The 261,371-nt window shown below is 52.8% G+C and overlaps 6 protein-coding genes, 2 long non-coding RNA genes, 1 other non-coding gene and 1 pseudogene across 10 annotated transcripts; 5 read left to right on the top strand and 5 right to left on the bottom strand.

The window, feature by feature from the left end:
* Nucleotides 1–28,983: 28,983 nt before the first annotated feature.
* LOC122702085 lies at nucleotides 28,984–31,386 on the bottom strand. The gene is made up of 3 exons (XR_006343182.1): nucleotides 31,364–31,386; nucleotides 29,369–29,467; nucleotides 28,984–29,056 (listed from the first exon to the last, which is right to left on the bottom strand). It is a non-coding gene; the product is annotated as an uncharacterized LOC122702085 (long non-coding RNA).
* A 27,428-nt stretch (nucleotides 31,387–58,814) lies between these two features.
* Nucleotides 58,815–62,822, top strand: LOC122702055. Its single transcript, XM_043915565.1, has 4 exons — nucleotides 58,815–59,328; nucleotides 59,729–60,336; nucleotides 62,330–62,461; nucleotides 62,559–62,822. Exons 1-4 carry the CDS (start codon nucleotides 59,172–59,174, stop codon nucleotides 62,820–62,822), a joined length of 1,161 nt encoding a protein of 386 aa, XP_043771500.1. The 5' UTR covers nucleotides 58,815–59,171.
* Nucleotides 62,823–84,830: 22,008 nt separating this feature from the next.
* FOXL3 (forkhead box L3) lies at nucleotides 84,831–86,831 on the bottom strand. Its single transcript, XM_043915617.1, has 3 exons — nucleotides 86,453–86,831; nucleotides 85,931–86,099; nucleotides 84,831–85,673 (listed from the first exon to the last, which is right to left on the bottom strand). Exons 1-3 carry the CDS (start codon nucleotides 86,749–86,751, stop codon nucleotides 85,263–85,265), a joined length of 879 nt encoding a protein of 292 aa, XP_043771552.1. The 5' UTR covers nucleotides 86,752–86,831; the 3' UTR covers nucleotides 84,831–85,262.
* A 1,105-nt stretch (nucleotides 86,832–87,936) lies between these two features.
* LOC122701990 (inorganic pyrophosphatase-like) lies at nucleotides 87,937–89,175 on the top strand. The gene is given in 2 exon segments (XM_043915516.1): nucleotides 87,937–88,338; nucleotides 88,341–89,175. Coding segments are annotated over 2 exon segments (1,020 nt in total). The 5' UTR covers nucleotides 87,937–87,971; the 3' UTR covers nucleotides 88,994–89,175.
* Nucleotides 89,176–97,426: 8,251 nt separating this feature from the next.
* FAM20C (FAM20C golgi associated secretory pathway kinase) lies at nucleotides 97,427–130,571 on the bottom strand. 2 transcript variants are annotated; one of them, XM_043915517.1, is made up of 11 exons: nucleotides 129,955–130,571; nucleotides 128,044–128,219; nucleotides 123,500–123,578; nucleotides 107,517–107,609; nucleotides 107,067–107,182; nucleotides 104,274–104,567; nucleotides 100,181–100,361; nucleotides 99,513–99,622; nucleotides 99,274–99,355; nucleotides 98,687–98,746; nucleotides 97,427–98,248 (listed from the first exon to the last, which is right to left on the bottom strand). In XM_043915517.1, the coding sequence occupies exons 1-11, from the start codon at nucleotides 130,566–130,568 to the stop codon at nucleotides 97,999–98,001; spliced, it is 2,055 nt and encodes a 684-aa protein (XP_043771452.1). In that variant the 5' UTR covers nucleotides 130,569–130,571; the 3' UTR covers nucleotides 97,427–97,998. The 2 variants fall into 2 exon arrangements, with proteins under 2 accessions (XP_043771452.1, XP_043771453.1); XM_043915518.1 differs by lacking the exon at nucleotides 104,274–104,567.
* LOC122702380 lies at nucleotides 114,998–115,104 on the top strand. Its single transcript, XR_006343240.1, has one exon. It is a non-coding gene; the product is annotated as a U6 spliceosomal RNA (small nuclear RNA).
* A 36,667-nt stretch (nucleotides 130,572–167,238) lies between the features above and the next one.
* On the top strand, nucleotides 167,239–187,409 carry LOC122701992. Its single transcript, XR_006343167.1, has 3 exons — nucleotides 167,239–170,899; nucleotides 181,506–181,562; nucleotides 186,426–187,409. It is a non-coding gene; the product is annotated as an uncharacterized LOC122701992 (long non-coding RNA).
* A 19,547-nt stretch (nucleotides 187,410–206,956) lies between these two features.
* LOC122702100 (patched domain-containing protein 3-like) lies at nucleotides 206,957–219,872 on the bottom strand. Its single transcript, XM_043915608.1, is given in 5 exon segments — nucleotides 206,957–208,656; nucleotides 211,127–211,272; nucleotides 217,546–217,667; nucleotides 218,764–219,060; nucleotides 219,062–219,872. Coding segments are annotated over 5 exon segments (2,799 nt in total). The 5' UTR covers nucleotides 219,791–219,872; the 3' UTR covers nucleotides 206,957–207,151.
* A 23,336-nt stretch (nucleotides 219,873–243,208) lies between these two features.
* On the bottom strand, nucleotides 243,209–244,261 carry LOC122702056 (basic salivary proline-rich protein 2-like). Its single transcript, XM_043915566.1, has 2 exons — nucleotides 243,682–244,261; nucleotides 243,209–243,600 (listed from the first exon to the last, which is right to left on the bottom strand). The coding sequence occupies exons 1-2, from the start codon at nucleotides 244,259–244,261 to the stop codon at nucleotides 243,209–243,211; spliced, it is 972 nt and encodes a 323-aa protein (XP_043771501.1).
* A 7,464-nt stretch (nucleotides 244,262–251,725) lies between these two features.
* Nucleotides 251,726–260,797, top strand: LOC122702101 (annotated as a pseudogene).
* The last annotated feature ends 574 nt before the right edge of the window (nucleotides 260,798–261,371 follow it).

Below are 261,371 nucleotides of genomic sequence, written 5' to 3' on the forward strand. Positions count from 1 at the left end.
CAGTCCTGGTGGTCCTAGCTCTGGGTTTGGCCCTCTGGTGGCCCCGAGGTCCTTGGTCTTGTGTTGTTTACCCCGCACTACTTTTACTTGAGACTTTTCTCCAAGTGTCGCAGTGCGGCTGGCACATGCTGTAAGTGGTAGAAAACGAACTTGAAGGTCCCGGCTGGGTCCTCCATGAATCCATTAAAGGAGCCCGTCCTAAGAGCCACGGCTTTAGTGCAGCAAGGCTTGCCAGTCCTCCAGAGGAGGTTATTCAAAAGGGACATAGAAAAACAAGAGAATTCCAGAAGATGATTTGGGTCCCCAGGCAGTGTGGTGCCTCCCCTGGCTCTGCTTTCCTTCCTCTGGCTGACGGTGGCCCCAAACTGTCGCTTTCTAGGTCTGGAGAGAGGGCACCTTGACGGGTTACCTGTCCCATGCCCCTCTGCGTCCAGGGCTAAGTGTGTGTGGGCCCCTGGCCTCTGGACAGTGAGCCCCCCTGGAAAGGCTTTCCGAGTCATCCAGACATCCCTGATGGCCTCACCGAGGAAGACGTACTAGTGGTGAATAAGCCCAGCAAGATACTGGCAGGACCAAGTCCCTGCTTCACCTTGTAAAAGCTCTTGCACACCCTGGTCCTCCCCACAGCCCAAGGCTGCTGTCCAGCTGGGAGGATGGGCATGACTCTGAGAGCTAGCCAGGGCTGCTCATCCTGGGGGCACCCAGACTGTGACCCAGAGGAGCATGAGGAAACCAGCGGGCACACTTGATCCTGAGTCTCAGAACGTGGTACAGAGCCCTCAGGCCACCATCTGATCGGCGGGCTCATTTATGGACGAGAAAAGTGGGGGGTGGGGCAGGGGTGAGGCCCCGGAGCAGGTCTATACCTCGGGCCCGGGACCCTTGTCCTCCCGGACACGCCCACCTGCCCCTGCCCTCTGCTGAGGACCGGACACCCAGGGTCTGACTCCCCAGGTCCTCTGTGTCTGCCGTGGGGCGGTCCACGTGGCAACCCTTCCCTGCTGTCCAGGCCACAGTGGGGAAGTGTGTGGTCTCTGCCCGTGAAGTCTCATTTCTCAAACTCACAGCCCCACAGGTGAACAAGCCCCATTTTAGGAGGAAAACCCAATTTATTTTTGCACATGTTTGGGAGAATGGATTCCAAAGATATGAATAATTCATCTCTCTACTCACTCTGCTCCTCCGACATTTCGAGGTCAGGAGAAACGGCTGAATTAATTAATTTTGTGTTTTAATAAAAACAACAACGGTGCTTCAGTCTTTTCCCTCATCATGCAAAATGTTTGACCAAAGCAGATGGTGTGCTTGGCACTGGGGCAGTGCTTTGGCTGGCGGGGGGGCGGGCAGCCACCCCTCCCGAGACCAGCTCCCCAAGGGGCAGAGTGGCCCCCTGTGCAGACCAGACCCCACGGGCACAGGTCCCCGATGTCCTGCCACTCACCAGCCTCAGTGAGTTGATACTTTTCTCCCAGAAGGAGCCAGGGTGAGGCTTAAAATCCTTCCTGCTGCCCTTGGAGCCCTGGACACTGCTTCTGTGGGACGCAGCCCCTGTGCAGGTGGTCTGTTGCCGAGCGGTGTGGGGTTGCGGTGAGTTAGCAGGACCCCAGACCTAGGGTTTGTGCAGGTCTGGCTGCGGCAGCTTGAGAAGAAAGACAGATGCTGTGTGGGCCCGCGTGGCCCTCCGCCCTCCCGACCCTGCCTGCCGCTGGGCCGAGGGACTGCAGAGGGGTCCGGGGAGGTAGAACCACGGTCACTTGGGCCTGGGTCCCTGAACGAGCGTGCCGGCTCCCCAGTGACCAGAACATCACCGTCAGGCTCAGGAGAGTGAGAGCAGACCAGTCCCTGGGCACAGCCTGGGGAGAACCCATCTTCTCCCAGATTTTCCTGGCACACCCTGGTGTTGCCCTGGAAGGACCAAGCCCACAGTTTGGAGTCCAGAACCTGTGCTCTACTGAAAAGAGGGTTTCTTTAGAAAAATGAGTTAATTTTTTTCTTATTACAGGAAGAATAATTGTTCACTTTAGCATAAAGAAAACTGCAACCTTTCTGTAATAATTTTGGCAACAGAACTTTAAAGAAGACTGCTGAGGGTTCCTGGGAACATCCTCTTGGCTCTTTAAAAACACAAGCAGGTGTGTCTTTAGAAGTTGGTGGATAAGGGTGTGATATCCGGAGCTATGGCAGTCATCTTACAACCACGAGAGCCAATTCTGAGGACTGAGGCCAAGTGAGGATGGCAGAGCAGAGAGGAGGGACCCCAAGTCCTGTGATGTCATGAAACCTCTGTGCACCAACTTGAACTTCCTGTCATGTGACATGATATATTTTAAAGCCACTTCAAGTTGGTTCTTCTGTACTTGCAGGCAAACATCCTAACTGGTTATTTGTGTACTAAAATTTCCCTTCTTAGCATTAAGAGGAGATCAAAATATTGCTCCTTGGGCAGAAAAAAGGCAGTTTTAGGAGAGGCAGTGACGAATGAGGGGCCAGAGAAGCATGGCCAGACCTGAGCCCCAGGCTGGCCAGTGCCCTTGCAGAGGGGCTCCTCCCTGTCACCAAGGTCAGTGCAGGACCCTCACCCCCGGCCATCTCCAGCTGCAGGACCCCACCCCCGGAGAGCCTCCCATGCCTCCTCCATGAGCTGCAAGAGCCCCGGGTGAGCATGGGGCCCTGGGGTCAGCCCTCTGGCCGCCGGACGCTTTCCCACAGAACTCTGAGGAGGGACTGAGTAAGCAGAGCTATTTTTATGTCTTCAGTCATCAGAATCGTGCTCTTAACTCGTAAGAAGTTTATGCTCCTTAGAAACTCGAGCTGCCCAGGAGCCCCTGGGGGGCTGCCAGAACAGATTCGCCCCCAGCCCTCTCCTCCTTCCCTCTGGCCTGGGGGCCATGGGGGCACCCAGCACCTGCTCCGGGCACCGCCCACTGGCAATGTCTTGGGCCGTCAGTCACCTCTGTGTGCTCCCGCCACTCCCAGCCCCAGTGACCCCAGCTGAGGGGTGGTGGGTGCGTCCACCGTGCTGGGCATGACGCTCCATGGAGGGGCTCCATGGGGGTCTGCTGGACGAGGCCCCCAACAGCCCTCCTCTGACACCTATCCCTTGCCCAGGGCCGTCTTGGTGACCCTGCCTGTCCACTTGCCTGCCCCCCAGGTCAGCCTGGATGGGAGCCTCCCTTCTGGCCTGCAGAGACGGGGACATGAGGCTCTGGTTGGGGAGTGGTGACCTGCTCATCCAGCAGAGCCAGGCCTTGGACCCAGGCCATCTCCCCGAGTCTGCACCTTTCTTTCTTGGGGTGAACTCTGTGACCGAGGCCCTCCAGAAACCTGGGATTGGCCCATGCGGCCCCTGTGTCCTCCTTCACTCACTCATTCATTGAGGCAAGCGTCGGCTGGGCCCCCACTGCGTGCCAGGCTCTGGGTGTGCAGGGTGACAGGGCAGGTGCTGACACGGGGCTATGACCTGGAGGCAGAGAGAGATGGAAAATCCGTGAAAGAGCACAGGGGGCCCTGGGGCAGAAGGAGCTGCAGGCCTGTGGGCTGAGGGGCGTGCTGGGCTGAGGAATGTCTCCCCAGGATGCACGTCCACGTGGGACCAGTGAGTGCAGCCTTATTTGGAAATAAGGACTTTGCAGACGTCGTCAGTTAGGTCGAGGCCACTCTGGCATGTGGTGGCCCAGAATCCGACGGCCAATGCCCTCGAAGAAGAGGGAAGCGTGGACACAGGCTGGAGGGGAGGGCCTGGTGACAATGGCAGTGGAGGTCGAGGCTGCTCCATGTGACGGGGGCCTCAAAGGTGCTGCCAGGAGCTGGGGAGAGGCCTGGGCCGACCCCTCGGGGCCTCCAGCAGAAACCAGCCAGTGCAGCGTCCGGACCATCAGCTCTGGCCCCACATAGTCCTGACCTGTCACCATAAGCCCAGCTCTGCCCATGAGAGCTTTCCACCATGATGGACGTCCTCACCCACGTGGACAGGGCCCAGCAAGGCAGCCACTGGCCGTGTGTCTCCACTGCCTCCTGAAATGTGGCCAGTGTGACCAAGGAACTGATTGTCTACAGTGTCACTTATTTAAATGTAAGTGGCCACGTGTGACCAGTGCTGCCATGTTGGCCTCAGGCCTGGGGGGCCCACTTAGATCCAAAAAGAGTCCTGCCCCATGGGCCAGGCCCGCAGAGGGCCCGCCTGGGCCCCGAACTTGGCTGAGGGGCCACGTGGGTTAGGGATGGCTGGGGGACCGTTCTGTGGCTCTTGTACCATGTGGGGGCCGTAATCCCATCTTCTTTCCACCAGTTGGAGCTCCCCAGGGCCGGCCTTCCCACTCTCGTCTGGCTCTAGGGCCTGGAGCATCCAGAGAAGGGCCTCCTCGAGAGCTGTGCCCAAGTGCCCGGGCTGACTTGACGTCCAGCTTTTCCTTCTTGAATTCACAAAGCCCCAGGGCTTTACTGAAACCACTGTCTTTGCTTTGCAAGCTGCCCCAGAGCCAAGCAAGCGTTCACTTCCCAGGGTTAACAGAACTGCTTCAAATATAGACTCTACCGGCAGTCCTGATTGGGCAATAAAACGTTTTATTGGTGATAGTCATTTTTCGGCGGGGCGGTTTGTCAGCTCTGACTTCCAGCAAGGGTTATGTAAGCTCAAGTCCAGGGTCCTGGGAGTGGGAAGGCTGCCCTGCTGACTTGGAGGGATCCAGGGTTCTTTCCATAAGTCATGTGATTACCTTAAAGGTGACATCTTTGGGTTCATCAGGAAACCTGAGGAGCATCCAGGTACATGCAGATTACACAGGGCTTGAAAACAGGATCTCAGTGATTTTTAGTCCACCACCAGACTTTTGGTGGACACATCTCATCGTCTGGGGATGGGTCTTGGCTGTGGGACTGAGTGCAGAGGTATAAGGGCTGTCAGTCAGGGTCTGAAGACTCACACTGGAATGTAGGGTCACTGCTTGCCTGGGGACCCAGATACTAGGACATTCACCAGCATCTCAGTAATAAAGCAAGTGGGCCCAGAGAGGGTATCAGTGGTGATGATGAGGTGATGGAGGTGGTTCTGGAGGCTATGGTGCTGGTAGAGGTGTTGGTGTGATGTTGGAGGTGAGAAGGTGTTGGTGGTGATGAAGGTGTTGGTGGTGATGTTGGAGGTGATGAAGGTGGTGACGGTGGTGGCGATGGTGGTGATGATGTTGGAGGTCATGAAGATGGTGATGGTGGTGTTGGTGGTGATGAAGGTGTTGGTGGTGATGTTGGAGGTGTGAAGGTGGTGATGGTGGTGGTGGTGGTGACGATCTTGGAGGTGATGAAGATGGCGATGGTGGTGATGGTGGTGGTGATGTTGGAGGTCATGAAGATGGCGATGGTGGTGACGATCTTGGAGGTGATGAAGATGGCGATGGTGGTGATGGTGGTGGTGATGTTGGAGGTCAAGAAGATGGCGATGGTGGTGGTGACAGAGGTGATGGTGGCAGCAGTGGTGGTGGTCCTGGGGGGAGGGCAGTGGGCTGATAATGGAGGTGGTACTCAGGAGGAGAAAGGATAAAGGTCATGATGATGCTCCAGACTCCTTTTTTTTTCAGTGTCAGTGAGACCCCAGAGAACCTGCAGTCTGCTCGGCCTCGCAGTTTTTACTCTAGTATCACAAGGCTGGAAAGACCTGGGCTCAGACCCTGGTGTGTCTCCATGGCCAGACCCACCATGAGGCCCTTGCCCATTGGCCTGCAGAGGCCTCAGCCCAGCCCCCAGAATGGACAGAAAGCACACCCTCTCCCAGACCGGCATCTGCCTCCCATCCTGTGCAGGGTTTGAGCTGGAGGAGGGCCCTGTGTGTGGGGCGCGGTGGGGTGGGCCCTCGAGCGTGTCCCTGTCCTTGACCGCACTCTCCTGAGGTATGAGCTGCACATGGGGAATTCAGGACCTGTGTGCACAGCTCTGACTTACACGTGCAGGCCCGGGACCACCTCACAGGTCCAGGTACACGCATTTCCCACGCCCTGATCCTCTGGGACCAATCCTCACCCAAGGGAATCCCCCAGCTTCACTCTGACTCCCATCACCATAGGTCAACACTCCTCTCCTGAATGTCGTGGGCTGGACCCCCCGAGCCCTGCTTGTGTGGGGTCCCTTCTCCACGTGGTCCTGACAACATCCAGCCCTGGGCCCAGTCAGGCGCGGCTCCTTCATGCGACATCTGTTTATCTGTCACCTTGATGCACATTTGCGTTTGTTCTGGTTTGGACCGTCAGAGCCAGCATGAGCATCCTTGCCGCTTTCGTTCACAAGCCCTGTGCCTCTGGCTGCCCTGAGGGCCCCTCGGGGTCAGGTCGTGCGGGGACCACAGTCTCCGACGGGCATGCAGCGGCCACTGAGCGGGGGCTGCCCGTCCGATTTCTGTGTGCCCCCGTTCCTTGGCCTCCGAAACTCCCCTCTTGATGGCCCGGAGCGTTCTGCTGTCAGAAAATGTCCAAGCATCCAGAATTCCAGGAGCAGAGCGGGCGAGCTGAGGGATGGGTGTGGAAACACGGGTTCACAGCCAGCAGCGCACAGCTGTTTCCTCTTGCGGCTTCCCAGCCTCAGATGATTTGTTTTATTAGAGGCGGGTCGTGTTTGCTACCGGCCCGCAGCCCAGCAGCCCTGGGTAGGCTGGCGCCCGAGCACTGACTGGGGCCCCCAACCCTCTCCTGCTGTGAGTGTGCAGGGGGAGCGGGGGCCGGGCCCGTGGCACGGCGTGGTCAGCGGATTCAGGGCTCTGGAAAGAGCGGGCCCCCCTGGTCGTGCCCCTGGGGACCCTCAGAATAGGCAGGGCACAGACACTGCCGCCCCAGGGGCGCTCTTGCCTGTGGGGCCTCAGCAAACCCCAGGAAGCCCCTGCCCTCACCTGCCACAGGGCTCTCCGGGTCTGTGTGACGGCTGGGCTGGCCGGGGTGTGGCCAGTCGCCACCTTACACGTATTCCATGTGCCCTGTGTCCTTTCCACCTTGAGTTAAACCAGCTGCTGGTCACAGTAGCCAGTGTGTGAGTGTGTGTGTGCGTGTTGGGGGTGCTCATCACAGAGACCACGGTGGACAGCGCATCCCGCCTACCAGGGTCTCAGGAGCCACTTGGGACATCCCCCTCCGAGGCCGGGCCTGGACGGGTGCAGCGCTAGGGGCTGGTGGTTTCTCAGGAGAGCGTTTCCTGGTCTCCCCACCCCCGGCCAACCAGCACCCCCAAACTGAAGTTTCCCAGGGCAGGTGGGCGGCAGGGTAGGCTGTCTGGGTTGGGAGGAAGTGAAAATGTGTCTCAGTCGTGTCTGACCCTCTGCGACCCCATGGACTGTAGTCCACCAGGCTCCTCTGTCCATGGGATTCTCCAGGCAAGAATACTGGAGTGGGTTGCCATGCCCTCCTCCAGGGGATCTTCCCGACCCAGGGGTTGAACCCAGGTCTCCTGCATTGCAGGCCATCTGAGCCGCTAAGGAAGCTGGTGGGTTCAGAGGAGGTCCATCAAATTAGCGTGGTTTGCTCTGGCCTTGGGGTCAAATTTGGCCCAAGAACCTTGTTTGAGTATTTAACACAGAAGTGGATTTTATGTACTTGCCTGAAGCATTTGCCTTAATGTCCACATCGCGTGTGAGTAGATGGGGCTCAGCACACTGGGTTTGGGCTGGGTTTGGCCTCTCCGGAGTGGGGGCCCCTGGGGGCGATGCCCTCCCTGGAGCTGGGCTCCTGGGGGCACGGGTGCCACCTGCCTGCCTGCTGGCCCTGCAGCCATGAGGGCGTCCTGCCGGCCCCCCCCAGCCCCTTCCCCGGCCCTGCTCCGGCTGCTCTGCACCTGCTTTGTGGGAAACCGTGGAAGGGGATTTTCTCAGGATTCTGGGATGGGGGTTGGGGTGGTGTGGGGAGGAGCCTCCCATGACTTATTAAAACCCCCAACTGGAAAGACTCATTGCAGAGACTGCAGGATCCTGCAGTAACATCAGGAACAGAGAGTGCGGCAGGGCATCCCAGCTGCGCCTCCAGGGCCCCAGCTCGGAAAGTCTCCCCTTTACTCACTTGTCGGGGCTCACAAGTGCTGGAGGGTGCCCAGCCCACGGCCAGACGCCTGCGCCCTTCTGTGCCCTGGGCCCACGTTGTCCTGTGTCCTCCCGGCTCCCTGCAGTGGGTCCGCCCCTGGCCCTTCCTAAAGCCTCTGCCCTGCGCGGCCTGCCCGTCACAGAGCCGGTGGGCGGGCTGGGCTCTCCCATCCTCTCCGGGCATCTCGGCAAACCCTCCTCACGCCCTCAGGACAGCACTCAGTTTGGGCAAGGTCGGCCCCTGGACGCGGTCGTTGTGGCAGTCGGGGGGTTCACATCCCCCAGATCCCCATTTTAAAAAGACACAGTGTCTCCTCTGGGCCCGTTGTGCAAACTCCAGGGTACGGCCAACCCCAGGAGAGGTGTGCGTCCCCCTGTGCCGACCCGATGGTGTGGTCCCCAGACGGGGCACGGCTGGCTGTCCCCAGGGTCCTCTGGATGCGGTCCTTGGGGGACAGAGTTCTGGTTCAGGACTCGGGCCTGAACTGGGAGAGGAGGCTGCCCTTGGATTCCTCGTGGTCCCCAAACTCCCCGCCTCCAGGAAGTTCCAGGCCTCGCTGTGCTGTGTGCGGGGAGCGGGGGTCTTTCACCCCCACCCCAAGCCCTCAGCTGGGTGCCTGCTTCTGGGACAGACACTGACCAGCCTGTCCGGAAAGGGTCATTCCTGGCAGGTCCCACCTGGGGGCTGGCAGCTGGGAGCTGGCGGGAAGGGTCTCTGGGTTGGGTGGGAACTGCAGGCAGCTGCCACCACCGACTGAGTGGCCGTGGGCCCTGGAGCCGGGGGCCTCTCCCTCAGCTTCCCATCCAGCACCCACACCAACGCTTAGCTGCAAGCAGCAGTTGCCACTCTGGCTAGTTTATGCTGAGAAGACATTTGGCAAAAATCACTTATGAGGGAGGCCCTCAGACTCCTGGACAAGCCCGACGCCTCAGGGTGCTCTCAGCTGCAGGCCTGTGGCTCACACAGCTGGGGACCTTGGGAGAGGCCTGGGGCCAGGCTGTCCTGGAAGACGCTTGCACGGGGCCTCCAGCAGAGCCCAAGTCCAGGGTGGGCCGCTCCCTGCTTGGGGGCCTGGGAGGCCCCCTCCTCATCTTGGGGACACTGGTCTCCTAGGGGCACTTTCTGTGAACTTGGGGAGGGTGCCTGCAAAGAAACGATTGTCCATCCGCTCTGCAACTTTCTGCAAGGGGCCCTGCCAGCCTCTGCCGGGATCTGCTGAAGTCTGTCTGCTGAAGTGAGGAGCGCCGGCATCCACGTGCTGAACCCTGGGACCCTCTCCACGGAGCCCCTCCTCCCTGGGATGAGGGGCTGTGCTTTCAAGGTGAACAGGGAGAAACTCACCCTGGCACGTGGCACTGCCCACATCCTGCCTGTGGCTGCTGCCTCCTGTCTTAGAGAGTCTCCAGCACCAGCTCTGCTCAGGCACATAGTAGGTGCCGTGTGTGTGCCCCTGAGGGCAGGCACATGTCTGGGGCTCACACAGCCCTGCTTGGACCCCAGGCGTGCCCCAACTCTGGCTCAGAGCCCCTCCAAGCATCCCGGGGCCTGCTGGCAAGATGCTTGACTGAGGGCCAGCCTGGTTCCCAGCTTGGAGCTGGCAGGACAAGGACCGTCCTGTCCCCTGCCAGGGTCAGCTCAGGGCCAGGCAGCGGCAGAGGCCGGAGGTGGCCCGAGAAGGAAATGGTTGAAATTTGCAGCCAGGGCAGGAAATGGACAAACTGTGGAGGAGGAGCTGGAATGCCAGCTGGAATGCCGCCCCCTTGGTGCCCGCCCCCGCCCGGAGATCTGGGCCCGGAGTCAGGAAGTGCCTGGTGTCTTGGCCGGAGGAGCTCGGGCCGCCTCGGGGTGGGCGCCCGCCCCGCGCCACCTCCGGTTCCCAGCCAGAGGCTGCCCGGGAGGAGGGCTGGGCGCGGACGGGGCCGCGGGGCGGTGGGGACCGCTTCCTCTCTGCTCCATCAGCCCCACCAACCTCTTTGGCCCCAGATGCTGGCGCGTGTCACACCCGCACTCACGCTCTTCTGCACCTGGAAGGCTCCTCCCCAGGGCAAGACTGTTCAGCCTTTAGGACCCAGCTCTGGCCAAGTTCCTGGATCGAGCTGTCCCTGAAGTCCCCCAGCCCACGAATGCCATGCCCCTCCATGTCCCTGCTGCAGTTTCACAGGACAGACCCCCTCCCCTGCACCAGGGCCGCCCACATGCTCCTCTGTATCCTCCACAGGACTGTGGCTGCCACATGCCGCAGCGCTGGGTGGAACATACAGTGGGCCCCCGTGTGTGCTGGGCTTGGAGATGAGCACTTGCGGTTGCAGCTGCCTGAGCGGACGGCCTTGGGGTCAGAGAGGGTCTTCTCTTTCTTGGGCCACGGGAGCCGCATGGACTCAGGCTTCAACCACCGTGGCCCCCTCTCACCGTCAGTCCCCTGCATCTGCGCAGCCTGGCGTGGTCAGACGTGGCCTCCAAAGTCAGCAGGCCTGTGTCTGCTCCACCAGCCACAGGCTCTATCCCAGCTCCTGGAACCTCGGTTTCCTCCTCCATCAAGTGGGCAGAACAGCACTCCACCTGGGGTGGGGGGGTCCCTGTGAAGCTCTGAGCCGCAGCTGACACTTGGCAGGCACTCACCCCTCCCAGAAGGAGGAGGGCCCCCAGCAATTTTGATTTTCAGGCTGGGAGGGCCCCCTCGGGATTCCTTTGCCCCAGCGGGGGAGGTAATTATCATTCCTGCCTTGAGAGAGTCGTTCCTTCCCGCAAAGCAGGACAAGCCCAGCCCAGCAGCCTCCCCTACTCCCTGCCTTTGCTCCTGGGGACTGCTCAGGGTGTCATTGGCAAGGGGGCCGCGTGGGCTGGGGGTTTGGTTTGCCCCCAGAGTTGGGTGTAATTCTGTTGTGGAAGGGACTCAGGTTTCCAGGGGCAGGGAAGCGGGCAGTAGGGGTGGGACTCAGGGGGGTCCTCACCTCTCTCGCAGAAGCCCTGACATCTGGGCTTGAGCTGGCCTGGCCCCTCAGGGTCATCAGCGGGGGCTCCTGGTCCCTGGGAGGTCCGCCCTGTCTACTGACTCTAGCCCTGTGTACCAGGCGCGCCCACCCCTGCTCTCTGACCCACTCTGGCCCGTGTACCAGGCCCCCCTGCAAGATGGGGCTGATGCCTCTGCCCCTTTCTCCCAGGGTGGCCCAGGGGCTCTCAGTTGGCCTCAAGGAAGGCTTTCTCCCCAGAAGGGTTGGGGTGGTGGAGAGACAGTCATCTTAGGAGGCTTTCCCCCGGGAGCCTCTGGGGCTCTGCAGGGAGTCCAGGCCAGCGCTGAGCCATCCCTGCCCAGTGCTGGTCCTTGCCCACAGGGGGCCCGAGGCTCTGGGTGTCCTGGGGAGGGGGCCACACACCCCGCTGCCCTGGCTCCCCAGCCCCGCTCTCGCCTGCCTTCCGGGGGAGGTGGTGGGTCCCGGACCAGGGGCCCCAAGCCCCAGAGGGGCAGGTGCGCTGGCCACAGCCGCCACAGGTGAGGGGGCCGCCCTTCCTGCCCCGAATTCTGGAGAACCCTCCCACTCAGAGCCCCTGCCTCAAACCAGGAGTTGGCAGTGTCTCTGAAAAGAACTGCTTGTGGCCTTAGGTCTGACCCCTGACCCCCGGGCTCAGGGCCCCATGTGGCCACGTGTGTCCCTTCCCTCGCCCGTCTTGAGGGGCCCCCAGAGCCCCGTGAGGACCCCATGAGGGGCGGGTGGGGGAGCACGGCCTCTCGGGATCGCCAAGGTGCCCGCCTGGGGACACTCTGGCCCAGCCTCCACCCTGGGTCCCGGCAGGCAGGCCTTGCTCAGAGTCTTGACCTGTCTCGCCGCTTCCCGAAATTTGCCACCGGAGATCAGATTCGAGCTAAGGAAACATTTATTTTAGATGTAAGCTGATCGTAGTGGCAGCCTGGCCGGCCTGTGGATGGCGGGGCCGCTGATATAAATAGAGCGCAGTTGTTGCCACTTGTAACAGGGAGCCCCCAACGGCCTGCAGGGGGAAGCAGGGCTGGGGACGCCTGCCGCAGGGTGGCCCGCACCCGGGGGGCCCTCTCAGCCACGCCCCCGCCCCCATCCCCAGTGGGAGGGAGACTTGTGCGGCCCCTCCAGCACGGAGGCGGGGACCCCTGTGTTCCCCCCAGGGCTGGCGCTGTTCTGTGCCTCTTCACCCGGGCCCATGACCCTGACTGTGCTCCAACCGAGAGCCTGAGCCTGTGACAGAGCTCCTTCTGCCCTGGGCCTCTGCAGCGGGGACCCCCACCCACCCTTCTGCAGGGGTGCATCTGCACAGCCCCCTCCCTCTCAGCGCCCCCAGGCCTGACATCTTGTGCAGGATTCCGAGGGACTCCGGGCCCCACCCCCTTCCCAGTCGTGCCGGGGCCCCCGGGATGTGTGACAGTGTCTGGCGGTGCTCCAGCATCACCCACAGGCGTGCCAGGGAGCTGGCAGGCGGCCAGCGGCACAGGGCGCGGGGCGGAGCGCCCCGTCCTGGGAGCCAGAGAAGGGGAACCGCCAGGGCCGGGCCGCCCCCCGAGCCAGGACACCAGCGCCCTCGGTCTACCACACTGGCCGGGGGTGGGGGTCTGGGCTGGAATGCCAGGAGGAGTCCTGGCGCTTTCTCATGCCCCCCCCCCCCACCCTCCCAGAGCTGGGGAGCCTGAGGCTCGGGAGGGGCTCCCTCTGCTCTGTCCCCTGGTCCTGGAGCCCGCTGGGTCCCAGGCCGGGGGCTCCCTGCCCAGAAGGCACTTTCCAGAGATGGTGCCAGCTTTGCTCCACGTTAGCAGGAAGGTTACTCCTGCTTTGTGGGTACGGAAGCCAGCGCTGGGGTGGCTGATCGTGGGCAGCAGTGGCCCAAGGGTTAGGACCTGCTGGGGCATGTCCGGGAGCTCACAGCAGGACCAACGCCGCTCTGGGGAACCCCACTCCTGAATTCCCATTTCAGGGGGTGCTGGGGCCCCAGAGCTGAGTCTGTGACCGACAGAGGCCTTGGCCAGGGGCTGGGGGGAAGGGCTGCCCTGGGTCTCCTGCTGTGGCCCCAGCGGGCAGGGTGCCGGGCACCCCGAGACCCCGGGAACCCCTCCAGCACCGTTCTGAGGCATGGCCCCATGGCCTGGAAGCTGTCGGGAGAGGTTGGCTGTGGTCCGGGTGGATGGAAGCCGTAGTGGCTCCTGGTCCACCCCCAGGGCTAGCGGTCCCTGCTATGTCCCTGGGAGTCCATGTGGCTGAGCGGTCAGCTCAGACCCGAGGGTCTGTGGGTGATGCAAAGCCAGGCTCCCCGACCTGACTCAGACCCGCTCAACCACTGCTGGTGGGGCCGCCTGGCCCAGGATCTGCCTTCAGGGGCTCAGGAGAGGGGGCAGGGGGTGACGTTCAGGGCCGCTCACCTGGTGGACGAGGGCGGGCGCCCTGCTGCTGGGGCAGGGTGCACTCGGGGCGGGGACACGCGGTCTCCCCACTTTCCGCTTCGCACAGTAGCCGGAGGACGGCTCGCTTCTGGGGCCGGAGTCGCAGGACGAGCTCACCTCACTCCAGGGAGCAGCCGTGAGACATGCCTGCCAGGAAGGTGGAAACCAAGACACCGCTTGGGCCTGGGTCATGGCCTCCAAAGCCAGCTCAGCAGAGAAACAGCATGGACCCTAAAGTTAACATGTCACTTAAACCACCGGGGGCTTCCCTGGTGGCTCAGCTGGTAAAGAATGCGCCTGCAAAGCGGGAGACCCGGGTTCAATCCTTGCGTTGGGAACGTCCCTTGGAGAAGAGAAAGACTACCCACTCCAGTATTCCGGCCTGGAAAATCCCATGGACTCTATAGTCTGTGGGGTCGCCAAGAGTCAGACGCGACTGAGCGACTTTCACTTAAACCACTGGGGTCTGACGTGGGGATTAAGACGCAGGTGCTGGCCTTCCCTCACCAGTCACATGACCTTGGGAACAACACTGACTTCTCTGTTTGCAGTCTCTTTATCTCCAGGGTCTGATGGGAGCGTTGATGGATCAGGACATGCAGCAGTATACAGTAGGCACTCAATAAATAGACGCTGTCTCTGGACGTGACGCACACAGGTTTGCTGGAACTAAAGCGGGCCCTCCTCGGCCTTTGGCACGGTCTGTGTGTGTCTGTGGCCTCTCTGCACAGCTCTGCTGGACGTGCTAGGGGGCGGGGGACACAGGCTGGGCGGCGGCTGTGAGCTCAGAGCGGCCCGGACGTGGGCCCGGGCCCCGCCCGTCCTCCAGGAGGACACGGTGCCCCCGAGCGCCCACGGCTGCTCAGGGGGCGTGAGACCCTGCAGGGCCCGTTGCCGGTACCCCGTGGTGGACGTGGGGGCACCTGCCTCCCAGGGCCCCCTCTGGGGGAGCGGCTGCCCCGGGCACTTCCTCCCACCCCTGCACACCTGCCTGGCGTGTCACGGAGAGGGGTTGCCCTGTGACCCTCTGGGCTGGCTGAGACCGCCTTTCCTGAGACCCTGGGCCCAAACGCAGCTGCCCTGGGGACAGCGGGCCGGGCCCACGCCCCCTCTCTGGAATGTTCTGAAGCCTCAGCAAAAGCCCGCTTGGAAAGGAAATGGGCAGCAGCTGCCGGCCCACGGAGAGAGGGCAGTGCCCAGGGCCCCTCCCTGTGCCCGCGTCCACAGAGACCTGGGGCCTCCCTCCTGAAGGCAGCGTTGCCTGTGCGTGTCCCCTGGGGTCAGCCGGGGACCGGCCCTGTCCGTGGCCGGGCGGTGGGCGGGGGCCGGCCACTCTGACTATGGTCTCAGGACGTGATCCTGGCCTCACAGACCTCCTGGCAGCGTTTCAGAATGAGGCCCATTTCACAGGTGCAGAAACTGAGGCAGGAGGTCATGAGTGGCCTGCCCATGGCCACGTGGGTGAGAGCTGGGTCCGCCTGCGCCCTCCTGCTGGCCCTCTGGCACCGGCCACGCCCTGAGGCCCTCACTTCACTCTGGCTGACTGGACAGCCGCCCGGCCCTCCCCTAGGGGATCCTATGCTCAGCTCAGGGGTCACCCAGGGGCTCCAGCGTGACGACTGGCAACTGTCCTGGGGCTGCCCCCCACAACTGGCATTCAGCCCCTCGCATTCCAGGAGCCGGTGGGCTTCAGGCTGGTGGGGCTGGAGCCCCCGAGTCCCTGGAGAACTGATCCTCGTCCTCCCAGCTCCTGGGCTCCTCCTTCCTTCACCCCCATGCAGATGCTTCTCTGTGGCACCCGTGGACCAGGCAGGGGAGGAGCCGTGACCCTGCTGTGCTTCTGGAAGCTTCTTCAAGTCCCCTTGAGCTTCAAAGGCCTGGGAGCTGGGTGACCTCTGTCCTCAGCCAGGCGTGGTTTCCGGGCATTCCTGGGGTGGCAGGCAGCTCTTCGGGGCTATTTTGGGATCGCCACAAACTTTACCCTTCTCCTGTGAACGGGACTTTTCATCGGACTCAGCTAAGACGGGGGTGATGTCACTCCAAATTATAGGGGCTCTGCGGGGTGCGGCGGGGTGAGGTTGAGGGTGGGACCCTGGGTGCCCTGCCGGGTGACCCCAGGACGGTCACCTGCGGGCGGGCTCGGCGCTCCCCTCCCAAGAGGGCCCCTGGCCGCGTGGGGCACAGTGCGCGTCTGGAAATGTCACCACGCTGGGCAAGATGTCTGTTTGTTTATTTAGGCCGGGGCCGCTGGATGTGAGCCTTCAGGGAAGTGACTAAATGCCTTTGTCTTTCCCAGGGAGGCTGGCCTGTCCTTCGGCCCGGAAGGGAGGGGGCCAAGCGACGCCCCCATGTTAGCAGGTCGTCCCGGCCCCAGAGCCCAGGCGCCTAGGCTCTGACTGCTCCACACGCTCTGAGTGAGGTGGTCCCCGTGCCGCCGCAGCGCTGAGACCCCAGCGTCTCCCGGGGGGCAGGGCAGAGCACCCCCTGGGGCCCTGCTCATCCCTGTAGCAGCACAGCCCAGCTGGGGGCTGAGGGGGGCACAGGGTCCCCGGAGTGTCCCCAGCTTCTGCCCAGCTGGGAGCTGGGGCCGTCAGACTCAGGCAACAGGGAAAGCAGAGACCCTCCTGGAGAGTCTGGGCCCCGGCCTCTGGGCCCGTGAGCAGTGCCCTCTTGAACCGGCAGGGGTACCCCACCCTGGGGGGCCCCCAAGCAACACCGGCAGGCAGGGCCCCCGAGGTCAGAACCACAGCCTGGCTCACCCACGCACGCGTTCGCTGCCTCATCCATCCAGGCGCCCGGGACGGCTTCCCAGGAGGGGAGCGGGGTGAGGCCTCCCCGCAGCTCACTTTGAAATTCTGTTCTGCCCCTTCGGGGTCGCGGCCCAGAAAAGCCCTCTTCACCTGCGGCTTGCCCATGGCCTGGGCGGGCTGGCAGCTGGCATTCGGCGAGCGCTGGCTGCTCCTGGGGGGTCGGAGGAAGTCGCGGTTCCTGCTGACACTCGGCGGGAGGCCGCGTGGCCAGGGCCGGCTCCCCACGGGGCCCTGCGGGAGGACGCACAGCAGGTGCACCCCACCCCTGCCGGGGCCAGAGGACTCTGGCTGCAGGGACCAAAACCCAGCAGTGGACACAGACCAAGGAAGATGGTGATGGGGAGGAGGGAAGACGGGGCAGTCGGGGCCCGGCCCTGTGCTGAAACCCGGAAGAGTCTGAGGGAGGACGGTCGCAGCCGCAAGCCTGGGGGACAAGTCTGTCCAGGCTGATCGGGCCTGGGCCCCAGATCACCGGTCGCGGCGGGTCAGCACGGTGCCACCCTGTCAACAAGCGGTGGACGAACAGCTGATTCATGAGCCGTTTCCCCTTTCGTGCAGTGTCTGGGGCGTATTTTACACTGACGGCACACCTGAAATTGCATCCTGCATTTTCCCTGGAAATGCCTCCTCTGTATTTAGATTCCATGAAGTTTACAGTTGGAATGTGGATTCACTTGCTGGGCTGACTGACCCATCCTTGAAAGCTTTCCAGTTGACTCAAGTGCCCCCTAATTCATTTTTCTCTAATATTCACATTCTAACGACAAACCAACTTCAGTTTAAAGTTTTCCTACCTACTGTTTTTGAGCATATTTTCATATGATGTCCTTTTGTGTTGTCTCTTCATTTGTTTAGCCCAGTTTTCTATAGAGTTAGACTTTTTCTTTATTTGTGAAAGCTATCTAAAAAATCAGTGCTAGTAACCTTTGGCCCACAATATAGTTTGAAGCTATTTTCTCACTGTGTCATTTATCTAATTTCTAATTTCTCTGCAAAGCAAAAGTTCTTTTTAAACAAAAAAAGTATAGAAAACCCATCATATTTTTATGCAGGCCTTTTAGATTGTTTGCTTATTCAAAAGATTTTTCATTTGAAGCAGTGACAGAATCACAGGACATGGCAAGGACAGCACAGAGGGTCTGGCCACCTGAGCCCTCTGGCGGCTGAACTTGACCTGGGGGGTCAGACGGGCATGTCGCTGGGACCAGAGTGCTGCTGGGCCGAGAACCAAGCTACCAAGTGGGATGCTCCTCTGCGTGACAGCTTCACCTTGTTTGACTTTATGTCTTCGAACCATTTCAGTTTGCTTCTGGTATCAAGTACAAGGAAAGAATCCAATTTAATCTTTTCTTTTGAATATCCTACCATCTTGATACCACATTTTCTTTCTTTTTAAAAACAGCATTATTGAGGTAAAATTGACATTACTCAAATATCTGAGTCCACGAATTTGGAGTGCATACTTTGGTGAATCCTGACTTAAGTACACACCATCACTAAGGGACGCCCAGCACTAAAATCAGGGTCGGGAACGCGCCTGTCACCCTGCAGCTTGCTTGTGCCCTTGGTGACCTTCCCCCAGCACCTCCCCAGCACCCCAACTTCACTTCCTGTCACTTAGGGTTGGTTGGCTGGCGTTTCTTATGGTTTTATGTAAATGAAGTCACAACGTATGTAACCTCTGTTTGTTTGGCTTCCTTAACTCAGCCCATCAGTGGACCCTCCTTTTTTATTGTTGGCTGCCGAGCTCTTCACCTCTATCCCTCTATCATGTGTCCATCCACCCATCAACCCATCATCCATCCATCCATCCATCATCCATCTATCCACCATCCATCATCTATCTATCCACCACCCACCCATCCATCCATCCATCCATCCACCCACCCATCCATCCATCCATCCATCCACCACTCATCATCCATCTATCCACCCACCCACCCATCCATCCATTCACTCATCCACCTGTCATCCATCCACCATCCATCTATCTACCCACCATCCACCCATCCATCCATCCATCCATCCATCCACCACTCATCATCCATCTATCCACCCACCCACCTATCCATCCATTCACTCATCCACCCATCATCCATCCACCATCCATCTATCTATCCACCATCCACCCATCCATCCATCCATCCATCCATCCATCCACCACTCATCATCCATCTATCCACCCACCCATCCATCCATCCATTCACTCATCCACCCATCATCCATCCACCATCCATCTATCTATCCACCCACCCATCCACGCATCCACCCATCATCGATCTATCCACCCACCCACCCACCCACCCATCAACCATCCATCCATCCATCATCCATCTGTCTACCCACCCACCCATCCACCCATCCACCCATCCACCCATCCATCCATCCATCCATCCATCCATCATCCATCTATCCACCCATCCACCCATCCATCCACCCACCCACCCATCATCCATCCTTCCATCCATCCATCCATCCATCATCCATCTATCTACCCACCCACCCATCATCCATCCATCCATCCATCCATCCATCCATCATCCATCTATCTACCCACCCACCCACCCACCCATCCACCCATCCACCCACCCACCCACCCATCCAATAGCTACTATAACCTTCCCAGGGTCAGGCAGGGCCCTAGGTGAGGCAATGCAGCCAAGATAGGACATAGCCCTGCCTTCATGGAGCTAACATTCCAGGGCTTTAAATTGTGGGGAAAACAGCAGTCAGAAACGCCATGGGCTCCGCAGATACCTCTGCCCCGGGAGTCCCTCTGGGACGTGCCTTAGTGGCTGTGGGAGGTCCCTACGGGAGGGCTCTCCTGGCAGTCATGGCCAGAGACCCACAGCTGTCCTGGCTCCCCTCCTGGTCTCACACTCACTAGGAGTTTTCTAGGAGCACAGAGACAGGAAAGCCCCACTCGAAAGCCTCCATTTTGGGGGCTTTGTCCAGCGGGGAGTGGGGTGAGGGTCCTTTCCCATGGGGTCTCAGAGTCTCTGAGCACCAGAACCCAGAGGCCTTGGAGACACCGAGCTGAGAGCTGCATTTATTGAGCATCGGTTGTGTGTGCCTCCTCCAGGGATGAACTCATCCACCTCCTGAGAGATTTGCAGCCAGGAGCAGACGCCGGGGCATGGGGAAGGGCAGCTGTGGGCCTGAACTAGGTGGTCTGTCTCTCCCCATGTGCGTTTCTCAACAAGGACCTCGCTCGGGATGGTGGTGGCCGAGTGCCAGCCGGGACGTCCAGAGTCTTTCCACATCTGATTTCATTCAGAAGCTGCCGGTGGCTGGGCGGCCATCCTAGCATGACCTTTCATCTCCCGGTGGCCTAGCCCCGGCCCGAGGCGAGGTTCTGCTTCTTTCTGGCCTCCGCTGGGATTACTTAGTGGATAAAGGACAACTGAGTCCAGGGCTTAAGTGTCGGCCCCGGAGCTGCCACTGTGGGTGGCCAGGGGCCTCTGGCTGGCGGATCCGGAGAGTCTACCCCCCATCGCAGTGGGGATGCTGTGGGGAGGTGGTGAGCTGGGAGGAGGAGCTCCGGATTGAGGTCGGGAAGTCCCGGGGCAAATTAGACCCTTCCCCTTGGTGCAGCAGTGAACTCGGCAAACCAGGGGCCTCCTCCATGCCTGGTGCCCTCTGGGGACGGGCAGATGTGGCCTCACTGCAGACGTCTGGGGGGGCGAGCTGAGGGGTGGCGGGCGCAGGGGCCGTCAGCAGCTGGACCAGCGGCTCCTGGGGGAGCTTGGCCTCCGCTCCCGCCCCCACCCGGCCCCGTGGCATGCTGGACACCCGGGAGCTTTTCGTGAACTAGTTCCATCTGACTGCCACGCACTGGATGTCCCCAGAGCCACAGGATGACGTCCTAACCCCCAGGGTGACTGCATTCAGAGACGCAGGCTTCAGGGAGAAATCAGGCTGAAGGAGTTCACAGGGTTCCCTGACCCAGCAGGCCTGGTGCCTCTGTAAGAAGGGGAAGGGGCACTGGAGTGCTCCCCTCCACATGGGCACACTGGGGAGGTCAGCCGTCTGCCAGCCAGAGCGAGCCTACCCAGACGCCACCCTGGCGGCACCATGGTCTTGGACAGCTGGCCTCTGGGTCCACGAGAAGGCACTTTCAGTGTTCATGCTGCCCATCAGGGCGTGCCATGACAGTCCAAGCAGAGTGATGGCCTCTGCAAAGCCCTCTCACCTTTCCGCCTGGGAAAACAGAATAAACAGGGGAACAGAGAGTCCTGCTTCCCAGATCTGCTGGGACCCAGATGCCATGTGGCCTCAGACAAGTGCCTCTTGCTTTCTGGCCTCTGTTTCCCCCCGGGAGATGAGGACGCGTGCTGGGGGACATGTGCCGCTCCCCCACGCCCACTGTGCGGCCCTGATGCAGACTGCACATCAGGCTCAGGGGGAGGCGGCCCCCGCCCCGTGGCCCCTGGGCAGCCCAGCCTTTGCGGGCGCTCTGGAGACAGGCTGCTGGTTGGATCCTTTCAGAGGAGACTGCAGCCAGCGCTGCACAGGGCCTGTCCCTCTGGGGCTCCATCCAGTGGGAGCTGTGCGGAGAGAAGAGCCCCCTTTCTCAGCAAGCCAGGGGCGCTGTGTGACCCCATCAGGAGGCTGGTCTCCCTTTGCTGGATACGGCCCCCCTCAGACCTGCGGTCCTCACCCCATGTGTTCCAGAAGTGGATGTGGCCTTTAGAACAGAGCTGGTTGCAGAACCTGGCTGTGATGGATGGGCTGGGCTCCAGGCTTCTGCGCAGAGGAGGGGGTGGTCTGCTCGCAGGCCCTGGGAGAAGCTGGACTCAGCCCCTGGTCCCTGGGAAGCAGGCTCAAGGGGCAGCGTCAGGATGGCCCCCCCGGAACCTCCATCCCGAGATGGGAGCCGCCTCTCCTGCAAATGGGCTCTGCTGGCTCTGGGCAGCCTCTCTGCCATCTTGCAGTTTAGATAAAAATTCCCGAGTAAGAAGAGGTCAACGCTGCACATGGGCACTTGTGACCCGCCCTGTGGCACCTGTTTTCTGAACAGGATCCTCCTCAGGGGCTCATCATCCACCCACTCATCGTCCTTCCTGAACTGGGTGCCTTCTTTTCCAGGCTTCAGGCCCTGACTCTAAAATGGGGTAGTTTTTCAGAGCTGCCCAGGAGCCACAGAATGAGAGTCATTTGTTATTCCAGGTTTGCTAGTGTCTGCATTAAAAGGCGATAGACACAAACAGGTGAAATTTGATTTTGATTGTGTCCTTAACCCAACAATCCAGAGTACTGTCATTTTAGCATGTAACCCGTGTCAGCCCCGTTAAAGCGGAATGTTGCCTTGCCAGCACCGAGCCTTCGGAATCCTGTGTGTTTTCCTGTTTTCTCCCCAAAGTGGGACCCAGCACAGCTCTTCCTCCCTCCCCACCCCGAGAATCCCTGCCTCCTGGTCAGTCAGCTCTGGGTCTCTGGCTGTCAAAGGAGGGCCTGGCTCGAGAGACGAGCCGGGGCCCCGGGGCGGGCCGGGTGTGGAAACTGCTCCGAGGCCTGGAGGCCGCGGGGGTCTGGCCCTGCGTCCCACCCCCTCTGCTGGGGCCACGCTGTGGGCTGGGCAGGGCGCTTCCCTTCTGCCCTCAGGCACTGTTGCCCTGGTGTCCCAAGAGGGCATCTGGCCCTGAATTCGAGCAGAAATAGCCCCCCTTGCTGGTGGGCTCCCAGCTAACTAGTGATGAGGTTTAAGTTGCCCAAACGCAGGGAGGTTGGGGTGCATTAGGAGCCAGACACCTCTAGGTCCAGCCGCCTGCCAGCTGCTGGGGCCACATTCCCTGGGCGGCTCCCTGGGCAGGACTGGTGGTGGCTGCCCCGGGGCCCAGCCCCTCTGGACCCGGGCCCACTGTGCCCGGGGCAGGGCTCCTGTGGGGGCCCACGGCCCCCTGCTGGGGTGTGAGTGTGGGCACAGGGCAGTGCCCCCAGGGCGACCACCGCCGTCTCCAGGGGCAGCCGCCGCCCCCAGCCCCTTTCATCTGCTCTGCAGGGTGTTATACAGACTCTGACTCATTCCCCTCCCACAGGCTCGAGGTGATGGGGTCCACTCTGTGGGAGGGAAGCCTAGCCACCTCGCTGATCAAGACTTACGGCTGGGCCACCCACCGAGCCACCCCGACCCGCTGCCCCGGAGACCCCAGACCAGGACGCACTCGTGGGGCAGAGCCTCGTCCTGGGGGTGGGCGCCGGGGCCCGGCCTGGGGGTAAGGGCCGCTGGGCCTGGAGCACGCGTGCTGTTCCCCAAGGCGCCGTCTCCCTGCCAGAAGCCCGCCCACGTCCCTCAAGGACCCACAGGAGTCCTGAAAGGGGTTCAACCTCCCTCTCACAGGCGAGAAAGCAGAGCTCAGAGAGGTTCAAACCCATGCAAAGACGGCGCCGCCTTGGAGCACACAGCTGGGCCTATGCACCCCCATGGCCTCATCTGTCCCATCCCCACGCAGCTATCTCTGGGGGTGTCCTGCTCAGGGGCTGCCCTGTGTGGTCAGGGCGTGTGGCCAGGACCCCTGGACGGGCATCTGGCCTGGTGAAGCCAAGGGCGGACGGGGTGGGCCTCAGCCACACTGGGAGCCGGCTCCAGCTGGGCCTTGGGCAGGGTGCGCAGGGCTGCTGGCGGGCCTGCCTTGGAGCTGGAGCACTGGGAGGAGTGAGCGGGCATCCGGGATGCGCCCGCGCTCGCCTGCCCACCTGCGTCTGCTTTGATAACCCGGGCAGCCTCTGCTCACTGTCCTCACATGTCCGTCAGCCTCCTTTGTGAATCACTTTCATCAACGTGGCCCCTCCTGTGATTTCGGGGGCTCATCGGATGCGACTTAAGGTGAAAACCTGTCTTCTGCTTGACAGGGAGGAGGTGAAAATTACTACGTGAGCAGAAAAGTGCAGGTTACACAAATAGCGTGTCACGTTGCTCAGGAGCTGAACCCTGAACCCGCTCGCGGGTGGCGGGGCCGTTGGGGCCCCCGGGCCCTGCAGCCACCCCGCAGGCCCCTCGCCCCCTGAGTCCCTGGGGCAGCCCAACTGGGTCTCCGTCTGGAGCTTGCTTTCCTGAGTCGGCAGGTGAGGCGCCCACCTCCCTTCAGCACGTCCCTGGCCCCAGGCCTTCTTCCAGAAGGTGGGCCCAGCCTGCAAGCGCGGTCCTGGAGGCCTAGGTCCCTGCTCAGCTCGAGCTGTGCCCCGCATCCAGGCTGCCTCCAGCCAGCGTGGAGGGCCCTCGTGGGGGCTGGCCCATCAGACGATGACCACAGCAGTGGCAGTATCGGGTGACTTGCAGCGAGTCAGGGCCCTGGGCCAGCAGGGCAGCTGGCCAGCAGCACCTCTGGCCAGTGGTGGAGAGGCCGGGCCTGGTTTCTTGGGCCCCAAGGCTGGACCTGCTCATTTCTGCACCGATGCCTTCCCGGAAACCCTGACATCTGATGTTCCATTGCGAGCAAGGGTCCCTCATCCGTGCAATGGTGGAGTGTGTTTGGGGGTGGAAGTGGGGGTAGACATCTGCGTAAATGAAGGGACGGGGCACCGGTCGCTGGGAACTGGGGGTTTGGGGGAGTGGGCCCTGCCTCAGCAGTGGCACCTGAGAGGGAGCTTCTCTGAGGGCCTCGGGCTCCTGCACCTGGGGTTCCTCCTGCGAAGGCATAGCTCTGTGCCTAGGGCCAAGCTGGGGGGTCATGGAGGTGCTAAGGGCAGGACGTCACCTGTCTCTTCCGCCGATGGAGTGGGTGGGGCCTGACAGCCCGTCTGTCCGTCCCTCATGGTCCCTCTCCCTTGCCACACTCCTGGCCTGGTGCAGAAGCCCTGGGAAGATTCATGGGGCAACCACGCTGTGTCCCTGAGTCCAGGGAGGGCAGGCCCGAGGGATCCCCGTGTCTGGGGGGACTATTCTGGCCCCGGGCAGAGCCTGGCTGCCGCATCCAGCCACAGTGGCCGTAGTTTGGAAAGTATGCAGCCAGATAACCTGAGCACCAGGAGACCTGCCCCTGAACAGTCCTCCGGGCTGCTGGCCTGGTGGGGGTCTTCTGAGAGCCAGCCCCAGAGTCACCTGCCTCCGCTGTGGTCCGGGTCTGTCCCCTGCAGGGACCGCTCTTCCCCACTGAGGCTGGCCCCCCCGGTGGTCCCAGGGGTCTGTCCCCGGTCCCTCCCACTAGCCAGCCTCCCCCCACCCACCCCGTCCCAGGGCCAAAGAGTCAGGGAAGCGGGGAGTGGGGTTGGAGTTGAGGCGCCCCAGTGACTTCTCTTAGCGGGCTTTGTACAGTCATCAGAAAGACCGGGCCGCCAGGCAACTGCTCCCTCGACTACACCAACTTCAGGCGGCCTCACGGAGGAGGCGGCTCAACCTGCCGCCTGCTGAGCCCAGGCCCTGCAGGGCTGGCAACGGAGGCGGCCTGTCAGACTGGCCTGTGTGGGGCGGCCACACACTTTCCCTGCCCCCGCTGCTTCCTTCAGGGGCTCAGAGAGGTGAAGTGACGTGCCTGAGGTCACACGGCAGCATGGGGATGGGGCCCTGGGGCCCCAGGGCCCCAGCCCCTGGCCCCATGCTGCCCGCGTCCCTCCTTGCCTCCCCACACAGCCCCATTCTTGCAGCTCTCCGCCGTCTCCAGCCCAGGCCTTTCTCCTGGGGGACCGCGGGACTGGGCGGGACTGCCCAGGCTGAGGGTTCAGGCGCCAGCCCCCCTCGGAGGCCCCACGGTGCTTGGACATGGTCAGAGACGCGTGTGGCTGCCGGGAGGGGCCAGAGCTGTCCGGCCTGCTGGGCCCTTTGTGAGGCTCCCCACCTCTGACTGAGTGGCCCTTGCTGCTGACCCGTCAGAGGAGGAAGCTTCCACGTGACCGCGCCTGCCCCCTGAGACCCTGGCTCCCTGTCCCTGGCCGCTGTCGTGACCTCTCTGTTGGAGGTGAGGGGGCTCAGGGTGCAGAGGGTGGGCTCCCCAAAGGCCCAGAATGAGGACATGTCCAGCCCCTCCCTGTTGTCGGTTGTTCTTCAAAGCTCCCCACCCCACCATGACTCCCTGCAGGGGACCCGGCCCAAGAGGCTATTCCTGTGTTGGGGCAGCCACCCTGGTGGGTATGGGGACTGCCTGATTCCAGCACTTGGCCAAGTAAGGAAGCCCTGCTTCCCTCAGACCGCAGGGATGTGCCCGATGCCCACGTCACCCCTGGCTGGTGTCCCGGGACTGAGACCCTCTCGTCCGCTGCCCAAGTGGCCAAGGGACTTTCCCTCTCACCAACCCTCTCCTGAGCGGCCAGGCCACTGGGCTTGAGGGGTGGTCAAGCGTGGCTTTCTGTGGGGGTGTGGCCGGGTGTGGTCGCTGGGAGCAGGGTGTGCAGATAGAGGGCCCCCACGTCCACACGTCATCCAGCTGCAGGGGTGTCTTTGCAAGTGGAGCTTCAGCCCCGTTTCGTCAGGGGCCCCAGAATCGTGCCCTGATGTCCAGGCCACATGGGGGTTTGTCTGGAGGGAGGACCTACAGGGTTGCTTGTTTCATGGCTGTGCAGCCTGGTGTGTAACCTCCAGCATTTGGACGCAGGGTGCAGGGGTCTCTCTGTACTCTTGGTATGAAGAGGGTTCCAGTGGAAGTCTCCCCTGTGTCACCCCCAAAGGGCCGCTGTCTGGGCCTCTGCCTGGAGTCCAGGCTGGGGGGCCCTGTGGGAGGCAATGTTGAGGGCTGGGACTCTCCCTCAAGGGCATGGGAGCCTCTCCCGCTCAGAGAAGTCAGGCACACCCCCAGAGGCCACAGAGCCTGCCTACAGGTAAGGGAGTGGCAGGCGGGGCCTCCCCCCACCCGGCCAGCCTCATCTCTGCACAGACTCAGCTCTGGGGCCCAGTCTCTGACCGTTGTTGGTGTCCTCGAAGCATGCCCTCTGATTTATTAATCCTGTGTTGGAATGCTTCAAAGGCCGGTAGCTGCTGCGTCAGGACCAGACCCTACGGAAGGCTGATGTTCAGAAAACCATTTGGCTCCCATGAAAAATGCATAGCACTGTTGGGCGCCGCCATGAGGCCCGTGTTAGTCCCGCTGCTGTCGGGGCCAGTGCCCAGCCTGGCGCCGTGGTGGCCCTTGGAGACCCTGGCCTGGCCTGCCTGCAGGGATGGGGGGCGGTGGGGCACAGCACTGTTGGGACAAGGCGCTGGGCTCCAGTCCTGTGCTGGCCCCACAAACGGAGGCGGGCAGCTGGCACGGTGCTTGGGGCTCCCCACTGGGAGCCTTTAAAAAGGCTATGGGCAAAACGGACAAGGGAGCTTTCTAGGGCAGGGGTGCACTGTCCACCGTGGCAGCCACTGGCCACGTGCTGCTGCCAAGCTCTCAGAATGGGGGGACTCAGGAGCCCTGTGTTTTCGGGGGGCGTCACAGACACCTGCTTCTAAGTCCTGTGGCCCCGGGGGCTTCCACGGGGAGCTGGGGCTGCGACACAGCTGAGCCAATGAACTCCTCCTGCAGGTTGGGGGGCTCCTCCCTCAGGCTGGGCCCCACCTCACCCCCACCTCCAGCCCTGCTGCTGCAGGGTGTCTGAGCTTGTCCCTGCAGGAGGGGCTCTTCTGCAGGGAGTGCAGCCTGGGAGGAGGTGCTCCCTGGGAGAGGGGCACTCCCTGGGAGGAGGTGCTCCTTGGAGCATGTCCAGGGCCTCTCCAAGGCCTCCCATCCACATGAAAGCCCCAGGGATGCAGACGGGGGTCAAGCCCAGCTTCTCAGCCCCTTTCCAGGGACCCTCGTCAGTGGTGAGGTTGGAGCCCAGGGGGGTCATTATGCACACATGTGCACACACACACATGCTCAAGCACACACACACACTCACACATGCTCACATAGTCACATGCTCACACGCTCACACACACACTCAAGCACACACATACACACACAAGCATACCCACACACATGCTCACAGACACACTTGCTCACAAACTCACACATGCTCACACATGTTCACACATTCACACACATGCTCACACGTGCTCACACTTTCACACACACACTCACACACGCTCACACACACAAGTTCTGTTCATGCCGTGTCCCTAGCAGCCCTCCGCCCTCTGGCTCCTGGGCCACCCTCCCCTCCTTGGGAACCGCGGCCTGGGCGTTGGGGCCCTCAGCTCTCAGCCCATCCCCCGGGGTGCAGCTAGGCATCCAGCTCGTGGTGAACCGGCTCTCTCTCCACATGTCCGCAGCCAGCTTCCTTCCCTGGGCTCAGCTTCTGACCCTCTGAGGGAAGCGGGACTTAAACACCGCAAGGAAAGTGCTCTCCTGCCCCTACCCCACCTACCCTCCCGACGGGGGTCTGTGAGTGTGGGACGGTGCTGATGAGTGCTTGTGGGCTGGGAGCAGGGTGCACGTTGAAAGGGGTCTGTGGACCGAGCCAGGCCGAGCAGAAAGCAGGCAGCTGCCTGCCTAGGGAGGGTCAAGAGGGGACGCTGAGTCATGGGCCATGGAGGGCAGGGGCAGGGCCAGGCACAGCCCCAGAGTCTACTCGCCCAGCCACCTCCCAGGGCAGTGGATGGCCTGCTCGGCCTGCCCTCAGTTCCTCCAGCCTCTGGGCAGCTCCCGTCCACCACACAGGGTCCAGGCAGGCTCGGGTGTGTGCCTGTGGGCTCTCACGGCCTCTGGGAGGTGCTCCAGGCCTGTCCTCCCCACTCCCTCCACCCAGCAGCCTCCCTAGGACATTTCTGGGCTCCTGTCTGAGGGCTGGGCAGGGTGCCCGCCATGGAGGGATGCGAGCTCCCCCCACCGTCAGCCAAATGCCTGGTGAGAGGGGCCTGCTCTCCACCTGCCCCCCTTCCTCCGAGCAAGGAGCCCCTATCTGGTTGCTGCTGGCTCTCGGGCTCCCGTGAGGGTGGCTGGGCGCTGTGGGCTGAGCACCTCATGCTCTGAGCAGAACTGTGTGCTCACCAGCCTCCCCGCTTCCCCGATGCCCGTCGCCCGGGCACTCTAGGGCTGGACAGCCATCTCCGCCGACCCCCTGCCTTGTCCTAAGAGCTGACAGCCCCCCAGGAGCAGAGAGAGGCCACACGGGCCCCTGACTTGGCACTCTGGCCAGATGTCTGCCTGACGCCCCCTGCCCGGTGCTCGTAGGCCCCACGCTGTCCTGGAGGAGGTCAGGGGCCGAGAGCCCCCCAGGCCTGTGCCCAGGGGCTGCCCCAGGTGAAGCGGGCACACTGAGCTGCTCGTCTGGAAGCCTCAGCTGAGCACAGTGGGACCCTGACCCCACCCTTGTGAGGTGGGCGGGGGGGGATGACTTCAAGGGGCTTTGCCCAGCAGAGTTCACGTCAGGCTTGTTGGCAGCAGGCGTTTATTCGGGAATACTTGTGAATGCTTCCTGCACACACGGGGTGGGGGCTGTCCTTCCAGGGCTGCCCCCAATCCCACAGCGGGCCCAGGACTGCGACCTGGGGCTCCAGTTCAAAGAGGAGAAGCAAGCCAAACAGATTCTCTCTTTTAGGAATTTGCAAAAGGAAATATGGAAGGAATGTGCTGTCAGCAGAAGGAACAAGAGCAGAGCAATTGTGAAATATGAGGCTCCTGGGGGAGGTTGAGGACAGGCAGGGCCGGCAAGGCAGGACCAAGGCTTCGAGGAGGCTGAGGAAGATACAGCTCTCCAAGCGTGGCCCAGGGACCCCTGGGGTGCCGGAGGCTCTTCCAGGCGAGAGGTGCTGAGGATCAGTCCTCTCGAGGACGTGAGCTCCTCAGGGCCACTCGTGAGTGACAGCAAGATGGCGGTGCTGACAAGGATGCCGGTTCCCAAACAGGCAGGTGGCGGAGACCCCACATGGCTCTCTCAGCCGTGTGTTTTTTCTTTCTGGAAAACTGTTCTGAAACTTATATTATCAGGTAATGGTCTTATTGTTGTTATTTACAAATAAATGAGCATGAAAGCAGTTCTCAGTTTAAATTTCTGTTACAGAGAAGAATGAAATAAGAGCTACTCAAAAGTTTTTAAGAGTTAAAGAGGTTCTGAGCCCAGAGATTTGAGAATTGATGGTGTAAAGAGAAGCAAAGACCCACGAGGAGAAAGGATGCCCCTATCCTCTGGGTGGGAGAGGATCCCGCCCAGCCGCGGCTTCCTACATGTCTCCGTGTGGCTGGAGTGTGCGTCTTTTCCTGCGGACCCCGTCTCACCCTCTCCTTTGCAGGTGGTGCAGGTCAGTCCATGGGGAAGTGGCAGGTGGACTCACAGGGTCCCGGGGAGGGCAGGGAGGCTAGGAGGACATTTCCCGGCTGGGGGAGAAAAGGAGAGAGATTTCCAGCGAAGCAGATCCTGGTGGGCAGGGAGCTGGCCCCAGCCTGGCTGACTGACCCGGGGCGTGGGCGGGCTGATTTCACCAGCACGTCCACCCTGCCCTCTCTGGGCTGCCTGCAGCTTCTGCCTTTCGGGTTCTCCATCCTGCGGTTACAGTAATGGCAGACCCTTGGGGACACACATGGGGAAAAAGGCGTTTTTGAGGTGTGTGGGCCCAGCCTGCATTCCAAAATAGCTCCTGAGATGAGGGTCCCACTGCTGGCCCCGGCCAGGACACAGACCTGTCTGCGGCAAGGGCTGGGCCGAGGCGGTCAGGGCCGAGGACACCTGTTTGTGCCCACCAGGCTGGGTCACAGGGCAGTGGGCACTCGGACGTTTGCCAAGGCTGGTGTGGCCAGACCCGTCAAAGAGGACTCTTTGACCCTCGGGAGGGAGGTCGCCCCTGGGAGCTCTGTGGGGTGCGTGGGTGGGGCCCGCAAGCCCAGGCCTCTGACGGGGCGTGTGAGACGGGAAGGGCCAGTGCCATGCGGGATGGCCGAGGGGCTGCGCCCGCCCCGGGAGGGAGTGTGCTTCGGTCACAGGGCCCCGACGCCGCAGGCCTGTGGGGGAACCGCGGTGGCAGGCCCCACGCACCTCTCGCAGAAAGGAAGTCAGAGACTCGTGCGAGCCCTGGGCCAGGCTCCCGAGCCACTGTGTGGAGGTCGCTTCCTGCCCCGCTGGGCCGCGTGCCTGGCCGGCAGCTCTCCCGCGTACTCTTGGCTGCCCCCGTGGGCCTGGGCTCAGGCTGCAGAGGGGCAGGCTTCCAGGCGGATGGAGCCAAAGGCTTCCTGGACAAACTGGAGTTGCCTCAGGCCAACTGGGATGGGATTCCCGCAGGACTCCCGCGCCGGCTCGCTGCTGCCTGCTGGCCACCGTGCCCGGGGCGGGGGCGCAGGAGGACGCTTGGTGCAGGGTCAGGACCAAGACACACCAGGGCCACGTGACATTTGCGGAGAGGGGTTGCTTGCTGTTTCCTCTCCTCTGAGATTGCCATCTCCCCAGGTCAGATAAAACCCAAATAAATGCCCAATGCTCAGTAAAATAATGAGCCACAGTAAACCCATGGCTTATTAACATAAACAGTATTTCCAAGAAAAAGTAACTCCTGTCATCAGCTCAGAGGGCCTCCTGCTGCCCAGGCATCATGGGAGGGCACAGGTGCCCCTGCTGGACACACACTCACACACACACACATACACATGACCACACGGACACACACACACACACATTCAGGGCACATAGACACACACACACGGGCACATGGACACACACACACATTCAGGGCACACAGACACACACGGGCACATGGACACACACACAGGCACACAGACACACACATACACATTCAGGGCACACAGACACATGCACACACAGGCACACACATGGAAACACACAGGCACACAGACACACACACACACATTCAGGGCACACAGACACACACGGGCACACACATGGACACACACACACGGGCACATGGACACACACACACACATTCAGGGCACATAGACACAGACACACACACACACACATTCAGGGCACACAGACACAGACACACGCACACACATGGATACGCACACACACGGGCACATGGACACACACACACGGGCACACACACACACGGGCATACACACACACACAGACACACACACATGGACACATGGACACACGCACACACACGGGCACACACATGGACACACACACACGGGCACACACACACACAGGCGCACACACACACACTCACACATGGCACACGGACAAACACACACATGGGCACATGGACACACACACACACACACACATTCAGGGCACATAGACACACACACGGACACACACACCTGACTCAGGGTTACAGCATGACCCGTGCCCGCCCGACCGGTCTTGACGTCTGTAATCTGGGCACCAGACTGTGTGTGTCCATCCCGACCACCAACCTCCTTGAGGCCGTCACGATGAATTCTAGGTGCATTTTATCTGACTCACACCAGTCATCATGCCTGGAAATTCTGAATCTGGACGATAAACACTGGCTCCAGAGGATACCGGGGGAAGGGCAGGGGCTGAGTGGGCGTGCCCCCCTCTCTTTTAGCCCCCAGCCCTCCAGGACACCCCCTCACCCTCTAGACAATGCCCTGAGAATCCCAAACCAGAGCCTCTCAAGGATTAAATCAGGCCCTGGAGGTGAGGAAAAGGGGCCCCTCCTGTTCTGGCTGAGGCCGAGAGGAGAACCCAGCCACGGCCTGCACGCCGCCTCCCGGGGATGCGGGGTCCTCACTCAGGGCCCCCTGCCCCCCAACACCCGCCGCTAGGTGGGCCGACAGTGTCAAGGCAGCAGGAGGGACTGTGAGCTGGGGGCTGGGGCTAATCCCAGATCACCGCCCTGGGGCTAGGCAGGCGGCCCTGGGGGATAGCGCGGTCTCCTCTCCTTTGTGCTGAGCACCGCCCCACCCCCCCACCAATCCTGAGAGCGCCTTGCTGAGGCCCTCAGAGGCCCCCGTGCACTCCAGGTCCTGGGAATGCTGGGCCTGAGTGGGCAGGAAACACGATCGGGCCCTAATAGTCTGTGGGGATTAGCGGGGCCCAGGCAGCCCCTTCTCCAGGTGAGCTCTCTGCTGCCCTGCCGGGACCACCCTCCCCAGAGCGGGGCCTCCTGTGAGCCTGGATTAGTCTGGGAGAACAGGTTCGTCTCCGGGGCCGTGAAAGGCCCGCGAGCCCCGTGCAGTGCACAGGTGCGCGGACTGCAGGCAGGGAGGGGAGGGCAGCGGCAGTCCAGGTTCGGGGATGGCTCCCTGCCCCCGGCCCCACGTGGGCCTGAGCGGGGCCTGGGCTTCCCCTGGGCCGGGCTCACCTGTGCTCACCCAAGCCCCCGCCTCCCCACCGGGGGGCCCGGACCTGCACCGCCCCCGCAGCCAAGGCCCGAGCCCCCGCCCGCTTGCTGAGCCCCGCTTGCTACCCCAGCCCCTCTCTCCCAGACGCCGCTCCCCCTCCTCCCTGCGTCCTGAGCCCCCTGCACCCTCTGCACCAGCAGTGTGTTCTGCTTTCCAGAGACGAAAGGTCGCCTCCAGCTCCTGGATTCTAATGGCCTGTGTGTTAACGCTGGGCGACAAAGCATCTCTCTCTTAGTTGTGTGTCTGTTCTATTGTCTGTCTGTCTATCACCATTTATCATCTAGTCTTGTTTAATGACAGTTGGGGCCCTTTGCAGGGGATTCAGTTTATAGGATGAGGGAGAAAGAGAAACTCTGTCTTTGAATAAATTTTAATTGTAGTTATAAAACACAGTTAATCTCTACCACCTTAACCTTTTTTTAAAAAAAAGACTTTATCTGTTTATTTCTGGCTGCACTGGGTCTTTGTTGCTGCGCGTGGGCCTCAGCTGCGGGGACGGGGGCCACTCTGTTGCTGCTGTGGGTGGGCGCTCAGGATTGTAGCGCACGGGCTTCCGGGTAACGTGGGTCTTCCTGGGCCAGGGATCAAACCTGTGTTCCCTGCATTGGCAGGCAGATTCTTAACCCCTGGCCCACCAGGGAAGTCCCTCACCCTAACTGTTTTTAAGGTCAGATCGGGGGCATCAGGCACATCCACACTGCTGTGTACCCACTGCCAGAAACTTCTCGTCTTCCCAGCCCAAGACTCCGTGCTATTAAGTCCTACCTCCCCACCTTCCCTAGGCCCTGACCCCCACCCCCATCTTCTGTCCGTGTGAATCCACTGCTCCAGTAACCTCATAGGATCACGCAGCTTTTGTCCATGTCGGGCTCAGCTCAGCGAGCATCAGGTCCGCAAGGTTCACCCAAGCTGTAGCAGGTGTCAAGGCTTCCTTTCTGAGCCTGAGTGATACCCCGTTGTGTGACTGGGCCACATTGTGTTCTTCTATCATCCACTTTGGGACACTTGGGTTACTTCCACCTTTTTTAAATACAGTAAAAATTTGATTTATTCTTTTTCTGTTGTTTTTTTGAATTTTTTGGCTGCACCTTGCAGCATGTGGGATCTTAGTTTCCAGACCAGGGACTGAACCTGCACCCCCTGCAGAGGAAGCGCGGAATCTTAACCCCACCGCTAGACCTCCCGCCAAGGAAGTCCCTGCTTCCTCCTTTTACTTGCTGTCAATCACGCTGCTATGAACATGGGTGTGAAAATGTCACTTTTGAGATCCTGTTTTTAATTCTTTTGGATTTACAGCCAGGAGTGTGATTACTGGATCATGGGGTGGTTCTATTTTTAATTTTTGAGGAAACTTATACCATTTTCCAAAGCAGCTGCACTATTTTGTATTCCTGTTAACAGTGCGCAAAGTTCCAATTTCTCCTCATTCTTGCCCAAACTGGTTATTTTCCCCCACCCCCTTTTTTGATCATGGCCGTCCTTATCTCACAGGTTTTGATGTGTTTTTCTGTGAGGATCAGTGATGTTGACCATCTTTTCATGTGCTTGTGGGCCATTTGCCTATCATCTTTGGAGAAACATCTATTCAAATCTGTTGCCCACTGTTTTTTTTTTTTTTTTAAATCAGTTTGTTTGATTTTTTTGTTGAGGTGTAGGAGTTTCTATAAATTCTGGTTATTACCCCACATAAGATATACAATTGCAGATGTTTTCCCCATTCTGTGCAGTTTTCATTATTCGCTGTGCAGGATTTAAAAGGTTTGATGTAGCCATTGGTTGGTTTTTGTTTTTGCTGCCTGTGCTGTTTGGTATGAGAATCTCTCTGTAACTGACTCTTGCTGAGGATGGCTCAGGCTCCTTTCCTCCTTGAGGGAGCTTCTTAGTATCAGACACTTAATTAGTTGGCACATTAGTTGTTTCCAAAATACCATTCTTTTTCTTATTTTGATCTTTGGGAAACCTTGATATTCGAAGCAGGCCTTTGCTGCTTGCTCTTATGAAGACCCTTTGGGGAGAACGTTTGGTATTTCCAGAGGGAGGTAGGTGCCAGATTTTCTTAGGGAAGAGGGGTCAGGCCCACGGACAGCCATGTGAAAGCTAACATCCCCTCCGACCGTTGGGCGGGCAGGTTGGGTGAGTACCAGGGTGGTCTGGAGGTGGGAGGGAGAGTGGGGGAGGGCAGCTCAAAGCCCAGGGGGTTGCAGGGTGGGGGGCTTGGCTGTGGGCCCAGCTGCCCCGACACCCCCCGCCCTGGAACTGCAGGCCTGAGTCTGTCAAAACACCAGCTGGTGTCCACCCGCGCACCTCCCCTCCTGCTGGGATCCAGAAACTCAGACAGCTGGTTCCAGTCCCACCTTGGGTCCTGGCGCTCCCCAGACCCTGAGCAAGGGGGGTGCTTGGATTTTAAAAGAAGCCTGAGTCCGCCTTCATGAAGGGGCAGGCGCAGATAGGGGGCCAGATGCTGGGGCGGCCCCCTCTGTGGGGGGCTGTGTAGTTCAGACGAAACGAGGGGAGGTGGGAGCCGACCTGGGCGTCCCCCAGACGCACCCCATCCCTGGGCGGGCGCTCACCCGCACACCAAGGGGGCCCAGGTAGGTGGCCGGCCGGATCGGAGGTCCTGGGCTGGAGACTAGAGGTGTGACCATGAGAGTGGGGAGGTCATGGACGTAAATGCTTCCTACTTTAGAGGTGAGATCAGCTCTTTAAATTCAGTAAATTCTTTGCCAGATACCACCAGCGCATGAAGAGTGCACACATCCTAAGTGCACAGGTCCTTCTTTTTTCTTTCTTTCCCTTTTTGTTTTCCCAAACAAAATAAGCCCACATGAGGAGCCAGCACCAGATCGAGAAACTTGACCCGCACCCAGAAGTCCCTCTGGATCATTTCTTCCAGAAAAGTGTGCGTCAACTTGTAAGACTCCCCACACCGCAGCGCAGGGGAGTGAATGGAGCTGAGTTAGCAGAGCAGAGATGTGGAGGAGATGGAGGTGACTGGAGTTCTCAGGACATAGAATTGCATGGAGAGAAAACTCCAGAAGTTTTCAGAGTCCTTGAGAATTCAAGAGATTGTTGCATGTGAGAAAACTACCCAAAGCAAAGAAAAGAATAACCTAGTCAAAAATGGAGCCTGTTTTTACCACAAGCTGGAATGTCTTGGGATTCATAGCATGGGGTGGGTAGTACTCAGAGGTCTAGCCTCAAGAGTGGAAAATATTACCAGCAAGGTAAGTTTTACAATGTCTGGCATCCAGCAAAAAATTAGCAGTCATGCAAAGAAGAAGGAAACTATGACTCATAACAGGCAGCAAAATCAATCAATTGAAAGTGACAAAGAACTAACATGGGTGTTAGAATTAGCAGGTGACATCAATATAGTTATTTGCACTTTATTCCATCTGCACAAAAAGTTAAATAGAGACATAGAAAGTAAAGAAAAAGACCGAAATCAAACTTTTTGGAATGAAAAGCTACAGTATTTAAGATGAGAAATTATATGGAGAAAAAAATTTAATGGCAGATTAGACATTATAGAAGAAAAGATTAGTGCATTTGAAGACATATCAATAGAAACTATCCAAAAATTAAATACATAGAGGAAAAAATTGAATGAAACAACTGAGCTTTGGGACAACATATATATGACCCAACATGTGTATCATTGGAATCCCTAAATGAGAAGAGAAAGTAGAAAGAGGACAGAAAAAAGATTTGAAGAAATAAGGGGTGAAAAGCCTCCAAGTTTGATGAAAAATATAAATCCACAGATCCAAGACTCTGAATGAGTCACAAACATAAGATATGAGGAAGACCACACCAAAGCATGCTATAAATTGCTCAAAACTAGTGCTAAATGGAAAATCAGAGATTGCGTTGTGCAGAGACATGTGATAGCAGACTTTCATTTGAACCAGTGAAGCTTGAAGACAGAAGAACAGCACCTCTAATTTGATATAAAATTTCTGTAAACTTTGAATTCTATACCCAGAGTAAAAAAATCTTGTTGTCAAAAAGGCAAAATAAAGACCATCCAGATATAATGAAAGAATTGATCTCCAGTAGACTTGTACTATAAGAAATAGGAAAGCAAGACATGCAGGCGGAAGGAAACTAATATCAGATATAAACATGGATCTACACAAAATAAATGAAGAGGATTGGAAATGGTTAACACCAGGGATAAGTCTGTAAGCCTGATTGCTGTTCAAATCTCCTTACAAGCAATTGAGTTTGGGGAGTGGCGGAGTGAAGAGTTTAGGAAACTTTTCCCCAGACAAATAGCTCTATTAAGCTGGTCCAATTAGCAAAGACAATCATTCAGAATTTCTGGAGACTGACTAAAGGGAGCCACTCACTCCACAATATCCCCAGAACTTGGCAAGTGGAGTGAGGCTGAGACTCGAGCTGAGGGTCACTCCCGACCCAGGGATCTGAGCAACAGAAGAGCCATTGCCTCCAGCTTTCTGAGACAAGCAGCTTCCATGTGGACCCAGCAGACCCACCTCCCAAGAAGGAGCCTCAGAGAGCTCTACCCAGTGGTGGCTGCTCTGCAGGGCAGATCCAGGCAGAGGCAGGTGAAGAGTGCAGAAATTCTCTCCTTGAGCTCCGTGCCACTGGAGGGCTGTCCCGGGGGATCAGCAGCTGTGGGTCAGCTCCCAAGGTCCTGGTGAGGGTGGTTGAGGACGGGTGACCCAGGTGTGTTCAGACCAGGGCGCGTTGGCGCAGCCCAGCCTGTTGGCCTCTGAGCCGCTGGCGGTCAGGACCGGGTAATGGACACACCTTTACTGCCCCTGCCTTCCCGAAGCTCTTCATGGCGGTGAGCTGGGTGGGGTGGCTAGTGAAGTGTGGGCCCTTACATCAGCAGGTCCTGCACCATAGCACAGAACTTCTGCTCAGGGGAAGGTCAGAGCAAGCTCTGAAGACTGCCAACAGCTTTCCCTTGCCGGGAGGCCTGACCTTATTTGGATTGGACTACAGAGCAGTTTTTTCATGCTGTTCGAACAAAGCTAGTGGAGGTGATGGAATTCCAGTTGAGCTATTTCAAATCCTGAAAGATGATGCTGTGAAAGTGCTGCACTCAATATGCCAGCAAATTTGGAAAACTCAGCAGTGGCCACAGGACTGGAAAAGGTCAGTTTTCATTCCAATCCCAAAGAAAGGCAGTTCCAAAGAATGCTCAAACTACCGCACAATTGCACTCATCTCACACGCTAGTAAAGTAATGCTCAAAATTCTCCAAGCCAGGATTCAGCAATACATGAACCGTGAACTTCCAGATGTTCAAGCTGGTTTTAGAAAAGGCAGAGGAACCAGAGATCAAATTACCAACATCCGCTGGATCATTGAAAAAGCAAGAAAGTTCCAGAAAAACATCTATTTCTGCTTTATTGACTATGCCAAAGCCTTTGACTGTGTAGATCACAATAAACTGTGGAAAATTCTGAAAGAGATGGCCATACCAGACCACCTGACCTGCCTCTTGAGAAACCTATGTGCAGGTCAGGAAGCAACAGTTAGAACTGGACATGGAACAATAGACTGGTTCCAAATAGGAAAAGGAGTATGTCAAGGCTGTATATTGTCACCCTGCTTATTTAACTTATATGCAGAGTACATCATGAGAAATGCTGGGCTGGAAGAAGCACAAGCTGGAATCAAGATTGCTGGGAGAAATATCAATAACCTCAGATGTGCAGATGACACCACCCTTATGGCAGAAAGTGAAGAGGAACCAAAAAGCCTCTTGATGAAAATGAAAGAAGAGAGTGAAAAAGTTGGCTTAAAGCTCAACATTCAGAAAACTAAGATCATGGCATCTGGTCCCATCACTTCATGGGAAATAGATGGGGAAACAGTGGAAACAGTGTCAGACTTTATTTTTTGGGGCTCCAAAATCACTGCAGATGGTGATTGCTGCCATGAAATTAAAAGACGCTTACTCCTTGGAAGGAAATTTATGACTAACCTAGATAGCGTATTAAAAAGCAGAGACTTTACTTTGCCAACAAAGGTCTGTCTGGTCAAGGCTATGGTTTTTCCAGTGGTCATGTATGGATGTGAGAGTTGGACTGTGAAGAAAGCTGAGCACCGAAAAATTGATGCTTTTGAACTGTGGTGTTGGAGAAGACTCTTGAGAGTTCCTTGGACTACAAGGAGATCCAAACAGTCCATCCTAAAGGAGATCAGTCCTAGGTGTTCATTGGAAGGACTGACGCTGAAGCTGAAAGTCCAGTACTTTGGCCACCTCATGTGAAGTGTTGACTCATTGGAAAAGACCCTGATGCTGGGAGGGATTGGGGGCAGGAGGAGAAGGGCACAACAGAGGATGAGATGGCTGGATGGCATCACCGACTCGATGGACATGAGTTTGAGTAAACTCCGGGAGTTGGTGATGGACAGATGGACAGGGAGGCCTGGTGTGCTGCAATTCATGGGGTCGCAAAGAGTCGGACACGACTGAGCGACTGAACTGAACTGAACTGATAGAGCAGTTTATGCTCCAGGACGTCACTGAAAACAATAGAGTAATCAGCTAGCAGCAGATTGGTGTGGTACCAACAGAGGCAGACAAGCCAGAAATGTAATGGGCAGATTATGGAAAAATATAATCAGAGAGCTCCTGGCTGAAACCTGAGTCATCCTTGGTGGTCTTCTAGGCTGTGAGCAAGCTGAATCTGCACCCTGTGCAGTGACAGAGAGAAGACTGTCCTGGAGGAAGCCTAGATATTGTACTTAGCAATATCTAAGACGTTCAGGAAACTACCACAAACACGTTCAAAGAAGTAAAGGAAACCATGTTGAAGGACTTAAAGGAAGGCATGGTGATAATGACTTACAAAATACAGACTATCAGAGAAGGTAGAAATATCAGAAAGAACCAACTGAAGTTGCAAGTCGAAAGTATGATAACCAAAGTGAATAATTCACCAGACAGGCCCCACAGCAGATCTGAGCTGGCAGAAGAAAGAGTCAGTGAACTCAAAGACAGATGAATACCAATTGTGTAACCCGAATAAAAGAAAAAAAAAGCAATGAGAAAAATGAACACAGCCACGGAGGAATGTGGGGCACCATTCAGCAAACAGCACATGCGGAGCAGGAGTACTAGGAGAGAAGGAAACTATTGGAAGAAACAATGGCTGAAAACTTCCTGAAGTTGATAAATAACAGTGAGGATCCGAGAAGGATAAATACAGAGAGATCCATTGGGCGTGCACTTCAGATTCCACGACACAGGCAAGGTGAAAGAGAAAGGGCAAAGGTACAGAGCAGACAGCAGTCTCGAGGAAGCTGGGGCTTCTGTGGATTAGCCCAGTTGGAGAGAAAGGAGCCAGAAGGAGAAGCTTCTTATCACATGCTTCCATTTGTATAGACCCTAGGAAATGTGGACTAATGTGGGGTGATAGCCTATCTGTGAGTTTATTGTGGGGGTGGTTTCACAACTATGTTTATGTACAAACAGTATACATACACAGAGGTCAGTTACCAGTTTTACACTTAAAGTATGTGCAGTTCGTTGTATGAAAACGATACCTCAGTAAATTTGTTTTTTGAAAGTGAATCAATACGTAAAACTCATCACTTCTTAATTAGTTCACATTTTGCTCCCCAGGCAGACAGGAAATATTTAGGCTTTCGGGCTGTATGACTGACAAGGCTGTGTTCCCGTCAAAGTTTATTTGACAAAATAGGTGTAAATCTGTTGACCTTGGGGCTATGATTTGCAAACCCGTTCCTGATTGGGAGAAGGAAATGGCCACCCACTCCAGTCTTCTTGCCTGGAGAAGCCCACGGACAGAGGAGCCTGGCGGGCTACAGTGCACGGGGTCGTGAACGTTGGACACGACCTAGTGACTGGAGCAGCACGTGATCTGGAGGTCGCCTAACCTGGCCTTCTGGACGGGGCGGGAGCATCTGCTGCTGACCCTGACCTTGGAGGTTCGCGGCTGGACCCCTGCCTGTTGGCCCAGGAGCATTCACAGCTTAAAGAGCAGACTTCTCAGGCCTTGGCGTCTCCCTAGGTGTGGGTCGAGAAGTGGCTCTGGGATGGGGGTCACACCTTTACTCACACCTTCACTGCCTCTGCCTTCCCGGCCAGGTGGGCCTGGCCGGCCAGAGTGGCCTCAGGGTCTAGTCCGGATGGGAAACAAGTGGCCAGGTCTCAGTCGGGCTGCGGGGGGCCTTTGCCCCAAGGCCCTTGGCTCACAGGGCGCTTCGGCGCCCGTGGCCCCCCCTCACTCGTTTGTCCCAGGGTAGGTGCCCATGGCCCCACCTCACTCCTCTGCCCCTCGGGTACGTGCCCTGTGCCCTCATGTGGCATCCTGGGCTATCAGGCCCTGCCCCCGCCACGAGGCCACCGTCGAGGCCGAGGGATTGGACAGCGAGGCTTGGGCTTGAGTCCTTTCTCTCCTGCCAGAGTGGCCCCGAGCAGCCGCTGATGGTCTCTGAGCCTCGGGTTTTCCCGCTGCACAGACAGTGCGCTCTGTGGCCTGAGAGGCTCCGCAGGACAGAGGGCTAGGGCCGCCCCCCAGCCCCTGGGGAGGCTGACGCTGAGGTCCGGATGCTGTGTCAGGGCTGGCAGCTTCCTGGGGACCTGCCTACGAAGGCCACATGGGCCAGCCCTCCTCCTGCCCCCACCCCTGGAATGAAGGCGGGGCACTGGGGGCCCCCAGACGCCCAGCCAAGGGGTCCAGGCGGCACACTTGCTGTGAAGGCAGTGCCTGCGGCAAACAGGTGGGGAGGCGGGGGCCGCCCCTCCCACCACCGCCCAGCCCACCCTCGGGGCCTGGGGCCCTCCCCACCTGCCACTGGAGGCCACGCGGCTCTGCAGGAAGAAGTGGCCTGGGGGTGGGTCAGTCCCGGCAGGGGGGCCCGGGCCCTGTGGGGTGCAGCCTGGGGGCCCCAGGTCCCGGGGCCACAGCCCAGGAAGGTGCAGGGCACGGGGTGGGCCGCCCAGCCCCCAGGAGCCAGCCTCCATCGAGGCCCCTGGCGGGGATGCACCATGTCTCTCTCTCTCTCTCTCTCTCTCTCACACACACACACACACACACACACACACACACACACACGTGTGCATGCATTCCACTGCAGTGAGTGCACACCTGGGCTTCCCGAGGGGAGGATCTGTCCTTACTTGCGGTGGCAGCTAGAAGTCCCCATGGACTCTAGTCTGGTCCTGAGCCGCCTGTGGCCTGAGCCCCCACCGGGGCCGGGTGTGACCCAGCCTAGAGACAGGCCACCTGGTGAAGGGCCAGACCCACCACGCTCCCTCAGGATGGGGGTGTGGGGAGCCCTGCTCTGGCCCATCGTTCCCCAGTGCCCTAAACTCTGTGTTCCCTGCTGGACACCCTCTTGGCTGGGGTTCCACCTCGGTGGGCTCTCCCCCTGGCCTGACACTCCTCTGCACCCCACCCTGCACCCTCCTCACCCCACTGCTGGCAGTGGGTCCTCGCTGTCCACAGATACAGTGCTCAGAGCCGGTGTCCGGTTCCTGCTGGCTCCAGGCTGAGCGCCCGGCACCGCCCGCAGGCTTTCTGGACTCCAGGTCCTGAGCTGCTGGCAGGCTCCTGCTTACCAGCGTGTTTGTTGTTTCCATGTGGTCCCCTCCTCCAGGAAGCCCTCCAGAGACCCTCCATGGAAAATGACCTGGCCCTCACTCCCTTGCAGGACAGATGTCTCCTGCTGAGTCCTGATTCAAAGCTGGCCCCAGCCAACGATGGGGGGGGGGTGAGGGATGGGGGTGCATGCCACGTGACTCAGAGCCAGCCACAGGCCCCCAGAGCAGCAGCGGCCAGGCCTCCCCAGCCCTCTCTCTGCCAGCTGGGACAGGCGCTCAGACCTTGGCCTTGCCACAGAATTCTATCTTTAACTCCTGGACAGCCAATTCTTCTCTATTTTGAGAGAAAAAAATTCCACTCTGGAGTCTGGTTCAAAAAGTCCTTGTCCAGTTAGGCCAGTTCCCTAGAGAAACCACTGGCCTTTGCCATGCTCTTGGGGGGGCAGGGGGGGCGATGGAGAGGAGGAGACGATGAGGGAGAAGAAGATGGGGAGGGGGCTGGAGGGGGAGGGGGTGAAGTCGGGGGAGGGGGAGGGAGAGGGGGAGGGAAGGGGCAGGAGGGGAGGGGGATGAGGAGGGGGGAGGGACAGGAGGGGGAGGGGATGAGGAGGGGGAGGAGAGGGGCAGGAGGGGAGGGGGACGAGGAGTGGGGAGGAGATGAGGAGGGGGAGGGAAAGGACGGGGGAGGGGGCAGGTGGGCAGAGCTGGAGCAGCTGGTCCCAGGTGCCTCCTTGGGGCTGACTGCGGGGCTGATGCGGAGGTGACCCTGGTGGGCCCCCCACCCTTGCTCCAGCCGCAGGAAGCTCCCACCATGCCTCGTCTTGACCTTCTGCCCCTCGCAGTGTGGCCGCATCTGGCTCGGGCCCCCAGCACGGTCTGTGCTGTAGTAAAGCCCACGACGCATGTGCGCCTCCTGGGTGCTGGGCTGTTTCTGGTGTGACAGGCACACGCCTGGACACGTGTATGTGCACCCCTGCACATGCATCTGTGGGAACCTGTCTCCCCGGGGCCCCAGCCCGCGCCCTCACCCGACGGCCGGAGCGCACATTGTCTGAGTCAGCAGCGATGTCCGCCGCCATCTGCATTTGCTGTGACCATCTGTGGGCACAGAGTCGTCTCGCTGGGCTTTCTGAGAGATTTTTAAAAAATTGACAGACTTCATTTTTTTAGAGCAGCTTTAAGTCGACAGGAATCTGAGCAGAAAGAACAGGGGCCCCTATAAACCCCCACCAGACACACGCTGTCCCCAGATGTCACTCTCATCCTGCATGCATGCTCGCCGTCGAGCCAACATCGCTTTGCTCTCACCGATGGCCGCTTGCGGTCACCTTCAATCCTCACTTGGTGTCTTACGTTTCTGGTGCTCAGACGAGTTCACCCTTTGTGCACTGACTTCACTGCCCTAAGGACCACCCCTCAGGGCCTTCAGCTGCTTCCGACCTCGCTGCCGTCTCTGTGGTTTCCCTCCTGCAGGACTTCTCTCAGAAACGCCGATCAGACCACGGCACTCCCCACGGCCCAGCAGCTGTGCGTCTGTGCGCCGGGCGTCCTGAGTCTATCACCAAGGTTGCAGGGCAGCCAAGGAGAGACTGTCTCTGCTCCAGGAGATTCAGGAGCCGGGGTGGGGGGTGGCGGTGGCTGCAGCCGTGAAACCCACAGACAGCGGCTGAGCAACGCGGCCCCAGACACGCTGGTGTCGAGGACAGAGGTGCTCCGGGGGCTCCTGAGGAGGGGAGGGGGAGCAGGGCTTTCTGGGCAAAGCCGGGTGGACGGGGCGTCGGCAAGCCCGCAGAGACAGAAGGCCAGCACGGTGGCCCCGCGGGGCTCTGAGAGGCAGCGGGCCACAGACGGGGCAGAGCCGAAGGCTGGGGCTGCAGCGCTTGTCTTCCCTGCCTGGAACCCGGCGCCTGTGTCCCTGCGGGGACCATCTCCCCCGCCTCATGCCCGTCCTCCAGGACGGCAGGGCCACGTCCGTGCCTGGGCCGCTGCGGTGCGCCAAGGTCAGGCGGCTGCCCTCCTGTATCAGTGTGCAAGGGGTGTCTGCAGGCCAGGAAGGTGCCGGGCTGGCTGTGGGAGGCGACTGCAGGTAGCGTCTTGGGACCTGCGCCACTGAGCCTCCCCAGCTGAGAAACCAGCACGCCAGTGAAGGGACCTGGGCCTCAGCTCCAAGTCACCCGGCACGGCTGCTGCGTGACACACACCCAAGCCAGCAGCTCCGACTCCCTTTCTGCCGCACGAGATCCTTGCCGGGCCCTGGCGGCCTCGGCTCCAGCCTCCTGGTGGGGGTCACTCTTAAATGGGGGTCTGAGATGAGGGTCTCAAAGGGGCAGAGGACCCATCTGAGCCCTAGGGCCCTTTTTGTTCCCTCCAAACAGTGGGACCAGGCCGCTGGGAGGGGCTTGTGGTGGACAAGCTGTCGCCTTCTGGGTGACACGGAGGTGAAGGATTCAAAGTCCCCTCTCTGCAGCCAGGGGTCTTGAGAGAGGGAGGCCCCAGCAACAACACCGTCCATTTCTGATGCCCGCCTTGGTCTCCGTCCGCTCCTCACGGAGACGGGGGAGGTGGGCAAAGGCCCTTGGAGGGAGGCTGGCTGAGAGGGGAAGATGGTCCCTGGAAAGCCGGGGCTGCAGCCCCTCGTCCCACCTCCAGGCCTGAGGCTTTCTGGACATTGGCTCTGGGTGCCGAGCCGGGCTGAGACCCTGCAGTTTCTGGGTCCTCACGGGCCAGATGAGGGCGGCCCCGTGCGGAGTGGCAGGGCCCGACGGCACCCTCAGGCAGACTCACCAGGGCCCCTGGAGGTCAGGTGAGTGTCCCCCATCTCCCCCTGCACCCCCGTCTCTACGCTCTGCCCCTCCCCCCAGCTCTGTGTCATGCAGACCCTCCGGCTGCCCTCCTGAGTCCCCCCGCATTGTGGGCATCGGGCTCTTGGCTTGAAGGTGGGAGGGCAGTGGGGAGGGGATGAGCCCCAAGGCTCCTCTTCCATCGTCCAGAACCAACCCATCCACATGATGTGCTCAAAGCTGAGGCTGCAGGACACTTGCCCCCACCTCCAGGCCCAGCCGTCTGGAGGCCTCAGGCCCAGATGCCCATGGGAAAGGAAGTCAGTGGCTGCAGGGGCCATTTGAGGCCAGCGTGGGAGAGGCTGGCACCCGAAGGCCTTAATTACTGTCGGCGCGGCACCTCCAGCATACCTGGAAGAAGAGCTGCAGACAGCTCATCCCGTGCTGCTCGTGGGGTATTGTCACAGGGCACCGCGTCCTGTCCCCCCCTCACCCCAATTACTGAGACACGGTGCTTGTGTGAGCGAGGGGCTCCCTGCTCAGAGGAGCCAGTGGGCTGGGACAGGCCAGCGGGCAGAGGACAGCCACAGCCCTGTGATGCGACTTCCCCGCCATCTGCGTGCCCGCAGACGGTCAGATGCCCCAGCTGCCAGGAGCCCACACCTCTGCTTCCCGGCCAGGGCCCCCCGGTTCCCATCACGGGGTCCGAGTGCTCCCGGGAGGACCCCTGGGGCAGGCTCAGCCCCGGCTCCAGCATCGGGAGTGGGGAGCCAAGTGAGGAGAAGTGGGGGACCACCTGGGTCCCTCCAGGGCCCAGGGCTGTGCAGACCACAGGGAACAGAGTGTGGGTCCCTCCTGAGTCAGCATGGGCCTGCAGATGCGTGCCTCTCAGCACATCGATCAGCTTCCTCTCCTGCAAATCCGGAGTGTTTCCCTCCTGGGATACGTTTATCTTAAATGTCCTGGATGACACCTGAGCATAGTAGGTGCTCAAAAATGAGGACTGCTTGTTTGTTTACTAACTAGAAGTAGATAGTATTTCCTGGTGTGTGGGGTCATCTCCGACCTTGAGAAAAAATCCTATCTCGTTTTCCAGCTGAAGAAATCCACCCCATCTCCGGTCTACCTGAGGTTTCTGTTATGAATGGTGTGGCATTTGGTCAAAGGCATTTTCTGCACCGATTGATATCATGACAGCATGTTTCTTTTTCACCTTGTTGATGGAGTGAATTACATTCTAGGTTTTTCTACATTGAATAGACTTGCAAACTTGGAATAGATCCCACTGGGTTTTGGTGTCTAAATCTTTTTACACATTGTTGGATTCAATTTGCTTTTATTTTATGGAGGATTTTTGGACCTAAGTTCATGAGAGACATTGGTCAGTGGTGGTTTTTGTTTGTTTTTCATATAGTTTTCATCTTGTTTTGCTATCAGGATCATGCCAGCTTCATGGAGTGGGCTGGGAAGTGTTCCTGCCTATGTTCTGGAAGAAATTGCATAAAATGAGTGTGGCTCCTTCTGCAAATTTTTGGTAGAATTCTCCAGCGAAACCAGTGGATCTGGGAGATTCGTTTTTTTACAAAAAATTCTAAATTATCAACACAATTTCTTCTCTGGTTATAGGACCATTCAAATTATCTGTTTCATCCCAGTTGAGTTTTGATGATTTGTATTTTTTAAAGAGTTTTGTCCTTTTTACCTCCACTGCAGAACTGAGGAGCATGCAGTCATTTGTGGTGTTGCCTTATTGTCCTTTCAATGGCACTGACTCTGGGGGCAGAGCTGTTTTTCCCTTCAGGTCTGGAACTCCACTCAAGCTGTGCCTGACCCAGGAAAGAGCCAACGCAAGGACACCCATTCAGGGGTGGCCTGGAGACCTATGACCTGTGCAATCAGGCCTCCAGGGGCTCGGGACAATGGGAAGAGGTCTCTGTCATGGACTTGGACGCAGAAACTGGAAGGATTGCCAGGGCCTTGTTTAAGGCCGAGACTCCAGCAGCAGAAGCCACGGGAGCAGAGGTGCTGAGAGGCCGGGCCCTCAGGGAGGCCCGAGGGTCCTCAGGCAAGGCGGCCCTCTGAGCACCCCCGGAGGCCAGCCTCGGGTCCCCCTCCCCACTTCCACACGTCATTGGGAGAGGGTCCCTGATGGCCAGTGAGTGTCACAGAGACTGCCACAAACTCTACAGGGCTGACCAGAGCCTGGCAGGAGAGACACAGAACGGAACCAGGTTCGTGGGCACAGGGGTAGGGCCGGCCCCCAGGGCGACTCATAGGCATCCGCGGCCAAGCGGAAGGGTGCTGAGCTGACTCTTCTTCCCGCAGCCCGGCCTGTCTGACCGTGGCCTCGCCTCTGCAGGCCTCGGTGCTGGCCCCAGTGCTGAGGGGGTCACAGCTGTCCTTACCAGGGCTGCCTCCAGTCCCAGAGTACCAGTGTTGTCGTCATCAGTGGAAGACGGCGTGCTTGACACGGAGCCCTCTCCGCAAAGCCTGGCTCTGTGTCTCATGGAGCCTCTGGTCCCATGCACACAGACGGACACACAGTCTCCAGCCAGGCCTGTCTCGATATTTTCTGAAGTTCTGCTGAACCAAGTCATCCGTGTACCCACCTTCTGCCCATCTGTCCTCCCACCCTCTACCCACCCACCCATGTCCCAACCTCCACGCACCCTCCATGCGCCCATCACCCATCCATCCATCCATCCATCCTCACCCATCACCTATTCTTCCATCCACCGATCTATCCATTCATCCATCCACACAGGATGTCAGGGAACACCTACATCCAGCATCTCTGATAAGGTGAGCCTTGTCACAGGCTGTGGGCCCATTGCTCAGACAGGGATGCTGAGGCTCAGACATAGGAAGGGACCTTGGTCTCTACGAGCCTCCCTTTCTTGCTGGGAGAGCTGGTGCCTCATGTCCTGTCACGGCCTGGTGGTTCCCTCAGGTCCAATCCTCAAGTCCCAGGCCCTCCCAGCTGCAGACCTGTCCCACCGCCCCTACAGGCCAAGCACTGGGCTGGTCACCAGCAGACCTGAGACCGCAACCTAAGTCCCAGCTCCTGGACCCCTTCTCCTAGGGGCCTGCACCCAGCTTGCAGCAGGAGACAGTGGAGAGCATCCAGAGGAGGGGCGATGGGGAGGCTGGCTGAGCGGCGTGTCCTGACTCGCGCGGGGCACCGCCCTCCTAGAGCAACAAGCTGCTGCCTGCCTGCAGCTTCTGTCCTTCCTCCTGGCTGCTGCTGAGCTGAGGGCTGTCGGGGGGTGCGGGGGGTGCAGGGGGGAAGGGCCCACACCCTTCAGCTCCCCCAGTCCCCCAGCAGATACCAACCAGCCTCCCTCAGGGCAGAGCCCCCTCCCCGGGCGTTCCAGAGCCGCACGCTCCCTCCTGGCCCGCAGTGGTCAGTCCCTCCTGGGGCAGAGCACCCCAGTTCCCATGCCGGCTACCCTCCCGCCTCTCTGCCTGGAGAGCTCCTCTTTGACCTCCGAGACCCTCTGAAGTGCTCCCGCCATGGGAAGAGTCCTGAGGAGGTGAACCCAAGAAAGGAGGGGTGGGAGTCAGAACACAACTCCAGGAGTTGCCCCCGCCTCCCCGCAGGGCTCTGCACCCCTTCACGCTGGCCTGCCCCCAGGCCCAGGCCGGGAGGCTGCGTCTCCTGAGCCTGGCAGTGTTTCCCACGGTCCCGGAAGGATCCTGTGACCTGGGCGTGAACTGAGGGTGGACGTTCAGCCTGGGTGCCAGAGCCCGTCCCTTCACAGGGCGCCTTCCTCCAGTGCTGGGGCCTCCCCAGGAGTTGCCCACCTGGGGCTTTTCTGAGCCTCCCTGCCTCCCTGTGTCCTGCTTCTCTGTTTGAAAGATGGGCTGTCTTGCTGCCCTCTCCCTGTGGGCTTTGGAAGTCCCGTCCTTCAAGAGCAGGCAACTGTCCCCCAGGCCCTGGGGTCCTGACCCCCTGAGCTTGGATCTTACTGCCCAGAGGGTGGGAACTGCCCCCTTGCAGAGAAACGGACCCTGGGGTCTGGATGCTGAGGGTCAGATTGGTGAGGGCCTCTGGGGTCACACGACTGGCAGGGTGGCTGGCCGTAGAAGACCAGCCATGGGGCTGGGGGCCTGTCTCACTGGGTTCATTCCTGGAGGCTCTGCGGCAACAGTGGGGCCCTCACGGCGTCTCCAGGGCCACCGGGAGCCTTGTGGGGGCCAGCAGCCTGGCTGGAGTCAGTGCAGACACGGGTGGGTGCCTTTGCAGTTTTCTGCCCTGCAGGTTTCAAACTCTGTACGTGGGCTTCATCTCCAGAGGGAGCAGGACCGGGCATGGGACGGCAAGACAGCCTGCAAACGGCTGCCAGCACATCCGTGCAGGGTGCACACCCCTCCCAGCCTTCACTCACTCCAGGGTGCACCCCAGCTGGAGGCCCCGTCCTCGCCCCAAAACGAGGAGCTCCAGTCAGCATGGGAAGTCCAGAGGCCCTGCCAGCGGCCTCTGCCCTGCTAGAGGTGCCCACCGCCCCCACAGCCGTGGCCCGTGCCCCTCCACGGCACACACCCAGGTCCCCGCGACTGCGTCTCTGGAAGATCTGCCCATCCTCCCTTCCCCTCCAGGGGCCCTGCTGGTACCCTGCTGACAGCCATTTGCCTGTTGGCCGACCTTCGTGAGTTGGGACCAGGGCTGGAAGAGATGCCCAGACCCTGAGTCTGGTGACGTTTCCACGCCTTCCTCTCTCCCCAGATCCTGAGGCCCCCGAGGGCCGGGACCGTGGCCGTTCCCGCCTGCAGGCCCCAGCTTCTGGCCCAGGCAGCCCCGGAGGGCTGGAGGGGACCACTGGGCTCTGCGCAGCGTCCTCGGGCGCCCTGCCGTGACCCGGTGGATGCACGGACATTCAGCAGTGCAGGAAGGAGCCGGACCCTGAGAGGGTCCTCACTTCTCTCAGAGGAACAGGGCATGCGGGCCCTGGGGCTGCTCCAACCCAGGTGGGCCCTGGGGCCCCAGAACCCACCCTAAAGGAACCAGAAGGTGCTCACGGCCCCCATACGCCAAACGGGGTCCTCCCCGGCCCGTCCCCGTGTTCCCAGAGGAGAGAGCTGTTCACTAATCTGTTCACTCATTCACTTGGTCCTGCCTTTGTTCCTGCGTCTTCAGACAGGAGGCCAGGCCACTGAAACGCAGAAACTATTGGTTGGAACTATTTTTCTGAACACTTTTTTTTTCCGGTAAAGCATATTCACCATTCCTGGACTTGTGAACATGAGCAGAAGGCTGTGCTTTCTTAACAACTGGAGGTAAATGCACCCTCATTGTTAAGACTCAGAGAGCTCAACGTGAGAGCAGGTGTCCCCGTAAAAGTGCCCCCTCTGAGCTCCCCGAGGCTCCTCTCCCCGGGGTTTCCCCAGGCCGCCAGCAGCAGGTGGACCTTGGGTTCCCTGGCCCTGCACCCAGCTTGCCCATCTGCAGTGCTGGAACACCGTCAGGGGGAGCTGTGTTGTAGGGAGTGAGGCCCTGGGGGTCCGATATGAGCTTGGGGGTTGGAGTGTTCGCGGTTCCAGACGCAGGTCAGAATGGCAGGGCTATGGGCCAGCCCGGAGTCTCCGGTCCTGCGGTAAAGCTGCACTGGCCGGCTGCAAAGTACAAAGCCCTCAGGGACGCACGTGCTCGCTCGGGGAAAGTGGCCAGGCCGCGGATGCAGGGACAGCATTCCCGGGCCCCTGTCCTGCCACAAAACCGCTTGTCACACATGAAACAGCAGATTAGGAATTTCCTATTCTATTTTTACTGCGAAATTTGCACTGGTGAAGGGCGTCTGGTTTGGAAAAGCTCTCTCCCTTTTTGAGCCGCTTGGCTGCACATGAAAGGGTGGTCGGGCTGGGTCCCCTAGTGGCGTATTCACAGCCTTCACAGGCCTCTGTGACGCTGATAAGGGATCAAAACCGCATTATCGTCTGTTTTTATTACTCTAGTTAACTATTTAAAAGCTGGTGGAGGTGGGGGCCGGGGGGTTTACTGGGTTGAGAAAGTTCCCTGGGGTCTGGGCTGAGCCCCAGCTGGGGGCTGTGGAGGGGGCGTCCAGCCAGGTGGAGGCAGGGTGCTGTGACTTCTTGGCCCTGGATGGGGGGTCGGCCCTCAGCCCAGAGACGCCCCTCAGGCTCTGCAGGGGGCCGGGTGGGGTCCCACGTTGGTGAAAGGCTCAGGAGGCGATGCCATCAGGGGTCCACATGCCCAGACGTCCTTCTGGACACACCCTCTCGGCCCACACAAGCAGCCCTGGGGGGGGGGGTGCGGGTCAGCGGCAGGGGAAGACAAGGAGGGTAGGAGTCCAGACTGTGTCCACGACGGGGCAAACGCGGGCACTCTGCACCCACGGCCTTCTGGGGGTCCCAGCGGCTTTGGCGGGCGAGGATGTACCTGCTCTGGGGACCCTCTCAATCCCACGCAAGGGACGGCCCAGGTCCTTGACCAGAAAATCTCAGTGGTGGAGAGAAGTCTCCCTAAAACTTGAATTAGCAGCTGCTGTCCCATCCCCACACCTTGCTCCCTTGAATTTGCAGTGCTGGCCACTGTGAGGTTTCTCAAAAGTAAAATGTTGTGCAGTGGATGTCTCTGGAAAAAACAAGGAGAAAAAGGAAAACTTCCACCTTCTTGGGGCAGAAACTTTCTCTTGGAGCGTGGGAGCATGTGGGCTGCTTTTCAGCCGCTGAGCTGGTCTCCAGACAAATGAACCTGCAGGGAGAGAGTGATTTGTATAGTTGTAAGTCAGGGCTGCTGGGGGCTGGTGAGCTGAGTGAGTGTCCTCCATGCGCATGTGTGCACACACGCGTGGAAGGAGACACCTGCACACACGTGCACATGAGCGCACAGATGCTGTGTACACACACATGCACGGGCTCACACGCACACATGCACACGTCCACACCACACACATGCCCCCAGGCTCTTGGGACGCTGCCCCCAAATCCACAAGCTGGAGCAATTTCAAAAGCGCCCTCCCTCCGGGAGCTGACATGGTTCTGAGACCCCCCCAGGGAACCTAAGGACAAGAGGGAGCTGAGGGAGGGGCCGCGGCAGCCCGAGGTCACCACGAGGCAGCAACAGAGGGCATGGAACCCGAGGCTCAGGTTCTCTGCTCAGCGCTGCCCCCCAGGATGGGACAGACACAGATTCTGGGGTTTCCCTCCCAGTGTGGGTGGTGTGGACACACAGACCCCGAGGGGAGCCGAGGAGCCGGGGGGAGAGCAGGGCACCTGCTGGCTCTCGGCCGACACCCGGGACAGGGAGGCGGCCCCGTCACAGGCATTGGGGCAGCGGTCCGGTGTGGCGTGTCTGCTTTCCCAAGTTCAAATCTCGCGTTGGCTCCTGGTTGCCCAGCGGCTTGGTCCCTTTGCAATCTTTTCTGCAAAGGGCAGTGAGAGCCACGCCCCCCGCCCTGGAGTCAGTGGGCTGGAGGAGGCCTGCAGCGCAGCCTGCCGGACGTACCTGGGCCAGCCCGAGGGGTGGGGCTGCGGGGCCTGTTCCTGCCCACCCACTGAGGAGACCCAGCTCGTCGCCTGGGCGTGAGGGTGGGCCATCCCCTCAATGCCCTGATTGCCTTCTGAGCCGCTGTGGCTTGCCCAGGGTCTTCTAGGAAGGAAGGCAGCGGAGGGTCACTCTTTGTCCCCTCAGCTTCGCATTCTTCCTGGAATCAAACCAGCAACTTGGGCCCGAACTGGGAAGCTCTCCTCACAGGCTGAGGGCAGACTCCCAAGGGGCCGGGGTTCAGGGAACAGGACTGGAGGAGGAGGCTGGTACTCCCCATCCCACGCTGGACACGGGATGGCAGGGCCAGCCTGCACTGACCAACTCCGGCCCTGCTGCTGGCTGAGAAAAGGCCTCAGGCCTGAAGCTCCTTGGCAGCTGGCCTGTTTTATGAGCCAAGCAGCCCAGCAACCACAGAGGGGACTCACAGTTCTGACCACCTGAACATTTAAAACTTGTGTGGGAGTCAGAACTCAGAGGATAGGATGGCTCCAGTGTGCTTGGCAGAGTAGCATCCCAGTCAATGGAGGAGCAGCCACATGGCAGTGATAGAAAGGAAAAAGTGACAGAGGAGGGGCCCGGGGGAGGGATGGCCCACCTCCCAGGTGGTCTGGAGACTCACACCCCCCCCTTTCCGGGCTGGTCTGAGCCCCTGAGGAGACTGCACATGTGGCTGGTGAGCCAGCCCAGAGGTGCCCTCTTGCACTAGCGTGGGGATCGTGAGCAGGGCAGTCTGGTTTCCATGAGGGCATGTTCCCTGGGCCTCGGGTCACTCCGATGCTCACACAGGGGCCGGGACAATCCCTGCACAGTTCCCGGGAAGAGCAGAAACCCTGACACAGGTCACAAGCCCACCAGAGGGCGGCTGAGGGGTCACTGTGCGTGTGGAAAGGAAGGCCCACAGCTGGAAGTTTTAGGAAGAGAGGGCAGGGCTGTGTGCATCGGCGAGGCTGTGTGTGCCGCCCTCGAGGGCAGGGGCACACTGTGTGTGGCTGGGTGTGTCTGCGTGAGACTGTCTGCGAGGGTCACGCCAGGCGTGGCTGTCGCATCCTGGCTGGTCACGTGCTGAGTGGTGTGGCTGCCCTGGAGGCCCAGCTGCAGTGACTTCGGCCCAAAACCTCGAGGCACAGTTGGTTCTGAGGACTCGCAGATCCCACGCCGTCGTGGGCACGTGGGGGCCGTCGAACGTCGCCCCTGCGCTGCGGCTCCACCCGGCCCTTTGTCCCCGAGCTCCGTGGCCTGTTCTCTGCCGGCTCTCACTCTGGTCTCTTTTTCTAAACCCTTATTCGGGTACTGGGCCCTCTGGTCGTCCATGGTTCTAGGATCCTTTTAACTTTGTACGGCTTTGTCCTTCGGCCTTACTTTCTGGGAGCTTTCTTCAACCTTGTCCCCCATCTTCCGTTTTACCATCAGGTCTTTATTCCAATGGTTCTTTCTTTACCGGGAGCCCCTCTCCGCAGTGCCTGGGCGGTGTCACGGTGGCGGTCTGCTCTGGCAGCTGAGAAGTTTCCCGGCCCAGTCTCCTCCCTGCTCCTCTGCTCGGACCGCTTCTCTGGGTTTGTTTTGGGCCCTGTTTCCCCGCCATAGCCTGGGGACCATGACAGGCGCTCCGCCTCCAGAGCCACGTCCTCTGGGTGGTGCAGTTTTCCGGGAAGACCCCTCCTGCTGGAGGTGAAGGCGCTGCTGCCCTGGGCTCTGTCACTTGCCCCGATTCCTGTGTATCTTGTGGGTCCCAGCTCTCAGCTTCTCTGGCATCAGAGACCAGGTCGTCTAACAAAGCTCTGAGTCCGGCTGGTCAGTGATGAGGGTCCTGGGAGCGCTGATGCGGGGCTCACCCGGGCGCACCCCGCCTGCCTCCCTTGGAACACACAGCACCCGGGGCCTCCGCCCGGTGGGCTCCCCCACTGCCCCGGGCTCCTGCCTCTGCGGGCGGCTCGGATGGAGGAGGCGAGGTGTGTCCACCCCTGCTCCTTCCCCAGAAGCAGCTCCGCTTTCTAGATTGTGTGCTTCAGAACACAAGGTCTGCTTATTACTTTGGCAAAGCGGGGTGGGCTCTGTCCAGGTGGGCCTGGGTGGGATCCAGGCACAGCTACTTTATAACCTTCATGACCTTGGCCACCCCCGCGCCTCTTGGAACCCTGTCTCCTTATCTGTTTAATGGGAACAAAAATCCCACCTGGCAGGGCTGTTGTGGGGCGCAGAGCAGATAACATGCCATAAAGTGCCCGCTGAGGGCTTGGCACACAGCTGGTGCGGCCGTGAGAGCAGTCTTTGTGCCCTTGTTTGTGTAGGTGTCTTATCTCTGCGGCCCGGAGCCAGGGCTGGCTCATCTCGCCGTGGTCCGCGGCTCCGCGAGGCTCGCGGGCTGGCCCCCGGATCTGGGGCTGCGTCCGAGCGGGGCGCGGGGCGGGCCCCCAGGAATGCCATCAATCTCCCAGGCCGCGGGGCCGATCCCCCGTCTCTAAGAGGCCACCTGCCGCCCAGAGAGGCTGTCAGCCCCGGGAGGGGCAGCCTGTCCCCACAAGATCAGGCTTGTGCCTGAGCCGCGTCCGGAATTCCACAGAGCCGCCGTGCCTGCTCTTGTCAAGGAATGTCCCCCTCCCCAGTGCCTGTCCCCCAGCCCCCTCCACCACCATCCCACCTCTGCTCCCTGGGAGGACACGTCCCAGCCACAGACCCAAGTGTGCGGAGGCTAGCGTCGCCCACAGAAGAGGGAGAGGAATTCAGGGTGCTCTCTGGGATGAATCCAGGCTCAGAGTTTGCAGGAGGCGGTGCCCGTGGGTCCTGAAACTGCGTCCCCATCGAACAAACAGCCAGCTGACTGAGTGGTGGCTGCATGAAAGTAAGGGCCAGCTGGCCCAGTACAAGTGGTGCCGGGAGAATCTGGACCCCCAGCCACAGGTGCGCATGGAGATCCCAGAGGCAGCCGCAGAGGCTGGGGTGGCGCTCCAGTCTTGATGCCCTCAGGGCCATCCGAGGCCATGGCAGGAGTCTGCTGGGGGCCGATGGGTCCTTCTGCCTGTCCTGGCCTCCAGTGACATCCAGGGTGCTGGTTGCAGCCCACCCGTGAGCCCGCTGAGGGACGAGGCAAAGCTCTGCTGAACATGCAGAGAAGGGACTGGGTGGGGAGCCCGCAGGTGGCCCCTGGGCCTGACAAGAGGCTCCCTTTCTGCAGGCCCAGATGCCAGGGTCCCCTCTGTCTCTATGACTGGGAGTCTTGCCCAAGAGGCTCTGATCTGACTGTGGGCTGTGAGACCCACGTCCCCCACCTTGATGTCCAACCCGACCCCTGCCTTGGGCAGCCTTTCCTTTCTGAGCCTAGGTGTCCCTGGCCACCCTTGAGATGAGGCCCAGAATGCCTCCTTCCCATGCTGAGGGGCAGCCCAGGGACAACCCAGAGGACCCCTGGCATCCACTCCCTCACCAGGGGATGATGCAAAGTGGATCAGTGTGAAGTCCCCACTGTTGAATTTTCAGGGACATTCGTGTTTCCAGACCCCCCAAGAGCTAACCCGGGACCACTGCCTCTGAATGACCACAGTTCTGGCTTCCAGGCTGGTGCTCTGGGAGGATCACGGGCCAGGGGGACCCATGGGTGGCACCTGACGCCTGCCCCAGGCCTGGCCCTGTGGGGGTCCACTCCGTCACTTGGCTTTGCTCCCTCCTGAGCCCCTGTGGGAGAGATCACAGCGTCTGCTCCCATCACCCCGCTCCGTGCCTGTGACACCCACTCATGTCGTGTGAGTCTGTTGTGTGTCTGTTTTGCTGGTGCATGATTCCATCCCAGGGATAAACCACAGCCCCATGGATGGCTCAGTGGGCGGTTTCTAGCTCCGGGCTCTCAGTGTAAAGCGGGCATGATTCACACTTGTCTGGGTAGGTGTGTGTGCTCTGGAGCTGGTCTCAGTGGGTGTGATTGTCTTGCTGAACTGTTATCCGAAGTACTGTTATCAATTTGCACCCTCACAAGCAATGTTTGAGAACCTTCATCTATTACTCCCAAGCATTTAAAATCAAAAGTTCTTTTACTTAGGAAATTCCAGCTTCAAATGGCTTCACTGATGGTTTTTAGCAAAAATATTCAAGAAACAAATAGGCCACTCAACTGTTCCAAGCCCAGCAAAGAAGGAAACAACCTTGACTCACTTTCAGAAGCAATTAGACTCTCGATAACAAAACTCGTGAGGAGCAGTCCAAGAAAAGATTACAGGTCCTGAAGAAATCAATGGAGCAATGGGATAATACACTGTGATCAAGTTGTGTTTATCCCAGAAATAAAATAGTGGTTTAATACTACAAAACCAATCGATATAATCTTCTGTCTCAACAGATATAAGAGGAAGATCACATCAACAGATGAAGAAAAATGTTTGATATTGTTCAATATCCATTCCCAAAAAAACACTTCCATTAGGAATAGAGGAAAGTTCCTTAACCTTAATTGTATGCATAAGAAACCTTATAGCTTTCACTCTGAGCCTGGGAAGGAGGTGGAATTTCCTACCTCCCGTTTCGCTCAGCAGCATCTGAATGGAGGCCCCCACAAAAGCTGCAGGGTGTGAAAAATACATAAGAGGCATAAGGATCGGCTAGGAGAATAGAAAACCTCCACTGCTGTCAGAGGACACGATCATGTGTGGAGCAAGTGCAGAGGAACAAGGAGATAAATTTTCAAAATTGGTAAGAGACCCAGGAAGTTTGCTACATTCAAAATCAACATGTAAAACTTAGCTGCTTCTCCAGAGGCCAGCGACAGACGGAGGTTTAGAAAGCACCTCACACAAGTCTGAAATGAGTAAGAAAGAAAAAAGGTGCGCAGGATTCTTGCAGAGGAAATTGATCTAAAAAAATTGAGAGATGTACAAGACCTGAGTAATTAGACTAATGGAACACTGCAGTCATGAACTGAGAGCCGGTTCTCCCCAGAGGAATCCGCAGATTTTGTATAATACCAACCTAAATCTCTTCTTTTACTTTTGGTGGATCATTGCAAATTGATTCAAAAATTTATGCTGAGGTGCAAAGAGCTGAGAACACCTCAGCCTCCCTGAAGGACAAGGGACAGACTACTTCTGACAGCGAGCTGAGTGTAGCTTCGTCCTCATGGCCTGTGGCACCTCTGCAGGAACCGAGCAGACCCGGGGGCAGAGCAGTGAGCTCAGAAATAGGCCACGCATGCAGCCCCGGTGCCGGACAGCGGAGCCCAGCTTCTGGTTCTGCACTCACAGAGCCGGAAACCGCCACCCTGTCCCCACAAGGAAGGCGCTGAGCAGACCCAACGTCAGCCTTCCTTCTCAGGTCCACAAGGGGAGGTCACAGGGCTGACCTCGCCCCCAAGATTGCAGAGACCAGTTCACACAGAGATGAACCCCGAGTTATGTGGGGGCCGAGGATCTGTTTCACACTAAAAAATGACCCTGGTAGACAAATTCCTAAATGTGACACAAAACGAGAGCGTTTCAGAGGATATTGAGAGACATCTTTGCAACTTCTGTCTGTGGGTGGACTTCTCATACAATTTACAAAACAATAGCTGGAAAGGCAAAGACTGATCAATTCTAACCCAATTAAGAAATTTTGTCTCACCGAAAGGCCCCATAAAAGGAGTGAAGAGACAAACCACAGAGTGGGAGGAGACCCGTGTACATTCAACCAAAAAAGGAGGCCGGGCTACGGAACACCAACGCGAACAGGAGTCAGCGGAACTGAGTGCCTGACCCAACGTGGCAGCCAGCAGCTCAGCAGGAGGAGCCCAGATAGATCGGACCTCGTTAGGAGTCAGGAAACGCGAGTTAAGATCACAATGCGAGATCCTGACTCACCCGGCAGCTTGGCAAGCGTTTAAGCAGTGGCCGGACCAGCGGCCGTGAGGGCGCGGGAACCCTCACGCCCTGCCGGGCGGGGGTCACTTGGCACCAGGGTCTTGGGAAAGCCCAGTGAGCACACCCTGGACAGCCCTTCCGCCCTGTCATCAGCCCCGGAGAAATCCCCGAGCCGAGGACGTGGGGGTTTTGAGGGAATGTCCACAGCAGTATTATTTATAAAGCAAAATAAAAAAACACAAAACCTGGAAACAGCCCAAATGTAGCACTCAGGGCAGCGTGAACAGTGTGTGAGGTGTTTGCACAGCAGAGCTCACCCTGCCCCAGCCACTGGGAAGGACTCAGCTCAGAGGGGCTGCATCCCGGGATGCGAGGGCCAGAGGCCGCTGATGAGAAATCAAGACCCGGTTGAGGGAGCGCACTCAAGATAAAGCGACACAGAAGAGCAAGGCGGGCCCTGTCATGAAGCCCAGGGCCGGAAGCCAAGGGGTGAGGCTCGCCCCTGTCTTCACCTGGGGGCACACGTGGGCTTCCCAGCGACAAGCCATTGCATACACTGCACGTGGGGTCTGACTCCTTCCCCCAATCTGCCCTGAGCAGGATTCGTTTCACAAGTTTGGGAAAACTGAACTTCAAGACAGAAAGGAACTGATCTGCTTTAAGCCCCTTTCCACCACGACCCCCGCGGCCCCGCAGCTGTTTCCTGCAGCAGATCAGGTGTCACCCCTCCCCCCCGCCCCACAGAGGTTTTCCTGGTGATGCAGCTGCTGCCGGATCCCATGAGCAGGTGGTCAGGGTCCGAGCGAACAGGCAGGCGGAGGGCTGGGTGCCCGGCCGGGCCTGAAGAGACGGCAGAGCCTCAGGAAGGCCGCCCACACGGGCTCCGGGCTGAAGGTGGTCACGGTGCTGCTGAAGGTGACGGGGCCTGGCGGTGATGGCCTGAGGGGACCCTCCTCCAGGTCACTGAGGGGCCCCTGTGGCCTCCACAGTCCAGAGGGGAGACGTGGGACTTGCCGTGGCCCTTTGCCCCAGGCCTCCGTCTCCAGCGCCCAGGCTGGCTGGTCATCAGGGCTTGGAGGGCCTGGGGAGTGCGTGGCACATGGAGACACACACCGCAGAGACCGAACGCGTTCTTCCCTCCCTCCTGGCATCACTCCTGGCATCTCACTTCCACCCAGGAGGAATGTTCAGGAGCTCATTGGCATCTCGTGCTCCTCCTGAGGGCTTTCCCTGTGGGCGCCGTGCCCATACCCCTGGTGAGTCTCCAGTCCTGAGCAGCTGAGCCGTCAGCCAAATGCCCTGGGTCCCTCCCTGTCTCCTTCTGCCCTTGTGCAGTTCAGAGTCACCCAGATTCTTCCAAAATGAGGGCCTGGGCCTGGGAGCAGCACAGAGAACAGGGCAGGGGGCAGAGGGCAGGGGGCAGGGGAGGAGCGAGGGGCAGGGGGCAGAGGGCAGAGGGCAGGGCAGAGGGCAGGGGAGGGGTAGGGGGCAGGGGGCAGGGGATAGAGGCAGAAGAGTGGCCCTACGTGAGCTTTTCCTCAGCCAGGCCGGGAGTTGGAACCCTGGCCGGAGGCCGTCTGCGTTGGGTGGTGACTGGCGCCTGTGGCTGTGTGTCCCCTGACCCGGAACCCACGTCTTTCTCTTCCCACCTTTCAGAGCTTCTTGTGGAGCCTAAATGGAAGCCCTCTAGCCTGGACCCTGCTGTCCTGGGGGCTCCCTCCTGGCACCCTGGGCCCTGTGTGCCTCCAGCTTTGCTCCATCTCAAGGGCTGCCACGAAGCTCGGGTCTGCAGAGGTGTGGCTGGATGCCTCAGGATCGTGTCCACGGCACAGGGATCGGAAGGTTCCTCTGCTCCCAATCAGCAGGACCTCAGCCAGACAGGAGGCAGGGGAGGGCCCCCTGGGCGCTGGCTCTGTGACTCTCTGCTGATGGACTTAGAATCCAAGTCATTGCACTCGGGAAGGGCCTGGGGATGGGGCCACGGAGCTGCCGCAGCAGAAACCCCCTCCATGCCAGGGGTGGGGGTTGTCCAGGAGACCCTCAGAGCGGCTGCTCGGACTCCAGCTGCTGGGGTGTCCGGGCTGGGGTCTCTGGGCTGGGGTCTCCTGTGGTCAATGTCTACCTCCCATGCCCCCCTGACCCCAGCAGCCCCTCACCCCTCACAGGCAAGAAGCGTCAGTGTCTGGCCCTGGGTTCCCACCCTGAGCCCTGAGTCAAGGTCATCTCTAAGCAAGGCGGCGGCTATCCACACTGACCCGGAGAATGTGCTGCCTGTCTTCACGACGCCTTCCACCCCTTCTCGCCCCCCCGGACCAACCCCGCCTCCCACCCGCCGCCGCCCTCCTGCACACCCTCCCAGCTTCTCTTTCTCACAGACAGACAGTTCCTCACAATTTCCTCCTGGATTAGCTAAAAAACAAAAGAAGAATACAATTCTTTTAAATCAGAATGGTAGAAATTGTCCACACAAAATAAAATTTGTACAAACTAAACTGCCTGTGGTAAATTTGGCTTTGGACTCTAAGTTAAGAGTAAATCATGCTAACTGTGACCCAGGAAAAGAGGATATTTTTTCTGAGGCTGGGAAGGGGGCAAGCCTCTCACCCTTGGGTGTCTCTCCTGATCCCCATAGATCCCACACGAGAAGTTCTAATCATAAAACTGATATGAACAATTAATAATGAATAAATCATAACTTTTTGGTAAAATTGAAATGGAAAAAAATTTATTTCTATGAATAGAATTTTAGTGAAATGAAAAAAAAGGTAATTGGAAGCTGTTTGATTTCAAGTTCAGATGATTGACAAGGATTAATAGAATTTGCCCTAGAAAAGTGCTTTTTTGTTGAACATTAATCCAGGAAGGCAATATTATAGTAACAATTTTTATATTCAGATGTCACTGAGGTGCACACAGCTTCACTCTCTGCACACACATGGTACACACATGGAGCACACACACACGGTGCACACACATGGTACACACATGGTGCTCACACAGAGCACACACAATGCACATACACAGTGCACACACACGGTGCACACACATGGTATACACATGGTGCACACACACAGAGCACACACACACAGCACACACATGGTACACATATGGTGCACACACATAGCACACACATGGTGCATACACGGTGCACACACACGGTGCACACATATGGTACACACAGTGCACATACATGGTGCACACACAGTGCACACACACGGTGCACACACACAGAGCACACACATGGTACACACATGGTGCATATACGGTGCACACACACACGGTGCACACATATGGTACACACAGTGCACATACACAGTGCACACACATGGTGCACACACATGGTACACACATGGTGCACACACAGAGCACACACAGTGCACATACATGGTGCACACACATGGTACACACATGGTGCACACACAGAGCACACACAGTGCACATACACGGTGCACACACACGGTGCACAGACATGGTGCACACACATGGTACACACATGGGGCACACACACAGCACACACATGGTGCATACACAGTGCACACACACATGGTGCACACATATGGTACACACAGTGCACATACACGGTGCACACACAGAGCACACACGGTGCACACACGGCGCACACACACAGAGCACACATATGGTACACACAGTGCACATACACGGTACATACACATGTGCACACACACGGTGCAAATACATGGTACACACACATGGTGCACACACACACACACACAAGCCCCGTCCCAGGAGGGCCCAGCCCTCCCTCTCTCACTGATGTGTCCCTCAATCAAGGGATGATCCAGGCCTCGGGGTCTAGGCCACCTTCTCTGCTCTGATCCCTGTCCTTTCGGGGTTGGATGAGTTCGGAGTCCTTGTCACTATTCTTCCCTGCCCTCTGTGGAAGCCTGGTAAGCCATTTTTCCTGGCTGTTTGTCCCTTCCATCAAGAGTTACCATTTTCTTGGCAAAAAATACAACCATATCATTGCTATCAATATATAATATTATAAAAATATAATTAATTAGCATAAGGCATGAAAATGATACCTGTGAGGTGCTGGGTCCTGGCGTGAGGCACCCGCCTGGCGGCCCAGCCCCCCTCCGGCTCCCCAGCCTGGCCCCTGGTGCCCCTCCCCAGGGCCTGTGGGCTGTCCACTCCCAGTCTGCTCGGGGGTCCCCTCAGTGGGGGCTCTCCTGCCCCGGTGACCCCAGGGGAGGACCCCGGCCCGCCTCTCTCTGATGGCTTGGCCTCTTCCAGCCCAGACAGGATGGCCTGGACCCCGAGGCCAGACCCCAGGTCAGCTGTGGTGGCCGGTGGGCTTCACCCCACCAGCCTCCCACCTGCTGTGTGCCCTCCGTCAGGGCTGGGGGGGACCCGCTGTCCTGCAAGGTGCGTGTCTCCTGCTGTCAGCTGGCCCAGCGCCCAGCGGAGGAGCTGGGGAGACTTCACTTGAGGGAGGGGTCAACATACCCTCCCCTCTGTGCAGCCACGAGATAGTGATGCAACTCAGCCTGGGCGCGGGGGCTCTGCAGACCAACACCTCATCCCCAGGGATCTGCCACCATCCGACGTGGGCCCACGGCCCCGGGCCATTGTCTGCCAGCGGTGTGGGCATCCTGGCAAGTGCGCCTCTCCTGGGTGGGCGCTTCCAGAGGGCAGGACGAGGGTCTGTTTGGGCCCTGGGCCGGTGCTGGTGTTGCTGGAGAGGGACCCTGTGGAGCCTTGGTCTGGTCTGGGAAGGGCCGGCTAGGGATGACTAGCTCCCGCCCCCCGCCCTTTGCTCCTGGGGTTGGGGGTGGACTGGGGGGGCCACAGTCTCTCCCACTCACAGCCTCTCTGGGCCTGTCTTATCTCTCAGGCCCTCTGGTTTCAGTCTGTTTGTCCTGACAGGTGCATTTATCTCCTGCTCTTCATGCGTCAATAAACCCGGGACGCTTCAGGGACGCCTCTCTGAGGTCTGGCCTCTGGGGTGAGGCGCTGGGGGTAATGGCGCCCCGCACAGAGTGGAGGATCCTCTTTCTTCACAACCCCCAGCGGGTCTGAGGAGCCTCTGGGGCTGCTGCTCTGTATAAGGGCACAGGTGTCTGACACGGAGCGGGAGCCTCCTCCTCGGGGCTTCCGCAGCAGCAGCAGGATGAAGCCCCGCTCACCCTAGTGACATGGCGGGCCCCAGGGGTCAGGGCCCTCACCAGCAGAGCTGGGACTTGCCCATGGGCCTGATTTATACGGTACTTGCTGCCTGGGCGTTGGACTGCAAAGCTGTTTTTTTTTTTTCCCCAAAAAAGAATGTTTTGGAAAGAGCTTCTGTGCTTTTCCTCCTGGGTGAGCCCCTGAATGTGTGCAGTGAGGCAGGGGAGAGTGGACGAATCCAAAGTGCAGACTGAGGGGAGACCCCCCCATCCCCACTGGTCTGGGGCCTGTACGGACCCCCCACCCCCCGCGCCCGCTCGGGGGCCCTGTCTCCAAACCTGATTCTGCCCCATATTGGAGCCTGGAACCTGTCAGCTGCCCGGGCCACGAGGAGGGTGCACTCCCAGGCCAGTGGGGCCACCACCCACGGCCGGGAGCGCAGAGGGCCAGAAACCAGCAGGTGTCATCGGAAGTCTGATTAGACTCTGCGTGGAGCTGGAAATGTAAACACTGATAGAGCCAGCGGACTTAGGTGCCCTCTGCCCTGAGACGTGATGTCACCTCAAGCACCTGTTTCTGGACGGAGCTCCGTGGACGCGGGTGTGTCCGCACCAGCACTGTGGGGAGACACAGGTGTGCTCATGGGGGCAGGGGGCGGGACGAGGACAGGGCCTGGCCCTGGGGGTGTGTGGAGCTGGGTCCCGGCTGCAGGGACTTGCCAAGCCCAGCTGGCCTGTCCGGCGGACACAGGGCCAAACAAGGCAGCTCTGGGCCTCCCGGAACTTATCTTGAGTCAATAGGAGACCGGGTGGTTCTGGAGGCTATTGACGAGTCTGGAGACAAGGGCGGCATTCAGGCCACAGCCTGTTTCCAATGAGCTCAGCTGCTCCACAGCTGGGGCCAGGGACAGGCTCGCCCCCGACTGCCAGGCCTGTTTCTCCCACTGGTCAAGGCTGACCGGGCCAGGGAGCCGGGTGCCAGGGGAGCCCTTTGCGAGAAGCACCCAGAGCCAGTGTTGAGGTGGGGCAGGCGGGGGCCAGGGAGTTGCGCACCACGGCTGCAGGTGACCCAGTCTCCCCCGTCGGCAACAGGTTTCTAGAATGAAACTCTTGCTGATCAGGGAGGGTGAGTGTGAGCAGTGGGGACCCAGTCAGTGTCCCTGGAGCCTGAGGGCTGGTGCACCGTGGCCTCACTTCCGCGGGGTTCCATGGGAGGGGGCAGAGTGGTCCTGACAGTTTCCACTGCCTTGTCCTGCTGCTGCGGGATGCTTGGGAGTGGTGAGACAGGCAGGACAGGCTGTCCGCTTGCCTGGCCTCTGGGCCAGTGCGGTGCAGACTTCGACATACCTGGGGTCTCTAAACACAGCTTCTGCTTAGGGAGGCGGGTGGAGCGGGGATCCTTTCTCCCCACGAGCTTCTGGACGCAGAGAAGCCAGGTTGATGAAGACCAAGGCGAGGATCACTTCTGGAGTCATGGGCTCTATGTTCGGGGTGTTTGCTCACCTCCAAGGAGGCCAGGATGCTGCGGGACACTGCTGTGAGGGGCTGACGCAGGAGGAACGGACGGGAAGGCGCCGGGCCGGCAGCGAGCAGCAGCTCCGAGGCTGGAGGGTTGGCGCCCCGGGCTGCCCGCAGGCAGCAGGTGTCCCAGACCTCAGGGCCCTGTTCTCTTTGCCGTGGCCTGTGAGGCCTCTTAGCCTGAGTGCAGCAACACCCCCAGCACCGTCAGTGGAGACCCCTGACTGGGCTGGGCACTGTCCACCTGGCACTCGGAGTGTGACTGTCTTAGTCCACCTGTGACAGGACACTGCTGGCTGGGCCGTTACCAACAGCGCATGTGGCTCTCAGTCTGGAAGCTGGGCCTCCGGCAAGGCGCCAGCAGCATCCACCCTGCCGAGGCCCTGCATCCTGGGTCTTGGATGGCGTCTCCTTGCCGTGTTCTCATGTGGACGAAGGCCCAAGGGGCTCTCTGGGGCCTCTTCGTATGAGGGCACTCATCTCATCCAGAGGGCCCCACACTCATGACGTCAGCGCACCAGAGCAGCCCCCCAGCACCGTCACACTGGGCGGTTGGAGTTAACACGCGAATGGAGAGAAACAAACATTCAGTCTACAGCCGTGACCTTCTTCAGAAATGGGGTCTTCGCACACAGATGTGGCTGTGGACCTCAGGGTGAAGTCTTCCTGGGTGTGGAGTTGGCCTTGCGTCACATGACGGGTGTCCTTCTCAGAAAAGGGACTTGGGCAGGGCCACACGACGAAGGAGTAGAGATCCCGTGACGCGCGTGCGGGGGCCTTGAGACACCACAGTCGCCAGGACAGGAGCCAGGCCTGGACCAGAGGCTGCCTCCAGCCTCAGAGGGAGCCGGCCCTGCCCGCACCGTGACCTCCGGCCTCTGAATAAACATCTGCTGCTTAGGCACCCAGTGTGCCCTCACCCCGGGAGCCTGGGCCTCTGTAAAGCCCTAACCTGGAGCCTGTCAGGGCGCACCTGGTCCTCCAGCTTGGTGTGCTGCCGTATCACCTTCATTTAGCTGCCTTGCTAAGCCCTTCCTGTGTGCCAGGTACAGGGGTGCAGACAGGTATGGGGTGCACACAGGTATGGGGGTGCAGGCAGGTATACGGGTGCAGACAGATATGAGGGACAGATAGGCATGGGGTACAGACAGGTATATGGGTGCTGGCAGGTATGCGGGTGCAGACAGGTATGGGGTGCACACAGGTATGGGGTGCAGGCAGGTATAGGGGTGCAGGCAGGTATGGGGGTGCAGACAGGTATAGGGGTGCAGGCAGGTATGGGGTGCAAGCAGGTATGGGGGTGCAGACAGGTATAGGGGTGCAGGCAGGTATGGGATGCAAGCAGGTACGGGGGTACAGGCAGGTATAGGGGTGCTGGGAAGAAGGTGCCCTTTGTCCACGGTGGAGTTTGTTGCTTTAACAAACGTTGCTGAGGTCCTACCACACAGCCCCTTGTCTCACCTTCAAGATCGCCTACAACCTCATGCACCAGCCCCCACTAACACCTGTGTTCTGTCTCCTCACCCCCAAGCTTGTCCCTTGGAGCACCCATGGGTGCTGGTGGCCCTGCAGGGCAGCCTCCAGGCAGTGACAGGTGGGGTCCAGAATGACCATCTCGAGGTTCTGTCCCCCTGCGGATGTGGACAGACTGAGGGCTGACCGCGGCTCTCAGGGTCACCCACTCCCTCTGACTGTCCTCCCCTGTGCTTCCCAAGATGCTTCCCGAAGCCCTTGGGAGCGCGGGGGCAAGCCCAGGGCGAGACCCGTGAGGCGGGCGGAGACCCTGTGCTGGGGGAGGGCTTCCTGTGCCCCCCGGGGTGGCGGGGTGCAGTCAGGCCTCCTTGAGGCTCCCAGGAAGATGGGGGCTGGGGGTGACAGGGAGCAGGGAGGGAGAGGCATCCCTAGGTCAGCCTAGGCCACACGTGCCCTCTGAGCACCCACTGTTTGCTCAGCTCTGCTGGGGTGCAGTGGGGAGCAGGGAGGAGAGACTTTTGACCTCAAGGAGAGTCAGGGGTCACAGGTGGGGGCAGAGGGCTCAGAGTGACAGCGGGGGACACAGAGGCTCAGCACGCTGGCTGCTATGACGGCTGCTAACCGGGCGCGTCACCCAAAGGCGCCTGACAGCACGTTTCCCTTCTGAAGTCCCCCAGCCCGTCCTGCGAGCTGCGTCCACTGCATGGAGCAAGCTGCGGAGGGGCTGGCCCTGGGCCCCATGGCCTCGCAGAGACGGGGCGTCCAGCGCGCAGCTGGGAGCGCTCCGAGGACCCCAGGAGGGCTGCGCACAGCCAGCACGCTCTCAGAAGCCGGCCACTCTCGCCTCTCGGTGGGGGGTGGGTCCCACCAAGGCCTGCCCTCCTGAGACCTGGGAAGGTGTGCAGGCAGATGGGGTGGGCCTGGTTCGGTGGCTCAGGACTCAGCTTCCCCCTCTGAGCCTCAGTTTCCTTGTCCGTGACGGGAACCAGCGATCTCCAGGAACCGGGCTCCCCAGCTGGTCACCTCTGCAGGGTGGGGGGCCGTCTCCTGTCCGGCAGGTGACCCTGGGACACCTCGAGGGGAGCAGGCTCTGGGAGGCGCAGGCCCCGGGTCTCCTGGCCTTGCAGGTCTGCCTGGCGTCCGGCCAGGCTTGGGGCCTTCTCTGGCGATGCTCAGAGGACCGCAGGCCCGCACAGCCCGCCCAGATGGGACCAGCGCCCCCAACCTTCTGGCCGTTCTGGGCGCCCAGGAGCACTGTGCCTGTCAGCCCAGTTGCCAGCCTGAGCCTAATTACTTAATTTGCACTAATTCTCATGCCATTAATACACACTGCCTAAAATAACATTGCCTAGAAAACGAACTTGTCTATGTCACTATTTTTGTCATATTTTGAGGGAAAAAAAGGGAGTCACGTTTTCAGCCTTTCCAGCTGTTTCCCATTTCTTCCCCTTTACTTGCTGTTTGGAGCTAAACTTGGAGACGGGATTCTGGGAGAACATTAAAGGGACACCAGCCCTGGTTTTCGCGTCAGACTGGACACCATGTCCCCTTCTACAAACCCTCGCTGGTGGACGAGTGTTAGCCCCCGGGGTGCCTGTGTCTGATCCCGTTCCGTGCCAAGCTCCTGACACAGGCAGAGTCCACCTACAGGACCTCTTCATCAGCGCCCTGCGGGGAGCTCCGTCCTGGGGGCTGCCGAGTGGTGAGGCCGGGATCCCCGGAGGGCTGGGCCATCAGCGCCGGTGACGTGACCCTCGGCTGGCAAGGAAAGAGAGCCTAGAGCTGACCACAAACACAGACGGTCCTCTGGCTGCCTCCCCGCCCCTGGGGGCCCGCACGGCCACCGGCAGGTCTGGGGCTGGAGCCGTGGTCTCTGAACGCCCCTGCCCACTCTCAGCCCCTCCCGTGAGTGCAGGTGTGGAGGGGAGTCACGGCGCCGCTTTCCCCAGCCTGTGGGTGTTTCAGGCCACCCCAGCCTGGCCCCCTGGGGACAGCACAGAGCCCAGCCTCGGACTCTCCATGGCGGTTGCTCTGAGCGTGTGTGCGTCCCGTCGGAGGGCCCCCGTGTGCACACAAGTGAGGACATGGTCTGCGTGCATCCTGTGTGCAGATGCCCGGGTGCCCATTAGCTCCTGCAGGCAGGTGGACACCCATGTGCACACACATGTCTGCACGCATGTGTGACGGGGGCAGCGCGGGCCCAGGGCGCTCCTGGAGACCCGCACATGACCCGCTGCCAAGTTGTCTCCATTGTCACCGAGTGTTTCCAGCTCCATGCCTAGGAGCATGCCGTCTCCTCGCTGCTCAGAAACCCCGGCCAGACTTCTAAACCGCGAGGCAGATTTCGAGGCCCTTTTTTTAGCTGCCGAATGAAAAAAATAAGCAAACACAAATCTGCTGACCCCAAGCCTCCTCCTCTTCTGGAGAATTTAATTTCTGAGCTTTGATCTGATACCAGGACCCAGAGGACTTGTTATTTCTAAATAATGAGCTGAATGTTTGTGCTCTGAGCCTGAACTTTTCTGGTTTGGGGAAAAATATGACTTTCCATAGAAGCTCTTTGATGCGGCCACTGGTGCTGTCCACACAGGAATGAAAAGGCCTTTCAGAGGCCTGGTGGTGGTGAGGGGGCCGCCAGGCCGAGGCCGCGGGGAGCCCTCAGGACAAAGCCCCACGGGCCCGCTGCGTGGGAGGCGTGGGTGGTGGGAGCCCCGGCCTCTGCTCCCTCTCCAGGGCCTTGCTTGCTCCGGCTCCACCCCCAAGAGTCGGGAACCTGCCGGGAGAGAACCCCCTGAGGCAACGACTGCTGTCAGCTGGGGCCTCCGCGGGAAGAAATCCCCCTGTCAGGTGAGACCCAGGCTGGAGCAGGACCCCCGCTCTAGAGGAGGGGCTGGAGGCAGGGCAGGCTGCCCGGGCGTCCCTGCAGGCGGCACCTCCCTGAAGTTGGGGCCACACCGTGGGCAGACTCAGGCCCGCAGAGGCACCACTGGCTTGTCCATTGGTGCAGACGCATGGCCCAGCCTCCGGGGCGGCAGGCCGCCCCTCAGGGCCCTCAGGTGGCTGCCGTCCTGGGGACCCACCGCCTGCACTGTTTTCCACAGGGGTCCAGGCTTGGGGCCGGGCTCAGGGCCCATGCAGAGCCCAGCGTCCTCCCTAGGAGGCAGGCTGCTTCCTCCTGCCCCTGGAGCCACCAGCACCCTCAGGAACACCCTGCTCTCTTCCCTGGGAAATGATCATTCCAGGGCAGGACTGGGGTGAGCCTGGGGCCCCTTCCCCACCCAACCCAGGTGACTTCGCACCCATGAATGGCTGACTTCACACTTTATGGTGTTTCCCCTGCAGAGTCCCGGTGAGCAGCAGCAGGCCTGTGCCCAGAGGTCAAGAGGCAAAGGCCGTCGGTCACCTGGCCCACAAAGCATGCTCGGGCAGCCTGGTAGAAACACCGGGCTGTCCCTGGGGCTCCAGCCCAACCTTGTCCCCACCTCATCTGCTGGAAGGACCAAAGTCAGGCTGGCTGAGCCGAGCTGCCTCAGACCTGGGGCTCAGACAAGCCCCAAAGCAGAGTGTCCCTGTCCTCCGCGCCCAGCGTGGAAGGAAGCCGTGACCTCAGAGCTCACACCTGAGGCTGCCTGGCCTGGCCAGAGTGGGGTTGGGACATGCTTAAAAAAGAAATTAAATAATTGAATTAACAGGTGATACAGTGATTGGTCCCACACTCCAGGCAGGTTTGGCAACAGCAAGGAGCCCAGCAGGAAAACTGATGAAATCAGAAAACAGTGTGGGGCATCAGTTCATTGTTTGTGGCAGAAACACTCTCGAGGTGTTCGTAACAGGGAGACTGTGCTGGGAGTTCAGGAACTCTCTGCAACGTCTTCAGAATTTTTCTGTAAATCTAAAAACATGCTAAAATAAAAGGTTAATTTGCAGAGGAGTTGGATGGGGGTTGCCACGTGGGGCCGGTGTCTGGGTCTGGCTCTGGCTCTGGCTGGGTCTCTGGGGAGGCCGAGGTGCTGTGCTGACCCAGGGAGGAGCAGGCCCAGTGGGGATCAGTGGTTGGACCCCGAGCCTCCTGAAGGTGAAGCTGAAGGGGGGCAACCGTGCCCGGGAGGACTGAGCGGGGCTGATGGGGCACGAGGCGGGGCCGTGTGAGAGGAATGGGGCTCGGGCCCAGGTGCGTCCTGACTCTGTCTGCGGGACTAACGAGTCAGGGCTGGGGAGATGTCCTGGGCCCGTTAGTGCACCGGGGTGCCTGCTCCCCAGCACCACAGGCCAGCAGTCCGCCCAGAGTAGGTCTCCGGGGGTTCCTGTGGCGAGGACCCCACTGCGGGCAGCCCTGGACACTAGGTGGAGCCTTGCTGAGGAGGGGTCTGCGGAGGGGTCCTCGCCCCCCACTTCTCTGCCACCCTTGTCCTGGCCACCAAGGCAACCCTGATGTCTTCTGACAAATAGTGTCCTCCAACCTGGGAAGGTTGATCAAAGCCAAGCCTAGAGTCTTCATTCCTTTTAAAAATCGTATTTCATTTTATGGGCCTATTATTATTATTTAACAATTCCCTATGAATGGGCTTTTAGGTCATTATAAGGCTTCCCTGGTGGCTCAGCTGGTAAAGAATCTGTCTGCAATGCAGGAGACCTGGGTTCGATCCCTGGGGTGGGAACGTCCCCTGGAGAAGGGACAGCAACAGTGCAGTGAATAACGGTGCAGGAGCCTGTGTGCAGCCACAGATGCGGGAGCTCAGCCTTTGGGCTGAGAGGTGTCCCCCTGGGAAAGGTGATGCGGAGCAAGAAGGGGCCGGGGCAGAGGCGCCGCTGCTTGGGGCGGGGCCTGGGGCCCACCGCACCCTGCTGGGTCAGAGAGGTACGCCCGGTGGAGCGAGACCGCTCGTGACTCAGCCACAGACAAACACCTCGTGTCAAGCTCACCACACACAGATAAACGGTGAGAATTCCAGAGGCCGCCCAGACTGGCCAATCAGATAGGGCTTCCCCCGAGTTACTGTGTTGGGAAATGGCTTAATAGCACCTTGCTTGTTACTGATTAATTTTGTTTGATGTGGGAGGCTGCACAGATTTTTAATAAATTGCACAGATTGCAGACCAACCGAAGCTTCCAGAACCATGAAGTGCATTTCAGGGTATTTCACAAGTGCCTGCCCAGCACTCCTGGGCTGGGGACAAGACGGCTGTGGGAGGAAAGCTCCTGTGAACTCACGACATGGGACCAGGGAACCACCAGTGGCTCTGCTGCTCCGTAAACCTCCAGCCTGAGCCTCCTTTGTCTCCTACCGAGAGATGGAGGTTTTAGCTGGTAGGCTCTAGAGAACTCGGAAAGGAGAAAACTCCAGAGACTCCAAAGCCAGGGGGGACCCTCGGGCCCCTGCCGTCTGTGCCAATCCACCCTGTCCTCCACAAAGGGGCCGTGATGACAGCCAGGCAGCTGCACTGGTGCTGGGTCCTGGGGCCCTGAGAGCAGCTCCCACCTGCACAGGAATGAGCGCGAGCCTCTGTTTGGATTGTGCCTGGACCAAGCCTTGTTTCTGGTCAGTGACCACTTCTGGGCTCTTCGGAGGCTTGGCCATATACGTCACTAGCTGGTGGGCAGACGGTTACTGGACGAACTGATGATACAAAACACACAAGACAGATAGCCGCCCAACGCCCAAGGCACCCAGAAAAGCAGGTACAGCTGGCGCTGCAGCCAAGGGGAAGTATGTCAGTTAGGATGCACTGGGCCGCAAGTAACAGAAAACGCAGCTGGGACTGCCTTAGCTGAGAGATGGGCTGGCTCTTGGCACTGGAGGTCTCCAAGCAGGCTGGCTTTCAGGGGCCTCTAGCGGCTCAACAATGCAGTCAGTGCCCCGACTTCTTTCCAGCTCTGCCTTCTGCAGAGTCAACCTCATTCCAAATCCAGTTCAGCCTCATGAGCACAAAATAGTTGCTCCAGTTCCAGACTTCACATTCAAACACCATCCTGCCCAGAAGGAGAGGGAAGGTGGCAGGAATCCACACAGGGAATCACCCTGACTGGACCCCTTAGATTACACGTCCATCCTTCAACAGGTACAAGCGGCAGGAATGTGTGACGGACACAAATGAACCATGGCCCCACTTGGAAGAGGAGGGTATGGGTAGCTTGGCTCCAAGGACATGGGCTGTGGGCACTGGGGGTGGGGAGGGTGGATGGATGCTGGGTGGGCAACTTGGAACGCTCAGGAAGGTGCGGGTGGAGCTGTGTCTACACCATCACACCAGTCGAGGGGAGCATGCATGCTGCGCAAGGGCTTTTGGGTTTTATTTCCGAGAAACCTGAGAACCAGAAATGCCTTGGGGACAGGAGGGAGGCCCATGCAGGCCAGTGTCCCTGAGCTCACCTGGGGGGTGGCTCCTGCCAGAGCTGAGGCCCCAGAGGCCCCAGAGGCCGGGCCTGGCGTGTGTGGAGGAGGTGGGGGCACAAGAAGAGGGCTGGGGGGGGGGGGGCATTCCTCTACTAACCAGATGCCCAGCTGGCTCCGGCTGGGCCTCCCTGCGCACTGCGTTCTATCCCCGCAGCCGGCTGGCAGGGGCGGGGGTGGGGGGGTGGGGTGTGCGTCTGCCACTCATTCTGTAGACGACGGGACTCAGGCCTGGAAGGGGTGCTTTCTGAGATCATGCCACCAGTACAGGGCACTCAGCACTCAAACCTCGGTCTGCCAGACTCTGCAGCCTGACCGTACAGATAGGCAGCCTCTCCCCGGGAGGAGGGTTGAAGATCAGACTGAGGCTGCTTGTGGAGGTAATGGGGGTGGACAGTGGCTTGGGAGGGAGGCCCTGGGCCACAGCGCGGGCTGGCCTGGCTTCTAGCCTTTGCTCCTGAGGCAGTGGGAGGAGGCCCATTGCCCGGCCCATGTGGGCACCTTCCTGAAAGGCGGGGGGAGGGGCCCCGGCTGGGTTATCTCTACCTCCTGTGTGAGCTTTTCCACAGAAAACTGACAGTCATACAGGCGACTCCTGCCCATAGAAATCAAGTTAACTTTGTCTGGCGGAATGCCACTACTGATGGCCCTGGGGGTGGACTTGCTTCATCACTTCTGAATTCCCTCAATATTCCTTATTTCCTGTATAATGCCGTGTTTTGAATTCTGAGAGCTGGTTCTAACATGTTACTGGTTTCCTCATTAATTAGTACATTCAATAAAACCTCTGATACATTTTCCACTTGTATGATAGTCACAGTTTCAGCTTTTTAAAATGATCCTGTAATGCCCCCTGGTCACCTGAGGTAGAGTTCAGAGCTCAGGAGCGGGGAGGGCTCCGGGACAGACGGATGAGATGCTGCCTGCATCTCCCTCCTGACACGGGGCCCTCCCCTCAGTTGGGGCTTGTGCGTCACTGCTGGGACAGCCGTGCGCCTGTGCCCTGCAGCTGCCGGGGTCCTGCAGACTCCCAGCCAGTTCACTCGCACTCACTCTTACTACAGTGTGAGTGGCTGGAGACTTTCCGTGGACTCTAACATTTATGGGCTCACCTCTAAAAGCAGAGAACACCAGAACTGTGCCGGGATCTGGGGCCACACCTTCCAACAGTTTCACCCAGTTTCAAAATTTCTCCCACATTCCTGTTTTTTAAACAGGATTTCATGGAAATTCTGCGTTCTGTGCCAGGGGGCATCTATGTTTGTTTTTGTACAAAACACAAGTGGGACAGGTAAGAGTCGGGCCAACTTCCAAACTCTATGACTCCCTCCAAGGAGGCTCTGGGTACCACCTTTCAAGGGGGCCCCTCCTCCCCATGGCTGAGAGCCCTGGCCATAGGTCTGAGCAAGAACCGCCCTCAGACAGGAGAGTGGTCGGGCTTCAGGTTCATGCAGAGGCCCTGGAAGAGCATCAGGGGAAGGCCGAGGGGAGGGGCAGGGGGGCCCATGGGCTGGACGCTTGGACCTCAGCCTGCTTCTCAGGGTCGGTCCCCTGGGCGTTGTATGGGCAGCTGCTCGATAGGACCCCCACCCCGTCCGGTCAGATCAGGGGTGCAGGGGTGTCCTGGGAGGAAGGGGAGGATCTCCCCGGCCTGGATCAGATCACTCCACTCTGTTCCCCAGCCATCCCGGTGAGATGGCTCTTTGTGTCCGGAGAACAAGAGCATCAGGCAGGAAGGCCCGCGGGACCGCAGAGCCCATCCGCCGCCCCCGATCCTGGGCGCCATCATTGCCGCGCTGGTTCCTTTTTGGGAGTCGGTCCTGGAAGTCCGTGGACCCCAAACCCGGGCACCTTTCGGCGGGGAGGGCGGGGCAGGGCGGGGCGGGGCGGGGCCACGGGGCGGGGTCTGGACCTGGGAGTCCCCCACCCCGCGTCCCCGCCCCGCCCCGGCCCCCGGCGCCAAGGGCCGGCCCATCCCTGGCCCTCTGCTGCCCCCTGGTGGCGAGGCGCAGGCATCCCCCGCGGGGCCTGGTCTGGGAGACTTGGGAGCCCTTCGCGTGGGATGCGGATGTCAAGTTTTCAGGCACGTTGAGGCCGATTAGCAGGATGTCGGTGCGGAGAGGGTTCGCCCTCCCCACAAAGTCTAGCTAGGCTCAGCTTCCGAGCCCGGAGGGGTCCCTGACAGGCACACCGCTCCCTGCGCCGCGGGCTCACCTGTGCTGCGCCTGGAGGGCTGAGGGAGGCTGGGCACCCGCCGGCCACCCCTCATTGGACGGCTGGGAAGACGGGCCATGTGTTCCCTGGGCTCCTGTCAAGAGCCGGGGTCGCTGTCCTGGGGTCTGAGGGGCATGGCCGGGGGCTGCTCTGGAGGCTCTGTGTTCTAGCTGGAGGTTCGGATGAAGCCAAGCGGCTGTAAGGTAATGAGTACAGCTCATCACAGCGCTGCTGGGGGTGCAGGGAGAAACAGCACCGGGCAGCTGCGGGCTTGGACGAGGCCAGGAAGGCCCCTGGACGAGACGCTGAGTGGAGACAGGGTGGGACAAGAAGTGGGGCTCGTCCCAGGCCTGGGGACGGGGGTCCGAAAGCCCTGGGCAGGAGTGGCCGAGAGGCCTGTGGCCTGAGCGCAGAAGGCTGGGTGGGGAGAGGGGCTGAGGGCCCGGCCTCGGCTTCGCACTGGGCTCAGGAGAGCCGGGCGGGGCCAGGGGGCTGGGAAAGGGGGGCCTGGCGTGATTTGGGGGGCCCACTCCAGCTGCGGGCTGGACGGTGGCTGGACTGGGCAGGCAGCTGGGGGGCGCTTGCTGCCTTCACGGGAGCAGGGTGGGCGGAAGGAGGGCGTGGGGGAAGGCCACCTGGAGGAGCCAGGGTCGGCTCAAAGGCTGGCAGCACTGCTGCGGGCCGTGGCAGATCGGCTCAAGGCCGCCTCCCAGGTGTGAGGGCCGAGTCGCTGCAGGTGTGCCGGGCACGGGGCCAGGTGACGCGTCCTGTGCGCCCCGCGGGCCGGGGCTCGTGTCACCTCTCACGCATTATCTCACCCGTTTACACAATGACCCAGGCGCTCCGTGCCTTATCACTCTGGGTTGGCACAGCAACCCTGTGAGTCAGGATTATGACCCCAGTCTCAGGCACAAGGAAGCTAGTGCTCAGCCAGGGACACGCTCGCGGTTCCTGTGGCCCGGGGTGCTGAGCAGGGATGCCACTCAGCTTAGGGTGTGTGTGTACAATTCTAAAATTAAGATATAATCCACATGACAAAAAAAAAAAATCAGTGTTTTAAAGGGTACAATTCAGTGGTTTTATAGCACATTCACAATATTGAACAAACATCAGCATGATCTAACTCCAGAACATTTTCATTACCTTGAAAAGAAAGCGTCACCCCCACACTCCCCTCCTTCCTTCCGCAGCAACCACCAGTTTGCTGTCTGTGGCTGTGGATCTGCCTGTTCTGGAATCATCCAAGACACAGTCTGTGGCTTCTTTCTCCTGGTGTGTGTTCACGCATGTTGTGGCATCGCTTTCCAGGGCCGATAACGTTCTGCTGTGTGAACGAAGCACAGTTTGTTCATCCAGCTTGTGCACTGGTGGAGGTGCGGGCGATTTCCGCTTTTGGATCGCGTGGGTCGTGCTGCCGTGACCGTCTGTGGACAAGTATCTGTCTGAGACTTTGTTTTCCATCCTTTGGGTGTGTTCCTAGGAGTCAAGCATGCTTTCATTAGTTTCTTGGCCATTCATAGATCTCCTTTGGAAAAATGTCCAGATCCTTGGTCTGTTTTTTAATTGAATTATTTGTGCTTTTATTGTAGAGTCTTAGGTCGGATTTTAAATCCCACTGCCTCTACTGTCTGGCTGAACTTAGCTGGGCTTTCATCAGATTATGGGGTACTTGGCACACAGTGGTCTCCAGCAGAGACCAGTGGTCTGGTCGGTGAGGCCGCCGGAGGTCCCTGAGAGGCAGCCATGGGGGCAGGGGCTCCCCTTCCCGCAGCTCTCAGTGTGGCCCGGCTGCCCGCCCTGCCACACCTGTGTCCTCTCCCAGGGCTCCCCGACCTTTGTCACCCGGGCCCCTGAGGCATGAGCCTTCTCCCCGAGGGACTCCCCGCTCAGATGTCCTGGAGGCAGGAGGGCGTCAGCCCCTGGCATGTAATGCAGGCAGGAGAGGGTGGTGACCCGGGCTCCGTGACCTTCAAATGCCTCCTGGCCTTGTGTGCCCTCCCCGGGGTGGGGAGCAGGGGCCTGGCGCGGGGCTCCCCGAGAGCAGGCAGGGAGCAGGACTGGGACGGCGTGAGAACCCGGACAGAGGGGCCTGTGGTCACGAAGTCCTCAGACTCTTTGCAAGAGGCCCGCCACACTGCCCGGGGAACGTGGGTGCAGGTCTGAGGCTGGGTGTCTGGCCCTGCTGGGACCTCCCTGAGCTTGGCTGTCATTGACCATGGCTCCCTGGGGTGCGCACAGCAGGACCCAGTTTGTTCAGCAAATGTGAAGTCGCTCAGTCATGTCCGACTCTTTGAGACCCCATGGATTGTAGCCTACCAGGCTCCTCTGTCCATGGGATTCTCCAGGCAAGAGTACTGGAGTGGGTTGCCATTCCCTTCTCTAGGGGTTCTTTCTGACCCAGGGTCTCCCGTATTGCAGGCAGACGCTTTACTATCTGAGTCACCAGGGAAGCCCAGCAAAGGTGGGGTAGCATTAACCCTCTGGGTCTCCAGAGAAAGGAGTGTGTGGTGCGGTGCATGATGTAGCTCAGGGCGGCGGCCTTTGGGGTCTGGGACTGTGGAAAGAGGTAGAGCTGAATCGATTGTCAGAAACTCCCACCGTCTTCTTCCACGGGACCGGCCCTTCCTGGCCATGCCTTGGGGCATGGCCCTGTGACTGGCTGTGGACGCGGGATGTCTGTGGAACTGGTGCCTGCAGAGGACTCACAGTTGGCCTGCCCTCGTGTACCCCTTCGGCCATCACATCACGGAAGGAGCTTCCGGCCGGGGGTCTGAGCCGCAGAAACAGCGCAGTGGGCAGCCCTGGCCCCGGCCTCCCCCTGCCTCCCGGGCTCAGCTCGGCTGGAGCCCAGCCCCGCCCGCCCAGCCCTACTCTGCGCCGGCGAACCCTAACCCTAACCCTAACCCTGAGCCCCTGGGTGTCGGGTGGCGGTTTCTCAGCAAGTGTCACCAGAAGCCGACAGACACAAGGGGGGGAGGGGCCACTTTTTACTCTAGCCCCAAACATTTTAAGCAGATTTGATGCAGTTTAGAATAAAAAGCGGCGGCGTGTAGAGACCTGCAGAGTGGTGGGGTCAATGTACATCCAGCTGGGCCCGTGCCTCTGCCCGGGGACCCCTGACTGTTCTGGGAGCTGCTTGGGCTGAGACTGGCCACCCCAGCTGGTCATTGGCCTGGGATGCCAGTTCGGAAGTGATGGGTCTGGACAGGGGAGTCAAGGTTTTTCTCATTTGGTGGGTCTGTTTTGGCAAATAATCCTTGTCCTTAATCAGTTATATGTGGGGAGTGACTGGGGTTGCTTTGGGTTTCTCCTCAGTGCTGAGAGCCGAAAGATGCCCCACCTCCAAGTGGGGCGCCTGCTGCCTCCAGGTGAGAAGTCATGCCTGGAAACCAGGGCGTTGGCCCTTCTCTGCTGTCTCTAAGTGGACAGATCAGGGAATGGGATGGTGTCGGGAGTGACAGAGGTGACACCACTGCAGATCTATGATTATTCAGATGATACTAAGGGGGATATCAGGCTTCCCTGGGGGCTCAGAAGGTGAAGCGTCTGCCTGCAATGCGGGAGACCCAGGTTCAGGCTCTGGGTCGGGAAGATCTGGAGAAGGAAATGGTAACCCACTCTAGTATTCTTGCCTGGAAAATCCCATGGAGGGAGGAGCCTGGGGGCTACAGTCCATGGGGTCGCAAAGAGTCGGACATGACTGAGTGACTTCACTTTCACTTCACTTTAAAGGGGGATATTAAGGGCTTCCCAGGTGGCACCAGAGGTAAAGAACCTGCCTGCCAATGTAGGTTAGATGTAAGAGACGTGGGTTCGATCACGAAGATCCCCTGGAGGAGGACAGGGCAATCCACCCCAGTATTCTTGCCTGGGGAATCTCAAGAACAGAGAAGCCTGGTGGGCTACAGTCCATTGGGTCACACAGAGTCAGACATGACTGAAGCAGCTTAGCACGCACGCACACACTGGGTTCACGCTTCATAGTGGAAGATGGAATTCTTTCCTTTTGGGATCAGAACAAGGCACGGGTGTCCACTCTTGCCATTTCTAGTCAACGTTGCATGGAGGTTCTAGCCAGTGCAAAAAAGCAAGAAAATAAAGGATTGGGAATTAGGAGATAAGACTCAGAATTTATTCACTGAGGACATAGTCATCTATGTTGAAAATCTGATGGAAACTACAAAAAAATGAATAAGTGAATTTAGCAAGGTTTTGGAATACAAGACCCATATACAAAATTAATTGTATTTCTGTAAACTTCCCACAAACAATGATTTAAAATTTAAAAATATAGTTCATAGTAGTATCAGAAACATGAGGTACATGTGAAGATGTCAGTTTTCCCCCAATCGATCAACACACTCCCAAACCATCCCAACAGGTTTCTCGTGGAAATTCACAAGCCGATTCTCACATTTATTTGGCATTTCAAAGGCTCTAGAATAGCTCACCCAACTTTGAAAAAGAAAAGCAAATTTATGCGGCTAACACTCCCCACTTTCCGTGTGCCTTGAGGCTAGTGCTGTAGATACAGTGCAGCTGTTCAGTCACAGAGTCACGTCTGAGTCTTGGAGACTGTGACGCGTAGGCTCCACTGGCCTCCAGTAGCTCCTGGAGTTTGCGCAAATTCATGTCCATTGAGTCAGCAATGCTCTCTAACCATCTCATTCTCTGCTGCCTCCTTCTCCTTTTGCCCTCAACCTTTCCGAGCATCAGGGTCTTTTCCAATGAGTTGGCTGTTGGTGCCAAATAGACGAGTAAATCCATGGGCCACAGCGAGAGTTTAGAAATACACCTACACACGGACAACAGATTCCCTGCAAAGACATCAATACAGTCCCATGGGGAGAGGGAGTTAATGGTGCCGAAACAACTGTACGGGGAAAATAAACTGTAACATGTTCCTGATGCTGTACCCAGAGCTTCATTCAAGATGGAGCCTATAACTCAAAGTAAAGTATAAAACTGCGAGCTTCCAGACCAAAGTGTAACATAAGACGTTTGTAACTTAGGGGTTACAGGAAAGGCAGTCAGAGAAGGCTTTCTGGAGGAGGCAGCCTGAGTACTGAATCTTAGAGTACAAACATGAGTTAGCAAAGCTAAGAGGGGAAGGTGCCCAAGTGGGGCCCTGCTGTTTGGTTCTGTACGGAGAGCAGAAAGCCAGGCAGGCAGGCACGCTCAGCTTGGAGAGCTGGTGGCTCCCAGTCTGGGTGGGGAGCAGGATGTAGTCAGGGTCTGTGGAGGCAGAGACAGGGAAGAGGCCCTTCTTTTCTGCAGTTGTAGATATGCTAAGAAATGAAGAATAACTGGCCAAACAGGGCTGTGATTTCTAAGAGTAGTTTTAAGGCTTACGTTTAACAGTATTTGACACAGATTGTGAGCATTGTCTCGTTTGGAGATGATATAGACGGTGTACCTCCTGTCGTCCTCTGCAGCTGTGAGGGCTGGAGGCCCAGCAGCCGGGCGCTCGGGGCCTGGGCCTGATCTTGGCTCTCAGAGGCTGCCGGGCGGCCTGGGGGAGGGTGTTTGCCCTGTTTGAAGTGCCCTGCTTGAGGCTGCAGCCACAGGCGGGCAGGAGGCACCGAGGCCTGGGTGGGGCAGGGCAGGAAGCAGGTGCCTAGAGGTCTTGGGGAGAACGGTGCCTGCTGAGTGTTCTGTCTGGCTCCTCAGAGATGCTCCCAGGGTGTGCTCTCTCTAGGGGACGTTTGGAAAGTTCCCATGGTCTGACCCTGTGTCTGCACCACATCCTGGGCGTCCTCAGCATCCGTGGATGTGGGGCCTGAGTTCTGGACACACGTTCCCACCTGGGAGGCCACAGAGGCTTAGGTCTGCAGCAAGGCGCCAGCAATCTGGAGGTGATTACGGATATAATTTCTCTGAGCCTCCACGAGCAAGTGCCCAACGCGCGGCCCCACCCCAAGTTACGCCTCAATCGGTGTTAGAAGGCATTTGACATTTGCCTTTGATTTATGTCCTAACTTTCACGTCCAGGGGCTCTCGTCCCGTTCTTCAGCTGCAGTCACTCCTCCTCTGAGAGCGCTTCTCACCGCGTCCTGCTGAGTGGCTCCTGGAGGTGGGTCTCACTAGAGACCCCGTCGGACGCCCACCAGCCACTCCGCAGATGAGCTGTTCAGCAGACCTGGGGGCTCCCAGGTGCCTTTGCTTTCACACAGATTTCTTGGCACAAAAAGGATCGTAAACAATGTGTTGCTGTGATGCACTCTCACACGTGTACACTGGTGTGTGTACACACTCGTGGTGCACACCTGCCCGAGTACACGTACGCACAGGTGTATGCTTGGCTCACCCTCGTGCACACGCAGTGCACACTATTCACACCACGCATGCACACTCAGCGGGCTCACAGATGCACACTTGGCCAACAGGCACCTGTGGCCTGTGCATGCCCAGCATTCAGACACACGCAGAGCACCCCCGGTGGGGAACCCTCTCTGCTCCTGATGCTCAGGGCCCAGGGAGGACAGGACTTCCTGTGGCGCCTGATGGGCACAGCAGTCCCAGCGCTGGTGCCCTCTGTCTGGACCTATGTCAAGGAGGGTGACAGGCCTTGCCCCAGCCCCCCAGGTGCACCAGGTCTTCCTCCTGAGTCGCTCCTCTGGCTGAGATGCATATGGGTGAAGTGGGGGCCCTGTGCCCCAGAACCAGCAGGGTTCCCTCTCGGGGGGAGCGGGCCCTCCTGTCCCGGTCACCCAAGTGCAGCACAGCCGTCCAGGGTGCCTGCATGCAGAGGGGTGAGAGCTGGACCGTCAGCCTTGGGCCGGCCTTTCAGGTGCTGGGGTTCACTGCTCCCACCTTGTCTCCCGCACCGCGAGGTCCCAGGACTCGTGGTCCATGGCTCACCGCCTCCATGTGGATGGACGGAGACCGGTATGAAGCAACGAAAGGCACCAATGGACATGGAGCCCCTCACCAGCTGGAGCGCCCCGTGAGCGTCTGCAGAGACAGTGGTTCTGAACCCTCTTCAGGGATGAGCAGCGTGATCGCAGGGCTTGGCGGGCGGTGGGGACCCACTGGTCGTCCCAGAGGCACCGGGCTCCTGGGCGAACGGTGTGGACCGGAACCACCCCCTGACGGGCGAGTGTGAGGGCCCAGCAGGACTCCGGGAGGGACCCACCCCCCCAATCCCCGCGCCCAAGCCCAGCACGGAGCAGAGCAGGCCCGGTGGGCCCCCAGTGCTCCCGCCCGGTTTCTACTTGTTAAAAATGGCACAGCCGTGAGACCTCCCTCAGCCTATTATAAATCTAATCCCGTGAGTTTCAGCTGAGTGAGCTTACATCTTGTTTGGACTCTGGGCCTGAAGTTGCCTAAAGCTGGGGAAGCGTAATTTCCTGGATGCCAGGACAATTAATTTGTCTTCAGTGGCCGCCCGACAGCTGTGCCTTTGGTTCTGGGAACTGGTTTCTCCAGAACAGCAAGGTCCATTTACATCAGACGAACTTGGTGTTTTTAACGGGATAAAAACAAGCAATTTTGCCAGTGTTTTTGGATTGTTAATTTGGCTGAATACAAACTCACGTTACCGGTAAAGGACTGTGTCGTTCCTGAGCTCGTCTTGAAGTGATACTGGGGGCTGCACCCCAGGCCGAGCCCCGGGGCAGGGGGCAGTGCAGACCCTCCTGACTTGGAGGGCTGGAGGCCGGGCTGCTGGGGGCGGGGAGGCAGGGGTCAGGTCCTGCCCCAAGGGCTCGCATGCTAGTGAATGCCGAGAGTGGGCGGGGGCCGGGATTGTGATGCCTCCATCCTCCTGGCCAGAGGGCGCCATCCCGCCTCAGACGGGCAGCCTGGGCCCCCGCAGTGGGGAAGGTGGGCTGGGCCCTGCCCCGCTGAGCCTGTTTCCTTATCTGGTCCTGCTTCACGGAGTCGGGTGTCTGCTCGTCTCTGCTCATGGGGCTGCTGGAGCCGCAGGAGGAGGCCATCCATGTACGCATGTGGGCTTGACCATCGGGGCCCTGGAGATGGGGGGGGGTGGGGTGGCGGCGCTGCCGTCCAGCACCCGCTGTTGTCTCTGGGCGCCCACCCTCACCTCGGCTGTCCGGGCCCTGTCGGGCCTCGCCTTGTAGCACCAGCGCTGGTGGAGGCCCCTTGCCTGGCAGCTGCTTGGAGCAACGACACACACAGTCTGCGAGCTGGTGCCACACCCCGGGAGCGCGCTTCGCACGACGGCAGCTCGATCACGGCTCCCACGCGCAGCCCCGGCTCCGGCTAATGGAAACTCGGTGATCCGTGGCACGTGTGGCAGACATCTGCTCAGGGTAATGTGCTGGTGATGTACGTATTGGTGATCAATCAGTGGATTTGCAAGAGAGGCATAAGGTATTTAATTATAACTGTGTTAGGCGGGTGTGCGTGGTGGAGGCGACGTTTGAATAGGTCAGACCAGCCCTCATCCTGCTGTGTTGTTGGGGATTAAATGCCACTCACTCTGAGGGCTGCGGGCCTTTCTGCAGTCGAAGGGTGTCACTTGCTTGCAAATTGAAAATGTCCCATTGCTTCGAAAAACATGATTGATATCCTTTGCAAAACAAATGCTACAGTACCCAGATCTCAAAACCTGGTGCCGCCCCTTGGCTTCAGCCACTTGATCACTGGAATGAAACTCAGGAAGAGAAGTTGAAAGATGAAACGAAACTTTATTTGCTCAGATGGAAGCAGAAAAATATACCCTCAGATAGTCTGTATGTCGTATACTTGTGTGTGGAAACAGCTGTGTCCTATCACCATCTGAATTATATCTGGTATAATTTAAAATGATGTCAGCACAACTGACAATAGACTGTAAGTAACAGGAATGAGACAGACACAACACAGGCCCACTAGGCACACGCATGCACACACTTGCATGTGACCACGGCATGGAGGAAGCCTGACCCCAGAGTCACAGCTTGAGTCCCAGGCCTGGGCCACTGTGCTGTAGGTCTGTGATCTATACAGAGCGAGGGCAGCAGGGTCGGGGTGCTGGCCTGCGGGGACGCTCAGCACCGTGCCCGGCCAACCCGAGAGCCCACCGACACTGGCTGCGCCCCTAGGAGAGAGTTCTGCCGGTGGGTGTCTGCGAGGGTGCGGTGACCTCAGTCCTCTCTGGTTGACGTGTTGGCGGCCTGAGCTGGCTGAGAGCGCATTGGTGACGTGAGTGGGCATCACTACCAGTGACCACCTCTGGAGTCAGGGCCAGACACGCCTTCTCAAAACCATAGGACCCCAAGGGGTTTCTATTCACAGGGCGGATGAAATCGGGATACTGTGACTTAATGAAACGCCCAACCTTATGAATCAGGGTGCAACCATGTCTCCCGACCGATTCAGTCTCGCGTGCCTGCCTCCTTCATCTACCCCAGCCCCAGCTTCTCTGAGTCTGATAAAGCAAGACAGTAATTCCGAGTCGAGACAGCAAGGCTCCTTGGGTGTGTTTTTGCTGTTTACAAAATTAGCCAATCGTCGTCACCTAGTGAATCAGATTAGGTGTAATCCATACTAATGTTCAAATTAAGTCACGGAAAGCAATTAACTCTGCGAAAAATGGGCTGGTGAAAAATGATAAGGTTGGTCAAATAGTTTCACTGTGCATAATTGTGTTTTTTAAATGCCCGTCTCTACCCAGTAGTTATATCATTTACATTTCAAATGGATGCACCCACCTCCAATGCTTGTAATTGTGCATTTCCTAACTGTACACCTCACAGTGTAGCAGAAATTTGTCAGCCGTCTGCTCTGGAATGTTTGGTTGGAATGTGCCAGAATAGGGCTTCCTCGCTGCTCAGGAGAATCAAGTGTGCTTTGCCCCCACGCTGTCCCAAAGGCCTCCCCTCTTCACCCCCCTCCGCCTTCCTCCCCCCACTTCCTTCCTTCTTTTCTGTATAAAAAAAGTGCACAGAATTTTTTAAACAACCGTCAAATATTCAGCCCACAACACAAGACGCACTTGTCACTTCCAATCACATCATTCATGACAGGGACACCGTCAAAAACCTTGGGCAGCGTTCACAGGATCAATTAATAGCTGACTTGACCGTCTGCACTTCATTTTTATTGTTTTCAGCTAGAGAAAACGCCCACCAACTCCACCCCAGACACTCTGCTCACCCGCAGCAGTCTAGGAAGCGACCTCTCCATCATTACCTTGACTCTAAGTGATCGTGACCCTGACCGTGAGCTCTTAGCCCTCAAGCAAGATCCCTGGGTGAGTCAAGAGCAAACCCTTAAGTCCTCCAACGCGAAGTGGTGGGTTTTATCTGAAGGGGTAATGGGGCAACAGGGAAATGAGCGCCTTTCAGCCTGTCACCTCTTTCCCTCCAACCCAGGCTGGTTTCAGCACTGAGCCTGAGTTTGTGAACTTTGTGGATTGTGTCAGAACCTCATTTCTTTGCTTCAGGTGGACTGAAATCACCCCAAAGGCCCCAGACTGACCGGGTGCCAGCCCTGGAGGGGGAGCCGCCTCAGTGCCTCTCACATGGTCCAAAGGTGGAGGTTCACCTGGCGCGCCTCCAGCGGGGGGTGTCTGCCCTCTTGCACGTGGGGTGACCTGCATCCAGGAAGGGGGTCAGGGGTGGAGAGGATGTAGTCAATGCTGAACTTGATGTCCCTGTGCGCCTCCCTCCCCAGGACGGCAGGGCTGGCCGGGGTCGGGGGCTCGCGGGGGGGGATTGGGGTCGCCGGTGCGCTGGCCGGGTCAGGGGGGCCCGGGTGCGGCCCCGCATCTGTCCCGCGCGCCCCCCTCCCCTCCGCGCCCATGGGGCCGCGCCGGCGCCGCCGCCGGCGGAAGTTGCCGTTCTCGAAAAGGTCCAGCAGTGACTCGCAGCCGCCGGCGAAGGTCCAGTAGTTGCCCTTGCCCTTCTCGTGGCCGTCGGTCCGTGGCACCTGTGCGGGCGAGGGACTCAGCGCCCGGCGTGCTCCCGGGGGGCCCGCCCACCGCGCTCACTCGGGGAGCCCCTGGCGGCCCCGGAAGGATGCCCCGCCCTGGGGGTGGGCGAGTCGCCGGGGAGCTGGAGAAGGCTACCCGTGAACTTTCCAGCGCACGCCGCTGCAAAATGCACACCCACCGCCCAATCAGGGGTGCCTTGGTCCAGGGGTCCCTGGGCCTGGGACACTCAGGGGCCGCCCAGGGCGGGGCTCACCTTGACAAAGCAGCTGTTGAGGGACAGGTTGTGGCGGATGGAGTTCTGCCAGGCGCGCTGGTTGGCGCGGTAGTATGGGAACCTGCGCATGATGAAGTCGTAGATTCCAGACAGGGTCACCCTGCCCGTCGGGCTCTGCTGAATGGCCATGGCGATCAGCGCGATGTAGCTGCAAACAGGGGCGCTCAGGCTGGGCCGGACAGGGGGAGGGACCCCGGAGCGCGTCTGCGTCTGGAGTCTCCTGCCGGCCATGCTCCACGCGGGGACCATTCCGCGCTGCCTTCCCCGGGGCGCCGGGGAGCTGGGGGCGGGGGTGGTTGTTGGAGTGGGGCCCCCTGGAGCTCCCAGCGCAGCTCTGCGCAGACCCGGGAAGCTCACCCTCACACCTGGGGCTTCCCGGGAAGGCTGGAGAACCTTCTCGGTTACCTCCTAACGTGCGGATGAGAAGTGAGCCCTCCCGTGCGCGAGCCGGTCGGAGGAGGGCCCCCGACCCCTGCGGCCCTGGCCCGGCCCCGCGGTCACCTGTACGCTGGCCGCGTGAGCCGCTTCTCCTCGTCCGAGCTGCCCGCCGGGTAGTCGTCGGCGTCGTAATTGAAACAATTGTAGGGATACTGCGAGCTGTCAAACATCGCGGTGCGCCTGCCGCCTGCGGGCCGCCAATGCTGCCGCCTCCTCCGCGCCGCCCGCCGGAGCGCTCCAGGTCGGCGCGGAGGTTCTTCCAGGCGCGGACCAGTGGCGTCTGAGCTGCCGGCTGCTCTCCGCCAGAGCGGGGAACCTGGGCTCCTGGGGTCCCCCCGCCCGCCCCCACCCTCCTCTCGCATCCAATCCCGGAGCGGGGGAGGCCCCTGTAGCCGGTAAAGCCGAGGGGAGCGGAGAGCGGGCTCGCGGTGGCCCCCGTGGCTAGCGGAGGGAGGAAGGAGCCACGCGCTGGGTGGTCCGACGGACGTCGGGGGCGGGGCGGGGTGGGGTGGTGTGGGGTGGGAGGGCCACCACCTCCCGCCGAGTGCCCCTCGCGCTCCTTGTGCTGCCCCAGACTTCAGGGCGGAGCTCCCTGGGTCCCCCAAGCCTGCGCGCACCCCAAGACTCAGAGGTCCTTCCCTGGCTTCTGGCTCCCCAGAGATCACTCCCGAGCTGCCAGGAACCGGACCACAGAGAGGGCGGGGGCGTCGCCCCTTCCCCACCAGGTTCTGCCCCTCTGCCTTCAGCCCCAGTGCCACGGTGGTCCAGGGTGTGTGCCGCCCGCACCCTGGACCAGAGCCAGACACAGGGTCCAGCCCACCCTGGCACGCTCTGTCCCTGCTGTGCCGTCTCCCTTGTATCCTCCTTGGGGGGCCTTTTGTGGAGCTCTGAGCCCAGTGGCCCCCTGCTCTGTAAATTCCTCTTCAGCCAAGCCTCTGCTTCACTGGTCCCTTCTGGGGGTCACTGGTGGGCGCCTGGGGAGAAAAGACAGGGGGAGGACGTTTTAGCAAGAAGTGAGGTGGGATCCTAAGGAGGGCCCTTTGATTCAAGGTGGCTGTACCAGCAAAAGGCATGTCCACGAATAGTCTGCAAAATTCTGGCCATGAGCCCTGTCAGTGCATCTGGCCAAGGCCAGGACACCTGAATAGTCTTCTTCCAGAAGATTCTACCTTCGAAGCTGCACCTGCAGCTCTGAAATGACCTGTGCTCCGTCCAGCCTGTTGCCCCAGCAGGGATGGTGGCCGGCCTGCTGATGTGGGCGCCCAGGACCCAGGGCCGCTGTGCCAGCTCCCTCCCGGCTCCGACTCCTGCAGTGGGATCTGAGGTGCACTCGGGCTCAGACACAGTCAGGGGCTCTGCATCATCGTCTCTACCAGGTGTCAAAATGAAAAATGCTGGGATGTGGGAATGTCAGATGGTACAGCCCCTCAGGAAAACATTTTGGTTGTTTCTTTAAAAACTAAGCATGGCCGCGCCAGTCTCCACAGTGCACAGGCCCCGAGCTCACTTCTTGTCATACGGCGCTGCGTGCGGACTTGTGGCTCTGTAGCAGTAGCGGAGGCAGCGGCTGGTCTCTGGCAGGATGAGCGGCTTCAGCAGCAAGGAGCGCGTGCGCCCTTCACCCTCAAGTATCGAGTCTTTCTCAAATGAAAAAGGACAATATATCTCTCCATTTCATGATATTCCAATTTATGCAGATAAGGAAGTGTTTCACATGGTGGTTGAAGTGCCACGCTGGTTGAATGCAAAAATGGAGATTGCTACAAAGGACACTTTAAACCCAATTAAGCAAGACGTGAAGAAAGGAAAACTCCGTTATGTTGCAAATCTGTTCCCTTATAAAGGATATATCTGGAACTACGGTGCCATCCCTCAGACTTGGGAAGACCCGGGACACAATGACAAGCACACTGGCTGTTGTGGTGACAATGACCCAATTGATGGGTGTGAATTGGAAGCAAGGTGTGTGCATGAGGGGAAATTATCAGAGTGAAAGTTCTGGGCATTCTGGCTATGATTGACAAAGGGGAAACTGACTGGAAAGTCATTGCTATTAATGTGGAAGATCCTGATGCAGCCAATTATAATGATATTAATGATATCAAGCGGCTGAAACCTGGCTACCTGGAAGCTACTGTGGATTGGTTTAGGAGGTACAAGGTTCCAGATGGAAAACCTGAGAATGAGTTTGCTTTCAATGAAGAATTTAAAGATAAGAACTTTGCAATTGACATTATTGAAAGCACTCATGACTACTGGAGAGCATTAGTGACTAAGAAAACTGATGGAAAAGGAGTCAGCTGCATGAACACCACGGTGTCTGAGCGCCCCTTCCAGGGTGATCCCGCCGCCGCCAAAGCCACTGTGGGTGCTTCACCACCACCATGTGAATCTTCCTGCACAATACCGACGGACGTGGGTAAGTGGTTCCATCACCAGAAAAACAAGGCGATTTCTCTGGAACACAAGCTGATATTGCTGCGTCCCGCTCGTCGGAAAGTGTTAGATGTCAAAGTAGTAGCTTTTCCAAGCTTTAAATTTATAGAACTAATCAGTCAGATTCTGTTGTCACCAATCCAATATATTCATACGTTATCCATCTAAGAGCATTTGTCATGTCAACTAAAGTAACTTTTAGTTCCTGCTTAAATATCAAGGCGGTTGTAGTTTGGAAGTCATCTGTGACTGAGTATGCAAGATAAGTACATATTGGATGTATATGTTTGCCATGGGTTAGGAAATAAAAATTATTTTGTTTCAAAAAATTAAAAAAAAAAAAAACTAAACGTGCTGCTACCATGTGACCCAGCGGTTGCACTCTTGGGTGTTTATCCCAAGTGAAGACAGAACTTTTCACAAGCACTTGTGACACGTGTTCAGAATGATTTTATTCCTCTTTTCCCCAAATTGGAATCAGCCCAGATGTCCGTCAACAAGGAGGCTGTTGGTCCAGCCCCACGCCAGGCACCACCACGGCACCGAGGTCTGGCAGCTGATCCAAAAGCCCCCCTGACACAGTGAGACGAGCAGAACCCTCCCCATCACAGCAAGAAAACCAGCGATCTGCACACTCACGACTTTTCTTGACTCTGTCAGAGAGCTCAGGTTTCAGGGCAACAACTGAAACCCAGGGGACCAGGCGCATCAGAGGAAAGCAGTCCTGAAAGCCCGTGCCTGCTCCGGCAGGCTGGAGCGGAGAGTTGCCGAAGTCACAGGAGCGCAGAGACCCACAGGACGGGCGGGGGCAGGGCCGGCTCTCCCGTGGGCCTCGCTGCACCTGGGAGAGGAGGAGAGGATGCAGGGGATGGTCTAGAAAGGCCAGACTTGGGGGTGCGGATTTGCACAGCACCCCCGGAACCCATCTGCGTCGGCCCGGGGAGGGCCAGCCAGTGGGGGTCTCGTTCCCAGGGTGTGGCCGGTCCAGAGACAAGGTCTCGGGACGAGCTTCTGCCGCCTAAGAGAGTGGATGGTGGGAGAGGCGCTTCAATCTGTTCACTTGTTTAATTGAATTGAACATGAAGGCTGATAGGTTAGAAAACCTTCCCAACGTGCTTTGGTTTCTTAGGCGTCTGAACCTTGCTTGGCTTCCTTCTGAAAATGACTCATTATTTGGGTCATTATTTGGGGCCTGACAATGGGAAGAATGGCTTCTCCGGCCTGTGAGCTGGAAACATCCTCAAGACACCGCTGAGAATGGCGGTCCAGGCATCAGCAGGAGGCCAGCAGCGACTGAGAGCCTCTGCCTTTCTGTGCTGACTCACTTCTCAGGACAGCCGTGAGCCAGGCCGACCGCGCGGTCCCCTCCACGGGCCGGGAGGGTGACCAGCTCACCGGAGTCAGGTCACCCGTGTGGGACCCAGGCCCTTCAGGAGAGGACGCGGCTGCAGTTCCAGGGTCGGGCAGCCTGTGGGCGCTCACAGGCCTGGGCACAGGGGGGCCTGTGTGAAGAAGGGGCACCACCTGGGCAGGAGGGCAGCCCTGAGCCCCCGCAGCCCTCCCCCAGCACATCCGACAGAGACGGGCACAGACGACCCCAGAGAAGAGGAGGAAGACGGGGACTTCATGTGACCTCTGTCGGGTCTTGTTAGCCCTTACTCACACACTTTTGTATGTTGTAATTAAAAGTTACAGAAGGTTCATAAAGGACAGAAAGGTTGAAAATAGAAAATCTCACAGACAGAAGCTGTCCCCCTCTGCAAAGGTGGAGAGAGGACCGGAAGTGCCCTATTGCTCCACTGTGGCAGTGACCGTCTGCCCCTCTGGGGTCCTCTCAGCCTCATCAATCTGGACTCCTCTCGGGAGGGGGCTCGCCAGGCCTGAATCCCAGGAAGCGAGACCACCGGGGGCCACGCACAGGGGAGTGGGAACCCTTGAGCCCGGCCGTGGGGTCTGCATGGGCTCGGGTGAGGATTGCAAAGGCGTGGGCTCGGGGCTGGGGGGCAGGCGCCCCTGCAGAAGTTGGGGGCAGCCAGGGCTGCTGAACGGGGGGCTGAGCGGGTGGAGCTGCTGGGGTGCTGGGCCACGCCCCTAGTCCTCACATGGCCCCGCTGTCCGGTGGGAAGTGGACCCGACCTCCGAAACACGTGATCTGCCATGGGAGGGGGGCATGGGAGAACACACTGAAGTCGCTCAGGCTGGAGGCCAGGAGACCTTCCAGGATGAGGCTTTTGAGCAGCGCCTGGGGTCAGAACAAAGTAAGGGTGGGGTGGGGCCCACAGAAGGGTGGAAGGCGGGGCTGCGGCCCATGGGTGCCCGTCAACCCTCCAGATAAATTCCGTCCTCTCCTTCTTCGGTGCTGAAATATTTACCAGTGCACAGAACTCCTGTTGAACACTCGCTGAACACTGACCCATTGACCCCATGGGTGTCTTTGGGCCCGGGCGCTGCACTGCGTCCTGTCCAAAAGGGTGGCAAGGCCACCTCCCCCCGGCTCCGGGCCTGCCCTGGGGGCTGGCGGGGCCCGAGCCTTGCCACTGAACAGGCAGCCAGCCCTCTCTGGAACCCATGGCAGGCAGGGCTTGCTGACAGCTCAGCGGGCCGAGGGGCCCATCGGGCCAGCAGCTGCAGGTCGCTGCTTCTGAGGCCTTGGATTCTGATCGTGAACACAGGGATCCGGGCGGCGCTTCCCAGGCCAGACTCAGGTCGCCTCTGCCCGAGGAGGCTGGTCTTGCCTTTCTCAGGGTCCCCTCTAGATGGTGCAAGGGAGCCAGCCACAGCGCGTCCGCTGTGGCCTCCCAGGCTCCCCCAGGACAACACTGACCACAGGGCACGTCCCACCGAGTGTAACTGGGGAGCTGCAACCTGGAGCAGGGCGGAACAGCGCTCAGGCCTCGGGGGGAGTGCTGGCCGATCAGAGCCCCCACAGCCCAGCGGGGCTGTTCTGGACTTGGGCGGCCTGCTGTGGGCCCACAGGCCCCCTGCCGCCGCCGGCCCCCTCTTATCCCGTTCAAGCTGCATTCCGGGAGCCGCCCCCTCCTGGGGGTGAACACAGTTCCCAGCCCCCGGCCAGCCTGCAAACCCCTGCTGCTGAACGCCAGCTCCAAGCAGACTAAGAAAGACCCAGGTGTACAAAATAATGTGGACCCTGGGCTGGAGAGGGAGGGGGAAGGGAGGGGTGGGAAGAATCAGGAGACTGGGCTGACGCACAGGCACGGCCGCGTCTGAAACAGACAGGGAGTGGGAAGCTGCGGTAGAGCGCAGGGGTGCCCCGCGGGGCTCCATGCAATGCGGGGCTCCGTGCAATGCAGGGTGGGGGGAGGTCCAGGAGGGGATTGTTGCCTGGAAAATTTCACGGACAGAAGAGCAGGCTATAGCCCACGGAGTCACAGAGTCGGGCATTTGTGAGCACACTCACATAGCTGATTCTGTTGTACGGAAGAAACTAACACGTTACAAAGCAACTGTACCCCAATTTTAAAAGGGTAAGAAAGGCCCCTCTGTGCATCTGGGGACCCCCAGCGTGGGCTCTCCTGACCGAGGTGGGGTTCGTCCAAGCCCTTCCTGCTCCCAGGCTTCTGGGCGCCTCTGCTTCTGTCCCGTTCTGTCTGGGTGAGGGCTGGGGCAGTGGGTTGAGGGAGAGTTTCTAGGGGGGACTGTGCAGGACCCTGAGAGGGGAGCCTGGGGGCCCCTGAATCCAGCAGCCTGCACCTCTGGGCGTGGCCTTTGGGGGCTGGCCCCAAGAATTGCACACTTGGCCTGCTCCCAGGTGGGGAGGCTCTGGGCAGGGCTGGGGTCCACCAGGGGCCTCCTTGTCCTCTGTCTCGGGCTTGTGGGTGGGGGCTGGGAGAGATGCTGAGCCCCCCACCTGCATCTCTGCAGCCGCACGGACACCCTGCATCCCTCAGACCCAGGGGGCAGGGGCTGCGCACGCCTCCCACCCAGGCACTGGCTGACTTGTCCACTCACCTGCTTAATTCAGGAAGTGCTCTCTGCCCTCAGACGGCTGCCAGCTCCTGCCCCCTGATTCTACATAACCAGCTCTTAGGCTGACCACGGAGGGCTTTTGTTTGGATTTCCCCCCATTTGTTTTTTCAGTCGTGCTTGACTTCTTGCCACTTTCTCCGTGGCCCTGTGGCAGGTGCTGTCCCGTAACACTTGTGACCAAGCACACCGCCCAAATCTCGTGGGGAAGCCGGCTTCCCAGAGAGGGATTTAACTGAAAGCCTCTCCTGGACTGTTCGTGTCCTCCGCCACCCTGGCCCCCCGCAGCAGTCTGAGTCCCAGGCACCAGGCACTCCCGCGATAATTAGGAAAAGTCCCCTCGCCCGGCTGGGCACTGGTTCAGATGGTGAACTGGGCACATTGGAATTCAGGTTCCTGCACAGCCACGCCGAGACGCACACAGGACCAGGCAGGGGGCCCTCGCCCGGCTCATGGCTCAGCCCTGCCCCCACCTCTCCTCCCATCCAGAAGCTTTATCTGCTGTTTGAATCTGTATCAAAGTAATAGACAGACTGTGGCTCAGATCATGAACCCCTTATTGCCAAATTCAGACTTAAATTGAAGAAAGTAGGGAAAATCACTAGACCATTCAGGGATGACCTAAATCTTATCCCTTACGATTATACAGTGGAAGTGACAAATAGATTTGAGGGATTAGATCTGATAGACAGAGTGCCTGATGAACTATGGACGGAGGTTCATGACACTGTACCAGGAGGTGGTGAGCAAGACCATCCCCAAGGAAAAGAAATGCAAACAGGCAAAATGGCTGTCTGAGGAGGCTTTGCAAGTAGCTGAGAAAAGAAAAGAAGTGAAAGGCAAAGGAGAAAAGGAAAGATATATCCATTTGAATGCAGAGTTCCAAAGAATAGCAGGGAGAGATAAGAAAGCCTTCCTCAGCGATCAATGCAAAGAAATAGAGGAAAACAAAGATGGGCCCAACAAAGGACAGAAATGGGATGGACCTAACAGAAGCAGAATATACTAAGAAGAGGGGGCAAGAATACACAGAAGAACTTTACAAAAAATATCTTAATGACCTGGATAACCATGATGGTATGATCACTCACCTAGAGCCAGACATCCTGGAATGCAGTCAAGTGGGCCTTAGGCATCACTACAAACAAAGCTAGTGGAGGTGATGGAATTCCATTGAGCTGTTTCAAATCCTGAAAGATGATGGTGTTAAAGTGCTGCACTCAGTATGCCAATAAACTTGGAAAATTCACAAGACTGGAAAAGGTCAGTTTTCATTCCAATCCCAAAGAAAGGCAATGCCAAGGAATGTTCAAACTACTGCACAATTGCACTCATCTCACACACTAGCAAAGTAATGCTCAAAATTCTCCAAGCCAGGCTTCAATACGTGAACTGTGAACTTCCAGATGTTCAAGCTGGTTTTAGAAAAAGCAGAGGAACCAGAGATCAAATTGCCAACATCCCCTGAATCACAGAAAAAGCAAGAGAATTCCAGAAAAATATCTACTTCTGCTTCATTGACTATGCTAAAACCTTTGTCTGTGTGGATCACATTCTGTGGAAAATTCTTAAAGAGATGGGAATACCAGGCCACCTTACCTGCCTCTTGAGAAATCTGTATGCAGGTCAAGAAGCAATAGTTAGAACTAGACATGGAACAATGGACTGGTTCCAAATTGGGAAAGGAGTATATTGGTCAAAGCTGTATATTGTCACTCTGCTTATTTAACTTATATGCACAGTACATCATGTGAAATGCCAGGCTGGATGAAGCACAAGCTGGAATCAAGATTGCTGGGAGGAATATCAATAACCTCAGATATGCAGATGACACCACGCTTATGGCAGAAAGCAAAGAGGAACTAAAGAGCCTCTTGATGAAAGTGAAAGAGGAGAGTGAAAAAGCTGGCTTAAAACTCAACATTCAAAAACTAAGATCATGGCATCCAGTCCCATCACTTCATGGCAAATAGATGGGGAAACAATGGAAACAGTGAGAGACTTTATTTTTTGAGCTCCAAAATCACTGCAGATAGTGACTGCAGCCATGAAATTAAAAGACACTTGCTCCTTGGAAGGAAAGCTATGACCAACCTAGACAGTATATTAAAAAGCAGAGACATTAATTTGCCAACAAACGTCTGTCTAGTCAAAGCTATGGTTTTTCCAGTAGTCATGTGTGGATGTGAGAGTTGGACCATAAAGAAAGCTGAGCGCTGAAGAACTGATGCTTTTGAACTGTGGTGTTGGAGAAGACTCTTGAGAGTCCCTTGGACTGCAAGGAGATCAAACCAGTCCATCCTAAAGGAGATCACTGGAATATTCATTGGAAGGACTGATGCGGAAGCTGAAACTCCAACACTTTGGCCACCTGATGCGAAGAACTGACTCATTAGAAAAACCCTGATGCTGGGAAAGATTGAAGGTGGGAGGAGAAGGGGATGACAGAGGGATGAAATGGTTGGATGGCATCACCGACTCAATGGATATGAGTTTGAGTAAACCCCAGGACTTTATGATGGACAGGGAGGCCTGGCATGCTGCAGTCCATGGGGTCACAAAGAGTCGGACACGACTGAAAGACTGAACTAACTGACTGAATAGACGGATCCAGTTTCAAAAGTCAAATAACATCCGATCATATCATGGAAAAGAGTGGACCCCTGCCCACGTCACCCCTGTTGCTGAAGCAAAGACCCAGAGAGATCACTTTGTGTTCGTCTCCCCGGGTGTGCTGGGCTGTCATGTCTTGTTTGCACGTTGTCTCCACGTTTCTAAATGGCAAACATTTTATTTTGCAAGTTTTACAACTTCCCTTTTTTTTGTTGTTTTTTTAACCTCCCATCTTCCTGCCTGAGAGAGGCCTTGGGTCTCCCCAGTGCCTTTCAGTTCAGCTGCATCACATTCTCCTTTTGAGGGAGAGAGCGCCGAGCGCTGACGTGGCCGTGACTGGGAAGCTCATCACGGCCGAGTGGACTGTCCTGTTGTCTTTCCTTCCTGGCGTGACCGTCACCCAGACGTCACCTGTCCCTAGGCCTGTCTTCACTTTGACCAGGGCTCCTCCGTCCTGCTCTTCCTGGGTCTGAGCCCGCTCTGTGCCTTTCACTGTCATACCGGGGGGGCCAGGCCCCCCTGCCGTTCCCCTTTTCCTGACTTCCTCCCCGCCCCCAGCCCATCAAGCAGCATCTGCGGGCCCTCAGGGTGTGTGTGCACAGTCAGTTCGCTGCATGTCCATCTGTCCTGCCTCACCTCCCGGCTTCCGGGGGGCGGCCTCATGGGCCTGCCCGAGCTCTGAGCCTCTGACCGTGCCCCCTGTGGTGAGGGGACGAGACACTGTCCTACCAGATGGGTGTCCGTCAGACTCCTTGGGAACCCCTTGCAGTGAGGCTTCTCTAGGGTCTGACAGTGCATCACCCAGTCTTCACAAGAATCCTGTTAACTCAGGTGGACCGGAGACCCCCAGCCCACCTTCACCGGGAGCTCCCGACCGAGTGATTTTCCACCCGCCCCCAACTTGCCCCTTGGCCGGCCGGCCCCACCTCCGGCTGTGCTGGGCTCCCAGCCAGTCCTGGACTGAGGCCCTTTGTCCCGGCTGCACTGAGGCTGAGCGAAGCTGTCTCCAGGGCTTACCTGCTGCCCAGCTCTGAGCCCCCTGGGGCAGCTCCGCGGAGCTCAGGGCCTCCTTTCTGAGGCTGCGTCCCCTCTGGGGGGGAGGACATGCCCCCCAAGTGTGCCCCTTTGACGTGGCCATCACTTTGAGGAACAACGGAGTGGACATTGCCCTTTGGGAAGGGACGTTCCATGGCTGAGAGAATCTTTCTCTGCGAGTGTTCTTCTCCGCCCAAAGCGGGGGTGACTCTGGATTTGGAGAGACTCTTACTGGGGAGAGCACGAACTTAAACACACGTAACCACCACAGCCTTGTCCCTGCTCCCCCTGGCCACCCCCAGAGCAGGCATCCCCCGCTCCCTCCTCCTTCTGTCTTCAGCTCAGGGAGTTCTGGCGGACGGGGAAGCTCTGGGTCGGGACCCGGGTTCAAAGGCCGCTGCACCGGAACACCGCGGACGGGGCGTCTAGACGCAGGCTCTTCTCTGTGTTCTGGGAGCTGGAGACCAGGCCAGGTTTCTGGTGGGTCCTCTCTCCCGGCTTGCGGATGGCCGTCTCCTCCCTCAGTCCCCACGTGGCCCCCATCTGTGTGCCCGGACAGTTAGGGGACAGGTGAGGGAACTCTGGTGAAGGCACAGGGGCTGTGATTTCTCTGCTCGAAGAACACGAGGTTCGGGTGAGCTGTTGGCCGGCAGGCTCCTCCAGGGCCCGGTCTGCCTGCAGGAGATGCTCTGACCCCCTGCATCTGTCAGCGGGGCCCTGGGGGGCTGGGTCTCTCCGGCCACCCCTGGCTCAGCCCCAGTGCGTGCCAGCTCCTGCGGGTGAACACGGCGCCCACGTAATGCCAGCCCTGGAGAGACTCGGGGAGCTGCACTCAGTTCCCTGGAAGCAACCACACCAGGCGTGGGACAGGCAGCCCCTTCTTCCAGGACGGACACTGGCCGTGCTCAAGGGTGGACAGGCTGCCGGGCAGCAGGAATTGAGGGACGCAGATGCCAGTGAGGCCCTAGCTCATATTTGCTGAATCTTTATTGCACTTTTACCACATTGCAAACTATTCCACGAAAATGCCTTGAAGGTAGCCAGCCGCATGACCGGTCGCATGTGCACCAGCTCCAGACAGTGCCATGAGGTCAGCGCGGCGGCTGGGGGACGGCTGGTCCTTCACTTCGAAACCCACGCGGTGTTCATCCCTTGACGCGAGTCTGTGAGGGCCCCAGGAGCCTCCTGTGGCCCCGAGAAGGGAGAAGAGTTTCTACTGCGAGCTCAGTCCAGAGTGGGAGCCCTTCTCAGGACCATCTAGACCAGCTGGGTGGCCCCCATATGTGACCTGTGGGGTGGTCAGGGTCTGTACAGATGACATCTCTATGTATGTACATTTACACCAGGTATAAATACAAAATCGTAAGTAAAGGCTTCCTTTCCGTACAAAAGGGTGCTGGCCCACCACCAGGCCGCCTCTGTCCGTGGGCACAGCGTGCGCCCCTGGCTGCCCGGGTCTGAAGTGAGGCACGTGCCCCGGCAGCCGTCTGCCCATGCGGGCTCATGTCCCGGGCGGCTGGCCTGGCTGCGGCCCGCGTTCACTACCTCCCGGCCGCGGCTCTGTGCTCGGGGCCCAGGTCGTCCTCCACGACGCTGTGCAGCCCGTCCTTCTCCACGCAGTCCCTGACCGCCCGCAGCACGATGCGCAGCCGCCGGTCCAGCGCCTCCAGGTGCGGCTGGAACAGCACGGGGGCCACGCGGTCCGCGTGCAGGGACTCGGCCATCAGCAGACTCAGCCGGTGCTCCTCCTTGGCCAGGAGCTGCAGCCGCAGGTACGTGGACCTCCGGATCCTGCCGGAGACGGAGATCAGGCTGGCGCCCGAGGAGCAGCCTGCCTGTGCCCTCACCCCTGCCCCGGATGGGCCTCGGGGGCGCTGGGGAGGGTCCTGCCTGCAGTGGGGTCCGGCAGGCCCCATCCTCTCCAGCAGGAGCGGGGCAGGAGGCAGCCACGGCTCGGCTCAGCCTCTGGGCCAGGGGGAAGCGAAGCAGGAGGCTGGGCCCTACGGCCTGTCTCCCTGGTTGTTAAAGGGAGGGGCTGGTTTCGGGAGTCACATAGTGGGAGAGTAGGGGCCGGGGGCCTCGGTGTTGTCCTCTGCATGGAGGGCGGGCCGTTGTGGGGACAGGGAGCTGGGTCCTGGGAGGGGCACCACCTGGTGGGGTGGGAAGGCTCAGTCTGGCCCGTGGCTGCGGGAGGGCTGGGCTGGGGCATCTGCAGGGGCAGGGTCGTACCTGCAGCACTGCTGTAGAGGCACCAGGATGGACAGCTCGTCGTGAGAGTGCTTCCCAAACCTGATGGAAGAAGGGCAGAGCTGGGGGGTGGGCGGGGGACACGTGGGCAGAGCTGCCAGGCCGCGAGGACCCCTGGGCTGGCTGGGGGGCCCGGATCCTGCTGTCCCCAGCCCCAGACGCAGGGCCTGGGATGAGGCAGGTGCTCAGAAGCCATCTGGCCGCTGGACCGAGCAGACACTCGATGGTGACAGGCCGCGGCCTGGCTGGGTGGACAAGGCCCGAGGGCAGGGCAGCCTCAGCTCCGGCCATAGGGGTGGGGTGAGGGCCCCCCACACAGTGCCCAGGTGCCCAGAGCTGATTCCCCCAGGCGTCTGGGCACTTGCAGCTCTGACCGCCAGAGGGACCTGAGCCCTGCACACACACCCGCTCTGGAGGCCGTCCCACAGCTCACAGGAGCCCTGGCCAGGGCCCTGGGTCACCCCGAGGGGCCTTTAGAGGCCAGGGCATCCCTCCCACGGAGCGCCTGCCCCCTGGGTGTGTCTGGGCTGGGGGACAGCCGGCCCCTCGCGGTGCCTGGAAGGACTCACCCTCTCCCGTTGTCCAAGTGGATGATAAATGTCTCGTTCCCGAACTTCTCGAAGGTCTCGTAGTGATGGCGGTCCATGTTTCCTGTGGGGACAGGCCTGCTGGGAGCCTGCGCGAGGCTCGGAGGCGAGCCCTCCCTCCCCGTCTGGCCTCCACATGGGGAGCACCGAGTACGAGCAAGACCACGGCGGCTGGACCTGAGCTGGGCATTCACCGGGCAGGCCGGGGGCCCTGGACGTACCCATGAGGAAGTCGAAGATGGTCATGTCCATGACATCCAAGATGCGGTGGCTGCTGTCGTAGGGGGGTGTCTGTTTCACCTCCTCGCAGTAGTCAGGGTCCACTTCCCACCTGTAGGGGAACTGGCATCAGAAGGGCAGGCTTCTCTGTAGGACAAGGAGGCCCAAGCCACCCCCTGGGGCTGCCCGGCTCAGCACAGCGGATCCACGGGGCAGCCAGGGGGCCCAAGTGAGAAAAGGTGTCACCGCAGAGTGAAGTCTCTGCAAGTGACAGCTGCCCGCGGTGGGCTGAGGCTGCATCAACAGGAGCATGGGGCCGGAAGGTGACTGAACCACAACACTGGAAGGCCATGTGTGTGGACGGGCTGGGACAGCACACTCACAAGGATGTCTCCATAGCTGGAGGAACAGCGTCTCTCTCAAGAAGGGAAGGGATCTGAAGCCTCGTCCAATCGTGGAGAGACCCCAGGGGGCAGTTGGCCCCCAGTTCCTGTGTGAGAGGCCCTTTCTGATTACTGGCAGCCTCACACTAGCTGTTGCCGCTCACACTGTCTGGCGTGGACGAGACCCCCGGCTCGTTCTCTGCTGCAGGTCAGGCAGAAACCAGCCCTCCCGAGACCCTGGGGAGGCGGGACTCCAGAGGCCCCGGCCCAGCGCGCCCCCAACGCACTCTGCCTTCTTGCGCTTGTGGTATGAGCGTCGCCAGGGGTTCCGCCAGGTCTTCCTCTTGGCCAGGGACAGGTCGGGCAGGAAGGCGGCCAGCGAGCCCTCGATCTGGTCCGGCTTCCCGCACAGGGCGTGTTCCGTAGAGCAGTAGTACGAGCACTCCCCATAGAAGCAGATGTTGTTGGCTGTGGGTGGAGGGGGCAGTCAGCTGGGGCCCTTGGGCGGGGTCTGCGAGTTGGCACTGTGTCAGACTCATCCCTCCTCGGGCGGGGCCCTCCCACAGTCTCACCCTGGACTTCAGCCACCTGCCCGAGCCCTGTGTTGCAGACCACAGGGCCACATGGCTCGGGACACAGAGCTCAGATCGGAATCTGGGTTCTTCCTCATCACCCTCCAAAGTAAGCCTGGGGTCTGTGGAGGTTCTGTTCAGTCGTTTGCAAAAGGCCCTCATTCCAAACTGAGGCAGCGTGGGGGAGATGATTGCAATCGTGACCAAATAAGCACCCAGTACTTGCACAAGAACCCTTCCGTCTCAGTAATAAAAAGGTCACCCAATCTGTAAATGGGCAAAGGAGTTCAAGGATCCTTCTCAAAAGAAAATATAGAAATGGCCAACAAGGACAGGGAAAGATGCTGGGCACCGTGAGTCACCAGGGAAATGCAAATCAAATCCACAATTTCTCACCCACTAGGACAGTTTTGATGAAAAGAACAGATAATAACCAGTGTTGTTGAGGGTGTGGAGAAATTGGCTGCACCCTGATACAGCCGTGGTGGGAATGTCAAATGGTGCAGCTGTTATGAAAAACAGTCAGAAAGTTGGATACAGAACCGGTGACCCGGGCATCCAGCTCCCGGGCACATGCCCACACAGACACTAGACACAGATGTTCCCAGCAGACCGTCCCGAGTCAGCGTGGCTTGTCTGAAACATGGGACAGCATTTACCACAAAAGGAATGAAGTGGCACACCGCATGGATGAACCATGAACATTACAGACAGAGCCAGACACCGTGCACTTGAAACCCTGGGAACAGACAAACCTACACAGAAGCTGCAGGCTCTCAGAGCAGAGGGGAGGGGAGGGTGGGGTGACTTTGAACAGTGATGGTTTCTTTCAGGGTGAGCAAATATCCTGGAATCAGTGGGGACTGTTGCACAACACGGAGAATGCACTAAAAACCACTGAACTGCACACTTCAAACACTGGACTTGAGACGTGTGGGTCACATCCCCACAAGAGGAGAGATTGAGAAGCGCCCCTGTGCGGGGCGGCGGGTGAGTCTGTGCGTCGTTCTCCTACGGAGCCGTGTTCTCGCGCTCCATCACTGCCTTTGTTTGAGGGGGAAACAAGCCCCGAGCCCATAGCCCCTCCACACCAGCCCCCGCCCCGCCAACAGCAAAGCCTGCCCCCACCCTGCACCTCAGGGTCCTGCAGCCACTGCTGCAGACCCGGCAGATCAAAGACCGCTCAGCCTGAGGTCTCTTGTGTCGACACGATTCAATCTCAGCCCCGCTTTCAGGAGGAAAATCCTCTCCGAGCCCTGGAATTCGTATCTGTAACCCCTAAGCCTAAGCTGGCTTTAGACGGAGTCATGTGAAGAGACAGGCATTTCCTGGGCCCACAGCCTTTTCCTAGTCAGAAACCCAAACCCTGCCTGTACCGGGCCGTCAGGGTGGGGCTCTGCAGCCCTGTGCGGGGCCAGGGCCTTCACCCCGCTGAGCCTCGGTTTCGGAACACGGGGCTATGCAGCTCTTGACCGGGGGAGCAGAGAGGGGCGGCCCACAGCCCGCCTCCGCGCGTGGAGAGGCTGGGCTTGGGGAGGCAGTGCCCGTTCCCCTTGACTGTGACGCCCAGGGCAGCTCAGGGCAGCAGGCCAGACGGTGGGGAGGACCCGAGGATTCAGACAGGAAGGGCTCCCTGGGGAGGGCCCTTGTCTCTGAGGATCAGGGGTCCCAGCCTGCCAGCCTGAGGGTCCCGGAGAATCCAGGCCGGTTCCTCTCTGAATGTTTTGGGGCTTTGCTGGAGGGAGGGGTGAGTCCTTGCCCATCTCCGACGCCCCGTGGGTGTGTGGGGGGTGTCACAAGGGGTGGGGGTGCTGGGGAGGGGTCTGTCAGCTCTGGGAACCCGTCTGGCCCCCGGCGGGAGTCTGGACACTATCCGCAGAGTGACAGAGGCCCAGGGACCACCCCACCAGTCCCGGGCCAGCGTGGGAAGAGTTGGTTTAAAGGTGGCTGAGTGGCGGGGAGGGGCAGGAGAGGCTGGGGGGTGCACGACGCCCTCTCCCCATCCGCCGCGCCCCCTCGCCGTCCCCCCCCCCCCCCCAGTGCACCTCACCGCCCATGGCCTAGAGATGCGCAGGAGGATGCGGGCTGATCTCGGGATAAGAGACGTGGTGACGGAGTCACCAGGAAAGCAGGAGAAAGGTGTCGCACAGCAGACACAGGCTTGGCTGCGGGCCCCCACTCAGTCCTGCGGTGACGGGCACTCGGCTGCCCCCACCTGACACTGCCCCCCCCGATGCTGCCCCCGGCTGGCCGGCCACCCCCACCTCTCAGCCCATCGGACACCCCAGTTTCCGCGGGCTGCACACGTCTCCCTGATCTTGACGGACCCTGGAGCAGGGCTACTCAGGGCCCTGAGGCTGGAGGCAGTGGCGTGGACTGGCCTCCCGCAAACTCTGCCTCTGCAGCCCTCCTGGTGTGCTTCTACACCCCCCGACGGGCGCAGAAATGCCAGCAAAGCAGAAACGCTCCAAACGGAATCTGAACAGGCCTCATTTTCTACAGTGAGATCAAAGCTGGTTCCTGTTAGCCTGCTGCTGCTTAAGAGAAAACCAAATGCTTCCCAAGGCTCTCGGGGAGAAATCTGGCTGACGGAGCAGAGACGGTGGGAACAGAAACAGTCTGGGCAGAGAGGGCGGGTGTCGGAGGCAGCAGGCGGAGCTGAGCCGGAAGCCAGCAGCTCCGAGGACAGGGTGCAGGAGCGCATCCAGGTGGGGCCCGGATGCCAAGCGGGGACCCACAGGCCTGGGAGAGCGGGCGGGAGCTGGGGCCCCCGCAGTCCTGCCTCTGGGACTGACCGGGCTGAGCGATGGTGCTGCTCGGGGCAAGGGGGGTGTCAGCGCCCGCAGACGCCGGCATCCGCCGGTGCTCAGGAGACCAGGGAGACCCGGGCCTGGGTGCGGACGGGTGTGAGGGTGGGGCGGGTCGCCAGCATCTCAGATCACCCGCCTAGACTAACAAATGACTGTCTGCTGACCACGGAAAGGAGCCCTTGCTCCTTTACAAACCTCCGTAAGACAACACAGCTCTAGGAACATGGCAGGGGCGCAGCTATGAGGCCCCTGGGCCCCAGAGGAAGGGAAATCCAGCAGAGAAACTCCTTGATTCGTGTCCATTTCTTGAGATTTCAGACTTCAGTCCCTCCCCTTCCTTGCGACAAGTTATTCTGTCCCTTCTGCTCGGTATCATCAACTGGTTCAGAAACCAAAGAGAAAACACTGGACAGGCTGCGGAACTGGTGACTCAGGGTCATGCCACGGCGGGAGAGACAGAGCCCAGTGCTCCCGCCCCCCGGCGAGAGGCCGGTGGAAGCAGTCCCTTCCGGCCGGAAGGCGGGCTATGGCTGTATGGGAGTCGCAGGGCTGGGAGGGGACCCGAGGGATGGACCGGTCACCTTTGCTGTGAGGACGCTCCAGGTGTAGCGAAACCGCTCAGATTCCAAGTGGCAACTAAACCATTTAAAGCTGGGGTGTGGGGATGGGGGGCCACTGGGGGCTGTGTGAGGCTGTGTCCCCTGGACGTGACCGAGGTGGGCACACACCCCCACAGGCCGGCGGGGCCCAGGCAGGGTGGCCGGGAGGACCTCAGACACCCTCCCAACAACGCTCTCGTCCGGGCCCTTGATTTCGTCACGTGGGCCAGACACTTGTTCACAGGGGATGGAGTCCTTTTGCCTCGGGGATCCCATCCTGCTCTCCTCTCTATGGGCTCGGAGAGGAGGAACCCTGAGCAGCGGGTGACAAAGACGTCCCCTGACGGAACTAGGGCTGAGTTCTGACCAGCTCATCATGAGGCCGAGAAGTGTGCTGACCTACAAGGAAGGGGCTTCTGGGCCAGCGGATCTTTAGACTCGGCGAGTGCAGGGCTTCGTGTGGATTCTGTCTGTGTGAACTGGCTGGGCAGGTGCCTGGCACGGCTGAGGCGTCTCTGTGGGGTCGGGGAACAGGGCCACACCCTGTGGGGTCTTGGTGGCCCAGCTGGGTCACTCCACTCCACTGTGCCGGCATCACTGGGACAATGCAAAATGTTCCAAGACGAAATACAAGCGACAAAAGCCCCAGGATGTAGGAGGGGTTCCTCGTGGTCCAGCCTTGGGAGGGGGCACCTGGCCAAAAGGGGGTGGTCAGAAAGGGAGCCCCAAGGGTCAGATCTGACACAAGCGGGCAGACAACTCCTCCGTGTATGTGCTGAAGGGTGACACCATGGAGTCGGGGCCTCGTGCACCTGGAGTGGGCAGGCCCAAGGGCGGGGCAGTGCCAACCCTCCAAGGAGCAGTGAGGCTGCCCTGCCCACAGAGCCCTGAGCCACGGCAGGGTCTTTACGGGGTGTTTTTAATCTGGGGGCATCCAGAGGACAGAGGTCCACTCTAGCTGCACCACCTGGAGAAGACTTCCCAGGAGGCTGGGAGTTCACCTCAGTCTTTGGTAGCAACATCTTCCCCAGACCAGGGGTGGTGTTGGGAACAGTGAGACCACCTGGCAGCTCTGAGACTTAGGGCTCGTGGTGCAGGGTGACGCACACACAGCCGCCGGGCAAGGGTGACGTGCAACAGCTGAACCAGGGTGACGCGCACACAGCAGCCCAGCCAGGGTGATGCACACACAGCTGCCGAACCAGGGTGATGCGCACACAGCCGCCAGGCCAGGGTGACGCTCACACAGCCGCCGGGCCAGGGTGACGCTCACACAGCCGCCGGGCCAGGGTGATGCGCACACAGCCGCCGGGCCAGGGTGATGCGCACACCAGCCGCTGGGCCAGGGTGACGCGCACACAGCCGCCGGGCAAGGGTGACGCGCAACAGCTGAACCAGGGTGACGCGCACACAGCCGCCGGGCCAGAGTGACGCTCACACAGCCGCCGGGCCAGGGTGACGCACACACAGCCGAACCAGGGTGATTTGCACACAGCCGCCGGGCCAGGGTGACACACACACAGCCGCCGGGCCAGGGTGATGCACAACAGCCAAGCCAGGGTGACGCACACACAGCCGCTGAACCAGGGTGAAGCACTCACAGCTGCTGGGCCAGGGTGACGTGCACACAGCCGAGCCAGGGTGATGCGCAACAGCTGAACCAGGGTGATTTGCACACAGCAGCTGAACCAGGGTGACGCACACACAGCCGCCGGGCCAGGGTGAAGCACACACAGCCACTGGGCCAGGGTGATGCACAACAGCCAAACCAGGGTGATGCGCACACAGCAGCCGAGCCAGGGTGACGCACACACAGCCGCCGGGCCAGGGTGATGCACACACAGCCGCCGGGCCAGGGTGAAGCACACACAGCCGCCGGGCCAGGGTGATGCATACACAGCCACCGGGCCAGGGTGATGCACAACAGCCGAGCCAGGGTGACACACACACAGCCGCCGGGCCAGGGTGATGCACACACAGCCGCCGGGCCAGGGTGATGCACAACAGCCGAGCCAGGGTGACGCACACACAGCCGCCGGGCCAGGGTGACGCACACACAGCTGCCGGGCCAGGGTGATGCACACACAGCCGCTGAACCAGGGTGAAGCACACACAGCTGCTGGGCCAGGGTGACGTGCACACAGCTGAGCCAGGGTGATGCGCAACAGCTGAACCAGGGTGATTTGCACACAGCAGCTGAGCCAGGGTGACGCACACACAGCCGCCGGGCCAGGGTGAAGCACACACAGCCACCGGGCCAGGGTGATGCACACACAGCCGAGCCAGGGTGACGCGCACACAGCAGCTGAGCCAGGGTGACGCACACACAGCTGCCGGGCCAGGGTGATGCACACACAGCCACCGGGCCAGGGTGAAGCACACACAGCCGCCGGGCCAGGGTGATGCACACACAGCCGCCGGGCCAGGGTGATGCACAACAGCCAAACCAGGGTGATGCGCACACAGCAGCCGAGCCAGGGTGACACACACACAGCTGCCGGGCCAGGGTGAAGCACACACAGCCACCGGGCCAGGGTGATGCACACACAGCCACCGGGCCAGGGTGATGCATAACAGCCAAACCAGGGTGATGCGCACACAGCAGCCGAGCCAGGGTGATGCACACACAGCTGCCGGGCCAGGGTGATGCACACACAGCCGCCAGGCCAGGGTGAAGCACACACAGCCGCCGGGCCAGGGTGATGCAGACACAGCCGCCGGGCCAGGGTGATGCACAACAGCCGAGCCAGGGTGATGCACAACAGCCGAACCAGGGTGATGCGCACACAGCCACCGGGCCAGGGTGACGCACACACAGCCGCTGGGCCAGGGTGACGCACACACAGCCGCCGGGCCAGGGTGATGCGCACACAGCCGAACCAGGGTGACCCACACACAGCCGAGCCAGGGTGATGTGCACACAGCAGCTGAGCCAGGGTGACGCACACACAGCTGCTGGGCCAGGGTGACGTGCACACAGCCGCCGAGCCAGGCCACTCATGGGGTAGGGGCGGTCCTGGGCCCCCGGGGAAGGGGGTCACCCGGGGAGGGGGTCACTCGGAGGGGGTCACCCAGGGAAAGAGGTCACCCAGGGAGGGAGCTCATTGGGGAGGGAGGTCACCTGGGGAAGGAGGTCACCCAGGGAGGGAGCTGAGGTCACCTGGGGAGGGAGCTCATTGGGGAGGGGGTCACCTGGGGAGATGAAGAAGGTTCTCCACAGCTTCTTGTCCCTCGTGACGTCTCGGATCTCCTTAGTCATGTTGACCAGCCTGCCGGCCACGGGAGGGACCCGGCGGAAATCCAGGATCCTGGCGGAAGGACCGGGAGAGGCGTCCTCACCTCGTGCTCTCTGTCTGCTCCACCGGATCTGAATGGACTTGCTCTCCTCTGTCAGGCCCCAACCTCCCCCCCTCCCCAGCAGCCAGGGGCCCCGCCGAGCCCAAAAGAAGTCTGCCCTCTTCCGCAGAGCTACCCCAGACCCGGGGCCACCAAAGGAAGGGCCGTTCTGTGGGACTTGTGACCTTGGGTCTCTCCAGAGAAGCGGACACCCCGGGTCTTCTGGCCCTTACTCCTGACAGCCAGCCCACAGCAGCCTGTGCCTGCACGGTGACGATGACACAGCGTGCCTGAGGGAGGACTCACCTGTCCAGGTGGAAGGCGGCGATCTCCGCATTGTGCCTCTCGTAGTCAGAGAAGTAGAAGAAGTCGGGAGGCGTCTCCTGCTCCCTTGTTTGCCTGGAGAGAACAGGACAAGACAGGAGGAGTTTTCATGGCTGAATCCTCCCAGTGGAAAGGGGCGTAGCTCGTGCAGCTCCGAGAAGCTGACTATCAGACTCCCAGGGATCCTGGGAGCAAGTGTTAAATGTAGTCACGGGGAGGGCCCTGCTCCGAGGCCTCTGCTCTGCTGGAGGCAGAGGTCTCACGCCTTCTTGGAGTCTCCCCAAGCTCAGTCAGCCTCCCCTCCCCACCAGCCTGCAGCTCCCAGCATAAAAGGGGTCTTCAGTCCAAGGAATTCAGTCCTCAGTCAGAGGAATTCGGAGTTTGGGTAAAGGTCCTACGGGGCGCATGTGAGCACCCTGAAAGCTCTGCCAAGGCCTGCAGCCTGGCCCATGGGGTTCACTGCAGGCACCGTGTTCTGTACGCGTGAGACCTGCCGGCTAAGCTCTCACCGCGATCTGTTGCCTCTTCCTCAGAGGTGGCTCCTTCCCAAGCCTCCCCTGGCCCACAGTGAGCACGGCCACCCCGTCCCTCGCATCCCAAGCCTCTAGGAAGCCCCGCTGGGCCGGCCGCCCCATCTCCGTGTGCGCGTGTGGTGAGGGGAGCACAGCCCGGCCCTGCCGGGGCCCCACATCCCCCCGAGACGGGAGGACTGAGGAGGTCCAGGAGCCCACGGCTCTGATATCCTGGGCACCCCCGTGAGCAGCAGGCAGCCCCCCCACCCAGCCATGCGCAGGACAGTGCTGAAGGGCGGACGTCACCCTGCGAAAGTCAGTCACCCTGCAAACACAGTGACAGCCGGTGTTTAACCTCACACATGGGGACACCTGCCCCCGTCCGAGGCTGAGCGGGAGCGAACAAACTCCCTGGATGAGATCCAGGTCTGCTTCGGGCCTGCCTCCACCGCCGGGACCCTCTCTTCAGAAGGCACCACCGGGAGGAAGCGCAGCCCTCAAGCTACAAGAATCTGCAAAGGTCACAACCTTTCCCCGAGCTGGGAACACGGATCCAGCCTCCTGTGGCCTGGCCCACACCTCCCCTCAGGGCAGAGGCCAAGGCCAGGCTGGAACGCACCAGCCCAGGAGATGCAGCCCATTTTCCAGGTGACGCTCCCCAGCCTGCTCCCCAGTCTGAGGCCTTCCTCCCCGGTATGCAGCAAGGCTCGGCCAGAGCCCCGGAGCCGCCCACCAGCACCGCCAGCCACACGTGCGCAGGTGCTGGGACCACACAGCCACCCTCGGGATGTGAGGCTCAGGCCGGCAGGTTGCACGTCCACTGGTGGGCCCCTCACTCCCTGTGCTCTTAGAGCACCTGACAGGACACACCCTCCTCCACGCTTCCCTGAATGTCACCTGAATCAGCTTTTCCAGGAACCAGCTTGTGACTGGCAAGAGACCACTGCTCACAGTTCCAGCAGGGGTAACACTGGCCAGGGCAGGACTCTGGCTGGGGCAGCCTGGCCTTGCCCCGGGCCCTCTGTGAGACTCACAGGGTTACACGCACGGCTGCTCGTGGCCCAGGTGCAGGCCACCTTGTCCCCAGGTGTGGGTTTCTCCTTCACAGACCCTGGAGGGGGCTGGCACACAGGGGGCTGCAGGGCACCCAGCAGAAGGGAAGGCCACACTAGCAAAGGTTCTGAGACTTCGTGGAGACCGAGTCCGGGTTTCTTGGTGGAATATCCTGATTTTAAATGCTGGCAAGTCAGTTTTTTAAGAAGACGCTGTGGTTCAAACCAAATAAGTGCAGCTCCCTCGCTGGAAGCAGCCCACGGCCCTGTGTCTGCAGCTGCTGGCGGGCTGGGCATTTCTGAGGTTGAAAGCGGCTGCTGACCCAAGTCCCTGGTTGAGCTGAGCACTGTCTACACAGCGCTGGTTCTCCAGAGTTTAACTGGAAAAGGGGTGGTGCAGATTTCAGCAGGTTTCTTTTCTGCAGACCCTCTGTGCGCCTGGAGCATGCAGACCTCAGGACGGCCCCCTCCGAGAGGCGTCTTCCAGTCGCCTGCAAACCCCGCCCCACACGTCCCTGGCCTTTTATTTTCTCAGTCTGTTGTGGAATTAAGAATTATTTTTGTTGGAAAGTATGTCAGAACTCACTGCCAGCCTGTGGCGCAGAGCCCTCCAAACAGAGCCCTTTAAAAAGTGCGGTGCAGCGGGCCCTCAGACCCCGCCCAGGGCTCCCCACCCCGTCCCAGGGTTCCGGTCACCAAGTCTGCTGGGTGTGGCCTGCACTGCCCTCCCCAGCCCCGCGCGGTTCAGCAGGACCTCCGTCCTCAGTCACCACCACCACTATCGCTTTGGCCTTTGTCCCTTGCCTTGACCTTGGCTCACCCCAGTGAGGTCATCTGGAATGCAGGTGGCTCTGAGCCCATGGCTCTGGGAGAAGACCAGACACTTCCTGGAGGCTCTGTGACCAGGTTCCAGAACAGTTCCTTGCTCCTTCCCGTCTCCCACCTGGGGGTTTCCCAGTGACCTTCGTCCCTGGGCCATTCACGGGAAGGCAGCTCTGCTTACCCACTGCCGGATGCCCTTCCAGCAGCCCAGGCCTGAGAGGAGACCATGGGGTTCAGGGCTGTGAGTGTGTGGGGAGGGGGGTGGGTGGTGGATGCTGGCGTGTCCAGGGCCCAGCTGCTGAGCCTGGCACAACCTGGGAGTGTCCGTGGGAAGCCGGGGGCCAGGGCACTGACTCCTCTGGGGGGACTAGGGCTTCTTTCCTCATCTGTCTGCCCACTTTTCTGCCACTTTCTGGGTTGCGCTGGGGAGCAGCAGGTACTTTGGAAAAGTACTGAACCCAGCGCACCAGGCAGGAGAGTGGACTCGGCTGAACCAGGTCACCTGGAAGCCTCTTCTTCCTTCAGGTGCCCTGGCAGAAGCTGTGCTCAGGTGCGGGAGGGGAGGCGTGGGGTGAGGCCCGTCACAGGCCTTTTCCTGGGAAGGGGGGCGTGCGGATGTGAACAGGAGGTGCTGTTGGAGTTGGGGCTGGCTGGGCACCCGCGGCTCACCCTGAGCGGGTGGAGGGGGTGTCCGGGGGAGTGGAGATCAGCGTTCCCTAGAGCTCAGGTGTGCGGTCCTCCTCTGCTCACTGGGAGGGACTGGGGCTGATGGCAGTGCCCCCCACCCGCAACCGGGACCTCCTGGGAGGAGGAGCCTTCTGGGGCCCACCCCCACGGAGAGCAGGCAACACCTGGAGTCCCCACACTGCCTCGGAGGTCAGCCCGGCACCCCGGCCTGGGGCCTGCGCGGCAGAGAAATGAAAAGCCTTAAGGCTGACTTCCTGGTAAAACAGCAACTGAGGAATAAGGCAAACCATGGGTTAGGTGGCCGCTGGAGTGAAAGAGGGCCTTGGCAGTGGTGACAGGGTGAGAAGGGGCAGACAGACAGAAGTTGGTGGAAATGAGGAGGCCTCAGAACGTCACACGCCTCCTGGCTCAGAGAGGCCACCAGAGAGCAGGCTCTGCAGGGCACCCTAATACCTTCAAACCCCAGGCCCGTGAAACCCTGCCAGTGCTCTGGGCCTCGTGCGTGTCCTTCTCTCCTGCCTCTCCAGAGGACCACGGCCAAGCCCTTTCCTTTAGAAGGACTTCCTTGAGCTCAGAAGAAAGCACCATAATACCCGATTGTGCTTGTTCAGACTAAAGTGAGACTGACTACTATGCTGACCTCTCCCAGGAAATCTGTGATCTAAATCCCCAGAACCTATGAACATGCTACCTTAAATGGAAAGAGGAACTCTGCAGATGTGATCTAGTTAAGGATCTTGAGATGCAGAGATTATCCTGGATTATCTCCATGGGCCCAACATCATCAAAAGTGTCCTTAAAAGAGGGAGGCGCAGGGAGACTTGAAGGCAGGAAGGCAACATTGATGGCTTTGAAGACAGAGGCTCCGGGAGGGGGTCTGCTTCCTTCTCCAGCGTCCCTCAGCAGAAAGCCAACTCCCTACAGTCTCTGGAAGCCCACAGCCCACAGATCCATTTTAGATTCAGACCTCCAGAACCGTAAGAGACTAGGGCTGTGTGGCGTTAAGCCACTACACTTGTGATCATGTTTCAGAGCAGCATCAGGAGACGAATATGGAATCTTTGGCAACAGCACAGCAACACAAAGGACACAGGATTTAGCAACCTTGGAAAGGTTGTGAAATTCGGTCTGTTTCCTCCAGAGCTGGTCATGCTGAAACCACCACACTTTTAAGAAATGACGCAGAAGGTTTTGAGAGAAGGCGCCTCTGTTTCCACAGAAGCCTCGTGGGCCCTCCTTGGGCTGCACGATTCATTCTTGGGCAGCCTCTCAAGGCTCTGACCGTTGTCCCTGTTTTTGGTTATTTTTAATTTTTTGCTGAGAGGCAGGTGGGATCTCAGTTCCCCAAGCAGGGATTGAAGCCCCTTCGCTGGGAGCATGGCGTCCTAACCACTGGACTGCCAGGGAAGTCCCCTGTTCTTGTTTTAATGACACAAGTGGTCTGCAGAAACACACAGCTGGAAAGGGCAGGCCCTGGTCAGGAACTGGGTGTCCGAGGCTCTTTCTTCTGGGCTCCCAAAGTCAGACATGGCTCCAGTTGTGGGGCCTGAAAATCTGCATTTCCTCAGGGATCAGAACTACCTCCAGGCAGAGTGAGGGTCGAAGGTGCTGGCCCCCAGCCACCTGGTCAGGCGTCTGTGCTCACAGGGGAGAAGAGGCCACAGCCCCAGAGGTTCAGCAGCAAAAACCATCCCTGTGTCCCCAAGAAAGGTCCTGGCTCCTGGGGAGGACGTGCCCCCTGGGGGGTGCATCTAGTCCCTGCGAAGTGCTGCCCCAGCTCCCACAGGGCTTCACCGTGGTGCCCCCCGGGGCTGCTGCTGGACCACTGTCCCCTCCACAGAGGAGCAGCGCCCCGGCTGTTCCCACTGTTACCATCAGCATCTCAGCCTTCCTCAACTTGTGGGAAAACAGAGAACTTTTGCTTTGGTTAAAAATAGAGTAAATTGGCAGCTTATGACCAGAATCTGTGAAGGAACAAAAGCCAACACTTAACCGGCTCTTCCTCCGAGCAGAGTGCCCTGCTGAGGGCTTTCTGTGAGCACACTCCCTGGGCTGTGACGCAGAGTGTCTCCCGCCCTGTAGGCAATGACACAGCCAGTGAGGGGGTCCAGCTCGCAGACAGAGGGGCCCCAGCGCAGGGCCCAGCCCATGGGGATCCCGGGCTGAGACACGAGGCTGGGGGTGTCCCGGGCGGGAGGGGGCCCCTCTGCCCTGGACGTCTGGGAGGAACACTGGTGGGGAAGCTCTGCCCACCCAGGCCCGCCCTGGCTGCCACCCTCGCCAGGGTGACGGAGCGGGTGCGCCCCTGACGCCCTCTGTGAAGTGTGGCAGGTACGGTGGCTCGGGAGGGGGGACACCTGCAGGGGGGAGCAGAGCCCCGCGCACCCCGCCCCACCCCGCCAGCCTGTGCAGAGGGGGACGGGGCCACGCACTCCCACGCGGTGAGCAAGAGAGAGGGCAGCTAATCTCAGGTCAAACTCTGGAAAGAAAGCACCTGTGCTCAGGGCACACACATCTGTCACACGTCTTTCCCGTGTCCCCGCCTGTGCCGAGGGCCCCCAGGTGCCTGAGCTCAGGACGGAAGCTGAGGCCCAGACAGCGGGGCCTGCCGCGCGTCAGGCGGGAACGGGAGCATCCCAGGGCTGGTGAGGTGGCGGCGGCGGGTGGGGAGCTGCCCCTGCAGGTCCCCACAGATAGCGCAGGGCTCCCGAGGGCCTCCCCCGGGTCCCCGAGTAAACTGCAGATGACAGCACAGCCTCCGCAGAACTCTCCAGAGCCCAGCGCTGCTGCCAGAGCCGCACCCACACAGGCTCGCACGGTCAGGGTTCGGGGGCAGGCAGTCTGACTGGACCCCCTCCCAGGTGAGGTGGCAGGGTGGGGGGAGTCTGCAGACCGCAGAACCCAGCAGCTCCTGTCTCCCCACCGCCTCTGGGGAGGCCCTCTCCTCCTTCCAAGCACTGGGACTACAGTGGGGGGGGGTGTCCTGCAGTTCTGGGGACCAGGACCCAAAATCAGGGCCTGGGTAGGTCACCCCCACCCCAGGGACTGGGGTGCGGATCACTCCAGCCCTGTCCCACTCTCTCGGGGGTGTGGACCACTCCGGCCCCGCCCGGCTTTCTTGGGTCCTAGGTCTGCCTCCATCACCACATCTCTCCTCTGGTTTCTCAAATCCAAACCGAGGACGCACATGATTGCGCGTCAGGTCTGCTCAGGAGTCCAGGTGACCGCCCTGTCCTCGGGCCCTGACCCCCCACTTCTGTGAAGACCCTGATGCTGACCAGGTGGTACCCTGGGGTGGAGGCCACCTTGGGGACGAGGCTCTGGCTCCCGATGGGGGCCGAGCCCACAGGGAGACCTTGCTTCTTGCCAGACGCACCAGGTGGGCGAGGGAGCAGAAGCCAGCCTTTCTGTCCCGAGTCTCCTGCCACTCACACGGCAGACGGCAGCCACCTTGTCATTAAGGAGATATATTAAGCTGTTTAATATCAGGGTTTCAGTGGCAGATGTTCAGGGCGGGCCAGCCGATCCGTCAGTAGCTCTGCTAATTCTGGCCCCTGTGGGGGTGGGGATCTGTTTGGGAGAAGGCACTTGTCTTACTCAGAACCTCGGGCACCTGCAGTCCACTCCTACCATCCTATCTTCCTGTCGAGGAGGACTTTCCTGAAGGCCACGGGCCTCAGGATGACCAACCCGAGGACGGGACTCAGGCACAGAGTGGGCCGCCCCCCGCAGGCCATGGGCCAGAGCATCAGGGCCCAGCGCATCAGCGCCCAGCTCTGACTGGCCGCCATCAGGGGGTCCCAAGGGGCTTCCACCCCACCCAATCCCACCCCCCCTCCCAGGGTCTCCAACAGACAGGTCTTCAAAGTGGGACATGGGACAAGTCGCTCACTTATGGTTGGGTAAAATAACTCAGAAGACACTCAAGTGCCTTAAGGTGGATTTCATGCAAACCAATCTGAAAACAATTCAAAGATCTAACTATAAAGCAAGTCTGACATCGCTTCCATTAAAAGGAACTGTAGTGACACTCGCTTTCCAAGGCAAAGAGGCGGGGATCGGGGGGTAGATCTGCTTGAAAGTGGAAGATCTACTCTGTTCTAAATACTGTTCTGCCAGCTCGTCTGGGGTTTGAGGACGTGACTAAGGAATAGAATTAGAGTGGAAATGAGTGCATGGCGACCGTGTACACAGGCCCCCAGTTCATTTCTTTCTGTATTTAAGCCCCTGTTCCTCACCTTTTTATTCAAGGAAAGAAAAGCTGCCCCTAGCCTACGGCACTGTGGAGTAAATATTTAGCACCAAGGTGACTGCTGTGATGCTGTTTTTCTTCCCCAGCATAGGGGATAGATTCAGGCTCATTCTTAAGGCTTTTTAAGAGCTCAGGTACGTGCTCGCTTCGGCAGCACATATACTAAAATTGGAACGATACAGAGAAGATTAGCATGGCCCCTGCGCAAGGATGACACGCAAATTCGTGAAGCGTTCCATATTTTTAAAAAAAAAAAAAAAAAAAAAGAGCTCAGGTACGCAATATTTCCTGTTGGGGCATAAAAAACAACCAGCTGATCAAACTACTCTTGAGACCCCCAACGTGGCCTCTTTCCCAGCACGAGGGAACTATGGCCAGAGTTTCCTCCCTCCTTTTCATCTTCTGCCCCTTTCATGACAGCACAGCGACAACCCCCAGGGAGCAGAGCCCAGAGACCCGAACAGCAGACAGAAGCACAAAGAGACCCTCCGCGCTGTTGTGCAGGGCGTTTTTGGAAAGAACGACTTGCTCGCTTTGATTTGAACAGAGGGGATAATCTTTCCCAGAAGCTCCCAAGGAAACATGCCATGGCCTGCCAGGGTGGGTGTCCTGAGGAAGCTGGAGGGCCTGGGAGACAGCACGGGCCCCACCTGCTTGACGGGGGCGACGCAGGGCTGGGCCAGAACTACGCTCGCAGCAGGTTGTACGAAGCTTTTACTGTGTACCTACTTCCCTGCCAACCTTCCTGCAACAGTTACAGAATTATTAATCACTCCAAATTCCCAGTGGGAACAGGAGAAGACAGTGGACTCCTGTGGTCACCTGAATTATGCAGTTTGGGCCCACGGCAAGCCAGCAGGGCGTTTGCGGAGCTGGAGTGACGGTGCCCCGGGCCCTCGAGCCCGTGGACGGCAGCGGCCCAGCATAAGGGCTGGGCCAGCCACAAGGACCCGTGGGGCGGCCCGGGACGGGCCCTCCTCTTGGCCTCTGATTCCCGGGGACACTGGATGGGTCACATAGCAGCCCCACAGCGCCGCACCCAGGGCTCAGTGGGGGTCAACCGAGGCTACGGACAAACCGCAGGGCTCTGGGAAGCCCAGCATACAGGGCTGGGGTAAGTGCAGGGAGGGGAGCTGGGTGCCAGCGGCCCGCTGAGGTGGGTAGGCCAGGCCAGCAGCGCACAGCGCAGCCACGGGGGGCGGGGAGGCTGAGCTCCAGCAAGAGGTGGCCTCCCGCCTTCAGCGCTTCTGCTGCTGCCTATGTGCCCCTTGGCCCCGAGGAATTCCGGGGCCTCGGGACAGCTGCTCAGGGCCGGATTCTCTGGGAGAGGCTCGTGCCCGCATGCTCCTGCGCGCGCGCACGCACACACACACACACACCCTCTCCTCCACAACAGGAGCCTGTGTACTTAGAGTCTCTTCTTGCGCGGTGCCTCTGAGAGGAGCAGGCGGTGTGGGCACCCCCCCATCCCCAGCAGAGACCCCGGGTCCGGGGCTCCCCAGTCAGCTGTGCCCAACAGGCCGGGACCTGACGTCTGAGACCCTTGGGCCCCAGCAAGCCCTGGCTGGCCACCCACTCCTAAATCACATTTAGACCTTGGAGCCTCAATTTCCTCCTCCTTGAAGCAGAGCTGGTGATAAAAATAAAACAACCTGACACATCAGTGACAGGGTCCTGCCTCTGCCAGTCGGAGCGGAAGCTGTAGAATCCTGACGAGCTCGAGACAAGAAGGGCGTGGCCGCCTGGAGCGGGAAACCCTGGCCCAGCGCAGCAGCCTCGGGGAGACCAGGCTGCAGCACGAACAAGGAACACGCGGTGGGCAGCGGCGGGCCTGAGTCCCTGCAGGGCCGGCAGCAACGCACCTCCACAGGGCTTCCTCCAGACCAAGGCGCCCAGGGCAGGACAGAGGGGAGCTGCTGCTTGCAAATGCAGGGAGTGAGCCCCACGGGCCAGACACAGGGGTTAGGCTTGGCCTGTTCCAGGGGGCAGCGCGTTCGCAGCTTGTGAGCAGTCCAGGCTCTGCATGTACTGCCATCACGGGCACTGGCACCCAGCCTGGGCACTGGGGGAGGCATCTCACAGACAAACCGGCAGCAAGGGATGGGGGCAAGGAAGTGAGGATTCCCGCGTCAGGAACAGGAGGGCAGGGGGTCACCCTGGGAGGTGGAAACTGCAGGGGTCACCAGAGCCTGGGGGCTGCCTGCTGTTCCTGATTTGGGCGCCTGGTTACTTGCCTGTGCTGCAAAGATCTGCTTACCATCCGTGTGCATTTCTGTATGAATGCTCCAGTCAATGCAAATGTATATTTTAAGAAGGTGGGAAAGTGGGGAACTCGAAGTGTTGGTAAAGCTAAAGCTGTGCTGAGTTTTACCAGCACTGATAACATTTGCCCCTGATCTAATCAACCCCCCCTTGTCCAACATACAGAGGAAACCAAGGCAGGTGGCCGGTGAACCCATCCACAGCAAAGATGGAAACACTTTCCTGCGTTCGCCACCAGGTCTTGGGAAGCGGTGTGGGGACACGCAGAGCTCAGTCTCACCCGGATGTGGGGACGTGGGAGAGGGCTGCGTCGTCTTCCCAAGTCCTAACCCAGCCTGTGACTGTGGCCTTGTTTGGAAATAGGGACGTGGCAGACGGGATCCCGGTGGATCAGGCTGGTCCTGAGTTCAGTGCCCGACGTCCTCATAAGAAGAGGGTGATTTGGACTGAGACACACGGGAGAGGCCGCGTGACAACGGAAGTGGCAATGGGAGTGATGTGGCCACAGGCACAGAGCGAAGACTCGACGCCACGCTCGGGAGGGAAAAGGCAGGAGGGACCCTCTGGAGCCTTTGGGGAGGTGGTCCTGTGACACCATGGTCTCTGACTCTGGACTCTGGAGAGAGACGAGCTTCCTGAGGCCCTAAGCGGCCTGGGCGCTAATGCTTCCCCACGCAGCCCCGACGCCCACACGGTGTGGATACGCGGGCTTACAATCAAACTGCGCTACAACTTAAGGAGCCAGGAAGGAACCTACGTGTTACTGATGTCGAAGATCACAGCGGCCACTGCTCTGAGATCTGAATACGGACCATGCAGTGGCCACTCCGTCACACAGTGGTTTCCCTGGTGGCTCAGTTGGTAAAGAATCTGCCCGCAATGCGGGAGACCTGGCTTCCATCCCTGGGTTGGGAAGATCCCCTGGAGAAGGGAACAGCTGCCCACTCCAGTATTCTGGCCTGGAGAATCCCATGGAGTCCATGGGGTCGTAAAGAGTCGGACATGACTGAGTGACGCTCACTTCCACTTTCAGTGGTCTCTCCAGCTCCACCTCCTGCTGGCCGGTGCCCTCGGGCACGTCCCCTGCCACTCTGAGCTTCAGCCTCCCTGTCTACAACCAGGTCTACAGGCTAACAGTGGCCTCTCTGTCTGGCCCACGAGGCCTGGCGTGGTGCCCTTTCCTGCACCTACGACCTCAGCCCCACCTGCCTCCAGGCCAAGTTGGGGCCTTCCTTGGGGATACCTCCCACGGTCCCCCCAGCTCCTGAGCCTTGGACAACAGGTGCTCGTTAAGCCAGACTCGAAATGACCCATTTCAGATTCGCTGAGCCTGGCCCACGGGGCTTTTCTCTTTCTCTTCTGGTTTGCAAGCAAGGCTGGGCCTGCGGAGTTCCGGCGGCAGGCCCGTCTGTCCCGGGAGTGTCGTCTTGCTGTTGGAGTTATTTTCTCTTCACAGTGACCCGGGGGCAGGGGTGCTTTCCTTCCCTCCCCGCGCCTGAACATGCTTTGGATCCCAAACCACACGTGGCACAGAGGGCATTGTAGTTCTGGGTTCCAAACTCTCAGGTGGTGACCCGGCTGTTTTGGTGGAGATGGGGACTTCAAAGCAGCCTCAGCAGGCTGTGGGGAGTGATGAGTCTCTGCTGGCCAGTGACCTGAGCAGAAGCACAGTTGCGGCTAGGTCTGCAGCCTTCATTCAGCTGTGCACCCTAAACAGCGCACTCAGTATTTGTCATCCCTCTAACGCCTACAAGTCAAAACTGCAAACCCCAGGACACCCAGACAATTAGCAAGGATGGACCTGGGGAGGGTGCTGCAGTGGCTCCCAGACCCCCACCAGTATGAACCCAAGGCCTTACTGGTTGAAGACAGAGAGGTCCCAGAAGGGCCGGGACCCAAAGCTTCCTGTTGTCCAGCCTCAAGCAGCAGAAGGCAACTGTGGCCCAGAGATGGCACGGGGGCTGCAAGGCCTCACAACAAGGATGCCCTCCACAATGCGGCCCCGCCTTGTGCTCCTGGCCTGCCTGGACACCCCCCGCAAGGCCCCCTGGCCACTGTCCCCCAGGCCGGAAGCCTTCATTCTCTCGCCCCAGCAAGTCCGTCCCCATGCCCAGGGTGTCTGCCTCCCTCCACTTGTCTCTGGGACCCAGGCTTGTCCCCGTCCTCACCCCACACCTCACCTCTGGTTCCCGGTGAGCCCTCCCACCCTCCCAGCTCTGTCCCTGCACAGCGAGGGAAGAGATCACATCCAGGTTCAGATGCCTGCCAGGGCCTGGCCCCTGCCTGTCTCCAGCTGCCTGGCCTCATCTCCCCCCAAGTTCTGTCCCAGGGAACTTTCTGTGACTTTGGGCATGTCCAACATGGCACCACCAGCCATGCAACCCCTGATGCCCAGGTGTGGAGAAAGACTAGGCTGCAACTTCATCTCGTTTAAATTAATCTCAGTTTAGAAAGCCTCTGATGTAGTCCTCTACACAGTGGTCCTGGGCCTCCAGCCTTCAGAGGCCACCCAGTCCTAGAATGTGTCTCCTCCTCCAGGCTGGACTCCTGGCCTGGGGTGATGCCCACTTGACGTTCACACTCGTGCTCAGCCCTCCTTCCTCTGTCTGTCCTGCAGACCAGGCCTGAGCACCAGGCCCTGCGCCCCAGGGTCAAGGCCCTCAGAGGCAGGAGGCCAGGCTGGGCTCACTGTGAGTGCGGTGGCTGAATGCACATTTCTACCAGGAGGTGGTCACAGCCAGCGTCATGAGCAGGCTGGAAGCTTCCCTTTTAAGGAGCACGGTGGAATCTGATGCACACTCTGGCTTATCTGTGCTGTCTCGCTCCGCCTCGCCAAACCGCCAACCCCTCCCGGCTTCCTTCCATAAACGTGGTGCCCTGTCTCCTAAAGCCAGTCCAGTAGAGTTTAGACCTCGGTCCTCTGCTTACAACGCCCTCGTTGACAGATGGGTAAACTGAGTCCCGGGGAGGGAAGGAACTTACTGGAGGTCACACACGAGTGGCCTTGTCAGGCCTCCTGTCTCTGTGGACACCAGGGCTTCCATCCAGCACACACATCACCGGTACCACTGTGAGCTAGCATGGACTTTTTCTGATGTTGAAATTTAAACACTGCACTAAAGCACGAGCAACGGCATGACAGTTGAACCCAACACCCTCCAGATGAGAACCTTGTGCCTCAAAAGACACCATGTGTGTGATAAGGGTCTTGAACCCAAATACATGAAGAATTCTCACAACTTACTAATAGAGAGACGACCAACTGAACAGCAAGTGGCAAAAGATCTGAACAGACGTTTCTCCAAAGAAGATCCAAATGGCCAACAGGACGTGCAAAGATGCTCGCAGTCATTAGTCAGGAGAGAACTGTGAGTCAGAACCGCAGAGAGACGCGGTCCACCCCCACCAGGATGGTGAAGATCAACAGGGATGATAAACACAAGGGCTGCAGAGCCTGCAGAGATCGCTGGGGAGGGCAGCTGCCGGGAGAAGCGGCTGCAGCTTTTCAGACAGTAACACTGAGTTATTCTGGACCCAGCAATTCCACTCCTAGGTTTACACCCAAGAGAGATGAAAATACATATCTACCCAAAAACCTGAACACAAATGTTCATACAACATTATCCATACACTCAAAAAGTGGAAATAAGGCAAATACCTGTTGACAGATGAAAGTAAAGTAAAGCAAGTAAGTCAAGTAAAACGTGGCCCATTCACAGCAGGGAGCATTGTTCAGTGTTTGGCCACAGAAAGGAAGGAGGCTCAGACACTCGCCACGACGTGGACGAACCCTGAACACCCAATGCTCAGCGAAAGAAGCAGACACAGAGGCCGACAGCGACTGATACTGTTCACGTGAAATCCCAGGATGGGCAAGTCCACAGTGACGAGAAGCAGATTAGGTGTGTCCAGGCCTGGAGGAAGGACAACTCTTCACAAAGTTTCTTTCCGGAGTAACGGAGCAGTTCAACACTGTGGGGATGGCTGTGCAGTTCTGTGAATATGCTGAGAGCTACTGGGTGACAGACTCCAAGTGGCTGAATTTCGATCTATGTGAATTGTATCTGGATAAAGGTGCTAAAACATCTTGCTCTAACACTAAAAGCAAGACAATCCAGCAACTGACAGGCTAATGTGCTAGTTATACACTTTTCAACGTCTATTAAAATATACCCATTAGACTATGAGTGGCCCCCTCACACCACGGGGATCGCACCCTGCAGCCCTGCCCGGCTCCGCTCCTGCCCCAGGACTGTTTCTGCCTGGGTCCTCTCAGCACAATCCTTCAGGATCTCAGAGAAAACTACCACCTGATTAATTCAAAACATTCAGCTTACTAAGATATTATGAGCTCACCGAAGAAAGCTTTTTTTTTTTTAAAAGGGAATTATTAATCATATATTTATTTTCTTAATGCTATGGCCAGAAACCACAGCTGCTTTCCTGCTCAGACCATGGCTGTGGGGGCAGGAATGGTGTGGCGCGGGGTCATCAGGAGGGTGGCGGCTGCCAGCGACCAGACCTCAGCAGATGCCGGACTTGGGGCGGGTCAGAGCCCGGAGCCAGGGCGGGCGTGTGCCGGGCCAGCAGGAGCGGCGGGAGGGCTGGCCAGGGTGTGAGGTCAGCAGCGTGAGCCTAGCAGAGTCTGCCTTGCGGCCAGGGCCCCCTTCCCGGAGCGCAGCGTGCAGGGAGGCTGGCCGTGCATACGCCCCGTCCTCCCGGCCTCAGCTTCCCCGGCCACCAGGGGATTCCCTACACTGTTTCCACGGCTTCAGCCCAGCCTCAGCCTCAGCCCATGGGACATGAGCTGCGCCCTAGGCTGACCCTCCGTGTGTGGCCTTCGGACAGGAACCCTGACGTCCTTTCTGGCACACACAGGCTGAGGGCAGAGAGTTCAGGGCAGAAGGGGGCAGACGTGAACTCTGCGGCCTTTCTAAGTGGCCTCCGAAGCCTGGCTGCCCGGGTTTGCCAGACCAGCAGCCGCCACTCGCGCCTGCTGTGACCATGGAGGTGACGGTCACCCGGCAGTAGGGGGAGGCTGGGGAGGCCGAGGGGGGCTAGAGGCTGGGCGCCCTGGCCTTGGGAGGCTCCAGAGTCTGGTCAGCCTCGGGCGGTCTGCCGCCTCACCAAGCCCTGATTCCCGCATCTTTACCTGGCAGAATAATAACAACAATGACACTTTCACCCCACAGAGGTGCTTGTGCACTAAACCACATGCTGTGCAAGCCCTCGACGTGGGCGTAGCCCCAGGGCACCTGCACACACAGCACGGCTGGATGCCCAAGGAGAGGACTGACCCGGGAGAGTCCCCCGAGAGCCCCCCCACCCCAAGCCAAGGCGCAGAGCCCAGAGCCGCCGCCCCCGCCGGCCCGTCTGAGTCCCAGCAGCACAAAGCCCCGAGCTCTGGGGCCCCAGCAGAGGCTGCCCTGCCCGCGCCACTCGGCTCCCACCCCCAGGGCCAGGCATGGGCCCACCTGTGGGTCTGCACACACCCGGGGTCAGTCTGCTGGACTGTGTTCGACGCACCCCGGAGACGGGAGGCCTGTGCCCCAAAGTGCGGCTGAGGGAGTGACAAGGACGTGGTGGGTTTTGGTGCTTGTCCTGGATTCCTGTGACCGCCAGGGAGGGCCAGCAGTGAGAGTGGGAGCCCGACCCCGCCTGGAGCACCCTCCTCCCCAGCACATCGCCGGGATATCAGGGGCCTGAAGGGGCGCTCCAGCCTGAGAGGGCGCGCAGGGGCCCGCGGTGCCAGGGGATCCAGTCTCCTCCAGGGCCCACGGAGCCCACGTGCAGCCCGCGTCACCCCCCCGAACGCTGGGGGCGTGTGCACCTGGGTGGTCGGTACAGTCACAAAGCAGGGGTTGGCCAGTTGTCTTCCCTAGTCCACAAGGAGATGTGAACTTCCTCCACACACTGACACTGAGTGGCCTCACGGACCCTTGGGGGTGCGGCCCGTGCTTTAAACATGATGAACCCTCTCGTCAGGGCAGAGACGGCCCCGTGTGAAACTAACTGAACGGCCCACGGGAGACACCCAAGCCCCAGGACTGCCAGAGTGGACATCACATGCCACAGACGTGCGTGGTGAGTCTCTGGGGCTGTCTGCTTTCCAAACGTCCCTTCTCCACAGTCCCCACGATTTTCAGATGCCACTGAGTGCTTCCTTTTGATTTGGGGAGCACGGTTTCTATTTTATCTGGAATAGGGATCAGGGGTCAAATCAGCTGACCTACTAGCTTCAGAAATAAAGCTTCATGGGCACAGGTGTGCCCATGCACATAAAGCCTGGCTGTCTTCTGGTGAGAAGACCAGGGCTGAGCAGCTGAGATGCGACCTCACGGCCCTCGCCCCCTCCCCGCCCGCTGGCCGGGCACTTACTTCATGGGTTTGAACAGCGCCTGCCCGTAGTTCTGGAAAGTCATGATGAGCTTGAGCTGTGTGCCGCCCGACTTCATGGCTGCAGTGGGAGGGAAAGAGCATGGTCAGCTGCTGCCCGCAGAGGCCTGTGAGCGCGGACGCATGGGGGAGAGGGGGGCCCGAGACCCAGGCACAGGCCGTGGTGTGGACGCAACGTGAGGGCGCGGCGGTGAGCGAGAGTCTGGGACTGAGGCCTGAGACAGGCGGAGCGCTCAGGGTCAGGAAGGGCCGCCCGGGCTGGAGGAGCCGTAGCAGGAGGGCAGCCGGGCCTGGGAACCGGGACGACGGTGGAGGGATCGGAGGGCCGCACAGGGGGGGCGGGGTGCAGCTCCCCACCGGCTGGCGCCCTAGGCCGCTCCTCCGCTCCCCCGACTGCAGCCGCCTCTCTCGAAGTGGGGCTCCACACCCTCGCCCAGCGCCCCCATGGGGCTGGGGCAGGGCTGAGACCCACTCGCAGGAAAGGGAAACCACAGCACCCCCTGTGGAAAGCAGCTCCCGCCTGGGGCTCGGACTGAACCCACTCAGAAAGCCGTCCGCTGGAGTCCAGGGACACGGCCGCGTTGGCTCAGGGTGGACGGAGCGGGCGCTGGGTCAGCACCACGGGCGCTCTGTCCTTCTGCTTCCGCCTGACAGCAGAGAGAACGGAGACAGGACGCAGCTGTTCGCCGCCTCCCCCTGGAGCCCCGAGGTGCCTGGGTCCTTCCTCCGGGATGACAGAGGCCTTCTGGCCCCGGGCTAGGCATCCGGCTTACGGGGCACTTTCGGTTCCCCGCCGATGAATCGGAAGAGCTCCAGGCACTAGGGCCCAAAGCGGTGGTGTCCCTGGGTGGGCTGGGACTGTGGCCTTCCTGGGGCCGGAGCTGCCCTCCTGAGGGGCCTGCTCATTAGGCAGGGTGGCCTCACGGCCTCCAGGCCCCGGGGGCGGCTGCTCGAGCAGGCCAGTGAGTGTCTGGGGCATCTGTCCAGTGGAGCCATCACCTCTGCTCAGCTCCACCCACGGCTCCATCCTGACCTGGACGAACAACTGCAGGGCCTATGCTTCAGGTCAGAGGCTGCCGGAATCCTTTCCTGCTACGTGACTTCTTTTTAAATGACTCAGAGCACAGAGTAGTCAATTGGGTCATTTACTCTGTACGCGTAATTGTCCACGCTATTGATTTAATCGTCACCATCGTCACCAGCAAGGCCCAGGCCTCCATAGGCCTGGCTTCAAGCTGAATGGAGGCAGATAACATCTGAACTCTCTAAAGGCAGCCAGGGTCATTACCACGCAGCCAGGAGCCCAGCGATAAAGAAATCTCTCTGGGGGTCTGGAAGGAGCCACTCTCTTTGCCACACCTTCTCTCACGTTCCAAGACTGAAGAGACCGCTCAGGGCAGGACCAAGTCGGGAGCTAGGGGCAGGAATGAGCTGACCACGGGCAAGCCCGCCCTCTTGGAAGCCTGTTCCCTTATTTGCAGGACAGGACTTGGGAGACGGGCTGGATTTCTAGCTCTTCTTCTATTTTAAGCTCAAAAGGACAGTGCTGCTGAACCCTGACTTCCAAGGTTGGTTCCAGGCTCCCATGAAGTGCTGCACCCCAGACTCCCACGGGGCCTCTGAGGGCTGCACCCACCCCCAGGTCACAGTAGTGCCAGGGGCAGGGCCCCCAGCAGCAGACAGCTCTTATCCAGGGACCCCTGTCTCTAAATCCACCCTGTGGCTCTGTGAGGCCAAGGGACCAGTCAGAAACCACTGTCTCAGCAGTGGGGTTTTTAATCAAAATGTCCAGCTGGATGGGAGGGCCACCACCCCACCCCCACCCCCACCCCCGCTCAGGGAAAGCGTCCATTCTCCAGGGGAGGCCTGCACCTGGCCAGACCAGCCCCACTCCCAGTGTGATGCTCTGCTTCTCCAGGAAGAGGGTCTCCTCCCAATTGTGAGTCCGTGGGAGCACCTCCGGGCCCAAGGCCGCGCGGAGTGGGGCTGAGCATCCAGCCAAGGCCTTCACTGGACTCCGGCTTGCCCAGCGCTGCCGCCCCGCACAGAGGTGCCACAGCCTCTGCTCCCACCTCTCAGCAGCCCCTGAGGCAGGCTTCAGACACACACCCTCCTTCAAGATCTCTGGGAGCAGAAGCGTTCAGGTGACAAGAGGCGCAGGGGCATCCATTCCAGAGGACCTGCAGCCGGGGCGGGCTGGGGGCAGAGCCCGGGACTTAAACACACTGCTGTGTCCACAGAGGAATGTGAGAACGTTCACTCCAAGCGAGAAAAACGAAGATTCAGAAACAGCCTCTCATTTTAGCTTTTGCCTCCATGTCCGTTCATGTTGGGTCGGGTTTTGCTGTTAAATGGGTTATGATTTTGGATTTGCAAGCTGGAGATTACAGGCTCGAGGTTATGACCACCTCTGTGATCCACAGAGACTCCAGGAGGCCCACAGAGCTGGATTTGTCTGCCCAGAGCCACTCGGGCCCATGACGGGGGAACCGGGACACCCCCGGCCCGCTGTTCACCACGGGGAATGCCGCCCAGGGCCGTCACCAGTCTTCCCATGCTCATCAGGCACCTGTGAGTGACACCCTGGGTTCTGACCAGCCCATGGCCCCAAGGAACGTGCTGGATTAGGGCCAGCTGGCCAGGGTCATCCAGCAATGAGAGCAGCTCCAACAGCCCGCAGGACACAGCTGGGCAGGCCCTCAGTCCAGGTCCCACCGCTGGGCACAGAGCAAGCCAGAACTCTGGGGTGGGGTCCTGGCCCCTGGGATGTCAGGCAGCCTGGGCACCAAGCCCGGGACAGTTGGACCCGATGGGGGTGGCCCAAGGTCAGTCCCCAGGGTACGGAAGAGGCCCGTTCTCTTCCTCCAGTGGCTCCCAGGACCCTGGGTACAGAGCAACGTCCGGTGAGAGTGGGGCAGGCGGCCGGCTGTGCCCTGAGGGCTACGGGGAGCCTGGCCAGTCCATGGGGTCCTCCCAGCCCTGCCTCTACCCAAGGCCCTGCTCAGGGTCCAAGTCAATACAGCACACGCCTGGTGCACAGGCCAGCTTCCCGGAATAAGACGCAACGTGCCTGAGCCTACTGGACAGATGGGAGACCACACTGGACAGTGGCCTACAAGCTTGAACGCTGCACTTCCCTAAACCCTAATTTTCCAATGCTGGTGTAGTTTCCCCCCAAAGTCCTGTGTTCCCTGCCAGCTTCCACCATGAAAGCTTTTGCCCCATCCAGGACCCGGTCCTGCCGGGAGGTCCCCTCCTCGCTTATCGCCCTGGACTTTCTCTGCCCATCACGTGTGCATTTCTGGGCCCCCGGAAACAAGCAAGTCAGTATGTAGCAGAAGTCTGCCGGGGTTGGGCTTACCCCAACTGCTTGCCCAGATGGGGCCCTGAGATGTGGAAGTGCTCAGGAGAGCCTGTGGAACAGACGATGAGTGGTCACCACACTGGGTGTTTCTCTAACAGCCTTGTCTGTTCAGGAGGGCAGGGGACACACCAGCTGCGGCCTCTCCCCAGCAGTCCCCGCCGGCCGCACAGACCGACTTCCAGCCCAGGGGGAGGCTGGAGGCGCTCAGATTCCTCCTGGGCGGCGTCGAGCAGGGGAGACCACCACCTTGCCCTGGCCAGGAGGGTGTTCATCGTGTTCTCAGGGTGAACAGCCACATGCTTGGAGGAGGGCGGGTGCCAGAAATAGCTCAGCGCCGGGCTGAGACACCCAACACAGCCTCTAAGAAGCTCTGGAAACCCCCAGCTGCCAGCCTCGCAAGCAACACCCAGTTCCCTGGCGCTGGCGACAGACAGAACCTGGTTAGCAGAGCCCTTTAAGCCACAGGACAGTCCAGACGTCAGGAAGACGTTGCCTGGAGTCCCCTGCTCCCAGCATCGTGCTCCTGAGTCCTCCTCCACCCTCTGGGCCTCCCAGGACTGCTCTTCCCACCCAGGGCCTCTGCCCGCCCCCTCTGCTCTGGGAGCCACTGGTGACTAACCCGGGACCTTCACAAACAATCGCCTATAGGCCTGAGAACAATGGCACCAAACCTCCACGCCTAGAGACCACTGCTGACACATTTTCTTGAAATCAGTAACTGGGTGCCCTGAATCCTCTGCTTTAGCAGATCCCAAAGTCCTCGGAGATGTCACCTCCAAACTACTCGGTGCATGGGGCTCTGCCCCGGGCAGAGTGGAGCCATGGTCACTCCCCGTCCGCCCCGAATCCAGGAGCAGATGTGAGCTTCAGGAGACTCTGGCCTCTCTGCGGTGTCTCCCTGCGGCTGCCAGGGCTGACCCTTCCTCACCTGCAGAGTTGGCCCCAACCCCCCTGCCCAGCAGAATAATAGGATGGGCTGGGTGGCATTTTGTCCTACCTTGCTTGTTTTGCAGCAGAAGGCAGCCCTTCCCTCTCCACCATCCCCCCTCAACTACAGACAGCACTGAAAGCCTGTGGGCGCCTCCTCCAGGAAGGCTGCTGGTATAACTCGCCCACGAGGTGATGCTTTAGCACGGAGCCGGCCGGGCACAAGGGAACCTACCCACACTGGTGATCTTCTGGGTGCCCAGGTCACGGAGCAGGGCCTCCACTGCTGGGTTGTGTCGAGAGTACAACTCATATCGGTTGATGCCGATGTGGAATTTGAGCCAGTTGGGATAGGAGTCCACGGCCGCCTCCCCGGTGGGCAGGAATCCATCCTCAGGACCTTCATGTGGCCTGCACAAATGAAGGTGACCTAGGTCAGCAGGGAAAGGACAAACAGCAAGGCCTCGGGATGGACGGGGGAGTTGGCACCGACGCCAAGGTTTTCACTGTGGATCCAAACAAACGTGGGTTTATTTAGAGGAGCCTCTGCTCAAACAGGACCCTGCGACGTCCGCACTTTTTCTGTGGCTGTTGTTCAACCGACTAATAACATATCTGAAGGCCCGTAATTCTCACTTACCCTCGAGAGACGCCAGAGACAGCTATAACTAAAGGAGACCAAACCCAGCTGTCAGCGCTAGGCCCCGCCGGGTCTGTCCTGGGGTCTCCGAAACAGCCTGGCCAGCATGTTGCCAGCCTGGGGTATGAGGGGCTGCTGCCTTCCTGAGGGCAGACGAGCCCAGTCTGGCTGAAGCCTTCGCTGGGTGTTCTGCTTCAGGGCAGCAGTGATGCAAGAGGCTAAATCTGATTTTCAGGAAGCAGCCTTGGGTGGGGAGAGAGGAAAGTAGTGCTCACTCCAGTCCAAGTGCAAATCGAGGACCTGCTGCCCACGTGGCCTGTCCTTGTCTCTGGAGTCAAAGGGCCAGTCGGAGGGAGGACAGACCCTGTTTGCTGCCAGAGGGAACAGCGGAACCTAAGTGCTAATTCACCTGCAAGTGAGGCCTTTTCAGCCAAATGCTGCCCCACGATGGACACGACAAGTCACAAGAAGCTGTCCGGGGGTCCCATCACTGACTGCTGCTCCGGACTCTCTCTCTGTCCTACAAAGAGGCTCAGGCCTGGCTCATGGCTCTGCCTCTCAAATTGCTGAGCATTTCGGTGAACCTGGCCAGCAGACAAAGCTCAGAGGCTACCGAACACCTTGGTGTGTTTAGACCGAAAACCCTGGGCCTGGTCCAGATGCAAAGGAGAAAGGCTTTTATGAGATGTTTTGGAAAGCTGGCCTTTCCCCTCAGCTGCTTGGGTAACCTTTCGCAGGTAGTTATTTATGTTGGCCTTGCTGGTTAATATTTCATCACCCTGGGCTGCAGCATCTGCTTACTTTGGTCTGTGTGGCTGAGGGCCTTGGGGGCAGGGGTTTAAAGCGGTTAAAAGGATGCCCCTGGGGACACCACTTGCCTTTTAGGGAGCTGCTGCTGTCTGCAGCTGGCATGGTTGGCACCTGGCTGGGAGAGCCTCTCAGTAATGCCTCAGGGGGGTCAGCACGCCCCTCACTAATTTTGTTCTCAGGGAGTGGTTTACAAAGCTCCTTAGGCCGCTCCAGACTTTCCTGACGTGTCCACCAGAGCAGCATTGCCAAGTCCCTGGAAGCCGGCAGCCAGTCGCTTCCCAAGGAAGCGCTTTCGCTCCAGAGACCAGGCCCTGCAGGCCAGCCCTGCTTTCCCGTAAGTGCAGAGCCGACTCTTCCCGGCTCCCGCCTGCCCCGCCTGCCTGCCAGGCCAGTGGCCACAGGGAAGAGCTCCCAGCCGCCCAGCAGTCCTCCTCAGGGAGGCGGTCATTCTGGAGACAAAGGCAGTGCCTGGAGTCTGCCTGCTGTGTGCCCCCAAACTCCCCTTTCTGCGGCTCCTACTGCAAGGTCCACGCCCCGGGGAGTCCCTGACCCTGACACTCTTTACACAGCGCCTCGGATGTGCAAGGGCACCTCCCGGGAAGCGGCCCTGGGTGGGTCTTTATTCTCAGATGGCTCCTGGCTGCCTCTGGAGTCCAGCCTTCCAGCACCCACCTCAACGACCACCGCCCCACTCACCAGTCTGGGTTCTCCCCCGTCGCTGCCTTGGGGTTGAACCTGATGTCACTGTTCACGTTGAAGAGGACATCGCCCTCCGTTAGAGGTGGAATGGGGGCCTGGTACAGCGGGTGCTGGAACAGCCTGGCTAGGAGGGAGCCGTCCTGGCTCAGGCCAGGGGGCGGCACAGGTCCACGCGGGCCGGAGTCCGGGAGGAGCCGCCGGTGAGCCGGGTCTGGGGGACGCGGGACGCCGGGATCCTGTCCCGGCGGGGCGCCCTCGGCCGGTTCGGCTGCGGGGGGCAGTTTCTCAAGCGAGTGGGACGTGAGGTTGGAGGAAGGGTCGGAGCTGAAGTCCTGTAGGATGCGCAGCGTGTGCTTGTTGGGCCAGCCCGCGTCGCCGGCGGCGGAGGCTGCGGCCGCCAGCTCCCCTCCGGGGTGTCCGCGCGCCTGGGCCCATCCGGGGGCTGCCGCCTCCGCCGCGGGCTGCGCGCAGGAGCAGCCGGGCTCCCCCGAGGGCCGCGCGGCGCTCCGCTCCAGCTTGGGCAGCAGATCCAGCACGAGGTGCAGCGCGCAAGCCGCCAGGAAGGCCATCAGGATGAGCACGCGGAACCTGCGCACCAGAATCATTTTCATGGTCCCAGACGAGCGCGGCCTGGACCTCCGGGCGCCCCCGGAGCGTCGCCCGCCAGTGCCCCTCTAGCCTTGATTCGGCACGAACGCGGTGCCGCGGCGCGGGTCAAGGTCCATCTGGCGTCGACCAGCTACCAGCCCTGGAGCTGTCCCACGCGGAGGGCGCGCGACGCCAAAGCGCCCGCTCGCCCGGCCATGTCGGGGCAGTTTCCTCTCGCCTCTCCGGAGCGGCGGCGCCCTCGGCCGGCCCGGCCCAGCGGCCCTGGTCCGCGGAGCTAGGGGCGCAGCCTGGTGAGGCCCCGCGAACGTAGCGGCCCGCTTGGGTCTCCGGAGCCGCGGCCGCGCTCATCAGGCGCGCAGGGACCGGACACTTAGGCCCATCCCGGCCCAGGCGCGGCGGCCCGGAGGTGGCGGTGGCAACCGCGCGGCGCAGTCCGATCCGAGGCTCGGCGCAGTCTCCACGGCTTCGTGGGCCGCGCTGGGTGCCCGGCGGGCCAGGCGAAGGGGCGGCTCCCCGGGCAGGGCTCGGCGCTCTCTCGCGCGCGCGCACTTCGGCCCGCAGGTGAGGACCTGGTGGGGAACCAGGGCGCGGGGTCGCTGGGACCGAGGAGAGGGCGGGAGCGGGGCCGGCGGGGGCAGGGCGCGCGGAGCGGCCGGCGAGGTCCGGGGCAGGTGCAGCGGCCGTTCCCCGTGCGCGGCGCCCTCGCGGCCCAACCTCTCGCCGCCCGGCGCCCCGGCGGGCGGGCAGATATCCGAGCGCCGCGGAGCCGCCCCCCGCGTCAGCGCCCGCAGATTGGCGGAGCTGGCGTCCCGGGAGCCCGGGCCTACTCCGCTGTCTCCTTTCTCCTCCCCTCGGCCGCGCCCCGCGATGCTCTGCAGCCCCGGGCCCGCTACGGAGAGGGCGCCTCCTCCCCGCGGTGTGCCGAGGGAGCGCGGAGAGCCAGGCGGAGGGCGCAGGGGCCGCGCTGAGCAGGCTCTGCCGAGAGGGGCCCCGCGCGCCGACCTCGGCCCGCTTCAGCCTCCCGGCTCTCCCGGAAGAGCCGAGGGCCGAAACCCGGGCCAAGTCCCTCCCTGAGACCGCTGGGCGTCTGCGCCGCCGAACGAGCTCCCCCCAGGCGGCGACCTTGTGCCTCACGCCCCCGCCTCGGGCGGGTCCCGCGCCCCCGGCAGCCGGCGGGGACGGGCCATGGGGCTATGGCCGCCGCCCCCGGAGAAGATGAGGGGGGCGGGGTGTTCGGCCCAAACCCGGAGGGAAGCCTGCGCAGCTTCGGGGCTGCTGCGTGCGGGGCCACTCCATCGCCAGGGGACCAGCCTGCTCCTTAACTCTGGCCCAGCAGGCGCCCCGGTTAGAATCCGCCTGGCAGGGAGAGGGGGGCCTGGGTGTTCGGAACCTCCCTGGCTTTGGGCCGGACAGTGTGTGTGTGTATGTGTGTGTGTGTGTGTGTGTGTACAGAGTGTGTGTGTGGGCTGTGTGTGTGTGGACAGTGTGTGTGTGATCAGTGTGTGTGTGTGGACAGTGTGTGTGTGTGTGTGTGTGTGTGTACTGTGTGTGTGGACAGTGTGTGTGTGTGTGTGGACTCTGTGTGTGTGTGTGTGGACAGAGTGTGTGTGTGGACAGTGTGTGTGTGTGGACTGAGTGTGTGTGTGATTAGTGTGTGTGTGTGTGTACTGTGTGTGTGGACAGAGTGTGTGTGTGTGTGGACAGAGTGTCTGTGTGTGTGCATTGACTTCACCACATTAGCAGAATTGGCCACCTACAGCTAGAGGGGCGGTAACCCTGGGCCCAGGCAGCTTCTGGACCCCCACTAGGAAATATTAATGTGCATTTTGGCCTGAAATCATAGTTGGGACGGTAGGTGAACCTCGCCAAGGGAGACATCTCAAACACACCCACCACCAGTCTCCCTGCCCCCTGCCCTTTGGCCCTGCAAGTTTCCAGAGCAGGTAGATGACGCCTCTCTGGCAAGACTGAGGGGAGGCCGGTCTCTGGTGGGGGCCCTGGGTGGGACCCCTACTCTCCCACTGACTCACTGTATTGCTCTCTCAGGACCAATGTTTCCTCCAGTGTGAATTCAGGGTCCACTTTCCATGAGACTCAGCACTGAATCTCAGTGCCTGGCGAAGTGCCTGACAGTCAGAAGGTGCCCATTAGATACTTGAGTGAAGGAAGGGAGTCCCAGCCCAGCAAGTCAACAAAAGAGATGTTTCTGAGGCCATCTGAAGCCTGTGAAGGCTGGGCTCTCCTGGAGCTGTCGGTGATGTGTTGGGGCCAGGGCTGAGGGTGGGCGGGGAACAAAGGGTGAGGTGGGCTTGACTGGCGTTGGAGGTTTGGGGGCATTCATCCCCCAGATATGGAATCCCTCCCTCCCTCCCTCTCACACTGATAGTGCCATTTGTGCGCAGATAAGGTAACTCTGCACAGGGTTACTCAGAGACCAAGGAGGTGATGCAAACTGCGATGGAGGTTGAGAAGCAGCCCCCCATCTGGGGAGGGGAACCAGGCAGGAAGGTGCTTAGGTTTGAGATCATCAGAGCATCTTCCTTGGCCCTGGGGTTCTGTAGGCTCCAGCCCCACAACCCAGGGCTCCCACGCTCAGTGTCCTTAAGTGGCCATGGGGTGGGCAGACCCCAGGAAGCGTGGACATCAGGGCTGGGGGCCTCGCTGGGGCTCTCTGTGACTTTGGTGACCTCTCCCCACAGCCGCCATGCTCTTGGGAGATATGACGGCTCCCACACACAACTCTCCCTCTATTTCAACTATCATCTGGTTAAAGCCTTGTCTCACTAGCCCCACCCACCTTCTTCTCGACCTGCCACTTAAATTATTTTCCTACTGACACCATCATGATACCAAACCATCTTCTGTTTTCTTTTATAGTTTCTGCCCCTCAAAACACACATGCTCCGCTGAGATCAGTGCCTTCTTCACACCCTTGCCCCAGGCACGTGCAGGGCATGATGTGTCAAGGAAGGAACCATGAGCCACTATCCAACTTGGGGGTCCGGTGTCAACAGGCGAAGATGAGAGAAGCCTTTGAAAACAGAGCGTTCACTGCAGGAGGTCAGGGAACTTCTCTTGTTGCTCAGTCAGTAAAGAGTCCGCCTGCGGTGCGGGAGGCCCGGTTTCTATCCCTGGTGACCCACTTGAGTGTTCTTGCCTGGAGAATCCCACGGACAGAGGAGCCTGGTGGGCTACAGTCTGTGGGGTCGCAAGAGTCGGACATGACTTTGCGACTAAACTACCACCACCACTGCAGGGGGTCAGAGAATGGAAACTCCTGGCTGAACCTTTCTGCCTGGTTCCTTCATATTTTGCTCTGAGAAGTAATTTGGTTTGGTTTAATGGACTCATCCTAGGAAATCACAAAAAGGAAACATATACATACATACACAGACATGCACACACACACACACACAGAGGCACAGCCACAGACAGACATGTGCACACACTCAGACATGGGTATGCCCTTTGTTTTTGTTCAGTCACTTAGTCATGTCTGACTCTTTGCAACCCCATGGACTTCGGCACACCAGGACTCCCTGTCCCTCACTGTCTCCCTGAATTTGTTCAAACTCATGTCCATTGAGTTAGTGATGTCCTCGAACCATCTCACCCTCTGCCGTCTCCTTCTCCTCCTGCCCTCAACTTTGCTGAGCACCAGGGCCTTTCAGTGAGTCGACTCTTCGCATCAGGTGGCCAAAGTATTGGAGCTTCAGCTTCAGCATCAGTCCTTCCAATGAATATTCAGGGTTGATTTCCTTTAGGATGGACTGGTATGATCTCCTTGCTGTCCAGGGGACTCTCAAGAGTCTTCTCCAACACCACAATTCGAAAACATCAGTTCTTCAGTGCTCAGCCTTCTTTATGGTCCAACTCCCACATCTGCACATAACTACTGGAAAACTATAACTTTGACTATATGGACTTTTATTGGTAAAATGATGTCTCTGATTTTTAATATGCTGCCTAGGTTGTTCATAGCTTTCCTTCCAAGGAGCAAGTATCTTTTAATTTCATGGCTGCAGTCACCACCCACAGTGATTTTGGAGCCCAAGAAAATAAAGTCTGTCACTGTTTCCATTGTTTCCCCATATATTTGCCATGAAGTGATGGGACCAGATGCCAATGGTCTTAGTTTTTTGAATGTTGAGTTTTAAGCCAGCTTTTTCACTCTCCTTTTTCACCTTCCTCAAGAGGCTCTTTAGTTCCTCTTTGCTTTCTACAGTTAAGGTGGTGTCATGTGCGTACCTGAGATCATTGATATTTCTCCCAGCAATCTTGATTCCAGCTTGTGCTTCATCCAGCCTGGCATTTCCCATGATGTACTCTGCATAGAAGTTAAATAAGCAGGGGACAGTATACAGCCTTGACGTACTCCTTTCCCAATTTGGAACCAGTTTGTCGTTCCATGTCCAGTTCTAACTGTTGCTTCCTGACCTGCATACAGATTTCTCAGGAGGCAGGTCAGGTGGTCTGGTATTCTCATCTCTTTAAGAATTTTCCACAGCTTGTTGTGATTCACACGGTCAAAGGCTCTAGCGTAGTCAGTGAAGCTCACATGCACACAAACACGCAGGGTCGAAACTCCCTTAGGCCTCTGCTGTCCTGTCCCTGGGCAGAGACTGGGCCAGGCGAGCTGCTTCACGAAGGGCACAGGAGGGTTAAATGTCTTAATCTGAGACCAGGGGGCAGTTCTGGGGACTTCTTTCTCCCAAAGACTGGTGCTGCAATACATCAGTGTTAACCAAGTCAAGCAGTGCCAGGAATTACATGGAAAGATCAGGCTGGAACCACAGAGGGAATTACGCACACTCCGGGTGAGGAGATTGCTGCTTAGCAGGGACAGCCCCTGAGAAAACGACACTTGCGTAGAAACCTGCCCTGGAGGGAGCAGCAGCTTGGAGGTCTGGGGGGCTGGCATGCTGGGCAGGCGCAGCCCAGCCCTGTGTCTGTGGAGGATCCTGGTCCGGAGCCCCTTTCTCCGTTGGACCACTTCCCCCTGGGCTTCTTGAAGGCAATCTGCCCCGGGCCCCTCGGCTGCCCTGCAAGGACTGGAGGAGGTGCTGGCTGCAGGGCTGGGTGCACCCCGGGAAGCAGGTGCTGGGCAGAGGACAAGGGCGGTCCCAGCGAGGGGGAGTGCTTCAGGTGGAGAGAGGAGAGGTCCCGGGGATCGATCCAGGGGTGAGGCCCCCTGCATCTTCCCCGTTTAGGGCCCCTGGCTCCCCGCCTGCCAGATGCTCCTTGAGTCCTGCCTCGGTGAGACCGTCATCCTCAGGGACGTGAACCTTGCAGTGTGCTAACCTCCGGGGGATGCAGGGAGCCACCCGCGGTCCTGCCAGGGGGCACCGTTAGTCTTTTCAAGCAGGAAAGCTGGTGCCTGGACAGGGAAGGGCAGGGAAGTCGTGGCGTTTGTGCTGAAGAGGAGTTGTGAGCACCTCGTGGGTATCGTGTGAGGCAGTGGGACCAGCCCTGGAGCCTAATCCAGTGTCGCCTGAGAAGGGGTGCCCAGGAGACTGGGCCAGGCTGGGAGGAGCCCTGTGCCCCGAAGTGGGCGTGTGCGTGCAGAGTGGGTGGGGCCGCCCTGCGCAGGGTGACGGGGTCCTGCCTCAGTGCCTGGGGAACATTCCGGGGGGCCAGGACCCTCCTTCCCGAGGGACAAAGGAGAGCAGCGCAGCCTGCCCATTGGCTCACCCCTTCCTGTGGGTCACCCGGCCCGCCCCCCACAGCCCCCGCCCCCCGCCCAGCCTGTGTCTAGCCTGCTGAGCAGGAAGGAGGCCCGCAGGGGCCCGCCCGCCACCTCGGGCCGGCACCCACAGCCCTGTGTTTTCAAAGGATGACTCATCTGAGACCCACCAGGGAGGCTCCTGGGCTGTTTACCACAGGCCTGCCCTGGCCACAGGCTATTCTGAGAGCTGGAGGTGGGGGCGGCTGGCCTGGCCAGAACGCTGGCCTCCGGGTGGGGGGCGGGGTCCTGGTCTGCACAGGGCATCCATATGAGCCTGCCCAGGCATTCCAGGGTTTCGGGCGCGAGAGAGCATGGGGAAACCCCTGCCCTCCCCGCCTGCCTGGACCTGGGGCTGGGGTGGTGATGGGCCTCCGCAAGGGGTTTACTCTGACTACTAGCAGGAGGGGGACAAGAAGACCAGTGCCATCTGCCCCGGGGGAAGCGTCCTGTGGATGAACCCAGCCCCCCGACCCTGCCAGCGGCCCCTCAGGCACCTCCTGTGGGGACTCTGGCCCATTCACCCTCCCACCTGCAGCCACAGCCTGAGGGGCCCCTGGCAAACAGAGCCCCTTTGTGCTAACTAAAAAACGACAGATCAAAAGCCAAAAAAAAAAAAAAAATAGCAAATCAAACAATAAAAAAGCTTGACTTTATTTTGTACATTTTACATCACTCAAATACATAATTTATATTATTTTCTATCACATATGGTATAGCCACCAAAAACTGACCATCTATCAGGAAAATTGTCAAGAAATTTCAAAGGAAGAAAATTTATAGTCTGTTCACTGAGTGTGTGTGTGTATGTGTGTGTGTGCGCACATGTACACGTAATAAGCATATATAATCTAGGGTTGGTTCATGGAGTCTGTTTGTATATATACCCACATACATGTATACAGATACACTTGCCTGTATCATTTACAGTCTGTTCACTGAACACAATGCAGTTTCATTTTTAAAAAAGTTAAGCTTTAAAAATATTTCTACCTGGAAATTAATACCACGAATAAAAACACTGCTATAAATAATTTGGGGTTTGTGAAGGAAACCAAAAGGCAAATTAGACTATTTGAAAATGGACACAAATGAGAATAGTACCTATGAAAACCTATGGAGTGCCACCAGAGAGGCTCTCAGAGGAAACCTGGAGTGATAGCTGCGTTTGTTAGGGAACGGTGGTGACTAAATGAACTAAACTTTCAGCTAGAGAAACTAGGAAAAGAACAATAAAACAAGCCCAAATAAAGAAGGAATGATTCCTACAGAACAAGCCAAAACCAAATGCCATAGAAAACAAACAACACAGTGGAGATGGCGAATATTGTAAGACAAGAAGTTATTTCTCTGAAAAGACCAGTGGAAGAGGGAAAACGCTGTGAAATCTGGTGGAAAAGAGGAGAAAGCCAGGCCTCTGGGATAAGCGGGTATGGTTATGGGCAAGTCTCTGGTCCACAGGGGAGGGCAGGGTGTCAGAATTGTGTGAGATCTCCATGGCCCGGGGTGCGGGGCGGGGTCCCCTGGGGCCAAGGGTGGAGATCTGCAGGTGGAGGACCAGGGCACAGGTCTGGCGGAGCGTCCGGGCGCCCGGGGCAGAGACGGCTCGTGAGGCTTCCGAAGCCCCGCTCTCCCAGGAGCTCCAGTGCTGGTCTGTGGGTCTGGGGCTGGACACTGCCTCCTGGGTCGGCCAGCTGTGGCACCAGCAGCACCAAAATGCTCCGTCCTGTGAACAACCAGGCACCACAATGGAGGCGCCTCCAGATCCAAACAGAAAGGCATGCTCGAGTATCAGGGCGCTGCTTTGGGGCCGCTTGGGTCATCCAGGCCGTGGCCCCCAGATTGGGAGGTCCTGGCAGGAGGAGGACCCGGTAATTAAAGACATTCTTCATGCAGTCATCTCTTTCCCTGTGATGACCGAGGGACATTGCTGGTTGTCCACTGCTAACCTGAATGTCAAAAACCAAAATTGAGAAGACTGACTGAATAATTTTGTCTCCAAGTTACCAGTGACACTGTTCTGTGTTTTCCTGGGTGTAGGGGAATAATTTTAGAAGCAGGCATTTTGTAAAAAGGCGTTCACCAAACATCATTATTTTATGCATGAGTGTAATTTACACACTTATTGGTTAGAATGAAAATGCAAATATCAAACAAATAAGATTTGATATTTAAAGGCAAATGCAAGATTCAAGTGAGAGAATAAATTACAGCAAAAATTCTTAATCAGAGCTGTCAAATATCTGGATCTAGAGCAAACACCTCATGCTGACATGCCACATGGTGGGATGTCAGGTCCTCCTGGAGGAGCAGCCTGCTGTAGGGCCTCCTGACGCCTCTCCAGCTTCAGGTCCGCCCCGACGGCACCATCCAGCATCCCCCCGGCTGCCACAGCCATGCTTCCAGTGACGAGCCATGTTTGAGACGCCCATCCAGCTCGCGAAGATTCCATGAATCCTCTAGAGTCAGGGGGACCTGGCCAGAGGGGACCCCCACAGCCCTCTCCAGGGGCAACCCCCTGAATTAGGGCCTCATGTTCAGATCAGACAAAACCTGTGTTCTCTTTGCTCCCATGGAAACAGATACAGGACAGAGCCTGGCGCCTCCTTCCTGGCACACTGGAGACGGTGGAGGCCACGGGCGCTTCTGGCCCAGCCTGCCGGGACATCTGGGGTCAAACGGCTCAGGAGCACAGCCCTGCCACACGTCACCCAGAGGGACGGGGCCTGCGTCCCGAGACAGCTCACAGGGCAGCGTTTGGTAGGGTCAGATGGCGAACATGGTAAAAGCCAGGGTGTAAAGTGGCTGCACCTAAGAATCTGGAAACAGCTGCCCAGAATGGTCTTTACATCGGAAAGTATGCCATGAGGTCATTATTTGGGATTTTACAGGCCGTTTCTTGGCTGAGCCCTGGGCTTGGCTTTGCAGAAAAGCGATGTCGTGCTTTACGACGGCAGATGGCTTTCATCACACCTCTGTGCCATCGGTGTGGTGACAGGCAGTGCGCTGCCTGGGACAGGGCACCGAGGGGCTGCAGGTGGGCACAGCCTGGGGACCGAGCCTTGAGCGGGGCCCCCAGGTGACACCTGACCAGGTGTGCTGCCCCCTCCAGCTTCCCTGCCGGTCGAGCGTTTACAACAAGGACAACGTCTATGCCCCGCCCGTGGGCACGGCCTGGCCCAGACCAGTCTCGCAGGGACGGCACTCACTCCGGGCCCCAGGGAGGCCTCTGGCCTCCCTCCTCCCTCTTTGTTCTGCAGACACCTGCAGGAACCTCCTTGGCCAAACCCCATCCTCTTTATGAGAAGACAACGAAAGTAGCTCCTCCTCTTTGTCTGAGCCTCTCCACCCCAGGCCCTCACCGAGGGGTGAAGGCCAAAGGTCCCCTCCTCCGCGTACTCTGCCAGACGCAAGGTCAACAGACCCCCGCCTGCCTGGGGCTCCTGTGACTGAGGCCCAACCTGCCCCAGCCTCACTGGCGCTGCAGCAGAATTAGGTCAGGGTCGAGTGCGCTCCAGGGAAATCACTACGTTCGGCCCAAAGAACGCGTGGCTTCAATATCCTCCCAAAGCTTTGGTTCCTCATCTGCACTCTCTCCAAAAATGAATGGAAAACGTGGGCCCACCAGAGCTGGGCCAGCTCCTGGGAACCAGCTGAGCCACAGGAGGAGTGGTCGGAGAAAGGCTGGGTGCGGCACCCAGGACAGGAACGGCAGGGCGGGCCCCTGGTGGGGACCAATCCCAGGTCGGGGCAGAGGGACTGAGGCTGGCCAAGACAGGAGGGGTCCAGACCCTTCTCTAGGGGGTCCCAACAGGCCAAACCCACGTCACCAGCTCCAGACAGGAGGAGAGCTGGGCGCCAAGTGGACTCACTTCTCTCTAGCTCTTCTGTGACCTGAGTCAACACAGCAGGGGCCCCGAGCCTCCCGGACCACAGTCCTCACCAGTCCCTCTGAACAGAGCCTGCCCCGGGGTATGCCCCGCAGACAGGGTCTGACCGTGGTCCACACTGGGGCTGCTCAGAGCCGTCTTGATTTTCTCTGAGGAGCCAGGGGAGGCCTCTGAGAGGCTGCTGGGGCAGCAAGTTCTCTTTAGAAAGCGCCCTGCCCCAGGCCGCAGGAGACCTGCTGGGGAGAGGACCCTTCCTGGGACACAGTCTTGGCGAAGGTCTGTTCTCCCCCGTCACATCAGACGTTCAGCCTGCCCTCTCACTTCAGAAGGCAGGTGTGAAGATCTGAATGATGTTTTCAGAGGCCTCCGCACTTTGGAGTAAAAATAGGGTTAATGAGAAGTGGAGAAGCAGGAGTGGAAGGCTGGACAAGCACTGGTGCCCACAATGATGCAAAGGAATGGGAACTTTCCAGAAATTCCGCCCTGCAGTCACGGGGCTTCCTGCCCCAGGGCTGGGGTCCCCTGTTGGACCCATACCCTTTGTGCTGCAGGATGGGCGAGGGGAGACCCCAGGATTTGGTTTCCCTCAGAGGCTCCCAAGGCCCTGCATTGCCCACAGGGGTGTGGCCTCCATAGATCACAGGGACCTGGAATCGCTCCCTTGGATTCTGGGCATACAGCCAGCAGTGACGGGCAGCAGGGGCCCAGGTGTGACTGGGGGGCATTACTCCATCCTGAATACCTGGGAAAGACCCCTTGGACAAAGTCACCAGGCTCCCAAAAGGCTGAGGAGACCCCCAGGGTCTGGAGCCTCAGCTGTGACCCCAATTCAGTGTCTTTGGACCAAGAACAAAGTGAAGTATTTGGGGTGTGGCTGATGTTGTTTTAAATACCTATGAGGCAAGCTGATCTAAAAAGAAAACCATTTCCTGAAACCACTGAGCTTGAAAAAAGCAGAATATTTGGTCCCCTCCCCTCCGGGTTCCAGTCCTGCCTCCGTCACGTGTCTGCAGCGGCAGGGTGCAGGGAGCCTGTGTCCACGTCCCTTCGGCTCCCATGGTCCCGCGGGTCTCACAGGGCAGTCAGGGGACTTTAACAGAAATGCTGATTTCCCCGCTGGAGGCTGGATGTCTAGGTCTCGGCATCGGCACGTTTGGCGTCGGGTGAGGTCTCCCTTCCTGGTCACCAGCCAGCTGCCTTCTCACTGAGTCCTCCTGGCTGAAGGAGAGAAGAGCTTCCTAGGGTCTCCTCTCACGAGGGCACTGATCCCGTTCACGAGGCCTGAACCCCCTGGCCCTCACCCGCCCCCCAAAAGCCACCTCCTGATACAGTCATGTTGGGTGTTAGGTCTCAATACCCAAATGTGTCGGGGACCCAAATGCTCAGTCTGCAGTAGAAGTGGTGCAGAGCCGCCTGGGTCTCATCTCATCCCAGAGCCCTGGTACATCAGTAAGACAGAAGGAGACTGACCCCTGCTTGGACCAGCCGCCATCCCGCCTGCCCACCTTCTCAACAGCAGGGTGAGTGAGGGAGTGAGTATCGCATGCTCAGTCATGTATGACTCTTTTTTGACCCCGTGGACAGGAGACCGCCAGGCTCCTCTGTCCATGGGGCTATCCAGGCAAGAATACTGGGGTGGGTTGCCATGCCCTCCTGCAGGGGATCTTACTGACCCAGGCATCTCCTGCATTGGCAAGCAGATTCTTTACCCCTGAGCCACCTGGGAAGCACGAACAACGGAACAGTGTAGGAAGTGCCCAGAACTCAGACTAGCACCCGGTGGATAGCATGTGGCCCGGGAAGAGAGCTGGAAGGGGAGGGGGAGGTCAGTGAGCTCCTCTCCTAGCAGAGAGGCTCTGAGGGGCTTCCCTGGGGCCCCTGCCGGCCCAGCTGCCAACCCAGCCCCTGCTCCCCTGGGGCCTGATCACCCTCTGCCCCACATCACCTGCAGACCTGCCATTTCTGTGTCCACGCGGGTGCAGGCGGGCAGGCCAGGCTGGCCTCCAGGCGTTGGCGCTCAAAGCAGTGGCTGCTCCAGCCACGATCCATCAGCCTCTGGGCAAGTTATTCCCAGTTCCTGAGATCCAGCATTTCTCCTCTGCCAAGAAGAGCTGGGCAGCCAGGATGCCTGGGTCACCGGCCTCCTTGGCTCTGCCCCAGCCCTTCATCAAGCCCAACGCAGGAGATCAGGGGCTCTGGGGTGACTTGGCCTCTGCCCGTGTCGCTGGTGGGAGGCTGGGGCCCAACAAAACTTTACCATGGATACCTAAACTTCAATTTCATATGCTTTGCACATCAAGAAAGAGTCTTCTTTATGTTTGTTCCCTACCACTTATATATACAAAGATCATTTCAGTTTGCTGGTAAGTGAAGATGGAAGCAGAACAGGATTCAAGAACTTCAGTATTCTGCCCTGGCCTCAGATGGCTCTTCTTAAAGAGACTTTGGTTTGCTTAACTTTATATACCAGAATATTGTATAAAGTTTCTGTTTATGCACATTTTTTTAAAAGACAGCTATGTTACTCTAGGACCACACTTGCTGCAGAATTTGGAGATTCCTTCCTAGACTTCTGGGCCTCAGGCCACATGTCCCAGAGCCTTGGTGGGGGGCAGCTCCTGAGACCATGCAGCCCCCAACTCACACGTATCAGACCACACGGGCCAGCCATCCCACCCACCCTCTGCAGCTCCTTCTGCCCAAAGGACCCCACATGCTGGGACCCTCCCAGCCACCCCAAGGCTAAGGGGTGGCCACCAGCCGAGGGAGGCAGGCGGCGGCCCAGGCTCCTCACGAGGGTCAGAAGCATCAGTTCTCTGGGTCAGACTCCGCTTGCTCTGGAGCTTATACAGAGCTGTGTGTACACTTCAGAGACTCAGGTCCTGGCCTGGGGGCTGGCACACAGCCTTACGCAGGTGTGGGAACCAGAAAAGAGACCCACGCCTCTACCCGGGTCCTCCCACAAGTCCTCCTGACTCAGGAGCCCACTGGGGCCTCAGGAGCCCGCTGGGGCCTCCGGAGAGCTCGGAAGGGTCAGTGCGCTCCACATATCAGATCTCCAACCCACTCCAAACAAGCTCAGGAGGACAGCAGGCATGACGCCCTGGTCCTGCTGACGTGGGTGCAGGAGGGTCCCCGTCTTCCCCACCCCTTTGCAGGGTTTACGTGCAGCTCGGGGGCAGGAGGTGGAGGGTGATTTCCTGCATATCCTCAGATGTCTGGTTGGGACACACTGGTTTTCAGCTAGTGTAGGGGGTGTGAGGCTCCTGGGGGCCCTGGAATGGGGTCCCCACAGCAGTTCCAGGCAGAGGACCCCTCAGAAGACTGGATTCAGAGGTGAGGCCCGAGCACCATTCCAGCTCCTGCCCCCAAAAGAAAAAAAGGCAGAAACTTTCTCTTTAGGCCAAGGATAATTTAGCTAAGGGCAAACACAACACAATGATCATTTATCATCTCAAGCCAGAGAGGGGACTGGGAACCCTGTCCCGGCCTCAGGACTCAAGGTCAGAGCTTCTGCTTTCCCTCATTATTTCTATTTTTAACAATTGTGCTCAGGCCTCTTGCAAAAATAGCAAGAGGTGAGAACACTTCAAACACTAACATGCTCCCTTTTGTCAGGAAACCTCAGGGATGCAGGAAAAACCGGCCAGGATCTGGGCGAATGGCACTGTGTTGTTCCCTACCAGGGTTGGTGGTCCCCCAGCTCACTGCACAAGTGGGTAAACTGAGGCGGGCATACCAAGTTTGGCCTGAGAGTGAGGTCCTGGAGCCATGGGTACTGGTCCCTCTGAAACACAGGCCCCGGTGGCCAGAAGGCCCAGGTCCTGGTCCTGATGGCAGGGGAGCCACGCGAACAGGGCGGCCACCCACAGGGCTCTGACCGTGGGGAGGGCCTTCCTGAGCAGTGCCCGAGGGCTCAGACGCTGGACACTCAGGCCCATCACAGGGAAATTAAGACGTGCACCTTTGGGAGGAGCTGAGGGACAAGGGACATACATGTGTGTACACATAGATGTGGGTAAGTGTGCATGTGTGTACATGTATTCGTGTGTGCACACATGTGTGTTGGTGCATGTATATGTGTGCTGGTGCATTGAAGTACGTGTGCGCACATGTGCGTGTTACTATGTGTACACATGTGCTGTGCTCAAGCGGTCAGTCGTGTCCGACTCTTTGCAACTCCATGGACTGTAGCCTGCCAGACACCTCTGTCCATGGGATTCTTCAGGCAAGAATCCTGGAGTGGGCAGCCTATCCCTTCACCAGGGGATCGAACATTGCAGGCGGATTCTGTTTTTTTTTTCAATGGATTAATTTATTTTAATTGGAGGCTAATTACTTCACAGTGTTGTAGTGGTTTTTGTGCAGGCGGATTCTTTACCAGCTGAACTACCAAGTGTGTACAGCTCCCTGTTCCGGGCCCAGAGGTCAGGAAGCCCCTGCTCCTCCCTACCCAGGAGGCTGGGTATCAGCCCCATCCTGGAGCAGTTGCCTGGAGGTGAGTGACCCACAGGGCCACGGGCCCTGCCGTACCGAGTGCTAGACTCCCCTGAGCGGGCCCAAGTCCCCCGGACCCTGCTGGTCTGGAAGGGTCACCCTCCACTGATGCCCCAGGGCCACACTCCCCTCTCTGCTCTTGTCTCCACCTGGGAGGCGGCATCTGCTCCATCCTGGAGCCATTCAGGAGCCCTGGGCAGCACATAGAGGCAGCAGATGGCCATCTGCCCCATCCTCCCGCGGGCCACCGGCGGCCCCGGCCCGCCCACCTCCCCCCCGCCCTGGCTGGCCGTGGCTCCCTGGAAAGGACCCCCTGGGGTTGAGGGGGCCTGCACTTTTACACACCTTGATTAACCCTCTGGACTACTCACCCCTTTGTTAACTGAGCATGCGTGGCACAGTGCCCACAGAGAGCCGGGCGTGCCCTCAGTCCTTGAGCGTGGCTGAGTCCAGAACCGAGAGGTACGGGGCTCCCAGACGGCCACCCAGGGCTCCACTCATGGCCAGGCCAGCGGCGCCTCGCTCCTTCTCCAGGGTGGGTGGGGGCCCCAGAATCACTTTCTCGGAGGCCCCACGACACCCTCTCAGGATGGAGGCTGCTTCCTACACCAGGGCCCCGTTCCGCAGACAGCCCTGGGCCAGCGTGGCCTTGCCCCATGGGGGCAGCTGCAAAGCAGGCTGGCCAGGGCGGATGGCGGTGTGGACCCCTGACAGGGGGAAAGGCACAGACCTATGAACTGGTCCAAAGTGGGCGCTGCTTCCACATCGCCCAAGACTCAGCATCGTAATACGACAGCGTATGGCCTCTCATGTTTTCCGTGGTCAGGGGGTCTGGTGGCCTGACAAGTCTCCAGCCTTGAGGGCTGTCGTGAGGTGGGGTAGGGATGCTCCTAGTCCAGGTCACACGGGCCTCTCTGCCTCCTTCTGCTCACAGCAGAATCGAAAGAGAGAGAGAGAGAGGGAGGGAGGGAGGGAGAGGAAGAGAGAGAGGGAGGGAGGTCGGGGGGGAGGTCAGAGCCGGATCACTGAGCTCTGAGGAGGCCTCCACTCTGTACCGTCCTGCAGAACCTAGACCAGGGTCCTGGCCATGCATGCGGTGAGGCGCCTGTAGGAGGGTGCCTCTGGTCGGGGATGATGATGCCTAGACGTGACACGTTCGGGGGACCACAGAGCCAGGCCTGTCCTCTGTCCCAAGTGCCCACCTGCCATCCTGAGCACCCACCCGGGTCCCCCCCAAAGGCAAGTGTCGCAGCCCTGCAGTCTGTCAGTCAGCCTTTTTGAAAGTCAAGACTCTTAAAGCTATTCATCCCATCGACCCCAGAAGGAAACTACCCAGCTGAAAAACAAATAAAAACATAATAGCAACAACAACAAGGCCTCCATTCCTAAAGATATTTGCGGTACATCATGTAAAATGGCTTTCCCAGTGGCTCGGCAGTAAAAAACTCGCCTGCAATGCAGGAGACGGGAGATCGATCGCTGGGTTGGGAAGATCCCCTGGAGGAGGAAATGGCTCCCAGTCCAGGACTCCAGCCTAGAGAAGTCCAGGGACAGAGGAGCCTGGTGGGCTACAGTCCACAGGGTCACAAAAGAGTGGGACACGATTTAGCAACTAAACAAGCAAACAAACAAAATGTGTAAAATGCACACATGGAGGAAGAGAACATTTCAGCGTTGGAGGACGGGAGGTGAATCACAGCGGATGAAGTTATTGGAATATGATGCAGTTACAACAGGTTTCAACATGACTTAGATCTTGAGAAACAGTGTCAAGTACGTTTTAGAACAATGGTATGTGCACTGGGACAGCAGTCACATGGAATGTCCACATTAGTGCTGAAAATGTGGAAAAGGATTTGTTAAAGTAACAGGATTACAGGTGGTGTTTCCTCAGATTTCTCTCCAACAGAAAGATCCAGGCTTTGCTAACAGAGGAGATGAGAGCTCAGGGCTGGGGGTCCTCGTTGAGCTGGAAGGGCCTGGGGGCTCGGGGCGCAGGGGCTTGTGGAGTGGAGCAGGGGGTCTGCGGGGGGGGGGGAGGTCGGGAGAGCGTCTGAGTGAGGGAGCCCCAACTCTGGGGGCCTCCCATCCAGGCTCCTCGTAACTGAAGAAACAAAGATCAATGATGCTAACATTCTCCCAAAATGATGATGGAGGAACTAATTACTGGAAAAATTTAAGATAATGGGAAATGGGGTGTGTGCATATATGTTCATCCTTTAGTAAGTGGTGGTCACAGAAGGCAGTGCCTGGGCTGTTGTGACAAGAAGCTTCCCTCTCCCAATGTCCAGGCCCTCATTCAAGCTGAGGCTGGGCGGTGAGAAGCAACTGCCCACCCGGCTCATTTCATGGCTCGTTAAGCAGACACAGCAGACGCCCAGTCCTGCTTTGACCTTGAGGAGAGCTTGAACTTATGCACTGCTAAAGAGGCTGGACTTACCAAACGTCAGAGGGAACATTCAGGGAATCCTTATCCACACAGAGTCAGGGGCCCATTTCCTCCTCCTGCAATCCTGTGGGCGCGACTAGGGCCAGACTGGAGCCCACACAGTGAGGAAACTGCAGGGCGGCCTCATGCATGGGGGCAGGGGTGGGGGCGGCTGGACACTCCGAGGGGCAGACACCCCCCCGTCCCAGGCATCAGGACAGGAGCAGCCCTGACTTCATGAGCCTTTTTTTAACCCAAGTCACATTCAAAGATTTAATAGGAACCAGAGGAGGACAAATATCATATGACATTATTTATATGTGGAATCAAAAAAAAAGGATACAAATGAACTTACTTACAAAACAGAAAGGGACTCACAGACTTAGGGAATGAGTTTATGGCTACCGCTGGGGAGAGGTGAGTGGAATGGATCATTAGGGAGTTTGGGACTGACATGCACACACTGCTATATCCGACACAGATGACCAACAGGGCTCTCCCTGGAGTGCTGCACAGTGTTTTCTAATAACCTAAGTGGGAAAAGAATCTGGAAAAGAACAGACATGTGTACGCGAGAGTGAATCACTGCTGCACCTGAAACTAGCACGGCACTGAAACTAGCACGGCACTGTTCACCAACTGTGTGCTGTTCCAAGTCACTTCAGTCGTGTCCGACTCTCTGTGGCCCTGTGGACCGCAGCCTGCCAGGCCCCTCTGTCCATGGGGATTGCCGTGCCCTCCTCCAGGGATCTTCCCAGGCCAGGGATTGGACCGGCATCTCTTAGGTCTCCTGCATCGGCAGGTGGGTTCTCTCCAGTATAAAGTAAAAATTAAAAAAAATTAAAGTTCAACCCTGAAAGATTGATTGGATGAATAGATAACCAAAAACGTATGTAAATAAAAGTGGATAAAACATCGAAATGGAGTTGCTGAAGGAACTGCAAGGGATGGGGACCCTGGAATCTCTTGACCCTGATTTTCGAGGGCCCAGGGACACCCCTACAGCTCTGAAGGATCTGAGGGGCCCTGGCGAGACCCTGGGCCCTTTAGATTGGGAGTAGCCAGCCAGACCACACAGGGGGCCCCAAAGCGGGGGCTCCCCACAAGCAAACTCCAGTTTGGGAGGCAGGTTGGTCTGGAGAGAAGCATGGTCTCCATGACCAAGAGGACTGCGCTGCCTGAGAGACCACTGAACCATGGACACCACGTAACTGCCAGACAGCTGGGGTGGTGGATGGGTGACCCTCGCACGGAGTGGGTGGGCGACCGCCACGGCCACAGAGAGGCCCTCCAGGACCTGTTTCTCCTGTGGGTGCTTGCTCTGCGCCCCCATCAGAGGCCGAGCCGCCTCTGCCTGCCCCGCAGGCCAGGAGAAAGACACACGGGGACCCCGCAGTCTGACCTCCGCGGCTCTGACCACTGGGGCAGGAGTGATCAGCCCGCTGATGTCAGCAGCGCATGGGGGGCCAGATGGCCGCCTCCGCGGAGACGCAGCGCACCCCCCACCCCCCGCACCACGCTGGTGCCCTCTGGGGGACACGTGGGCCGCTGGTCTTAAAAAGAAAGCTGGGCATGCGGTGCCGTCACCGCGGCCGTGTGTTCGCTGGCAGCCTGAGGACTTTACCGCGCATGTTTCTGAGGCAGAGCAGGCCAGTGTGCCGGCCGGATGCGAGGGCGGACCTGCAGGCCTGACTCAGCCGGTGTAGACTGCTAAGACAAAGCCCTGCGTCGTGAGTCTGCTCCGTGCATGATCTGAGAAGCCCTGGCTGGTCCTCTGGAGCTGCTGTGGCCCCGGATGTTCACCCAAGCCCCTGACCCGAGACCCACCCACACTCCTGGGTGGTTGTGAAGAGTTCCTCAGCCTTAGTTTTATTTTAACTTTACTAATCTGTAGTGTCCATAACCAGATTTTTCCTTCATGAAGCTAGCCTGTCACCCCCTAACACTGTGTAAACTACATCCTGCACCTGGTATTTGCTCCACCTGCACTATCTTATAGCAAATCACCCCTTAGAGCTGTTTGCATTTGCAGAAAAAAGGTCCCAGGTCGATAACCCAGAGACAAACGGATCCAACTATCTGGCTGCCAGACCCAACTACCAGGCTGCCTGACGTCAGTGGAGACTTTTAAAATAATGCAAGGAGAAGGATGCAAAACCACTTCACCTCTTTGATCCTTATCACTTACCGTGGACTACGAGTTCCACCTGTAAGACTCCTTACTATCCCCTGGGAGGGGGCACAGTTCTTGAGGTGCTAGCCTGCCATGTTCTTCCTCCGGCAAAAGGAATAAGACCACTCTATTTCTTCCAAACTCTGTCTCCGTATTTCTGTTCAGCATCGGTGGGCTGGAAGCCGAGATTTTGGCGACAATTTCTTTGTCTTCTGGCAAACAGTGACCAGGAGCTTTTGTTTCTATTTTACAGAATAGGAGGTTACTTGGGGAGGTCTGCCCAGCATACCCAGCATGGTATCCTTGTGCGTGTGGGGCGATGCCCACCCCCTGGTCCAGCAGGGCCTGGATGTCCGCCTGTGGAGCCGGGATGACTGGTTCGAGACGTGGGTGTGAGATAAGAGAACTGCCCTGCTTTTGTTCTGGCACCATCTGCTCAGGTTCTGGGTCCTAGAAGTAGCCAGGGCCATGCAGAACTGTGAACGTGACACACGACACGACCGCTCTGAGCTGGACTGGGAGAGCCCTCGCTCTGAGAGGTGCAGGCTGGGTCCTTCACAGGCACAAGCTCGCCAACTCCTCCCTGTGTGAGGCCAGAGGTGGGCTTTGTCCGAAGCCTCAGATGAGGTCTGCTGGGGAGCTGCCTGGTCTCTTCCTGGATCTGGTGGCATCTGGCGGGACCTGGAGGGGCCTGGCGAATCTGGTGGGACCTGGTGGGATCTGGTGGGCAGGCACCTGGCTGAGGCTGGCCAATCTGAGACCCTGGTCCTTCCAGTGTGTGACAGCCCTGGGCTGAGCATCCACCTGTCTGCCAGAGTCCAACTCCTGGAAGCTTTCAATGCCAGGAGCTAAAAAAATTATGTTTACTTTTTGTCTGATTTAGTTTGGCTTTGACTTCTCTTATTTCAAACCAAAAGAACCTTAGAGAGATGCTACTTCCGTCTGTAAGAGAGAAGTGAGACTCAGGTGATGCAGTGAGCTGAATGTTCAAGCCCCCCCAGCATTCATATGGTGAAGTCCTAACCCCTGTGGCATGGTGTCTAGGCTGGCCTTCAGGAGGCGACTTGGTCACGGGGGCAGAGCCCTCACAAATGGGACTAGTGCCCTTGTAAGAAGAGACTGGGTCCCCCATGCCCTTCCACCAAGTGAGGACAAGGCAAGGAGATGGCCATCTCTGAACCAGGGAGGGGGCCCTCCCCCGACCCTGCTGGTGCCCTGGTCTTGGACCCAGAACTGTGACCAGTAAAGACTAGCCTGTGGCATCTTTGGTCTGGCAGCCAGAAGGGCCTGGACAGATGGGCAGGGAGGTGCCCAGGGTCGCCTGGCTGGGAACAGGGGCAGCCTCTCTCAGCTCCCATGGCTCTCATCACCAACAAATGCCTTTGCTTCTCAAGCTCCCATGAACATGCGGTTCACCAAGGAAGCTTGTTAAATGCAAACAGCAGGGCCCCACCACAGATCCTATTCTGCAGGTCCCATTTTCCACAATCTGCATTTTCCACAAAGTCCCAGGTGGTTCTGGCACAGACCACATCTTTGTTGTTCAGTCGCTCTGTCGTTTTGTCTGACTCTTTGTGACCCCATGGATCGCAGCACACCGGGCCTCCCTGTCCATCACCAACTCCCAGAGCTTGCTCAAACTCATGTCTATCGAGTCAGTGAAGCCATCCAACCATCTCATCCTCTGTCGTCCCCTTCTCCTCCCACCTTCCATCTTTCCCAGCATCAGGGTCTTTTCCAATGAGTCAGCTCTTCGCATCAGTTGGCCAAAGTATTGGAGTTTCAGCTTCAACATCAGTCCTTCCAATGAACATTCAGGACTGATTTCCTTTAGGATGGACTGGTTGGATCTCCTTGCAGTCCAAGGGACTCTCAAGAGTCTTCTCCAACACCACAGTTCAAAAACATCAATTCTTTGGCGCTCAGCTTTCTTATAGTCCAACTCTCACATCCATACATGACTACTGGAAAAATCAGAGCTTTGACTAGACAGACCTTTGTCAGCAAAGTAATGTCTTTACTTTTTAATACACTGTCTAGGTTTGTCATAGAAGTATTCAGTGATCTGCTAAAGTGACTCACAAAACTCAGGCAAACACTCCTTATGTTTACTGCTTTATTATAGTAAAGGGTGTGACCTATATACAACTGCCTGACTTTCAGGTGGGCGCATGGCCACCTGACCTATTTCTTTTTTTAAGTTTTTGGAAATTAATTTATTTTATTTGGCTATACCAGGTCTTAGTTGTGGCATGCAGGATCTTTAGTCTCTGCATGTGGGATTTAGTTCCTTGACCAGGGATCAAACCTGGGCTCCCTGAATTCATTGGGAGTACAACTTAGCCACTGGACTGCTGGGGAAGTCCCAGTCACCTGAACCATGGATGCACTGTCCAGACTCTGCTGCAGGTCAGCAGGTAAGTTGGAGATGAAGATGTGTAAGCAGGAGTAGTGTCTGAGAGCTTCTGGAAATCTCCTTGAAGTTGGGGAGTGGTCAGATGTGAAGGTTGGAGCTCCAGCAGCCACTTTGGGAGAGAAAAGGGAAGTCATGAGCAGCAAGGTAGAGGCATTCTTGGTCATTAGTGATCCTAGTATGAATTCATGTGACCTGGGAATGCCAACCTCCATGCTTCCTGTACATGAAATAAAATACACTTCTGACTTATTTTAGTCACTGTTATTTTGGGTTTCTGTTTACACAGCTGAACCTAATCATGGGAATAACAAACAACACTGGCCACATCTGTGACTATTCCAAGGCAGCTGCTGCTACCGGAACACACAGGGCCTTCATCAGCATCTCTGCCATGTCCCTGTTCTCATGGTAGCCCTCAGTCCCCAGGATGCTAAGAAGAGCTGATCACTTCGACCCTCCTCAGGAGGCAGCTTTTGCATGTTCTGGGAAACCCACCGCACCATCTCCAGCTCTGCCTCAGTGTCCACCTCGCACAACAGCCCCTCTCCCACCAGTTAACGTAAAGTCTCACCTTTCTGATCTTGTCACCAGCTAAGAACTCCTGGACCCAGGTCTTCTGCCCTGCAGACCACACCCTCCATCACAGCTTCTGGGCTGAGACACGAACAGAAACACAACAGGGAGGCAGAGGTCTCCAGAGGGGCCTGGGAGGGACACTTGCAGTGACCACCTGCCCTTGGGCTGGCTCGAGGAGGACTGTCATCTCCTTATGTTGTGCCTTGTGATGCTCTCTGCAGTACAAGGTGACACCCCAGCTCTGGGGATGCAAGGGAGGTGACCATCCAAGTTTACGCAGCAGGTGTGCTGAAGGTCTGTCCAAACCTTACCTGTTGTCTTAACATCTGCTCTGTGTGAACAGGCTGTGATGTAAACCATGTACAGCCTGTGTTCAGGTGTCAATTCCCCGGCACCTGAAATGTCTGCACTGCTGAGGGAGTGTGTCACCTGCCCAGGAGGCCTGAGTCCTGCGTAGGAGCAGCTGAGCCACCCTGGTCATCTGCAGTTTATTCCCAAAATGCAGCCACGTTGCTGTCTGAGACACACAGGTCCTGTATAGAATGCAGATTCCGGAGGCCCCAGAACTCCAGGGGTGGGACAGGAAGAAACAAAGGCTCCTGAGAAAATTCATGTTCTTAGGCCAAGGTTGCTGGGAAAGGCCAGGTCCTCCTTCTAGACCTTCATGTCAGCAATCAAGCTGTCATTTTATGAACCATTAAGCTGACTGTGCTCACTGATGATATTTTAGATTCTACTGAAATTCATAAGCTGATCCACCTTTTGTAATAATCCAACAATGCGTCATCCATCATGGTTCCAGCTTCAGAAAGAGGGCAGCAAGGGTATGTCCTGTAATGTTCCCATCAATGTTTATTTTTATTTAATTATGTCTGGAGAGCAGCACTCTCTGTTTGGATGGTGGACAGTTAGGGAGGGCTTGTGAAGGGAGCTGAATGGGAGGCCACACTGGTGCCCTCTTTATTCCAAGGAAGATCCAAACATGATCTGAAACCTGTGCTCTTGCTCCATCTGGCCCACACGCACACCACGGCCGATGCTGCGAGGACGCCGGCCGCAGGACTGCGGCGTGTGGCTGCACCGTCTTCCCGCCACACTGCCACCCGTCTGATGTCTCCAGGATGTCACCTAGATGCACTGTCACAGACACACCCATTGTGTCCTATGTGAGGGGGTTCCATCCAGAAGCAGCTTGGGCAAACAGTCCCGGGCAAAATCCTCCAGGTCCTCCAGCCATGCTCCGGGAGGCAGCCCGACCAGCCCTGGCTAGCCACCCACCCACAGTGTGTCCGGGCAGACACGAATCACCTGTCCCCAGGGTCAGCCTTCTGCACCCTCAGGAGTGCCCACGAGCCCATGTTCCCCCAGCCCAGACAGCCCCAACTGTCTGTGGAAGCACCAGACCCCTGAGGGCAGCTGCAGGGCCTGCTCGGCTCCCGAACGAGGCCAGGCGTGGAGCAGAGTGGGTCCAAGGCCAGAGGCAGAGGGCTCAGCCACGGTGGCTGCCACAGCGGCCTGGAGAGCTCCGATGCTGAGCAAGGAGGGATGGGTCACTGGCGACCAGTCTCTGAGAGGCTGCTGAGGAGAAGGAGGCTGTCTAGTGGCTCTTGGTTTTCCACAAGTACTTGTGAATCTGCGGTGACTCTCACAGGGTCCCATCTGGGTCTGACCTCCCAAGGACCAGGAAACAGCATCCTTGGCAATGATGTACTCAGCATGGACCAAGGGGCATTTGTGGAGTAAATGCACAGCTTGCCACAATTATAATGAGTCAAATAGAATCACTGAAAATCGCCAAAAATCTATGCAAAAATGGGTGCATCATGCAGTAAGTTGATCTCTTTGCATCTGGACTTTGCAGTCTAACAGCCAGAACTCAGAAACAACGTGCACATGCACATGTGTACACAAGCCTATCACACATTCTGGTAGAGAGTCTGGAAAACATAGTTTAAACATAATTTAAAAAACACACAATACTCTTCATTGTAAGTTCCAGACAACCAGTCGACTCTCTCAGAATACTTCTGTTGATTTTTGGAGAACTCTTATATCTGTCGGTAACCTATGCTTGTAGCTGACCAGCAAGGGTCCTTTCCACACGTTAGTGGATTTCCTTCTTTTTTTTTTTGCCTTAATGGATAAGACAAAAGTGAAGCCACAAAACTCAATCTGATCTTTTCTTGCTTGTCAGCGACTTCTTTCCTGAACTGGATCTTAGTTTTCTAATATTAAAAGAGTATTTCCTCCATATTCTTGTGCTGTTGGGTATATTGGCTTCAACACAGTATTGAGCATAATCAGCCCATTAGCCTTTTCTCCCCCCCTTTTACTGACTTGAGACTCTCTGGAAAGCAATACAGGTGGGGTGCAAACACTCCTGCTCAGACCCTGTTCAAGCCACACCTCACAGGACTGACAGAGTGGGAGCGATGGTCAGCGGCCACTGTGGATAGAACTAGGAAAAAGGAGACACAGGAGGACTGAGGCAAGTACGCTGCCACCTGACACCAAGACCAGGGATGAATTATGGCTACAGAACAAAAGGCATATGCATAAGCCTCACAAAGGAAGGGTGAACGTCTGAGAGAAGCTGGGAGATGAAAGCGGAAGGAAGAGGCAGAGGCGTGGGCAGTGCTCACATTGCAGGACTGTAAACAGGCCAGTGCATACTTGAGGCTGCTGCTGAGTTGCTGAGTTCTCTGTTCCTGGGAGGCCCAGGCATGGGCTCAGCTGTCTGCTGCCCTGGGTTCACTTTTATCTGGTTCCTGGCTGCTACCTCTGGGTCCTGCAGGATCTCCTCCTCTGTTAGTCTCCTCTCCACTCCTCTTACTTGCTGAGCCTCTCTTACAATAGAGAACTCTAAAATAGCTTTTCTTGATTAAAATCCATTTACTCCAAAGTTCTTAGGCAGCATTATAAATACTGGTTTTAAACACTAGCCAGAGGATTATAGATAAAATAGAAACTATTTCCCAATGAAATTTCATCTAAAAATATACCAGCCTCTGCTCTCACCTTATTTTAGTGAAGCGCATCAGAGGGAACGCTGGACCTGTATCCAGGTGAAGGTCACTTATGTCTCTTTATGTTATTTCCAGGAATTACTCAAGAGTAGATGAAAAAAAAAACAGAAGGGAGTTGTCTATAAAAAAATGTTCACGTAAACAGGCTTTCTCAGTCAGGGAAAGCACTTTTCTGCTTAAATTCAAATAAACCAGGGCAAAAGGTGTACTGGCCCTGAGGGGGTTTGGGACCCAGCCACCTGGGGTGGACATTACTGCTCATGTCGCTGGAAAAACCTGTACTGCAGAGTCCTGGTAGCTGTTCCTTTGTCTTTCATTCTTCCCTTGACCTCTGAAAGCCCTTCTCTCCCAGAATTCAGGTAGTGGTTCTGGAAGAAGCTGCAGAGGCAGCCCAACTGACCGGGCTACTTAACCCCGTTCAAGTCAGTGAAAATGAACAGATCGCTTAGAGTCATGGGTACTTGATTTCATTCTCCACTTGCAACGGTGAAATTTGCTTGATAGCATGGTTAAATATCCCCAAATTATAATTAATTCTAATTAGCCAATAAAATCTTAGTGCACTAAAATCTTGATTAACCAGAACTGAAATAGTCAGAATTGCCATGCTGTATTCTATTTTTAAGAGAGTGACAGATTGAGTAGAAATACAATCTAAAACCAGATTGTGACACAAATTTCAGGCAACATTCTGGGATTGGTTTAGCACTGCTCTCACCTGGAATGCAGGCCACATTCAAATTTGCCCATGGGAACCATGTTTTGGCTGGCCAGTCCCTTCCTCTGTCCTGCCAGGCCCAAGTCCCCTCACCCCTTTGACACCGTTTGGTGTTGTTTCAGGGGGCGACAAAGAGCTCTGTTACCATAGTTCTTTTTGTCTCAGTGTAGAAAAGAATTTAGTGAAACAAAGTGATAGATAAGAAGTGATTTATTAGAACAGGATGTTTGTGATAGGTGGGTGAGAAATGCTGTGCCCCAGAACTTACTGGGCTACAGTTTTTTTTTAATTAATTAATTAAGCTATTCATTCTTGTCTGTGCTGGGTCTTCCTTGCTGCATGGGCTTGTCTCCAGTTGTGCCAAGCAGGGGCTACTGTCTAGTTGTGGTGTGTGGGCTTCTCATCGCAGCAGCTTCTCTTGTTGCAGGGCACAGGCTCTGGGGCATGTGGGCTTCAGTAGCTGTGGCACATGGGCTCAGTAGAGCCCAGGCTCAATAGTAGCAGTGCACGGGCTTAGTGGTTCCACGCATGTGAGATCTTCCCGGACCAGGGATGGAACCCATGTCTCCTCCATTGACAGGGGGATTCTTCAACACTGAGCCACCAGAGATGGGCTACAGTTTTATAATCAAAGGAAAAGTGGGGAGAAGGAGAACTTGTCTTTCTTGAGAAGATGTCATGCTTCCATCATCAGGTCCTCCTCTAGGTTGAGCAAGGACTTTGCTTGTCTCCACGTAGTCAAGCTAGGTCCACAAATTACTGTTTTCTGGTCAGAGATCGTGTCCGAGGGAGCATTAACTTACTGAGCTCACTGGGCAGTATGTGGGTCCCATGCTGTCATTGTTTCCTTCTTTGAGGGCATGTCTGATGCTTCTGCAGCATGGTTTTGTCTCTGAGCAAGCTTGCTTGGTTTTGTGGTTAAGCAAATCTGCTTCCTTGAGTAATCATTAACTTACAGGGGTCTCTCCTATCTTTTTATAATCCTCCAGCGGGATTAACTATTTAATCATCTACTTTGTCACTTCTGTCTCTATCATCTCCACACCCTGGGAGTGTCATGTCTTCCCCTTTCCTTCCTGGCGGGCCTCCTCCCAGCCTATATTTCTGCCTTAGTCAGTTCAGTTCAGTTGCTCAGTCATCTCTGACTCTCTGCAACCCAGATATCCCATATTCCTGCTTGGACTCAGCCAATCATATTCATTTCAAACACTGGACTGAAGGCCAAGCTGGTATTCCTTCCTTGACCTTTGTTTTCATTGCCTTTGATGAATACATCACTCTTGCCTATGAGAGCTTAGGACAAGACACACCTTCCACCCCCCATCCCAATACTCATGCACCTCACAGGCCACAGCCCCCAATTCTCAAGAAACATAACTCAGAGGGAGTGGGGCGAGCTGAGTGGGTGTGCTGTCTGGGTGCTGTGGCACCTCCCAGGTGGGCAAAACCTGAATAGGTAAGGCCTATTACACCCGTGTAACCACCTGGCCCACCTCCCAAAGGGGAAATGAGGCATCACTCTGACCCTTAGCCCAGACTGCATGGAGCACATTTGGAATGGCAGTCCTTCTCTCCCCATTATTGGGTAGGTTAACTTCACATGGAAAGGAGGACACCACCCACCTGAAAGTGGAAATGACCCTGGAATCCCCTCTGGGGCCAATAACTGTCTCAGTCTGGGCCACCCATTCCCAGCCCTAAGGTGGGAGGGGGGGGGGAGGCGTGTGTGTGTGTGTGTGTGTGTGTCCATTTCCCAAGATTTCCTTTCCCCAAACTCTTCCCTGGTATCCTGACAGCACACTCCCCTTGACCCCACCCCCGACCCCCACTCTCCCACCTTGTCCCTGGGTGGCGGGACAAACTTCGGAGTCCTGGCAAACAAGATCCCTACAGAGAAACAAGTGGGCCCACCTCCCAACAAAACAAAAAAGGTTCTAACAAGGAAGTGAAGACTTTAGTTGGCTGCAGGCCTTTTGAACCTAAATGGAGCTAAGATAAATAGCAGTATGGAGGCCACTGAAAGTGAAAGTCGCTCAGTCTTCTCCGACTCTGCCACCCATGGACTACATAATCCACGGAATTCTCCAGGCCAGAATACTGGAGTGCGTAGCCTTTCCCTTCTCCAGGGGATCTTTCCAATCCAGGGACCGACCTCAGGTCTCCCGCATTGCAGGCGGATTCTTCACCAGCTGAGCCACCAGGGAAGCCCGAGGCCACTGGGACATATTAAATGATGACGATCCCTTCTTCGTCACTAGTATTCACTTAGAAAACCGTAATTCATTGGGAGTTCCTGTTAGAGAAAACCTTACACTGAAGATTAAACACTGCAAGTATCTTGTATCCATGTTGAGGGTAAACTGCACTGTGAAGCTTAAGCCCAAGGCCGAGGCCCGCGCCCAGTGTGGGCACGCGGGAGGAACCGCGCGCACGCGCAGAGCTGACTGCCTGCCAGCTACGGTGCGGAGGCCCCGCGCACGCGCAGAGCTGACTGCCGCCCAGGGACGGTACGGAGGTCCCGCGCATGCGCAGAGCTGAACGCTGACGCACCGCCAGTCTCGGCTGATAGGCGAGGTGAGGGGGTCGAGAGAGGAGGGGTGGCGGCGGACACTTTGGGGAGAAGGGCTGAGATGATGGTCAGGAAAGCTGGGGGGCGGGCGCTGTGCCGGCTGAAAACCCAGGTAGAGCGTCTGCCTCCGAACTAGCCAGTACCAGACGGCCTCGACCGAAGCGGCCGGGAGCGCGCGTCGACGGGGAGGCGGAGACTGCGCAGGCGCGGGAGGCGGCGGCCCCGGCGCGCGCGGGTTGGACGCTCGCGGGCTCCGGGCCGGTTGAGAGGGCCTCCCAGCCTGCTGTCTCCGGTACCTGTCGTCCGCTGTCGCCCGCCCCGCTCTGCTCAGGGTCGTTTGTGGTCTGCAGCCGCTGCCATTCAGGAGCCTCCGCTGGGAGCCGGCCTTGCGGTTCACGCGGCGCAGCTCGGGCTCGGCCTGCTTTCGGCGCGCTCTGTCCTCCCAGGCTGCGAGCGCCGCTGACGCCATCGGAAGGCGACCGGAAGCGCCGGCGCCGCGTGGCCCTGTGTCCTATGCCGGGTCCCCGAACCCCCTCCCCGCCGTTTCTCCGTGTCCCGTCCTTGGTTCCCTTCTCTGACTGCCAAGTGGGCCTCTCTGATCTGTTTCTGAGGCCCGTGGGGAAGGATAAGAAGCGGAGTAGGAGGCGAGGGAGCAAGGAATGAAGGAAGGGCCTTCCTGCAGACTCTCCGCTATCAGGCCACGCTCTGGTTGTAACAGAGGCGCGGGTGAATTTGTCTCTTTCAATTAGATAAGTGTTTTACGCTTTCAGATTTACATTTGGTGTATTTTCCCCACTGTTGAGTGACCTTCCTGGCCAGCAAGGAGACCACCCAGGATGACCCACCTCCTGGGGGCTCAGTCCTAGGAGAACTGTGGTCCTGGAAAGAGGGTTGGGGAGGGTGTGTGCCTGGCGTCTGCCCTCGCGTGTCATCTCGCAGCCCCTCCTAGCTACGGTCTTCCATCTCAGACAGTACTGTGTAGATTTAGCCTCTCCGACTTCTTCCTGTTCTCTAGGCACCCGTGACCTCGTTCACCCAGAGGAAGGTGCATGGGCTATGGGACAGTGAGTGGGAGGAGTGGTGAAGACTGGGCATTTGTGCAAAATAAACGTTGAAATACTAAGCCGCGTCTGTTAGCTTTATGTCTTTTAACCTTCATTTCAAGCCTATGGTTTTTGTAAGTCGTTTCAAGGATTGTAGTTTGTTCTAAATCAGAAGTACTCTGCAGTTAATAGATCAGCAGAGTCTCAAACTGGATGGGGAGGGAAAGCAAGTAGAGTGCTTTTGAGAAGTTCTGATCTAAAAATATGCCCTAGACCACCATTTCTTGCCACCTCCCCAGGGTGGTGGTTGTTCAGTCGCTAAGTTGTGTCCAGCTCTTTGCAACCTGGTGGATTGCAGCATGCCAGGCTTCCCTGTCCTTGACTATCTCCTAGAGTTTGCTCAAACTCATATCCATTGAATTGGTGGTGTCATCCAACCATCTCATCCTGTCATCCCCAGGGTAGTTGATGCATGTTGTGAGACAGTTGCTTTGAGGCTATGCATCATCCTGTTTCTTTTCAAGTTTTTGCCTAGTTGCTGGAAACAATTACAAGACTGTTTGCCTAATGGTGATACTCTTGTTTCCCTCATTCCTTATTTATTTATTTTTGGCTGTACCTGGTGGTATGTGGGATATGCAGGATCTCAGTTCCCCAACCAGGGATTAAGCTCATGCCCCCGTTCCTTGGGAACACAGTCTTAACTGCTGGACTGCCAAGGAAGTCCCTCTTTCCTCACTTATTAATAAGACTTTTCTGTAGGAGAACACTGCTCCTTCCATATTTCTTTTTTTGAATGTTTTTATCATGTGGACCCAGATGTAAGGGTCTATGGGAGGTTAGTCAGTACTGGCACACTCATTACATTAAAAGTAAAGATTATTTTTTCCTCAGATCATTCCAGCTTTGCCCATTAGGAGCTCTTTCAGACTCCTTTATGTTTACTCCATGAAATCCTCAAGGCTGGCCTTCTTTTCAGCAACCTGTTTGCAGGCGAAGAAGTTGTGGAAGAAGTCGTGCAGATCGCCGGTCCCAGGAGAGGGGCTTTCCTACGTATAAGGCAGAGTCGAAGGATGAAGGTGGCAGTAATGGTAATAGTGGCCATTTGCTGGGTGTATTGGGTAGTGGGTGAAGCACTTGGGACACAGTTTTTATTAAACTCTCATCATAAACCTTCATTTTCCTGGTCTTACCCATGAGGAGACTGAGTCTGGGGGTTTGGGGCCTGAGCTGGGTTCTCTCTGCATGAGAAGAGGAGGAGGTGCTCCAAGCATCTGTGCCTTCCCTGTTGGCTGGGCATCCCCGCCGGGAGGGCAGCCCCGCCGGGAGGGCATCCCCACGGGAAGGCGTCCCCACGGGAGGGCGCCCCGCCGGGAGGGCATCCCCACGGGAAGGCGTCCCCACGGGAGGGCGCCCCCGCCGGGAGGGCAGTGCTGTGCTCGCCTGTGTCCTTGGCGATGGCGCCATCCGTGCAGGGCGTCTGATAAAAAGGGCCCTTTCTGTGTGCACATTGGCACACGCTACACCCATTCCCAGTGGAGATGGGAAACATATGTTTTCTGTTTTATCTAGAAAAGAGGAAATAGGCAGTGTTATTTCATAACATTTTCTGTTTTGGAAAACCTGAATTTTTTCCACATGTATTTTTAAAATGTCTTAGGAGCAATCCTTGGAGGAAAAGACACGATACAGATTTCATCAAGAGTTCCTCTGCTTTTCATCCACATCTTCAAGAAACAGCTCCAGGAAGAAGGGAAACCTTCCACCAACACACATGGCTAAGGGATGGATTTGCAAGCAACCTTGAAGATCAGCTCTCACGGGGCTCTGGGACCTTGCAGCCCCGGCCCGGGTCTTGGCACGGCCTTCTCTGTAAGGGGAGGTGTGCTGTCCCGTGGTCACTGGCTGCCTGGGAGAGAGCCAGGCCTCCAGGCTCAGCATTGGACCAGCCTCTGACCCCCTCTTGCAAAGGACGGGGGGGTCGAGCTTTGTGCTGGACCTTTGTTTCTTGAGGCATGTTTGCCCCATGTGCGAGCCGGTGCCACTGACACTCCCCCAGGAACAGTGGGAGCTGAGCAGGCTGAGGTGGCCACAGGCCGGTGGTACAGTGCAGCTCCATGCCCTTCCTTCTCACCAGGGCTCTGTGGAAAGTTAAGAAATACAGAAAGGACAAACAAAGTAAATGAGACACAAGTCACCCACAGCACAGGAAGCTGGGAATGTGGTGTGTAATCACTGAGACCACAGGGATATTTCCGCTGAGCCCAGGGCAGAAGGACTGTGGGTGAGTGTGGGTGCGGTTGGACATGCAAGAGCGTCCTTCCCACTCAGACCCCTGCATGTGCAGACGTGAGGGGAGACAGCGAGGGGGCTGGGCGGTGAGGCTAGAGTACGTGGAGGGAACAAAACACAAATGTGGAGTGAACGTGTTTCTTGTAGAAAGTCAGTGGTGACTTGAAAATGGAACAGGGACAGACAGACCTGACCTGAATGGGACAAGCTCAGAACAAACTCATCCAAGAAGGCAGAGGCTTCCTGTGAGATGACTCAGTGTCACTGAGGTTACAGAAACAGTGTGAGAGGGAGAGGCAGCCACTGACTCTGGGCTCTGGTCTGGATGCTGGGCAAGGACAGGAGAGCAGATTGATTCTCCTGGGTTCTAAGGACTCAGGATGAGTCCAGGCAAAACTGTATCTGGATATTTCTAAACCCACTATGTGGTCAGACTCCCCCAAACCGGCTGTTTCCTTGCTCTCTGGTCATCCAGTCCCTGCCTTACCCACACCCACTTGCATGACTGACCTTCCCTTCTCATCCTAGAGCCTAATCAGTGAAAACCTCCCTGCTTGCCCTCTGCCCCCCAGCTAACAAGTGTTCTAATCTTTAGATCAGTGCAGTTGGTGGCTGCAGCCATGAAATTAAAAGACACTTGCTCCTTGGAAGAAAAGCTATGACAAACCTAGACAGCATATTAGAAAGCAGAGACATTACTTTGCTGACAAAGGTCCATCTAGTCAAGCTGTGGTTTTTCCAGTTGTCATGTATGGATGTGAGAGATGGACTATTAAAAAAAAACAAAAAACTGAGTGCCAAAGAATTGATGCTTTTGAACTGTGGTGTTGGAGAAGATTCTTGACAGTCCCTTGGACTGCAAGAAGATCCAATCAGTCCATCCTAAAGGAGATCAGTCCTGGGTGTTCACTGGACGGACTGATGTTGAAGCTGAAGCTCCAATACTTTGGCCACCTGATGCGAAGAACTGACTAATTGGAAAAGACCCTGATGCTGGGAAAGATTGAAGGCAGGAGCAGAAGGGGACGACAGACGATAAGATGGTTGGATGGCATCACTGACTTGATGGATGTGAGTTTGAGCAAGCTGCAGGAATTGGTGATGGACAGGGAAGCCTGGCGTGCAGCAGTCCATGGGGTCACAGAGAGTTGGACACGACTGAGCAACTGAACTGAACTGAATCTTTAGATCTGCACGTCTCCGCCTTGATAGCTTATCACAGGGATAGTTGGGGCTGTGCTCCTCCACTGATTCCCAACGGATGAGCTAACCTGACGTCAGTGCCCCCACGACTCCCCCTCCCTCCAGGGGGAAAGCAGTCCTCATGTCCTGCCCCGTGGCAGTGGGGCGTCACTGCGGGACCTTGCTTCAGACCCTCCAGGTCTGCCTCTGTGTTTGCTGCTCACTCTGGGCTTTCTCTGGTCTTGAAACTGGGCAAGGACAGGTCTTGCAGGCCTGCAGGGGGCAGCCCACCACCTACTAATATGATTCAGAAGCTCATCTGGAAAGATGGGTGCAGAGGAGGAACTATGGCACTTTTAAAAATATTTATTTTTAAACTTTATTTGGCTATGCCTGGTCTTAGTTGTGACATGCAAAATCTGCTACTAGTTCTCTGACCAGGGATCGAACTCAGGCTCCCTGGGTTGGGATTGTGGACCCTTAGCCACTGGACCCACAGGAAAGTCCCAGAACCACAGCGTTTTACCAGAAGAATGTCAAGGACAGAGTCTTTATCGAATATCACACCATCAAACGTGCCCAGCAGTGGGCGTCCAAACAGGGATGAGCTGACTCTGGGGGAATCAGTGGCTCATGGTCCTGTGGGGGCTCTGGCGCGGACTGCAGGGTGCCGAGGTCAGCGGGGCAGCCCTGCTGCCTCCTGACCTGCTGACCCGGCGGTGTCTAGGTTTGCAGAGAAAGTGTGGGGCTGTGGGGCCTTCCGACCAGCCATGCGCTGTCACAGCAGCTAGGACACCTCACTGTGGTCCGTGGGTTTGAGATCGTCACTCAACAGCCTTTGAAGTAAGACGGACTTTTTGGCCCAGCAGTTCTACTTCGGGAGTCTGTCATCAGAAATAAATGAGTGACGCCAGTGGAAAGATGGGTAATTCTGTATAAAACATTAGAAACAACGTAAGTTCCTATCAGTCAGGAGACATCGTGATGAAATCATTCCATTTTGAGTCGTGTTTGTGGAATATGTCCGAGGTATGATAATCACTGGGGTAAGTTTAAAGAATAGCAGGTACAGAAAAATCTTATAGCTCAAGAAAATGCACAGAAAGCCCTGGAAGTCAGGGAGGCTTAGGAAAGCAGGCCGACTCTGTGTGTAAGGAGGTCGAGGGGGGAGGAGGGGTCCCAGCAAACCAGGGAGAAGTCGGTGGAAAACGGGACCCTGCCCGCCCTTTAGCCGCTTCCTGACATTCCTGCCTGTGGCTTGGCCTTCCCTTCGGACACAGGCCCCAGGAATAGGTCAAGGTCAGGAGCCCAGTGGCCTTGGGATCCTGAAGCTGGCCCAAGCCTGGCAGGTTCCAGGGCGTGAAAGGAGATAGGCCTTCCTGGCTGTGGTCCCTCCGTCCCCAGGGTAGCTGGGCACTCAGGGCAGTTTGCTGGGCTGGACTGTGGCTCCTTGCCCACGTAGCCCCCAGGAAAGGACGGTCACTCTCCCCAGGCCCCTCCATTGCCCTCCTGTCCTGAGTGGGAGCCCTGTACCCTGTGGAAGTGAGGTCATGGCAGCCTCGGAGCAGGCCCAGCCTGTGGCCACCGCGGGCTCCGTCTGGGAAGCAGGTCCATCCACAGGGAGACCCACTGTCAGCCAGGGCAGGGCTGAGGTGGCGGCACGAGCGCGGGTCCCCGTGGCTGGTGGTGCCCACGCTGCTGGGTCCATGCCACTCGCCCTGCTTGTCGTGGGCCCCGCCTGCGCCTGCTTCTTCGCTGGGAACTGGAGACTCAGAGATTCTGTGATGAGACAGCAGCTGTCACCTCCGTTGTGTTCTGGTCCCAGGGACTCTTGGCAAAGTTTGTAACTGAAGCCTGCTCCATGGACAGAGGAGCCTGGAGGGCTACAGTCTACGGGGTTGCAGAGTTGGACACAACTGAGCAAGTGACCCTACTTACCTGAAGGTCAGCCCGTTCTGGGGGCTGTGGTGCTTCTGCTTGGGGTCTCTGGACCCCTTTGGGGGGTATCTCTGTACTGCGTGTGTGTGTGTGTGGTCTCTGGACCCTGTGGGGGTAGGGCGTGTCTCTGGACTGTGTGTGTGTGGGTGTGGGTGTGTGTAGTCTCTGGACTATGTGTGTGGAGGGGACCTGATGGAGGACCCAGGTGTGTGTGTGTGTGTGTGGTCTCTGGACCCTGTGTGTGTGTGTGGGTGTCTGGACCCTGTGTGTGTGTGTGGGTGTCTGGACCCTGTGTGTGTGTGTGTGTGTGTGGTCTCTGGACCCTGTGTGTGTGTGTTGGGGGGGGTGTCTGGACCCTGTGTGTGTGTGTGTGGTCTCTGACCCTGTGTATGTGCTTGGGGGGTTTCTGGACTGTGTGTGTGTGTGTGTGGGGAGGTGTCTGGACCCTGTGTGTGTGTGTGTGTGTGTGTGTGGTCTCTGACCCTGTGTATGTGTGTGTGGGGTGTCTGGACTGTGTCTGTGTGTGGGGAGAGGTGTCTGGACCCTGTGTGTGTGTGTGTGTGTGTGTGTGGTCTCTGACCCTGTGTATGTGTGTGTGTGTGTGTGTGTGTGTGGTCTCTGACCCTGTGTATGTGTGTGTGTGTGTGTGGTCTCTGACCCTGTGTATGTGTGTGGGGGGTGTCTGGACTGTGTGTGTGTGTGTGGTCTCTGTACCCTGTGTGTGTGTGTTGGGGTGTCTGGACCCTGTGTGTGTGTGTGTGGTCTCTGACCCTGTGTATGTGTGTGGGGGTGTCTGGACTGTGTGTGTGTGTGTGTGTGTGTGTGTGTGTGTGTGGTCTCTGACCCTGTGTGTGTGTGGTCTCTGACCCTGTGTATGTGTGGGGGGGGTGTCTGGACTGTGTGTGTGTGTGTGTGGTCTCTGACCCTGTGTGTGTGTGTTGGGGGGTGTCTGGACCCTGTGTGTGTGTGGTCTCTGACCCTCTGTATGTGTGTGTGTGTGTGTGTGTGGTCTCTGACCCTGTGTATATGTGTGTGTGTGTGTGTGGTCTCTGACCCTGTGTATATATGTGTGTGTGTGTGTGGCCTCTGACCCTGTGTATGTGTGTGGGGGTTGTCTGGACTGTGTGTGTGTGTGTGGTCTCTGGACCCTGTGTGTGTGTGTTGGGGGGGTGTCTGGACCCTGTGTGTGTGTGTGTGTGTGTGTGTGTGTGTCTCTGGTCTCTGACCTGTGTATGTGCGTGGAGGGTTTCTGGACTGTGTGTGTGTGGGGGGGGAGGTGTCTGGACCCTGTGTGTGTGTGTGTGTGTGTGTGTGTGGTCTCTGACCCTGTGTGTGTGTGTTGGGGGGGTGTCTGGACCCTGTGTGTGTGAGTGTGTGTGTGTGTGGTCTCTGACCGTGTGTGTGTTTGGGAGGTGTCTGGACTCTGTGTGTGTGTGTGTGTGTGTGTGTGTGTGTGTGTGTGTGTGGTCTCTGACCCTGTGTATGTGTGTGTGGGGTGTCTGGACTGTGTGTGTGTGTGTGGGGAGGTGTCTGGACCCTGTGTGTGTGTGTGTGGTCTCTGACCCTGTGTATGTGTGTGTGTGCATGTGTGTGTGGTCTCTGACCCTGTGTGTGTGTGTGTGTGTGTGTGTGTGTATGTGGTCTCTGACCCTGTGTATGTGTGTGTGTGGTCTCTAACCCTGTGTATGTGTGTGTGTGCGTGTGTGTGTGGTCTCTGACCCTGTGTATGTGTGTGTGTGTGTGTGTGTGTGTGGTCTCTGTACCCTGTGTGTGTGTGTGTGTTGGGGTGTCTGGACCCTGTGTGTGTGTGTGTGGTCTCTGACCCTGTGTATGTGTGTGTGTGCGTGTGTGTGTGGTCTCTGACCCTGTGTATGTGTGTGGGGGTGTGTGTGTGTGTGGTCTCTACCCTGTGTGTGTGTGTTGGGGTGTCTGGACCCTGTGTGTGTGTGTGTGTGTGGTCTCTGACCCTGTGTGTGTGTGTGTGTGTGTGTGTGTGTGTGTGGTCTCTGACCCTGTGTATGTGTGTGGGGTGTCTGGACCCTGTGTGTGTGTGTGGCGGGGGGGGGGGGTCTCTGGACCCTGTGTGTGTGTGTGTGGTCTCTGACCCTGTGTATGTGTGTGGGGGGTGTCTGGACTCTGTGTGTGTGTGTGTGTGTGTGGCCTCTGACCCTGTGTATGTGTGTGTGTGTGTGGTCTCTGGACCCTGTGTATGTGTGTTGGGGGGTGTCTGGACCCTGTGTGTGTGTGGTCTCTGACCCTGTGTGTGTTGGGGGGGGGGGGTCTGGACTGTGTGTGTGTGTGTGTGTGTGTGTGTGTGTGTGTAGGGGACCTGATGGTGACCCTAGTTGCAGGAGGAGGAGCCCCACGCACGTGTCTGGCCATAGCCGGTGGCACCCATGGGCCTGGCGTCAGACCCTGCTAGTCACTCGACCTCTCAGTGCCTCGGTTTCTCCATCTCTGAGGTGGGTGTGATAACAGCACCTGTTCTGTAGACCTGTTAGGAGACAGCAGCAGCTAACACATGCAGGAACACCTGGGACAGAGTGTCAGCTTGCTGTGAAGACCAGCCTTCATCCTCATGGCAGCAGCAGGCCGCAGGCTGCCCCTGGTGGCCTGGGGTCCCCTGCAGGGCTGCTGGAGGACTGGCCCAGAGCCGTGCCGTTGCCCATGAGTGACAGCTGCTCCCGCTGGTCACTTTAAAGGACGGGCAGTGGGCAGGGCCCAGGCCCAGCCCTGTGGATCCAGTCGGCATGGCCTGCCCTGTGTACCCATGCCCCTCTTGCTGTGTCTGTCCCCCCGTCCCCAGGGGAGGGGGTCTGGGCTGTCCCCTGCGTGTCTGCAGCTGAGGGTGGGCTGGCCCATGCAGGGCAGAGGTGGGGCCTAGCCCTCGACTGCTCACCTTGATGCTGTTCCCTGAGCCCCATCTGGGAGCAAGGATGGGGGAACTCGAGTCCTCAAAACAAGACGTTTCCCCTCCCTTGGACCCCTGAGCCCAGCAGTGGGGTCAGTATGTGTCTGATGGTGGATCTGAGTGATCTCCGGGTGCTCAGTGGAGGGCAGACCCGGCAGCCTCCAGATAGGAGATTCACAGGGGGGCCACCTGTGTCTCCTGTAGTTGGACAGGGTGTGGGGCACCTGGAGCCCTCTCTTCCTGTGGGTGAGAGGGGGACACTTGGAAAAGCTAGAGCTGTTCTGGGCAAACGCTCAGCTATCTCCTGAGGCAAGTGCACACCCACCCCAGGACCAGTGACTTCAGGAGTCGGAGGCCCCTCGAGAGCAGAGTGAGCATGCACACATGGTGAGTACACCTCCCAAATGTCAGTCCCGTGGCGGAAGCAGGGTGCCCACAGCACGACCTTGACAGGCAAGCAGGCCCGTGATGGTGGGAGTGGGGGAGGTGGTTACTCTTGGGGATGGCGACTGAAAGGTGTTTAGACTTCTCAGGTGCTGGAACTTTGTACATCTTGGTCTGGGTGTGGACAGCAAAGTTCTCAGTTTATAAAGCTGTGCTCTCAGCATATCTGTGCTTTGCTCTGTAAGTGTGACACTCGAGAAACCAAAGTGCCCTGACCGAGGGGCTGCAGTCCTGGCCTGCATGAGATGCCTGCAGGCCTGGGTTGGCCCATCCCGCCTGGGCCTCAGTTTTCCCAGCTAGAGCAGGAGGTTGCACACAGCTGGGGAGGCCTGAGTCCTGCCCACAGGCACGTGCATACTGACCTTGACCACGCAGCTCCTGTGGCCCCTGCCTCGGGGCTCAGGGTTGGGAAATCGCTTGCTGACTCACTTCGCTCGGCTCACCCAGAACCAGCTGGGGCCTGGTCACACTTCTTCCATTTGGAGGGGACAGAGGGGGAAGGGCCTCCACGTGGTGGGCGGGAGTTGGGGGAGGCCGTCCCCCAGCCCTGTGGCTGCCCCGGCTGGTGCTCCTGGGGGCCCTGGGGGCGCCAGCTCAGGGCCATCTGAGTCCTTCTCAGACCCCTCCGTGCCGCACAAAGGGCCCTCTGACCACCGCTGAAACTTGTCATCACAGTGGTTCAGAAAATCTCAGTCATTTATTAATACTTGGCTCAAGAAAACAGTGACTGTTGAATGCCCTCTGTATCAGACTATGCTGAAGACAGCAGCCTTCAAACCCCCCCACACTGGGAGCCAGCCTAGGGGTGGACAGCTGGTACACCTCCTTCCACAGGAGAGTAAATGGAGGCCGCTGGCTCAGGCTGCCCGATTCCGGTGCCACGGCAACCTCCAGCGTCACGTGCTAGGTGATCACGGATTCTTTCCTTTCCTCACTTTTATTGTATTTGATGTTTTTTCATCCCTTTATTTGTTCATTCATTTTAAACAGCTTCATTGAGTTTTAATTCACAGACTACACCATGCACCCACTTAAAGGGTCACGTCGACGGTCTTGGTTTACCCATGGACAAGAGCAGCCATCACTTGGTCCATTGTGGGGCATTTTCATCACCCCAGAGAGAAGCCTGTGCCGTTTACTGACGTTCTTCCCCGCCTGCCCACGGGCAGATGTGCCTGTAAAGCTCAGTGTGGTGGTGATCTCTAACCAGGGCTCCCTCTGGCTTGGTGCGCTGACCTGTGGCCCAGGCCGCCCCCGCTGGTGGCTCCTGCCCCAGCTCCACTCTGCTGCTTGTCTGCCTGGCTCTGTTACCGAAAGGCCACTCAGAGGCAGGCATGTGGGCCTGGGCCTCCACGTGCCCAGACCTGCCTGTGCCTTAGAGTCTCCCTGGAGCCACTGAGAACATGAATATAAACTAGGAGACAAAGGGGGTGCCTCATCTTGACCATTGGAGACTCACCAGGGCCCCAGGTCACAGCACAGTTTGCCCTGAAATCTCCCGTGGTGAGCGTGATGCTCCACCCAGCCTGGGGCTCCAGGGACCACATCCCAGGGTAAAATAGTTACTGTGGCCCAATGTGAGTCCAGAAGAGGTCCTCAAATTTGCTGCACGTTGAGCTAGTGAAGGAGCAGTTATTCCTAAGCTTCTCCGTTTGTAGGTCTGTTGTCCACTGTGAAACCCAGGTCACTGCTTCTGTGGGTCCATTGCAGCCGCGGGGGCCTCACCCTAGGGGCCCCAGGCAGGTGTTCGCCCCAGCTGCTCCCCCGCCCCACGCACCCCTCCAGGCTCAGATGGGCCTCAACCCTGCTCTCATTGCAGCGGTGTTATTTTGATTAAACATTTATTTTTCAAACCTGTAGAAATCACTGTCTTTGGCCAAAACAGACATGATTTATGTTTTTTAAATCAGCTCTGCTCTACTCAAAACATATTTAAAAGATGGGCAAAGTCAGTCTGGACTGTTTAGGTGACTCCGCGGCGACTCTAGGAAGAAGCTCAGGGACCAAGAGCTGACCCAGGGCCTGGAGGGTCCTTTCTGAGAGGGTCACAGGCAGTGAGTGAGAGGGTCCAGCCGAGAAGCCGGTCCGCCGCGGCCGCTGCAGGCCTGGCCTCCCGCGAGACGCACGCAGGGCGGGGCGGCGTCGGGCCGGCCTCCTCAGACCCGTCTGCCTCCCCCTGGATCCCCGCGACCCTCCCTCACCGCCCCTCACCGCCCCTCACGTGACTCTGTCGGCTGAACCCGCCCTCATGCTTCCTGCTGACCTGGCGAGAATGGGCCAGATTTTCTGTTCCTGAGAGTTTCCTTGGATACCAGGGAATTCTAGCAAAAGTTTGGGGTCAGCACTGGAATATTTCTCTCCAGCCGCGCTGAGTTCCCGATGACACCGCCTCAGCCCATCTGCAGAGACAAAGTGCACCTCCAGCTGCTGTTCACAGCAGCACCTTCAGCTGCAAGAATTAGGATCTCTGCTCCCAACGCCCAGGCACAGCTTCTCCATCCCTTGAAGGTCAGAACTGTGCTCCTGACCCTGTGGTCATTTAGGGCCACACCTTCTTTTCTTGATGACCATGTTCTGTGGATCCCTGGGGTCTGGCGTGTATGTATGTGTGTGTGTGTGCCCACTTGGGTGTGTGGAAATGAACACACCCAGGTGTGAGCAGTCAACACACGTGACGTTACACAGATGGGTAGACGGACGCAGGCACCTCCCTCGAGGTCACAGTGAGGAAGGGCAGGAGGCAGGACTCCACTCCAGCTCTGGGTGGCACCCAAGCCCGGGTGTGTGACGACAGCTGTACTCCCTCCCCACGGGCACAGGCCACCCCGGCCCGGTGTCCGGAGGATGAATGCCTGGGCTCCCACCTCGAGGAACTGAGTGTTTTTGGAAGAGGTTTTATTGTCAAGGAAACCACTGATCCCTAATTAAAGTGGAAAGAGCAGTGATAAGTGTATGTCAAAGGCTGCTGTCTCTGCATGTCTGTGTCTCCCAGGTTCACGTGTTAAGTCCTAGCACCCAGCGTGGCACTGTTGGGGTGGGGCTCAGCGGGGCACCGTTGGGGGTGGGACTCTCAAGAAGGATCTGGGCCCCCGATGAGGCCCTTCGGCGCTCCCTCCCTGCTCCCACCAGGTGGGTGCACAGTGGGAAGCAGCTGTCATGAAACAGGCAGGCTCACCAGCACGTTGGTCCGGGCTCCCTGCCTTCAGACTGTAAGCAGTCCATGTGCGCTGTTTGCCAGCCACCAGATGTGGCGTTTGGTTGTGGTGGCCAGAGCTAAGACCCGGAGCAGGAGGAGGGCCCCCAACTCATCCTGGGGCCAGAGAGCCTTTCCGGGGAGTGGACACGGAGATGGGCCTTGAGCTGAAGGAGGGCCAGATGGATGAGGTGGCTGTAGGCAGAGGCAAAGGGGTGGGTAAGGCCTGGGGCAGCCTGTGAGTTACAGGAATGCAGAGACCTTGGTGTGACTCCATGAGGCGTATGGGGCCGGAGGAAATAGGAAGACCCCCGAAGGTGGGCAGGATGGAGATGGGCGGGGCAGGTGGGCGCAGAGTGGGGGTGAGTGGGGCTGGGTGGGCACAGAGTGGAGATGGGCGGGGCAGGTGGGCACAGAGTGGGGGTGAGTGGGGCCGGTGGGCACATAGTGGAAGTGGTTGGGTGTCCAGCAGAGACTCCTCTGATTTAATGGGGAACTGTCACTGGAGAGTCCATTAAGAGCTGACCACAGGGGCTCTTTGAGGGCAGGGGCAGGGCCAGGGAGTAGCCATGGAGAAGGTGGGCTGGGCAAGTCAAGGAAATATATGGAGAAGGAAGGCAAGTCAAGTCAAGGGAGAGCCTCTTCACATGATGAAGGTTTGTGGGGAGAAAAGGTTTGCTTCATTTTTCCTGAAGACCTGGAAGAAAGGAGAGGAGACAGCTGGTGGAAAAGAGCAGATTGCTGTGCGGAAAGTGGGAGTCTGGAAACGGAGGTCTGAAACGCTTGCAGGAGGTCCCCCTCTCCCCGCCTCCCTCTCTTCTCGTCTGTGCAGCCCAGTCCTCTGCTGGCAAACCCCAGGGCTCTGCAGCTTCCCCGCTGCACTCCCGTTGTGCCCTCTGTGAAGACAGTGGTCTGTTTTTCCAGTCCCTTGCAGTGAAACCATCGTGACCTTTGACATAGATGAAATGTATGCTTTTTCCGAGTGTGACTCAAAGCATGTGAGGTTTGTGACCAGGCAGTTCTAAAAGTGGATGGGTAATTGCTGGTTCTCCTTCCTGTGATGACTTTGTAAGATCACGTACATTCACCCCCTCACAGAAAACAACTAGAAAATCTGCACAAAATGCACAAAGGAGCTGCTTGAAGGCATCAGGGGGTGAGCAGCCGCTGCAGACAGGTTCTAGACGAAGGGCTGTTTGAAGAGTGTTCTGTGGCTTCCAGTCTGGGGTGTGTGGACAGTGCTCCTGGGAAAACTGGGTCTTCACCCAGAGAACGAGAAGATGAAATTAGGGGAGCTGTGGCCTCTGGAGAGCAAGGGGGACCCCACACAAGGACAACAGTTGATGGGAACGCTCAGACGGCCCACCACCTTTCCTGCTGGCTGGCCCACATGCACACAGCACCCTAGAGCAGTCCAGTCACACACAGACAGGGCTCTGATCTGGGGTTGGAGCTGAAGCCAGACCCCAGCTGTGCTCACTGCCTGTTAACCGGAAGGGTGCCAGTCACTGAAGACCTGTTTTATGCGCAATATTTGGTTCCTCCAAATACTCATACCAAGGTGATCTGTTGGTGCCCAGGAGTGGGATTGCTGGTTCATCTGGCAACTCTCTTTTTAGTTTTTTGAGGAACCTCCATACTGCTTTCTATGGTGGCTGCACTACATTCTCACTAACCGGGTGGGAGGCTTTCCTTTTCCTCACACGCCCTCTAGCATTTGTTATTTGTAGACTCTTTAGTGATGGCCATTCTGACCACTATCAGGTGAGTTCTGATTTGCATTGCTCTAATAATTAGCAATGTGGAGCATTTTTTCATGGGTATACTGGCCATCTGTATGTCTTCTTTGGAGAAATGTCTATTTAGACCTTCTGCCCATTTTTTGATTTCTTTAAAAGTTGTATAAACTGTTTGTATATTTTGGATATTAGACCCTTTTTGGTCACATCATTTGCAATTTTTTTTCTCCCCAAAATTAGTATAGGTGTCTCATATGCAAAAGAAAAAAGTTGGACCCTTGCTTCCCCCAAATACAAAATCAATTCAAAAGGGATCAGAGCCCTAGATGTAAGAACCAAAATTATAAATCTCCTAGAATAAAACATGAAAGTGAGTCCCTAACCCTCATGACCTTGGATTTGGCCATGATTTATTTTTGATCTGCTATCAAAAGCACAAGCAACAAAAGACAAAATAGATGAAGTGGACTTCCTCAATACGATAAACTGCTGTGCATAAAAGGAGCAAGGAAAAAAATGATCCACCATCCAAAATGGCACAATATATTTGTAAATCATGTACCTGATGAAGTCTGTAGCCCGCCCACCAAGCCCCCGCTGGTCCAGTGGGGTGCCTGGGGTCCCTCCCAGCACAGGTGATAAGGGGGCTTCAGGCCCCATGGCACCCATGGGGTGGACACGGGTCACCCTCAGCACCCTCAAGGAGTGAGTGCTGGATGGTTTTGAGCCCAGGTCCCTTCTCATCACTGCCCTCAAAGACTGGAGGCTTCAGCAGCCTCCAGAAGCATACAGAGTCTTTGGGAGTCTTTGAGAACCAAGAGAACATCCTTCATTTTCCTGAAAAGTACATCTTACTTCACCTGCAGACAAGTGAAATAAGTGATGTGCTGGTGAGCTGTGTTGGGGAGGACACATGCTGTGATTCTAAGATTAGGTCTCAGTGTTTAGTGAGTTTATGCTTTTGGACTGTGAACTTCACAATTATTTCTTAGTTTTTTTTTTTTTTTTTTTTAGTGTTAATGGGATTAGCCATTTGTTGGCTGTTGTAAATTGTAGTCCAGTGCACACTTGGCTGCATGTGCCTTTTCACAATCTGGTATTCTCCTAAAACACTCTTTGGAGTGAGTCTGCAGGATCTCCAGGTGGCTCTTTTTATCTCTTAAATGCTGTTCCACACCCTTTCTATAGTGACTCTTACCATTTACATGCCATCATCACCATAAAAGGGTTCCCTTTCTCCATGCCTTTTAAACCAATTATTGTTTGTAGATTTTTTCATGATGACCTTTCACACTGGTGCAGAGTGATACCTTGTTGTGGTTTTGATTTTCGTATCTGTCATAATTCATTACAGAGTTTTGCCAAGAGAACATACTGGTCATAGCAAACACCCTCTTCCAACAACACAAGAGACGACTCCACACATGGACATCACCAGATGGTCAATACCAAAATCAGGTTGATTATATTCTTTGCAGCCAAAGATGGAGAAGCTCTATAGAGTCAGCAACAACAAGACCAGGAGCTGACTGTGGCTCAAATCATGAACTCCTTATTGCCAAATTCAGACTTAAATTGAAAAAAGTAGAGAAAATCACTAGACCATTCAGGTATGACCTAAATCAAATCCCTTATGATTATACAGTGGAAGTGACAAATAGATTCAAGGGACTAGATCTGATAGAACTTTGGATGGAGGTTCATGACATTGTACAGGAGGCGGTGATCAAAACCATCCCCAAGAAAAAGAAATGCAAAAAGGCAAAATGATTGTCTGAGGAGGCCTTACAAATAGCTGAGAAAAGAAGTGAAAGGCAAAGGAGAAAAGGAAAGATATATTCATCTGAATGCAGAGTTCCAAAGACTAGCAAGGAGAGATAAGAAAGCCTTCCTCAGTGATCAATGCAAAGAAATAGAGGAACCAAGAACAATAGAATGGGAAAGATTAGAGATCTCTTCAAGAAAATTAGAGATACCAAGAGAACATTTCATGCAAAGATGGGCACAATAAAGGACAGAAACAGTATGAACCTAACAAAAGCAGAAGATATTAAGAAGAGGTGGCAAAAATATACAGAACTATATAAAAAAGACCTTAATGATAACCACAGTGTTATCACACTGTGTGCTATCACACTGTTATCACACAAGAGTGTGATCACTCATCTAGAGCCAGACATCCTGGAATGCAAAGTCAAGTGGGTCTTAGGAAGCATCACTACAAACAAAGCTAGTGGAACAAAGCAACTGGAGCTCAATTCCAGTTGAGCTATTTCAAATCCTAAAAGATGATGCTGTGAAAGTGCTGCACTCAATATGCTAGCAAATTTGGAAAAGTCAGCTGTGGCACAGGACTGGTAAAGGTCAGTTTTCATTCCAATCCCAAAGAAGTCAGTTCAGTTCAGTTGCTCAGTCATATCTGACTCTGTGACCCCATGGACTGCAGCACGCCAGGCTTCCCTGTCCATCACCAACTGCTGGAGCCTGTTCAAACTCATGTCCATTGAGTCAGTGGTGCCATCCAACCATCTCGTCCTCTGTCGTCCCCTTCTCTGCCCACCTTCAGTCTTTCCCAGCATCAGGGTATTTTCCAAGGAGTCAGTTCTTCACATCAGGTGGCTACAATACTGGGGCTTCAGCTTTAGCATCAGTCCTTCCAGTGAATATTCAGGACTGATTTCCCTTAGGATGAACTGGTGGATCTCCTTGCTGTCCAAAGGACTCTCAGGAGTCTTCTTCAGTGAAAGCATAAGTTCTTCACTGCTCAGGCTTCTTTATGGTCCAACTGTCACATCCATACATGACTACTGGAAAAACCATAGTTTGACTAGGCTGACCTTTGTCAACAAACTGATATCTCTGCTTTTTAATACACTGTTTAGGTTTGTCATAATATTTCTTCCAAGGAGCAAGCATCTTTTAATTTTGTGGTTGCAGTCACTATCTGCAGCGATTTTGAATCCAAGAAAATAAAGTCTGTCACTGTTTCCCCCTCTATTTGCCATGAAGTGATGGGACTGGATGCCATGATTGTTGTTTTATGAATGTTGAGTTTTAAGTCAACTTTTTCACTCTCCTCTTTCACTTTCATCAAGAGGCTTTTTAGTTCTTCTTCACTTTCTGCCATAAGGGTGGTGTCATCTGCATATCTGAGGTGACTGATATTTCTCCCAGCAATCTTGATTCCAGCTTCTGGTTCATCCAGTCCAATGTTTCTCATGATGTACTCTGCATATAAGTTAAATAAGTAGGGTGACAGTATACAGCCTTGACATAGTCCTTTCCCAATTTTGAACCAGTCTGTTGTTCCATGTCAGGTTCTAACTGTTGCTTCTTGACATGTATACAGGTTTCTTAGGAGGCAGGTAAGGTGATCTGGTATTCCCATCTCTTTAAAAATTTTCCATAGTTTTTTGTGATCCACATAGTCAAAGGCTTTAGTGTAGTCAGTGAAGAAGTAGATGTTTTTCTGGAATTCCCTTTCTTTTTCTATGATCCAATGGATGTTGGCAGTTTGATCTCTGGTTCCTCTGCCTTTTCTAAACCCAGCATGTACATCTGGAAGATATCAGTTCATGTCCTGTTGAAGCCTAACTTGAAGGATTTTGAGCATTACCTTGCTAGCATGTGAAACGAGTGCAATTGTACAGCAGTTTGAACATTCTTAGGCATTGACTTTCTTTATTATATATTGGAATAGCACGGATTTCTGATGTAGTTTTTTTTAGGTGTCCAGGAACTTGATTCAGATATATAGATGTATATCTATTCTTGCTCTGAAAAGTGTGTTCAGTAGGTTCTCTGTGCAACTCGGTATGTCCTTTCTGATGATCTCTTGGATGCATATTAGTGTGTATGTGATAATGCAAGTCTTAATTTATCCTTCTTCCTATTTTTTTTTTTTTTTTGTAATCGTAAGTTGGTTTTCAAAGTTTGTAGGTCTGTTTCTGTTTTGTATAGTAATTCTTTGGTATAAATTGATAGATTCCACCTGTAGGTGATACCTGATGATATTTCTCTCTGTCTCTGATTGACTTCACTGCACATGGTCATGTCTTGGTCTGTCTCTGCTGCTCCGTGACATTATTTCTTTAATTAATCCTGTTTTACATGTGAGGAGTATTCCAATATCTAGCTGTCTCACTTAGTCTTCATTTTTCACTCTCTGGCCTTGTTGGTTGATTCTTTATCTCAGCTCTAGTAAATAGTGCTACTCTGAATATAGGGGTGCATGAGGCATTTCAAATTATGATATTTTTCTCCATGTTTGAGCCCAAGGCTGGGATTGCTGGATCATATGGTACCTGTGTGTTGAATTTTTAAGGAACCTCCATGCTGTTTTCCACAGTGGCTGCACCCATTTACACCCCCCAAGAGTGTGGGAAGATCTCCTTTTGTCTCCGACCTCTGCAGCATTTAATCTTTGTGGCTTTTTCTGATGATGGGCGTTCTGGCCATGGTGAGGTGATTCCTCAGTGTTGTTTTGATTTGCATTGATTTGATAATTAGCCATGTGGAGTGTGTTTTCACGTGCTTTTTGATCTAATACAGTGTGAGTATAGTTTACCTGTTGAAATTGGCCTCTTGAACATCCACCCGGTTTTGAATTCTTTTTTTGGTGCTTTACCCTAAGGGCTTTACTTGAGGGCCTTTGTCCTTTCCAGCCCTGCATGCCTTGTGAATATTGAGATCATTGAGTGAGTGAGTGAGTGAGTGAGTGAAGTTGTTCAGTCGTGTCTGACTCTTTGCGACCGCATGGACTGTAGCCTACCAGGCTCCTCCCTCCATGGGATTCTCCAGGCAAGAATACTGGAATGGGTTGCCATTTCCTTCGCCAGGGGATCTTCCCGACTCAGGGATCGAACCAGAGTCTCCTGCATTGCAGGCAGACGCTTTAACCTCTGAGCCACCAGGGAAGCCCTTTGTTTTAAAGTTGTTGTTCTGAGAAATGGCCACAAGGCGGCAGCATTTCTTCCTGCCCAACTCTGGTTACTCAGGCAACCAGAGCCTGGGGGAAAGCCTTGCTCCTGGATTGTCGATTTCAGCGGCAAGGGGCAGAAGTAACAAAGAGCCAGGGCGTGTTGTGTCTCTTGGTTTCTTCCCCCTTAACCTTTATTTCCCGGACACATGCTAATTCCTGCAACTCCACTCTGCAGAGGGTGATGTCGTCTGTAGTGGGGTTAACCCCAAGGAAGGAGGCTGGAATTGGGATCCCCACTACCAGGAGTCTTGGAGACCAGGGGACTTTTCAAACTCTCCCATCCCAGAAGTTGCAGCAGCCTTTGGGTGCAGCAGGCTTGGCTTGGCTGCAGGAGGACCTCCCCCCACTCCCAGAGCTGGAGATCCCCGGGGTCCTTCGGTAGAGGGCTCATTGTCAGGCATTTCCTCCTAGACCACTCAGATCCAAGACACTCCAGCCTTGGGACCCAAGTCTGCTCAGTCTCCAGGGATGTGACACCAGCCTAGGCCACCATGTCTGAGGGGCCTAGAGCCAGCATTTCCATTTCTTTTTTTTTTTATTGTATCATTTGAATTGGGGAATATAAGTGACTTACAATGTTGTGGATTTTTCCCGGCAACAGACAGCAACTTTATTCACTTATTGGAAAAGGAAATGGCAACCCACTCCAGTATTCTTGCCTGGAGAATTCCATGGACAGAGGAGCCTGGCAGGCTGCAGTCCATGGGGTCACAAAGAGTTGGATACGACTGAGCGACTTTGACTTATTCACTTATGTATAGACATCTATATGTTCCTTTTGTGTGCTTTTCCCATATAGTTTATTGCAGAGTGTTGACTAGGGTTCCACATGCTATACAGTGGGTCCTTCTGGATTATTTCATAATTAGGAGTGTGTATATGAACCAGCTAACTTCTCACCCCCTTTCCTTCTTGGTAACCATGTTTCTTTTCTATGTGAGGCTGTTTCTCTTTGGAAAAGATGTAATTTTTATCCATTTTTAGATTTCACCTAGAAGGGATATCATATAATCCTGGTCTTTTCCTGTCTTTCTACTTCACTTAATATGATCACCTTTATTTTCTCCTTTGTGACTGAAAATGGCATTATCTCATCCGTCCTGGTGGTTGAGCAGTATTGCATTGAGTCCGCGTACCCTGTTTCTTTTCTGATCTTCTCTCCTTTCACTCTTGGGCTGCTCCGTGCCTTGGCTACTGTGCCCAGTGCGGCCGTGACTGCAGGGTGCAGGTGTCCTTAAAACTCTGGTGTCCCCAGGACCCAGGACCGGGCATAGGATGGCTGGGCCCATGAACTTACACGTTTAGTTCTTTAAAGAACCTTCACACTATTCTCCCTAGTGGATGTTCTGATTTACATTTTCAACAACACTGTGGGAGAGCTCCCCTCTCTCCACACCCACTTTAGGGTTTATTGTTGGAGATTTTTGAGATGGCCCTTCTGATCTCAGCGAGGCAGCAGGGATCAGTGGCGTGAAGTGAGATATTAATTCCCTGCCCAGGAATTGAACCTGGGAAGCCTGGATGAGAACCAGGAATCCTAACCACCAGGCCAGCAAGGGCTAGAGGCTAGAAGCTCTTTTTCCCTGGATCTTTGCCCTCAGTGAGAAATGCATCTGTCACAGAGGCAGAAATTGTGAATGCAGGTACAGAGTTTATCGTTAGACATACAGCACAACAAGAAGTGGAAGAGCACACACAGAAACGGTTTGTTCAGTCAAGACAGAAGCGAGGCAGAGCTGCACACCCGGAAAGAAGGGGTGTGGGCACCCTCCCTTGTGAGGAGGTCAGTACAGAGGCGGTCAAGACATTTATGTAGGGCAGTTCTTCCAGGTCTTTGTCTTCCTTCAGGCCAATTATCTTGTTTCTTTTTCCACACCTGACCTAACCTGGGACCCTCCCCCGGGTGTGCACACACCCCTCAGCCATGAGGGGTCTCGAAGTGAAGGCTTCTGGGAGAAGCAGCTCCTTATGGCCTGGCATTATTCCTTGACCTTTGACCCACAAAGAGCCTTTCTGCACATGTGTAGTGTCTCCCTTGTCCAAAAAGTGGGGGAAGGGAGATCCCTTAATCCTTTACTCACATGGGGTTTTGACCCCTCTTTGTCCTTGCCTTGACTATTGCCATGACTATTACCTTAACGTGTTTACAAAAGACAAACCCTGGCTGTTTACCCTGTTTCTGTTGTTACTTCCATTTTGGAGGGCAAACAGGAGGCTGATGTTAATGCCTTAACTGGAGCCCCCCGTCTCTCGTCTTAGGAAATGTTAACAGTTGTGAGTATTCAGTCTGCAGCCCACTTCTTCCTACCCCATGGAATGTAAGCAAGAGGCCAGCTGTAAATGTCTAACCAGAGCCCGTCTGTCTCCTAACTCACTCTGACCGGTGTGAGGTGATATCACTTTGGACTTGATCTGCCTTTCTCTTATAATTAGTGATGCTAAGCATCTTGCAAGGAGATCAAACACATCCATCCTAAAGGAAATCAGTCCTGAATATTCATTGGAAGGACTGGTGCTGAAGCTGAACCTCCAATACTTTGGCCAACTGATGCAAAGAGCTGACTCATTTGAAAACACCCTGATGCTGGGAAAGATTGAAGGCAGGAGGAGAAGGGGATGACGGAGGATGAGATGGTTGGATGGCATCACCGACTCAATGGACATGAGTCTGAGCAAGCTCTGGGAGTTACTGATGAACAGGGAAGCCAGGTGTGTTGCAGTCCATGGGGTCACAAAGAGTCAGACACGACTGAGTGACTGAACTGAGCTGAGCATCTTTTCATGTGTTTTATGGCCCTGTGTCTGCCTTATTCAGAGAAATGTCCACTGAGATCTTTGGTTCAATTTTTAAAATTAAATTATTTGTGTGTGTTTTTTATATTGAGCTGCACGAGCTATTTCTATGTTTTGGAGTGAAATCCCATTTGGAAGCTTGTCTTTTTCTTTCCGTTAGGATTTCCTTTGCTGTGCAAATGCTGTTAAGGTTAATTAGGTCCCATTTGTTTATTTTTGTTTTATTTTTCATTAGCGTAAGTGGTGGATGAAAAACAACTTGCTGAGATTTATGTCAAAGCATGTTCTGCCTGTGTTTGCCTCAAGAGTCATGTAGTACCTGTCCTTTTGTTCAGATCTGTTTGGAATTTATTTTTGTGTGTGGTGTTAGGGAGTATTCTAATTTCATTGTTCTTTTCATTGTTAAAGGAAGCTCCACACTGTTCTCCAGAGTGGCTGTTCTCGATTTACATTGCCAGCATCAGGGTAAGAGGGTTCCCTTTGCTCCACACATTCTCCAGCACTTATCAGTTCTAGAGTTTTTACCAATGGCCATTCTGAGCAGTGTGTGGTGATACCTTGGTGTAGTTTAGATTGTAGTTCTCTATATTTATTGATACAATTTTTCGTGTCATTTTTTGAATGGATTTGAGTAAACCATGCTTCTTGACCATCTCCCTGTTTTGAATCCTTTTTTGATGACCATGCCTAGGACATTTCTTGAAGGCAAGAGTTTTTTTTACTGATAGCCCCACAGGCCTTGTGAATGTTAAAGAGTCCATGGAATTCTCCAGGCCAGAATATTGGAGTGGGTAGCCTTTCCCTTCTCCAGGGGATCTTCCCAACCCAGGGATGGAACCCAGGTCTCCTGCATTGCATGTGGATCCTTTACCAGCTGAGCCACCAGGGGAAGCCCTAAATGCCCATCAGCACAGCTTTTAAGTTGTTGTTATAGACAGTGGCTACAAGCCTACAGCTTTCTTCATGCCCTACTTTTTTTTGTTGTATTTTTCATTTTTATTATATATTGTGGTAGCATGGATTTCCAGTGTTGTCTTTGTTTTAGATATCTGGGAACTACTTCAGATATACATAGATGTGTAGCTATTCTTGCTCTGGGTTCTTTTTCCCATATAGGTTATTACAGGGAGTTGAATAGGATTCCCTGTGCAACTAAGTATATCTTTTCTGATTATCTATTGGATATAAGTTAGTGTATATGTGTTAATGCAAGAGTCTTAATTTATCACTCTTCATAACTTTTTTTGATAAGCATAAAAATCTTTGGTTTTTGAAGTTTGTGAGTCTGTTTCTATTTTGTATAGTTCATTTGTATAGATTGATAGATTCCACCTTTAAGTGATATCTTATGATATATATTTTTCTCTCTGATTTACTTCACTGCGTATGACAATGTCTTGGTTCATCTGTTCTTCTGCCAATGGCATTATTTTATTTTGGTTTATGACTGGGTAGTCCAGGGTCTTGGATCTCACTCAATTTTCCTTTGTCAGTCTCTGTACATGCTGGTTGATTGTCTGTCTTGGCTCTAGTAAATAGTGCTGCTCTGAAAATAGGGATGCATAAGTCATTTCAAATTTTTATTTTCTTCAGTTTTGACCTAGGAGTGGGGATTGTGGAGTCATATGGTACCTGTGTGTTGAATTTTTAAGGAACCTCCGTGCTGTTTTCCACAGTGGCTGCACCCATTTACACCCCCACCAAGAGTGTAGGAAGATTCCCTTTTGTCTCCGACCTCTGCAGCATTTATTCCTTGTGGATCTTTCTGATGATGGTCATTCTGACCATGGCGAGATGATTCCTCAGTGTTGTTTTGATTTGCATTGATTTGATAATTAGTCATGTGGAGTATGTTTCCATGTGCTTTGTGATCTTATACAGTGCGAGTACAGTTTACCTGTTGAAACTGACTTCTTGAACATCGGTCCTGTTTTGAATTCTGTTTTTAATGGTTCACCCCTTGAGATTACTTGTGGTCAGGTGTTTGTTTTTTTTTCTCCCAGCTGCAGGCCTTGTGAATATTCAGAGGCCATCAGCACCGGTTTTAAAGTTGTTGTTATGGGATGTGGCCACAAGGCGGCAGCATTTCTTCCTGCCCAACTCCGGTTACTTAGGCAACCAGAGCCTGTGAGGAAGCCGTTCTCCTGGATTGTCGCTTAGAGCAGAACGTTCCAGAAGAAATACCTAAGGCTTCTTGTGTTTCATGACATCTTCCTCCTTACCTTTTATCCCCTGGACATAGCCCAATTCCTGCAACAACACTCTGTGGAAGGTGGTGTCATCCGTGGGTGGGGCGACCCGTAAGGAAGGAGGCTGGAGGTGGGACTTCACCCCCAGGGACTTGGCGCCCAGGGGACTTGCTCAGACCCGGGACACTGCAGCCTTGGGACCCAAACCTACTCAGGCTCCAGGGGTGTTACCTCAGCACTGGTAACCACACCCGAGGGAAATAGAGTCAGCATTTCTTTTCCACTTTTTTAAGATACAATTTTTAAATTTTATTTTTTATTGAAGGACAATTGCAATACTGAGCATGGATCAGTCAAAGGTGTACGTTGCCCCTTCCCTCACGGGCCGCCCTCCCCCCTCCCTCCGCCCCCATCCCTCCAGGTGGTCACAGAGCCCTGGTTTGAGCTCCCTGAGTCACACAGCGAATTCCCGCTGTCTGCCCCTTTTACACATGTTAGTGCATGTTTCCATGCCACTGTCTCCCTCAGTCCCACCCTCCCCTTCCTACCCCCGTGTCCACAAGTCAGTTCTCTATGCCTTCCTCTCCGTTGCTGCCCTGCAAATAGGCTCACCAGTGCCATCTTTCTGGATTCCATATATATGCATTAATACACAATATTTATTTTTCTCTTTCTGACGTACTTCACTCTGCATAACAGGCTCTGTTTCCATCCACATCATTAGCACTGACTCAAAGGTGTTCCTTTTTATGGTTGAGTAGTATTCCATTGTATATGTGTACCACAACTCCTTTATTCATTCATCTGTCAATGGACATCTAGGTTGCTTCCACGTCCTAGCTATTGCAAATAGTGCTTCAGTGAACATTGGGATACATGTGTCTTTTTCAGTTGTGGTTTTTTCAGGGTATATGCCCAGTAGTGGGATTGCTGGGTCATGTGGTAGTTTTATTCCTAGTTTTTAAAGGAATCTCCATAGTGTTTTCTATAGTGGCTGTCTCAATTTACATTTCCACCAACAGTGCAAGAGTGTTCCCTTTTCTCCACACCCTCTCCAGCATTTATTGTTTGTAGAATTTTTTTGTTGATGGCCATTCTGACTTGTGAGAGGTGATATCTCATTGTAGTTTTGATTTCATTTCTCTAATAATGAGTGGTGTTGAGCATTTTTTCATATGTTTCTTAGCCATCTGTATGTCTTCTTTGGAGAAATGTCTCTTTAGGTCTTCTACCCACTTTTTGATTGGGTTATTTTTCTGATGTTGAGTTGCATAAGCTGTTTGTATACTTTGGGAAGTAGTCCTTTGTCAGTTGTTTCATTTGCTATTATTTTCTCCCATTCTGAGGGTTGTCTTTTCTCCTTGTTTATAGTTTCCTTTGCTGTGCAAAAGTTTGTAAGTTTAATTAGGTCCAACTTGTTTATTTATTTATTTTTTTTTAAATTTTCATTATTCTAGGAGGTGGGTCATAGAGGCTCTTGCTGTGATTTATGTCAGAGTGTTCTGCCTATGTTTTCCTCTAAGAGTTTTATAGTTTCTGGTCTTATAATTAGATCTTTAATCCATTCTGAGTTTATCTTTGTGTGTGGTGTTAAGAAGTGTTCTAATTTCATTCTTTTACATGTAGCTGTCCAGTTTTCCCATCATCACTTATTGAAGAGACTATCTTTGCCCCATTGTTTATTCTTGCCTCCTTTGTCAAGGATAAGGTGCCCATAGGTGCATGGGCTAATCTCTAGGCTTTTGAGCTTGTTCCATTGGTCTATATTTCTGTTTTTGTGCCAGTCTGAAGGGTTGATTCCTCCAGCTCCATTTTTCTTTCTCAAGATTGCTTGGCTATTTGGCATCTATTGTGTTTTCATATGAATTGTGAAAATGTTTTTTTTCTAGTTCTGTGAAAAATGCCATTGGTAATTTGATAGGGATTGCATTGAATCTGTAGATTGCATTTGATAGTATACTAATTTTCACACTATTGATTCTTCCAACCCAGGAACATGGAATATCTCTCCATCTGTTTATGTTGTCTTTGATTTCTAGTATCATTGTCTTATAGTTTCTGTACACAGCATTGTTAAAAAATATAATCTGGATTGTAGTATATATGTAATTTGAGGGCATCCCTGGTGGCTCATTAGTAAGGAGTCCATCTGCAAAGCCAGGAGATGTGGGTTTGAACCCAGCGTAGGAAGACTCCGTGGAGAAGGAAATGACCACCCGCTCCAGTATTCTTTCCTGGGAAATCCCATGGACAGAAGAACCTGCTGGGCTACATTCCATTGCAAGAGTCAGAAATAGCTTCGTGAGTAAACCACCACCACCACATGTAGGTGATTTACAATGTTGTGAGCTCCCCCCCACCCCCATATATTAGCAACTATGGGGCTTCCCAGGTGGTGCTAATGGTAAAGAACCCACCTGCCAGTGTAGGAAACATAAGAGATGCAGGTTCGATCCCTGGGTTGGGAAGATCCCCTGGAGGAGGGAATGGAAACCCACTCCAGTAAACTTGTCTGGAGAATCCTGTGGACAGAGAAGCCTGGCAGGTTACAGTCCACAGGGTTGAAAAGAGTCGAACACAACTGAAGTGACTTAGCATGCACACACGGTGTCTCCATAGTGGCTCTGCCCAATGGATGTCCCAGCATCAGTGCAGGAGGGTCCTCATTTCTGCCCACCCTCTCCATCCTTGGTTCTTTGTAGAGTGTTTGACAACGGCCATTCTGACCGGTGTGAGGTGATACCTCATTGTAGTATTGATTTGGATTTCTCTAATATTTAGCAATGTTGACATCGTTTCCTGTGATTTTTTTAAAAGAGTATGAGTGAAACATCTTGCAACTGACTCTTGAACCCCTGTGTTTTGATAAACTCTCCTAGAGCATTCCTTGAAGGCGGGTGTTCTTCACTCACAACTCTACGGGCCGTCTGAATATTGTGTCCATCAGCATAGCTTTGTTGTTACGGAAAATGGCCACAAGGCAGCAGCATTTTTCATGCCATTTCTTTTTTCTTTTTCTTTCTGTGCAATTTCATTTTTATTTTATACTGGAATAGAGTTGATTTTCAATGTTGTGTTTGTATAAGGTGTGCAGGAACTTAATTCAGTCATGCATAAACACATATCTATTCTTTTTCAGGTTCTTCTTCCCATATAACGAAGATCCTAAAAAGTACAGAGAAGCAAGAGTCAGAGGAGAACAAAAATGCAGCAAGAGGTGGTGCAAACAAATGCAAAATCCAAGATATGTAATCCTGTAGAAGCAGGGCTCTACAAGTTTGAAGCCCGGAAACTGGATTCCGGAATTCTTTACATTGGGCACATTTTCCCTAAGAAACTGCCTGAGAAGCCACCCACCAGGTCTATTTGCTTTGATTTTGAAATGGAGAAAAGAATCAAACAGCAAGAAGAGAGGGTGTTGGAGGATAAACACTTTGAATTTATGTGAATTAAATTAAATACCCTTCTTGTATCTAGTTAGGTGTTCCTGAAAAGAAAGAAACTCCACTCACTGACCCCCAGGACTCCTGCCTTTGTTGGGAAGAAAAGGACCCAACACTCACCCAAGAAGATGAGGACAAGGAACAGTCAGTAGTGATAAGAGCCCAACAATGGCCCCATGCCGGAGCACCTTTGAAGCCCAAAATCCCAGTGAGGAGAACCGTGGAAATGCGCCCTTTCTCTTTTGATTCAAAAAAGTCCCTTACAGAAGGAGAAGAAAATAAAACAACTGCAGAAAGGGGAGGTGCCCAACGTCTAGGCTCGCTCTTCACCTCATTTTACACCATTAACCTGCAGGAGAACATGAAGAGCAGGGCTCAGGCTGAGCCTTCTGCGTGTTGCCTGGCAGAAGAGGCGCCTGAAGGCGCAGACTTGGATCCTCTTCGCTCCCCGGCCACAAGGGCTCCTCCTGGGTTGATGGGCAGAGCAGCTCTGGTTCCCGCCGGCGTCCGCAGCTGGGTCTGGCGGCGGAGTCGACTAGAGAACCTGGGTGGTACCCACCAGTGAAGGGCCCTCACTCAAGGTAGTTTGTGCGGCTTCCCTCCTCCTCCTCTGTTTTATAAGTGTCAGACTATATCGTTGATTTACTTTGTAATTTATTCACTTTAAGTGTATTTTTTACTGCTTTTATCCTTCATTTTTTATATTTAAATCTAGAAATAAAGATACATGATTTAGTTTACAGTTTATGTCTGATTCTTTTCTCTTCTCTGGCAAGATGAATTTGGAGTTAAGGAGCCCTTTGCTGTGAGGGGCGGGGAGCCTCGATAACTGCCTGAGGAGGCAGACTTGACTGATGCGTCCCTCACCTAGGCTGTCTGCCGGCTTCAGGCTGAGCTGCTGTTCAGGCACCTTCTGCCCTTGTTGGTGCTGACGGTGAGGGAACGCTGAGCAGGACATGTTGCAAGTCTTCCTGTGACCTGGGCTGGAATCAATATGTTTGTCTTACTAAAAATTAAAGAACAAGACAGTTCCATACTCCTCTCCATAGTGATTCTCCGCGTTTACATCTCATCAGCACCGTGAGTGTTCTCTTTCCTTCGCGTCTTTCCTGCTACTTTCCTTTGTAGACTGAGGGTGGCCTTTCAAACGGCTGCAGTGTTCCCTGGCTGTGGTTTCATTTGCACGTGTCTACAATTCCTGGTGTGCAGCACGTTTTCATGGACTTTGATTTTAACTAGTGTGTGTGGAATTGACTGGGGAAATTTTCTTCTTCACAGTCTGCCCAGTTTTTATTCATTTTCAGTTAATTACCCATGGACATTTTTAAAGTGCCGGTATCATTTAGAGTCCAGCAGTCCTTGTGAATATGAAGTGTTCATAAGTGTGGCAGTGAAATGAGAAAGTTTTCTTTTTCTCTTTTGCCGTTTGAATCCTTCTCTCCTTTAACTGTTCCTGATCTACAGTCTGCAATGATAACTAAATTTCCTTCTTTTCAGAAGACCAGCCTGTTATGTAAGCTCTATCCTGCACCTCTGTGTGTGTGTGTGTGTGTGTGTGTGTTAGTCGCTCAGTCTGTCTGACTCTTTGTGATCCTATGGACTGTAGCTCGCCAGGCTCCTCTGTCCATGACATTCTCCAGGTAAGAATATCGGAGTGGGTTGCCATGCTTTCTCCAGGGATATCCTGCACCTATTGCCTTCTAACTCTGCATGAGCCATACTTTGCATCTATTATCTTTTAATTTCATGCTAGCCACATCCTTAAGTTAAGTGATGCTTAACTTTACGTTACTCTCTCTGCAGACCTTCTCTTGTTGTTTGTTTGTCCCTCTTTTTGCATTATGTAAGGAAAGCCGCAGTGCAATCTGCAAAAGGCAACGGCCCCAACCCCTGGGGCTGCCTGCCGGACCCAAGCTACTGGGCTCCCTGACGCCAGCCTGCTGACTGTTTTGAAACAATGCAAAAAGAAAGAATACAGGATCCTTACACGTTTGCTCTTTATCTCCAGCCTCCGACTATGAGCCCCAGCTGTGTGATCCCCTTGATTCCCTATCGGGGGAGACACAGTTCTTGAGGCACAAGCCTAGCGTATTCTCTCCTCTGCCAGCTTGGGGATTAAAGCCACCTTTCTATTGCCCCCAGAAAACATTTTTTTCCACAAAGGTATAAAGTTCCTGTATTTTTGTTACATTTTGTGTTGTTTCAAAACAGTCAATAGGTCCTTCTTCTGAAAAGAAGGAAACTTAGTTATCAATGCAGACTGTAGATCAGGAACAGCTAAAGTAGAGAAGGAATCAATAGGCCAAGGAGTAAAAACGTTTTCTTATTTAACTGCAGGATAAGCAATAGCTTTAAAGCTTCTGTTGTGGGAAATGGCCACAAGGAGACAGGATTTCTTCATGTCCTACTCCTGTCACCACAGTAACCAGAGCGTTAGGGTGACTCCTAGTCCGTGGTTTCTTCTGGCACATGCCACAAGCCTGTGGCTTATTAATCCTTCTTTTTTCTTTTAAACTTCATTTTTACTTCTTTTGGAGGATAGCTGACTTACAATGCTGTGTTTGTAGGTGGAGAGATTCTTCATCAGTTATCGCCATACACATACTGATTCATCTTTGTATTTTTCACATACACGTTATTATCGAGTGTGTAGTACACCACCCTTTCTAAAGTAGGTCTGTGTCGATTCTATATTCTATATGTATTTGTGAGGATAAATGAATCCCAACCTCCTAATTTATCCCTTTCACCCGCAACTTCCCTTTAGTAACCATGCTTGTTTCCTAAGACTGTGTGTGTATTTTGCTTTTATAAAATAGCTCATTGGTTTCAGTTTCTCCTTCTGAAGTACTTCACTTACTATGATTGTTCTAGATTAATCTATGATTGCTCTAGGTTATCCCTGAAAATGGCATTATTTCTTTTCGTGGCTGACTCATGTTCCATTCTATGCATAAATGACGTCTTAATTCGTTCCGCTGTCCATGTACATTTTGGTTGCTTCCAGGTCTCAGCTGTTTAAATGCTGCCACAGTGCATGCGCGTGTGCATTGTTGCTGTTGTTCAGTGGCTACCTGGGCAGTTGACTGCAGGGCACGTGGATCAGGCAAAAAGCCAATGGGCAGCAGGTGAGGCTGCCGCTGTGCTCTCCTTCCAGCAGACCGTCCACACTCAGCAGAGACCAGAGCTGCCCTTGTCTTCCAGCCCAGAGTCCGGTGTGTTTTTGCAGCACCTCTGCAGGACAACAAAAGCCCGAGACTGCCATCACCAAGGCAGTGTGTTCAACATTATTATGACAGCTGTAAAAACAGTTAGTATCACACAGAACTGAAGGGAAAAGAGGAGGGCTTCTCTGGGACACGTGCGAGGGAAGGAGACTGACCTGACACGTTTCTCTTCCCAGCCAAGAGGTCACAGGAACTCACTCGTCTCCACCGTAGGGGCCCAACCAGCAGAGACCTGGTGTCCTAACCAAGGGTCTTGCCACCCCAGGTGCAGGGTCTGGGGATTGTGTGGGTCTCACTGCACGCACACGGATCTGGACCCTGTATGCAGGGGTCCCATGTCTGCTCTTTACCTCAGTGTGTCTGGTCCGCTCTGAGATTTCCAACATCTGAATTGAGGGTGTTGCCGGATTAACCCGCGGTCCTTTTTCTTCTCTTCATTTGTCACATTCACATGAAGTCCGGTACCATTGAGTGAGTTGCTGCTCTGCGTTCCGCTGGGTGAAAGAAAACCTTTGGTGGTGTCACGTTAATATCACAGCATATCATATGTTTAATTCATAGGGTCGCTGCTGTCTGGTTTCCTCTGGACTGAATTCATGTAATTTAATTTGTAATTTATTGTTATTTTATATTGGGAGTAGACTTGATTTCCGATGTTTTCTTTGTTTGAGGTGTACTGAAACACCTGAAGCAGTGAATCAGCTGAACTTGATTCGGTTACACATGGACGTGTATCTATTCTTTTTCTGTTTTCCCTCATATAGGTTATTAGTCTGTTCAGTAGAGCCCCAGTTACATTCAGTAGGCCCTTTCTCATTACCGACTTGATGTACACTAGTGCGTATATTTTCCTCCCAAACTTACTGTCCCCTCTAACTTTCCTTTGATAGTCATCATTTGATTTTCTCAGTCTGTGAGTCTGTTTCTATTTTGTAAATTAGTTCATTGGTATGAACTTATAGATTCCATCGTACATGATATCTTAGGGTATTTGTCCTTTTCTCTCTGAAAAGTATGTATAGTATGATAATTTCTTGGTATATCCAAGCTGCTGCCAATGGCATTGTTTTGTTCTGTTTTATGGCTAAATAGCATTTCAGTGTATAGATGTACCACGTAGTCTTCATTTTTCTGTCAATGGACATTTTGGTGGATTCTGTGTCTTGACTATTGTAAATAGTGCTGCCCTGAAAATCAAGGTACACGTGTCATTTTGAATGGTGATTTTCTCTGCACCTAAACTGAGGAATGGGATTGCAGGATCATACGATACCTCTATGTTTAGTGTTTCAAGGAACCTCCGTGCTGTTTTCCATCGTGGCTTCACCATTTATATCCCACCAAGACTGAGGGAGGATTTTATTTTCTGTACATTCTCTGCAGTAATTATTCTTTGTAGATCTTTTTGATGATGGCCATTGTGGTCAGTGTGAGGTGATACCTCATAGTTTTTTTGGCATTGATCTAATAATTACTGATGTGGACTATCTTTCCATGTGCTTTTATTATTATTCTACATCTTGTGAGAACAATTTACCTCTTCAATCTGGCTTCTTGAAAGTTGGCCCTGTTTGGAATTTTTTTCTGATGATTTACTCCAGGACATTCTTGAGGGCAGGTGTCATTGACAGCCCTCTTGGACTTGTGATGTTATGAGCCCTTTAGCATCTGTTTTAAGGTGTATATATTGATCTGAACCAGCTAATTACTCCCCATCCCTCTGCCTTTCTTTTTTGGTAACCATGCGTTTCTTTTCTAAGTCTGTGAGGCTGTTTCTCTTTTGTAAAGACGTTTATTTGTATCCATGTTTAGATTCCACAGGAAGTAATATCCTAGATTTGTCTTTTTCTTTCACTTACTTCACTTAGTATGATTACCTCTAGTTTCTTCCCAGTAACTGGAAATGGCATTTTCTGTCTTCATCCATCTGTTCTTGTACACCTAAGTTGCTTGGTTGTTGTACCTAGTGCTGCCATGATCGTTAGGTGTGGGTATCTTTTTAAATTTTTGTTTTCTTTGGATCTATGCCTAGGTATGGGATTGCTGGGTCACTGGGCACTTCTATGTTTAGTTTTCTAAGAACCTCCATAACATTCTCCCTAGAGGGGGTACTGACTTACATTCCCACCAACAGTGTAGGAGGGTTCCCTTTTCTCCACACCCTCTGGAGACTTTATTGTAGGGTTTTCACTGTGGCCATTCTGATCAATGTGAGGTGATACCTCATTGTACATTTAATTTGCTTGTCTCTAAGATCTAGTGATGCTAAGCATCGTCTCATGTGCTTTATGGCCATCTCTATGACTTCTTTGGAGAAATGTGCATTTGATCTTTGGCCAATTTTTTATTGGGTTGTTTGTTTTTTTGATATTGAGCTATACTAGTGGTTTGCATTCATTGAGGAGAAATTCCCTATACGTATCTTTGTTTGCAAGATTTTTTTCCCCATTCTGAGCATTGTCTTTTTCTTTCACTGATGGTTTCCTTTTCTGTGCAGATGCTTTTGATGTTTATTAGGTCCCATTTGTTTATTTTTGTTTTATTTTCATGATTCTACGAGATGGATAAAAAAAGAACTTGCTGTCTTTTATGTCAAGGCGTGTGCTCTTTTCCTCAAGAGTTCCGTACCACCTGTGCTTTTGTTTAGCTCTTTAATCTATGTGGAGTTTGTCTCTGTGTATGGTGTTAGGGAGCATTCATTGCTAAGGAACCTGCCCGTGCCCTCCACATGGCTGCTCCCAGATCCCGTTCCCGCATCAGAGGAGGGGGCGTCCTCTCCCTAACCCTCTCCAGCAACTCCTGTTTGTAGAATTTCCATCCACGGCCATTTGGACCGGTGTGAGGTGATACCTCCTTGAAGTTTTGACTTGCATTTCTCTGACATTTAGCGATGTTGACATCTTTACATGTGATTTTTTAAACAGTGTGAGTTAAACTGGCTTCTTGAACGCCCGCTCTGTTTGTAATATTTTTCTGTTGCCCTCCCCTCGGGCGTTTCTTGAAGGCAGGTGTTTTTTACTTGCAGCCCGCAGGCCTAGTGCCCGTGAGCAAAGGATTCAAAGTTGTTGTTGTGGGAATTGGCCACAAGGCGGCAGCATGTGTTTACGCCCCTGCCCTGGTTACTGGGGGAACCAGAGCCTTAGGGAAAGACCTGTTCCTGGATTGCCAGTTAGAGTGGAACGTGCCAGAAGAAACACCGAAGGCTTGTGTCCCATTCCGTCCTCCTTACTTACCCCTATGCCCCGGACACATCCCAGTTCCTGCAACACCACCGTGTGGAGGGTGCTGTCATCATAGGTGGGGCGATCGTTAGGAAGGAAGCTGGAGGTACCTGGAGACGTGGAGCCCAGGGAGCTTTCCAAAGCTCTTCCAGCCAGGGCTCCACATCCTTTGGGTGCGGTAGGTGTAGTTTCAGTGCAGGAGGACCCGCCTGGATCTGGAGGTTGTGGGCCGGTGCAGAGGGGAGCAGGCCCCCAGGCTCACGGGGCAGCGCTCGTGGGCTGGCACCACCTCCCCACCCCCCTCAGCCCCGACAGTCCACTCACGGACCCAGGCTGCCCGGGCTTCAGGCACGTGGTGGCAGCCCAGGTCACCAAGGCCTGAAGGGAATAGAGTCAGCACTCTCTTTTTGTACTTTTGTGTTTTGTGTTGGTGTAGATGTGACTTACAATGTTGTAGAGTGTGTTTGCTTTTTTGTTTCAGGTGTACTACAACGTGATTCACTCACGCATAGCCGTGTACATGTTCTTTTCTGGGTTCTCTTCCCATACAGTTTATTATGCAGGGTTGAGTACAGGTGCTGTCCTACAGTGGGTTCTTGTTGGTTATTTTGTAGAGTCATGTGTGTGTGTTCATCTCCACCCTCTCATTTCCTTTGCCCACCACCTTCCCCTTTGGGTGACCATAAGGCGCTTTGCTATGTTGTGAGGCTGTTTACATTTAGTAAAGAAGTTCATTTGTATCCACTTTTAGAATCCACCTCCCAGAGATATCATATACTTGTCTTCCTTAGTCACTTTGTATGATCGCATCTGCTTCCTTCCTTGTTGCTGGCGGGGGCGTGATCCACCCTCCTTCCGGCTGAGTGATGCTGCTCTGTGGGCGTGCCCCGCCTGCTCACCTGCTCACCGGTCCTGCCCCTTAGGCTGCTTCCATGTCTTGCTCTTGTGCATGGTGCTGCCATGAACACTGGGGTGTACCTGTCTTTTAAAATTATGGTTTTCTCTGGATCTGTGCCCAGGAATCGGATTGCTGGGTCCTAAGGTACTTCTCTGTTTAGTTTTTCATGACCCTTTGTCCTGTTCTCCTTCGTGGATTGAATGAGTTTCACTCCCAGCAACAGGGAGGAGGGTTCTTTTCCTCCATTCCTTCTCCAGCACTTATTGTTGTAGATTTTCTATGCTGACAGTTCTGGCATGTGTGAGGTGATGCTGCTTCTGATTCACAGTTCTCTAATACTTACAGATGCTGAGCATCTTTTCACGTGCTCTGTGGCCATCTCTATGTCTTCTTTGGAGAAAGGTCCACTTAAATCTTGTGCCCCTATTTGACTGGGTTGTTTCTTTGATATTGAGGTGCCTAAGCTGTTTGTATGTTTTGGAGAGAATTTCCTCATGGGTGTGTCTGTTTGCACATATTAGTTTCATTATGGGGTTTGTCTTTTTGTTATGTTTATGGTTTCCTCTGCTGTGCCAGTGCTTTTAAGGGGAGTTAGGTCCAATTTATTTTTATTTTTTTTCCACTTATTTATTTTTGTTTTATTTTTCATGATTCTAAGAGGTAGGTCAAAGAAAACTTTGCTGCATTTTGTGTCAAAGTTGTGAGGCTGTCAGGGCTAACACCATGACAGGCAGCCTAGATTAGGAGTAGGCTTGGTTTCCCGGGGTAACATAATTATCAGGCCACCTGGAGCCAGCCAATCAACATGTGCCTAGCAAGAAAAAGGGAACCTATCAGGGGAAAGCTGAAAGCCCACAAGGATTGGGCCAACAAAAATTGCCTTGCAACTGTGTAACCAATCTGCTTGCCCCAACTACCCGATTGTACCCAATAAATACCCCCAAGAGAACGGGGGCTCGGGACCTTTTCGTCCTCACACCCTTGGTGAGGGCGGGAGGCCCTGGCTTGAGTCAGTAATAAATTCCCATATTGCAAGTTGCATAGTCTCGAGGAGTCTTCTTTCCCGATCGGGGATTCGGACTACGGGCAGAACAAAAGTGTGTTCAGCTTTTTCCCTTTAGAGTTTCATATTATCTCTCCTTTTATTTAGATCTTTAATGTTTTGGAGTTTATTTTTGTGTATTCTGTTAGGCAATATTCTAATTTCATTCTCTTGACCATTTCTTAAAAAACCTGCACACTGTTCTTCATAGTGGCTGCTACTAATTCACCTTTTCACTAACAGTGTGGGAGTGTTCCCTTTTCCCCATACTTTCTCCAGCATTTATTGTTTGTCAGCTTTTGGACAACGGTCATTGTGAACCACGTGAGGAAATACCTCATTGTAGTTTTGATTTGCATGTCTCTAATATTTAGTGATGTGGACATCTTTTCATGTGATTCTTTTAAAGGGTGTGAGTTAAACTTACATCTTGAAATTGATAACTTGAACTCCTGCCTTATTTTGAACTTTTTTTTCAGTGACACCTAGGAAATTTCTTGAAGGCAGGTGTCTTTAACCTTCAGCCCCTTGACCCTTGTGCATTAAATGCCCAGTAGCGTTGCTTTTCATGGTGTTGGTAAATGAAAAGGCCACGAGGGGGCAGCACTTCTCCATGTCCCACTCTTGCCCCGCACCACCCCCGACCCCCCCCCCCCCCCCCGCCCCGCGCCGTAATTTCCTTGTTAGTTTATGTTGGAATGTTGTTGATTTCTGATGTTTATTTCAGTTGTACAGATACACGATTCAGTTATGCATAGATGTTTATTTATTCTCTTTGGGTTCATTTTCACATATAGATGATTACAGTGTTTTCATCAACTTTCCTATGCTATTCAGTAGTTAACGTTTTGACCATTTGTTTGACATATATTTCTGTGTGTATGTTAATTCCAAACTCTTAATTTCCCCCGCTTGTTTCTGAAGGTTGGGGGCTCTGCAGAGGCCAAGAGGAACTGTGGGTCCACTGCTGGGGCACACTGCCTGCCACGTGCTCCCAGAGCCCTCAGCCCCAGGACGCTCCAGCCTTGGTGCCCAAGCCAATCAGGTTCCAGGGATGGGACACCAGCCCAGGTCACTGTGGCCTGAGGGGAATAGAATCAGCATTTCTTGTTTCATATTTTTCTGTTTTTACCCTATGGTTTGAATTGGAGTGTGTAGGTGAATTACAATCTTGTGGGATTTTTTTTTTTTTTCCTTTTCAGTCTAATGCAACTTGATTTTCTTGGTGACCAGAAGTTTCTTTTCTAAATCTGGAGGCTGTGTCCCTTTGGGAAAGAACTTCATTTGTATCTATTTTAGATTACACCTAAAAGTGATGCCATAGGATACCTGTTTCTCCCTGTCTCCCTTGCTTCACTCGGAATGATTGTCTCTATTTTCTCTCCTGTGGCCACACTTGCCATTATCTCTTACTTCCTTATTGTTGAGAAATATCGCACTGTGTACATGTGCCTCATTGTCTCTTTCCATTCATCTTTAATTTCTACATTTAGCTTGCTTTCCAGACTTGACTATTGTACCTTCTTGGGCTGAGATTACAGGGGTTTCCATGTTCTTTTAAATTTTTTATTTCTCTGGGTTTGTGCCCAGTTTGGGACTGCTAGGTCCTCAGGTACTTGTGTTGCAGTGAAAAGGGAAAAAAGAGGAATTTATTGCAGTAAAAAGAAAAAAAAAAGAGAGAGAGAGAAATGAGTTTTTCTTTCCCTCCTTCCTGAGAACAAAGAAGATAAAGAGAATAGTGAGCAGACCTGAGTATTCCTAGCTTTTTTTTTTTTTTTTACTTTAGCCACTCCTAGCTCTAATGTCTATAACTAAGTTTGCTTTCCTGTCCCCTAACTCTGCAGAAGCTATACTTTGCACCTATTTAAAGTCTACTCTATACTGGGAACAATTAAATCATACTAAGGATAATCAGTCTAATGACACTAGAAAACTGGGCTGGGTGCCTTACGGACAATGCCAGTAGATAGTTTCCCTAAAAAATCAGGATTGGTATGGAACAAACTAAATCAGATGACTTAGGTATATGCTGGGCTACACATAATGGAAGTTCTTGACTTAAGTTCTTACTGATTACATTATTATTGCTAGCTGTATTGTTTTCTATATTGCCTGTTTCAAAAGTGTTGTCCCAAGCCTATTATACAGACTGAAGTAAGTCAGAAAGAGAAATACCGATACAGTATAGTAACGCATATGCATGGAATTTAGAAAGATGGTAACAACGATGCTATATGCAAGGCAGCGTAAGAGACACAGATGTAAAAACAGACTTTTGGACTCTGTGGGAGAATGCGAGGGTGGGATGATTTGAGAGAATAGCACTGAAGCATGTATGTTATCATATGTGAAATAGATCACCAATGTAACTTCAATGCATGAAGCAGGGCACTCTAAGCCGGTGCACTGGGACAACCCAGAGGGATGGGGTGGGGAGGGAGGTGGGAGGGGGGTTCAGGATGGGGGACACATGTGCACCCATGGCTGATTCATGTCCATGTATGGCAAAAACCACTATAATATTGTAAAGTAATTATACTCCAATTAAAATAAATAAAAAAATTATAAAAAAGTGTTGTCTTTTACATTATCAAGTACGTGACAAAATGATTATGTAGTGCCCCCAAACTATGGTCAGATTCACGACCCTGAAGGGGCTCTGCCATCTACCTCTACAAAGATTGAATCATGGCTACTGAAGCCGCTGACCTTCAACACCCCCTGAATGGACTTCAGGGTGGAAATTAGGAATGAGGCACTCTGTGCTCCAAAAAAAAAAAAAAAAAACACACCTGCAGAAGAGGCCTTCTGATAGAAATTTTTGGGAGGAGATTTTAATGACCCCTGCTTCTTGTATCTTCTCAAACCTAGAGACGCATTAACATCCTGACACTGACAGTCTCTTTGGCTGTTAAGAAAAAAATTTGCAATTAAAGTCAAAACAGAGTAGCTATGGAAATACCTAGGTGACACTGCGGTGTGACTTCAGACAAGCCCTTGTGTTGTTGAGAACCTGAGTTTTCCGAGCTGTGTCAGACTTAGGATGCCATCAGCCATTCTGAAAACTGAGTCTGCTAGCAGCAGGTGACTGCAACCTTACTTTTTAAAGGTCTCTTCTTGTAACTGTTATATGTTTAGACAAGGAATTTGCCCTGGATCATATGTTGACAAGAAAAAAAGTGTGTAATGACCAATAGCCACCTTAAAGGTTAAGACCTACATAGATAAACCTAGACAACTGACTACCTGGCTACAAGTTCCCTCAAAGTGTTAAGTCTAAATTAGGATTCAGGCTCAATTTCAGGCTTAATTTTTTCTAATTTTTCTGTTAATATTCAGGTTGTCATTCCTCCAAATATTTCTTGGTCTGAATGGTTCCATCCCTTTGGACAAGATGACCCAAGCACTGACTCTATCTGGACCACAATCAAAATCGTCATCATATGTACCTTGGTTCTTACTCCTTCTTTGACCCCTAGTTACAATAACTCTCTTACTGATCTATGGCCTCTGTTTTCTTAAACTACCTGTTAAAACTTGTCTCCTCCTGATGACAACAGATTTACATCAAGATAATAATGATGCAGCGGAGAAGGCAATGGCACCCCACTCCAGTACTCTTGCCTGGAAAATCCCATGGACGGAGGAGCCTGGTAGGCTGCAGTCCATGGGGTCGCGAAGAGTCGGACACGACTGAGCGATTTCACTTTCACTTTTTACTTTTATGCATTGGAGAAGGAAATGGCAACCCACTCCAGGGTTCTTGCCTGGAGAATCCCAGGGATGGGGTCGCACAGAGTCAGGCATGACTGAAGTGACTTAGCAGTAGCAATAATGATGCAGAGAGAAATCCCACGCCCCCAAAGAGATGACAGCCACTCCTCCAAACAGATCCTGTGGGAATAACAAGTCACCCTGGGGCCCCTTAATAAAACAAGGCCAGAGCTCCGTGACTCCGATTAGATAGGGTCTGTGAGTCCCATGTCAGCATTGAAGAAGTTATGAAAGATTGACCTCCTGTCCTTCATCACCCCAGTAAAGATTACTTGGGGCTCACATCTCTCAAGGACAATTTGAAGCAGGAGATAGATAGGCCCCTGGGCTGAACAGCCGGTGATTGTCAAAAAGCAAAACTGAGGTTTTGTCCTCAGCCAGACAAGAACAAGAATCACACCTATTTCCCTTTCTCCACTGATATGGAGGAAATAAAATGATGGGGGAATTTGTTGCAGTGAAAAGGAAAAAAAAAAAGAAAAAAGAAGAGTGAGTTTTTTTCTTTTCTTTCCTGAGAACAAAGTGTTGTAGCCACATGTTTTGGGAAACAAACTCACTCAGAAGGACAATGCAGATAGTGGAGTGCAGTTTATTACACCGGTGGGCCCAAGGCAGAGTCTCCTCTTAGCCAAAGGCCCCAACCAGTTTTTGTGAAAACCTTATATACCCTAAGTGTACGTGCACAAACCCACTCCCCCAAATTCCCTGACAATCAAGCCCAGGCAGTTAACAGTGGACAATTATCAACAGGCTTGTGGTCATACCCCAATAAGCATAATAGAATGTATGATTCTATTCGGTTACACAGATAATTAGGGTATTCTTTTAGGCGATGGAGAGCCCTGGGCTCTTCCTTCTGGGGGCCTGGCTTTCCAGTTGGTATGTCATTTCCATAGATACTGGGCATTTAGCTCGAAGTCCACAGTCTGGCCCAAGATGGAGTCCTGCTTTCAAGATAGAACTTGTTCTGTTTCCTCCTTCATTTCTAGAGCCGCCCCAACCCTCTCCTTGAGGCCCCAGACGCTGTGACCCCAGTGCTGATGGCTGACTGCAGAGAAGCCTCTCAGGCTGACAGTCACGTCCTTGCCCCGCCTCTGATTCCACTTCTGGGGCTGCAGCTTCACTTCCTGTTCAGCTTCACTCCCTGCTCTGGGCTCCGTTCTGGTTAGGGTTCCCACGCGGCTCAGGGTCCCCTCAGGACCACCTCTGGAGAGAAAAACCTCATTTTCAGGAAGGAAAGGCCAAGTTCTCAAACAGAAGATCAGAAAGGAGCTGCTGGACAGAGCACCCGTCTCCACCTACCCGACAGTTTCCTGGAGAAATTCGAAGTGAGTCTGTTTGAACCTGGGTTGCAGTTTCACTGGTGGGCATGTCATTAACCTTGGGGCAGGAGATAGGGTAAAGCAACTTGAGATTGATTCCGTATGGACTAAAGCTTCAAGATGAGAATAGGGGGACAATTGAGGGAGGAGGCTGGGCCCTGCCCAGACCATATCTTTCTCATTCTCAGGACACCTCGCCGACCACACATGTGCAGAAAGGCTCCCAGGAAGTCAAAAGGGGAGAGACGTCAAGGGATGCTCTACCCACAGGCCTTGGCAGTAGAATCCGTCTTGGCTAAGAGATGCATGCGCACACATGGGAGGAGCCTGAGATATACCAATTATAGGCTGTGAACCAGGTAAATGATTGGCCAAAGGAAATCCAGAGACATACCCCATAAAAGTAATTCAAGTTGCCACAAGAGTAGAACTCAGCCCTCTCTCTCTGAATCCACCCGTGTGTGTGTCCACATGCAATATACTCTTTTTCCTCCAAACACACACACTCCTTGCTTTACTACTTTCCATCTTCGAGGAAGTCCTTTCCTGCAAAGCAGAAGGACCAGGGCTCTTGTCACTGACCACTGGTCTCGTGGTCAGAGTTTGGTGTTCTCACTGCTGTGGCCTGGCCTCAGTCTCTGGCTGGGAACCCAAGGCCCTCTTCAAGCCACTGCAGGCTGAGGTCACCCGAGATCAGCCTAACTCACCCCAAATTTGTCCCTGGTTCTCATCCTTTCAGGATACACTTAATACAAGACACACTTCTTCAAGGCAAATGAAATGAGTGCTGTCATGCACGGCTCACAGTTTACTGGGAGAATTTGGCTTGTTCACGGACACACACACACACACACACACACACACACACACACACCCCTCACACACAAGGCATAGATATTTCATGTGTTCTAACTGGCAGCTTTTACCTTTGGGGAGATAACTCAGAAGCATGATTCTCAGGTGAGGCTTTGGGGAACCTGGTAGACTTCATTTAGTTATTTTTATTCTTTAACAATAGACATAACATTCTCCTTGTAAAAAGTTAGAAGTAAATGCATAGAATAAATAGTGAAAAAAAAAGAAAAGAACCCAAAACTCAACCCTAAAACTTCATTCTGTCTTGTTCCTCTTCTACATAAATTTAAAAAGTGGGTGTTTATCATTACAAACTGTTTTCTTTGCATTTGCAGGCATATCAAAATATATGCAAGCATATCTTTTTCATAAATATTACTGCACTATTTCAGTATGCAGAATACATTTTTCACCAAATATGTCAAAGGATCTTAACATCTGTATGTAGACTTCTATTTGTAGATTTATCTTATTCTTTTGAATTGCTTTTTAATTTTCCCACTCCAGTACTCTTGCCTGGAGAATCCCATGGACAAAGGAGCCTGGTGAGCTACAATCCATGGGGTCGCAAAGAGTCAGACACTACTGAGCTAATAACACACACACATAATTTTCCAGTGTATGGCTGAAACATAAATTAATTAACCATAACCCTGCTGAAGCTGAAGCTCCAATACTTTGGCCACCTAATATGAAGAACCAACTCATTGGAAAAGACCCTGATGCTGGGAAAGATTGAAAGCAGGAGGAAAAGGGAGCAACAGAGGATGAGATGGTTGGATGCCATCACCGATTCAATAGACATGAATTTGAACAAACTCCAGGAGATGGTGAAGGACAGGGAAGCCTAGCATGCTGCAGTCCACGGGGTCACAAAGAGTCAGACACGACTTAGTAACTGAGCAACTATTGATAGATCTGTAGGTTTAGTGTTTTGCTGATATAAACAGTGCTAAGTGAATCAGTGTCTTTACTTAGAACATAAGAACTGTATTTGTGAGATTTTTTTTAAAGAAAAGGACTTAGTATGCCAAAGGATATCCTCATTAAAATTTTTAGAACTATTGAAAATTAAAATCTATAGAGGTTGTATCAATTTACACCCTCAAAAATAGCATTTGGTGCTCTGTTTTGCCACAGCCTATCTCAGAAGGCCATTAAAGTGATTCATGCCATTGGTATCTTATTCTGACTTAATTCTTTTAACTTGTTGCTTAGACTAACCATATGTCTCTTTGGGTGAACTACAATCCTACATCTTTTCCTGGTTTCCTTTTTTGGACACTTACAATTTTCTTCTTGACTTTTTCCTGTGTGTTGAGTCGTGAGGACTCCCTTGCCTAACACCTGTCTTCTGGCTGCTATAGTTTAAGTTTGTGATTGAATCAACTAATGCTTTTTTTTTTCTTTCCTTCTTAATGAATTCAGGACTTTACGTCACAGTAGACAGATCTCTTTCTTTCTGAGATTATAATTATCTACCTTTTTACACTTAAATATTGATCCATCTGGAAACTTATTTTAAAGTAATGTAAAGAGGTTAAGAATCAATGATATTGAAAGCTTGCTTCAAACAAAAATTGTGCCCTCTTTTCATAATATGGAATTTAATTGAAATATGGCTGCCCAATCAAGGACTACACTAATACCTTTGACTTACATGTGTGGCCATGTGACCAGTAGTCAGTACAAAATGTACATGGGGATGGTGTGTGTCACCTGTAGGCCAAGACCTTAAGAAGTTCTCTGTCCCGTCCGCCATCTGGACACAGGCAACAGAAGAGGCCATTTGGATTGTGACACCAGCAGTTGGCAGGAACCTGGGTCCCCGATTTACAGAGGTCAGGATAGCCACTCACTGACCAGGAACATCAACAGTGACTGTTACACAAGTGAGAATTAGACTCTCATTGCGGTGAGCCGCTACAAGGTTGGGGTGTAAGTGGCCAGTGTAGCTTCAGTAATACAGAATCCAGAGAGGAGCTAACGTTCCTGAGCACTTGTGTCTGAGCACACTTCATTGTATTCAGTGAGCACTCTGCCCACTGTCAATGAACAGGAAATGTTAGTTACATAATGTTCATAAAGGATTGGGAAGGGGGGTGGTTTATCAGTAGGTGACTTTCATAATTAACTACACATTAAAGTGAAAATTCTATTCAGTGCACTTGTGTCATCCGTATCACTAGACTGGACCATGGAAAAATCTGAACATAAAAAGCAGAGGTATATCAAACCAATTCAGGCTTATTTTAATCCATCTCTTAATAATAATACTTCTTTTAAAACAAGGCATCCAGTATAAACTGAAAATAGGTGGTATACCAGGATGACAGTAGGAACGAATTTTGGCTGCTGGAGACAGAATTCACAATTCTGTAGGAAATTTATCAATGACCTGTATTAAGCAAAATAGGCCTCATCTGTAAATGCGAATGGATAACCCAAGATTACATCTGGAGGAATACATGAAGAAGGAGGGGACGAGCTAATAAAACACCTAGAGTGACTGAACAACAAATATTTGGCAATTGAGATTTTATTAAAAATATTCAGGCATGATAGTACACAGTTGTTTCTCTTAGCTGCCCAGTATCAGACAGAGTTTGCAAATACTTGATTTTTTGTGGAACTGCTTTGAAAATCAAGCTGTTGCCCTGCAAAGTTATTGATCTAGTTTGTAAAACTGTGACTAGTTTCTGAATAGAGTCCTCTACTCTTTTTTGTGGCAATTTGTTCAAAATCAGTGTGAATAATCAAAATGTTCAGTGAAGGGAACACCATAGAAACAAAGTTTTGAAGACCTTAGCAAAATGGAGTTCCTGAGAACATGGTACATAAACAGGAAGTAACGGAACTTGTCACACGACAGTGCGGGGCGGACCGACAAGATCAGAGAGGAGGGGCGCGGTGTGCCTGACTGAACCCTCGTATCTGTGGCTTGTAATTTCATACCTTGTGAGGAGAACTTTTGAATGAGCTTCCATTTGGGGGTATATTTACATTTTGTAATGAATACAATGAAATTGAAAAGCCTTATTATTTTGTGACATCTCTGTTTTGTTTGGCAAAGTATTCAGGATAATTAGAAATGGAGACAATACTGTTGAGTTTTGTGTTATAAAATATTTGTCTAAGAATGAGTGTTAATGAAATAAAAATGATATGATGAAATTATTTGGACTAAAATATTTAAACATTTCCATACATAAAAGCATAATTATGTACCTTCACTGAGAATTTTCCTGAGCTTACCAGGAATCTCAACATATGTAGAAAGAATTAATTTTTTTCAACAAAATATGAGCTACAGAGAAGAGTTTTTTGGAAGTATCCATAAATTTCAATTTATTAATGATAAAATGCAATCTTGGGGACTATTACTATTTTATGACAACTGAAAATAATGAGAACATATTTATAATTAAAGTCACTGAAGGAAAGGGGAGAGACAATGTGACAGAAAAACATTTGAAGAAATAAAGGCTAAAATATTTCCAAATATGATGGAAAATATCAAGCCACAGGTCCCAAGTGCTTAAAGATATCTAAGAAGATTGAATAGAAAAAAAAAACACATATAATCCCATCATAGTCAAATTGCTGAAAACCAGTAATAAAAAAAAGATTAAATGAATATAGAGGGAAAAAAGGCATATTCCATAGAGAAGATCAATGTGAAAGTGAAGACTGAATTCATCAGCATTGCATCAAGAAGACAATGCAATGACATATTTAAAGTGTTGAAAGAAAAAAGTCTTCTCAACTTAGAAATCTATATCTGTTTACTCTTCAAAAAAAGAGAAAATAAAGGTATTGTTTAATTCATGATCAAAGAAGAAATCACAAGGGAAATAGGAGCTTATTTTGGAATGAATGGTAATGAACATCTCTTATAAATTTTGTGGATACAGTGAAAATAGTAGCTAGAAGGAAATTTATAGCCAATTGGAAAAATGGCAAATTCCATACAAAACAAACATACCAAAATTGACCCAGGAAGAAAAAGATCATTTTAATGGCCTTCCATTTGTTAAAGAAAGTTTATATGAAATAAAAGCCCTTCTCAGAAAAACTCCACACCCAAAGACTTCACTAATGAATTCTACCAAACATTTGATAAGAAATGAAAAAATGATGTCAACCATACATCATATATTTCAGAAAACAGAACAGAAAGAATATTTATTGGCTTGTTTCCTGATACCATGACCTGAGAAAGGCATTACAAAAAAGGGAATTGTAGACCCAATATGCCTCATGAACATAGGAACAAATATCACTGACAAAATATTAACAAAAATGGCAATATATGAAGATAATAACATGCCATGACCAAATGTGGATTATTCTAGGAATGCAAGGCTAGTATAAAATGATTCCATGTAAGTTGATTTGATTTAAAAAAATCATTCAGTGTAAGTTGTCACATTCCACAGACTAAAATAGAAAAATAGACATGATAATCTCAGTTGACAGAGAGAAATTTGACAAAACTTAATACCCATTCATGTTAAAACATGCCAGAAAACTAGAAGTAGAAAGGGGCTTCCACAATCTGACAGAAGATGGCTATGAAAAACTTCCAGGTAATCATTATATTTGATGAAATATGGATTCCATTCCTTACAAAGCTGACAGCAAGGCAATGATGTCACTATACTTCCCTATATTTTCCTGGACGTTTTAACCTGTGCAATAAGGTAAGTAAGAGATAAAATTTAAGTAGGGAGAAATAAAATGGTCTTTATGTGATCTTGACATAATTGCATAGATTAAAAGCTACTAAAAAAACTACAAAAATCTACATGAATAAGTGAACCTAAAAAGATTACACATAATAAGGTAGGTATACCGAAACCAATTGTATTTTTATGTATTAGTGAAAAAAAATGAAAAAGGGGTTCAAAATATTTACAGTGCTAAAATATTAACACGCTTAGAAAGTAAATCCAAGTATATCTATAAGATACTTCTGAAAAACATGAAATAAGATAATATGTAAGAGACAACCATGTTCACAGATTGGAGGATTTCATATTGCTAATATATCTATTTTCCCCAAATTGATCTGTAGACTCACCATGACCTAATTATGATCCCAGAAACCTTTTTTTTTTTTTTGATATAAGGACAAGTGATTCTAAAATTAGTATCTAAATGCAAAGAACCTATAACAGCCAAAATAATTTGGAAAAGAGGGAAAATGCTGGATAACTTACCTAACCTAATTTCCATAATTAATATAAAGCTTCAGTAATTGATACAGTGTGGTATCCACTTTATTACAGAAAAACAGATAATAGAGCCACACATAAATTGTCACTTGGTTCTCTGACAGAGGTGCCAAGTTAGTCCCTATGGTGAAAGGACAGTCTTTTCACTAAAGATCCCGGGACAGCTGGATAACTATAATGGGAAGAAAACGAACTTCTACCCATACTTCCCAACAAACACAGGTCTATGATTCATATGTAATATAATATAACATGTAAATACAAAACTATTAGCTTTGAGAAGAAAATATAGATGATTTTTTATAATCTTGGATTAGGTAAAGATTTCTCAGAAAACACTAACCATAAAAAAAAAAGATAAATTTGATTCCAAAACTTTAAAAACTTCTGTTCATCAAAATACACCATTAAAAAACAAATGCATAGAAAAACCCCAGACTAGGAGAATAAATAATAGTTACACTTTTATACAATAATGCATATGAGAAGTACAATGAAAATAATATTCCATTTTAGAGTATAATACATAAAATATTTGAATTCCAGGCATAAACTACTAATGAGGAAATAAAAGGACAAATAATTGGAAACTTATGCTTGATTGTATAGACCGTAATAAAGATGAAAACACTTCTTAATTTAGTAAAAATATTTTAATGCGAGACATTAATTTTTCTCAGGATATTTTAAATAACATTTTAAAATGGTATTTACAAGCCAAGGAAACATGCCTTTGTTTTTAGTTTATTGACTATTCTTAATAGTGCATTTTAATCAGATTGGATTGGGCCAATCAGGAATTCTATAATTGGTCTTTGATTTGTTAGTGACTATTCAAAGTAACTTTCAAAAAAAGGTTAAGAATACTGGGATAAAAACTAGACCATGAGCAGCTCCAAATACCATCACAAGAAACATAATCTTGAAAAATGTCCTGAAGATGTATGCGTTAGCTGCAGACAGGACACACACCCCTATTATTGTTGAAACTGCACTTTGTAACACGGGGTAGCCTAGCAGATACAGTGCCTCAATGGCTTTTCGGTCTACTGAGGGCTCTGAACTGGAAACAAATGCATAGGAAATGTGAGCAGAAAAGTCAAAGGAAAACCCTATACAAATGACAAGATTAATCATGGATATGGAATCAAGGTTGACATTCCAGAAGGCCATAAAACCCGTGACGCCCACAATCACAGAAGCAATAGCAAAAGTTACCCACAAAGAACACAGGGGATGAGGAATTAATAATAAGGAAACAATGAACATAGCTGCTGATGCAACAACCACATTTCGAACAGTGTTTTCTACTATTGCAGAATACTGATCAAAATATATGAACGCCGGGTTGTACACCATTAGGGGAACTTCACACTTCTCAGCCATGTTTCGGAACTGGAGTAACATCAGCTTCTTATTGGTTGAAGAAGAAATACCTATGGTTTGAACGAAGGCGCGGGAACAAATGATTTCCTGTGATGATGTTATATTAATATCATATGCAAAAAGTGGAAAATCCATTAAAAAAGTGGGAATATTGCTTAGAAACGATGTCTTATCATTTATATCTTGACGGAGGTTTTCCATATATTTTACATATTCTTGTAACCAAAACTCTGTAAGGTTTTCATCTACATACTCACTGTTTTCAAAATCTGCCAGACAGCTTTCCAGTTTTTTCCTAGCATCTTTATCCCAGTAGTCAATAGCCTCAGTAACGATTACCATAACCCTGGGACCATAAGTAGAAAAATGGTCTTCTTCTACATTAAAATATGGTGTGATGTAGGAGTCGTCACTTGCCAAATTTCGGAGGTCTAAACCTTCCTGCACATGGAAACACCCATATACACTAGCTATGATGTACGAGACATATAGGAGCACGACAAAAATCTTGGACTTGGTGCTTATGAGAAAAGGACCAAAATAGTCTCTAAAGAACAGATTCATTGGATGGATGTCAGCTTTATATTCATCTTGGAGAGAATTGCAAGGGAGGCAGCAGGACTTTTTTAATGAGGAACATTTTTGGTCAGGTGTTTCTGGCTTCTTCAACCAGCGTAGACAGACTACTTCTCTTTTCCCATCCAGGGCCATAAATGCTCCAAAACAGGTGATGTTATAAAAATAACAGAAGAGCAGGGTTGTTCCTGTATAGATGCAAAAGTATTGAACGGATCTGAAAGAGGTCATAATTCCTGTATAGAAGGCCAGGACATTGGTGACAGTGGTGATGGTAATGGATACTGCCACTTTTGAATAGACATCAGACATCCGCTCGCTTATGTTATCCATGAGGCTGGTCTTCTGCCAGGCAGAAATCATGATAAACATGTCATCGACCCCAACACCTGTTAGAGAAAGAAACAGTCTTTGTACATTTTAACATTCATTAAAAATTAACCAGATCAACTCAAACCATTTTCTTTGCCTGTCTCTCAAGGTCTCATTGATCTTGTGGAGTCTGTGTTTGGATACTGCTTTCTCTGACACCTTCTCTGGTTGCCTCTGAGTCTACAACACAACTCATCACTCCTTGCTCTGTAATAACTCTATACTTTGTACACATAGCACAGTACACTCTACTCCTAGTCATCATTCAGGGTGTTTCAATGAAGAGTCAGGAAACCTGGCTGACTGGGTATTAGGTGAAGCAGGATTAGCCATGCATCTCTGATTCCATCAGAACATTTGAGAGACCATTTTCTCTTATAAAGCATTTGACTCTAAGGCACTAATACTGAGTTAGCATCCTGTTATTTAAAATATAAGCTGGATTTATCTGTTCTCCAGTTAGCATCTAGCTATCAATGTGGTATGATTTTAAAGGCAACCCATAGTCTGTACACACACACACAGATATCCATACACGTGTAGTTTTCTGTTAGTCTAGTTCTGACACCCAGAATGCTGTCATTCAAACTTCACTTGCCCAGGTTAAGGCATTAAGTCAGTAAAATGCAGGTACCCTTGAGATCACAGATATGTACCAAAGTAAAACTTAAGAATCCCTTACATAATAAGTGAATACTAAAGTAACCAGTCTCTTCCACAGTGATGTTTCCTGATTGATTTGGAATAAAGAGGCCAGGAGAACATTTGAGGACTCTGAAGTCATCACTGAAGGTTAGGAGAGGAGGACCACAGAGAAGAAAGGGGATCACCCAGGACAGCCTAAGCACGTTGCAGATAAATTTCACTTCCCTCAAGCTCCCTACCGCTTTCACTCCTATACACCTGTTTCTGTGTGTATTGATACAAAATCAATACTTGGAACTGAGTGCTGATTGATTTTAATATCAACCTTGGAAGATCTTCTCCATGGATTACACGGGAAGGTACTGGGAATTGCACTTTGCCTCTAATTTGGATGTTCTGTGTGTACGGTCTGGCAAAAGGCCTGCAGTGACACAGGCCTTGTGTAGTCTGTCACAAACTGCATCCTGACACGCCCCCTGCAGCCAGCTTTCTGGATTTTGCTTGCATTGAGCTGGACAAAGGGCAAGAATCTGAAGTATTAAGGACCACAAATAAACTCATTGATATGCAACAGGTATTTAAAAGCCGGTTTTATTATTTATGGAACTTGGCTCAGAAACTGTCCTCACACATTTCTTGAGCTACTGAAATCACAGCCCCCCCCAAACATGCACCCCTACACTAACATGTCTAGGTATATCCAGATAATATGAAGACGTTGATATGAAATCAGTTGTCTACACTTTAGCTGTTTATGGCTGTGGGAACATTGAGTGCTTAAGCGTGAGTGTGTGCTAGGAAGGCATACATCCAGTGCACAGTTCCTCCCCTATCTTCCCTAGGAAACCAATGATTAATTCTTCCAAGTTGCTTACCACCCAAAATAGAAACATATTTGCCTTCTTATGCTTATTGTAAAATAAATCCTGAAAGTACAGGCAAATACAAAGAAAACCTTTAAACAACTGTAATTCCAGCTGTCAAGGATAATCCTTGCTAATATTTTAAGTATTATCTATCCAGAATTTGCTCTATACAAATATACATGCATATTTGTGTATCTCTCTGTTTTAAACAACTTGTTTCATAACCAGCATTTTTCATTTAACACTTTATGTCTACCTCTTTTGAAAGACTGAATAGGATTCCAAAACTTTAATGTGATATGAGCAGATCAGTCCCATGTTGATATAGGATTAGCTTGTTTTTTCCTATTCTAAATCACACTAAAATGAACATGCTTATTTTATTTTGTGAAAACCTGTCCAATAACTAGGACAAATTCCCAAAAGTGGAGTTGGCAGGTCAAACGTATTCCATTTTAGATTTTTAAGTCTTTTGATTTGTTGCAAAGTTATATCTTAAAAGTGCACCAATTTACAAATCTCCCTCAGCAGAATATGAGAGAGTTCACTTGCATACAACCTTCCCCAAACCTTCAATCTTACTATAATATTCATTAATCTAATAAGAAGGCAAAGTATCTCACTTTTGGTTTAACTTGCATCCCTTGATTAATCAAAAGGTCAAATATTTCTTTCTTACATTTTCAATGATTAGTATTTTGGATTCTGTGTGTGTGTGTGTGTGTGTGTGTGTGTATGTGTGAAATGCCTGTTCATGTCCCTGGTCTGCATTTTTCCATTTGGGGTACCAGATTTTTCCAACTCTAAAGGCATATAATTCCATTTGGTTTTCTTTTTCTCCTGATACCTCATTTTGGATCTGTAAAGTCACCTACATATAATTATTTTGCTTAGTCTAACACAATACCCTTCCTTTACCCACCCCACACACCCCCCCCCCCACACAGTATGCAGCCTCACGCTTTGTTTTACTCACCTAGGATAAGAAATGGTGAATTTGCAACTATGAGCACAAATGGCACCCCAATGTACAACATCAGGCCAAAGCCGCTTACCACTGCCAAGGCAACAGAAATGACTCCAAAGACTGCAACCCACATTTTGTTTCGTACACAGTCACACCTGTAAATTTGGAGGGAAAAGTCATGGAACTTGTGGTGGTAGCTTCCATACTGAAATTCCAGCAATTCATAACATTCTTGACTCGGACACCTCTTCAGAGCCCTCTTGGACAATAATCCCCATACCTGTCTGTTGGAGAACTTTAATTTCCAGGCACTAGCCCAGACCAACTGAACAAAAACAAAGGGCGGTGGGGGGGGGGGGGGTGGGGGGGGGATGGGGTTGGGACAGAAAAGTTGGGAATCTGTACTTTTACCAAACTATACTGGTTGATTCTTATGCAGTAAGCCAAGCATGAATCCACTGACTGGCCTTTCAGAGCCACAAAAAGATACTAAAACATTGCAAATAGATAATTCCACTCTGATCTCCAAAGGAGTGTGAACAGAAGCAAGCAGCATGAAAGTGCCCATGTCCAGGTACCTTCTCACCCACTTATGACTCCCATTAGCCATGAACACAATCCTAAATACCTCCTGTATGTCAAAGCTGGTTTAATATATATTGTGGCTAACAAAAAGAATGAAAGCCTCCTTCTAGAAGTTTTTCATGGTTCTCCTCTGCTAAAGGAGTGTGCTCTATAAAAGAGGGTGTGTGTGTGTGTGTGTGTGTGTGTGTGTGTGCGCTCAGTCAATCCAGTTGTGTCTGACGGCTTGTGACCCTATGGACTGTAGCCCACTAGGCTCCTCTGTCCACGGAAGTCTCCAAGCAGGAATAGTGGAGTAGGTTGCCATGCCTTCCCTCTAGGGGATCTTCCCCACCCAGGCATCAAACCCGTGTCTCCTGTGTCTCCTGCATTACAGGCTGATTCTTTACCGCTGAGCCACCAGGGAAGCCCAAGAAAAGTGGCTACTAATTGCAAAAAAAAAAAAAGTAATAAATACTCCATTTGGAATAATACAACTTATGTCTATTTCTTGGTTGGACCAACAAAAATGGGAATATATATATAGCATTTTAAAAAGACTGGATTTAATACTTCAACTCCCCAACAACCACAACTTTAAAGTATTGACGACAATCTCTAGGTTTCTGTTTTACTTCATTGCCAACTGCTTCAAAACAAATGACTGACAGCTGCCTCTAGAAACTTTTAGTAGGAGAGAGAAACAGTTTGGTTTGAAGACTAGGAAAGTCAACTGTGGAAATGGAGCTGCTGATTCCCAAAGAGCAAAAATATAACTAAAGACCTTATTCATGCAAGGCCACATTAAAATAACCAAACTTTCTTATTAAAACAACTATGTGTGCCTGTATTTCACTTTTTCTCAAACTGCTGGTGCTATCTGTTAAACTCAGGGCCCGAAATCAACATACATACATGCACCAAAACAAAAGTATTTTGTTTTGATTACAAAACAAAATTTGATTACAACCATTACTTTCTTGTGGACTTCCCTAGAGCTCAGATGGTAAAGAATCTGCCTGCAATGCAAGAGATCTGGGTTCAATCCCTGGGTCAGGAAGACCCCCTGGAGAAGGAAATGGCAATCCACTCCAGTATTCTTGCCTGGAGAATCCCATGGACAGAGAGGCCTGGTGGGTACAGACCCTGGGGTCACGAAGAGTTGGACACGATTAAGTGACTCACACATACACACAATACTTTCTTAAAGCAACAATATTGATTTACAGGAATTTAAGATAAAAGTAACACAAATGATCCTTGAAATCAGAATGATTAACAGGATAAAAGCTACATATGACATGCTTAGCCCTATTCCCTCTTTCAGGTTTCTGGATTGTTGGTGTAAATTTTTCATAGGATGGAGGGAGTGAAGTATATTATTGGCTAGAGTGATTTGACTTCGACTAGTCGCTGTGTTGACTCTCTAAATCATCCTTATTTTAATGTTCTATAGGCAATGGAAGGAAAGATGTGAATGCAGAACACCAGTGAGTACACTTGCAGATTTTCTAGTCCCCAAGAAGGACTTTGGTTAAGCAGTGTATCAGAATGACTTGGGACAGTCCCAACTTTAGATTCCTGCAGTCCTGGAACACAGCTCTGCAGACTCTGATCTACAGTTTCTAGGGAAGTTGCAGAATCCATGTGTCTAAAAATTTCTTCATGTGATCCCAGTGTTCAGGCTGACTTGGGAATCACTGGCAGCAAAACGGTCAATCAAGACATCTGACAAACTACACGTTAAAGAAGGCATGAGACAGGAGCTCCCTGGGGGCCCAGTGGTCAGGACTCCTCAGCGCTGTCACCGCTAGGGCCCGGGTTTGGCCAAAAAAAGGGTATAAATGGATGAAATGAAGGATAATAGCTCTAACATATACAGAATATTAAATACCCAAACAATAGAAATAAGTCCTTCCTTGTCAGCAATTATTTCAAATCTAAACAGATTAAACTTTCCAATCAAAAAGCAGATATTATCAGAATGGATAAAACAGCATGATTCAACTATATGCTATTTACAAGAGATTCACTTTAGATCCAAAGACATAAATAGATTGATAACAGGACTGAAATAGATTCTCCATGTGAATAGTAACCAAAAGAGACTAGGAGTGCTTATACTGATAACAGACAAAATAGACTATTTCAAAAACTGTTAAAAGTTTTGAGACAGAAGGAATCATATATTTATAAAAGGGCGAATTAATCAAGAAGATATAACAACTATAAATGTAAATGGATCTCATAACAGAGACCCAATATATGTGAAGCAAATATTAACAGTATTATAGAGAGAAATACATAGCTCTGCAATAAAAGTTGGAAAGTTCAATATCTCCCTTTCAATAATGGGTAAAACATCTAGGCAGATAATCTATAAGGAAAATGAAAACATACAAAATACCATAAAACTTATGAGATGTAGTGACATCAGTGCCCAGAGGTAAATTTATACTGCATTAAAAAAAAGAGAAAAGCTCTCAAAACACTTTGTCGATTTAAACACCTTATGGAACCAGAAAAAGAAGAGAAGACCTAATACAAAGCTAACAGAAGGAATCAAATAAGAACAGTGATAAATAAAATTGAGAATAGAAAAACAACAGAGAAAACCAACAAAGCCAAAAATTGGTTATCAAAAAAAAAAAAATCAACAAAATTGAAAGACATTTATCTAGAGTTGATAAAGGGGAAGAAATACAAATAACTAAATGGGACATGAAAATGGGGACTTCACTACTGAATTTACAGAAATAGAAAGGATTTAAGACATTACTATAAGCAACCTATGCCAAAAAAACTGGATAACCTAGATAAAATACACAAATTCCTAGAAATACACAAAGACCTAAACTGACTCAAGGTGAAAGTCTCAACAGAACATGAAAAAGGACTGTTCCACAGTCAAAAACCTCCCCTCACCTTCAAAATAAAGTCCAGGCTTGATGGCTTCACTGGTGAATTTTATCAAATTTGTAAAGAAGAATTAACACCAATCCTTTTCAAACCCTTCCAAAAAAACTTAAAGGAAGGGAACACTTCCTAACTCTTTTGATGAGACCATGATTACACTGATATCAATGTCAGACTAAGATACCACAAGGAAGCTACAAATAAGACCTCTTATCAATATAGATACAAAAATCCTCAACAAAATGCTAGCAAACACAATTCAATAAGCATATTAAAAGAAGTATACATCATGACCATATGGGATTTACCCCAGGAATGAAAGAGTGGTTCAACATGAGAGCATCAATCAATGTAATACAGCACACTAACAGAACAAAGGATAAAAAACCATATGAATCTCTCAAAAGGTACAGAAAAGGCACTTGACAAAACCCAATGTCTTTTCATGATAAAAAGTCTCAAAAACAAGGAATGGAAGGAAAGTTCCTCAAAATTATAAAGGCAATTATGAAAACTGCACAGCTAACGTTAAACTCAATGGTGAAAAAAAGAAAGCTTTCCCTCTGAGATCAGGAACAAGATAAGGGTGCCCACTTTCATCAGTGATATTCAAAGATGTACTAGAAGTGCTAATCAGAGCAATTAGACAGGACTTTGAAATTAAAGGAATTCAAACTGGAAAGGAGGAATTTTAACTCTGTTTTCAGATTATATGATCGTACATATGAAAACTCCAATGAATCCAAAGGAAGCTACTAAAGTTAGTAAACAAATTCAGTAAAGCTGCAAGATACAAGATCAACACACAGGATTCAGTTGTTTCTATCCATGTGCAATGAACAATCCCAAAAGGAAATTAAGAAAGTGATTTCATTTAGTGTTTAAAATAACGAAATACTTAGGAATACATTTAACCAAAGAAGTGAAAGACTGGTACATGGAAAACTACAAAACATTGGTGAAAGAAACTAAAAAAGACCTAAATTAATGGAAAGACTTTCACAGTCCATGGGGGGTAAGACTTAATATTGTCAAAATGACAATCTCGCCTAAGGCGATCTACACATTAAACACAATCTCTATCAAAATTCCAATAGCTTTTATTCAGAAATGTATAGGTCAATACTCAAATCCATATGGAATTACAAGGAGCCCTGGATATTCCAGAATAACCTTAAAAAGAAAAAATAAATGGACGACTGAGATTTCCAGATTTCAAAACTTATAACATAGCTACAGTATTTAAATCAGAGTGGTACTAGTATATGGACAGACATATAGACCAATGGAGTAGAACTGAGCATCTAGAAATAAATCCATATATCTACAGCCCATTGATTTTTGACAAGGATGCCAAATCCAATCAACTGGGAAAGAGCAGTCTTTTCTACAAAAAGCACTGGGATGACTGGATTTCCACATGTACAAGAATGAAGTTGGACCCCTACTTCACATCATATACAACTATGATTAAAAATTGTAACCACCTAAATATTGCAGCTAAAACCATAAAACTCTTGAAGGAAACATACAGCAATTGCACATGACCTTACTTGTCAATGGAAGCTTAGATGTAACACCAAAAGCACAATTAGAAGCAATAAAAATAAATAACTTGAATTTCATCTAAATTAAAACCTTTGTACATTAATGGACATTATCAAGAAAGTAAAGAGATAATCTACAGTGTGAGAGAAAATATTTGCAAATTACATAACTTAATAAGGATTTAATATCCAAAACATATACTCAACAACAACGGAATTCAACAACAAAAGGACAAACAGCTTCACTAAAAATGGACAAAGGTGGGAATTCCCTGGCAGTCCAGTGGTCAGAACTCCAAACTTTCACTGCCAAGGGCCTGGGCCCAAGTTCAACCCCTGGTCGGGGAAATAAGATTCTTCAAGCCTTGGCGTGCAGCCAAAAAAAGGGCAAAGGACTTGAAAAGACATTTCTCCATAAAGGATATGCATGTGTGCTCAGTAGCTCAGTTGTCTGACTCCTTGTGACCCCTAGCCACCAAGCTCTTCTGTTCATGAAATTTTCCAGGCAAGAATACCAGAGTGGGTAACCATTTCCTTCTCCAGGGCATCTTCCTAACACAGGGATCGAAACCAAGTGTCTTGCATTTCCTGCACCAGCAGGCAGATTCTTTACCACTGCACCACCTGGGGAGCTCCAAAGAAGTTATACAAATAACCAGTAACCACATAAAAAAGATAATCATGGTTAGAATGTAGAGAAATTGGAAAACTTACACATTGCTGGTGGGATACAAAATGGTGTAGCCTCTGTGAAAAATAGTTTGGTGGTTCTTCAAAAAGCTAACCAGTGAATTATCATACAACCCAATAATTCCACTCCTAGGTATATACTGAAAAGAACTGCAAACAGGAGTTTAAACAGAGATTTGGACACCAGGTTTCACTGCAGCATTATTCACTATAGTCCAAAGGTAAAAATATTTCAAGTGCCCATCAACAGATAGGTAGATAAACAAATGTGGCACATACATAAAATGGAGCATTACTCAGCCATGCAAAGGGACTCACGCTACAACATGGACAAATGTTGACAACATTACGGTAAGTGAAATAAGTCAATCACAAAAGGACAGATACTGTATGATTCCACTTACATGAAATCTCTAGAACAGGCAAATTCATGGAAACAGAAACTAGATTAAAAATTAGCCAAGACTTGGGGGAGACAGTGGGGAGTTATTACTTAATGGTTACAGTGTTTGTTTGGGGTGATGGAAAACATTCATAAAGGGATAGTTGCGATGGTTGCGCAACACTGATAATGTAATTACTGCCACTGATCTGTACACTTAAAAATGGTTTTTGAAATGACACATTTTATGTTATAAATGTTATATACACATTATATACATTACTACAATAAAATATTTTTTAGAGTTTAAAAAACTATTAAAATTGTTTTACCTGTAGCATGATACAATTGCAAATAATATGATAAGAAGGTAGGCCAAGTGAAACAAGGGGATCACGGTCATAGAAGTTGCCTCAAATTCCAGTTGTCTAGAAAGCGATGAAAAGTAGACAACCTGCCACAGAAACATATTCAGGTAAATGACTTTCAATTCTGATATCGTGTGTGAGTTACATATGATACTGAAATACTACAACTTAATAATTTAAACATTAAAATTCAGTGAAAAGTCAAAATATATGGATTATGATTTTAGAATAAAGAAGGTAATAAAGATTTGCTTCTTCCCACAAATCTCTGGCATGCTTTTCAAAGTTTCTTTCAAAAAATCTAAAGCTTAAGACTCCTGAATACACAAAATCTGAATCTTATATAAAACTGAAAGCATTAATAACTATAGACTTATAACTTTTTCTAAACTTCTATTCAGTCATTATCTTTTACTATTTTAATTGTACAAACATCATTTCAGACAGGCCTGGGTATTAAAAGACTTTTCTCAGAAGATATCTTCTCATTTTCACCAGTTTCATTCAGAGTATTAGGTTTGCCATCCCCAAAATTACTGAGCAGCTAATATGCGCCTGGCACTATGCTATAATTTACTTTTAAAATGCTCATCTTTCTCAAAAACATCATGGAACTTTCATTTAAAGTTTTGCTTTTTTATTCCAATGAACTCCAAAGTTTAGGGGGCTCCCAGAAACAGCAAAGGCTTAAACTGAAAGTAAGAATTACAGAGTAATTTGACCAGATAAACCAAACTAAACCTGAATATCAATGTCTGTACTGAACAGACCTACCCTGAGAATGTACCATTTGTGTTTTTAACCAGAACGTTACCAAGGATTTAAGATTTGTGGCATTCTTCTCCTTTTTTTTTTTAAAAGTCCTCTTTTTACTTTATTAAAAAAAATTTAAAAAAAATTTATTGTAGTATTGTTGATTTACAATGTTGTGTTAGCTTCATGTATATAGCAAAGTGAATCAGTTTTACACATATCCACCCTTTTTTAGAATCTACTGTGGCTTTCTTCAGTGTGCTATTTTAAGAAAGTTGGATTAAGGATCAAATAGAGCAGAGCACACCTAGCTTCCAGTCAAGGACTCTATCTGATAATCTGGGAGTGCTGCTGCTATCGTCCTTGGAACAAGTCCTTTTATCCCTCCCACCTTCTCCTGGCCTCCCATAAACTCCAGCCACTAGCTACCTGGATCTTCTTCAAGGCCAGACTCTCTTCAAGGCTGCTCGCCTTCGTCAGGAAGTGGATCATCCACGCCTTGCTACGTTCATTTTCCTCTCCTCCTGTCTCCAGGTAGTACTGCAGCCGCATGGCTTTGGCCTGGAGGAGTAACTGGCTCGGCCCCATACTCTCGCCCAAGACAGTTCCTCCCAGGATGTTGGCCAGGGAGACGATCTGACCGGCTAGGCTGTAGATGGGGAAGGTGATGGTTCTCAGGTTGAGGCCCTTGTTCCTTTTCCAGGCGAACAAGAGTGGGTTGGGGGGGGACACAGGAGCCCTGGTTCTTGGCGCACACCTCGCGGTAGGGGATCTGGGTTCCGTTGTCCTGGGTCACAGTCAGAGCCTGCACCGTGTCGTCCACCTTGCTGATTTCCTCTATGATGTCCGGCTCTAGCAGGGTATCGGCTTTGGAGACCACGAGGATGGAGGCATAAGGGACCTCGGCGCTCTTCCTGGAGATAGAGAAGACGAGAGAGTCGTTGGCGGTGAAATGTCCCTGCACGAAGCGCCGCTCTGCCTTGGCGGGGCTCCCGATCGGGGTGTACTCCTCCTCCAGGTCTTCTTCTCCATCCCGGGGCAGGTACATCAGGCCGGTGCCCAGGACGGCCGTTAGCGCCATGGGCAGCAGCAGGAAGATCCAGTGGTGCGCGCCCACCTTCCTGCCCAGCCGCCTGAAGGCCCGCGAGAGCGGTGCCTCCAGGCAGTTGGTGTGGCAGCGGGGCCGCGGGGCCCGAAGGTTCTCAGACTGCGAGGCTGGCAGGGGCGGCGGAGCCTCGGGCCCCGGAGGGGGCTCTGCGCTCGGCCCCGCCGCCCGGCCGCGCTCGGGCTCCCAGTCCTGACCCGCCGCCGAGGGCGGCTCTGGCTCCGGGCCAGGCCCTGCTGGCGGTCCGCTCTCTCTCTCCGGCCCCGGCCCCTGGGCCTCGGACCCAGGCTCTTGTTCCGCCTCCCGCTCCGGCTCTGGCTCCGGCGCAACCTTCGAGGGATTAAGGCTCATTTCCAGGAAGGAAAGCCCACGTTCTCAGCACGGCAGATCAGAAAGGAGCTGCCGGACGGAGCCCCCTCTGCACCCACCAACGGTTTCCTGAAGTTCTAGGCGCGTCTGTTTGACCCCGGGCTGCTCGCGCCGCCAATGCTGGAGCTTCGTTGGCGGTCACGTGGTTCAGTTGAGGTCAGTTCAGTCGCTCAGTCGCGTCCGACGCTGTGCGACCCCACGGACTGCGGCACACCAGGCCTCCCTGTCCGTTACCAACTCCCGGAGCTTACTCAAACTCGTGTCCATTGAACCGGTGATGCCATCCAATCATCTCATCCTCTGTCATCCCCTTCTCCTCCTGCCTTCAGTCTTTCCCAGAATCAAATGAGTCAGCTCTTCACATCAGGTGGCCAAAGTATTGGAGTTCAGCTTCAGCATCAGTCCTTCCAATGGATAGTCAGGACTGATTTCCTTTAGGATGGACTGGTTAGATCTCCTTGCAGTCCAAGGGACTCAAGAGTCTTCTCCAACACCACAGTTCAAAAGCCTCGATTCTTCGGCACTCAGCTTTCTTTATAGTCCAACTCTCACATCCATACACGACTACTGGAAAAACCATAGCTTTGACTAGACGGACTTTTGTTGGCAAAGTTATGTCTCTGCTTTTTAATATGCTGTCTAGGTTGGTCATAGCTTTCCTTCCAAGGAGCAAGTGTCTTTTAATTTCATGGCTGCAGTCACCATCTGCAGTGATTTTGGAGCCCCCCAAAATAAAGTCTCTCACTGTTTCCATTGTTTCCCCATCTATTTGCCATGTAGTGTTGGGACCGGATTCCATGCTCTAACTAGCCCCAAATTTGTCCCTGGTGCCTGTCCTCTCAGGGTTTAGTTAATACAAGACACACTTCTTAAAGGCGAATGAAATGAGTGTTTACATGACTCAGAACTGACTGGGAGAATTTGACTTGTTCAGGGACACACACTCACACACACACACTGACACACACACACCCGCACACTAAAAGCACAGATTTCCCCTGTGTTATAAGGGGCAGATTTTACCTTTGAGGGGATCATCCAGAAACATGTTTCTCAGGTAAGGCTTTGGTGAACCTGGTGCAGCTCATTTAGTTATTTTTATTCTTTACAGACATATTGTTCTCCTGGTAAAAAGTTACAAGTAGATTCATAAAATAAAAAGTGGGGCTAGAAGAACCCAAACCCAGTCCTGAAACTTCCTTCTATCATGTTCCTCTTCTTAATGGAAGTGTTAAAAAGTGGGAGTTTATCCTTACAAACCATTTTCTTTGCATTTGCAAGCATATCCAGATATATGTAAATATATCATTTTCACAAATGAAAGTGAAAGTGAAGTCACTCAGTTGTGTCCAACTCATTGTGAACCCATGGACTGTAGCCTACCAGGCTCCCCTGTCCATGGAATTCCACAGGCAAGAATACTGGAGTGGGTTGTGATTTCCTTCTCCAGGGAATCTTTCCATCCCAGGGATCGAAACCCAGGTCTCCCACATTATAGGCAGATGCTTTTACTGTCTGAGCCACTAGGGAAGTCCATTTTCATAAATATTATTGCACTATCTGTATGCGAGACCTGGGTTCTATCCCTGGGTTGGGAAGACCCCCTGAAGAAGGGAAAGGCTATCTACTCCAGTATTCTGGCCTGGGGAATTCTATGGACTGTATAGTCCATGGGGTGGCAAAGAATCAGACAGGACTGAGTGAAAAAGAAAAAAAAGAAAAATAAAATGTGTATGCAGATTACATTTTTCACCAAATACGTCAAAGGATCTTAACATGTGACTGTATGTAGATTTATCTTATTCTTTGGAATTGTTTTATAGTTTTCCATTTTGTATGGCTGGAACAGAAATTAGCTATAATGCTATTGATAGATCTGTAGGTTGTTTAGAATGTTTTGCTGATACGAACAGTGCTAAGTGAACAAATGTCTTTTTCTTAAAGCATAAGAAATGCATCTGTGAGGTGATTTTGTAGAAGGGGATTTACTGGACCAAAGGATATCCCATTTAAAATTTCTCAGTTATTGATAAAATCCATAGAAGTTGAACTTTCCCAATGGGTAAAGAATCTGCTTGCAATGCAGGAGACACAGGAGATGTGGGTTTGATCCCTGGGTGGGGAAGATTCCCTGGAGAAGGAAATGGCAACCCACTCCAGTATCCTTGCCTGGAAGATTCTCTGGATGGAGCAGCCTGGCAGGCTACAGTCCATAGGGTCGCAAAGAGTCGGATATCACTGAGTGACTTCATTCAGTCGCTCATAGAAGTTGTATCAATTTACACCCTCATAAGCAGTGTATGCAGTTCTTTTTTTGGTCACAGCCCACCCCAGAATGTCATTAAAGTGTTTGATTTGTGCCATTGGTATCTTATTTTGATTTTACTTTTTTAATTTGTTGTTTAGACTCACCATAGTTCCTCTTTGGGTGAATTGTCATCTTATACCTTTTCCTGGCTTGCCTTTTGGACTATTCAAATTTTCTTCTTTACTATAGAAATTATTCATGTACTAAGGAAATAATCACTTGTTCCTGTATTTTGAGTGATGAATATCCCCTTACCCTGTTCTCCCACTGTCATTTGCTGGTTACCATGCCTTTTGTTTGTAGTTGAATTAACTTAATTTTTTAAATGAATTCTGGATTTTGTTGCTGTAAGGCGATTGCAGAGAAAAAGAGAGCAAGCCAGGTAATCAGGCAAGAAAAGGGAAATTTATTAGAGGGGAAAGAGAGGGTGATTGGCCCTTAAGGAGAACCAGTGTCCTCCCTTTCTGACGGAGTCCTTCTTATACCACACCAATGAACTCTGAAGGGATGGTCATGTAGCTGGAGCTCTGGAATCTGGTGGTTCCACAGCTTTGAGAAGATAGGCACCAGTGATATAACAGGATGCCATTTGGGCAATTTGGTCAGTCTTACAGATCACTGTGATTTTATTCTTCGTTTGTGAAGTCAACATAATGAACCATGTTATCAATGAGACCCCATTTGGGCCCTATCAGTTGCATAATAGACAGTTGTTTCCCTTGACCTAGAGCTTCCCTTGTGACTCAGCTGGTAAAGAATCTGTCTGCAATGTGGGAGACCTGGATTTGATCCATGGGTTGGGCAGATCCCCTGGAGAAGGGAAAGGGTACCCACTCCAGTATTCTGGCCTGGAGAATTCATGGACTATATAGTCCAAGGAGTCGCAAAGAGACACGACTGAGCAACTTTCACTTGCAGCAATTATAATCTACTTTAAAATTTACATATATTCCTTTTTTTAATTGTTGAAGTATAGTTGATTTATAGTTGTCTTAATTTCTGGTGTACAGCAAACTGATTCAGCTATACATATAAGTATACTTTTATTTTTTAAGGTGGCCAAACATTTTATTCAGGCTACTGCAGTAGCAGAGAGACTTCAGTATTTGCTGAGCTCAACTTTGCTGTAACCAAAGATGGGAGTGAGAGGGTAACAGGCAGGAAGACTAGGGGTCTCCAAATGGAGGAAATAGGCTCCAAGTGGCAGACATTTTTTATCTCTCTTAAATGGAAGGAGGAAACAAACTACAAGTGTCAGACTTTTTTCCTTCTCTTTACAAATTTAAAAGAAGTCTTCTTCTAAAATTCAGTGTCACCATGACTACATCTGGTTCCACCTGAACTTAACTTTTCTCAAACCTGAAGCTAACCAATTCATTTTTCTTATGGAAATGCTTTTCTTAAGCTATGTTAATGAACTATGTATTTACCCTAGACTGTCTTTCTTCAAGTTGGTTCTGCCTAAGACTCAGAACCCACTTGACAAACCAGTATGTTTTACTGATGCAAATGTTCTCTTAGGTTATGTTAATGAGACTATGTCTTTGCTTGGAATCCTGCCTTTCTTCAAGATTCATGTCAATTGTTATATGGCCTGGGACAACTCACCGTGTGCCAGTGTTATCTCCAAATGCGTGTTGTGGGTAAGGGGCCTGGTGCCATGCTGAGTTTTGAGACATCTCTTTTCTCTAATTAGCAGCCTGCTGGTAGGAGTATACCATACTGCTGAAGGCTAGCACGGGGGCACTCTTTCTGCCCCCTTCTGACGTCTATGTCAGAAGCTGCGACGGACCATGCAGAGGTGTGGCTAGAGGAGCTACCCCTCACCCAAGGTCAGGGGTGGCGACCGAGAGCAACAGGCTGCGATGGCGCAGGAGTGGCTGAGAGGAGCTACCCCACGTCCAAGGTCAGGGGTGGCGGCCGAGAGGAGCAACCCCACAACCAAGGAGTGGCGGCTGTGTGGGCGCAGGAGGGCCAAGAGGAGCTACTCCACGTTCAAGGTCAGGAGGGGTGGCTGTGAGGAGATGCCCCTAGTCCAAGGTAAGGAGCAGCGGCTGCGCTTTGCTGGAGCAGCCGTGAAGAGATACCCCAAGTCCAAAGTAAGAGAAACCCAAGTAAGGCGGTAGGTGTTGCGAGAGGGCATCAGAGGGCAGACACACTAAAACCATAACCACAGAAAACTAACCAATCTGATCACAGGACCAGAGTCGTGTCTAACTCAATGAAACTAAGCCATGCCATGTGGGGCCACCCAAGACGGTCGGGTCATGGTGGAGAGGTCTGACAGAATGTGGTCCACCGGAGAAGGGAATGGCAAACCACTTCAGTATTCTTGCCTTAAGAACGCCATGAACAGTATGAAAAGGCAAAATGGTAGGATACTGAAAGAGGAACTCCCTAGGGCGGTAGGTGCCCAATATGCTACTGGAGATCAGTGGAGAAATAACTCCAGAAAGAATGAAGGGATAGAGCCACAGCAAAAACAACACCCAGTTGTGGATGTAACTGGTGATAGAAGCAAGGTCTGATGCTGTAAAGAGCAATATTGCATAGGAACGTGGAATGTTAGGTCCATGAATCAAGGCAAATTAGAAATGGTCAAACAGGAGATGGCAAGAGTGAACATCGACATTCTAGGAATCAGTGAACTAAAATGGACTGGAATGGGTGAATTTAATTCAGATGACCATTATATCTACTACTGTGGGCAGGAATCCCTTAGAAGAAATGGAGTAGCCATCATGGTCAACAAAAGAGTCTGAAATGAAGTACTTGGATGCAATCTCAAAAATGACAGAATGATCTCTGTTTGTTTCCAAGGCAAACCATTCAGTATCATGGTAATCCAAGCCTATGCCCCAACCAGTAATGCTGAAGAAGCTGAAGTTGGATGGTTCTATGAAGACCTACAAGACCTTTTAGAACTAATACCCAAAATAGATGTCCTTTTCATTATAGGGGACTGGAATTCAAAAGTAGGAAGTTAAGAAACACCTGGAGTAATAGGCAAATTTGGCCTGGGAGTGTGGAATGAAGCAGGGCAAAGGCTAATAGAGTTTTGCCAAGAGAACGCACTGGTTGTAGCAAACACTCTCTTCCAACAACATAAGAGAAGACTCTACATGTGGACACCCCCAGATGGCCGACACCAAAATCAGATTGATTATTGCCGGGGTCCAGCCCCAGCAGGATCCAGGGTTACCCTCAGGATGAATGGCGTTGGCGAGAGAGAGAGAGAGAGACCAGACTGGGGAGTGTGCAGCAGGGTCTGGCCTGCGCTTTATTTTTTTTACCGTAGCCTTTATACCCTAAGTTAGTACATTTCTAAGGGGAAGATAAGCACACAGACTTAGTTTAACATTACATCAGCTTGTCCTTCACGAAACCAGGTGTGCTCTGCACACCTTTTTGTTTATGAGAGTCTTTTCCCATAGATTTTTTGTACATTATCTTCTGGCCTTGAGCTTAGCAGAAAACAGAAAAGTGGCAGTCTCATGGTACAGCAGGTTACAACATAGTAGAAATACAATCCTGTTAACACAAAGGTCAGTCTTTTTGCAGAAGTTCTCAGCTAAATTTATCTAAAAAGTTTAGCACACAAAGACTCTGCCGCTCAGGTGAGGCAGCCTCTGTTTTAGCACTCTTGGTTAAAATTAACAATTATCTTATTGTTTTTGCACTAGGGCTAAACTCTTATTTTTCTAAATCCTTAACTATAACCACTTTTAGAATAGTATTTTTGTGTTCTCTAATAGGGCTTCCTCACCCCCCGAAGGGTTCTGTGCCTATTAGGGCCTTTTTTATGGTTAATCTCTATGTATGATATCTTTTGGCCTTCAGGCCTGTTGACATTTTATGAATTGCACCTGGTGTAACTTTAAGCAACTTCAGTAGCCGACCCTGTCTTTCTGGTGGTTAATCTATTTTCTTTCTGTTAGGTATCATCTCCATGGGAACTAGATAGGATTGCATTTTTACAGAACAGAAACACGAAGGATTGCAAAAACAGCAGATATAGCACAAAACAGGCTCTTAGTCTAAAAGTTAATTACCTGCAAGAAGTCACCAGCTCATCTCTATCTAAAGTATTTTCTATTAGGCACATTTTGTGGCTATTTTATTTGTGGAGCCTTTCTTACCCGGCAGAGGGACCTATGCTTAATGGTTTCTTTTGTTAGCATACTGTGCTTAGGATGCTTAGAACAATCATGAGCATTCTTTGCAATAGGAGCACACATATGCCAAACAAGCCAGAGTGCCAGCAAAAGGGTTTGAATTGAAGCATTTCCTTCATATTTGGCCCCATCATAGGGTACCAGCGTCTAGGAGATTTATTAATTAGGGTTTTAAGTTGGTCTTCATTCAATGAAAGAGGAGCAGGAGAACTCTTGGCAGGCAACACAAGAATCTGCAGCAGTGGGAACAAGAACAACAGCAGTAAAAGGGGGGAGGATACAGGGTGGGGTAGAGGCCGGGGCCAACCTGGAGGGTCCCTTGTATCCTGAACGGCCTTGCGTGTCAGGTCTCTTCCTCATGACCTCGTCATGGGTGGGATCTCCCACAACGGCTCCCGGCAGATTATATTGCTTGCAGCCAAAGATGGAGAAGCTCTATACAGTCAGCAAAAACAAGACCAGGAGCAGACTGTGGCTCAGATCATGAACTCCTTATTGCCAAATTCAGACTTTAATTGAAGAAAGTAGGGAAAACCACTAGACCATTCAGGTATGACCTAAATCAGATCCCTTATGATTATACAGTGGAAGTGAGAAATAGATTTAAGGGACTAGATCTGATAGAGTGCCTGATGAACTATGGATGGAGGTTCGTGACATTGTACAGGAGACAGGGATCAAGACCATCCCCATGGAAAAGAAATGCAAAAAAGCAAAATGACTGTCTGAAGAGGGCTTACAAATAGCTGTGAAAAAAGGGAAGCAAAAAGCAAAGGAGAAAAGGAAAGATATTCCCATTTGAATGCAGATTTCTAAAGAATAGCAAGGAGAGATAAGAAAGCCTTCCTCAGTAATCAATGCGAAGAAATAGAGGAAAACAGCAGAATGGGAAAGACTAGAGATCTCTTCAAGAAAATTAGAGATACCAAGGGAACATTTCGTGCAAAGATGGGCTTGATAAAGGACAGAAATGGTATGGATCTAACAGAAGCAGAAGATATTAAGAAGAGGTGGCAAGAATACACAGAAGAACTGTGCAAAAAAGATCTTCACAACCCAGATAATCACGATGGTGTGATCACTCACCTAGAGCCAGACATCCTGGAATGTGAAGTCAAGTGGGCCTTAGAAAGCATCACTACGAACAAAGCTAGTGGAAGTGATGGAATTCCAGTTGAGCTATTTCAAATCCTGAAAGATGATGCTGTGAAAGTACTGCACTCAATATGCCAGCAAATTTCGAAAACTCAGCAGTGGCCACAGGACTGGAAAAAGTCAGTTTTCATTCCAATCCCAAAGAAAGGCAATCCCAAAGAATGCTCAAACTACCACACAATTGCACTCATCTCACACGCTAGTAAAGTAATGCTCAAGATTCTCCAAGCCAGGCTTCAGAAATACGTGAACCATGAGCTTCCAGATGTTCAAGCTGGTTTTAGAAAAGGCAGAGGAACCAGAGATCAAATTGCCAACATCCACTGGATCAAGGAAAAAGCAAGAGAGTTCCAGAAAAACATCTATTACTGCTTTATTGACTATGCCAAAGCCTTTGACTGTGTGGATCACAACAAACTGTGGAAAATTCTGAAAGAAATGGGAATACCAGCCCACCTGACCTGTCTCTTGAGAAACCTATATGCAGGTCAGGAAGCAACAGTTAGAACTGGACATGGAACAACAGACTGGTTCCAAATAGGAAAAGGAGTATGTCAAGGCTGTATATTGTCACCCTGCTTATTTAACTTATATACAGAGTACATCATGAGAAATGCTGGGCTAGAAGAAGCACAAGCTGGAATCAAGATTGCTGGGAGAAATATCAATATGCAGATGACACCACCCTTATGGCAGAAAGTGAAGAGGGAAGAGGAACTAAAAAGCCTCTTGATTAAAGTGAAAGTGAAAGAAGAGAGTGAAAAAGTTGGCTTAAAGCTCAACATTCAGAAAACTAAGATCATGGCATTTGGTCCCATCAATTCATGGGAAATAGATGGGGAAACAGTGGAAACAGGAGACTTTAGTTTTTTGGACTCCAAAATCACTGCAGATGGTGATTGCAGCCACGAATTTAAATTTTAATTTATACCTTTGATGAGTCACAAAGATGGAACTATACAGTGTTAGAAAATACTAAGCCTGGATCAGCCTATTGTGATAATATAGAAAGATGTTCTCAGTGAGCAGTCAAGAGAACTGTATACCTGGATACTTGTTTCTATAGGTCCCATGTAAGCTTGTCATTAAACTTGCCACATCAATTTGGAGCTATATCTTTGTATCTTAAAACTAATTTGCATTCATTTCTGTGAAGTACAAAGGTCACTAATGTGGGAGATGTTTATCCTTCTTGAAGAAACAACCAATCAAATAATACTTAGCCAACCAAGAGTTAAAAAGGCATGCATGAAAAAGTCATAAGATGAAAAGACTGGTATTTGTTATCCATTTCTAGATATGTATCCTATATTTGAACAAAAATGAAAGCATGAAGATGTTTAGCAAAAAGTTATGTAAAATAAGGAGACTGAGCAATCCCACTTCTGAGTATTTACCCAAGAGAAATGAAAAGTTCTGTTCACACAAAACCCATATGTGAATGTTTATGGCATTCGTGTTTATAATTGCTAAAAGCTGGAAACAACCCAAACATCCAGCTGGTATATAGGTAAATGAACTCTGTGATACACACAGTGGAATACTGTTCAGCAATTATGGAATGAAATACGGGTACACACATCAACATGAATGGATTTCACATGTATTATTTTAAGTGACAGGAGTCAGTCTCAAAAGACTATGAACTGTATGACTCCATTTACAGGGCAAGGCAATATTAATGGGCACAGAAAACAAGTCAGTAGTTCCCAAGGGCTGCGCGTGGAGAGAAGTTGGCTACAAGGGGCAACCTGAGGGCATTTATGGGATGATGGATCTGTTTCACACGTTGATTGTGGTAGTGCTTGCACAACTGTATGGGTTTGTTAAATCTCATGGAATTGAACACCCCTCAAAAATTTTAGTGTATGTAAAATTTAAAAGTAGAGAAAATGAAGAGACAGCACAGGTGCCCACAAAAGGTAATGTCTGTGTATGTGTGTGTGTATTAGTTGCTCAGTCGTGCTGACTCTTTGCAATCCCATGGATGGTGGCCTGCCAGGCTCCTCTGTCCATGGGATTCTCTAGGCAAGAATACTGGAGTGGGTTGCCATTTCCTACTCCAGGGGATCTTCCCCACCCAGGGATCAAACCTGGGTCTCCTGCATTGCAGGCAGATTCTTTACCATCTGAGTCACCAGGAAAGCCCAGTGTCTGTACAACAGTGTGAAAATACTTATAGTCTTGCATAGTATACTTAAAATTGGTTAGGATGGTAAATTTTTTGTGATATGTATTTTACCACAGTTTAAGAAATTTCAAAGCTGTAAGACAGATATTATATATTTATAATGGATTATTGTGAAGTCATTAAGCAATTTTTTCCAAGGAATTATTAATAAAATGGGAATGTGGTTATAATTTTAGATTAAACTGAATACAAAGTTGAATGGGCTATAAATAATCTGTAAATAAATCATGGCAGAAACACTGGAAGAGGAAATGCTAAAATATTAAAGGTAAAAGTCTTGATGATGGGATTTTTCAATGATAGATTTTCCTCCTTTCTACTTCTTGGCACATTATTACTTTTCCCTTATTCTTTTTGTCAGTTCAGTTCAGTCTTTCAGTTGTGTCTGACTCTTTGCCACCCCATGGATTGCAGCACACCAGGCTTTCCTGTCCATCAGCAACTCCCAGAGCTTGCTCAAACTCATGTCCATTGAGTCAGTGATGCCATCCAACCATCTCATCCTCTGTTGTCCCCTTCTCCTTCCACCTTCAATCTTTCCCAGCATCAGGGTCTTTTCAAATAAGTCAGTTCTTCGCATCAGGTGGCCAGAGTATTGGAGTTTCAGCTTCAGCATCAGTCCTTCCAATGAATATTTAGGACTGATTTCCTTTAGGATGGACTGGTTGGATTTCCTTGCAGTCCAAGGGACTCTCAAGAGTCTTCTCCAGCACCACAGCTCAAAAGCATCAATTCTTCAGCACTCAGCCTTCTTTATGGTCCAACTCACACATCTGTACATGACTACTGGAAAAACCATGGCTTTAACTAGATGGACCTTTGTTGGAAAAGTGATGTCTCTGCTTTTTAATATGCTCTCTAGGTTGGTCATAGCTTTTCTTCCAAGGAGCAAACATCTTTTAATGTCATGGCTACAATCACCATCTGCAGTGATTTGGGAGCCCCCTAAATTAAAGTCTGTCACTGTTTCCATTGTTTCCCCATCTGCCATGAAGTGATGGGACTGGATGTCTTGATCTTAGTTTTCTGAATAAGTTTTAAGCCAACTTTTTCAGTCTCCTCTTTCAGTTTCATCAAGAGGCTCTTCAGTTGTTCTTCACTTTCTGCTATAAGGGTGGTGTCATCTGCATATCTGAGGTTATTGATATTTCTCCCAAATATCTTGATTGCAACTTGTGCTTCACCCAGCCTGGCATTTCTCATGATGTACTCTGCATATAAGTTCCTTCCTAGATGCTTTCTGTTAATTAAACATAGCTGATTTTGTAAAGCTTGATTGGCTTGGGGGGTTTAAGATGTTCAAGAGTCAGACAGCTAGCACTTGAAGTTCCTGGAGCATACTTAGGATGGTAAGTGAACCTGATGCAGGAGAAGTGATTTTTACCCTGCTCTCTTATATCCTCTGGTTGGGATTTCAAAGACTCAGATATCGAGAAAATTGGCCATGGTTGAGAAAAGTGGGGGTGAGATAATTTTATTACTGATAATCTTCTCTATGGCTAGATGGAAGACAAAGCCAAGAGAAAAATGTCATCCAATTTTAATCCTCTTTAATTTGATTCTTTCCTCCATAGGTCTGACCTTGGTTAAGGGTTAATCTTGCTAAAACAAAGAAAAATGTGGACACAATATGAGATTTTAGATTGATTCACAAGAAAGTAATACAACTAATTCCAGGGGAAAGTTTATTAATTATATTTTATTTATTCCCTACCTACATTCAAAAAGGATTTGAGGTACTTTATGAAGGCCCAAAGCATAAACACAGTAAAATACAAAAATCCAGTAGGAAAAGGGGATAAATAAAATAAATTATATTTTAAAATTCTGGCTGTTTATCTGTTAATAGCTATTTGCAGAAAAATAAAGTTTGAGTTCTACCTTACCCCATAGATCAAAATAAATTCCAAATGGAATAAAGAGTTACACTTAATCTAAATTATAAAAGAACTAGAAAAATATATTTAAGTATTTATCTGTTTTCAGGTCAGGGTGGGAAAAGCATATCTCATTAGTAAAGAAAGCTTAAAAGGAACTGACTACATAAAAATGTAATACTTCTTGACTTCACAAAGCACCAAAACCAAGAATTAAATGGGGAAACCATTTCCAGTACAGATGACAAAGAATTGATAACTTCACTATGAAATGTATGAATTGTAATAGCTTTACCTGCTAAAATAATAAAAGCACAAACATTCCAATAAACAAATGAAGAGCAGAAAACAAGAAAATTTTGAAGACTTAATGCAAAAAAGCAAGTTACATGAAAAGATATTAAACCTAAGTAAGAAAGAAATGCAAATTAAAGCATTGAAATTAAAAAAAAAAAAAAAAAAACAACCCCGAAACTCTATTTAACACTTATGATTAGAAAAAGTTTTAGAAAATTATATCCAAACAGAGAAGAGGGTACTGAGAAAAGGTAACTTAGGTTGCCTGATGATAATAATATCAAGACCTTCCTGGAGGGCAATGAGGCAATATGTTGAAAAATCTCATGAAATATATCCTTTTTCTCAGAAATTTTATTTCCAGAAATTTGTCCTTGGGAAATAAAATATTTGTTCAAAGACTTATGTATAAGAATCTTTGTTATTTATTCTTTTTTTAAAATAGAAACTATTCCCAGAGTATTTACAGTGAACATTTATTTCTTTTACAATATGAAAAAAAATATTACCTTTCTGTATCTGTTTCCTTTCATTAGGAAGTGAATTCATTCCCATTAATTGGGAAGTCTGTGTTCAGTTTTGAAGAGTAAAGTGATGTTTTTGTCATTCAGTATCTTGCTTTGGAACTATCTGATGAGATCGCTTAGTAATTAAAGAAGAAGATCTTTGAGTTATCAAGTCTTGTACAAACACTTCTTATTGTTAGTAATGAGAGCTCCTTGGGTGTGTTTATTTGCTTTTGTTGAAGACAGGATTTGAAAAAACTATGTTATCTCTTTATGTTCTAGAGCCAGTGCCAGGCAGGCACTGGGTACCAGTAAAGAAAGAGTGATGGCTGGAGGCCTGAGAGCCAGAGAGGAAAGGCGATGAACTAGACGACAAAGACAGTGAAACAAACACAAGTTCCCACATTAGTGCAGCAGTTTGGGGCCAGTTAAAATAATGGCTAACAATCATTTACATTGAAATGGCTCCTGAGAGCATGGATGATGATTAATATTTCCTATGAAGACCTTAGGTCACCTGGAAAACTAAAAAAAAAATCCCATTTCCCCTTGTTTCAAAAAGGAGAAGGTTGTGTAATGTGTTTGAAAATTAATACTCAATATGGTTGAAATAGAGCAGAATTTGGCATTTACGTAGGTAAGCTTTAATTATCTGGAAAAAGCTATCAGAGTGGAAAAACAATCAGAATAAGTGAGGTGATTCCCTCGGTGATCAGAGAGGTACCAGTAGAATTCCACACTGAAGATTCTGTTTTGAAGTTAAAAAAGCAAATCGAAGGAGTGAAGTGACTTTCAGAGAGAAGCAGGTGGGTTAAACTTGCTCAGCCTTGGGCTAGCCCAGCTCACCTTGCGATGTGCCTGTGGCCCTTTTTCTCTGCCTCAGGACTGCCCTCTGGATGTGGAAGACTTCGAGCCCAGCAGTGTTCAGCCTACAATGATGTTCAGTACCAGGGATGTTATTATGAATGGCTTCCACAGTACAACGACCCTGCCACCCACTGCACGCTCAGGTGTCAGGCACAGCGACAATGGGACTCAGTGCACCACTGACCGCTTGGGCGTGTGTATCAGTGGCATCTGCCAGGTAAGCCACACCTGCTTCCCGGACGCCTGGCTCCAGCCAGTGCCTCGACCACTGTCAGTAAAGATAACCTTTCTCTTCTGTACTTCTGTTCATGCAGACGAAATATTGTCTTTGAGAACTTTAATGTAAAATGTATTTTAAGGAGTATTACTTACCTGAAGATAATGTTTTACTTATTTAAAATACCATGATCAGAGAGGTAACAGAAATCCATACTGAAGATTCTGTTTCGAAGTTAAAAAAAGGCAAAGGAATGAAGCGACTTCTGGAGAGAAGCAGGTGGGGGTCTGCTTTCACGGGACTCGAGGGAACTTGTTCAGCCTTGTGCTGGCCCAGCTCACCTCGCAGTGTGCCTCTGGCCCTTTTTCTCTGCCTCAGGACTACCCTCTGGATTCAGAGGACTTCCGAGCCCAGCAGTGTTCAGCCTACAATGATGTCCATATTTTGGACATCATTTTGCCCATATAAAGTCAAAAGATTGTAATGTATGACTTGTGGATTTTTCTAGATCAATGGTTATCCAACTTGAAAATACATCAGAATCACGTGAAGGACTTGTTAAAAGCAGTGTTCTGGGCCCTAATTCCAGAGCTTCTGACCCAAAAGTTCTGGGAGAGGGTCTCAAAATTTGCCTTCTAGCAAGTTCTAAGGATATGCTGCTGATGCCGGCCCAGGGACCCCACCTTGAGAACCACTGGTTTCTTGGTATCGATAGGTTTTCTTAATTCTCTTGTTAAATTAATCGTTTGAGGCCTGTGGGAGCAATGACTTATTTACTAAGTAATTAGTGTGAATGTACTCCAGTAAAATTTTCAGAGAGGACTTTGCAGAGCTGTGATGAATGTGGCTGAGGTATAACCCCCCACAGCTTGTAATGGGGGTGAGAACTCAGAGGACTATGACAGGTTGCTGAGACAGTGTGGGGATTGTAGGGAAAAGATAAAATTCTACTCCATTCCTCTGATCACTGGAAAAAAATGTAAGCATAGTGAATGCTTACTATTCCATCTACCCTATTATGGTCATAACAAAAATAGCAGTAACAGTAGCAAATGACCCTAACCATCTACTAAATGTCAGACCCTGCCAGGCACCTCTGACTTCATATGCTTAGAGGAAGTCATGGCCTTGCTCATCAGATGAGCTTCTCTCTCTTGCATCCCTTCATTTAGAAAACAGCCTCCAGTTACCACAAAACCTTGGAGTCATTCTTTTTTGTTTTGTTTTTTTTTTAATAACTTTTATAGGAGTATTTTTTTAGATTTACAATGTTGTGTTAGTTTCTGCTGGTCAACAAATTGAATCGCCATACATGTACATATATCCCCTCTTTTTTGGATTTCCTTCCTGTTTACGTCACACATAGCATTGAGTAGAATTCCCTGTGCTAGACAATAGGTTCTCATTTGTTGTCTGTTTTATACATGGTAGTGTATATGTGTCAGTATCAATTTCCCAATTCACCCCACCCCCTTTTCCCCACTTGGTGTCCATATGTTTGTTCTCTATGTCTCTGTCTCTGTTTTGCAGATAGGCTCATCTGTACCACTTTTAAAATAATGCTTGATTTTTCTCTTTCAATCTACACATCTAATCCATTGCTGAGTCAATTCTAACCTCAGACAGCATAGTTGGATCTTGTCTTTTGAGCTACTGTGGCATTCTTTATCTTTTTAACTTGTGCATTTCAACTCACTGCCATACTCCGGTACTCCCACAATGTCTGTCCCCATCAAACGTCCTCGGTTAAAAACTGGTTGAATGAATGAGTCTTATCTACTTGCAAATGCAAAGGTTGTTCATATCTCTTGGTCTCTCTTTTTTTATTCCTGTCTCAACCTCCAACCTTGAATTTTCTGGTTCAAGTTTGATGTCCATTCTGGGAGATTCCACAGATTCCTCCAATACATCATGGGAATTCCTCCCGTACTCACCCTTTCTCAAATGAGCTAGTATTGTTCTTCCCAGACCCATTAGTTATTCAAACTGCTATTTCTGTTCATCTCTGTTTATGACACCACAGTTCTCAGTGTGACCTTCCTGAATTCATGTTGTGGTCACCGTCCTGGTACTTCTATCAAATTTCTCACATTTCTCTTTTCTTCCCCCTCCAACTTTCACCTTTTTACCCCAAAACTAGACTAGCCAATCTCCTTTGGTGGCCTAACCAATCGCTCTTATTTTCTCTTCTACTTTTAAACCATCTTATTTGATGTTTACTGTTGACTAATCTTCCCAAAGGTTGGAGTTTATGACTTTATTCTTTAACTGTATGTGCTGTCAATGATTTCCCTTTATAACCACCAGTTAACTTTTGGGATCTTCCATAAAATAATAATAATAGCTATTTTTGGCCAGTGAAATTATGCTTTTTAGTTTTCCAAGTTTTTGACAGTGAATTGTTGATTCACTAAAAACAATTTAGTCTGGGCTAAAGAGGAGCAATGCAATCCAGGTAATGTTTGGACACTGAGGCTTTGAAGACTTGAGGCCTGTGGGAGCAATGACTTATTTACTTATTGAGTAAAAGTTACATAAACCAAGATGAGGAAGAGAATACCAGGCAGAAGAATAGAGTTTGTAAAGAGATGTGACAGAAGGTGTGTTTAAGCATCTTTGACTCATTCTGTAGAGTTGAGGTGAAAAAATACCCGTGGGACAATGCTAGGAGTTGAGGCTGCAGACGTAGGTGGAAACCAATCATGAACTGATTCTCACAGTTGTAAGAGGAGCCAGTGAAGAATTTTATAAGAAATAGCTTGGCTGGAATGGTCTCTGGGAAGGTCACTGAAGTGGCAGTGTGGTAGATTATCTGGGGAAGATGGGGTCAGAGCAGATAATAATAGGTTAAGTTGGGATAACAAGAGGGCTTCCCAGGTGGCTCAGTGGTAAAAAAAAAAAAAAAAATCCGCCTGTCAGTGCAGGAGACCTGGATTCAATCCCTGGGTCAGGAAGATCCCCTGGAGTAGGAATTGGCAATCCACTCCAGTATTCTTGTCTGTGAAATGCCATGGACAGAGGAACTTTGTGGGCTACAGTCCATGGGGTCACAAAGAGTTGGACACGACTGAGCGACTGAGCAGGTGCACAGGATAAAGGTTGTTTTCAATGCTGAATTAGTCCCTCTAGAATGTGTGCTTCCTCGGACTTCCCTGGCAGTTCAGGGGTTAAGACTCCATGCTTCCAATGCAGAGGGTGGGGAGCAGGTTTGGTCCTTGGTTGGGGAACTAGGATCCAAAAGGTAAAAAAAAAAAAAAAAAAAAAAGGTAGAATGTGTGCTTCCTAACATGTTTTCGTTAGTCTGCTGGACAAGTGGATTTTTGGGGCAGGTGGTACCTTGGTGAAAGCTGAGTGCTCTTCTGGCAAGGCCATTCAGGTCAAAAGAATTGTATGCATTTCTTCAGAAGTGACTCACAAGCTTCTCAGTTGAATTCAGTATCTTTCCTTCAGCAGGGTAATGTTCACATAAATTCCCTTTTCTGGACAGTGTGGCTGTGGCCATCCACAGTTGTCAGAATGGGAGAAAGTAAGCTGTGTGGTCCTCTCTGATTGCCTCGGGATCAGTGAACTGAGTCCTGATGTTCACTTGGCAGAGGCTACAAACACTTTTTGCAAGTGTGTTTACAGTTTGCTCTCTTACATGCCTGTGTCCCTGTGCTCCTAGGAACAGCCTACCAGGAGTCTGAGCGCAGCATCTAGCATGAGACAGCAAAACTCAATGAAATTTGCTTCTGCTTTGGGGCCCTGATTTTTACCAGAAACAGGACCTGGTTGGAATCAGATCTGCAGAACAATTCCACTGTATCTTTCAGGTTTATTGAATTCGTTGATGACTGGATAAATGAAGAAATCACTCTGTTTGTAGTAAAAAGAATATCATCCAACACATACGGGATGCTTATTCGGGGTCAGGCACTGTCTAAGCCCTTGACTGTGCTAGCTCATCAGACACTCTGAAGCTGGGATCGTCATTATCCTCGCTCTGTTCATAAGGAAACTGGAATTTGAAGAGGCTAAGTGATTTGCCCTGATGATACAGATAGAAAATGGTAGAGCCGGTATTTGAACCTAGGAAGCTGAATTCCAAAATCTATTTTCTTAACTGTTGTGCTGTATTGATGATATTTGTACTTTTTTGTGTTGCTACAAGTATCACTGAAGTTTGTAACTGGAAATGAGATGTAATTCTAGTAGACAACAGTCAGCACAGTACGTGTATGATGCTTAGACTGTTTAGGATAGAGGATGAAAGTCAAATATCTACACCCCCCCTCAGGGAGGAAGACTGCTCAGGTATGGTCATAGTGAGTCACGAGGGCTGTCATGAGCTGGAGAATATATACCTGCTTGTTGATGTGCTCAAGGGATCAACCATGTATAAACGTGTCAGGGTTTCTGTCAACAGGCGCCAGAAATCTAGATTTTAACGTGAAGTGTCCAGTTTCAAACACCACCATGATGTTAATGACCTTGCTCTGTCCATTAATGGTTAAATAGAATTCCAATATAATACAGGCTAGGTTTTCCTTCAGTAATAAGCAAGCCCCCCAAAACTCTGAGCTTGAAACAACTAAAGATAACTTTTAGCTCATGTTACTTGGTCAATGTGGGTCAGCAGGGGTCTCTGCCCTTACATGTCTCAGAGACCCAGTCTGAGGGAGGCTTTATTTGCACACACAGTTTGCATAATAAGTACAGTATCGAGGAGGGGAATGTGTTACTTACACGCTGACCCTTGAGGCTTCTAACTGAAGCGACAGAGACACTTAGACGCATATGTCATTTGGCCAAAGATAGTCAGTGATCACACTTAATTTCCAAGGGAGTGGGGAAGTGCAGTCCTCCATGGGCTGAGTACTTATGAATATTCCTAATGGCTACCACAGCTCCATATACTCTGATTTTTCAGGCAGAAATGTTAGAATTTTTTGTAATGTAGAATTCAATTTTCAGAGATCTCAAACAGAGGTTGACTCAAAAAATTATTTGTTTCTTGAAGGATTAAATTTGACTGATCTGGAAAATTCACACTTTGCTTCATCTGGAGTAAAGACCCTTATTTAAACACTGACTTCTACGAACAGATTAAGAAATCATAGGCCCGAACTATGAAATAATCCTTTGCTGAAGTGATGATTTATATATCAGTATTTATTCCCCAAAGCACTGCTCATATAGCTTAAATTTTTATTTATATTATCCCCTATCTTGTGTAACTTGTCTCATCAACTGCACTGCAAAATAGGAATCCCATCTTATTAATTTAGACTCTGTTATGCCTGGCTCTGTACAAATTGGCTATGTGGATGTTAATAAATTTTATTGATGTGTTTATCAATTAGTGATTTTTAAATCATTACAGCTAGCAATCTTGACTTCAGGGGAAGTCACCGAACTTGAAAATACTTCTGGCAATTCTTAAAAAGTTGCTCATCGTTGATTATGATGAGATCTGAGGGCCAATATTCAGTAGTCCCTCAATTTCAAGGGCAGTTTAGGCTTATCCCCTATGAATCACAAGGCAATCAGATATTTTCAGATATTATTTTTCTGTGATGTTTTCACATTTTTTTTTTTGTTTTTTTTTTGGACTGCAAGATTTGGATGAATTGTAAATTTAAAAATTAAGAAATAAATGTCAGTGCTCAGGAAGGTATTTGAATGCCCAAGATCCTGCAAGGCTCGAAACACCCTTTAAAACAAGCCCATCCTCGCTCCTAAACCCACACCCTTCCTGGATAACCAGATAAAGAGCGATCGTCATTCTCATGAAATGCAAAGTGCTCAGGGACTTGCACGTGTAAGGGCCCAGGAACAGTATTTCTACAGTTTAATGGTGGAATTACTCCCCTTGGAGAAAGTTGCTTGAGCACAAGTTACTCATTGATTGAATCTCAACCACGCAAGTATGGTTCCAGGCTTTGCTGTGAGTTCCTTAGACTAGAAGCCTGCCGTCATTCTTTGCCTCTTGCTCATATTTCCCCTGTCTGTAATTAACTACTGAGTTGTGAAGTCATATTCACTAAAATCTTTCTCTGTTGCAGCTCCTCTCCATCCCCACTGCCATCCTTGTTCAGGTCCTGAGGTCACATACCAGGACACCTACAACAGCCTTCTGATTTGCTCCCCACTTGATCTACTCAAAAACACCCTCTAACCCAGAGTAGTCTGGCTAAGGCACAAGCCATAAGCATCTTTTCGGAGAAGGCAATATCAACCCACTCCAGTACTCTTGCCTGGAAAATCCCATGGACAGACTAGCCTGGTAGGCTGCAGTCCATGGGGTCGCTAAGAGTCGGACACGACTGAACAACTTCACTTTCACTTTTCACTTTCATGCATTGGAGAAGGAAATGGCAACCTACTCCAGTGTTCTTGCCTGGAGAATCCCAGGGATGGGGCAGACTGGTCGGCTGCTGTCTATGGGGTCGCACAGAGTCAGACACGACTGAAGTGACTTAGCAGCAGCAAGTGTCTTTTAATTTCATGACTGCAGTCACCATCTGCAGTGATTTCCGAGCCCCCCAAAATAAAGTCTGCCACTGTTTCCACTGTTTTCCCATCTATTTGCCATGAAGTGATGAGGCCAGATGCAATGACCTTAGTTTTCTGAATGTTGAGCTTTTATACTCTCCTCTTTCACTTTCATCAAGAGGCTCTTTAGTTCTTCTTCCCTTTCTGCCATAAGGGTGGTGTCATCTGTATATCTGAGGTTATTGATATTTCTCCTGGCAATTTTGATTCCAGCTTGTGCTTCATCCAGCCCAGCATTTCTCACGATGTACTCTGCATATAAGTTAAATAAGCAGGGTGACAATATACAGCCTTGACATATTCCTTTTCCTATTTGGAACCAGTCTGTTGTTCCAGGTCCAGTTCTAACTGTTGCTTCCTGACCTGCATACAGATTTCTCAAGAGGCAGGTCAGGTGGGCTGGTATTCCCATCTCTTTCAGAATTTTCCTGTTTATTGTGATCCACACAGTCAAAGGCTTTGGCATAGTCAGTAAAGCAGAAATAGATGTTTTTCTGGAACTCTCTTGCTTTTTCCTTGATCCAGTGGATGTTGGCAATTTGATCTCTGGTTCCTTTGCGTTTTCTAAATCCAGCTTAAACATCTGGAAGTTCATGGTTCACGTATTGTTGAAGTCTGACTTGGAGAATTTTGAGCATTATTTTACTAGCATGTGAGATAAGTGCAACTGTGCAGCAGTTTGAACATTCTTTGTCATTGCCTTTCTTTGGGACTGGAATGAAAACTGACCTAACAACCTAGACGTTTTCAACTGCATATGCTAAAAGAACCAGCTTTGCAGTTTCCAAGGGAAAAAAAAAGTTTCATTTTAACCAATTTTCTCTGAAGTCCAAGGAACATCATGGCCATCCTGCATCAAAAAGTCATCTCTCCTTTATGTAGTCATAGTTTCATGCCTAAATTATAGACCAAATAGTGCTCAAATTGACTCTGATATCAGGGGCAGATCAGCTGATAAAAAGCTTGGATTGTCCCTCTGGAGGGAAGTGAGACCTTGGTCCCATCAGAAGATGAGGGGTTAAGAGAATTTGTAGGAGTGGGGAAAGCTTGGTCCATCCTACATGTACCATAATCATAAATAATGCTTATTTACTCTACTGAAGTAAAAAAAAAAATTATAAAAACAAATATAAATCACTTAAAGGTAAAGAAATTAATAATCTGTGATCGAAAGCTGCATTCTAAGAAAAGTGTGTTCTCTTAACCTAGAGAGTAGATTAAATTCCAGTCTCGTACCAGCTTACCAGATAATAAACAAACAAACAAAATACATCTTGAAGTAGCAGTATTTTTGCAAAGGCATCAGTGTGAAACCATAGAAGGTATGTTTAAAATCTGATTAAATTGAAATTGACAAAGTAATCTGGTCATTGCTGTGATTTGAAACACTTTAATATGGTAACTCGAATTTGACAGCATTTTATCAGAACATATCAGATTTTCATGAATGTCACATAATTTCTAGGATATCTATATTAGTAACATCAACCATACAATATAACTTGAGAAGATTCAATCACTCCTTCTGACAACTCTTCCCATGTAGTTTAACATGCCAAATGAACACAGGTTGTTTAATATCTCTCTTTGGGAGGTCTCAGGGGCCCTCTGAAGCATCCCAAAGTTAGCCAGAAGTCAATTATTTAGGAAGGTTTGTTCATAAATATCTAAAGGGTTTATAACAGTCAGGTAGGCTGTGAAACAACACTTATCCAGTTAGCCAAAGTTAACAAAAGATTTCAAAGGTAAACCTAGGACGGATCATTTAGGAGGTAAAGAAACTTAAAATCCATTAGCAAAGGCAGTTCAACATCTCAAGAAAGCTTGTACTAGGCACAAAACTCTTTTCTGGGGGTCCACTTTCCATAAAACCTCCTTATCCCTTTCTGTACCCATTCCTTTGCTTCCCCCATCCTGAAACTGCCACCTGTAAGTCAGAACTACTTCGTTTTCCTTCATAAAATGCAGTGTCATTCCTCGTACCTTCTTTAATAACAAGACATACATTTTCCTTAAGCAACCAAGAAGTGACTTTTATATTGGCATTGTATAGATTGGTGAACATACGTATCAGGGATACTATCTAAAAAAAAAAATTGCTTTCTTATAGTGAACATCTTAGGATGGCACCAGACACTATTCATGGATAGTCAAAATCTCTTTAGTTTCTGTGTAAGAGGAAGGTCCTGTCAATTAGTGAATGTTTCAGAACCTTAATTTATTTGGAAATGACCTAGCTATTCAATACACTGTCATCACTTAGTTTAGCACAACGATAGAAATTCAGGTAACCAAAATCTGGAGAAACTACTGTCAGCTCAGTTCAGTTCAGTTCAGTTGCTCAGTGGTGTCTGACTCTTTGCGACCCCACGGACTGCAGGATGCCAGGCTTCCATGTCCATCAGCAACTCCCGGGGCTTGCTCAAACTCAAGTCCATGAGTCAGTGATGCCATCCAGCATCTTATCCTCTGTCGTCCCCTTCTCCTCTGCCTTCAATCGAGACTATTACAGACAGATATTTTAAAGTATAATTATTTTTAATAGTTTATCTAAAAGCTCATCGCATTTACATTTTTAGGAGTTTTTTTTTTTGTTTTTAGAGGTACTTTCTTTGTTGACAAGTTTGTGACAGATATAACAATATAGCAATATTTAACTTATAATAAACCTAGGCACTTTGAAAATTTTATGCTCAATGTTAATGACTCGTAGACATGTCTATATTAGAGTAGTGAAAAAAAAGAAATACTAGATATTTAATATTGACTATTTCCCAGTTCACATGAATCCAAAATTCATTTAGGTCAATATTTTCTTGTATTTAGAACTGTTTGGTTTGTAAGGGCTTCCTTTTCTTTAGATTATTTAAATAAGAACTCACAACTTCAGCAATATTATAAAAAAACAGACGACTCACACTGAGACATACATAAATCCACACAGACAGAGATCTAGTTTTCCGCCTAAGATTTAAAATATCTCTTTGACCTCCTTTTTTGGGGGGGATGGGGTTTGAAGTTTTCATTTTCCCAAGGCTGAGGTCTCAGGCAAAGTGGGCAGTGTTTTTCAAGGAAAGGATTAACTTCAAGCTTTGCCCTAGGCAGGCCGTTTTTAACAAGCTAATTGTTTTTAATTGCATGTGCAAAAGAACCAGCTTTACAGTTTCCAAGAAAAAATTTTATTTTAACCAGTTTTCTCTGGTTCTATAGAATATCATGGCCGTCCTAGGTCAGGTCATCTTTCCTTTCTGTAGTCATAGTTTTATCCCTGAATTATAGACAGATCAGCTGACAAGTTTTCCATAGTTGAACCTGCGGAAGGATCATTAACGTGGTCGGTTCCGAGAGAGGCGCGGTGGTCTCGCCTCGCCCTGCCCGTCTCCTGAGCCTCTCCTCCACCCCGGCGGCGCCGGATGGGAAGGTAAGGGAGGGAAAGACGTCTGGAAGGCGGCGCGCCCCGGGCGGGCGGTCGGGTCCGGTGGCCTTTCCGGAGGTAGGGGAAGAGGGGCCGCGCGAGAAGGTGGGGGGCGGCGTGCAGAGTGGCGGCTCTCCTCCGCCTTCCCGCCCGCCCCTCCATCCTCGGCCGGGCGTCCCGCCACCCTTGCCCCGCTCCGGGTGGCGTCTTCTCCGGTGTCCCTCTTTCCCCGACCTCCCCGCCACGTTCCCTCGAGGTTGGGTCCGAGGGTTGCGGGAGGCGGGGGGGAGGGGGTGCTCAGCGCGCCCCCACCCCACCCCACCCCACGCACCTTTGCCCGTGGCGCCGGCCACGACTGCCTTCCCCCCGGCCGCGGACCGCACGGTGCGGATCCTCCGGTCGCGTCTCGCGGGCTGTGCGGCCTGACGGGTGGCGGCTCCCCGCTGCGGGTCCGCGTGCCTGCCGGTCGCCTCCCGCCGCTGGCCCTGGACCGAGTGCCTGGACCGAGGACCTGGTGCCTCGGCTGGTCGTCGGTCGCCCGCTGCTCGTCGCCAGGCGCCTCCCCATGCCCTCCGAGCCTCGCGGCTTGCTCCCAACCCCCACTCCCCACGCCTACCGCGGCTGTATTGTCCGGTTCTCTCGCCCTCTCTCCTCTGTCGTGTCCCCTGCCCACTTGGCGCCACGCTTCCCGTCTTGGTGGTGGGGGGAGAAGGGTGCCTGGGACGCGGGCGCGGGTAGGGGCCCCGGTGGTTGAGGGGAGAGGACGGGGTCCGGTGGTGCGGCCGTAAGGGTGTGCGAGGTGGTGGGGGAGGGCTCTGCCCCGTTTCAGGGGGGGGGATGTGGGGGTGGTCGTCTGGCGTCGACGGGGACCTCCCGGCGGCGGTCGACCGGCTCACGGCGGGGTCCCCCATGCGTTATGGGCCAGCAGCGCCGAGGCCCGCGGGCGGGGACGCGGTGGTGGTCGACGTCCCGGCAGTGGCCCGCGGGGCGCGCCTCCCCCTGTCCAGGTACCTAGCGTGGGGCTTCCCTGGTGGCTCAGATGGTAAAGCGTCTGCCTGCAGTTGCAGAAGACCCCGGTTCGATTCCTGGGTTGGGAAGATCCCCTGGAGAAGGAAATGACAACCCACTCCAGTACTCTTGCCTGGAAAATTCCATGGAGGAAGGAGCCCGGTAGGCTACAGTCCATGGGGTCACAAAGAGTCGGACACGACCGAGCGTCTTCACTTCACAGCTGATAAAAAGGTTGGGTTGTCTGGGTGGGGTGGATTTGCTCCTGGATGGATTTCACCTGGCGGCAGTAGGGAGGCCCGCAGACCTCTCCTGGAAGTGGGCGTATGGGCGGAGCACACCTGGCCCGCGTCGGGGGTGGAGCGCGCCTCCTCTGAGGTCCTAGGCAGTGGGTCCCAGGTCTCAGGGGTCTTCATTGCAACTGGGAATGCCCATTTCGTGGGCTCCTGGATCCCCATCTATCAGCATCCAGTGAGCGGAGCGGAGGGGTACGGACCACAGGTAAGGGAACTGGGACTCAGTGGCGTAGGGTGGAGCAGGGAACCACGTATTCCGCCCTCTCTGTTGGCATAGTCTCGGAGCCCCCCAATCTGGAGGTCGCAGAAAGGCCTCGCCATTGGGGTCAAGGCCTTTACCACTTTACCCCTTGGCATAAAGCTCAGACCCACGCCGTTTTCCCAAGCAGCTAGGTCCCCAGGAAGTCCAGGCGATTTATCCTGTCCTGATTGCTGGGACTCCACAATCTGTACTCTGGCCGGCTGGCCCAGCCCTGCTACTGGCAGTTTGCAGCCCAGCGGGCCCTTAATCACCTGCAAGGTGCACGGATTTAAAAACCTGGTGGCTACCCAGGCAGAAAAGAAGGGAGGAGGGCACCTTGCTGCCCTTTCATGGTGGAATCTGTGGCTGTCCTGCTGAGAGGGGGCCTTTCCATGGGGACCCTGTGCAATAAGTGTGGTGTTTTGGAACTGAATAATTAGAACGTGTAAAATTTTTAAATTATGTGCTGCTTTAATTTAAAAAAAAAAAATCCAAGTTTTTTGCAAATTGAGATCTAAAAATTGAAGGCCTATTTTCCTTCCACTGTGGCATGCTATGAAGAAAAGTGCGTTTTTTTTTTTTTTTTTTTTTTTAAGAAAAGAGTCAGAAAAGTGAGCGAAACAGAAAACCTAGAGGTGCCCCTGTAGTTTGGCGAAGGCCTTAGGAGGTCACTTGTAAATGCTGCTGGCTGTTGGGAGGCAGTCTCTTGTGACCGATGGGCACAGAGCTCTGCAGGCTTGTCCTTTGCATGGATGTTCTTGTTTGTGGAAATCCAGCCCAGAGCCATCTCCTGATGTGTAATAATTTCCCAGACTAGACCCCTAGGCAAATCCCACAGGGCCAGAGGCTCCTTCCTTCATTGTATTTGTCTGTTTGACTGAAAAGCAGCAATGACATATTTTTCTTTAAATCTGGTCTATCATCCAGGCCTTGGAGTAATATTTCCCATCCCTCTCAATAGGCTTGTGTTCCAGGAATGAATTATAGTCAGTGGTCCATGATTTTACAGATGAGGAAACTGAGACCCAGAGAGGCTGGAGGACTGTCCAAGGGAGAATGGGATATCCTTCCAGGAACCCTGGCTCCTGGGTTTTTAATGAGCTTCCTACCCAGCCTGGTCATTAATTGGCAAGTGTTGACATTGAGAATAAACTATGGGTGGAAGTGTAAAAGGCTTTTTTGAAGAATGTGCCTACCAGCTGTGCATCTTATGGAGTATTTTCATTATACTCCCCAACCCTTGGAAAGTGGTGGGCACAGGGCAGATGCTTCATGATTTTTATTGAATAAGTTCAATTTCACACAATTATATCCCTAGTGTCAGCAACACTATGAGGTATATTAGAACAGTGATCATCACAGTTGGTACTTCACGGATCAGTAAAGAAAGAAAACTTTTTCTTAGGAAAACTGTAAAAGAATTGCTAAGTTTTAAGTTTATCCCACAAGGATATTAAAAAAAAATGAACCAGATCTCTCCGATCATCACCAAGGCTATCGGAGGTCTGTTGAGGACCCCATGCAAGGGAGGTTCTACCTCTTGGGACATCCCTGCTTCAGCATCTCCCTAAGCCAGCAACCTGGGACAGCTGAGTACACTTGAAGTTCCTTCCTTGACCTTGGGAGTTTCTTAGGAAGACAGTTTTTTGACAGACAAGGGAGGTTTTGGGATATTTCAAGTGCAGTCCATTTATTGTGCACTCTATTTCTCTTTCTGTTCTCTGGTGGCTCAGTTGGTAAAGAGTCTGCCTGCAATGCGGGAGACCCGGGTTCAGTCCCTGGATCGGGAAGATCTCCTGGAGAAGGAAATGACAGCCCACTCCAGTATTCTTGCCTGAAGAATTCAATGGACTGAGGAGTCTTGTGGGCTACAGTCGGTAGGGTCACAAAGGGTTGGACACGGCTGAGTGACGAAACACTTATTTCTATTATTATTTCATCAGCTCCACCTCTGATCATCAGGTATTAGATCCTAGAGGTTGGCCCCTGCTTTAGTTCTCTCTTTCATCTTCTACACAGCTCCAGCCTGCTTCCTCCTCCTCTTCCACCTGCAGAACTACCTGCTGGGCTTCTCTGAATGTGACTAAGAGTCTCCTTCCCTCACTTCCTTTGCTCTGAGTCCCTTCTCCTAACTGGGTTTCCCTGATCTCCATTTAGGCGCTTTTGCCCCGGGTGGTGCTAGTGGTAAAGAACCTACCTGCCAGTGCAGGAATTCGATCCGTGGATTGGGAAGATCCCCTGGAGGAGGGTACGGCAACCCAGTCCAGTATTCTTGCCTGGAAAATTCCCATGGACAGAGGAGCCTGATGGGCTCTGACAGTCAGATGTGACTGAAGCGACTTAGTGCAGCATACCAGAGGACCTTTGAGCTGCAGACTCGTGATTGTTTTGGCTCCTTGGAGTCCCTTGTCATTCCATGTGTATGTCAGGGTCAGCTTGTGTATTGCTTCCTAAAGGCCCCAAGAGGGTAACAGGCAGGACTGCCAGGGGTCTCCGGACAGAGAAAATGGGCTGTAAGTGTGAGACTTTTTTTTTTTTTTTTAATCTCTCTCTTAAGAGGCAGGAGGAAACAAACTAGTGTTACATTTTTTCCCCTTCTTGATGCAAATTTAAAAAGAGGTTTCTCTTAAAATTCTGTGTTGCCATGACGACTCCTGGCTCCACCTGAATTAGCTGCTGCTGCTGCTAAGTCACTTCAGTGTCCGACTCTATGTGACCCCATAGACGGCAGCCCACCAGGCTCTCCCATCCCTGGGATTCTCCAGGCAAGAACACTGGAGTGGATTGCCATTTCCTTCTCCAATGCATGAAAGTGAAAAGTGAAAGTGAAGTCACTCAGTCGTGTCTGACTCTTCGAGACCCAATGGACTGCAGCCCACCAGGCTCCTCCGTCCATGGGATTTTCCAGGCAGGAGTACTGGAGTGGGGTGCCATTGCCTTCTCTGCCACCTGAATTTAACTTGTCTCAGACCTTGAGCTAAGCAATGCATTTTTCTTATGGAGATGTTTGTCTTAAGCTATGTTAATGTACTATGTATTTACCCTAGACTCTGTCTTCAAGTTGGTTCCTCCTAAAGGCTCAGAACCGACTTGACAAACCAGTATGTTTTACTCATACCTTGTTCTCCTAATCTATGTTCATGAAACTATATATTTGCTTGGAAATCTGCCTTTTTTCAAGATTCATGTCAATCATTTTATGGCCAGGGATGACTCACCTGCTGCCAATGTTATCTCAATGCATGTTGTGGGTGAGGGGCCTGGTGCCATTCTCTGAGACATTGCCTTTCTTTAGTTAGCAGACTGCTAGTGGCTGTATAACATCTGGCTAAAGACTAGCAGGGGGTACTCTTTCTGCCCCCTTCTGATGTCTATGTCAGCAGCTTTCTCTATCTCTTTTATACTTTAATAAAACTACAACACAAAAGCTGTGAGCGATCAAGCTTCATCACTGGCCCTGGATTGAATGCTTCTCCTCTGGAGGCCAAGAATCCTGGCATCATTTGTGGTTTAGCATCAACTCAGTCTTTTGTAATTCAGATTGAATGTTCATTTCAGATTGAAGATGCATTCCATGGTATTGCCATTCTAAGTCTTTCCATCACTATGGAATATGTGTGCATGTATTTAGGATATTTGTCAGCAATCGTGTAGAATTTCCAGTGTGCCAGTCTTGTCATCCTCATTACATCCATGGCAAAATATTTTATTAATGTTGACATTATTGAAAGGGAATTGTTTTTTTAAATTCATTTTCAGATTGTTATTTGCTAGTGTATACAGATAAAACTGTGTAATCATTCATTTTTATCAGTTTGGACAGCTTGATAGTTGTCTTTACTTTCTCATAAATTAAGATTACCCTGGCTCATATATTTACTGTCTCACCCCTAGTCTCAGTCATTTCTTCAAAGAACTTCTGTCCTTTTATTATTTCTTTACCATTAAGCTAATTTTGCCTGTGCTGGGGCTTTGTTGCTAGATGTCTGGTTGTAGTGAGCAGAGGCTGCCCTCTAGGTGCTGTGCCATGGCTTCTCATTGCAGCGCTTTCTGTGGTTGCGGAACTTGGGCTCTGGAGCTTGCAAGCCTCAATAGTTGTATGGGGGCTTAGTTGCCCCTGGGCATGTGGACTCTTCTAGGACCAGGGATTGAACCCGTGTTCCCTGCATTGGTAGGCTGATTCTTTACCACTGGGTCAACAGGGACATTTCCTGTTCCTTTTTATTAGAGAATGATATTTACAACATACATGTAGGAGCTAAATATGTTCAGCTGACAATACATGGAAATATATACGTGAGTTCCAGCTTACCTTTTTTCCCCCCCAGCTTACCTTTGAACATATTCAGTTAAAGGTAATTTGTGATGATGTCTCCAACCTGATCCACCATGACATGGATACTGTAGCCTTTCCTTTTGTTTATCTGTAACTTCCCACTCCAGTGGTAAGATACCTGGCTTCCACCACTTGTCATGTGTAGAATTCAGTGCATGTCCCATGTGGTTACTGAAAGAACTGTCAGACTGTCTTCCAAAGGGGGCTGTGCATGCATTCCACCAGTATCTCGAGTATGTTTTTGTCTGATAGTTTACTATCAGTAGACCCTCCGTGGCCCGGTGTCTATTTCAGTCTTTACCAGTTATGAATGGGCTTGTTTGCTCTAGCGTTCTTGGACAATTTGAGTGCAGATTCTTTGTCAGACATGCATTTTTTTTTTTTAGGAAAACGATTGTATTTATTTTTGGCTGTGCTGGGTCTTCGTGTGTGGGCTTTTCCCTAGTTTGGGTGAGCGTGGGCCATAACTAGTGGTGTGCGGGCTTCTCACTGCAGCGGCTCCTCTCGTTGTGGGGCACAGGCTCACGGGCTTCAGGAGTTGCAATATGTCAGCTCGGTGTTGTGGCTTCCAGGCTCCAGAGCACAGGCTCCGCAGTTGTGGCACACGGGCTCCATAGCATGTGGGATCTTCCCACCCCAGGGATCACACCTGCATCTCCAGCACTGGCAGGCGGATTCTTTACGACGGAGCCACCAGGGCATATTTTAGATTCTAGTTTTCCACACATGTATCTGGTGAAAGAGGCCGGGATCACGAGGCCTGGCACCTGGGAATCCTCAGCCACAGTTCTGGCTGTGCCATCAAAAGCTCTGGGGCCTTTGGCGAGCGCCTCAACTTCCCTGGGACTGTTTCCTCCCCTCAGAAATGCCCTGCTGTGGGACTGTAGCCCACCAAGCTCCTCTGTCCCTGGGATTTCTGAGGACAGAATACTGGAGGGGGTGCCATTTCCTTCTCTACAAGATAACATTTTGAAGGTATTTTCTCCTGGATTGTGGTTTTGATGAAGGAAAGGGGATCCCTTCCAGGGCTTGAGAGTGGGTTCTTGTCTGACACTTGGAAATGAATTGTCCGAGGAGAGGAGTGCTGTCCAAGTGAGAGGCTTTACTGGGAAGGGCTGCTGGGATGGAGGGCAGGAGGGTGAGGGAAACGGAGAGAACTGCTCTGCCACGTGCCTCATAGTCTCAGGGTTTATGGTCATTGGACTCGTTTTTGGCTTGTCTCTTGCAAGTCATTCTGAATTGGGATCCTTCCTGGGGGCACATACATCACTTAGTGGAGATGGATTCCAGCGAGGAGGATCCTGGGAGGTTGGTAGGACCTCTGGACTGGAGTCTCCCGTCTCCTTTTGACCTCTCCAGAATTCTGGTTGGTGGTAGCTTGTTAGTTCCTTGTTCCTTACCAGGACCTCCTGTTGTAAGATGATTACTGCAAGTGTTTTCCCTTCTCTGTTGCTTGGCGAGGGTGGGTGGTCAGTGGTTCATTTAACAGTTTGTCTTTTGGTTCTCTCGAGTAAGGTCCTCCACAGAGTAAATGTATAAAATTATAAAAGTCAATGTTTTAAATAATTTATATTAATAATTGGTAAGTTGGCTTTTTTGTTGTGTGTTGGAACTGATCACCAGACCAAAGGTCATGTAGATCTTTTGTTGTTTTCTAATATTTTTATAGCTTTTTAAATGGAATTACGGTGTTGCAAAGTTTGTATTTATGTTCATTTTATTCCATATGTTTTTTTTAACATTTATTTTTAGTTGATTGATCATTGCTTTACAATATTGGTTTGATTGGTCATACATCAACATGAATTAACCGTAGGGGTATGTGTGGCCTCCCACTCTTGAATCTCCCTCCCACGTCCCGCCCATTCCCACCTGTCTGGGCTATCAGAGAGCCCCAGTTTGAGTTCCCTGAGGCAGACAGCAAATTCCCAGCTTAGGTTGGTGTGCATGCATCCGTGCTGCTCTCCCCGTTCATCTCACCCTCTCCCTCTCGTTCCCCACCCTTGTCCGTAAGTCTGTTCCCTATGTCTGCGTCTCCACTGCTGCTCCGTGAACAGATTCGTCAGGACCATCCTTCTAGAGTCCAGGTTTTTTTCTTTCTGACTGACTTCCCTGTTTCATACGCTCTAGGTTCATCCACTTCATTAGCAGTGCCTCAAATGTGATCCTTTTTATGGCCGCATTCCATGCAGGCTCTGACTGTTCCTTACCGTGTTTTGAGGAGGGTCGTGGAGCTATTCCGCTCCATTTGGGTTTGGGCTTCCAGTCTGAGCGCTCCCGCAGAGCTGCTTCTGGGTGAGCCCTCTGGGCTGTGTGAGCGCGGGGCTGCCCGCTCTTGTCCGGCGGCCCGCAGGGGGCGCCAAAGCCCCCTCTGGCCCGCGGGCGCAGGACGCTCTGCCCTCAGATTGGGCTCGGTGACCAGCTGGCGGGAGCTTTCTCTCCTCAGGGCCGTCAGGGCTCGGGCTTCTGGAAACGGGGCTGCGTCCAGGCTGAGAGGAGCGGGCTCGCCTCAGTGCCCCAGCAGGGAGGCGCTGCAGGAGGGAAAGATGAGGACAAAGGAGACGTTTCCTGTGTCCAGCTGAGCGCTGATGGGAGGTCCATCTCAGAGGACTCGGGGCGCAGGGGGAGAGCTCCATGTGCAAAACGACGGGTTTTCAGTTAGATTTCTGTTAGATGATCTGGAGGGTGACCAGTGATGTTGTTCAGTGCAGGTGGCCAGTTTTCCTGACACTGTTTCTTGAGAAGACTGTCCTTTCCTCTTCGATCGTTTCTGGTTTGATGTTCATGAACTGACCGCGTACATGTGGCTTCACTCCTGGGCTCTCTATGCCTTCCGCGAGTCCACGTGTCTGTGTTCTTGCGAGTTCCTCACTGTGGTGCTTCCTACCGCTCCGTGATGTAGTTTGAAGTCGGAGAGGAAGATGCGTCCAGCTGTGTTCTTCTTTCTCAGAGTCTTTTTGGCTGTTTAAGGTCCTGTTCAATATTAGCAGCCTAATATTAGGAATATTTCTATTTGTGAAAAATGCCATTGAATATTATTCTGTGATTGCAGTCAGTGTATTTGTTGATGGCTTTGGATGGAGTGGACATTTTACTTCCTCATTGTTCCAGTGCATGAGCGTGGAATAGTTTTCTGTTTATTTGTGTTTTCTTTGGTTTCTTTATCATTGCTTTCTAGTTTTCTGACTACTGGTCTTTTATGTCCTTGGTTAAGTTTGTTGCTAGATGCTTTATTCTTTTTGATGCAGTTATAAGTGGGGTTTTCTTAATTTTTGTTTCTGATTATTATTAGTGTATAGAAATGCAACTGATTTTTGTATATTGATTGGGATTGTAGATTGTAGTATTTGATATGATTGTAAATTGATCTGAAATGATTCAGTTTTACTGAATGTAGTCTAAAAACTTTTTGTGAAGTGATGTGGAAATTTTTATTTGTAAAATCTGTTTCTCCTGCAATAGGTCATCCAGAGGACTCAAGACATGGTGGTTACTAATAGACTTCCCACAGTCCTTCTTCATTCCATGTGGACTCCTTCAAGGGCGGTGAGCATCACAGCTTCCCTTGAACTTTGTCTGGGTAAGTCTTGGCCTGTATAAGAAACTTTCGTGCCTGTCTAATCTGATTTTCTTTTGTGGTATTGACATGATTGTTTTGAAACATAATTTACTTTCCAGTAATTTAAAATGTACAGACAGAATACTCCTAGCAATGGGAAAAAGTACTCACATTTGCCACATCATCTAAAATACTCTTATGTGTTTTATCCAAAATGGGTGCATTCTCCTGCAGAACCAGCACATAACCTCCAAAATCAGGAAATCATGTGGTTTCTACATTATAATGTAATCCACAGCCCGACTTCCACTTTCAGCAATCGTTCAATTGTATGAATATATCTTTTTTTCCATCTTCCTCCTTTTTTCTTTTTTAGAGTGTTACTGAGATTTTCAGTTATTTGGACACACTTGATGGATTTAAAGCACACATGGTGAATATGGGATCTGGGTGGCCTTTTCTATATGTATCTTTTTTCACTAAAGATGGTTTTAATGTTTATTCATGATGTAACATGTATGAATACTGCATTCTTTTTTTCCCTCATAGTAATTAAAAATAAATAACATGCTATTTACCATTTAGATATTTGTAAGCATACAGTGTTGTAGCAAACAACCTTTACTTGTTTTGCAAACCAGTTTAATAATGTGTACCTTGTGCGTGCTTTGGAGAAACTCAGGAAACTGAGTCAGTGACTGAAATGGCCCAAGATATCACCTTAGATACCATCTTCTAAAAACAAAACAGGGCCTTCCTGGTGGTCCAGTGGCTAAGACTGGACACTGCCAAAGAAGGAGGCCCAGGTTCAATCCCTGATCAGAGAACTAGATCTCCCATGCCACAACGAAGAGTTTGCATGCTGTAGCTAAATGTCTGGCTTGCCTCAACGAAGGTCGACCTGGCACAGCCAAATAAAAAAACAAATATTAAAAAAAAGTAAAACCAAAGGAAGGGAAGGTTATGGTTGTTGTACAGATTAATGTCTTAGCTTTTCATATTGATAAAAAAAAGAGTTTCGCAAGACTGTCATCCTTTTGTCTGGTATATATCCAGGATTCCTTTGAAATGAGATTTCTCTGGTAAATGTGACTCACAGAAGAGCCATCTTGAACTTGGGTTTCAGAGATGATTATGTGTCCTCTTAAAAAAAAAGTTACTTAGGTCCAACAAATTCTCATGCTGAAGCAGTATGTATTGGGGTAGCATTTGCTCCCCTTCACTTTGGATGTATCCCAATTTGTTTACACAGTCATCTACCGAAGACATCCTGATATTTGAAAGTTTTTAGCTATTACAAGTAGAGCTGTTGTGTGTAATTGTGTGATAGTTTTTGTCTGTGTGACTTTTTCAAAGCTGTTTACCAAGTACTAGATGTGTAGTGTTCAGGTCACAGGTGAGCCTTGTTTAGCTCTGGAAAAATGCAGCTAAGTTTCTCTGGCATGTGGGATCTTCCTGGGTAAGGGATTAAACTTAAGTCTCTTGCATTGTCAGGCAGAGTCTCTACCCCTGAGTCACCAGAAAAGTGCCCCCCCCGCCCTTTTCTGAGTTTACTGGATCTAATAGGTGTGCAGTGCTACCTCACTGTTGTTTTAGTTTGTAATTTCCTAATGACATATGATTTTGAGTATTTTTGATATGGTTATTTACTATCTGTATATTTCCTTTGGCCAGGTGTTCAGATTTATACATTTTTAATGAGATTGTTTGCTCCTGATTTTTTGGTATAGTTGGAGTACAATCCTTTATCGGATAGGTATTTTGTAAATATATTTTTCTGTGGCTTGTGTTTAAGTTTTGTGAATAAGGTTTTTCACAGTTTAAATTTCTAATTTTATAAAGTTCATGTTATATATGTTTTATATCCTTTTTTGGATAGACTTTAGTGTTTTTTCTTTTTGTTGTTGTTGTTAAATTTCATAAGCAAAACTGAAGTATTCTAGATACAGTTTTAAGCAAAGCTGAGGTATCATAGATACAGTTTTGCTTTTTGTCTATCGAGAAGTTTGAGTGAGGTTGGTGTAAATTGTAAAATTATGTCTACATTCATTTGATTGGATATGGCTTCGAATTATTTGTATAATTGGTTTTGGAAATGTCATGGGAAGTCAGTTTCCCCAAGGGAAACTGGATGGGGTCCATGAAACATGAACAGTCTTCGATCCCTGGGAATCACTTTCTGCTTTTTCTGGGCTTGGATTTGACTTGTTTGGATATCTCATACTAGTGGAATCACAGAATGTTTGTTCTTTTTTGGTCTGGTTTATTTCACTTAATATAATGATGATAAGTTTTGTCCACATTGTAGCATTGTCCGAATTACCAACTTCTAAGGGTGGAATCATATTCCATTGTGTGTATACCACAGTTTGTTTATGGAATTGGCTGCCATGGACACTTAGATTGCTTCTGTTTCTTGGCCAGTGTGAATCATGCTGTTGTGACTATGACTGCAGAAATATGCATTTTCTCAGCCCCTTTTCCCAAACCTTTTGGGTACATAGCATGAATTAGACTTGAACTATGTATTTATTCCATGTGTTAGTTTTGGAGTAGTTTCTGTAATGTCTTGCACAGTGGCCGAGCCATTTCAGTTTACTTTTTTGTACGGTAGACTACTGTTCAAGCTTTTGAATATACCCTGTGCTGCGTATTCATTCACCCACCGATGGACACTTGAATGGGTTCTACCTTTGGGCTATTGTGATTAATGTCACTATGAATATTTGTGTACCAGTTTTTGTTTGAATTATTCACAAATACATAGTACTATATATGAAAGAAACCACAAGGACCTACTGTACAGTTTAGGAAACTGTACTGCATATCTTATGATAATGTATAATGGAATAGAATCTCAAAAGGAATATATGAAAAAGACATAATAGTCCTGATAATTATTGTGCCAACACTATGAGTTATCATAGCACTACTCAATGTACATTTGTACATGCCACTAAAATATTCACATCTGTAAGTATATTTCACTGATTGATTATATAAAAAATTGAGAATTCAAACAGAGAATAAACTTCCTGTTATTGCTCATCATCATTTATGCACTATTCCTACCTGTAACACTCATTGTATAAATGCTGGACTAGGAATTCACATTAGGGTAAACCAAGAGATTGTGAAGGTGTAAGGAAGTATAACTTATTTAATTCCTTAACGGAGGATTATAGAACTCTATGTACATGAAGTGAATGTAAGTCAAATAGTTTAATTGAGCCACATTCTTACTAGAGTGATGAGCTTCCACCCCACCCAATGTTAGTTCACAATTAAATCCTGCAGTCATCTGGCCTCAGTGTCTGCTTCCTGCCATCCAGAAAGAAAAGGTGAGGAAGTCCCGACAAAATCATTGTTTTTCTTTTTTTGATTTGTATTTCATCACAGGGCTTGGCAAAAAGAGAGCCTAACCTGTGTTTAGAGTTCCACCCCAAGGCTTGCTCTGGCATGTTACATGTGTTGACAAACTGCTGATTATGTCCAACAAAGGACAATGATCTGCACTTCACTATCTGTTGCTTGAGCTGGAATAGTAGGCATCCCTTTAAGTTCAGTCCTTCATGCTGAAGTAGGCATACCTGAAGCAGTAGCATAAGAGGAACACGTTTATCATGTAGACCTCGCATCCCATGAATTTGTAATATTTTTTCAGTTATACCCATCATCATTGGAGGAACTGGCTTGTCCCAGTAATAACTGGAGTACCCAGTATAACAGTTCCTTGACTTATGAGTACTTCTTCCAATGTTCTTTCTCCTACTTCGGTCATGAACAGTAGAAGTTGATGGCAGCGGTTACTGAAATGTATATTGATTCCTAGGTGGTCCAGTTGGTAAATAATCTGCCTACCAGTGCAGGAGATGGGAGTGATGTGGGTTTGATCCCTGCATCAGGAAGATAACAATTCATACACTCGTTTTACGTGAACAAGTTGGATACTCATGAGTTTTTTCCTTCTGTATACAGAAAAGCAAATGCTGTTTAAGGACACTGAGAGAACCCTCATGTTGAAAATCAGATCTGTATTGTGAGCAATGCTTAGAAATCCATGAGTTGAAGCATAGTATTATGCCTATCATCCTTGTAGTTCCCTCAGTGAAATATTTTGAGAAAAGCTCTTCATTCATGGTATAGATTCATGAAGAAGCTAAATAACAATAATCCTTTATGTTGACAACTGTGAATTTAAATCTCCTGTGAATCATATGTGACAATCACACATACGAACATGATTTATTAGTATTATATCAATATTTTTAGTCCTATTGTATTTCAACTAAAAATATCAATATATAATTGTACATGGAGTCAAGACATAAAATCAGTGCAAATACAAAATATTCTATCCTTTGAGAAAGGGAACAAAAATTCTATGTGCTTTGCTTATTGCATTTTTATGTTTTAGATCCTTAAGTATTTTATTCACCACACCCAACTGAATGATTAACAAATCTTCAGAGAAGAAAGGATCATTTTTCTTTAACAATGAGTAGTTCAAGTCCTCTCAAAGCAAAGTCATAAGTGAGTCTAATTTTGTGTGAGACCATGAAAACTCAGTGTTTTATTATGCTCGTGCTTATGACGGGAGGTCTGAGAAGGTACTTCTGAAGGTTTATTCATACCAGTCATTCTCATATTTGTCGAGTGTTTAAAGGTTTAATCACTGAGGTGTTGCTTCTACACTTGTACTAGGCTGAGTAGCAACATGCCCTTTCTCCCTAAGTGCAGTAGAAGTCTTCCCAACCTGTCTGTCTTCTATCCTCTGGAGTATGTATTCCTTGAGCTCGCCACAGCCTAGTAGATGGAAATCATCAGGATATTCTGGAAACCGTTTTTATTGCAGTCTCTTCAGGAGGTTACAACTGCTGCAAACCTCAGGATTTTACAAAGCACTTTTTACAACCTCAGATGAAGGATAAAAGTCAACACTCGTGACAGACACAGGTTTCCAAGGCCTGTACATGATTGTTGGTTTTGCTTTCATAATCATCCTGTTTCTTAAACCAACTAAGATGTCACTGTATTTTTTTTTATCATCATTTTATCTTTGATGGTTTTTAGATCTATTACGGATTTTCCTATATATCTTCACTTATTGGTGAGGGTCTTATGTTAATAGTAGTTACTTAAACTGACTTCCAGTCAGTTAGCTGTGGTAGAATAGGAAAAAGAATGACCAACTGTATAGTATTAATATTATGTATTAATATATAATTAGTTTTATTGTTTGCAGTCATCCAATTCTAACTTTCTGAAATAAACATTCAGAAAAATCACGTCCTTTTGAATGTCCATTTGACTGTATAGGAGCACGGCAATGTTATTACATAAAATTGTTTACAGTTTCCATTACATTTCTCCTGTTTGATGTAGGTATCAGCCTTTGGTTCTATCACTAGCATTACAAGTAAAAAAAAATAATTAGAGCTCCTATGGTAATTTTACTGTTAGCAATAAGTATAGCGTAAAGTGAACACAGAAGAAGTTAGAGTAGACCAAATACGAAAGTTAGTTTAAAAGAAAACATACAATGTTGAATGATTACGGTAGGATTAAATTTGTAGTTATGAAGTTCCTTTATTATTATTCTGTCCTTTCAGTTTCCTTTGCAGGGTGTTAATGTGCAGATTCCAGTACTGTGGCTACAGTGAGTAATGCTGCCATTATTCATGAGAGCAACTCTACTAAGTCAACGCTTGTGTCACTCAAGGTATTTTAATACCTATTATGTTAGTAGTAGTTTGTAGTTTGTGAAGTCACATAAGTTGTATTCATTCAAGCAATAGTATGAAACAGCTATGGCATCAATTATAGATGTGAATAGATATAGAATGTGAATCCATTTCACTGTGACAAGTTATTATTGAAGATATTCTATTAATGCCAGTAACACAGCTGTGCAGAAATAATACAGTGTTTATGAAGAAAGCAATATTTACTAATTTGTTTTATTATTCTATTTCTTTTAAACTGATTTAATGAGAACAGGCTTAACTTTTCATTAACTTGTATGACTGTCAGCAGTTTGACCAACTTGAAGAAGATGCCTCATTCGTAGTCTTCCTCATCAACTCATTCCATCTACTAGCTTTAAAATCATTTAGTACAGAGGTCAAACACTGTCTAGGTCTTAATCCAGTGTTTTGTTTGATTATCATGCAGGATCATTTAAAAAGTAAAAGTCTGCCTGTATGAGTTAGAGCTCTGATCTCAACAGTTCATGTAGAAGTTTCCACTGAGATGTATAGTTTTTGCACAAATGTTACTGAAATTTGTGAATGTGGTATACCGCGAATCACAATAAGTGTAAACAGCTTCATATGCTACTTATTTGAAACGACCACTACTAATGACATTCTCATTCATTTGAGGACTGAATATAGCCAACTTAGGCTGTGTTTACCAAATTGACTTTGAAGGATTCTTCACATAGTCCTTCATCGGCCCATGGCACTTGTCAGATTGAAGAAACCCTTGCTACACTAAGGTTGTAAACACATATAGTCATGTTTTGTTTAAGATTTTAAAGTCATTCTTCAGTTTTCTTTGAGGAATGGTTCTGTATATACCACGTGGATCCCCAAATCCACTGATGTTCATGTGTCTTGGGGCTTCCCAGGTGGTGCTAGTGGTAAAGAACCCACCTGCCAAAGCAGGAGACATAAGAGATATGGGTTCGATCCCTGGGGCAGGAAGATCTCCTGAAGGAGAGCATGGAAACCCACTCCAGTATCCTTGCCTGGAGAATCCCATGAACAGAGGAGCCTGGTGGGCCCTAGTCCATGATCCCAAAGAGTTGGACACAGTGTAAGTGACTTACTACAGCATGTGATTCATTGTCATAGCTAATATAATGGAGATGACATGGAAAGACATGCCAGCAGGTGAAAGTCAATACTCACCACTTTTAAACTTTGGAATTTATTACATTGTTTTACGTCCATATTTGTATGACTTCATAGTTAGAGAATCTATGCATATGAAGGGCTGATTGTGTTGTATTTATGTTGAGGGAAGATTTATTTTTATGTGGTTTCAGATACAGGTCCCATTTCATTCGTATGCATATGTATGCTCATCACTTTTCATCATTTTTTGAAAAGACGATTGTTTTGAAAGGTTGTTGCCTAACCATGAAAGATGCTGGGATTCTTGGCCTCCTCAGGAGAAGAATTCAATCCGGGGCCAGTGATGAGGCTTGATCACTCAGAGCTTTTGTATCACAAAGTTTTATTAAAGTATAAAAGAGCCACGTGGGGTCGACGCGGGACTTGACCGGCATGGCGTTTCAGCAGGCGCTACAGCTGGCGGCCTGCGGCCTGGCAGGGGGCTCGGCCGCGGTGCTCTTCTCGCTGTGGTAGTGGGGAAGCCCCGCGCGGGCGGACGCGGAGCCGCGCGTGGTCGAGCCCCCGGCGTGGGCGGGGGCCGCGCGCCCGGGCCCGGCGTCTGGGACCCCAACTGGGACAGGAGAGAACCACTGTCCTTGGTCAACCTGCGGAAGAAGAGCCTAGAGCCTGGAGAAGAAGAGCTGACATCCAGGCTGGACCACTGCAAGGCCAAGGCCACACGCACATCTTCCTCATCAGGCACTCCCAGTACCACGTGGACGCCTCCCTGGAGAAGGACCGCACGCTGACGCCCCTGGGTCGTGAGCAGGCTGAACTAACTGGTCTGCGACTTGCAAGCTTGGGGTTGAAGTTTAATAAAATCGTCCATTCCTCCATGACCCGTGCGGTAGAAACCACTGACATCATCAGTAAACATCTGCCAGGCGTCTGCAAGGTCAGCACAGACCTGCTGAGGGAAGGCGCCCCCATCGAGCCCGACCCCCCTGTTTCTCACTGGAAGCCGGAGGCTGTGTATTATGAAGATGGAGCGCGGATCGAGGCCGCCTTCCGGAACTACATCCACCGGGCAGACGCCAAGCAGCAGGAGGACAGCTATGAGATCTTCATCTGACATGCCAACGTCATCCGCTACATCGTGTGCCGGTGAGGGGTCCTGCTGGGTGCCCTTGGCCTTGCTCCCCCTCCTGCCTGCCTGTGCCTCCAGAGTTTCCTCCAGGTCCAGCTGGTGGTCTGGTAGAGTGGCTTTCAGTCCAGTTTTCTCATGACTGTGTGCTTTTGGTGGGAACAGACCAGACCAAGTGTCCTTCGTCGGCAGTCTTTCCTGGGCGATGTTGTGGTTACTTGGTTCAGGTGCTATGCGCCGGCTGTTCACATTGCGAAGTCATAGTTTATATGCCAACACCCCGTTTCCCTGACATGCAGTGACTGGTTTGGCACCTGTCGCTGGATCATGCCACTGTGGTTACTCAAAAAAAAAAAAAAAATTATAAAAGAGAGAAAGCTTCTGACATAGACATCAGAAGGGGGCAGAAAGAGTGCCCCCTACTCGTCTTTAGCTGGATGTTATATAGCTACTAGCAGTCTAGTAATTAGAGAAAGGAATGGCAGCAGGCTGCTCATTCACAAGATACATGGAGATGGCACCAGGTGAGTCATCCTGGGCCATAAAACGATTGACATGAGCAAATATATAGCTTCATTAACATAGATTAGGAGAAGAA

Source organism: Cervus elaphus, chromosome 10, assembly GCF_910594005.1.
Source record: "Cervus elaphus chromosome 10, mCerEla1.1, whole genome shotgun sequence".
NCBI lineage: Eukaryota > Metazoa > Chordata > Mammalia > Artiodactyla > Cervidae > Cervus > Cervus elaphus.

Bases quoted from the DNA above. Each gene is read 5' to 3' on its own strand.
- LOC122702056 (XM_043915566.1), bottom strand. From the start codon at position 244,261: ATGGGGGACCCCGCCGTGAGCCGGTCGACCGCCGCCGGGAGGTCCCCG. The intron at 243,601-243,681 runs GTGCGTGGGGTG...CCCAACCTCGAG, and splicing joins GGCCGGCGCCACGGGCAAAG to GGAACGTGGCGGGGAGGTCG.
- LOC122702055 (XM_043915565.1), top strand. From the start codon at position 59,172: ATGGAGACACACACCGCAGAGACCGAACGCGTTCTTCCCTCCCTCCTG. The intron at 60,337-62,329 runs GTGCTGCCTGTC...GGCCTCTTCCAG, and splicing joins TCCACACTGACCCGGAGAAT to CCCAGACAGGATGGCCTGGA. The intron at 62,462-62,558 runs GTGCGTGTCTCC...CCCTCTGTGCAG, and splicing joins GGGACCCGCTGTCCTGCAAG to CCACGAGATAGTGATGCAAC.
- FAM20C (XM_043915517.1), bottom strand. From the start codon at position 130,568: ATGAAAATGATTCTGGTGCGCAGGTTCCGCGTGCTCATCCTGATGGCC. The intron at 107,610-123,499 runs GTAAGTGCCCGG...TGTTCTCTCCAG, and splicing joins GCGCTGTTCAAACCCATGAA to GCAAACAAGGGAGCAGGAGA. The intron at 100,362-104,273 runs GTCAGCACACTT...CTCCACCCACAG, and splicing joins CAGAAGCCCCTTCCTTGTAG to CCAACAACATCTGCTTCTAT.
- FOXL3 (XM_043915617.1), bottom strand. From the start codon at position 86,751: ATGCGAGAGGAGGGTGGGGGCGGGCGGGGGGACCCCAGGAGCCCAGGT. The intron at 86,100-86,452 runs GTGACCGCGGGG...CCCTGTTTGCAG, and splicing joins CTCACGCGGCCAGCGTACAG to CTACATCGCGCTGATCGCCA. The intron at 85,674-85,930 runs GTGAGCCCCGCC...TCGCCCGCACAG, and splicing joins TCAACAGCTGCTTTGTCAAG to GTGCCACGGACCGACGGCCA.